This window comes from Rana temporaria, chromosome 9 (assembly GCF_905171775.1).
Source record: "Rana temporaria chromosome 9, aRanTem1.1, whole genome shotgun sequence".
In the NCBI taxonomy this organism is placed as follows: Eukaryota; Metazoa; Chordata; class Amphibia; order Anura; family Ranidae; genus Rana; species Rana temporaria.
In genome coordinates, this window is record NC_053497.1 from 19,415,305 (window position 1) to 19,703,662 (window position 288,358).

General features: G+C 46.1%; 1 protein-coding gene across 3 annotated transcripts; it reads left to right on the forward strand.

Annotated features, from left to right (window-relative positions):
* The first annotated feature begins 2,655 nt into the window (after positions 1 to 2,655).
* OPHN1 (oligophrenin 1) lies at positions 2,656 to 237,420 on the forward strand. Of its 3 annotated transcripts, none has more exons than XM_040322901.1 (26): positions 2,656 to 2,725; positions 32,470 to 32,631; positions 72,190 to 72,285; positions 93,225 to 93,286; positions 96,088 to 96,159; positions 104,345 to 104,446; positions 106,940 to 107,050; positions 107,947 to 108,051; positions 117,342 to 117,471; positions 121,675 to 121,701; positions 123,739 to 123,839; positions 126,610 to 126,701; positions 145,625 to 145,703; positions 147,780 to 147,813; positions 153,774 to 153,836; positions 159,495 to 159,569; positions 160,023 to 160,107; positions 164,244 to 164,302; positions 166,562 to 166,667; positions 170,070 to 170,229; positions 196,251 to 196,392; positions 207,134 to 207,403; positions 212,450 to 212,603; positions 219,389 to 219,439; positions 224,424 to 224,478; positions 232,562 to 237,420. In XM_040322901.1, the coding sequence occupies exons 1-25, from the start codon at positions 2,674 to 2,676 to the stop codon at positions 224,467 to 224,469; spliced, it is 2,436 nt and encodes an 811-aa protein (XP_040178835.1). In that variant the 5' UTR covers positions 2,656 to 2,673; the 3' UTR covers positions 224,470 to 224,478; positions 232,562 to 237,420. The 3 variants fall into 3 exon arrangements, with proteins under 3 accessions (XP_040178835.1, XP_040178836.1, XP_040178837.1); XM_040322903.1 differs by lacking the exon at positions 2,656 to 2,725 and adding an exon at positions 21,412 to 21,515; XM_040322902.1 differs by lacking the exon at positions 121,675 to 121,701 and having other exon boundaries at positions 2,657 to 2,725.
* Positions 237,421 to 288,358: the final 50,938 nt, after the last annotated feature.

The following is a 288,358-nucleotide window of genomic DNA, read 5'->3' on the forward strand; positions in this document are numbered from 1 at the left end:
CAATCAAGCCATGCTCCACTATTTAGAGAGGAGCTATGCTACATTTACGTAGAAGCCTATTATAAACAAGGATGGTGCTACATTATGCCTACATTAATTTCACTTTCCCTTGGAACGATCTGCCTGTACTGTATATAGATGAATATTACTCTGACATTCTGCAAGAACGTGGGCGCATTATGACAGCGACAATGGAGACGTGGGGGAGGAAGGTAAACCGTGATATTGAAACAACATAAGCATTAAAATCCTTCTGCCAACAAAGATTTGCTGTTCTGTTTCATCCAACTACAATATCGCAACAGGAAAATGGAAACCTTCTTTTTATTGCCCACGATTAAAGTGGAAGCCTTTTCTATTTAGTCTTGGATTCAGTGGCGGTGTGTCCATAGTGGTCGCAGGAGCGCCGCCCCCTCTCCTCCGACACCCATCAATCAACAATACATAGCCTCATGCATTACATGAAGCTATGTATTGTCGCCCCTGCCGCCCACTATTCAGATGTCCGGCCCCCTGTTGAGCGCCGGCCATCTGAATAACAGCGGTGGGGGTGTTTTGGAAGTGCCTGATTAGAGCAAGATGCTCTAATAGGCTTCCCGATTAGAGCCTGCGGGCTCGAATCGGCTTCCAAATGGTTAAGCAGAGGGCGCACAGGCTGTGCGTTCCCTGGTTAAACACTGCTGTGTTAGGGAATCGCTTTCCTAACGCTGCCCCGCCTCTCAGCCAATCAGGTGCATCGGGTCTGGTTACCGGTCACCTGATTGGCTGAAGCGACATCGAGGGCGGGAGAAGACATCGAGGAAGTGTGGAGAGGATGACTGACCCGAGGAAGGTAAGTGTCGGGCTGGGGGGAAACTGGCGGCAATTGGGGGGGCCTAAACTGTAGGCAATTGGGGGGGCCTAAACTGTAGGCAATTGGGGGGGCCTAAACTGTAGGCAATTGGGGGGGGGGCCTAAACTGTAGGCAATTGGGGGGGGGCCTAAACTGTAGGCAATTGGGGGGGGGGGCCTAAACTGTAGGCAATTGGGGGGGGCCTAAACTGTAGGCAATTGGGGGGGGCCTAAACTGTAGGCAATTGGGGGGGGCCTAAACTGTAGGCAATTGGGGGGGGCCTAAACTGTAGGCAATTGGGGGGGGGCCTTAACTGTAGGCAATGGGGGGGGCCTAAACTGTAGGCAATTGGGGGGGGCCTAAACTGTAGGCAATTGGGGGGGGGGCCGAAACTGTAGGCAATTGGGGGGGGGGGGGCCGAAACTGTAGGCAATTGGGGGCGGGCGCAGACTGGCGGCAATTGGGGGCGGGCGCAGACTGGCGGCAATTGGGGGCGGGCGCAGACTGGCGGCAATTGGGGGGGCACAAACTGGCGGCAATTGGGGGGGAGAAACTTGGGCAATTGGGGGGGCCTAAACTGGCGTTAATTGGGGGGGCTAAACTGGCGGCAATTGTGGGGGGGGCTAAACTAGCAGCAATTTGATGGGCACAGTGGCGGCAATTGATGTTTTTTTTTCAGTTTGCGCCCCCAAAAAATTTTCAGCACCAGCCACCACTGCTTAAATTTCAGGTTTATATTACTATTCCAGGTGATGACATTAAATTGGGCAGGGAATTTGATTTTTATTTGCTGCGTCCCCATTGGATAAATTCCCCCAAATTTCCTGTTCCAGGCAGGGTTTGTAGGACGGCAAGGTTAGAGAGGGCAATGCTAAACCTCAACATGTAAAAATTGTGACAACTTATTGACTTTTGTTTCCTTCCTCTTGTAGGCAGGTCCAGTTTAGTTTCTCCACTGCATTTGGTGCCCAACTGCAGCGGCTCTGCATCTGGAGAAGGAACCTGATTCCTCTATGGTTTTCTGGGTCACAGAGGAAGCGATCTGGTTGGAGGTTGACCCATGTGATATCTGACAGCCATCTTGGGTCAGGCAGAGCCTATTTAAGGCTTTGGCTTTTAGGTTTATGCAAATCGGTAGTGCAGGGAAAGATACCCTGTCTGTTAGGAACAGCATTATATATAGTACTCGAGTTTAAACCGAGCCACAAAAAACTGGGAAAACGTATAGGTATAAGCCTAGGGTGTCCATCTGCATGCCTTGCTGTGCCAGTGCCTCACTGTCGTTTAACATGGGAGTATATAGAAGGGGTGCCCGGCTTTGAAAAATCGGTGCTCCCTAGCCGTAGGTCCCCCAGACAAAAAACTTTGCACACTTGTAGAGGAGAAATAGGGCTACATGTGTGCCAAGTTCCGGAACCAGGGAACCTACGACCAGCCAGTACCGGGTCCCCAAATTCACCAGAGAAATTACAGTTTAACATGGGAGTCTATGGAAGGCGTTAACCGGCTTTGAAAAATCGGTGCTCCCCGGCCGTAGGTCCCCCAGACAAAAAACTTTGCACACTTGTAGAGGGAGAGTGGGGCTACATGTGTGCCAAGTTCCTTACTTACTTTGGGTCCCCAAAGTCCGGGAGATCAGGTGACTCGAAGAAAATGTGCTGAAAAACTCGGCTTCTACTCGAGTATATATGGTTAGTCTTCATAGTTTACTAGTTATGAAGTGTTGTATTGTATTTATGATCTAAATTGTTTCATTTTTGGGCATAGCTTTTTCTTCCCCTTTATAATGTTCTACATTTTCCTCATTAGGTCAACAGATTTTAAGGCTACATGCACACGGCATGTGGATTTTTGCTTCGAATATGTTGCCAGAAGTCGCCAGAAAAATATCACGTATGTACACAGGTTACATAGTTGCATAGTAAGGTTGAATAAAGACATCGGTGTATCCATTTCAACTGGTGTGGGTATGTATTTTGTTTCTACCATTTCCCATATCTTTGTATTTTGCGTTTGCTAAGATGCCCATCTAAGTTTCTTGAAATTTTTAATACTCTGCAGACATCACTCAATGTGGAAGGGAATTCAACATCATTACTGCTCTGACAGTAAAGAACCCCTTATGCAGTTTAAGGTTAAGCAGCTTCTCCAACTTCATTAAGTGACCGCATGCCCTGTTTAGGGACCTGAGACTGAACAGTTTCCTCCCTATCCTAGAATCACCATTGAGGTACAGTGGAACCTTGGTTTACGAGTAACACGGTTAAAGAGGATGTCCGCTGAAAAAGAAAAAATTAAGTCAGCAGCTACAAATACTGCAGCTGCTGACTTTTAATATCAGCACACTTACCTGTCCTGGAGTCCAGCGCCGTCCACAGCAGACGACGAGCGATCGCTCATCACTCTGCCCCCCCCCCCCGCCATCCTCAGTGAGGGAACCAGGAAGTGAAGCACTCCGGCTTCACTGCCCGGTTCCCTACAGCGCATGCACGAGTTGCGCTGCGCCTGCTGATTGGCTCCCGCTGTGCTCTGGGAGCCGAGTGTTCCCAGAGCACAACGGGGGTGAGGACGGGAGGTGACCTGTCTGCAGACTGTGGCCGGAAGTGGGTGCAAATACTTGTCTTTAGACAGGTATCTGCACCCCCCTCCCCCTGAAAGGTGTCAAATGTGACACCGGAGTGGGGGAGGGTTCCGATCAGCGGGAGTTCCACTTTAGGGTGGAGCTCCGCTTTAACGAGCATTTTGAAAGACAAGCAACTTTTTTTTTTCAATTCTGACTCTGCGAGTGTTGTCTCTCAAAACAAACAGAATTCAAGCTAATGGGTGTGCAGTACTGCTTTTGGCCAGAGGTGCGGGGGGTGTCTGGTTCGGAATGTTTCAGAGCCGTTCAGAATTACTCGGAAATACTCTGTTCCCGGGTGTTTCCGAGCCTTTCTGAAGGTGTCAGAGGTCAGCTGAGCTGTCCCCCGAGCATTTCAGAGGCTCTCCGGCGCCCCCCACATCTGGCCACATGCGGTATTGCAGGCCTTTGAAGTCAATGCGGAACTATTTTTTTTAATTTCCATTGACTTCTATGGGAAAACTCGCTTTGATATGCTAGTGCTTTGGATTACAAGCATTCTCCTGGAACGGATTATGCTCATAATCCGAGGTTCCACTGTATTTGTGTATCGCTATTATAGCCCCTCTTATGTGTGTCTTCTCCAGGGAGAATAGGTTCAACGTTTGCAGTCGTTCCTCATAACTGAGGTCCTCCAGTCTTGATATCTTGTCCTTCTCTGGAGACTCTCCAGTCCCAGCACATCCTTCCTGAGGACTGATGACTAGAAACTCAAACTCAAGTTTCAGCCGAGCCAGCATTTTATAAAGTGGTAAAATGATAGTCCTATCTTTTGAGTAAATCCCCTTTTTAATGCACGCTAATAGTCTGCTAGCCTTGCTTACTGAAGCTTGGTTTTGCATGCTATTGCTGAGCCTGTCATCTACTAGGACCCCCAGATCTTTCCATCCTGGATTCCCCCAGAGGTTCTCCCCCCCTTAATTAGTAACTTGCTTTCATATTTAAAGTGCATTACTTTACATTTTTCAACATTAAATCTCATTTGCCATGTAGTTTTCCCTTTTATGAGCATTTACATGCATATGGTGTTTAGATGCTTATGAGCGTAAACTCATTCTATTGGCTAGAATATTTATTCCAGCCACTGAAATGTATATGCATGTGTTTACGCCAGAGGTGGAACTAAAACTTTCAGTGCCCCTGTGCAAGAGACCATGAAGGGCCACCTGACCACCGGCTGGGGGCCCTTACCTTCGAGCCCAGTGGTGGAATGCCAGGGCCCTGTTATAAATGCAACATTTGAAACCCTGGTAGTTCTGACAGTGACTTCACTATTTGGTATGCTCTATTGTATCCAATAAATGTTATTTTATCTTATTAATTGATCCATTATATTCCAGTGGTGTGTTTAACACTAAAGTCCCACAGTTCCCATTCCTTCTCTTTCCCGTCTACCCTCCCCCTCTTTCCGTTCCCCTTATGTATGCCTTCTCTTTTTTATAAGCATTAGGAATAGAGACCATGGTATATACTACTAGCCGTGGTCTCATTTACAGACCCAATGTTATGCTGTTTTTTATGCGGATACACTTTTACACTCTGTCCCTTCCCCCTTCCTGTTTCCCTTCCCCCTCCCATGTTCAGTTATTAATGGACAGAGTCAGTGATTGGCACAGATCACAGACTGTCATTTCAGACAAGGAAGGGTACAGTAAATGACATATTTATCGGCTCCTTCCCCACTCTCCATCCTTGACACATGACCACCGCAGCAGCCAGTTGGGGAGGGGGGTGTTCCGTCAGACATGGCGACCCGTCAGAATTGTTAATGAAAGTGATGTTCTGTCGCCGCCATCTTGCTACACCGAGAAGGGGGCAAGCTGACATCTTGTTACACCCACCGGTATTTTGCATTTCAGTTATTAACAGAAAACTGAGCATATATGGTTAAATACAGTACTTGGAAATCCGATGGACTGTTTACATGTTGACTTATAAAAGCAGCGGCGTTCTGTCATATTAGCAAACCTGTGAGGTCAGCAGGTTTGCCGCTGCTTTTAAAATTTAACATGTAAACAGTCCGTCCGATTTATAAATCCTGTTAAAAACTGTGAAATGCAAAACACCGGTGGGTGTAACAAGATGTCTGCTTGCCCCCTTCTCGGTGTATCCTTAGAATGGAGGAGTGCGGGGTGTAGCAAGATGACGTTGACGGCGCGTCACTTCCGTTACCAATTCTGACAGGTCGCCATATCTGATGGAACTGGACTGAAGAAAAGTGGGGGGGGGAGGGGGTTGTCGTGGTGGCAAAAGAAGAGCATGGGGGGGCCATACAAGAGCACAGGACTAGAGAAGCAGGGGTGAGGGAAGGTTAAAGGGGTTGTAAAGGTTAAAAAAAATCCTAAATAGCTTCCTTTACCTTAGTGCAGTCCTCCTTCACTTACCTCATCCTTCCATTTTGCTTTTAAATGTCCTTATTTCTTCTGAGAAATCCTCACTTCCTGTTCTTCTGTCTGTAACTCCACACAGGAATGCGAGGCTTTCTCCCTGGTGTGGAGTGTGGAGCTCGCCCCCTCCCTTGGGCTACAGGAGAGTCAGGACGCTCTCTATGTTGCAGATAAAGGAGCTGTGTATTAGTGGGCGTCCTGACTCTCCTGTAGTCCAAGGGAGGGAGCGAGCACGACTCTCCACACCAGGGAGAAAGCCTCGCATTACTGTGTGTAGTTGCAGACAGAAGAACAGGAAGTGAGGATTTCTCATAAGAAATGAGGACATTTAAAAGCAAAATCCAAGAATGAGGTAAGTGAAGGAGGACTGCACTAAGGCAGGGAGTCTCCAAACTGCGGCCCGAGGGCCAGATGTGGCCCTTTACTAGCCTTTATGCGGCCCTTGGGACACAATTCCTTCCACTGATATGAGGCACTATTCCTCCCACTGACACCAACAATAGGACACTATATCTCTTCCAAGGATACCAATGATGGCATACTACTACTACTAATAGAGGGAATACTCCTCCTATTGACCACCAACCCTGAGGTCATATTTATTCTCACTGATGTTGGGCCTGTGACATTTTCTGCCCCCGCTGGCCACAATAAGGCCCTCCTAAAGTCTAAAGGACAATAAAGTGGCCCTTTGTTTGAAAAGTTTGAAGACCCCTGCACTAAGGTATAGGAAGCTATTTATTAAAATATTTGTTACCTTTACAACCCCTTTAAGAGCACAGAAGTTGTAAGGGAAGATCCCGGGGGGGGGGGGGGGGGGCGGCAGCAGAGAGCAGAGGGGCCCAAAGAAAGCAGGAGAGGTGGAATATGGAGAAATTGATGCCCTCCATGTCCTCCTGCAGCCGCTAAATTCCTGTAGGAGAAGCATGCATTCAGAGGTTGCAAGAGGAACATGGAAGGTATTGATTCCTCTGTGTCACCCCCCTCCTGTCCAGGTATAGAAGGGAGCCGCATGGGATCCATAAAAAATAGGCCAGGGTTGCAATGTTAAAAATATGCCAGGGTTGCAATGTTAAAAATATGCCAGGGCTGCAATGTTGACTCCTGCGCTCCCTGTAGTTACTCCCCTGGTTTACGCATATGGGCATCAATTATTTTTTTTTAAAAACTCCTCTCCGAATGCAGTTTTATGGTAATTTTTTGATGCCCCTGAACGCTGCTCTATAATACGCCTGTAAATTACACAATGTGCACATTAGATAATCTAGAGCTGCTTTCAGAGCCATAAAAAATACAAAGGCAAAAAGAAAACAGGTGCCTTCAGCTGCGTTTTTTCTGTCTGCATGCATGAGTCCTAATACTTTACATTAGGACAAATAAAGAACCAACAGCAATCGCCCAGACAACAGATGCAGCCTAACCCTAAATCCAAGGCAGCAGGATCTAACACCCTATCAGCAGACACTATTCGAAGAATGTGTTGCACCCATTGGCAAAATAAACATATCGGGATCAAAATAGCTCATCAGGAATACACATTCTCTATTGGATTGGATATCTTCTGAACATATTTCCTGTCAACTGACACAAACCAAAATCTAAACCCCTTTGTATTTTTTTTTTTGTAGTGTTTCCTGATGATATTCTGCAGCCTGAGCAACATTGTGTAAGCCTACAAGAAAACAGAAATTGTCTGTAAGGAATTGCACAACTTGCTTGGTAGATACAATTCCGCTCCTTTATTATGCTGCGTCAGCAAAATCTGCATCCTCTACCATCTTTATCAGTCCTGCCCAGCAGCTCTAAACAGTTATTTTGGTTGAACTTGTAAACAGCTTTGGCCGAATGTTCAAGTTGCCCTTGCTTATGGCAAGTTCAACCACTTTCCACCAATTTTTGATGGCAACGATGGGCAAAGTGATCAAGACAATCTATTACTAACCGTTTTACTTGCTGTACAGTTTCACTAAAAGTTGCTGGTGGTAGGTTACCTTGGGCCTTTGAGATCAGAGGCTTGTAGGCATGGGATAAGTGGTGTACCCAGGGGTGGACTGACAACCCATGGGACTCCCGGGCAATAGAAGATTATGGGGCCCCTGGGCTTACAGATGGCCACCACGCCAGGAGGCAGTGCAGAGGCAGGGCAGCTAAAATCTCAGGATTTTCACATCAAAAGCATGTCGGTTTAAAGCGGTTCTCCACCCTAAAGTGAAGTCCCGCTGATCGGAACCCTCCCCCCCTCCGGTGTCACATTTGACACCTTTCAGGGGGGAGGGGGGTGCAGATACCTGTCAGGTATTTGCACCCACTTCCGGCCCGGCATTCACGGGCAAAAGACGGGCATTGCGTCACATCCCGTCGCCCCCCCCCCCCTGTTGTGTGCTGGGAACACTCGGCTCCCAGCACACAGCGGAAGTCAATCGGTGGGCGCGACTCGCGCATGCGCCGTAGGGAACCGGGCAGTGAAGCCGCAGCGCTTCACTTCCTGGTTCCCTCAGCGTGGATGGAGGGGGGAGCAGCAGGGTGACGAGCGATCGATCGTGCTCTGCTGCGGACGGCGCTGGACTCCAGGATAGGTAAGTGTCCTTATATTAAAAGTCAGCAGCTGCAGTATTTGTAGCTGCTGGCTTTTAATATATTTTTGGGGTGGAACATCCGCTTTAACACATTTTAGGGACAGATGTAAAAAAAAATGATTTTTACATACTGTCCCTGGTTTTATTGAGCCTGGCAACCCTGATGGGGCCCCCTAGTGGCATGGGGCCCTCGGCAGTGCCCGAAAGTCCCAATGGTCAGTCCGCCCCTGGGTGTACCAGACTTGTGGAAGAATCACGAGACAGGATGGCACTGTTCTTTTATGATGAAGACATTGACAAATACAATAGTCAACTATAAGGCAAAACGGTCAATTATAATCTTTGCTTCACATAAGCTGTGAAATACGGTTTCCTTGGCTGCAGAATACTGGAAAGGAGGTAGACTTTACTCAAGTGATGCAAGTTTCACTACAATTCCACTGTGCCGAAGAGGTGGTAGTTGGGTAATGTGTAGGCAGGCGCACTTAGCCATTTTGCCACTAGGTGGCCACTTTTTAGGTAGAACACTCCAACAAATGATGTCAGGGGTGAGCAGCTAAGTCGGGAGGGGACACAATAGGCTTGGGGCATGGAAGCCATACTCCCTACATCTAAAAGAGAATGTAATCTACAAACGTGGGCACCAGACAGGGTAGGAGGCCAGGTGGAGTGAACCTGTATGCAGGAGCCGCCAACTGTAGACATTCTGTCTCTTACTGGGTTAGGCGCTAGAGCAGATTGCAAAAGGCCTTTTAGGCAAGGTTGGAGATCCCTGTGTGAGACTGCTTCCCTGGAGGGTTCCCAGGAGAGGTGTACCCAGCTAAAGGGTGTCTACAGAGAACAGTCCTGTGAGTACTAATGACCCTAGGCAGAGGAGAGACCGTAGGCAGATGGCTGTGAAGTGCTGCTCATGCTTTCACTTGAGACTACTGCGGATTGTCCACTTTTATGTGATTGTGTATATCAAGGGACTCTGTATAGTATGTCCTTGTGATATGACGGTCGCTAAACACCACCAGTAGACTGCAGTGAATTGGACATCTTCAGATTTATAATATAAGTCTAGCGCTGGGGATGTTTTAAAGAGGCCTACGGCAAGGAGCAGGGCACAAAATGGTAGAGGGGTTGGCTTCAGCAGTAGGGATTGTTTTCTAGCATGGCTGGAGTGGGGGTAGGGCCTTGTGCTTGGGCACCAAAACTAGGCTACCACAAAGCCCATATTACAAATTATTACACTAGGTGGCTGCAGCATTAGAGGACCCAATCTTAATAGGAACAGTGCAGTGTGAACACTCTGAAAGGGAAACCTACACGTCCCTACTCGCCTGGAACCTCTCCCTTACTTGAGCCTGCACTGGAGCTCTTATTTTGCCTATTGCCTCACTTCGGATGCTCCAAATTATGTTGGCTCCCTATATTTAGAAGGTTTTACACAGGGCTTTTTTTTCTTCGAAAATAGGTGCAGCAACTCAACAGCAGATGACCCCCCAAATCCTCCTCCCCACACATACACCCTCCGAGCTACATCAAATGGTGGGTGCTGTCAAATTTCACCAACAGTGGAATGGAGTGCATTACATACTGAGTGCAGAGTTCAGAGGTGCGTTACTTGAAGAGTTTGGGGGGGGTCCTATGTACATTAGTGCAAAGTTCCGGGGTGCGCTGCACGCAGAGTGCAAAGTTCCGGGGTGCGCTGCTCCCTTCTTAAAAGATCCACCATCTTGCACATGTCTTACTTGTGTTGCTGTATTACGCTGAAGCTCCCAGCTGGCTCTAGTACCTCCCCGCACACTGTGGGTGGCTCTGCCTCCTCACTTGCAGGGAGATCATCCAGTAGGGGGGTGTTGGGGATCTGCACTGCACCCCAGGCACTTTATCTCCCTTGTCCTGATCCTGAACTCAGTGGGAGCCGCTCAGATCTGTGGGGAGCCATTGGCATATGAGCTGTCACTTGTTAACACAGAAGCTGGACTTCTGTGTTTACAAGTGGTAGTGGTGAGCAGGGAGCAGAGGGTCTGAGCCAGAGGTGGTGGAACTGTGTTCCAGCTGAAAGAAAGTTCTGGTTCTACATCAAGATGGTTGCCTGAATCTTGCAGGACTTCGGCATCCAGCTTGATCATTTCCAAGATGACTATCTGGAGCCAAAGATAGATGTTTTCGCTTCACGTAACGTCTTCCAACCTGGAGGGGACAACATGATGCCACCTTCAGGTTGGAGGATATACAGCAGCCTGCACCTGCCTAAAAGCTAGTTGAAATTTTTTGAAAATTGTATATAGCCAGCATGAAGGCCCTTTCCACATTTGCACATCCAAAAATACAAGACCTGTGTGACTATCCAATGAAAGACTCAGGATGTACCTGAAATTTCCCAGAGTCCTTTTCTGCTGAGCCCACTCCCGTGTGTGCAGCTTAACCTAGCTGATGGAGCCTGTCAAGGGGTAGACAGAGACCAAGTCCCAATAAAGAATATATTGTAATTTCTTATTTTCATGTACTGAATTCCCAAATTGTAGAAGTGGCCTTCCTGCTAAAACATGGATTTAAATATCGTGGGCTAGGGGACAGGCTAAGTTATTCCTGTGTGGGTGGCAAGCTGGTGAATGGAATGCTAGTCATTGTATATTGGAGCAATGCTGAAATAGTCAAGTCCTGCAAATGGTGTTGGATTTTCTAAACACTCAATGGACAAACAGAAGAAGGATGTTCTGAATTTTTCATCGACAGCTGTCACCCAGTTATAAGCGCCAACGTTTTAATTGGAATTACTGATGGCTCAGAATTTACATAAACCTGTATTACTAAAATGGATCAGCAAAGCCAATTAACCCTTTCATGCCTAAGCCTATTTCTGACATTTGTTGCTTATAAGGTAAAATCTATTTTATTTATATATATATATATGTGTTGGTTTTGGGATATACTCACCGTATAAGACGACCCCCTTCCTACTAGTCATGCCTCACCTCACTGTGCCGCCATTGCATGCCTGACTGTGCCGCCATTGCATGCCTGACTGTGCCGCCATTGCATGCCTGACTGTGCCGCCATTGCATGCCTGACTGTGCCGCCATTGCATGCCTGACTGTGCCGCCATTGCATGCCTGACTGTGCCGCCATTGCATGCCTGACTGTGCCGCCATTGCATGCCTGACTGTGCCGCCATTGCATGCCTGACTGTGCCGCCATTGCATGCCTGACTGTGCCGCCATTGCATGCCTGACTGTGCCGCCATTGCATGCCTGACTGTGCCGCCATTGCATGCCTGACTGTGCCTCCATTGCATGCCTGACTGTGCCACCATTGCATGCCTGACTGTGCCACCATTACATTCCTATATGAATTGTGACAATGCGAAAAAAGTAGTCACGTTCAGTGGTATGGTGGCATCTCCATATGTTGTACAAGTCATTGTTTCTTATAAAAAAATTCCCATAGGTGAAGTAAGTCTGGTGTTGTGTCTAGAGTTATCTGGTCTTGGTGGTTAGCCATGCCCTAAGGTTTCCTCCCCGGTTTAAAGCGGTGTTCTGGCCAAAAATAAATAATTAAAAGTTAGCAGGTGCTGGATTTTAATAAATGGACACTTGCCTGTCCTGGTGTCCAGCGATGTCAGCACCACGGCTGATGTTTCCATCAGATGTCGGGTGCTGCCTCCGCCATTGCGGGTGAGGGAACACGACAGTGTAGCCTTTCAACTTCATGCTGGGGACCCTACTGTGCATGCATGAGGCCCGCTCCTCTCGCCTACTGGCCCGGCGGTGGGGGAAGGAGGAGGGAGCCCTGCGGTGATGTCATGGACCATGGCCCGGACTCCTGGAAGTGGGAAAGGATACCTGTCAGGTATCCTGTCCCCCCTCGAAAGGTGCCAGTTGTGGCATCGGAATGGGAGGAATCGGATGAGTGGAAGTTCCACTTTAAAGCCAAAAAGTTGGACCAACGCCATATTGATGGCCGTGGTTTTAGCTTGGGATGCCCAACAAGCCCATATAGATGTGATGGTCAGGTGTCCACCGATGTTTGGCCATACAGTATATAGCTCTACAACACTCCACATATGAGACGAGTGACCTTTTTCCATGTGCATGCTATAAATTAGTGCTAGAACTTTTCCAAATATAAGGGATTAGTTGACATACATCTGATGGGTATTTTAGCAATTTAACTTCCCTGTGAAAGTGAAACCACTTAAAAGGCTTGGGTTCTGTAATAACCACATTAAGACTGATCCAGACACACAGACTACAAACAAGTCATCCCCCTCTTACTGGAATTGTCCTATCAGATCAAAGAACAAATGCCTTCATCGCAGGTTGATGGCTACAAAGATATCTGCAAAGACAGGGATATCCTGATATCAGGTGATGTAAACCGAATCAATATAATCAGGTTTAACGTATTGCTGTCATTTTTAACCACTTCCATACCCGACTTATTCTGGCACTTCTCTCCTACATGTAAAAATCATCATTTTTTTGCTAGAAAATTACTCAGAGCCCCCAAACATCTCTCTATCTATGTGTGTATATATATATATATATATATATATAATGTGTGTGTATATATATATATATATAGCCAGATTCACGAATAATTACGGCGGCGTAACGTATCCCCTTTACGTTACGCCGCCGCAAGTTTTCGGCGTAAGTGCTTGATTCACAAAGCACTTGCCTGTAAACTTGCGGCGGCGTAGCGTAAAGCCGTCTGGCGCAAGCCCGCCTAATTCAAATGGGGCGTGTACCATTTAAATTAGGCGCGTTACCGTGCGGAACGTTCTGCGCATGCTCCGTTAGGAAATTTCCCGCCGTGCTTTGCGCGAAATTACGGCGCCCTGACGTGTTTTTTGAACGGCGACGTGCGTTACGTCCTTTTGTATTCCCGGATGTCTTACGCAAAAAAAAAAAAAAAAATTGAAATTCGACGCGGGAACGACGGCCATACTTTAACATGGCTGGTCTAAATCTAAGCCATATGCCTGTCGGATCTATGCCAAAAGCCGTCGTATCTTGGTTTGAGGATTCCAAATCAAGATACGTCACGGCAAATTTGAAAATACGCCGGCGTATTTCTGCTGTGAATCTGGCCCAGAATTTTTAGCAGACACCCTAGAGAATAAAATGGCGGTTGCAACTTTTTATCTCGCACGGTATTTGCGGAACAATTTTTTTTAAACAGGTTTTTTTGGGAAAAAAGTTTCATGAATTAAAAAAATAACATTAAAGTTGGCCCAATTTTATTGTATAATGTGAAAGATAATGTTACACCAAGTAAATAGATACCCGACATGTCACGCTTTAAAATTGCAAACACTTATGGAATGGCGCCAAACTTAAAAATCTCCATAGGCGACACTTTAATTTTTTTTTTTTTACAGGTTACCAGTTTAGTAAGAAGAGATCTAGTGCTAGAATTGTTGCCCGCGCTCTAACACACGCGGCGATACCTCACGTGTGGTTTGAATGGCGTTTACATATGTGGGCGGGACTTGCGTGTGTGTTCACTTCTGAGCGTGAGCTATCGGGGACAGGGGCGTTTTCAATTTTTATATTTTACTTTATTTATTTTTTATGCTTTTTTTGATCACTTTTATTCCTAATAATCATCCTAATAGTTATTTAATATTAATTATTTGTATTTATTATTGTTATACATTATTATTCATTATCCATCATTATTTTATTTATTATTTTATTATCATTCTTTATTATTATTATTATCATTCTTTATTATTATTGTCATTCTTTTATTATAATCATCATTATTATGATTATTGTTTGTTATTCTTATCATTCTTCATTTTTATTATTCTTCAATAATAATAATATATTAACATTATTATCCGACATTATTATTTTCATTATGATTTATTCTTATGATCATTCTTTTATTTTATTATCATTCTTTATTATTCATTATTATCCATATTATGATTCTTCATTCATTATTATTATTATCATTCTTCATTATTAGTATTAGTATTATTATTCATTATTATTATTTATTATCGTCATTATTATGCTTTATTATCATTCTTCATCATTATCATTCTTCATCATTATTAATGTCATTCATTATTATTCATTATTATATTATCATTCTTTATTATTCATTATTATCATCCTTATTATTTTATATTATGCTTTATCATTCTTCATTATTATTATTATTATTCTTCATTATTCTTCATTAATAATAATATATTAACATTATTATCATTATTATTCTTCATTATTATTCTTTATTATTCTTCATCATTATTATCATTCTTCATTTTTATTATCATTATTCTTCAATAATAATATATTAACATTTATTATTATCAGCCATTATTATTATTTTCATTATTATATTGATTATTATTCATTATGATTATTCTTATCATGATCATTTATTTTATTATCATTCGTTTTTATTCATTATTATGATTATCCTTTATTATGATTCTTCATTATTATCATTTAATATCATTCTTCATTATTAGTACTAGTATTCTTTATTATTTATTTTATTATTCATTATTATCATTATTATTGGCATTATTATTATTATCATGCTTTATTATCATTATTCATTATTGTCATTATTCATCATTATTCTAATTATTATTATCCATTATTATGATTATTCGTTATTTTATTATCAGTCTTTATTATTATCATTATTCATTATTCTTCATTATCATGCTTTATTCTCATTCTTAATTATTCTTCTCATTATTTGTATTATCATTTTTTAGTCATTAATATCATTATTCATTATTATCATTGCTATTTATTATCAATATTGTCATTCTTCATTATTATCATTCTTCATTATTATCTTTCTTCATTATTTATATCATGTTTTATTATCGTTCTTTATTATGATTGGGATTATTATTATGATAGTTTATTATCCTTTATTATTATTATCATTCTTTATTATCATTCTTCATTATTATGATTATTCATTATTATTTTTATTCATTATTCTCATTCTTCATTAGTATTATCATTCTTTATTATTATTCATTATTCTTCATTAGTATTATTCTTTATTATTATTCTCATTCTCCATTAGTATTATCATTCTTTATTATTCATTATTATGATTATTATCCATTATTATGCTTTATTATCATTCTTATTCATTATTATGATTATCCATTATTATTCTCATTCTTCATTAGTATTATTCTTTATTCTTCATTATTATGATTCTTCATTATTATTACTGTTCGTATTAGTATTCATTATTATGATTAGTATTCATTATTACTTTTTATGATATGATTTTATTTTATTCATTAATATTATTCATTAATATTATCCATTATTATTCTTCGTTATTATTATTCATTATTATTATTCTTCATTAGTATTATTATTATTGTCATTCTTTATTTTATTATCCATTATCTTTCTTGATTATCATCATTCTTTATTATTCTTCATTAATATGATTATTATCCATAATTCTCATTCTTTATTATTCTTCATTATTCTCATTCTTTATTCTCATTCTTTGTTAGTATTAGTATTATCATTATTTATTATTCATTATCATTCTTATTCATTATCATTCTTTATTATGATTCCTTATTATTACTATTATTATTATTATTAATATGATTAGTATTCATTATCATTTTATTATTCATTAATATTATTATCCATTATCATTATTATTCAATATTATTATTAGTATTATTCATGATTGTTATTCTTCATTGTTGTTGTTGTTGTTGTTATTATTATCCTTTTATTCTTCATTAATATGATTATTATCCATTATTATTCATTATCATTCTTCATTATTATGGTTATTCTTCTTATTATCCTTCTTCATTATTAGTCTTCTTCATTATTCTTCTTTGACTTTTTTATTCTTCGCATCATTCAATGCAATAATAGATATATGCATGTAATATTATAATAAAAAGTCATATTTTTTTTCATGTACGTTAAAATAAAAAAATGAACAAATTGTAACATGTATTAAAAAAGCTCCATTCCCAAACGCAATATCAGAATGATGACCTCTCCCATGATGCAGCTGGGCGTCGGGGTGAAGGGAGTGGTGTGTCCCATTAATCCTGAGCTGGCGGCTGTGTGATGATTAGTCAGTACAGTCTCGGTGTGGAATGTTGATGTAAAATGTGGGGAGTGGCCTGGAGGGGGCAGTACTGATAAAATCTCCCATAGAATTCCCAGCAAACTCTTCCTGCAGCCCAAATCATTGTACTGATCAGCAGTCTGACTTGAACACATGTCTGCAGTACTTGCTCGATCATGTGACCACGTTCAATGCCACAGTGTAATCCAGGTCTAGAAACTAGTGTCACCCACAACAGCCAATCAGATCCCAGCTTTGCAGCTTTCATACAGAATAAGAACAGACACTGAGAATTACATCCAACGTACGTACAGGTACGTTGCTTTAAATTTGCGCCCCGTGACCCGCAGACTCGATGTCCGCTGTCCCGCGATCGTGTCACGGAGCTGCAGAACAGGGACGATGCCTTTGTAAACAAGGCATTTCCCTGTTCTGCCTTGTGACAGGACAGGTATCTACTGTCGTTTCACTCGTACAGTCATTGGGAGCAGTGATCAGTATCGTAGCCCAACCCCCACACCGTTAGAATCGCTCCCTAGGACACACTTAACCCCTTCCTTGCCCCCCCCCTAGTGGTTAACCCCGTCCCTGCCAGTGTCATTTACACAGTAATCAGTGCATTTTTATAGCACTGATCACTGTATAAATGTGAATGGTCCCAGAATAGCGTCAAGTGTCCGATGTGTCCGCCATAATGTTGCAGTCATGATAAAAATCGCTGATCGCCGCCATTACTAATAAAAAAAAATAATAAAAAAATACCATAAATATATCCTATTGTGTAGACGCTATAACTTTTGCGCAAACGAATCAATATACGCTTATTGCCATTTCTTTTTTTTTTTAAACCAAAAAATATAAAGAATACATATTGGCCTAAACTGAGGGAAAGGTTTTTTTTATATATTTTTTTGTTGTAGCAAAAAGTAAATATTGCTTTTTTTTCAAAATTGTCGCTCTTTTTTTGTTTTATAGCGCGAAAAATAAAAACTGCAGAGGTGGTCAAATACAGTGGAACCTCGGATTGCGAGTAATGCGGTTAACGAGCGTTTCCCAATACGAGCATTGGATTTTTAATAATCCTAACTCGGTTTGCGAAACGAGCAGGATTCAGGCCAAAGCGGTGTGCAGTACTGCCTTTGGCCTGAGGTTGGTGGGGCGTCGGAGGCGAACAGCTCCAATCCCAGCCGATCGGAGATACTCCATTCCCGAGCCTTTCCGAGGTTTGCCGAGCTGTCCTCTGGCTTTTTCGGCTGTTTCCAAGGCTCTCCGCCCCCCCACCTGGCTGAATGCGGTATCGAAGTCAGTGTGGAACAAATTATTTTAGTTTCCATTGACTTCTATGAGGAAACTCACTTTGATATGCGAGTACTTTGGATTACGAGCATTCTCCTGGAACGGATTATGCTTGTAATCTGAGGTTCCACTGTACCCCCAAAAGAAAGCTCTATTTGTGGGGGGGGGGAAATGGAAATTAATTTTGTTTGGGAGCCACGTCACACGACCGCGCAGTTGTCAGTTAAAGTGACGTAGTGCTGAATCGCCAAAAGTGCTCTGGTCAGGAAGGGGTAAATTCTTCTGGGGCTGAACTGGTTAAATAGCCCGCCTGGCGCTGGTAACTGTACGCACATAGGTGCCTCCAAGCACGTGCCGAACTACTGTTCCCAGCCAGCCTGACATGTGCAGAGTCCATACATACAGAATAAGAGATACTGAGAATTACAACTGGCATACAGGGGAAGTAGTACTGTGCAGAGTCCATACAGTACATAGAGCAATTCTACATCTCTCCTGTATATAGTGACAGATGCAGTACAGACACATGAACTGCTTCTTGGTGACAATGAGCTGCCATCCAATCATTGTGCTTCACACATCATGGCAATGTGAGATATGGGACTATGTTAAACAAAAAGGCATCGGCTTCGAAACATGTTGCTGGCTTGAAAAAGTGGCGTTGGGGTTTCAAACATGTTGCCGCCCATCCACTTTACTTCCTGTTTCATCATTTCCTGTCCTCGGATGTGCTCCATAGTTCCACACATGCTGCTTCCTGACCTGAGACGGCCTGGTCTCCCTGGCTAGCGCTATACTCCACTTCATCTTGGGATCCTGGAAGCCTCCAGAAGCAGAATTTGTCATTTTATGTTGATAGTCTTTCTTTAATAAATGTTTACACACCCACTACACTTGGTCTGCTCTTTGCAGCTGTTTGCTGATTAGAGATCTTTAGTGTCCCAGAAGTTCTGCATTAGGTGTGCTGCATTGGATTGTTCAGCAGTTCCTAAAGCCAGAGGATTTATTCTGAGCATTTGGAGCACCCTGTACTACACCCTCCATCAATGTAGTGTGTCCCAGGCTGTGCCCATCGCATCATACGGACATTATCCCTTTTGGTGACAGGTGATCTCCTATGGTGACAATGATCTCATGGTGAAGGTCCCTTCTTGGTGATGGATGTTGTTCCTCTCTTGGTAAATATACAAGAACAAGTCTCCTGCGCTCTGATATTTTGTAGGGAGTGCTATGGGGTGGTGCGGTTCAATTAAAAGTTATCATCTAGAGTCTTGCAGCCCTCCTCAGAATCGTGGGTATTCATGAAACTATAAAAGAGAAGAAAGAGAGCGGAGGGCGCACCGACCTCGTGTGATACTGATAAAAAATATTTATTCCAATAATAAAATTAATGGTTATACTCACAAAATTGGAGTTAAAAACAGGCTTTAAAAGTGAGTACAGCAGATGTCCGGAGCACTGCAGACCACGTTAGCTCTGAGGAAAGGGGTACGCCCCCGAAACGCGTCAGCTTTTACATCTACCGATTGGTTCAAACGATTATTCGTGTTCCACTGACGGTGCTGGACATCTGCTGTACTCACTTTTAAAGCCTGTTTTTAACTCCAATTTTGTGAGTATAACCATTAATTTTATTATTGGAATAAATATTTTTTATCAGTATCACACGAGGTCGGTGCGCCCTCCGCTCTCGTTCCTCTCTTGGTGACAGGTGATGGTTCCATCTTGGTGACAATGATCTGGTGACAGGTGATGATGGTCTCCTCTTGGTGACAATGATCTCCTGACGGGTGATGGTCCCCTGTTGGTGACAATGATCTGGTGATGGTCCCCTCTTGGTGACAATGATCTCCTGACGGGTGATGGTCCCCTCTTGGTGACAATGATCTGGTGACAGGTGATGGTCCCATCTTGGTGACAATGATCTGGTGACAGGTGTTGGTCCCATCTTGGTGACAATGATCTCCTGACGGGTGATGGTCCCCTGTTGGTGACAATGATCTGGTGATGGTCCCCTCTTGGTGACAATGATCTCCTGACGGGTGATGGTCCCCTCTTGGTGACAATGATCTGGTGACAGGTGATGGTCCCATCTTGGTGACAATGATCTGGTGACAGGTGTTGGTCCCATCTTGGTGACAATGATCTGGTGACGATGGTCTTCTCTTGGTGACAATGATCTGGTGACGATGGTCTTCTCTTGGTGACAATGATCTCCTGACGGGTGATGGTCCCCTCTTGGTGACAATGATCTGGTGACAGGTGATGATGGTCTCCTCTTGGTGACAATGATCGCCTGACGGGTGATGGTCCCCTGTTGGTGACAATGATCTGGTGATGGTCCCCTCTTGGTGACAATGATCTCCTGATGGGTGATGGTCCCCTCTTGGTGACAATGATCTGGTGACAGGTGATGGTCTCCCCTTGGTGACAATGATCTGGTGACAGGTGTTGGTCCCATCTTGGTGACAATGATCTGGTGACAGGTGATGGTCTCCCCTTGGTGACAATGATCTGGTGACAGGTGATGGTCCCCTCTTGGTGACAATGATCTGGTGACGGGTGATGGTCTCCTCTTGGTGACAATGATCTGGTGATGGTCCCCTCTTGGTGACAATGATCTGGTGACAGGTGATGGTCTCCTCTTGGTGACAATGATCTGGTGATGGTCCCATCTTGGTGACAATGATCTCCTGATGGGTGATGGTCCCCTCTTGGTGACAATGATCTGGTGACAGGTGATGGTCTCCCCTTGGTGACAATGATCTGGTGACAGGTGTTGGTCCCATCTTGGTGACAATGATCTGGTGACAGGTGATGGTCTCCCCTTGGTGACAATGATCTGGTGACTGGTGATGGTCTCCCCTTGGTGACAATGATCTGGTGACAGGTGATGGTCTCCCCTTGGTGACAATGATCTGGTGACAGGTGATGGTCTCCTCTTGGTGACAATGATCTGGTGACAGGTGATGGTCTCCCCTTGGTGACAATGATCTGGTGACAGGTGTTGGTCCCCTCTTGGTGATAGGTGATGGTCCCCTATTGGCGACGGAAGAGCAAGGGTAGAGAGGGGGGAATATAGGGAGCAGCAGCATTTGGGGGGGATAGGAGGGGTGGGAATAGAGATGGAGATAGGGGAGGGGTGCAATTGAGAAAGGAAGGGGGTAGGATGGTGGGGAGGGGGAGGGGGGGGGGTTATGGAGAAGGGAGTGGTATAATAAATGTAGAGATAGAATAGAGGTAAATAAGGAAAAGACAGAAGGAAGAACCAGGGAGGGAGAGGGGTCAATGGAGAGGATGTGAGGTGTCCCCGGAAGTTGGAGGTGGGGGGGGGGGGTTTAGAGGTGTCCCCGGAAGTTGGAGTTGGGGGCAGAGGTGTCCCCGGAAGTTGGAGTTGGGGGCAGAGGTGTCCCCGGAAGTTGGAGTTGGGGGCAGAGGTGTCCCCGGAAGTTGGAGTTGGGGGAAATGAAAGGTCCGGGAAGTCTCTTCCTGTCTTTGTTGTGTCTCTTTAAGAAAAGATAAAGGGCGGAGAGGGACGGAGAGGAGGGCGTGTCGCGGGGAGGGGCCTGTTCCTGGAAGGATCGGGGAAGGAAGGTTGGAGGGAGAGGTGTCGGAGAAGGAGGAGGAGGAGGATGGTGGAGGAGGGGGGATCTGCACTCATCATCATCACCGCCGCCTGAGAGAGAGAAGAGCGAGCTCCGGGAGGACAGGTACACCACCGGGAGAGAGCGGGGGAGGGGGAGATGTACGGAGGACACCGGGATCATCTCCTCCATACACCGGGGAGAAGGGGGAGGGGAGGCCTCTCTACAACGCACCGACCATCCATCCATCCCCTGCCATACAATACTGCACACTGATTGGCTGAGAGATGGTTGCTATGGGATCCTCCATCCTCACCATGGGAAGAATGGTCACTATGGGATGCTGTATCCTTATTGGTGTTCTGGTTGCCATGGGATACTGCATCCTTATTATGGGAATTGTAGTTGCTAAGGAATACTGCTTCCTTATTCAAAAATGTGGTTGCTAAGCGATACTGTATCCTTATTATGGGAATTGGGGTTGCTAAGGGATACTGTATCCCTATTATAGGAAGAATGGTCACTACGGGATGCTGCAGCCTTATTATATGAAGATTAGTCGCTATGACATACTGATTCCTTATTAGAAATGTGGTTGCTAAGGGATACTGTATCCTTATTATGAGATACGTAGCTGCTAAGCGATACTGACTGCATCCTTATGGGAAATATGGTTGCTATGGGATACTGTATCCTTATTATATGAAGACTAGTTGCTATGACATACTGATTCCTTATTAGAAATGTGGTTGCTATGGGATACTGTATCCTTTATTATATGAAGACTAGTTGCTATGACATACTGCTTCTTTATTATGGGAAATTAAGTTTCTAAGAGATATTTATTATTATACGGGATTTATAGAACACCAACCGTGTGCACAGCGCTTTACACCACGAGGACAAACAGAGCAAATACAATACAGGAGGAAACAGAGGGCCCTGCTACTGTATTATGGGAAATGTGGTTGCTAAGGGATACTGTATCCTTAATAAATGTAGTTGTTACCATGAGATACGGCATCCTTGGTAGGTGACGTATGGTTGCTATGGAGTACGGCATCCTTATTGTCTTGGGTCTGGTTGCTATGGCTACTGCATCCTTGTATGAGGTCTGGTCACCATAGGATACGGCATCCTTATTATGTGAAATATGGTTGCTATGGAGTACTGCATCCTTGTTGTCTTAGGTCTGGTTGCTATGGAGTACTGCATCCGTGTTGTCTTAGGTCTGGTTGCTATGGAGTACTGCATCCTTGTTGTCTTAGGTCTGGTTGCTATGGCTACTGCATCCCTTGTATGAGGTCTGGTCACCATAGGATACAGCAGGGATATGCAATTAGCGGACCTCCAGCTGTTGCAAAACTACAAGTCCCATCATGCTTCTGGGTGTCATGCTTGTGGCTGTCAGAGTCTTGCTATGCCTCATGGGAATTGTAGTTCTGCAACAGCTGGAGGTCCGCTAATTGCATATCCCCGGGATACAGCATCCTTGGTAGGTGAAGTATGGTTGCTATGGAGTACTGCATCCTTGTTGTCTTAGGTCTGGTTGCTATGGCTACTGCATCCCTTGTATGAGGTCTGGTCACTATAGGATACGGCATCCTTAGTATGTGAAATATGGTTGCTATGGAGTACTGCACCGTATTGTCTTAGGTTTGGTTGCTATGGCTACTGCATCCCTTGGATACGACATCCTTAGTAAGTGAAGTATGGTTGCTACGGAATACTGCATCCTTGTTGCTTTTGACGTCAGGTTGCTAAGGGATACTGCGTTATGATTGGTCGAGAACAGTTGCTACAGGATGCTGCATCCTTATCACATGAAGTCTGGGTACTGCATCGTTATTGTGCAGTTATGGATGCTGCATCGCTAGTATGTGAGGTATGGTTTCTATGGGATACTGTATCCTGTTTTTTTGTGCATTCTGGTTGCTATGGCTACTGCATCCCTTGTATGAGGTCTGGTCACCATAGGATACGGCATCCTTAGTATGTGAAGTATGGTTGCTATGGAGTACCGCATCCTTATTGTCTTAGGTCTGGTTGCTATGGCTACTGCATCCTTTTGGATGAAGTCTGATTGCAATGGGGTTCCGGCATCCTCATTGGATTCCATATAATGAGGAGCCCCTTGCAGTGATTGGAGTACTCGGTATATAGGGGGCGCTGTGCTCGGCTCTATGGATCTCCCCTCCCCCATGTGTCAGTGTACAGGACTCCTCAGGACACATAGACCTCCATAAGGGGGGGGGGGGGGGGTCAGTGTCCTTGCATTGGGCCTGTGTTGATCTGACACTTCCTGTTCCATCTCCAGGACAGGAAGTGAAGGGGAATCTTCCCATCAGGATACAGGCGACAAAAGGGGTGTTAATTACAGATGATCTTGGGTTGAGTCCGGAAGGGAACTGTCAGTGCTGAGCCAATCGGCTGCAGGCAGGAGATTCCCAGCAGCTGCATGTCCACAAAGGGGCGGGGAAACTCATGATGTCATTGATCCCTATAGGACGACATACTACATTAGGGCAGTGATGTCACTAATCGCCCCGCCCCCTTTGTGTATGTGCAGCTGCTGAGATTTTTTTTCTATTTACATTTTTTCTTTTTATAGTAAAAAAAAAAAAAAAAAAAATATATATATATATATATATATATATATATATATATATATATATATATATATATATATATATATATATATATATATATATATATATTATTTATATATATATATATATATATAAAATATATTTTACTATAAAAAGAAAAAACTTAAAAAATAGAAAAAAATCTCAGCAGCTGAGTGGCCAATAAACAGTTTGATCCACCATTTTTTTTTTTTTTTACAGCATTTTTTGTTGGTGTTTATTGGCCACTTTATATATATATTTTTTTAAAGTGGCCAATAAACACCAACAAAAAATGCTGTAAAAAAAAAAAAATGGTGGATCAAACTATCACAGCACTAATAGTTATTACTGCTGTGATAGTTTGATCCACCATTTTTTTTTTTACATAATTTTTTGTTGGTGTTTATTGGCCACTCAGCTGCTGAGATTTTTTTCTATTTTTTAAGTTTTTTCTTTTTATAGTAAAATATATATATATATACCTATAAAAAGAAAAGACTTAAAAAAAAAATCTGCCAATCACATTTCTTGAAGTGAGTCTTGCCATTTTAAAGGTTGGTGAAAGGTAGTGAGTGCCCCTTTAACCTCTTCCATGCCGGGCCTATTCTGGCACTCCTCTCCATTTTTATTTTTTTTTGCTAGAAATTTACTCAGAACCCCCAAACATTATGATGTTTTTTTTTTATTTATTTTTTTAGCAGACACCCTAAGGAAAAAAAAAGGCGGTCATTGCAACTTTTTATCTCGAATGGTATTTGCGCAATCGTTTTTCGCCTTTTTTTATTTCATGAATTAAAAAATAACAAAACAGTAAAGTTAGCCCAATTTAAAAAATATTTTTTTTTGTATGTCAAAGATGTTACGCCGAGTAAATAGATACCTAACTTGTCGCGCTTTAAACTTGCGCACACTCATGGAATGGCGCCTAACATTGGTACTTAAAAATATCCATAGGCGACGCTTTAATTTTTTTACAGGTTACCAGTTTAGAGTTATAACTCTAAACTGGTAACCTGTAAAAAAAAATTAAAGCGTCGCCTATGGAGATTTTTAAGTACTAAAGTTTGGCGGCATTCCATGAGTGTGCGCAATTTTAAAGCGGAGGTCTAGTGCTAGAATTGTTGCTCCAAAGCACGCGGCGATACGTCACGTGTGGTTTGAACGGCGTTTACATATGTTTTTTATTTTTATTTTACTCTTATTTTTTATTTTTTTACTTTATTTTTTTTTAATCACTTTTATTCCTATTACAAGGAATGTAAACATCCCTTGTAATAGGACTAGTGTGTGACAGGTCCTCTTTATGGAGAGAGGCGGGGTCAGTAAGACTCCACATCCTTCCTCCAGGCTGGAAAGCATGAGATGGAGAAAAAGAATTCACTGATCTCATGCTTACCGCCTGCGATCGCGGCTTTGTTTACATCCGCGGCCCGGACGTGATGTCATAACGTCGCACCCAGGCCTCCAACGGTCATAGAGATGACTGGTGACCATGTGGAAATCTCTATGGTCGTCATCTGGTGCCAGACAATTCTTTCTCCAGGTCCCCGGTGGCACGGGAGAGACCGGAGAAGCACCAGATGGCGGCGGGAGGGAGGGGCGTTCCCTCCCATCGCCTGTAAGAGGGAGTGTCCCTGTAAATGGTGATCAGTAGGGAGTGTCCCTGTAAATATTGGTGATCAGTAGGGAGTGTCCCTTTAAATGGTGATCAGTAGGGAGTGTCCCTTTAAATGGTGATCAGTAGGGAGTGTCCCTGCAAATGGTGATCAGTAGGGAGTGTCCCTTTAAATGGTGATCAGTAGGGAGTGTCCCTGCAAATGGTGATCAGTAGGGAGTGTCCCTGCAAATGGTGATCGGTAGGCAGTGTCCATGTAAATGGTGATCAGTAGGGAGTGTCCCTGTAAATGGTGATCAGTAGGGAGTGTCCCTGTAAATGGTGATCAGTAGGGGAGTGTCCCTGTAAATGGTGATCAGTAGGGAGTGTCCCTGTAAATATTGGTGATCAGTAGGGAGTGTCCTTGTGATCAGTAGGGAGTGTCCCTGTAAATATTGGTGATCAGTAGGGAGTGTCCCTGTAAATATTGGTGATCAGTAGGGAGTGTCCCTGTAAATATTGGTGATCAGTAGGGAGTGTCCCTGTAAATGGTGATCAGTAGGGAGTGTCCCTGTAAATGGTGATCAGTAGGGAGTGTCCCTGTAAATGGTGATCGGTAGGGAGTGTCCCTGTAAATGGTGATCAGTAGGGAGTGTCCCTTTAAATATTGGTGATCAGTAGGGAGTGTCCCTGTAAATGGTGATCAGTAGGGAGTGTCCTTGTGATCAGTAGGGAGTGTCCCTGTAAATATTGGTGATCAGTAGGGAGTGTCCCTGTAAATGGTGATCAGTAGGGAGTGTCCCTGTAAATGGTGATCAGTAGGGAGTGTCCCTGTAAATGGTGATCAGTAGGGAGTGTCCCTGTAAATATTGGTGATCAGTAGGGAGTGTCCCTGTAAATGGTGATCAGTAGGGAGTGTCCCTGTAAATATTGGTGATCAGTAGGGAGTGTCCTTGTGATCAGTAGGGAGTGTCCCTGTAAATATTGGTGATCAGTAGGGAGTGTCCCTGTAAATATTGGTGATCAGTAGGGAGTGTCCCTGTAAATGGTGATCAGTAGGGAGTGTCCCTGTAAATGGTGATCAGTAGGGAGTGTCCCTGTAAATGGTGATCGGTAGGGAGTGTCCCTGTAAATGGTGATCAGTAGGGAGTGTCCCTTTAAATATTGGTGATCAGTAGGGAGTGTCCCTGTAAATGGTGATCAGTAGGGAGTGTCCTTGTGATCAGTAGGGAGTGTCCTTGTGATCAGTAGGGAGTGTCCTTGTGATCAGTAGGGAGTGTCCCTGTAAATGGTGATCAGTAGGGAGTGTCCCTGTAAATGGTGATCAGTAGGGAGTGTCCCTGTAAATGGTGATCAGTAGGGAGTGTCCCTGAAAAAATGTGGGATGTGGAGGATTTCTCTCTCCCGGTTTCCTGGCCTCGGGAAGTGTAAATAAATCAGACAAATAAGATTTTATTAGTACCACGTGTCAGTCGTGTTTACATTGTGCCATGGTGACACATTTAATCCGTGTCACTTGTCCCATCAGGATAGAGATCGCTGTCTGACTTCCCTCCAGTATTTTCATTGGACCATCAGCCACTAAGTTTGGACTTTAACCACTTCAGCTCCAGGAGGTTTTACCCCCCTTCATGACCAGGCCATTTTTAGGTATTCAGTGCTGCGCTACTTTGGTAATTGCGCGGTCATGCAATGCTGTACACAGTTTATATCTTCTTTTTTATTTTTTATTTACACCTATAGAGATTTATTTTGGTGGTGTTTGATCACCACTGAAGATTTTTCTTTTATTATATAAAGTTTATTTTTGTTTCATTTGTTTTTTTTTGTTTATAATATAAAAAAAAAAAATGAAAAATATATTATATGTTTTTCATTTTTTTTTGTTTGTTTATATTATAAACAAAACAAATGAAACAAAATGAGGCCAAAATGTATTCTGATGCATGTCTCTGGTACTGCAATTTACACAGCTATAGATGCTATAGTAGTAATGATGGTGATCAGTGACTACTAGTGTGGCGGACAATCTGGCACTAACAGACACTGACTGGGAGGGTTACTGACACATCACTAGTGACACTAGTATAGAGATCACTGGCTGGGAAGGGGTAACATCTTGGGAGATCAATTGGTTAACTATGTGCCTAAAGTCTTGTACACACATTTCATCCGCTGAAATCAGATGCTAAACTCGTGCTGTCATAGGTACACAGCCTGGTTGAAAAGTCCATCCAGTTCAACCAATAGGGTGGGTGTCCAATCAGCCGCCTGCTTTTCCACTATGCTCAAGTGTCAACGGGGCCCTACTGTAGGTGGTGTCCTCCTCTTGGCAGAGCTGTGTAAATATCAGGACTGAAAGGATAGATATGCAGAAGCAGGCTGGAGACGTGAAGGTACATTGTGCCGCCTGTCTGTGCCGCCTGTCTGTGCCGCCTGTCTGCAGGAAATTTACTGTGGGCAGGAGACAAGTTTTTAAAGTGGTATTAAATCCAAAAGCCAACATTTATTATATCGCAGCTTACCAACTCTTAGATGTGATGGCTGCATTATCTATCTTTCTTTCTTTGTTTCTTTTTTCTCTTTCCCTTTTTTCTTTTCTATTTTTTTTTCCTTTCGTTCTTTTTCCATTTCGTTCCCTTTTGCGTTCTCTTTTTTATTCTCTTACGTTTTCTTTTGCGTTCTCTTGCGTTCTTTTTTGCGTTCTTTTTTGCGTTCTTTTTTGCGTTCTTTTTTGCGTTCTCTTTTGCGCTCTCTTTTGCGTTCTCTTTTGCGTTCTCTTGCGCGTTCTCTTGCATTCTCTTTTGCGTCCTCTTGCGTTCTCTTTTGCGTCCTCTTGCGTTCTCTTTTGCGTCCTCTTGCGTTCTCTTTTGTGTCCTCTTGCGTTCTTCTTTTGCGTCCTCTTGCGTTCTCTTTTGCGTCCTCTTGCGTTCTCTTGCGCGTTCTCTTGCATTCTCTTTTGCGTCCTCTTGCGTTCTCTTTTGCGTCCTCTTGCGTTCTCTTTTGCGTCCTCTTGCGTTCTCTTTTGCGTCCTCTTGCGTTCTCTTTTGCGTCCTCTTGCGTTCTCTTTTGCGTCCTCTTGCTTTCTCTTTTGCGTCCTCTTGCGTTCTCTTTTGCGTCCTCTTGCGTTTTTTTTTGCGTCCTCTTGCGTTCTCTTTTGCGTCCTCTTGCGTTCTCTTGCGCGTTCTCTTGCATTCTCTTTTGCGTCCTCTTGCGTTCTCTTTTGCGTCCTCTTGCGTTCTCTTTTGCGTCCTCTTGCGTTCTCTTTTGCGTCCTCTTGCGTTCTCTTTTGCGTCCTCTTGCGTTCTCTTGCGCGTTCTCTTGCGTTCTCTTTTGCGTCCTCTTGCGTTCTCTTTTGCGTCCTCTTGCGTTCTCTTTTGCGTCCTCTTGCGTTCTCTTTTGCGTCCTCTTGCGTTCTCTTTTGCGTCCTCTTGCGTTCTCTTTTGCGTCCTCTTGCGTTCTCTTTTGCGTCCTCTTGCTTTCTCTTTTGCATCACCTTGCGTTTTTTTTTTCTCTTGCGTTCTTTTTTTTTTTTTTCCTCTTACGTCCTTTTTTTTTTTCTTGCGTCCTCTTGCGTTCTCTTTTGCGTCCTCTTGCGTTCTCTTTTGCGTCCTCTTGCGTTTTTTTTTCTCTTGCTTTTTTTTTTTTTTTTTCTCTTACGTGTTTTTTTTTTTTTCTCTTACGTGCTTTTTTTTTTTTTTCTTGCGTTCTCTTTTGCGTCCTCTTGCGTTCTCTTTTGCGTCCTCTTGCTTTCTCTTTTGCATCCTCTTTTGCATCCTCTTGCGTTCTCTTTTGTGTCCTTTTGCGTCCTCTTGCGTTCTCTCTTGCGTCCTCTTTTGCATCCTCTTGCTTTTTTTTTTTTGTTCTTTTTCGTGCTTTTGTTCTTTCTTTCCGTCTTTTTCTTTTCTTTCTCTTTTTCTTTTTCTTTTCTTTCTCTTGCTTTCTTTCTCTTTCTCTCGCTTTCTCTTTTGCTCTTTCTTTTCTTTTCTTTTCCTGCTTTCTTTCTTTCTTTCTTTTGCTCTTTCTTTTGCTCTTTCTTTCGCTATCACGCTTTCTTTCGCTCTCCTCTTTCTTTCGCTTTCTTTTTCTCTTTCGCTTTCTCTTTCGCTTTCTTTTTCTCTTTCGCTTTTTTTCTTTCTTTCTTTCTTTCCTTCTCTCAGCTTTCATTGATGTAAAACCTTTAACCCAAAAGGTAAAAAAAAAAACTGTAATCGATTTATGAAGTATTAGCTGGCATTCAGTATTACAGTAATTTGTTAGTGTATCTAAATCTGCTAGTACTAACACTCCCCTCACAATGCTGCTGTCTGATGTGCCCCCTGTTTTCCTTAATCCAGAGTGGGGCGCTCTAATACAGAAGTTGTGTTACTGGCCAGATCACCAAGTGATCACTGAGAGTAAACAAGCCTAAAAGAAAACAAATGCAGCGACCACATCTAATAATTGTTTAGCTGCAATTTATTAAATTTTGGGGTTTAATACCCCTTTAAGTCTGCGGCTGGAAGTCGAGAAAAATCTGAGGGAGTGATATCACTTTAAGGCTCCTTTCACACTTGTGCTACTTGATTTTGCCGCGATTTTAATTTTGAGGTCTATGGACCTCAAGTCGCATCAAAGTCAGACCAAAGTAGTGCAGGGAGGACTTTGACGTCGCTGTGACTTGAAGTCGCATAGATATGAACGGTCCTCATTGGAAATCATTGGGGTAAGACTTGCCATGTGACTTTGCAGCCCCAAGTCGCAGGACAAGTCACACAAGTGTGAAAGGGGCCAAAGATAACCAATAAAAGTCAGGGTTTGACAAATTTGCTTGGAATCTAGGAGCCAGCTAAAAAAGTTAGGAGCCAGAAAACGCGCCCCGTCCCGACGAGCTGGCGCGCAGAAGTGAACACATACGTGAGCAGCGCCCGCATATGTAAACGTTATTCAAACCACACATGTGAGGTATCGCCGCGATTGGTAGAGCGAGAGCAATAATTCTAGCCCTAGTCCTCCTCTGTAACTCAAAACATGCAACCTGTAGATTTTTTTAAACGTCGCCTATGGAGATTTTAAAGGGTAAAACTTTGTTGGCATTCCACGAGCAGACGCAATTTTGAAGCGTGACATGTTGGGTATCAATTTACTCGGCGTAACATTATCTTTCACAATATAAAAAAAAATTGGGATAACTTTACTGTTGTCTTACCTTTTTAATAAAAAAAAGTGTAATTTTTTTTCCAAAAAAGTGCGCTTGTAAGACCGCTGCGCAAATACAGCGTGACAGAGAGTATTGCAACGATCGCCATTTTATTCTCTAGGGTGTTAGGATAAAAAATATATATAATGTTTGGGGGTTCTAATTAGAGGGGAGGAGATGGCAGTGAAAATAGTGAAAAATTACATAGTAGAATTGCTGTTTAATTGTAATGCCAACGGCCATCACCAGATGGCGCCAGCTCACAGAAGGAAGAGCTTGGGACTTCACAAGGCCGCGGCCTCAATTACCGACCGTCACGGGCCCTCCGCGATCACGCGGCGGGGGAGGTGGGGGCGCACGGAGACACAGGATCCTGTGCCTCCGTGCGCCCCCACCACGCGATCGCGGCGGGCCCGTGACGGTCGGTAATTGAGGCCGCGGATTTGCGGCCTTGTAGGCCGCAAAGGCGCGGCCTCAATTAAGGGGGGCGTGGGCGCCAGGTCACAATTTCTTGTCGCAATTGCGACCTGGCGCCTGGATATTGTCGACCCCTGAAAGAGATCAATGGAACTCTGTGGATAAATTAACCACTTCCCGACCTCCGCATGTAAATGTACGTCCACAATATGGCACGTACAGGCACATGGGCGTTAATGTACGTCCTTGCCTATTAGCGGGTGGGGGGTCCGATCGGGCCCCCCCCCGCTACATGCGGCGGTCGGGTTCGCTCAGGGAGCGATCGGGGACCGCGGCGCGGCTATTCGTTTATAGCCGCTCCGTCGCGATCGCTCCCCGGAGCTGAAGAACGGGGAGAGCCGTATGTAAACACAGCTTCCCCGTGCTTCACTGTGGCGGCGCATCGATCGCGTCATTCCCTTTATAGGGGAGACACAATCGATGACGTCAGACCTACAGCCACACCCCCCTACAGTTGTAAACACACACTAGGTGAACCCTAACTCCTACAGCGCCCCCTGTGGTTAACTCCCAAACTGCAACTGTCATTTTCACAGTAAACAATGCATTTTAAATGCATTTTTTGCTGTGAAAATGACAATGGTCCCAAAAATGTGTCAAAATTGTCCGAAGTGTCCGCCATAATGTCGCAGTCACAAAAAAAATTGCTGATCGCCGCAAGTAGTAGTAAAAAAAAAAAAATTTATAAAAATGCAATAAAACTATCCCCTATTTTGTAAACGCTATAAATTTTGCGCAAACCAATCGATAAACGCTTATTGCGATTTTTTTTTACTAAAAATAGGTAGAAGAATACGTATCGGCCTAAACTGAGGGAAAAAAATGTTTTTATATATGTTTTTGGGGGATATTTATTATAGCAAAAAGTAAAAAATATTGAATTTTTTTCAAAATTGTCGCTCTATTTTTGTTTATAGCGCAAAAACTAAAAACCGCAGAGGTGATCAAATACCACGAAAAGAAAGCTCTATTTGTGGGGAAAAAAGGACGCCAATTTTGTCTGGGAGCCACGTCGCACGACCACGAAATTGTCTGTTAAAGCGACGCAGTGCCGAATTGTAAAAACCCCTTGGGTCTTTAGGCTGCATATTGGTCCGGGGCTTAAGTGGTTAATGACTATTACAGTACAGCGCCCCCCTCAGTCCATATAATTGGTCATTGATTAATCCGTGTGATGATGGTTGTGTCTTCTTCCTCCAGGACTAACCATGGGCCACCCACCTCTGGAGTTCAGCGACTGCTACCTGGACAGTCCGGTCTTCAGAGAGAGCCTGAAGGGGTATGAGCAGGAGCTGGAGAGGACCAACAAATTCATCAAAGACGTCATCAAGGATGGGAACGCTCTCATCAGCGCCATCAAGGGTAAGAAAGCTTCATAAACCCCCCATTGCTGTGTGTGTGGCTGTATTCACCCCAATATTGGGTTTCATATCCTCTCCTTCATATCCTTCATATCCCCCCTTCAGTCTTGTACAGGTGTACCGGCTCCTCCTCTGGACTTCCTCTGAATTCACCGCACACTGTGAGCTTCTCATAATGTGCATTAGATGCTACACACTCGGAGCCCACCTCATTTCCTGGCTGGATGACATCCAGCATCATCTAGCTCTTTCTTCCCCAGCCTGACTGACTCTGGCCCCACCCCTGTCATTCATTGGATTTCAGTTTTTCCAAACTTGTAGGCTCAGCATCACATGTGGGAGGTGTACATGCAAACGCAGTCTGCCTAGGAACGCCCACTCCTCCATCCACCAATCAAGGCATTTTCATATTTGCATAGCTCCTCCCACTGCTTGCATCAGGGATGAGGGCTCTTAAAGGGGATGTAAAGGAAATTTTTTTTCCCTAAATAGCTTCCTTTACCTTAGTGCAGTCCTCCTTCACTTACCTCATCCTTCCATTTTGCTTTTATATGTCCTTATTTCTTCTGAGAAATCCTCACTTCCTGTTCTTCTGTCTGTAACTCCACACCGTAATGCAAGGCTTTCTTCCGGGTGTGAAGAAAGCCTCTTGAGGGGGGAGGGGGCGAGCAGGAGAGTCAGGACGCCCACTAACACACAGCTCCTTTATCTGCAAAGTAGAGAGTGTCCTGACTCTCCTGCTCGCCCCCTCCTCCCCTCAAGAGGCTTTCTCCACACCAGGGAGAAAGCCTTGCATTACTGTGTGGAGTTACAGACAGAAGAACAGGAAGTGAGGATTTCTCAGAAGAAATAAGGACATTTAAAAGCAAAATAAAAGGATGAGGTAAGTGAAGGAGGACTGCACTAAGGTAAAGGAAGCCATTTAGGGAAAAAAATATTTTCCTTTACAACCCCTTTAAGAGGAGTAAGGAGCCAATGTGATATTCTCAGGAAGATATGTACAGCACCCTGCTGGCCCCTCCCACCAGCCCTAATCGCCCTTCATTGCATAGAGGAGCACAATGGCCCAGTGATAATTCAATTGACCCATTGAAGACTTGTATCCAGTGCGACATTTTTTAATTGTGTTTTTATTTGTGTTTTAGCAATAAAATTGTAATAAGGGACCCAACCCCTCCCTGCCCCATCCTAGACTAATATGTATCGGTACATTTCCCATTTACACACAGTTTAAAAAAATTGTTACATTTATTTTTATTTTTTTATTATATATTTATATATTTTATTTTTAAATATGTATTTTACTATGTATTGTATTTATTTATATTTTTATTAATTTTTGTTTATTTTATACTTTCACTTATTTATCAGAGTTTATTATTTCTCATTTATTGTGTATTATTTATTCTGTATATTTGTTTAATAATTGTAATCTAAATACATATAATTTTATATATATATTTGTGTGTGTCTATGTATGTATGTATGTATGTATGTATGTATATGTATATATATATATATATATATATATATATATATATATATATATATATATATATATATATATATATATATATATATATATATATATATATATACTGGGGGGAGGGAGGGGCAGGACTGGGAGCCAATCAGGTGTCTTGCATGCTGATGTGCTGACCAGGAGCATGCTAGTAGGAGGAGAGAGAGGGTTGACCTGAGCAGTCTGCTGCTCTTTTACCATCCAATCAGCAGGCGAAGGCCTCATTCACACTTGCTTTGCTGTCCGAAGTGTGATCCACTTTCCGAACGCTCTTTAGAGAACATTTGGCAGGCGGGGAGGAGTCGTATCCTCACTGCCTGCATTAACCCCTTGAACCTTGCCCTAGCACGCTGCAAACGCTTACAGATACAGGGGCACTTGTGGATCAGCCCCACTCACTTGTCTGGGCCGGGCTCGGCAGGCTCTACCCTGAAAGTGACCAGGGTATCATTTCTGTGATGTGTGTACACCCCCAGGGAGCCGACTCTACAGCTGAAGGGGGAGCCGTTGGGGGGTGTTAAAAATGTGGCGTATGCCAGTTATCTGTGTAGCCGTGTTTATAGCATCTTTCCACCGCTAATGTGAATGAGCCCCAAGGATGGGCAGATGACACCATTGTATCTCTCGACTGTAACTGGTGTCATCCACTTGGCAGAGCTGTGTAGATCTCAGGACTGGATGGACATATAGACCAATCCCTTGCCAGGTGAAAGGGCTCTCTTAGCTGCGGGCTCAGCTTATTATGTACTATTGTGTGAGATGTACTGACAGGCCATTGTTCAGGGATGAGTCATTGTCACCTACTGACTGGTGACGTCTCCTGACGCTTGTGTCAGGAAAACAATGGCGGGGAAAGGTGCGGTTAAATGCTAAGAAACCATCAATAACAAATAGACATAATAAAATAAAACCCATCTCTATGGATGACCGGCACCCCGGCCTGGTGATGGGGGGGACGGGGGGGGGACCGACGCGAAAGAGACATCCGAATTTTATTTGTAGTAACGGACAGATCCCGTCATTTATTTTCCAATCCCACCTGCAGAACCGACAACTGCAATCTGGTTTGTTGCTATGACAACGACTCTGCGCTTTCTTCTCTGGAATTTGTACATGAAATACAATGTCATCAATCATCTATATGTCGTCTGATTCATGTGCGTTAGTTTCCCCTCAGAGCCCCATTCACACCCGCGCAACGCACATGTGCTTTTTTTTTTCTCTCCCTTTTGTTTCATTTTTTTCTTCTTTTTTTTCTGTTTTCTACTTTTTTTTCCCCTCCCTTTTTATTTAGTTTTTCTTTTTCACCATTTTTTTTCTTTTCTAATCTTTCATTTTTCTTCTTTATTCCTCCCTTTTTTTATTGTTTTCCTCCATTTTTTTCCCTTTTTTCCTCTTTTTTTTCACTTTTTTTTTCTTTTCTATTCTTCCTCCATTTTTCTTTCTTTGTTTCCCTCAGTTTTTATTTATTTTAAATTTTTTTTATTCTTTAGTTTTTTTTCAGTTATTTTCTTTTTTTTTCCTCCTTTTTTTTTCATTTATTTCTGTTTTCTACTTTTTCCCCCTCCCTTTTTATTTCGTTTTTTTCTCCTTTTTTTTTTTTCATTTCTTTTTCTTCCATTTTTCTTCTTTTCCTTCCCTTTTTATTGTTTTTTTTCCCTCCAATTTTTTTTCTGTTTTCTACTTTTTTTCCCTCCCTTTTTATTTAGTTTTTTTTTTCTGTTTTTTTTTCTTTTCTATTCTTCTTTTTTTTTTTTTTTTTTTTTCATTTCTTTTTCTTCCTCCATTTTTCTTCTTTATTCCTCCCTTTTTTATTGTTTTTTCTGTCTTCAGTTTTTTTCCCTCCTTTTTTTTCACCTTTTTTTTTTCTTTTCTATTTTTCCTTTTTCCTTTTTTTTTTTCCTCCTTTTTTTTCTCCAACCTTTTTTTTATTTTTTAATTTTTTTATTTATTCTTTTGCTTTTTTTTCTCCATTTTTTTTCTGTTTTTTCTTTTCTTCTTTTTTTCTCCATTTTTTTCTTTTCTATTCTATTCTCTTTTATTTTATTTTTTTCTCCATTTTTCTTTTTCCCTGCCTTTTTTATTCTTTCGTTTTTTTCCCCTCCATTTTTTTCTTCCGTTATTTTCTGGTTTTTTTTTTTTCCTCCCCTTTTTTTCTTTTTTTTCTTTTTTATTCTTTTCTCTTTTTCTTCAATTTTTCTTTCCTTTTTTCCTCCTTTCTTTTATATTTTTTTTATTTTCTATTTTCTTCCCTTTTTTTTTTTTTTTTTTATATTTTTTTCTTTTTACCTCCATTTCTCTTATTTTTTTCTTCTGCATTTTTGTTTGTCTTTTTTTTTTTTTGTGCATTTATTGAGTGACTGCATAGGGCAGTCCATTCACTTAAATGGGCTGTGCTAAGCGCCACAAGCGTGCCAAAGTATCCCCTGCACTTTTTTTTTTCCAGCGATTCCTCGCACGTTTTTTTGCATTGCGGGTTGTGAATGTGCATCTGCTAGCCGCGATGGCGTTTCCTTGACCACTTGAGCTCCTGAAACTTTTACCCCCTTTATGACCATTTTTTGCTATTCAGAACTGCCATTTTACCTTGAAATTGTGCAGTCATGCAACACTGTACACCAAATTAAACTTATATAATTTAATAGTTTTTAATTATAGAAATGAAAAAAGAACCATTCGTGACCAGGCTATTTTTTGCTATTCAGCACAGCGCTATTTTAACTAGCAATTGCACGGTCATGCAACACTGTACTGAAATGAAATGTTATAGATTTTTTCACATAATTTTAAGCTTTCTGTTGGTATTTTTATTTTTTTTATTATAGAAATAGACCCCTATTTGACGGGAGGATTTTTATTTAGCACAATGACTGGTAATTGCACGGTCATGCAACACTGTACCTGCATCGTATGTGTTGTATGCAAATGTAGTTATAAGCAACATGCATATAAGAGGAGGGAGCCTGAGTGAACAGACGGATGACCTTATCAGCCTTTTGCTGCTTTTTAACTGTTGGGTTGGAGAGAGCACCCCCAGTGTAAGTTGTGCCATCCACCTGACTACTGTGTGACAGAGCTGTGCAAATCTCAGGACTGGATAGACAAAAATAATCCTTCGCCAGGCAAACACATACATAAATATATATATATATGTAGCTGTTTACCTGGAGTTCCACTTTAACTGATACCTTCCAGGTTGTTGGCGCAGTGTGCTCGCTGCCAGCAAGGTATTGATCTATAGAACAGATGTCTCCCATGGTGGTGTCAGATGTGGGCGTTCTCACTATAGAAATAGAGACGTGGTAAATGTTTGACTGAACGGAGGCTGGGATACGGTGTAGGCTGCCACCGCGGGATGCAGAGTTGTTGGAATTGCTGATAATTAGGGATTCTGCTGTTCTCGCTCTGTGCGGGGGCTGAGGAGCAGGTGGAAGGAGACGCATTTTCCCATCTGCCTCTCGCAGCTCGAAAATCGTGCAGTTTCAACAGCCTGGCGCGAGGGGGATGAATGTATGTGATGTGCCCTGTCATGGGCATTTGTATGTCAAACTAACGACACTATATTGCCAAAAGAAGGTGGTCATTTAACCATTACACCTACCGATATAGGCAAAAGAAGGTGGTCACTTGACCGTCACACACACCTACCGATATCGCCAAAAGAAGGTGGTCACTTGACCATCACACCTACCAATGAAGCCAAAAGAAGGTGGTCACTTGACCTTCACACCTACCAATGAAGCCAAAAGAAGGTGGTCACTTGACCATCACACCTACCAATGAAGCCAAAAGAAGGTGGTCACTTGACCATCACACCTACCTATATCGCCAAAAGGTGGTCACTTGACCTTCACACCTACCGATATAGGCAAAAAAAGGTGGTCACTTGACCTTCACACCTACCGATATAGGCAAAAGAAGGTGGTCACTTGACCATCACACCTACCTATATCGCCAAAAGGTGGTCACTTGACCTTCACACCTACCGATATAGGCAAAAGAAGGTGGTCACTTGACCTTCACACCTACCGATATAGGCAAAAGAAGGTGGTCCCTTGACCTTCACACCTACCGATATAGACAAAAGAAGGTGGTCACTTGACCTTCACACCTACCGATATAGGCAAAAGAAGGTGGTCACTTGACCATCGCACCTACCAATGAAGCCAAAAGAAGGTGGTCACTTGACCTTCACACCTACCGATATAGGCAAAAGAAGGTGGTCACCTGACCTTCACACCTACCGATATCGCCAAAAGAAGGTGGTCACTTGACCATCACACTTACTGATATGGGAAAAGGTGGTCATCTGACAGTCACACCTACCGATATAGCCAAAAGGAGAAGCAGCCGTTCCAGGTAGGCAAAGTCTTGATAATGATCCACAGGTGCAGGCAATGCATGTAGCAAGGCAGAAAAAAAACATTTTCTTTCTGGACAACCGCACTCCGAACAATCGTTGGATCCTGCCCCCCCACCCTGTGAATGAGTATGGGGGTACGTCGTACCGCTACCCATTCACATGGAGGAAAAGTGTCAAAAAAAATACACTACACAGGTTTTTAAAATCATTTATTAGTCAGCTCCGGGGGTCTTCTTCCGACTTCTCCGCTCTCCGCGGGTCGTCTTCTGACTTCGGGGGTCTTCGCCACTCTCTTCTTCTGATCTCCATGCTCCCGGTCATTCTCCCGGTGTCTTCTTCGGGGCTGCTCCGAGTGGTGACGACATAATTACCCCGCCCCCTTATGTCGTCACCACCCGAAGCAAGCTGGGACTGTGACGTCATAAGAGGCCTATATAAATCGCTGCGCACCGCACACCCGGCATTACAGCGGGAGGGAGCATCGAGCCAACATTGGAAGAAAAGAAGAGGGAAGAAGGCAAAAGGCGACGAAGACCGGGCTGGCCGCCGCTAGTAAAAGAGCTTCAAAGAAGATAGCGAAGGCCAGCCCCGAAGAAGGCACCGGAGAGTGGGAGAAGAACCGGGGAGCGCGGAAGAAGAGAGCGGAGAAGACCCCAAAGTCGGAAGAAGACCCCCTGAAGCTGACTAATGATTTTAAAAACCTGTGTAGTGTGTTTATTTTTTTGACACTTTTCCTCCAGGTGAATGGGTAGGGGTACGATGTACCCCCATACTCATTCACACAGGGTGGGGGGCCGGGATCTGGGGGCCCCCTTATTAAAAGGGGCTCCCAGATTCCGATAAGCCAACGACCAGGGTTGTCGGGAATGGGCCCTTGTCCTCATCAACATGGGGGCAAGGTGCTTTGGGTCAAAGCACCCACCCCCCATGTTGAGGATATGCGGCCCGGTACGGCTCAGGAGGGGCGCTCACTTGTCCCCACCCCCTTTCCTGACCGGCCGGGCTGATGCTCGGATAAGGGTCTGGTATGGATCTTGGGGGGGCCCCCACGCCGTTTGTTCGGGGTGGGGGTTCCCCTTAAAATCCATACCGGACCAGCATGGGTTCCCCCCTAATGCACGAGTCATGTACAAGTCGCATGCCAAAGTTGGATCTGTTAATACGAAATCCGACTTCAGAAAAAAAGTAATGCAGGAACTACTTTAAAGTCGGCACGACTGATGCCGCGTACAGACGGTCGTTTTTTGTGATGAAAAAAACCCGAAGTTTTTCAAACTTCATTTTCAAAATCGACGTATCATACACACCATCGTTTTTTCCAAAAGCTCTAGCAAAGCGCAGTTACGTTCAGCACGTAAGACGGCACTCTGTTCCAGTCAAACTCGCGTCCTAACTCGCTTCTAAGCATGCGCGGGTTTAAAAATGTTGTTTTAAACGTGGTTTTAGCTACACACGGTCATTTATTGTGACACAAAAACAACGTTTTGAAAAACGACATAAAAAATTGAAGCATGCTCAAATTTTTTTTTTTTCTCGTTTTTCAGAAGACATAAAACAACGTTTTCCCCACACACGGTCATTGTAAATGACGTTTTTAAAAACGACGTTTTTTTTCATCACAAAAAACGACCGTCTGTACGCGGCATTAGTCGTGCCAGTCTGAATGGTAGTCATTGAAAATCATGAAGAATGACTTGTCATACGATTTTGCTGTCCAAAATCGTGCTAGAAATTGTATAAGTGTGAAAGGGAACTTAGTCTGGATTCTCACCTATGGCATTTTTAGTGATTTTTTGCAGATTTGCACTACAGAACGTGTTCCATAGGAAACCATGTTACATGGACTGTAGTGCAAATCTACAAAATGAAAAAAGCTCAAACTGCATAGGTGTGAATCCAGCCTTAGTGAACACAACGAATATGAATTTATCCAAAGTTGCAAATTATTTGTAATAACGAATGGCGTATCTAGAGGTATGAAATGGAATGAATTGATAATGGTAAAATGTTTTTATTTATTACGTAATTTTAATTTACGTTCCATTTGCGTTCACCAACAGCCAAATTTGAAAGGAAATTCCAATACCTATAATTTAATAGTTCTTAAAGTGGAGGTTCACCCGGAAATGTAAATTTTTAACATTAGATTGAGGCTCATTTTGTGAAGGGGAATCGGCTTGTTTTTTTAAAATCGAAGCAGTACTTACCGTTTTAGAGAGCGATCTTCTCCGCCGCTTCCGGGTATGGTCTGCGGGACTGGGCGTTCCTATTTGATTGACAGGCTTCCGACGGTCGCATATATCGCGTCACGAGTAGCCGAAAGAAGCCGAACGTCGGTGCGCAGGCGCCGTATAGAGCCGCACCGACGTTCGGCTTCTTTCGGCTACTCGTGACGCGATAGATGCGACCGTCGGAAGCCTTTCGGAAGACTGTCAATCAAATAGGAACGCCCAGTCCCGCAGCCCATACCCGGAAGCGGCGGAGAAGATCGCTCTCTAAAACGCTAAGTACTGCTTAGATTTTAAAAAAACTACCCGATTCCCCTAGAGAAAATGAGCATGAATCTAATGTTCAAAAAAAAATTTCGGGTGAACTCCAGCTTTAATTTCTGCGTTTTCGTTAATTCGAATATTTTCAAAAGAACCAAGGGCCAGATTCACGTAGGGCAGCGGCGGCGTAACGTATCGTAGATACGTTACACCGCTGCAATTTTTCATCGCAAGTGCCTGATTCACCAAGCACTTGCGATGAAAACCTACGCCGGCGGCCTCCGGCGCAAGGCGGGACAATTTAAATGGGGGTGTGCCATTTGAATTAGGCGCGCTCCCGTGCCGGACCTACCGCGCATGCTCCGTTTCCGAACTCCCGCCGTGCTTTGCGCGAAGTAACGGCGACGCGCGTAGCGTAATTCCGTATTCCCGGACGGCTTACGCAAACGACGTTGGTTTTTAAATTTCGACGCGGGAACGACGGCCATACTTTATACAGCAATACGATTGCTGTGTAAAGTTAAGGCACCAAAAAAAAACGACTAACTTTGCGACGGGAAACTAGACTAGCGACGACGTAGCGAAAACGTGAAAAACCGTCGGGAATCGCCGTAACTCCTAATTTGCATACCCGACGCTGGTTTAAGACGCAAACTCCCCCCAGCGGCGGCTGCAGTACTGCATCCTAAGATCCGACAGTGTAAAACAATTACACCTGTCGGATCTTAGGGATATCTATGCGTAACTGATTCTATGAATCAGTCGCATAGATAGAAACAGAGATACGACGGAGTATCAGGAGAAACGCCGTTGTATCTCTTTTGTGAATCTGGCCCCAACTTCTTAAAATTAAACTAATTCCGAATTTTTTTTTTTTTTTTCAAAAATATAAACTCGCATTTTCTATTTCTTCCCAATGAGGATCCGCGGAAAGAAATGAAGCGTCCTTTTACCGGTTTATAGCGATCTGATAACGCTGCTTTGGACTAATGCACTTTACTCCTTGTCTGGTCTTAGGAGTGTACAAGTACACTGGGTGATGTAACTAATAATATGTAATCTAAGGATTTATTATGTGTCTGTACCATTTCTATAGACATAAAATGATATTGTTGGGTTGCAAGAGACACATCGTAGAGTTGAACCAGAGCAAGGGTCTTCAAACGTTGGCCTGTGGGTCAGATCTGTCCCCCTACAAGGTATTGTGCAGCCCGCAGCTGGGGTCCGGGGCTTCACACAGGTCTTCAGGTCCGCCTATGGGGTCTCTTCTCTCCAACTTTCCCCTCCGCTCTCCATTACAGCTGACACTGTACTGTCATTGGTTGCCAGGACCAATGGTGTTCTGATAACCAATCACGTTTATGCCCCAACATTCACAGGACAGTGACATGTCCTCTGTCTAGACCTGATGGGGACCCTGATGCAAGGGGCACCCTGATAGGGACTCTGTAAGGAAAGGACTTTGATGGGGACTCTGATGTAAGGAAGGACTTTGATGGGGACTCTGATGTAAGGAAGGACTTTGATGGGGACTCTGATGAAAAGTATGACCTTAATAGGGACTTTGATGGGGACTCTGTAAGGGAAGTACTTTGATGAGAACTCTGATGTAAGGGAAGGACTTTGATGGGGACTCTGATGAAAGGGGTGACCTTAACGGGGACTCTGATGTAAGGGAAGGACTTTGATGGGGACTCTGATGTAAGGGAAGGACTTTGATGGGGACTCTGATGTAAGGGAAGGACTTTGATGGGGACTCTGATGAAAGGGGTGACCTTAATGGGGACTCTGATGTAAGGGAAGGACTTTGATGGGGACTCTGATGTAAGGGAAGGACTTTGATGGGGACTCTGATGTAAGGGAAGGACTTTGATGGGGACTCTGATGTAAGGGAAGGACTTTGATGGGGACTCTGATGTAAGGGAAGGACTTTGATGGGGACTCTGATGAAAGGGGTGACCTTAATGGGGACTCTGATGTAAGGAAGGACTTTGATGGGGACTCTGATGTAAGGGAAGGACTTTGATGGGGACTCTGATGTAAGGGAAGGACTTTGATGGGGACTCTGATGTAAGGAAGGACTTTGATGGGAACTCTGTAAGGGAAGGACTTTGATGGGGACTCTTGATGTAAGGAAAGGACTTTGATGGGGACTCTGATGTAAGGGAAGGACTTTGATGGGGACTCTGATGTAAGGAAGGACTTTGATGGGAACTCTGTAAGGGAAGGACTTTGATGGGGACTCTTGATGTAAGGAAAGGACTTTGATGGGGACTCTGATGTAAGAGGTGCCCTGATGTAGTTTATTTGAAATTTCTTTGCTTTATTTTACTGAAGCTTATTTTAATGCTCAACATTAGAATACACATTACAGTGGAACTTACGGATTGCGAGTAACGCGATTAACGAGCGTTTCACAATACGAGCACTGTATTTTTAAAAATCCTGACTGTTTGTGAATGTTGTCGCACAGAACGAAAAGGGTTCAGGCCAAAGCGGTGTGCAGTACCGCGTTTGGCCTGAGGTGAGGGGGGGCGGAGCCGAGCGGAGCTTATCGAAGCTGTTCAGAAATGCTCGGAAAGACATGGAAATACTCCATTCCCAAGCCTTTCTGAGGTTTGTCGAGGTCAGCCGAGCTGTCCACGGGCCTTTCTGGCTGTTTCCGAGGCTCTTCGGTGCCCCCCACCTCTGGCCGCATGCGGTACTGCATACCATTGAAGTCAATGCGGAATGAATTATCTTTGTTTCCATTGACTTCAATGGGGAAACTCGCTTTGATATGCGAGTACTTTGGATTACGAGCATTCTCCTGGAACGGATTATGCTCGTAATCAGGGGTTCCACTGTATATTCAATGGTTCCCATTCCCACCTGAGCCTTTTTGTTGCTTAAAGCTTGAAAAAGTACATGTATGTTATTTGGGGAAGGGTTGAGTGTTTTTGAGGTTAGGTACTGATGTTTGGATGAGAAGACCTGGCTTGCAAATGGTATTCTAATATATTCCAAAGGTGTTCAGTAGGGTTGAGGTCAGTTACTGACGTTGGATAAGACCGGATCCCAGAGGTGTTCAGTAGGGTTGAGGTTAGGTATGGCCGTTGGCCACATAAGATATTGCATGCCAGTGAAGTCAATGCGGAATGAATTATCTTTGTTTCCATTGACTTCTATGGGGAAACTCTCTTTGATATGCGGGTACTTTGGATTACGAGCATTCTCCTGGAACGGATCATACTTGTAATCCGAGGCTCCATTGTATATTCAGTGGTCCCCATTCCCACCTAAGCATTTTGTTGCTTGAAGCTTGAAAAAGTACAGGTATGTTCTTTGGGGATGTGTTGAATGTTTTTGAGGTTGGGTACATATGTTTGGATGAGTAGACCTGGCTTGCAAATGGTATTCTAAAATATTCCAAAGGTGTTCAGTAGGGTTGAGGTTAGTTACTGACGTTGGATGAGAAGACCTGATCCCAAAGGTGTATAGTAGGGTTGAGGTTAGTTACGGATGTTTGATGAGCAGATCTGTTCCCAAAGGTGTTCAGTAGGGTTGAGGTCAATTACTGACGTTGGATGAGAAGACCAGATCCCAAAGAGTATAGTAGGGTTGAGGTCAATTACTGACGTTGAATGAGAAGACCAGATCCCAAAGGTGTATAGTAGGGTTGAGGTTAGTTACTGACGTTGGATGAGAAGATCTGTTCCCAAAGGTGTTCAGTAGGGTTGAGGTCAATTACTGACGTTGGATGAGAAGACCAGATCCCAAAGAGTATAGTAGGGTTGAGGTCAATTACTGACGTTGAATGAGAAGACCAGATCCCAAAGGTGTATAGTAGGGTTGAGGTTAGTTACGGACGTTTGATGAGAAGATCTGTTCCCAAAGGTGTTCAGTAGGGTTGAGGTCAATTACTGACGTTGGATGAGAAGACCAGATCCCAAAGAGTATAGTAGGGTTGAGGTCAATTACTGACGTTGAATGAGAAGACCAGATCCCAAAGGTGTATAGTAGGGTTGAGGTTAGTTACGGACGTTTGATGAGAAGATCTGTTCCCAAAGATGTTCAGTAGGGTTGAGGTCAATTACCAACGTTGGATGAGAAGACCAGATCCCAAAGATGTTCAGTAGGGTTAAGGTCAATTACTGACGTTGGACGAGAAGACCAGATCCCAAAGATGTTCAGTAGGGTTGAGGTCAATTACTGACGTTGGATGAGAAGACCAGATCCCAAAGAGTATAGTAGGGTTGAGGTCAATTACTGACGTTAAATGAGAAGACCAGATCCCAAAGGTGTATAGTAGGGTTGAGGTTAGTTACGGACGTTTGATGAGAAGATCTGTTCCCAAAGATGTTCAGTAGGGTTGAGGTCAATTACCAACGTTGGATGAGAAGACCAGATCCCAAAGATGTTCAGTAGGGTTAAGGTCAATTACTGACGTTGGACGAGAAGACCAGATCCCAAAGATGTTCAGTAGGGTTGAGGTCAATTACTGACGTTGGATGAGAAGACCAGATCCCAAAGATGTTCAGTAGGGTTGAGGTCAATTACTGACGTTGGATGAGAAGACCAGATCCCAAAGATGTTCAGTAGGGTTGAGGTTGGGTATGGAAGTTTGATGAGGAAATCTGATCCCAAAGATGTTTAGTAGTAGGATTGAGGTCAGGTATTGATGTTGGACAAGACCTGATCCCAAAGGTGTTCTATCAGGTTGAGGTCAGGGCTCTGTGCAGGACACTTGAGATCCTCCACCCCAAACTCCTCAAACCATGTCTTCATGGACCTGACTTTTTACACTGGGTACATCCTTGCTGGAACAGGAAGGAGTCTGTTAGCACAACTTCAGAAGAGTACAATAGTCCAAAATGTCATTGTATGCTATAACATTACCAGTAGCCTTCACTGAAAGCACTTTTGGAGGGGAGTCAACACACTTTTGACCATATTCTCCACCCCAAACTGAGTTTTCAGACACCCATGTGATTGCGACTCGTGGTTTTCAATTTTTCCAATTTTTTTTTTTTTTGTGGAATGCAACTGAACTGGTTACATTTACATTTGCTTTGACAGTTGTTTATTCACCTAGCCTGTGAACCAGGAAAAATATTTTTGTATACCTAAAAGAATGTATTATTATTTTTTTTTGTTTTACTTGGACGTGTTGCCACACTAACATGCGAATATAAATTTCTTGTAAAGCGGCCCTGTCACTATGCAAATAAATAAAAACCAAAAGCATCTTGGAAACAAAAAATTACTAGTTCTTAGGCCCCTTCCACACGGGGACGGATCCGCTTGCAGCGGCCGGCCAGGTCAGCGGCTAATCTCTCCGCTGAGCCCGGCGGATGACAGGTTCCTCTCTGCTCACTGAGCGGGGAGGGGCTTGTCCAGCGCCGTGTCTCCTATGGAGAGATCGGATAAAAACGGATTGTCAGTTTTTCATCCGATCCGATCCACCATGGACGGATGGTGGCGTATCGGACATGTCACCGCTGACATCCGATGCTCCATAGAGATGTATGGAGCGGCCATTCAAGTCTGCCTGTCAGTTTTTTTTCGGCGGACCTGAACGGCCTTACCTGACCAAGGTGTGGTGACCCCAGTCATTGCTTTCTTACAGTACTACAACCTCTGCTGGTACCAGGGTTGCCACCTCATCCCTTTAACCACTTAACCCCCGGACCATATTGCTGGTCAAAGACCAGAGCACTTTTTGCGTTTCGCGACTGCGTCGCTTTAACTGACAATTGCGCAGTCGTGCTCCCAAACAAAATTGGCGTCCTTTTTTCCCCACAAATAGAGCTTTCTTTTGGTGGTATTTGATCACCTCTGCGGTTTTTAGTTTTTGCGCTATAAACAAAAATAGAGCGACAATTTTGAAAAAAATGAATATTTTTTACTTTTTGCTATAATAAATATCCTCCAAAAATATATAAAAAAAACGTTTTTTTCCCTCAGTTTAGGCCGATACGTATTCTTCTACATATTTTTCGTAAACAAAAATCGCAATAAGCGTTTATTGATTGGTTTGCGCAAAAGTTATAGCGTTTACAAAATAGGGGTTATTTTTATGGCATTTTTATTTAATATTTTTTTTTTTTACTAGTAATGGCGGCAATCAGCGATTTTTATCCGTACTGCGACATTATGGCGGACACTTCGGACACTTTTGACACATTTTTGGGACCATTGGCATTTTTATAGCGATCAGTGCTATAAAAATGCATTGGATTACTATAAAAATGCCACTGGCAGTGAAGGGGTTAACACTAGGGGGCGGGAAAGGGTTTAATTATGTTCCCTGGGTGTGTTCTAACTGTTGGGGGGGTGGCCTCACTAGGGGAAATGACTGATCTTCTGTTCATACATTGTATGAACAGAAGATCAGCATTTCTCTCCCTGACAGGACCGGGAGCTGTGTGTTTACACACACAGCTCCCGGTCCTCGCTCTGTAACGAGCAATCGCGTGTGCCCGGCGGCGTCCTGCGCAGGAGCCGACTTGCCGCCGTAAAACGACGGTGGGCGGTCGGCAAGCAGTTAAAGGGGTTGTAAAGGTTTGTTTTTTACTTTCTAAATTGGTTCCTTTAAGCTAGTGCATTGTTGGTTCACTTACCTTTTCCTTCGATTTCCCTTCTAAATGTTTTTTTTTTCTTTGTCTGAATTTCTCACTTCCTGTTCCTCCTCAGTAAGCTTGCCCCATCATCCGAGCCGTTCTGTCTGGGGGTTAGTCAGCGTGCTCTTCCCCTCCCTTGGGACTACATCCCTGAGAGGACACGCTGTGAACGTTCATGTAGTCCCAAGGGAGGGGGGCGAGCACGCTGACTAACCCCCAGCCAGAACGGCTCGGATGATGGTGGAAAGCTTACTGAGGAGGAACAGGAAGTGAAAAATTCAGACAAAGAAAACATTTTTTAGAAGGGAAATCGAAGGAAAAGGTAAGTGAACCAACAATGCACTGGCTTAAAGCGTTTGTAAAGCATTTTTTTTCCTTCAAAATAACAAACATGTTATACTTGCCTCCACAGTGCAGTTCGTTTTGCACAGAGTGGCCCCGATCCATGTCTTCTGGGGTCCCTCGGCGGCTGTCTCTGGTCCTCCCCGCAATTACTCACCACAGTCATGCGAGAGCTCGCATGGTGGTCAGTAATTGCGGGCACGCTCCCGTGATACAGCGAACGGCCATAGCCGCTCACTGTATCACTCGGCCCCGCCCCTCGGCGCGCCACATCACTGAATGTGATTGACAGCAGCGCCAGCCAATGGCTGCGCTGCTCTCAATCCAGCCGCTCTAGCCAATCAGCGGCCAGGCTGAGCGGCGAAGAGGATCTCGGGACCGAGCGCGGGACCTTCGACGGGTCAGGTAAGTAAAACGGGGGCTCGGGGGGGGGGGGGGGGCGCAACACCAGCTGTTATTTCACCTTAATGCATAATGCTTAATTTTTATTTTTCGATGTGTCTAACGAACCGATGTTAAATCCGACCAGCACCTGCAAACGTTCAACTGGGATAAAAGATTGGGGTATTGGAGTGGTTTCAATTTTACTTATTTGAGCAGTGCACGTTGTGATCATGTATTCCGCTCTATGTACACTACAAATCCCATTGGCCATCTTGGGAGCGAGCAAGAGAGGATTGGAGAACGAACGTAGCCACCCGCTAACAGGAAGTCAGATCTCCAGAGCAGAGATTTGGAGGAGACTGAGTAATAGATGGGCCTTTTCTTCGTTATCCGCTTGCCGTCCGCCTCGCGTAGATTTACGTCGGCAGAATGGCACGGGCAGGCAAAGCAACGTATATACACGTTGCTTTAAACCTGCCTCCTAGCGGGCGCGGCCTCTGTGACCGTGCTCGCGGGACCCACAAACTCGATGATCGGGTCACAGAACGACAGAACAGGGGATGTAAACAAAACATCTCCCTATTCTGCCTAGTGACAGGACAGTGATCGTCTGCTCACTCATCGGGAGCAGCGATCAGTGAAGTGTCGCAGCAAGCCCCGCCCCTAACAGTTAGAATCACTCCCTAGGACACACTTAAAGGAGTTGTAAAGGAATTTTTTTTTTTTTTTGCTGAAATGACTGTTTACAGGGTATAGAGACATAATAGTTAACTGATTCCTTTTAAACATGATTAAAAATAGATAAAAATAAATCATATAATGTACTTGCAGTTTCTAGTTTTGTTTTTGCATGTTTCCTGCTTCTGTGATGTACAGAGCCACAGAGCCAATACAGGGCAGTGATGGTTTGGAAAACGAAACTGATTGGTGCTGAGGGGTTTTAGACACAGTAATCACACCTCCTTGATTAGTGACCATAGAGAGAAAGCTCCCAGTACTGTGGTTATCAGGAAACAGACAACCAGGAAGTGTTCAGAACAGAGAAGGATTAGAGCAACTTGAAAGCAAAAAAATAACAATGAGGACATGAAAACAGCACTGCATTAAGGTAAAGGAAGCTACTAAGATAAAAAAAAAATATATTTTACAAACCCTTTCAGCACCCCTACTGGTTAACCCCTTCACTGCCGGTGTCATTTACACAGTTATCAGTGTATTTTTATAGCACTGATCGCTGTATAAATGTGAATGGTCCCAAAATAGCGCTAACAGTGTCTGATGTGTCCACCATAATGTCGCAATCACGATAAAAATCGCTGATCGCCGACATAACCAGTAAAAAAAAAAAAAAATGCTATGAAACAACCCCTATTTTTGTAGACGCTATAACTTTTGCGCAAACCAATCAAACGCTTATTGCAATTTTTTTTTTTCCAAAAATATGTAGAATACATATCGGCCTAAACTGAAAAAAAAATAGCTTTTTTTTATAAAAAAATTGGGATATTTATTATAGCAAAAAGTACAAAATATTGCTTTTAAAAAAAAATAAAAAATTGTTGCTTTATTTTTGTTTATGGTGCAAAAAATAAAAACCGCAGAGGTGATCAAATAGCACCAAAAGAAAGCTCTATTTGTGGGGAAAAAAGGACGCCAATTTTATTTGGAAGCCACATCGCACGACCGCGCAATTGTCAGTTAAAGCGATGCAGTGCCGAATCGCAAAAAGTGGCCCGGTCATTTGGCAGCCAAATGGTTAAAAATATATACTGAACCCCAGTTTAGTGTCAGGAGGTCGGATGACCCCGGGAAGGACCTCAGAAGCGTCTCCAACTGATCTCAAACACAAGCTAATGTTCTTTAATTATCGGTTAAGTTTGGCTTCATTTTTTTTTAGCTAGCAGTTTTGTTTGCATGCTCTTCCCGTGTCGTTTCTTGATGGACACTGAGCATGTGCTGGCTTGTCAGTTACTGAAATAATGCGGAGAGGAACCTGAAGGAATTTTCCTGGGTCACCTCCAGGATCACACACCTGATAGGTGATCTGTAATACTTGACTGGGCAGGAAATGACGACCAATTGGTGGGCCTCATTCACATACCCCCTCTGGCCACTTTATTAGGTACACCTTGCTAGTACCGGGGGGTTGGACCCGCTATGCCTTCGTTCTTCATGGCATAGATTCATCAAGGTGTTGGAAACGTTCCTTAGGGACTTTGTTCCATAGTAACATGATGACATCACACAGTTGCTGTAGATTTGTCTCTTGATGGAGACCTGGACCTGGGGTACTCTGATTGGGACACTGTTATGAGGAGGGACCCTGATGGGGACTGTCATGCAAGGGGGACTCTGATGTCAGGGGACTATAATGGGGACTGTCCTGTAAGGGGGAACTCTGATGTAAGGGGTTACTGTGATGGGGAGTGTTATGTAAATGGGGACTGTGATAGGGACTGGTATGTAATGAAGGACTCTGGGGCGCTCTGTTGTACAGGGTCTCTGGTGTAAGAGGGGGACTTTCATAGGCACTCTCATGTGAGTGGGACAATGATGGGGACTCTGTTGTAAGGTGGCTATAATTGGGATTGTCATGTAAGGGGGTTACTGTGATGGGGAATGTTATGTAAGGGGGAACTCTGTAAGATGACTAGGATGGGGACTGTTATGTGATGGGGGGCTCTGTTGTACAGGGACTCTGTAAGGGGGGGACTCGTGTAAGAAAGGACTCTGCCAGGGGGACTATGATGGGGACTGGCATGTAAGAGGGGACTCAGGGATTCTGATGCAAGTAGGGAAAATTATAGGTACTCCTGATGTCAGGGGGACTCTGTAAGAGGACTATGCTGGGGACTGTCATGTAATGGGGGACTCTGATGGGGACTTATGTAAGGGGGTGAAGGGGGCTCTGATGTTGGGGGGACTTGGATTGGAACTCTAATTGGGACGCTGGTGTTAGGGGGTACTATGATAGGGAGTGTCGCTTAAGGGAGGACTCTGTAAGAGGATTATGATGGGGATGCTCATGTAAGGGGGTTGGAGGGGGCTTGGATGGGGACTATGATGGGGGACTCTCATGTAAGGGGGCTCTGATGTCAGGAGGACTCTGATGGGGACTCTCATGTAAGGGGGTTGGAGGGTGCTCTAAAGCCAGGTGGACTTGGATGGGGACTATGATGGGGGACTCTCATGTAAGGGGGTTTGAGGGGGCTCTAATGTCAGGAGGACTTGGATGGGGACTCTCATGAATGGGGGTGGAGCAGGCTCTGATGTCAGGGGGACTTGGATGGGGACTCTGATGGGGACTCTCATGTAAGTGGGGTGGAGGGGGCTCTGATGTTAGGGGGACTATGATGGGGACTCTCATGTAAGTGGGGTGGAGGGGGCTCTGATGTCAGGGGGATATGGATGGGCACTATGATGGGGACTCTCATGTAATGGTTGTGGAGGGGGCTCTGATCTCAGGGGGACTTGGATGAGCACTATGATGGGGACTCTCAAGTAAGTGGGGTGGAGGGGGCTCTGATGTTAGGGGGACTATGATGGGGACTCTCATGTAAGTGGGGTGGAGGGGGCTCTGATGTCAGGGGGACTTGGATGGGGAATCTCATGTAAGTGGGGTGGAGGGGGCTCTGATGTCAGGGGGACTTGGATGGGCACTATAATGGGGACTCATGTAAGTGGGGTGGAGGGGGCTCTGATCTCATCTCAGGGGGACTTGGATGGGCACTATGATGGGGACTCTCATGTAAGTGGGGTGGAGGGGGCTCTGATGTCATGGGGACTTGGATGGGGACTCATGTAATGGTTGTGGAGGGGGCTCTGATCTCAGGGGGACTTGGATGGGCACTATGATAGGGGACTCTCATGTAAGTGGGGTTGAGGGGGCTCTGATGTCAGGAGGACTTGGATGGGGACTCTCATGTAAGTGGGGTGGAGGGGGCTCTGATGTCAGGAGGACTTGGATGGGGACTCTCATGTAAGTGGGATGGAGGGGTGCTCTGATGTCAGGGGGACTTGGATGGGGACTCTCATGTAAGTAGGGTGGAGGGGGCTCTGATGTTGGGGGGACTATGATGGGGACTCATGTAAGTAGGGTGGAGGGGCTCTGATGTTCGGGGGACTATGATGGGGACTCATGTAAGTGGGGTGGAGGGGGCTCTGATGTTAGGGGGACTATGATGGGGACTCATGTAAGTGGGGTGGAGGGGGCTCTGATGTCAGGGGGACTTGGATGGGGACTCTCATGTAATGGTTGTGGAGGGGGCTCTGATGTCAGGGGGACTTGGATGGGGACTCTCATGTAAGTGGGGTGGAGGGGCTCTGATGTTAGGGGGACTATGATGGGGACTCATGTAAGTAGGGTGGAGGGGCTCTGATGTTCGGGGGACTATGATGGGGACTCATGTAAGTGGGGTGGAGGGGGCTCTGATGTCAGGGGGACTTGGATGGGGACTCTCATGTAATGGTTGTGGAGGTGGCTCTGATCTCAGGGGGACTTGGATAGGCACTATGATGGGGACTCTCATGTAAGTGGGGTGGAGGGGGCTCTGATGTCAGGGGGACTTGGATGGGGACTCTCATGTAATGGTTGTGGGGGGGGGGCTCTGATGTCAGGGGGACTTGGATGGGGACTCTCATGTAATGGTTGTGGGGGGGGCTCTGATGTTAGGGGGACTATGATGGGGACTCTCATGTAAGTGGGGTGGAGGGGGCTCTGATGTTCGGGGGACTATGATGGGGACTCATGTAAGTGGGGTGGAGGGGGCTCTGATGTTCGGGGGACTATGATGGGGACTCATGTAATTGGGGTGGAGGGGGCTCTGATGTTCGGGGGACTATGATGGGGACTCATGTAAGTGGGGTGGAGGGGGCTCTGATGTTAGGGGGACTATGATGGGGACTCATGTAAGTGGGGTGGAGGGGGCTCTGATGTCAGGGGGACTTGGATGGGCACTATGATGGGGACTCTCATGTAAGTGGGGTGGAGGGGGCTCTGATGTCAGGGGGACTTGGATGGGGACTCTCATGTAATGGTTGTGGGGGGGCTCTGATGTCAGGGGGACTTGGATGGGGACTCCGGTGTAAGAGGAAGCTCTAGTGGGGACTCTAATGTATTGGGGGTTGGGGGTGCTCAAGTTTATTTGGAATTGCTTTGCTGAAGATTTTTTCTTAATCACATCATACTGATTACAACAAATCTCCAAACAAAACGTATTCATTCATTGAAACTTGACTGGTAAGAATAGAATGTTTTCAGGGGAGATGCATGTCGTCTATAGGACGTGGTGAGGTCCGGCGCCCCCTACATTAGGAGACGGCACTGCGTTCTGTCACTGTTGGCTGCGGAAGAGAAGCAGCTTTTTGGAGTCACGCTGAGAAGTGTAAGATCTCATTGGATTAGAAGTGAAGGGAGAATCAGACAAAGAGGATGTTGTGCGTTGGACGCAGCGATCGGCCGTGGCCCCCTCCGAACAAGCGGGCCCTTGTTTTACCTTGGCCAAAAAAAGAAGCTTTGCTCAGCAAAGGTTACAGAGCGAGCCGCAGGCTGAATCCACTGCTGGACCAGATGTGGCGTGTCGTCTACAAGGTCCGTATCCCATCCAGGACAAAGGCAAATGTCTGCAGAAATACACGCTGAGACCAGGATCTCTATAATCCATGAATCCCTGGTATCCGGGACGATTAAAATTACGTGAATGACATTTAGTTGGCTCTGTCCACTGTGTATCATAAACTTGTTTCCACCTTTTTTCTATCCATTGTCATATCTCAGTGATGCTGATTTCCTGCTGCCTCTTTGCAGCCACTTCCTATCTACATGCACTCCAGGCTTCAGCGCTGGCTGCATATGATTCCTGAGCGCAAATTTATTGAGCAAAATCCTGCATGCATGATGACACACAGCGTCGGTGCAGCCTATTGGTTGCCAGGATGCAGGCAGCTCTTGCCACCTAATGTCTTTGGTTGCTAAGACACAGGCGACTCCACCGTAGTTAGGCTGCCAGCAGCTCTTGCTGCCTGATGTCTTATTTTGCTAGAAAGCAGCCAGTTCTTGCTGCCTAACATTCCTGGTTGCCAGGACGCAGGTGGCCATTTCTGCCCAGTGTCTTGGGTTGCTATGATGCAGGCTGCTCCTGTTGCCTAGCATTCTTGGTTGCTAAGATGCTGGCAGCCGTTGCAGGTTAGAGTCCTAGCTTGCAAGTATGCAGGTACTTCTTGCTGCCTAGAACCTTGGTTGCTAGGATGCGGGTGGTTTTTGCTGCCTAGTGTCTTTGCTGCTAGGACACAGGAATGCTCCTGCTGTCCAGCATTCTTGATTGATAGGGCGAAACCAGCCATTGCTGCCCAGTGTCTTGGGATGCAGGTGGCTCCTGTCACCTAGCATCCTTGGTTGCTAAGATGCTGGCAGCCATTGCAGGTTAGAGTCTAGGTTGCTGGGATGCAGGTACCTCTTGCTGCCTAGCACCTTGGTTGCTAAAAAGTGAGCGATATTTGCTGCCTAGTGTCTTAAGCTGCTAGGACACAGGAGGGCTCCATAATTAGGATGCAGCCGGCCATTGCTGCCCAGTGTCTGAGGATGCTAGGATGCAGGTGACTTCTGTCATCTAGCATACTTGGTTGCTAGGATGCAGGTGCCTCATGCTGCCTAGCACCTTGGGTTGCTAGGATGCAGGCGGTTTTTGCTGCCTCGTGTCTTATGCTACTAGGACACAGGAAGGCTCCTGCTTCCCAGCATTCCTGATTGCTAGGGCACAGCTAGCCTTTGCTGCCCAGTGTCTTAGGTTGCTAGGATGCAGGCAGCTTCTGTTGCCTAGCATCCTTGGTTGCTAAGATGCTGGCAGCCATTGCAGGTTAGTGTCTAGGTTGCTAGTATGCAGGTGCTTCTTGCTACCAAGCACCTTGGTTGCTAGAATGCATGCGGCTTTTGCTGCCTAGTGTTATATGCTGCTAGAAGACAGGAGGGCTCCTTCATTGCTAAGGTGCAGGCGGCCATTTCTGCCTAGTGCCTTGGGGTGCAAGGATGTAGGTGGCTCTTGTCGCCAAGCTTCCTTGGTTGCCAAGATGCAGGCAGCCATTGCAGGTTAGAGGTTGCTAGGATGCAGATGCCTCATGCTGCCTAGCACCTTGGTTGCTAGGAAGCAGGCAATTTTCGCTGCCTAGTGTCTTATGCTGCTAGGACACAGGAGGGCTCTTGATTGCTAGGGCACAGCCAGATTTTGCTGCCCAGTGTCTGAGGTTACTAGGATGCAGGCAGCTTCTGTTGCCTAGCATCCTTGGTTACAAAGAGGCTGGCAACCATTTAAGGCTAGAGTCTAGGATGCAGGTGCCACTTGCTGCTTAGTACCTTGGTCGCGGACAGTTTTTGCTGGCTAGTTATGCTGCTAGGATATAGGAGGGCTCCTGTTGCCTAGAATCCTTGGTTGCTAAGATGCAGGCAGCCATTGCAGTTTAGAAGTTGCTGGGATACAGGTGCCTCATGCTGCCTAGCACCTTGGTTGCGGGCAGTTTCTGCTGCCTAGTGTCCTATGCTGCTAGGACACAGGAGGGCTCTTGATTACTAGGATGCAGGTGGCCATTGTGCCTTAGGGTGCTAGGATGTTGGCAGCTCTTGTCGCCTAGAAGCCTTGGTTGCTAAGATGTAGGCTAGGCAGCCATTGCAGGTTGGAGTCCTGGGTTGCTAGGATGCAGGTGCCTCTTGCTGCCTAGCACCTTGGTTGCTAGAATATAGGCGGTTTTTGCTGTCTAGTCTCCTATGCTGCTAGGACACGTAGCATTCTTGATTGCCCCCTATTGACTTGAATATAAAAATCAAGCCACATTGACTGCAATGCAAAATTGCCAGCCACATTAATTACATTTAAATAAAAAATGACGCGTTTTGGCAAAGTGCGTCGTAAATTTTTAGTTTCTGCACCAGCATTTTCATTTTAAGGCACCACTAATTTTGCTTTTTCAGGAGCATAATGCAAAGGGCAATATTGGATTCATGTTGTGGCCACCTATCTCTGACATGGCGCGTGCCTTTGATTTGTGGTCGTACGTTGCTGACACAAAGGGTTAATGTTCCGGACGCAGCAGACGGAACCTGAATTTCCACCCTGGCCGGATTTTGACCTCCTGTGAAGTGTTGCTGGAAAATCCTGTGTGGTGTTCCTGTGTCCTCCACCGGCGTCTGATCAAAGAGCGCGACACACGTACCAACCTACTGGAGAGGAAAAATAACACTTTTTTTTTCTTTTTCAGGAATAACTCTATTTAAATATTTTTTTTTCCAGGAATATTTTTTTTTTTTTTTTTGTATATGTATTGAAAATCGAATCAAAGGTCACTAGAAATCCCCCCTATTAATTCACACAGTCTAATGAGGGGAAATTACCCTTCCTTCCTGACTAAATGGTTATCGCGTCCTCTCCTTGCGTCCCGCGTCACTTTGCGAAAATCCCATTAGGAGATGTTTGTAGGTTCTTTCCAAGGATCCTTTTTTTTTTTATGGTGATGTTCCCAGAATTGAATAATTGGCAATAACAACAATATTGTTTATGTTCTTCATCACTTTCACCCATCCGTGCCTTTAACTGCCGCAAAGAGGGATTCACCATTTTAGGGCACTTTTGATCTAAAATTTGAGATTTATCATTAAAGTAACTTGTCTTTTTTTTTTTTTTATTTCAACAGTATAAAAATGTCTTCTAAGTTGTATGCATGGTTCGTCACAGTGCCACCCATTGTGAATTACCCCAATACACATTGTACAGTAGAGCCCAATGCACAACATATTATACATACCATGGGCCAGATTCAGAGAGATCGGCGTATCTTTAGAGCGGCGTAGCGCATCTGATATGCGCTACGCCGACGTAACATAGAGAGGCTCGTACTGTATTCACAAAGCACTTGCTCCCTTTCTTACGTTGCGCCGGCGTAACGTAAAATGGCCGGCGTAAGCCTGCCTAATTCAAAGTAGCAAGGCAGTGGGCGTGTAGTATTATAATGAAGCGTGACCCCATGTAAATGCATGGCCGAACGAACGCTCAGAATCACGTCGCAAATATTCCCTAAGATACGTCGGCTCAATGCTTTCGACGTGAACGTAACATACGCCCAGCCCCATTCACGTACGACTTGCGTAAATGTTGTAAAATACGACGCTGTTCCCGCGCCCATACCTTAACATGACTTACCCCTGCTTTATGAGGGGTAACTTTACGACGGACGTACGCCTTGCGTAAACGACGTAGCTTACTGCGACAAGCGCAACTACGTTCGTAAATTGGCGTATCTAGCTCATTTACATATTCGACGCGTAAATCAACGGTAGCGGCCAGCGTAAATATTCACCCAAGATACGACGGCGTAAGGAGACTTGCGTCGGTCGGATCAAGCAGAAATTCAGGCGTATCTGGTTTCCTGAATACAGCGCATAGATACGACGGCGCATACTACAACTTACGCGGCGTATCAACAGATACGTCGGCGTAAGTTGTCTGTGAATCTGGCCCCATGTGTTGTGGTACGCTAAATAAAAAAAATAAGTGTTTCTATTATCCGTTGTTAAAATTAAGAGGAATTGGTGTGTGTGTGTGTGTGTATAAAAGAACCCTCTTAGGAATTGTTAATAGTTGTGGTGAGTTTGCAGCCCATTCATAATAAACGCATGCCATAATCTTTGTTAAAGCCTATGTGCAACAAGCAGAAGATTTTACCCTCTTCATGACTGGGCCATTTTTTGCGATATGGCACAGCGTTGCTTTAACTGACAATTGCGCGACAATTGAGACGTTGTACCCAAATAAAATTGACACCCCCACTTAAAATTAGAGCTTTATTTTGGTGGCATCTGATGTTGCCCCCCCCCGAGCCCCGTTATACTTACCTAACCCCTCGAAAGTCCTGCCCGGTCCCGATATTCTCTTCGCCGCTCAGCCTGGCCGCTGATTGGCTAGCGCGGATGGATTAAGAGCAGCGCAGCCATTGGCTGGCGCTGCTGTCAATCACATCCAGTGACTCGCAGCGGGGCGGGGCCGAGTGATGCAGTGAGCGGCTATGGCTGCTCGCTGTATCACGGGAGCGCGCCCGCAATTACTGACCATCATGTGAGCTCTCGCATGACTGTGGTGACTAATTGCGGGGAGGACCGCGACAGCCGCCGAGGGACCCCAGAAGACGTGGATCGGGGCCACTCTGTGCAAAATGAACTGCACGGTGGAGGTAAGTGTGACGTGTTTGTTATTTAAAAAAATCCTTTACAAACCCTTTAAGCTAAAAAAACACTGAGGGTTTAATATGACTAAAACTTTCCAGCAAACTTTTATCTAAAGCATTCCTGGAATATTTTTGCAGGAGACGATCTGTCCCTTAAATCACCCAACAATGTAATGGGTTCTGCAGATTCCACCATTGACTTGGGTCATCCTCTGACTCAGAGATGGTTTGAGGATTCGGGATGCTCTTGTGTGTTCCCTCTGTTCTGGCGAGAGGCCTTGGAGGATCGCGCCGTACAAACCCTAAATGAGAACCAGCTTCTGTAATCCTCAGTGATTTGTAGTGGTGAACGCCACCGGTCTGTGGTACGTAGAAGGAAACCCCTCCACTATCTTCCAGGCTCAGAGATGGAATCAAACCTCTTAAGTCTAGATAATGACCGATTTCCTGTGTTCCCTAATGCCGTACAAGGCGCCTCTGTCAGGGAAAGTGTTGGAGTCCTTCGAAGAACCACCCACACCGAGAGCACAATGTGAGCTGAACTCGTGCCTGTGGATATGTCAGGCCTTCATCACCACATGTGCTGTCCATATGCCGAGAACTTGGAAGCCTTCCCGATTGGACAGATCGCTTGTTTTTCCTTTCTGCTGCTTATGGTAGCGGTTATCTGCCATGCTGTGTTCAGATATTAAAGTGTTTGTTCTCATTTTGTCCTGACTATCGGGAAACCCCATATGCTGACTCAGATAAAATATTTCAACATCTCCTATACTTGTTTGTAGGGGTTCACTGAATGGTTTTTTTTTTATGCCGAAGATGAAAAGTACACTAGGCCGAAAAGCGAAAAGTACACTAGGCTGAAAACCGAAAATGAAAAATACACTAGGACGAAAACCGATGCCGAAAATGAAAAATACACTAGGCCGAAAACCGAAAATGCACTAGGCCGAAAATGACAAAAACACTAGGCGAAAATGAAAAATACACTAGGCCGAAAATGAAAAATACACTAGGCCGAAAACCGAAAATAAAAAATACACTAGGGCGAAAACCAAAAATGAAAAATACACTAGGACGAAAACCGATACCGAAAATGAAAAATACACTAGGCCGAAAACCAAAAATGAAAATTGCACTAGACCGAAAACCGATACCAAAAATGACTATATATTTTAACCGCTTGCCGAATGCCCGCCGCAGTTTTACTGTGGCAGGTTGAATGAATGAATGATTTGTATAGCGCGCTACACATGCAAACTGAATCGCCTCTAGGCGCTTTTTGCAGCCAGTGTCTTCCTGGCTGGTGTGGTCATTTTACCCCGTAGGATCTTGACACGCCTGTATAACGTGATTTCGCTCTGTGGCCACTAGGAGCGTGTGCTCCCCTGCTCGCCCCCGGTGCCTATGCGAGTGCCCGGCAGGCGCGATGACCTCCGGGCACCCGCGATCGCTCGTGACAGAGCGAGAACCGGGAGCTGTGTGTAAACACACAGCTCCCGGTTCTTTCAGGGGAAGAAATGACTGATTGCTGTTCATACAAACTACAGTGTTCAGTGTTCTGGACGGTGGTCTGAGGGGAGGCCTGTAATGCACAGTATTCTCAATCCCTGCCCTTCACATCACAGTACTCTCCCCCCCCCTTTACATCAGTGTTCTCGATCCCTGTCCTTCACCCCCCTTTTCATCACATTCCCTCCTTTACCTTGATATCCTCATCCCCTTTCACATCACAGTACCCCCCTTTTACATCACACACCCCCTTTGTATCATTGTCCTCAGTCCCCACCCCTTCACATCACAGTAGCCCCGCCCCCACCCCTCCCTTTTACATTGCACTTCCTATTTACATCAGTGTTGAGTCTCTGCCCTTTCCATCACAGTACCCCCCCGTTACACTTTACATCTGTGTCCTAGGCCCCCACTTCCTTTTCATTACATCTCCTCACAGCACCCCCCTACCACATTTACATCAGTGTTCTCAATCCCTGCCCTTCACATGACCGTACCCTCCTGTTCATCGCATGCCCTCCTTTACATCAGTATCCTCACCTCCCCCCCTTTACATCACAGTACCCCCCTTTACATCACACTCCCGCCCCTCCTTTACATTTTGTATCCTCATCCCCCCCCTTTGCATAACCCCCCCTCCTTCACATCAGTATCCTCACCTCCCCCTCTTCACATCACAGTACCCCCCTTTACATCACACTCCCGCCCCTCCTTTACATTTAGTATCCTCACCCCCCCCCTTTACATCACCCCCCTTACTTCACATTAGTATCCTCATCCCCCCCCTTTACATCACCCCCCCCTACTTCACATTAGTATCCTCACCCCCCCCTTTACATCACCCCCCTTACTTCACATTAGTATCCTCATCCCCCCCCTTTACATCACCCCCCCTACTTCACATTAGTATTCTCATCCCCCCCTTTACATCACCCCCCCTTCTTTAGTATCATCACCCCCCTCCTTTACGTTAGTATTTTCAACCCCCTTTACATCACAGTACCCCCCCTTACACTGCATCCCCACTTTACATCAGTGTTCTCATACCTCCCTTTACATCACATCCCCTGCTTTAGTATCCTCATCCCCCCCCTTTACATCACCCCCCCCTTCTTTACATTAGTATCCTCATCCCCCTTTACATCACCCCCCCTCCTTTAGTATCCTCATCCCCCTTTACATCACCCCCCTCCTTTAGTATCCTCACCCCCCCTTTACATCACCCCCCTCCTTTAGTATCCTCACCCCCCCTTTACATCACCCCCCCCTCCTTTAGTATCCTCATCCCCCTTTACATCACCCCCCCTCCTTTACATTTGTATCCTCATCTCCCCCCCTTTTATATCACCCCCCCTCCTTTACATTCGTATCCTCATCCCCCCTTTACATCACAGTACCCCCCCCACCCTTTACACTGCATCCCCACTTTACATCAGTGTTCTCATACCTCCCTTTACATCACATCCCCTGCTTTAGTATCCTCATCGCCCCCCTTTACATTAGTATCCTCACCCCCCCCCCCATTACATCACCCCCCCCTCCTTTAGTATCCTCACCCCCCCCACTACATCACCCCCCCTCCTTTAGTATCCTCACCCCCCCTTTACATCACCCCCCCTCCTCCTTTACATTAGTATCCTCATCCCCCCCTTTATATCACCCCCCCCCTCCTTTACATTCGTATCCTCATCCCCCCTTTACATCACCCCCTCCCTCCTTTACGTTAGCATTTTCAACCCCCTTTACATCACAGTACCCCCCCCCCCCCCCCCACACACACACACATTGCATCCCCACTTTACATCAGTGTTCTCATACCTCCCCTTACATCACATCCCCTCCTTTACATCAGCGTACAACTGTATTTTTTATAGTTCGGATTATGAAAAGTGTTCTAGTCTGTCCCAACTCCCGTAACTGTCACTTTTGCTGGACAGCTCGGCCTGCAAGTAGTTTTTAAATGGCATTCCATTTAATCTTTCACCTGCATTCCAGCCCCCGGTCCTGCTGACATGGTCTGATGTAAAGGCTCGTCATTGTATTGATAGGGGAACCCGTTCTACTCGTCGCATGTTCCAATACTCGCACCTAATCTTTATATATCATCTCCTGCCCTCTGTCACCTATGTGCAAATATCCTGCATTGGCTCTTGTAAGACGGGTTTCTGAGACTTCAAGCAGTTCAAGTTTATGGGCCAGTCAACCTAAGCAACATATTTATTTTTTATCCAGTTTATTGAAGAACATGTTAGACATACACCGAAGCTACATAAACAATCTGGTACATTTACAAGCAAAATAAACCATAAGGCCTTGTACACACGATAGGTTAACCAGAGGACAACGGTCTGATGGACCGTTTTCATCGGTCAAAACCGATCGTGTGTGGGCCCCATAGGTTATTTAACCACTTAAGCCCCGGACCATTTTGTTGCTAAATGCCCAGGCCAGGTTTTGCGATTCGGCACTGCGTCGCTTTAACAGACAATTGCGTGGTCGTGCGACGTGGCTCCCAAACAAAATTGGCGTCCTTTTTTCCCCACAAATAGAGCTTTCTTTTGGTGGTATTTGATCACCTCTGCGGTTTTTATTTTGTGCGCTATAAACAAAAATAGAGCGACAATTTTGAAAAAAATGCAATATTTTTTACTTTTTGCTGTAATAAAGATCCTCCAAAAACATATATAAAAAAAAAAATTTCCTCAGTTTAGGCCGATACGTATTCTTCTACATATTTTTGGTAAAAAAAATCGCAATAAGCGTTTATCGATTTGGTTTGCGCAAAATTTATAGCGTTTACAAAATAGGGGATAGTTTTATTGCATTTTTATAATTTTTTTTTTTTTTTACTACTAATGGCGGCGATCAGCGATTTTTTTTTTCGTGACTGCGACATTATGGCGGACACTTCGGACAATTTTGACACATTTTTGGGACCATTGTCCTTTTCACAGCAAAAAATGCATTTAAATTGCATTCTTTATTGTGAAAATGACAGTTGCAGTTTGGGAGTTAACCACAGGGGGCGCTGTAGGAGTTATGTTTCACCTAGTGTGTGTTTACAACTGTAGGGGGGTGTGGCTGTAGGACTGACGTCATCGATCGAGTCTCCCTATAAAAGGGATCACACGATCGATGCAGCCGCCACAGTGAAGCACGGGGAAGCCGTGTTTACATACGGCTCTCCCCGTTCTTCAGCTCCGGGGAGCGATCGCGAGGGGGCGGCTATAAACGAATAGCCGCGCAGTCGTCCCGGATCGCTCCCCGCGGGTATCCGACCGCCACGTGTAGCCATTCTGTGGACGTACATGTACATGCGGCGATCGGCAACCGGTTAACCATCGGTTAAAAAAAAGCCAACTTGCTTTAAATTTAACCGATGGATTCCTAACCGATAGGACAAAACCGATCGTTAGTAGGCCCAGCCATCGGTTAAATGGCCGCGCATGCTCAGAATCAAGTCGACGCATGCTTGGAAGCATTGAACTTCGTTTTTTTCAGCACGTCGTTGTGTTTTACGTCACCGCGTTCTGACAGGATCGTTTTTTTAACCTATGGTGTGTAGGCGCGACGGACCATCGGTCAGCTTCATCGGTTAACCGATGAAAACGGTCCATCAGACCGTTCTCATCGGCTGGACTGATCTTGTGTACGAGGCTTAAGATTGCGCATTCTGCATATACATCATATACATTTCTTGACCCTCTGAGCATGTCTCCCGCCCGGCTCTGTGTTGGGCTGCCAGGGCCCTCAGAAGGCCCAATCATCAAACATACATCCTGTGCAGGTGATCAACATATTTTTAGTCTGCGTGGGTTTCCTTCTCGTTCCAAAGACATGCTGGTAGGTTCATTTTCTCCTGTTTACTTTACAGATGGAGGAAAGCGAAGGTTCACGTGGGTTAGGGCTCTTTCACACGGGCGGACCATTGAGGTCCGCCTGGCAGTTTTTTAGGCGGACCTGAACGGGCTCCTCTATGGAGCCACGCATGTCAGCGGTGACATGCCCGCTGACAAACTACTTTTCCATCCGTCTATCGGATCGGGTGAACACGGACAGATGGTCCATGTTCATCCGATCCCCCTGATAGGGGAGAGCGGAGAAAAGACAGGGCGGTTCTTGCACAGCGTGCGGGGACCGCCCTGTCATCCGCCGGCTCAGCAGGGATCAACGGAGCGATCCCCGCTGAGCAAGCGGAGGTTCACGGGGCGGATCATTACTGATCCGCCCCATGTGAAAGGGGCCTAAATGTCCCTCCCTCACGGTTTTCGTCAATTGATGAAAATGTAGGGTAATATGCCGCAAATTATGGTGAAAAGGTTTTCATCTAATAAGTTAAAGCGGAGTTCCACCCAAAAGTGTAACTTGCGCTTAATCCACTCCTCGCCCCCTTACATGCCACATTTGGCATGTAATTTTTTTGGGGGGGGAGTGGGGGCTTCAGGAGGAGTGGGACTTCCTGTCCCACATCCTCCTTCCGCCAAAGGGGCTGCTAAGGCGATACGTCATATCGACTTTTGGCAGCCCCTCCCTGTAAGCGATCGCCTGGGACACGTAACAGGTCCCAAGCGATCGCCTGTCCAATCGGATGGCGCAGCGCCGCTCGCGCGTGCCCGGCCGTGAAGCCGAAAGCTGTCACGGCCGGGTGCCCACACTTAGAATGAAGACGCCAGCCGGAGAGGGGGGGAGAGGAGCGGCGCTCCGGCTGGCGCGTCGCTGGAACGTGGAGCAGGTGAGTGTATGTTAAAAGCCAGCAGCTACAATTTTTGTAGCTGCTGACTTTTAATAAACATTTAACACTGGCGACAGAGGGCTGGGAGTTGATTAGCTTCATTGTAAGGCCCCATGCACACAAGAAGCAAATGCAAACACATGTAAACTCAAGTTTTCAAAGGCAAAAACCGGCGTTTAAAACGCCTGTTTTTGCCGCGTTTCGCCGCGTTTGCGGCTATCAGCGCTCAACGTTTGCGTCTGAACCCAAAATTTTGCGTCTGAAAAAACGAGCCTAAACCCAACTGCTTTAAAACGCAAAAAAACGTGAATGTGTGCATGGACATATAGGATAACAATAAATGTGTTCAGGGGCAGTTGAAAAAAATGCCCAAATGCCTCTGAACTCGAGTTTACCAGCGTCTCGTGTGCATGGGGCCTAAGAAGCTCACAGTGTGCAGTGAAATCAGAGGAAGCCATTTCAGTCCAGGAGAGGAGCCGGGATAACTGTGCAAGACTGGGGTCAGAACCCTTTCACGCCTGAATATTCAGTTGCGGTGCGTTTACTACATTTTACCACGTAGGCTGTTATTGTAATTGTTATAGCGCACAATTACTACACCTTACTGCAACGCATATTAAAGCCAGTCTAATGGGTAATCTGTGGCAGCATTTGTGGCATTATAGTGCGATGGACCCACAGAAAAGGTTGTCCGGTGCGTTGGGGGTCACACCAGTCGCGTTGGTCACACTTGCACTGTCTGGGAAGCGGTTCCTTATTTAGCTCTCGTCTATGAATGTCTCCATTCAGCTCGGTGTCCAGGGGCCCCTTCTCAATAGGGCTTTTCATTGCCGTGTGGATAGAGGGGGCGAGGGATCTCTGTCATGGAGGGGAGGGATTCTAACCCTCATTGGATTTGCTCTGTAGCTGTGTGTCGGCTTTATCACCCTTCACCCCGAACCCCCACAGTGCTTGAGGCGGCCCTGCTAACCCTTTCACTGCTGGAAAGGCAATACCAACAGTCTAAGGGAAAGGTCCACTGCCACATATTGTATTCTGGTTCAGTGGGAAGAATGTCTCTTACATTGGTGGTCAGTGGGAAGAATGTTCCTTACATTGGTGATCAGTGGGAAGAATGTCCCTTACATTGGTGGTCAGTGGGAAGAATGTCCCTTACATTGGTGATCAGTGAGAAGAATGTTCCTTACATTGGTGATCAGTGGGAAGAATGTCCCTTACATTGGTGATCAGTGAGAAGAATGTTCCTTACATTGGTGGTCAGTGGGAAGAATGTCCCTTACATTGGTGATCAGTGAGAAGAATGTTCCTTACATTGGTGATCAGTGGGAAGAATGTCCCTTACATTGGTGATCAGTGGGAAGAATGTTCCTTACATTGGTGATCAGTGAGAAGAATGTCCCTTACATTGGAGATCAGTGGGAAGAATGTTCCTTACATTGGTGATCAGTGAGAAGAATGTTCCTTACATTGGTGATCAGTGGGAAGAATGTCCCTTACATTGGTGATCAGTGGGAAGAATGTTCCTTACATTGGTGATCAGTGAGAAGAATGTTCCTTACATTGGTGATCAGTGGGAAGAATGTCCCTTACATTGGTGATCAGTGGGAAGAATGTCCCTTACATTGGTGATCAGTGGGAAGAATGCTCCTTACATTGGTGATCAGTGAGAAGAATGTCCCTTACATTGGTGATCAGTGAGAAGAATGTCCCTTACATTGGTGATCAGTGAGAAGAATGCTCCTTACATTGGTGATCAGTGGGAAGAATGTTCCTTACATTGGTGGTCAGTGGGAAGAATGTCCCTTACATTGGTGATCAGTGGGAAGAATGTCCCTTACATTGGTGATCAGTGGGAAGAATGTTCCTTACATTGGTGATCAGTGGGAAGAATGCTCCTTACATTGGTGATCAGTGGGAAGAATGTCCCTTACATTGGTGATCAGTGGGAAGAATGTTCCTTACATTGGTGATCAGTGAGAAGAATGTCCCTTACATTGGTGATCAGTGAGAAGAATGCTCCTTACATTGGTGATCAGTGGGAAGAATGCTCCTTACATTGGGGGTTATTGGGAAGAATGTCTCTTACATTGGTGATCAGTGAGAAGAATGTCCCTTACATTGGTGATCAGTGGGAAGAATGTTCCTTACATTGGTGATCAGTGGGAAGAATGTCCCTTACATTGGTGATCAGTGAGAAGAATGTCCCTTACATTGGTGATCAGTGAGAAGAATGTTCCTTACATTGGTGGTCAGTGGGAAGAATGTTCCTTACATTGGTGATCAGTGGGAAGAATGTCCCTTACATTGGTGATCAGTGGGAAGAATGTTCCTTACATTGGTGATCAGTGAGAAGAATGTCCCTTACATTGGTGATCAGTGAGAAGAATGTCCCTTACATTGGTGATCAGTGAGAAGAATGTCCCTTACATTGGTGATCAGTGGGAGGAATGCTCCTTACATTGGTGATTAGTGAGAAGAATGTTCCTTACATTGGTGATCAGTGGGAAGAATGATCCTTACATTGGTGATCAGTGGGAAGAATGTTCCTTACATTGGTGATCAGTGGGAAGAATGTCCCTTACATTGGTGATCAGTGGGAAGAATGTTCCTTACATTGGTGATCAGTGGGAAGAATGTCCCTTACATTGGTGATCAGTGGGAAGAATGTCCCTTACATTGGTGATCAGTGGGAAGAATGCTCCTTACATTGGTGATCAGTGGGAAGAATGTCCCTTACATTGGTGATCAGTGGGAAGAATGTTCCTTACATTGGTGATCAGTGGGAAGAATGTCCCTTACATTGGTGATCAGTGGGAAGAATGTTCCTTACATTGGTGATCAGTGGGAAGAATGCTCCTTACATTGGTGATCAGTGGGAAGAATGTACCTTACATTGGTGATCAGTGGGAAGAATGCTCCTTACATTGATGGACTATGCCCCTGCATAACTGTCCCCTTGTGTACAAAGCCATCTCCATAAAGACATGGTTTGACCAGTTTGGTGAGAAAATCAAGAGTCCTGCACAGACTCCTGACCTCAACCCTACTCAAAACCTTTAAAGAATTGAAGCTCTGATCTTCTCACAAATGGGCACAGATTCTCCAAAATCATGTGGATAGCCTTCCCATAGCCACATAGAGGAGCCAATTCCATAATAATGGACACCGATTGGGAAAGGGATGTCCAGCAAGCTGATAGGTGTGATTGGTGTCCACGCACGTTTGTCCTTATAGCATCTCTGCATACAAATCATCACATCTATACTTCTAGGAATGTATATTGTTTAAAACCTCCCGATCCTCTCACTATGAATATTGTACTCGGCCTCTTTCACGTGCAGAACTTCCTATTCTCCGTGGTCATGGGACTTGTTCCCTTTTTGCATTTATTTCTAGCAATATGTAAACAGTTGGGACCATTGTGCTTACTATAGTTGGCTCAGTGGCTGGCAGTTATGCTTTTCAATGAAAAACAAAGACTCGGAGTATCTTAGTCCCTTTTTTTTTTTTTTTTTTTTATGTAGCGTTTGGCGACCAAACATCAAATTGAAAATCAGCCATGCATTTTGATGGGTAATCAAAGGTTCCACAAGCAAATCTCAAGCAAAAACGCTATACGTCACCTCGCCCAGCAGCCAATAGGGGCACGCGCGCGCCCCCCGCTCGCTCCCGTGCTCAGCGGGCGCGATCGCTTGTTACAGAGCGGGGACCGGGAGCTGTGTGTGTAAACACACAGCTCCCGGTCCTGTCAGGGGGACAAATGATGGATCGTCTGTTCATACAAAGTATGAACAGAAGATCAGTCATTTCCCCTAGTCAGTCCACAGTCTACAGTTAGAACACACCCAGGGAACATACTTAACCCCTTCCCCGCCCCCTAGTGTTAACCCCTTCACTGCCAGTGGCATTTTTATAGTAATCCAATGCATTTTTATAGCACTGACCGCTATAAAAATGCCAATGGTCCCAAAAATGTGTCAAAAGTGTCCAAAGTGTCCGCCATAATGTCACAGTACCGAAAAAAAAATCCAGGGCTGTGGAGTCGGAGGAAATTTTGGGTGCCTGGAGTCGGAGGAAATTTTGGGTGCCTGGAGTCGGAGGAAATTTTGGGTACCTGAAGTCGGAGGAAATTTTGGGTACCCGGAGTCGGAGGAAATTGTGTGTACCTGGAGTCGGAGGAAAAATTGTGTGTACCTGGAGTCGGAGGAAATTGTGTGTACCTGGAGTCGGAGGAAATTGTGTGTACCTGGAGTCGGAGGAAATTGTGTGTACCTGGAGTCGGAGGAAATTGTGTGTACCTGGAGTCGGAGGAAATTGTGTGTACCTGGAGTCGGAGGAAATTGTGTGTACCTGGAGTCGGAGGAAATTGTGTGTACCTGGAGTCGGAGGAAATTGTGTGTACCTGGAGTCGGAGGAAATTGTGTGTACCTGGAGTCGGAGGAAATTGTGTGTACCTGGAGTCGGAGGAAATTGTGTGTACCTGGAGTCGGAGGAAATTGTGTGTACCTGGAGTCGGCAAACAGTACTCCGACTCCTACTAAATTTAGATTGTCGGAACATTTAGGAATCAAAACATTTATCTACCGACTCCACAGCCCTGAAAAAATCACTGATCGCCGCCATTACTAGTAAAAAAAAAAAAAATTAATAAAAATGCCATAAAACTACCCCCTATTTTGTAAACGCTATAACTTTTGCGCAAACCAATCAAACGCTTATTGCAATTTTTTTTTACGAAAAATAGGTAGAAGAATACGTATCGGCCTAAACTGAGGGAATTTTTTTTTTTATATATATATTTTTGGGGGATATTTATTATAGCAAAAAGTAAAAAATAATTTTTTTTTTTAAAAATTGTCGCTCTATTTTTGTTTATAGCGCAAAAACTAAAAACCGCAGAGGTGATCAAATACCACCAAAAGAAAGCTCTATTTGTGGGGAAAAAAGGACGCCAATTTTGTTTGGGAGCCACGTCGCATGACCGCGCAATTGTCTGTTAAAGCGACGCAGTGCCGAATCGCAAAAAGTGCTCTGGTCTTTGACCAGCAATATGGTCCGGGGGTTAAGTGGTTAACAAATGAAACCACCAAGCTACTTATTTACTCCTTATTATCCATTGCCTTGACTATTGCAACTCCCTTCTCATAGGCCTACCTCTTCATTGGATATCCCCTCTTCAGTCTATCATGAATAGTGCTGCCAGACGACTCCACCAATCCCTACACTGGCTCCTGATCGTCCAGCAAATTAGATTCAAAATATTAATAACATACAAAACCAATCACAACGCTGCCCCGAGCTCCATCACCAATCTTATCTCCAAATATCACCCAAACCGTCCTCTCCACTCAAGACCTGCTACTCTCAAGCTCCTTTGTCTCCTCCTCCCATGCTTGTCTCCAGGATTTCTCAAGAGCCTCTCCCATCCTCTGGAATTATCTACCTCAACCTTTTCGGCTATCTCCTACTCTAGCTTCCTTTAGGCAATTCCTGAAAACTCATCTCTTCAGGGAAGCCTATCACGCCTCCAACTAATCTTTTTTTACCACTTCCATCAGCTCATTCCCCACAGTTACAACCCTTTGTACCACCTGCCCCACCCTATTGGATTGTAAGCTCTTTTGAGCAGGACCCTCCTAATCCTCTTGTATTTTATTGTACTGTAACTGTATTGTCTTCCTTTTATATTGTATAGCGCTGCGTTATCTATTGGTGCTATATGAATCCTGAATAATAACTGGATGTGGGAATCTTCCACTGGAATGGGGAAATGGTCTACTGGAATGGGGGGAATGTTTTACGGGAATGAGGGTACATTTTTTACTGGAAAGGGGGGAATGTTTTACTGGAAAGGGGGCAATGTTTTACTGGAATGGGGGGAATGTTTTACTAGATGGGGGCAATTTTTTACTGGAATGGGGGGAATGTTTTACGGGAATGGGGGGAATGTTTTACGGGAATGGGGGGAATGTTTTACTGGAATGGGGGGAATGTTTTACTGGAATGGGGGGAATGTTTTACTGGAATGGGGGAATGTTTTACTGGAATGGGGGGAATGTTTTACTGGAATGGGGGGAATGTTTTACTGGAATGGGGGAATGTTTTACTGGAATGGGGGGAATGTTTTACTGGAATGGGGGGAATGTTTTACGGGAATGGGGGGAATGTTTTACGGGAATGGGGGTACATTTTTTACGGGAATGGGGGGAATGTTTTACTGGAATGGGGGGAATGTTTTACTGGAATGGGGGGAATGTTTTACTGGAATGGGGAAAATCTTTTACTGGAATGGGGGAAATTTTTTACTGGAATGGGGGGAATGTTTTACTAGATGGGGGAATGGTGTACTGGGATGGTGAGAAATGTTTTACTAGATGGGGGAAATGTTTTTCTGGGATGGTGGGAAATGGTCTACTGGGATGGTGGGAAATGGTCTACTGGGATGGTGGGAAATGGTCTACTGGGATGGTGGGAAATGGTCTACTGGGATGGTGGGAAATGATCTACTGGGATGGTGGGAAATGATCTACTGGGATGGTGGGAAATGTTTTTCTGGGATGGTGGGAAATGTTTTTCTGGGATGGTGGGAAATGTTTTTCTGGGATGGTGGAATGGTGTACTGGGATGGTGGGAAATGGTGTACTGGGATGGTGGGAAATGGTGTACTGGGATGGTGGGAAATGGTGTACTGGGATGGTGGGAAATGGTCTACTGGGATTGTGAGAAATCCTTTTACTGGATGGGGGAATCTTTTACTGGATCGGGGAATCTCCCACTGTATTCTGACAGCTAATTGGCTGCAACCAGTTTGGCCAACTTTTTTTTTCACCTGGCTCATTTGATGTGCCAATCATATTTTTCAAGCATAGTGGTGTTGGCAGGGCCATCAACACCTCAAATTTTGCTTCATTCACAGGTTGCTTCTGTGTTTGAGGAAATTCTTTCATTTATTCCATACATTAAGCACTGAATGGTCGAGACTTCTATTTCCGGCTGGAGTACACATTACATAGCCAGTCACGTGCTCTGCACCTCCCCCATTCAGAAATCATCTTGCATTCTTTTCATAGAATTCTGTGGAGAGATCATGGCCTTCATCTCCATTCACAGAATGCCTTGTATTATATAAATAGAATGGAAGAGATTTTGTGAATGGAGAAGGTGCATAGCGAGCAATACAATACCATCTGTGTACTCTAACTGAAGATGTAAGTCTCGACGCCGGACGTTGGGCACTTGCTGTACTCTATGGGCTGAATGAAAGCAAGAATGTTCCCAAATGCAGCAGCTGCCCGCACATGGCGCACACTTCATTGGTTGTCATTTATTTTTACATTGTCAAACATCCAGCTTTAATGTGTGTTTATGATAACAGTGACTCGGTGCTAAAATTCTTATTCTTTATTCTAGGCTATTCCAGCGCCATCCAAAAGTTCGCCCAGACTTTGCAAAGTTTCCAGTTTGACTTCATTGGGGACACCTTAACAGACGATGAACTCAATATTGGTAAGAAGGCCTCAAGTGATGTCCGCCATGGCGTAAGGGCTCATTCACACGGGCATATGCGTATTTTCTGGGGGGAACGCAGGTTCCTGTTGGCGAGGCTAGCAGAAGATCCTTCGTAAAATACGCACCAAAAGTACTCTACTTGGGCACGTTTAGAAGCATATAATTCCTATTTTCATTCAAATTAAAGAGGAACTGCACATCATTTGTAATAAAAACATTTTTGCCATTCTGAAGCTTCCCTCCAACCACTTTGCATATTATTTCATATATACTGTGATTCTGTACTTGCCAAATATGCTGCAGAAATTTCCCTCCACTGAGTCTGGCTGCAGCCATTTTAACTGTGGGCAGCTGAAGCTGCTTCCTGTTCACTTCCAGGATTTACATAAAGGGACACGCCCAGCTCTGCAGCTCTCATTGGCCCTCTTATGACTCATCCTCCCTCCCTTCTTGGCAAACTCGTGTCAGTGAGAGAGAGCTGTGCATGATGTCATAAGCCTAGGCTAATGACCAGACAAGAAACAGGAAGTGGGCTGTATAAAGTATTTACTGGCAGAAAAAAATGTTTTACTATCCAACGATAAACAACCATAAGGGCAGGAGATTTAATAGATGGAAAGTTAAAAAAAATGACTTGTCTGTTTTTATGACTTCACATGTACATGCATTTAAATTTACGCTTGTTTAAGTGCATAAAATCTGCAGATCTGTCCCACTTCTAAGCTCAGCGCACATTGTGTATGGGCTCATTGATTTCTATAGCGCTGCGTTCAGATGTGCCTAACTGATTCCCACCCACCGTATTGTAAAATGACGGTTGGGCGGGACCGCTCTTGTTCTGGGAGGACATCATAGGACATCCTCCCATTCTTGTCTTGGACACAGAGCATCACTGATCGCAGTAAAAAGCCAATGACGTGGGCTCTTTACCATGTGATCAGCTGTATCCAATCATGGCCGATCACATGTAAACATGCCAGTTATTGGCATTTACATTTCCTCAGCACAGTCGGTGTGGAAAGCCGATAGCTGGCTTTCCTGTGGTTACAGGCACTTACACTGATAATCAGGGCACTGATCATCAGTGCTGCATATCGGTGTCCGTCAGTGCAGCTTATTAGTGCTGTTTATTGGTGCCCGCCAGTGCCGTTTATTGGTGCTAGCCAGTACCGTTTATCGGTGCTGCATACCTGTGTCCATCAGTGCCTCCTTTTCAGTGTCGCTTCATCAGCGCAGCCTCAGCAGCGCACATCAGCGCACAAGAAGATTTACTTATTTGCAAAATTTTTCCCCTTTTTTTTTTTTTTTTTTAAAACGTTCTGGCTTTTTTATTTGTGTAGCAAAAAATAAAACCCACAGTAGTGATTAAATGCTGTCAAAACAGGGCTCGACAAAATCCGGGCGCCAGGTCGCAATTGCAACAAATTGTGACCTGGCGCCCCCGCCCGCCGGAAATTGAGGCCGGGGCTTTGCGGCCTACAAGCCTGCAAAGCCGCGGCCTCAGTTGCCGGCCGTCGAGGGCCCGCCGATCGCACAACGGGGGAGGTGGGGGCGCAAGGAGGCACAGTGTTCCCCCGTGCCCCCCCACCTTCCCCGCTGCGGCCGGTAATTGAGGCCGTGGCTTTGCGGCTTTTGTGAATTGCCAAGCTTCCTTCTGTGACCTTCGGCATCTGGTGGTGGCCGTTGGCATTACAAGTAAAACAGCCGTTCTAATATGTAATTTTCACTGCCACCTCCTTCCCTCTAATTGGAACCCCCAAACATTATATATATTTTTTATTCTAACACCCTAGAGAATAAAATGGCGATCGTGGCAATACTTTCTGTCACGGAGTATTTGCGCAGCGGCCTTACAAGCGCACTTTTTTGGGGAAAAAATACACTTTTTTAAATTTAATAAGACAACAGTAAAGTTAACCCCAATTTTTTTTAAAAAAAATAATGTTACGCCGAGTAAATTGATACCCAACATGTCACGCTTCGAAATTGCGTCCACTCGTGGAATGCCGACAAACTTTTACCCTTTAAAATCTCCATAGGCAACGTTTAAAAAATTCTACAGGTTGCATGTTTTGAGTTACAGAGGAGGTCTAAAGCTAGAATTATTGCTCTCGCTCTAACGATCGCGGCGATACCTCATGTGTGATTTGAATACCATTTACATATGCCGGCGCTACTCATGTATGTGTTCGCTTCTGCGCGTGAGCTCGTCGGGACGGGGCGCGTTTTCTGGCTCCTAACTTTTTTAGATGGCTCCTAGATTCCAAGCAAATTTGTCAAACTCTGTGCCAAAAGATCTAGCTCTGTTTAAAAAAAATCTGAAAATTCCATTTGTGTGCAGTGTTGCCAACTTTCAGTAAATTTACAGTTTGTAAAATCCGTCATTTTTGCATCTGTCCATAAATGTCCATTATGGACGTGTAGTCTGTATGTCCGTAATGGACATTTATGGACAGATGCAAAAATGACGGATTTTACAAACTGTTTGTAAATTTACTGACGGTTGGCAACCCTGGTGCAGTGTTGCATGACCGCACAGTTGTCATTCATAGTGTGACCGTGCTGAACGCTGAAAATTTGTCTGGACAGGAAGGTAGTAAAAGTGCTGCGCACATCTGAACACAGCCTTTTTTTTTCTGCTTGTGTAAATGAGCCCTCAGTGAGATCCCATTGCACTAAAAATTCCTGTCCTCGGGGCTCTAGCCTCGCGTCCTGAGCTGCAACTCCGATTTGTACATATGGCAGTTATTACATGGAAATATTCTGTCCTGAATATGGGAAATATCGCTACAATAATTAGAGGCACGCCGTACTGAAGCATGCATCCTCTGCAGTGCTTCTCCTTTTAAGTCGAATGTAACATTTCGGGGATAGCCTCTCGCTTGTAATTACAGTTTGTGATTGAAACAAAATGCGTGTAATTAAAAACATATTCCTAAACACTGGCGAGGATTTCGAACCCCACCTATTTCAATCTAAACATGAAGGTTTGAGTATTACATAGCAAGGTCATCTCCCCAGATTACTCCACCTTCCTGTACTGTCACTCCATTTGCTGTACTCACAGCTGGGATGCCCTAAAGCTGAACTCTCGATTCGCCCCTACTAGGGTTGTCCCGATACCACTTTTTTGAGACCGAGTACAAGTACCGATACTTTTTTTCAGGTACTCGCCGATACCGATTACCGATACTTTTTTTAATGTCATGTGACAGTGGCAGTATTTTTTTTTTTTTTACAATTTTTATATTTTTTACAGTGATTTTTTTTTCTGGGGGGTGGAGTGGATTGTCTGTGTGGGTTTTTTTTTTTTTTTTTTTTTTACATTTTATTTATTTAAAAAAAAAAATATTTATTGCAATTTTTTTTTCTTTTTTTAATTAGCCCTGTTGGGGGTCCTTGGAGAGATATCAGGGGTTTTAACAGACCTCTGACATCTCCCCTTTAAGACAGAGAAAGGGACTAAGGATTCCCCAGTCCCTTTCTCAGCAGCCTCCGCTAAAATGAATGGAGAGAGACTTCTCTCCATTCATAAACTGAAGCATCGTAAACACATTCGCAAAAGGTAGGAGCCGGGTTTAGCGGCTCCTACCTATACTCTCTATCCTGACAAATTGAGGGGGGAGAACGGTACGGAACTTGGGGGAGAAGGCAGCACGGAGCACGTGGGGAGAAGGCAGCACGGAGCACGTGGGGAGAAGGCAGCACGGAGCACGTGGGGAGAAGGCAGCACGGAGCACGTGGGGAGAAGGCAGCACGGAGCACGTGGGGAGAAGGCAGCACGGTACACGGGGGAGAAGGCAGCACGGTACACGGGGGAGAAGGCAGCACGGTACACGGGGGAGAAGGCAGCACGGGGGAGAAGACTTGCAACTCCCCTGCCGCACGATCACCCTGATTGCCCAAGTATCGGGTGATCGTGTACAAGTACTCGGGGAAATGCTCAGTATCGGTACCGATACTAGTATCGGTATCGGGACATCCCTAGCCCCTACAATAGGCCTCCCCCACTTACCTTATTCCTTGCTTCCCTGGCAGCCGGTGTTCTCCTCTATTGTCCAACGCTCCTGGGATGTTGGTGGGCCCTCGCTGTCCTTGCATATAATTCAGGACTGCTGGTTCTGTATTGTTCATGACAATGTCTGTGACCAGATGAGTGGTGAAGGGAAGCGGCTTCTGAAAAATGCAACTGGAAGGAAGTGTGCGGATGAGAAGAATAAGGTAAGTATTACTGCTTATACACCTAGACCAGCATTTCTCAACCTTTTTACCCCCCAGGAACCCTTAAAGAAAAGTTTGGGTCCCAAGTATCCCTGCTAAAACCACATGATTTGGGGGTCAGTGGGAAAATGCCTTTTACGTTGGTGGTCATTGGAAAGAATGTCCCCCTTATGGTGGTGATCTGGATGCTACCCTTCCAAACAGCTAAAAAGATGATTGGGTTTATGCAGCTGGCTCTGAATCATGCAGCCACCATCAAATAGGAGGTAAATCGGCGACGGCTTAAGGAACCCCTAGTAACTTCTCAACGAAAACCAGGGTTCCATGGAACCCTGGTTGAGAATGGCTGCTCTAGACCTCTTAAAAAAGCCCCAGGTTTCAAGGAACCCTAGTTGAGAATAGCTACTCTAGAAATCTTAATGAACCCCAGGGTTCCACAGAACCCTAGTTGAAAATGGCTGCCCTAAAGCTCTCAAGGAACCCTGGGGTTTCACAAAACCTTGTTTGAGAATGTCTGCTATAGACCTCTCAAAGAAGCCCTGGGGTTCAGCCTAACCTTGGCTGAGAATGACTGCCCTAGACCTCTTTAAAGAACCCCAGGGTTTCACAGAACCCTGGTTGAGAATGGCTTCCCTAGACTTCTCAATGACCCCCGTGGTTCTACGGATCCTTGGTTGAGAATGGCTGCCCTAGAGCTCCCAAAGAACCCTTGTCAAGAATAGCTGGTCTAGACTTCTCAAGGAACCCTGGTTTTCATCGGAAACCTGGTTGAAAATGGCTGCCCTAGAATAAATATGAATTTAACCCTTGCAGCCTAATGAGGAATCCTGATTGCAATGGTAATTTTTTCCAGATGCTCAGTTTGGCTTCTTTTAGAGCCGTTTAGAGCTTTTTCTATTAAACAGACTATATTTTTTTTGCTGCATGCTATAGCATGCATGTTAACGTATGTTGTCTTAAGACAGCCCATTAATTTTTAATGGACTGCCAACATACAGCAACCAGAAACCAGATTTGCAGCATTTTTCCTTTTTATTGAGTCAGGTGCTACTGAACTTGTGAATTGGGGTGCCAACTACTAGCTAATAGTTGCTGTAACAATCCATTAACCTTTACTGTCTGTTCATAACATGGCAGCTCTGGTTTCTGCACACCTGACCTTATTGGTGAACTTTAAGAGCCGGTTCACACTGGGGCGGCACGACTTTGGGGGCGACTCGGCAAGGCGTCCTGAAGACGACTTCAGAGGCGACTTGCAAAATGACTTCTGTATAGAAGTCAATGCAAGTCGCCCCCGAAGTCGTACAAGAACTTTTTTCTAAGTCATAACGACTTGCGTCGCTCCTATCAGAATGGTTCTATTGAATAGAATGGGACGCGACTCGTCAGGCGGCTGAGTCGCCTGACGAGTCGCCCAGTGTGAACTGCCACTAAAGCAAGGCCAGGGCCTAAAACATGTGCCTGATTAACTAGTTTCTATTTTTTTTCATGCCCTGGATAAGGGGTTGTCTGTCTCTCACTTCCTCCTTACTGGTCTTGCCTTGGGTTACTCCTTTGTATTTTCTGGACTGTCTTTGCAGTCAGCCTATTGCTGTTGCAATTTTGTGTGTTCCTGTCTGGATCGTGGATTCTGCTACTTGACTTGATCATTTGCCAACTCTGCTCTGGTTTTGCAAGTTGGTGGGTTATATTGGGCAGAAAGTGAACATGTTGTAGCTAAAGTTGATGTGTTAACACCAGAAAAAAATAGGCATCACAGTTGTGTATGGGGGTACGTAGTTGCAGACCGTTTAGGGTGCCCATGCTAACCCTTGTCCACTGCCAAAAACCACATGGGCAGGGCCGATCCTAGGCAGGGTGCATTGCACCCAGGCACCTGCAGAGGTGGGGGCGCCAAACATCTAACAGACTCTCTAACAGAAGCCCTCTCTGTGTCCATCAGAGAGGCTCCCCTCCAGCTCCCAATAAAGTACTCTGCTTCTCTTCCTGTATTTTGTTTATTGTTAAGAGATCATGTAAGGATCCCAGGGTAATGAAGACTTTGTGGGGGGGAGCATCTCTGTGGTTGAGTCATTGCCATAGACACAATTGTAAAGGGGAGGAGTTAGTAAAATGACAACGCCCATGTGGGGGTGCCAGAAATATTTCTGCACCCAGGCGCCTATGACCCTAGGATCGGCCCTGCATGTGGGCATCAGAACTGGACCACGGAGCAATGGAAGAAGGTGGCCTGCTTGGAATCATGTTTTCTTTTACATTATGTGGATGGCCGGTGTGTGTGCGTTACTTACCTGGCACCAGGATGCAGTATGGGAAGAAGGCAAGCTAGCGGAGGCAGCGTGATGCTTTGGCAAATGTTCTCCTGGGAAGCCTCGGGTCCTGCCATTCAAGTGGATGTTCCTTTGACACGCACCACCTTCCTAATAATTTTTGATGACCAAGGAGACCGCTTCATGACAGCAGTGTTTCCTAATGACCTCTTTTAGCAGGATAATGCTTCCTGACGCTGTAAAAATTATTAATAAATGTCTTGTGGAACACGCGTTTGAGTTGACGACGGTCGCATACATCATGTCACGAGTAGCCGAAAGAAGCCGAACGTCGGTGCGGCTCTATACGGCGCCTGCGCACCGACGTTCGGCTACTTTCGGAAAATAGTGACGCGATAGATGCGACCGTCGGAAGCCTGTCAAATAGGAACGCCCAGTCCTGCAGCCCATACCCGGAAGCGGCGGAGAAGATCGCTCTCTAAAACGGTAAGTACTGCTTCGATTTAAAAAAAAACACCCGATTCCCCTTGACAAAATGAGCATCAATCTAAGGTTAAAAATTAACTTTTCGGGTGAACGTCCACTTTAACTTCCAAGTTCTCTAGATCTCAATCCAACTGAGCATCTTTGGGATATGCTTGAAGAACAAATCCGATCCATGGAGGCAACGCTTCACAACTTACAGGACTTAAAGCGGAGGGCCACACAAAAAGTGAACCTCCGCTTTTTGAAACCCTCCCCCCTCCGGTGTCACATTTGGCACCTTTCAGAGGGGAAGGGGGTGCATATACCTGTCTATACAGGTATTTGCACCCACTTCTGGGAATAGACTGCTGCGGGACTCACCACGTCCCCTCCACCCCGCTTTCTTCTGGGAAACACACAGGTCCCAGAAGACAGCGGGTACCAGTGAGGACACGCTGCGTGACTCGCGCATGCGCAGTAGGGAATTGGGCAGTAAAGCCGCAACGCTTCACTTCCTGGTTCCCTCACCGAGGATGACGGAGGCAGCCGAGAGACGAGCGATTGATCGGCTTCGGCTGCCGACATCGCGGGCACCCTGGACAGGTAAGTGTCCATTTATTAAGTCAGCAGCTGCAGTATTTGTAGCTGCTGGCTTATATTTATTTATTTTTTAGGTGGACCTCCTCTTTAAAGAGGAGTTCCACCCAAATTTGAACTTCCGCTTATCCCACTCCTCACCCCCTTACATGCCACATTTGGCATGTAATTTTTTTGGGGGGGGGGAGTGGGGGCTTCAGGAAGAGTGGGACTTCCTGTCCCACTTCCTCCTTCCTGTAGGCGACTAAGCTTAATCGCCTAAAGGATTAAGCTTAGTGTAGGCGATCGCCTAGGACACGTCACAGGTCCCAAGCGATCTCCTGGCCAATTACACGGCGCAGCGCCGGGCCGTGCCGCTCGCGCATGTGCAGTGCCACTCGCGCATGCACAGTGGGTGCCCGGCCGTGAAGCCGAAAGCTGTCACGGCCGGGTGCCCACACTGAGAATGAAGACGCCGGCCGGGGAGGGGGGGAGAGGAGCGGAGCCCCGGCCGGCGCGTCGCTGGAGCGCTGGAGCAGGTAAGTGTCTGTTTATTAAAAGCCAGCAGCTACACTTTTTGTAGCTGCTGACTTTTAATAAACATACAAATTGGCTGGAACTCCCCTTTAAACCCTTGGCGCTGGCGACTCTCGGCACCTGAAACCCCTTAAAGGGCTGGATGGCGCCAGAGCCAAGGGGTTGTAAACCTTTGTGTTTTTTCACCTTAATGCATCCTATGCATTAAGGTGAAAAAACACCTTGCACTCTCGGGCCCCCCTGCCCCCCCCCCCCCCCCGCGCTTACCCCCAGCTTGCGGCGTCTCTTCTCTGGAGATTGCTAGCAGCGCAGCCATTGGCTCCTGCTGCTGTCAATCAAATCAATGTTTGAATCAAATCTATGATGCGGCGCGCTGGGGGGGCGGGTCCGCGTGATACATTTGGCTGCTACGGCCACCACTGTATCACACGGGAGAGCGCCCGCAAGCTAACCCCCTTGGGAGAGCGCTTCCCAGAAGGGGAACCCCAGAAGATCAGGATCGGGGCCACTCTGTGCAAAACGAACTGCACAGTGGAGGCAAGTATGGGATGTACCGTATTTATCGGCGTATATCGCGCACTATTTTGCCCTGAAAATCAGGGCAAAATCGTGGGGTGTGCGATATACACCGATACCCACTTTCCAGCGCCGAGTTTGAATACTGCGCCGGCATATACCGAGCGCAGTACACTAGTGTATAGTCGGCAATGCTCGGCTACTCTCGCGCTCACGTCCTGGACGTACAGGACGTGGGCACGAGAGTAGCCGAGCATTTCCGACTATACGCGAGTGTACTGCGCTCGGTATATGCCGGCGCAGTATTCAAATTTGGCGCGGGAAAGCGAGGATCGAGCGGGGAGGACGCCGCAGAAGGACGCCGGACCAGACGAAGAGGACACCCGAAGCCGCAGACAGACTTTTTTTACAGGAATGTCGGGTCCACTTTAGGGGGTGCGCGCTATAGGCCGGAGCGCGCAATACCCCGATAAATACGGTATGTATGTTTTTAAAAAAATGTTTTAACCCTTTAAGTCCTGTAAGTTGTGAGGTGAGGCCTCCATTGATCACGCTGTTTTTTCCCAGCACATTCCACAGATGCTCGATTTGGATCGAGATCTGGAACTCACTCGTTGGTGGGGTTTCCGATCATGTGATCACCGCCATTGGCTGTCACAATATCGGAAATAGACATCCTGAGCTTTCTGTTGGCTGCCAGTAATTGTGCCAGAAGCTCCCAGGCACAGCTGTGTATCTTTAGGCACACATATAGGCAACCTCACCCGGTGAGAGGCCCCGTATATGCGTATGGCTGGCGAGAAGGTGTTAAAGGATCCATTACTGATGGCTTGGTGCCAGATACCACAGCATACCTTCAGAGGTCTAGTGATGACCAAGTCTTGATGGGTCGGGGTTTTGCCAGAAAAAAAGGGGGGGCCTACTCCAATATTAGGTGGGTGGTCCTAATGTTATGGTTGATCGGTGTGTGTTTTCTCCTAGTTTTCTCATTCCCCGATATGTACTCGGGTGGTATAGGCAGGGTAATGTCGTAGTATTGCATTCTATACAGAGAAAGCCTCCCTTCCTTGATGTTTGCCCCTTTGAGGACGACGTCGGGGTTAATAACAGATGTTGCAGAGCTCTTCCCCCTGTACCTGTGCCAAGCAATGACTCATCCAAGGCTCAGCTGCAGTGCTCCACACTCCCTGTTAGGGGCCCGGCTGGGTGAATGGAGAAAGGTCTTCCCCAACGAGTCTTTTTTTTATTTTTTTTTTATTCTTGAACATCTCTATAAAGCAGTTTATGGTCACCAAGCTGGGCAGTAAGGCAATACAAAGGATAAAGCAAATTACGCTTTTCGATCTGACGCGGGGGGGTCACACGCAGCAAACTCGTAGATGTTTTGTTCGCCGCACATCCCCCTGAAGGCGTCTTTGGAAAGCACCAGATGGTGATAACATTGGAAATCTTTAACTGAAATTCTCCTATTGCTTTACTGCCGGTGACATAAGGCAGACTTGACTGCTCAGTAATGGTCCTGACAGGCCTGGTGCCCCATGGGAACCAATATTCATTGGGATAGACATTATCCGGACGGCCTGTATTTTCCTAATCCTACCTCCAATTTCCTGTCAAATCATTGGGTGGTGTGTTTAACCACTTCCATACCGGGTCAATTCTGGCACTCCTCTCCTAAAATTACGCAGAACCGCCAAACATTTTTTATTTTTTTGTTTTTTGGCAGACACCCTAGGGAATAAAATGGTGGTCATTGCAACTTTTTATCTCGCATGATATTGCGCAATAATTTCATGAATTAACCACTTAAAGCGGAGTTCCACCTAAAAATGGAACTTCCGCTTAACCCACTCCTCGCCCCCCTTACATGCCACATTTGGCATGTAATTTTTTTTGGGGGGGGGGAGTGGGGGCTTCAGGAGAAGGGGACTTCCTGTCCCACTTCCTCCTTCCGCCGAGGGGCTGCAAAGGCGATTAAGCTTAATCGCCTTTTCACAGCCCCTCCCTGTAGGCGAGCGCCTGTCCAATCGGACGGCGTCGCACCACTCGCGCATGCGCACTGCCGCTCGCGCATGCGCAGTGGGTGCCCGGCAGTGAAGCCGAAAGCTGTCACTGCCGGGTGCCCACACTAAGAATGAAGACACCGGGAAGCGAGGGGGGGCAAGGAGCGGAGCACCGGCCGGCGCGTCGCTGGAGCCGTGGAGCAGGTAAGTGTCTGTTTATTAACCTCCCTGGCGGTATGATTCTTTCAGAAAAAACATGCTAAAAGCGGTACCATTATTTGCAAGGAAATTTGGCGTTTTATATTGTAGGTCTGTAATTTTTAGAAATAACTCACTTAAATCTGACCAAACAAGATTCTAATAGGCATCCCGTGTATTACATTTTTTTAAAAACAAAATTATAAATTATAATATAATAAATAACTATAAATAATTATAACAAATAATAATATAATTATAATAAAAATTATTCAATAATGTAATCAAATCAAAATCACTGAAATTTGCTCAGTTGCAGAATTGTCGCTGTCATTACTTTTATTTTTTTATGACGAATTTCCCCACAAATCGCTATCGCACAATTCTGCAAGTGATTATAATTTATTATCGCTGTTTTTTAGCTGATCTAAAACTATTTTCTTTATCGTACATCACGGGACACAGAGCGGCATTCATTACTATATGGGTTATATGGAGTACCTTCAGGTGTAGACACTGGCAATCTCAAACAGGAAATGCCCCTCCCTATATAACCCCCTCCCATAGGAGGAGTACCTCAGTTTTTCCGCCAGTGTCTTAGGTGTTAGTCATGGTTTAGCTTGCCTCCACATCCTTGGGATTAGGTGAGCTAACCGGTTCTGTCCAAAAAAGCCTCAGCGCTAAAGTGGTCAGTAACCGGACCCCAAACCCTTGGGGTATAGCCCATAATGCTTTTCTTTTTAGAGAGCTGGACCCTGGGCCCAGAACTTAGAAACCTTTGGGTGCCTAATGTTTCTGTTGCCAGAGTGCTATATGGGCCCAGGACAGTGGATCCTTCATAGGAACCCAGGGCCTGAAGGTCTAGACATCCCCACCGAGATGGGGGAAGATTGGGCCTCTTGCTTGGCAAAGTCCTGCGGCATGGAGCAGGTAAGTGAGGGGAAAACTTGCGGAACTTGGTTCTTAGCAGGTTTTTTCTGGGGGGTCACAGGGGACATGCCTAAAGTTATGCACTGCATCTGGCAAACTAGTCACATATCATAAAGATAGGATGGCTCTATATGTATTATTCCCCATAAGATGTGACCTCCCTTGTAGTGTTGGAAAAGCATTGAGTGGGGCCTGTGTTATATAAAAATATATGTGTGTGTCAGAGAGCTGTGCTTACCTGCAAGCCTCCAGGCGATGCTCCATTCAGTCTTCCTCCTCACGGCCTGCAAAGCAGGCAAAACGCTGACCTCCTCATGGCTGCAGTTTGCTGGAGCAGAGAGGTCCCTTCCTCCCAACCCCACCCCCCCCCTGTCGGGAGGGGCATTTCCTGTTTGAGATTGCTGGGGGGGAAGGGCGGGTCAGTGGCTTAAGGAAGGGGCGGCCCTTCCTTGTTTGTTCCATATAGCTCATTCAATACTTTGGAACTGAGGAGGAAAGACCAGAACGGCAAGCACGGGGCGCCGAGGACACACAGTGGCCAGAAAGAATATTGCAGTCTTCAGAAAGACTGTTTTCAAGCCTAGGAATAGGCTGTTTCTTTTCCATCTCATAGTTTTTCTTGCAATACTACTCAGGGGGACAGAATGTTTTTTCTTTCCTAGATTTGAAAAAAAAAAAAAAAAAAAAAAAAAAAAGATTTTTTTTTGAAAAAAAAAAAAAAAAAAAAAAAGAGAAGTGTCATCTAGGGGAGAGGAAGCATTTTTTATCCCCCAAACAGGTGTTTGGGCATTTAACTATTTATAAGTCCCAGGTACCAATAAGTAGCAGGTGTACCTCGGTATTGTACCATGGCATCAAAAAACAAGGGTACAAGAGGTGGGGATTCCCCCAGAGAGTCTGAGGTCTCGGACAATGCTATGCCGCTGCTTTCCCCACAGGGAGCCTTGGGGCCATCGGGATCTGGGGCTGGAGCTGACGCGGGTCAGTCCAACCCTAAGATGGTCACGGAGGAGGTATTACTCACCTCTTTAAAAGAGATGCAGAAAAGCATGGGTAAAATGATAGCCGCAGCTATGCGGGGCAGTAAGCGGAATAGATCTCCGTCGCCCGAGCGCGGACCCTCAGAAGAGGAGGTCCTTTCCTCAGGGGAATTGGACGACCTCTTGGACAAGGACCAAGTAGGTTCAGGGATCGAAGATCCGGATACAGAGGAGTCTGGGGCAGTCTCCCTGAGGGAGAGCTGGTGGATTCAAGGATTGTCGGACTTGGTCCATAGGGCATTCAACTTGCCAGTACCAGATCTCCAGGTATCGACGGTTTCAGCTTTGGGTTCACTGAGGGCGCCTCAAAGCAATGCTGTGTTTCCGATCCATCCTCTATTAGAGGGAGTTTTGTTCCAAGATTGGAACAAGCCAGATAAGATCTTCTTACCACCTAAGAAGTTCTCTGTCCTATATCCTATGGAAGAAAAATTTTCCAAAAGATGGGCTACTCCTGCAGTGGACGCAGCCATCTCATGTGTTAACAAATCGTTAACATGCCCTGTAGAAAACATACAGGTGTTCAAGGATCCAGTTGATAAGCGCTTGGAAGCACTACTTAAGAACTCCTTCACTACTGCAGGGGCAGTAGTACAGCCAGCTGTGGCTGCGATTGGGGTCGCTCAAGCATTATCGGATCAATTTAAGCAGATGCTTAAACTTATTCCTGCCCAGCAGGCAGAAGAATTTTCGGATGTCCCTAAGGCCATATGTTTTACGGTAGACGCAATCAAGGATTCTATCCAGCAAGCGTCACGTTTATCGTTATCCCTTATCCATATGAGAAGACTCTTATGGTTAAAAAGCTGGGAGGCTGAGCCCCCATGCAAGAAGCTCCTGGTAGGGTTCCCCTTCCATGGAGGACGACTCTTCGGAGAAGACCTAGATAAATACATTCAGACCATTTCAAACGGCAAGAGTACTCTCTTGCCAACTAAGAAGAAGGTTCAGGGGCCTGCGTTTAAACGACAGTATTCCCCTGGGCAGGGGCCCTCTAATGCCAAGCAGTATCGACGGCCTCCTGCAAAAGCAAACTTCGGCTTCAACAGCAAATCACAAGGACAGGCTGTTAGAGGCAAAAGGCAGTGGTTTCGCAAACCAGCAAAACCAGCCCCCAAGCCAACCTTATGAAGGGGCGCCCCCACCCACGAAGGTGGGGGGAAGGCTGCGACTCTTTTCAGAGATTTGGGAAGCCAGCATTCCCGACGAGTGGGTACGGTCTTCCGTGGCCACAGGCTACAAATTAGATTTCCTAAGGTTTCCTCCTCCTCATTTCCAGGAGTCGAGGATTCCAAACGATCCGCCTCGGATTCCGGCCAGCCTGGAACAGGGGCTGGGTTTCTACTCCAACCTATTCATCATCCCCAATGGAGATGTCAGGCCAATTTTTGGACCTAAAGATGGTAAATGCATATCTAAAGATCCGCTCATTTCGGATGGAATCCGTGCGGTCAGCAGCTGCCACACTCCAGAAGGACGACTTCATGGCGTCCATAGACATAAAGGATGCCTACCTTCATGTTCCAATTTATCAGCCACATCAAAGATATCTACGCTTCATGGTGGCTTCGCGTCACTTCCAATTCGTGGCGCTTCCCTTCGGGTTGGCTACGGCCCCCCGGGTGTTCACGAAGGTCCTAGCTCCGATCCTAGCCAAGCTAAGGATCCAAGGGGTCACGATCCTAGCATACCTGGACGACCTCCTAGTCATAGACCACTCGTCTCCCGGCTTGGAGCGAGCAGTGGCCCTCACGGTCCAATACCTCGAGAGGTTCGGCTGGGTCCTAAATCGAGAAAAGTCAGCTTTCCAGCCCACAAGGCAGTTGGAATATCTCGGCATGAGATTAGACACAGAACAACAAGGAGTGTTCCTACCTCTGAGGAAGGTAAAAGCCATCAAGGAATTAATCCTACTGGTTCTAAGCAAGAAAGAACCGACTATTCGCCTATGTATGAGGTTACTAGGCAAGATGGTGGCCACATTCGAGGCGGTACCATACGCCCAGAGCCACACTCGCATCCTACAGGCAGCCATCCTGTCAGCATGGAGCAGAAGGCCACAGGCCTTGGATATCCCGTTGCCGCTCTCATCAAGAGTCCGACAAAGTCTGTGTTGGTGGTTAGACCCTCAGAATCTACTGAAAGGGAAGTCTTTCAGCCCAGTGGCTTGGAAGATAGTGACCACAGACGCCAGCCTGACGGGCTGGGGAGCAATTTTGGATGGTTGCACTCGCCAAGGTACTTGGGCAAAGCCAGAGAAGCAGTTGCCCATCAACATCTTGGAGCTCAGAGCTGCTCGACTAGCCCTCAGGGCTTGGACGTCAAAATTGCAGGGGTTCCCGGTGAGAATTCAATCAGACAATGCCACGGCCGTGGCATACATAAATCACCAAGGGGGAACCAGGAGTCAAGCCGCTCAGAGAGAGGTGAGCTTGATTCTCCTATGGGCAGAGGCTCATGTGCCCTGCATATCGGCAATATTCATTCCAGGAGTGGACAACTTTCAGGCGGACTTCTTAAGCCGCCAGACTCTATGGCCGGGGGAATGGTCTCTGCATCCACAAGTCTTTCAAGCACTCTGCCAAAGATGGGGAGTGCCGGACGTGGATATCATGGCATCGAGACTCAACAAGAAACTAGACAGGTTCATATCCCGCTCAAGGGATCCGATGGCCTGCGGAACCGATGCGTTGGTTTGCCCTTGGCATCAGTTCAAACTTCTTTATGCGTTTCCCCCGCTCCAGTTACTACCCCGCCTGCTGCGCAGGATCCGGGTGGAGCACATACCAGTCATCCTGGTAGCTCCAGCATGGCCCAGAAGGGCATGGTACTCACTAATCTTAAGGATGGTAGTGGGAGACCCTTGGACTCTTCCTCTACGGCCAGACCTGCTATCGCAAGGTCCGATCCTCCACCCTGCCTTACGGCATCTAAATTTGACGGCCTGGAAGCTGAATCCCTGATTCTCAGGGGTAGAGGTCTGTCTCAGAAAGTAATCTCTACCCTAATCAGAGCCAGGAAACCGGTCTCTAGGGTGATTTATTACAGGGTCTGGAAGGCCTATGTAGGCTGGTGTGAGTCCAAGCGATGGCTTTCTCGCAAATTTACCATCGATAGAGTATTAAGTTTTCTCCAGCTAGGAGTGGATAAAGGATTGGCATTAAGCACAATCAAAGGACAGATTTCTGCTCTGTCAGTGTGGTTTCAGCGGCCGCTGGCCACCCACTCGCTGGTTAAGACCTTCCTTCAAGGGGTCTTACGTATTAGACCTCCAGTTAAATCCCCGCTTTGTCCGTGGGATTTAAATCTTGTTCTGTCAAGTTTACAGAAACAACCGTTTGAGCCGTTGGCTGATATTCCTTTGGTTCTACTGACAAGGAAGTTAGTATTTTTGGTTGCCATAGTTTCCGCAAGAAGAGTTTCGGAGCTGGCGGCCTTATCCTGTAAGGAACCATATCTTGTTTTTCATAAGGACAGGGTCGTTCTACGCCCTCATCCTTCCTTCCTACCGAAGGTCATATCCAGTTTTCATTTGAACCAGGATTTGGTATTACCATCCTTCTTCCCTAAACCTACTTCCAGAAAGGAAGGGTTGCTGCATACCTTGGATATTGTCAGGGCCATGAAGGCCTATCTTAAAGCTACAAAGAAGATCCGGAAAACAGATGTGCTGTTCATTCTACCGGATGGGCCCAAGAAGGGGCAGGCAGCCGCAAAGTCCACCATTTCTAGGTGGATTAAGCAATTAATCACTCAGGCCTACGGCTTGAAAGGGTTGCCTCCTCCAGTATCATTAAAGGCTCATTCTACTAGAGCCATGGGCGCCTCCTGGGCAGCACACCACCAGATCTCTATGGCTCAAGTTTGCAAGGCGGCAACCTGGTCTTCTGTCCACACGTTTACAAAATTCTACAAGTTGGACGTAAGAAGGAATACTGATACTGCCTTCGGGCAGGCAGTGCTGCAGGCTGCAGTTTGAGACCCTCGGATTCCGGGGGCTCCTCTTTTTTGAGTTAAATTTAAAATTTAAAATTATTTTTCTCAACTAAGTTGGATTTATTATGATTTGAGTATATCTCTAAATTAAATCCTTTTGTCTTGGAGATGTTCTCCCTCCCCTCATTGTAAGCATTGCTTTGGGACATCCCATATAGTAATGAATGCCGCTCTGTGTCCCGTGATGTACGATAAAGAAAAAGAGATTTTTAATACAGCTTACCTGTAAAATCTTTTTCTTGGAGTACATCACGGGACACAGAGCTCCCACCCCTCTTTTTTGAGGACCATTTTGGGAGGCATACTGCTTGCTACAAAACTGAGGTACTCCTCCTATGGGAGGGGGTTATATAGGGAGGGGCATTTCCTGTTTGAGATTGCCAGTGTCTACACCTGAAGGTACTCCATATAACCCATATAGTAATGAATGCCGCTCTGTGTCCCGTGATGTACTCCAAGAAAAAGATTTTACAGGTAAGCTGTATTAAAAATCTCTTTTTTTGACATAAAGGGACACTTTTGGTTGCTATGGACAATCTACAGTTTGCAGGGAGAAAAAAAGGTTTTTATTATATAAAATGACATGCAGGACACTGGGCAGACCACTAGGGACAGGGGGGGTGTGTTTTTTTTACATACAGTACTGTAATCTATAAGATTACAGTATACTGTGTGTATAGTGTTTGTTTACGTTTTTGAATTTGGCGCCGTTCTCCGTCCCCGTGCGTCGTAACGTCGCAGGGAACGGAGATCGGCGTCACACGGAGGCACTATGTGAATCGAGCGAGGTCCCGCTCGCTCACACAGCGCGGTGGCATCGCTGGATCCAGGGACAAGGTAAGTAAAAAGTGCCTGTGGATCTAGCGAGGCAAGCCCGTGACTGACACGGGGTTACCGATCGTAGCAAGAAAATCTAACCCCGAGTCAGACTCGGGAATACCGCCAGGGGGGTTAAAAGCCAGCAGCTACACTTTTTGTAGCTGCTGACTTTTAATAAACTTAAAAAAAAGGTGGAAAACCCCTTTAAGGACCCGTTCTTCAGCTCCGGGGACCGGTCGCGGGACTCCAGCGGCGATCGGGTCCCGCGGTCACGGAGCTTCGGACTGGGTCGCGTGCACGCGCCCGCACGGCTGGGCTTAAAGGGCAACGTACAGGTACGTTGATGTGCCATTCTGCCGACGTATATGGCGTGAAGGGGTCCTTAAGTGGTTAAAGCTTCACACAGGGGAGAGTAGATACGAGACAACCCAGAGGAACAGCAACGAGCCTAGGAGACCCCATCTCCTGATTTCAGCATAGGTGTCATTGCTACGAAACACTACCTAGTCAGACACAGTAACACTACCTGTGATTATAGTTGCCATTAAAAGTCCACACTACAGTCAGGGTCGCCATCAGGAATTATTGGGCCCCTTACACAGCTTCAGGCATGGGCCCCCTGGAGCAGAGAACCGGGGGGGGGGAGTGCTGCTGCCTCAAATTGAGAAAGCCTTAATCTAGGCTTACCTGTAGGGCCAAGTGGTCTGTAAGGGTTTCCAACCACTTTAATAGGGGCTATTCCAGCGCAATCCCACCACATGGACACGACAAAATGCCTTGTGTCCTATGTGCCCTGTTCACACCGCTCGCTGCAGCAGAGAGGGGGCACGGGGCACTGAGAGAAACTACTGCATGCAGGTACTCGATCCCCAGAGCTCTGTGTTGGTAAACAGCACTGAGCTCTATAGGGAGGGAGCGATCTATCGGAAACTGAGAGATCTATTAGTAAAAGCAGCACACTGTACACACATTACACACAGGCACATATTTTACCCTTTAATTGCCCTAGATCATTAAATGGCAAAACACAGTCCGAACACGGACCGAGCGACGCTCCTGTCCAGACCATCAGGCCGCCAGTATAAAGTGGCACATCTCCGCTTCTCTGCTCAGCAGTCATTGGTTGCTGGGACCACGGGCGTCCCAGCAACCAATGACATTGCATGCCGCCCCCTGCTGTTTATCTTGTGTCTCCCACTCTTTGCCGGCCATGAAGTATGATGTGATGCCATATGCGTGCCCGGTCCCTTCAGCAAGACCTCCGGCGCAGCTCCCACCCTCTGCAGCTTGCTACCTCTGCTGGCTCCCTGCCTGCATCAAGGTGTGTGGGCTGATGGGCACATTTTATGTTGAGGTTCACTTTGATGGGCAAAACAAAGCGTGCCCCTCAACATAAAATATTCCCATCAGTGTGCCCCTCAAGATAAAATGTTCCCATCAGTGTGCCCCTCAACATAAAATGTTCCCATCAGTGTGCCCCTCAACCTAAAATGTTCCCATCAGTGTGCCCCTCAACCTAAAATGTTCCCATCGGTGTGCCCCTCAACATAAAATGTTCCCATCGGTGTGCCCCTCAACATAAAATGTTCCCATCGGTGTGCCCCTCAACATAAAATGTTCCCATCGGTGTGCCCCTCAACATAAAATGTTCCCATCGGTGTGCCCCTCAACATAAAATGTTCCCATCAGTCTGCCCCTTAACACCTGATGTTAGGGGGCACTCTGGGGACACCTGATGTTATGGGGACACCTGTTATAAAGGGGCACTCTGGTCATGGTGCCTAATGTATCATAGGATGGACTTGTCTTTTTTCAACCTCACCTACTACGTAACCTGATGTAAGGGGGTACCCTGACGGGAATACCTGATGTATGGTGGCACTGTGATGGGGGACACCTGATGTAAAGGAGCACTCTGGTGGGCACACCTGATGTGATAGGAACACCTGTTATAAAGGGGCACTCTGATATTGGCGCCTAATGTAAGGAGGCACTATGATGGGGACACTTGATGTAAGGGGGCGCGGTGATGGGGATACCTGATGTAAGGTGGCACTGTGATGGGGGATACCTGATGTAAAGTGACACTGGGCACGCCTGATGTGATGGGAACACCTATTATAAAGGGGCACTCTGATGATGGCGCCTAATGTAAGGTGGCACTTTGGGGACAAATGATGTAAGGCGGCACTCTCATGGGAGACACAGATGTAAGGGGGCCTTCTGATTAAGAAACCAGATGTAAGGGGGGCACTCTGATGGGGGACACCTGATATAAAGGGGTACCCTGACACTGGCAACTGATTTATGGGGGTAGTCTAATGGGGGCACCCAATATAATGCATTACAGGCATACCCCGCTTTAAGTACACTCACTTTACATACACTCGCGAGTAAGGACATACCCGCGAGTGTATGTTAAGTGCCTTACAAGTACTGTACAGACATTTTGCAGCTACAGTAGAAGGAGCTGAAGCGCCAAGATCATACCCCACCCTGTTCCAGTGTGCCCACGACACCCCCACTACAGCCCCTGGGACCTCAACTACAGCTTTTGACACCCCCACTACAGCCCCTGACCCCCTAGAAGTGAAAAAAGATATTGTTTCACTTTAAGTACATTTTCGTTTTACATACATGCTCTGGTCCCATTGTGTACTTAAAAGTGGGGTATGCCTGTACTCTGGTAGGGGCACCTGAAGAGGGAACACTATTGGGGGCATTTGCAGAGTATTACCAGAGTGTGTGGAGGAAACGGTAAGAAACGCACCAGAGAGCGTGGCTTGCGCCAAAGAAAGGAAAGTACACGTACAATCGTTCATGGCACAGACTTAATTCACTATCTCTGCCCTAGATGTTAACCCCTTCCCTGCCAGTTTTATTAGCACAGTGTATAGTAATCGCACTGATCACTGTATTGGTGTCACTGGTAGTGGCAGTTGGTCAGTTCCCACCCAGGGTCAGTGTCAGATTGTCCGCCGCATCACATTCGAACGATCGTCGCCATTTGTTTCCTGCTGCTCTTATACTTCCTATTGTTCCTATTGGATACGCCAGCTTTAACCTCTTCAGTCACATAGAAAATTACTCCTGATCAATACCACTTTATGAAATGGCAATCCACATGGAGCCCAGCTGGGGGTCTTTTAGGGACGTATTGCAGCTTTGTGACCATCCATAGAAGACCAGGATATGACCAATCTTCCTAGCTAATGTACACAAACAGCTTCCTATGAAAAGATTGTGGTTGGTGGGAGCGGGATGTGGTCCTTGTTGGGAAGGGTACAATCATCATTCATTCATATTATGTCTCCGTGGGCTGTACTGATTGTCTATCTTTGTCTCTTTTATTTCTGTCTTCTCAGCTGAATCCTTTAAAGAATTTTCAGACCTATTGCAGGAAGTGGAAGTAGAAAGGATGATGATGGTAAGACTATTGTTTGTTTTTACTATGGTTGGGAAATGTGCGTGTGTTGGAGAGTTTGCTTTTTATAAGCGGAACATGTCATTATATATATATATATATATTATAATTGTATGTGTGTGTGTGTATCTATATATATATATATAGAGAGAGAGAGAGAGAGAGACGGTATTGGCGTAGAACACGCACCCTAACTTTAAGGCCTCGTACACACGACCGAACATGTCTGCTGAAACTGGTCCGCGGACCAGTTTCCGCTGACATGTTCAGTCGTGTGTACGGCCGACCGGACAATTTTCACGCGGATCGGACAGGTTTCCAGCGGACAAATGTTTCTTAGCATGCTAAGAAACCTGTCCGCTGGAAGCCTGTCCGTCAGACATGTTCGGTCATCTGTACGACTCACCGGACATGTCCGCTCGGCCGAAAGCCCTCGCATGCGTCGAACTGATTCGATGCATGCGTGGAAGCATTGACCTTCCAGGGTCGCGCACGTTGCCGCGTCATCGTCGCGGCCACGTCAACGCGTTCGCTGTCCGCAGGAAATTTGGTCTGATGGTGTGTACAGCCATCAGACCAAAATCCGGCAGCGGACATGTCCGATGAAAACGGTCCGCGGACCGTTTTCATCGGACATGTCCCGTCGTGTGTACGAGGCCTAAGAGAGAAGTTTCAGGAAAAAAAAATTCCACGGCCTCCTCCGTATAACACGCAGGCACAGTTTACCCTCTATTTTCAGGGTAACAAAGTGAGTGTTATACGCCAATAAATACAGTATGTGTGTGTGTGTATGTGTATATATATATATATATATATATATATATATATATATATATATATATATATATATATATATATATATATATAAAATGGGGAGCTGCCTGTGTTGTGGTTACCAAGGACACTAGAGTGCAAGGTCACCCTACATCCTGGCAACCAACGACTCTAGACAGCAGAAGCTGCCTGCATTCTAGCAACCAAAGACACTAGGTGGCAGGTGTTGCTTGCGTTCTAGCAACCAATGACACCAGGCTGCATTGGCCACCTGTGTCCTATCAGCCAAGGACACTAGCAGGCAAGAGCCTTCTGTCCTAGCAATTAAGGATTATGAGGGACAGGAGCTGCCTGTGTAATAGTAACTAAGGACACTAGAGTGCAGGAGCCACCTACGTCCCGACAACCAAAGACGCTAGGAAGCAGGAGCTGCATGCCTTCTAGCAACCAATGACACCATGCAGCAGGGGCAACCTGTTTTCTAGCAGCCAAGAATGCGAGAGGGCAAAAGCCTCCTATGCCCTAGCAACTAAGGACACTAGGGGGCAGGAGCTGTCTGCATCTTGGTAACCCATGACACTAGGGGGCAGGAGCCGCCTGCATCTTGGTAACCCATGACACTAGGGGGCAGGAGCCGCTGGCATCTTGGTAACCCATGACACTAGGGGGCAGGAGCTGCCGACATCTTGGTAACCCATGACACTAGGGGGCAGGAGCTGCCGACATCTTGGTAACCCATGACACTAGGGGGCAGGAGCCGCCTGCATCTTGGTAACCCATGACACTAGGGGGCAGGAGCCGCCGGCATCTTGGTAACCAAGGACGCTAGGGGGCAGGAGCTTCTGACATCTTGGTAACCCATGACACTAGGGGGCAGGAGCCGCCGGCATCTTAATAACCCATGACACTAGGGGGCAGGAGCTTCTGACATCTTGGTAACCCATGACACTAGGGGGCAGGAGCCGCCGGCATCTTGGTAACCCATGACACTAGGGGGCAGGAGCCGCCGCCATCTTGGTAACACATGACACTAGGGGGCAGGAGCCGCCGACATCTTGGTAACCAAGGACGCTAGGGGGCAGGAGCTGCCGGCATCTTAATAACCCATGACACTAGGGGGCAGGAGCTTCCGACATCTTGGTAACCCATGACACTAGGGGGCAGGAGCCGCCGGCATCTTGGTAACCCATGACACTAGGGGGCAGGGGCCGCTGGCATCTTGGTAACCCATGACACTAGGGGGCAGGAGCCGCCGGCATCTTAGTAACCAAGGACACAAGGGGGTGTCTTGGCAACACAAACGCTAGGCAATAGTAGCTGCCTGTGTCCTAGGGATCAAGGACTCTAGGCAGCAAAGGTCTATTAATGGTGTCTAATCAGCGGCACCTGCTTCACAGGTGTTACTTGCATTTCTGTCAGCAGCGGCCAAAAGGGCCCCTGTGCGCTGGACGCATGGACATGTATATAGCATATGGTGAGCTTATTCCTGCAAGGCAATAGCTACGCTGAATGAGCCTTAAAACAGCCAATGCGTTTTGGGGGTCCTAAAGGTGCCCATTTTGCCAAGACTCCGTAGGTACTGCAAGACATGTATTCTGAGCAATTAAGCTGGCATAGTCCTTAGGGAAAAGGTCAAGTGTATTGCAATAGAAAAAAGGGTTCACCATTTTTCTAGGCGATTGCAGGAATCTTCTAGCATTATGTTTAGACTAGTCGCATAGTACTCGCTCTTTGCCTACAGGCTCATTCGCCTTGGGGTGTTTTAATGCACATCAATGCATTTAAGTACAGAGGTTAGCCATTGTTTTAAATGTTTCCAGTTTATAGCTGTGCTATCTGTTCACATGTTTTATCTACTTTTCAATGTGAAAATGTGCGTTGTATGGATGACAATGGCAGCATATAAAAACACGATTGTTGACGACACCCCTAAAAACGCATGAAAACAGGTTTAAATCCAGTTTAAGACATTCATTCCATCAAAATGCTTGTTTTTTTGTCTGATTTTGTATGTTTCTTTTCCACCGCAGCTTCAAAACGCCGACAACATCCTCATAAAACCCCTGGAGACTTTCCGCAAGGATCAAATTGGACTCACTAAGGTACTTCCACATTCTGTCTGCAAGCTCAGGAACCCCCCCCCCCCCCCCCCGCATAGGCAAAGCTTTAGGCACAGACACTAGATTTGTTGTTTTTCAGTTGGGGCTCGCTTTACAAAAAGGAAAGAAAAGAAAGACAGGAGTTTCAAAATATAAGTTCTAATGTGTAAAGAGAAACGTTATATGACCAAAAGTTTAATGACTCCTGAGCATTACACCAACTATATGGCCAAAAGTATGAGGACCTCCAAAGGACTGAGTTCAGGTGCTTCTAGTGAAGGGTACTGGTAATACAACATACAAAGACATTTTAGACCATTGTCCTCTTCGCCGTTGTGGCGCAGTTTGGTGAAACCCTTTTTCTGTTCCGGCATGACTGCGGTTCTGTGTGCAAAGCCAAGGCCTTATTGTATGACCAGTTCATGCAGGCCAATTGATTTCCTTTACAACCAGTCCTCGGGAACTCTTGCCCTGGCTTGCAACCAGTCCTTGGGAACTTTTGCCCTGGCCTGCAACCAGTCCTGGGGAACTTTTGCCCTGGCCTGCAACCAGTCCTGGGGAACTCTTGCCCTGGCCTGCAACCAGTCCTGGGGAACTCTTGCCCTGGCCTGCATAAAGACATGGTTTCACCAGTTGGATGTAGAGGAACTTGAGTGATCTGCATATAGTCATGGCCTCAACCTTGGGGACACTGATTTGTAAGCCAGGTCATCTCTTCCAGCAACAGTACCTGACCTCACAAACCAGCATAAATATGTTTAGTGTGGAGGAACTCAAGTGTCCTACACAGTTCCCTAACCCCAACCCTACTGAGCATCTTTGGGGGATGAATTGAAATGCAGGTTGTAGGCCAGGTCTTCTGGACACGCTCCAAAATCTTGTGAAAAGCCTTTTCAGATGAGTGGAGGTTGACAAAGCCTCAAAGGGAGGCCAACTTCATGTCTATTTACATACTTTTGTCTTCTTAGGAATGGGTTTTTCAACAAGTTCATATACAGTTGTGTTCACAATTATTCAACCCCCCAATGCTGTAAATGGTTTTAGGGAATTTAGTGTACATTTGTAATTGTATTCAGAATGAAATCCTACAAGGACTTCTTAAAGAACCATATGCAACTAAAAAGACATCAATTGGTTTTGTAATACACTAGTAAATGTTTGTTTTGTGAATTCTTCATTTACACAATTATTCAACCCCTTAAAGACTACCACTCTGAAGAACAGAGGTTCATTGAAGTGTTTTCAATCAGGTATTGAAAACACCTGTGGATGTCAGCAATAAAGCCTAATAAGCACCAATCAGGCAGCTTTAAAATGACTGTGATACTCGGCTCCTTCTAGACATTTACTGGTGTGGTTACAAACATGGTGAAGTCAAGAGAATGGTCCGGGAAGACAAAAGAAGAGGTGATTACTCTTCACAGGAAGGGCAATGGCTATAAGAAGATTGCAAAGATGTTAAACATACCAAGAGACACCATAGGAAGCATCATTCGCAAATTCAAGCCAAAGGGCACTGTTGAAACGCTACCTGGTCGTGGCAGAAAGAAGATGCTGACTTCGACTGCTGTGCGCTACCTGAAGCGTAGAGTGGAGAAAAGTCCCCTTGTGACTGCTGAGGAACTGAGAAAAGACTTGTCAGATGTGGGTACTGAAGTTTCTGCTCAGACAATACGGCGCACACTGCGTAATGAAGGCCTCCATGCCAGAACTCCCAGGCGCACCCCCTTGCTGTCTCCAAAGAATAAGAAGAGTCGACTGCAGTATGCAAAAATCATGTGGACAAACCACAGAAGTTTTGGGATTGTGTTCTATGGACTGATGAAACAAAATTAAAAGTGTTTGGGCCCATGGATCAACGCTATGTTTGGAGGAGGAAGAACAAGGCCTATGATGAAAAGAACACCTTGCCTACTGTGAAGCATGGCGGGGGGTCAATCATGCTTTGGGGCTGTTTTTCTTCTGCAGGTACAGGGAAGCTTCAGCGTGTGCAAGGTACCATGAATTCTCTTCAGTACCAAGAGATAGTGGATAACAATGTGATGCAGTCCGTCACAAACCTGAGGCTTGGGAGACGTTGGACCTTTCAACAGGACAATGATCCCAAGCATACCTCCAACTCCACTAGAGCATGGTTGCAGATTAAAGGCTGGAACATTTTGGAGTGGCCATCGCAGTCACCAGACTTAAATCCGATTGAGAACTTCTGGTCGGACTGAAAGAAAGCAGTTGCAGTGCGCAAGCCTAAGAATGTGACTGAACTGGAGGCTTTTGCCCATGACGAATGGGCAAAGATACCCGTAGATCGCTGCAAGACACTTGTGTCAAGCTATGCTTCAAGTTTAAAAGCTGTTAAAACTGTAAAAGGATGTTGTACTAAGTACTAAGATTGAATGTCAATTGGGGGTTGAATAAAACTGATAATGATGTGAGCACAGAAAAGACATTTGTGGTTATTTCATTATAAATGTTACGTTATATTTGTCTGACCTACACGTGCCTCTTTGATTTAATTGTAAGCAGGATGACTGAATGATCAAAATCAATGTCAAACTGGCCAAAACAATCAATTTCAGTGGGGGTTGAATAATTTTGAATACAACTGTAGGTGTGTTGGTCAGGTGTCCTATAAGGTATATTGAGCTTCTTGATCTAAGTCAGATTGGTTACAGCTCAGGTCAAGCCTTATTCTAGGTATCCTAATTGCCTCTCACCGCTAGTCCCACCGTATACTTTAGCGGCATTTTTAGCTGGCTATTCCCTACACCATAAGAACGATCATAGCGGCTGTTCCACTGATTGATTGTTCTTATGGATGGCAAAAGGGGGGACACCCCACCGCCCTCCGGTGATTCATCGCTGCGATCGGTGAGTCGGAGAATGGAACCGCCGGCCTCGGATGCTGATCATAGAGATTTTCGGTGGACCAGATCGTTGCTGGAGTCTCTATGATCGGCGGAGGCCAGGCGCAATGTTATGACGTCACTCCCGGCCTCTGCATTCAAAAAAACGGCGGTCTCAGCTGGGAAGCGGTGATCCTTTTTTTTTTTTTTTTTTTTTTTTCCCAGCCTAGAGGTGAGATGTGGGGTTTTATTGACCCCACATCTCACTGTAAAGAGGTCCTGTCATGCCATATCCCGATTACAAAGGATGTTTACATTCCTTGTAATAGGAATAAAAGTGATCAAAATGTAAATAAAATTAACAATACAAATTAAAAAAAATTAACCATAAAAAAGCTATTAATTTTTTTTAAAGTGCCCCTGTCCCCGTGTGCTCGCACGCAGAAGCGAGCGCATACGCAAGTCCCACCCACATATGAAAACTGTGTTCAAACGACACATGTGAGGTGTCACCGCGAATGTTAGAGCGAGAGCAATAATTCTAGTCCTAGACCTCCTCTGTAACTCAAAACATGTAACCAGTAACAAAATTTAAAGCGTTGCCCATGGTAAATTGGGCTAACTTTATTGTTTTAAGCAAAAAAAACGTGTTTGAAAAATTGCTGCGCAAATACCGTGCAAGTTAAAAAGTTGCAATTACCACCATTGTATTCTCTAGGGTCTCTACTTAAAAAACATATAGAGGGCTGGATTCACGTAGATCGGCACATCTTTGTTCCGGCGTAGCGCATCTCATATGCGCTACGACGATGTATCCCAGAGAGGCAAGCTGAGTATTCACAAAGCACTCGCTCCCTACGTTGCGCCAGCGTAACGTAAATCTTTTGGCGTAAGCCCGCGTAATTCAAAGTAGGTGGACGGTGGGCGTGATTCATTTAAATGAACCGTGACCCAATGCAAATGAGGGGCCGAACGTACCGTGGACGCATCCCAGTGCGCATGCTCAGAATCACGTCTAAAATACTCCATAAGATACGTTGAATCACTGCCTACGACGTGACGCAAGCTACGCCCAGCCCTATTCATGTAGTCCTATGGGATGCGCCTCCTTTAGGTGAAATAACTTTACGCCGGACGTACGCCTTATGTAAACAGCGTAGATTACAGCGACGGGCGCAAGTACGTTTGTCAATCGGCGTATCTAGGTCATTTACATATTCAACGCGTAAATCAATGGAAGCGCCCCTTGCGGCCAGCGTAAATATGCACCCAAGATACGTTGGCGTAGGAAACTTACGTCGGTCGTATGAAGCCAAAATTCAGGCGTATCTTACTTGGAGAATCAGGCGCATAGATACGACGGCGCATCCGTGCACTTACGCGGCGTATCAGTAGATACGTCGGCGTAGATGCTGTCTGAATCCGGCCCAGAGTGTTTGGGGGGTTCTATGTAATTTTCTAGCAAAAAAAAAATGTTTACATGTAGGAGCAAGGTGTCAGAATTGGCGTGGGCGCCAAGTGGATAACAAACATGTTAGAACGTATGTAAGATTTTATTGATGGTGTTTAACACTCCATTAAATATGTTCTTGGTAAACAAGGATCATTTTTCGATTTTGTAAAAACGTTGTTCGGGAAAATGTAACCGACCTCCTACAAGACGCCGCGGGCTATTTAGCGAAGATCAGTTCTATCCAAGTTAGCCATGTGAACCTGATTATCCTTTAGTCTGATTTTCCTAACGAATAGAAGGATTATTTAAACATGATCGCGGGAACTTTGCCCCAAATACAGGACTGAATGTGCTTGCTTGTGGAAGTTTGCTAGATCTTGTGTCCTTAATTGGGATATAGTTCTAGACCAGAAGCAAAGGGAAGGTGGGGGGAGGGGAGTCATGTGTTCTAGTGAGGGGCTGGATCCTCTCTGCACGGCGGCTGCCAGAACGAGTGAGCTGGGAATAAACCCGAGCCAAAAAAATGCTGGAAACGGCACAAAATCTGCTCCCACCATCTCCTGCGATGTAACCCATTCACTTCCAGGAGGACTATGAATGGTCCCTTTGCAGGGAATCTAAGGTTGTCTTCACCTGTAGCGGTTCCATAATGAGCCCTTGAAATTTTCATTTTTATTGGATCAAAGAATGACCTTCAGCTGACATTCTTATTTGTTCAATCCGTCCTCACCGGTTATTCAGCATCAAAGACCTACTAATACGGAGATAACACGCTTCATATATCATTTTGGAGAAAATGGGAAAAGGAAGTCTTGTCCTTAATCGCTTGATGACTGACGTACTGTATGTATATAAACCCCCTGTCAGCATGTGGTAATTACAAGATCATGGTTTCAGCTGCAGATCCCCCCCCCCCTTCCTACCGTTGCCGCCTGCGGTGGTTCCCGGGCTCTCCCGTTTTCTCCAGGGAGCCCAGGACTGTGGTGAGTGGCTGGGACTGCTTCCCACAGAGAAGATGGAGGAACATCTGATCCTCAATCTCCACTGGGACCAAAAAACCTGCATTTTGTCACTTTTGGTTTCAGACTTGCCATTCCCCGGGTGTTAAAGCCAGGGAAGATGCTACCTTAGCACAATCTTTACTTGGTTAGCTGCTTTGGAGGGCAGGGGAGATGGGGGGCTGAGTAGACCCCTAATATTTTCTTAAAAAGGACCTGTCACTACCCAAATCTATCACAAAGGGGCGTGTTGGCCCCTGTTACGTACCTAGGTGTGAGCCTGATGCGGGTTGGGAGACCTCCCGTACAACCCCGGCTCGGAGACCACTGGAATGGAGACAGTGGTGGTAAGAGCACGGTGAGGTAAAGGTGCCTGTTCTGGTTGTTGCTGCTGGTGAAGCTGGAACAGCTGGACAGGAAGCAGGTGATGCAGGTCGGCAGGCTAGCGGATGCAGGTCAGCAGAGCCGCGGATGCAGGTCAGCAGAGCCGCGGATGCAGGTCAGCAGAGCCGCGGATGCAGGTCAGCAGAGCCGTGGATGCAGGTCAGCAGAGCCGCGGATGCAGGTCAGCAGAGCCGCAGATCAGCAGATGCAGGTCAGCAGAGCCGCGGATGCAGGTCAGCAGATGCAGGTCAGCGGATGCAGGTCAGCAGAGCCACGGATGCAGGTCAGCAGAGCCGCAGATCCAGGTCAGCGGAGGCAGGTCAGCAGATGCAGGTCAGCAGAGCAGCAGATGCAGGTCAGCAGAGCAGCAGATGCAGGTCAGCAGAGCAGCAGATGCAGGTCAGCAGGTGCAGGTCAGCAGAGTCAGACAAGCCGGGTCATACACTTCAGGGTAACAGCATAAACGATAGGCAGGAGAATAGTCCGAGTCCAGGCTGGGTGTAGGCAATGGGTAATCAAGCAGAGAATTGAGCAGGGTCAACAAGCCGAAGTCGGGACTGGAGATGGAAGCAAGGTCAGGAAGCCGAGTCATACACTGGAACAGAATGCTTCATACAGGAACGCAAGCAGATCAACCCGCAAGGTGCAGCATTCCTAGAGCGTCCTTTATAGGCTATTTGGGCGCCGAAGGTGCGTCTAACGGGCGCGCGTGCAAGGGCAGTGATTCGCGCGTGCAAGGTTCGTGCATGCGCGCGTCTATGAGAGCGGGCAGTACGTCCCCGACAGCCCCCTTGTGATAGCAATAAAGTTAGTGGTTGTATAGTCCATTTTGGTACTTTTACCCACAGGTAAGCCTATAATAAGGCCTTTACAGCAGGGATCTTCAAACTACGGCCCTCCAGCTGTTGCGGGATTTACAAGTCCCATGAGGCATTGTAAAACTCTAACATTCACACACCCTTTACTAGGCATGATGGGAATTGTAGTTCCTGAACAACTGGAGGGCCATAGTTTGAGGACCCCTGCTTTACGGTTTAGGAGATATTCCCCTCGCAATGAGCCGCTGACTGCAGCGGTGCATGCGCTCAGGTGATTATCGGCTGAAGGCCGGCAGACGCTGGACCTTGCCGGAAAGAAGTCTCCCGCGCGCATGCGACATCGCGACTCCAGCCACTCACAGTGCTGGAGCCGCGATACCTGTAAAACACGCAGAGGCAAGATGACATCTCCCTCGGCATGGACCAGGAGAGTTACCGATGTCTCGTTCTAAGGTAAGTATTTCATAATGAGCTAGTGTGCGGTGCATACTAGCTCATTATGCCTTTTGCCTTACAGGGGTGGGCCATGCGCAGAGGGGCAGGGTTTAGGGGTGGGCCATGCGCAGAGGGGCAGGGTTCAGGGGTGCGCAGAGGGGCAGGGTTCAGGGGTGTGCCATGCGCAGAGGGCAGGGTTCAGGGGTGTGCCATGCGCAGAGGGGCAGAGTCCAGGGGTGTGCCATGCGCAGAGTGGCAGGGTTCAGGGGTGGGCTATGCACAGAGGTCAGGGGTGGGCTATGCACAGAGGGGCAGGGTTCAGGGGTGCGCAGAGGGGCAGGGTTCAGGGGTGTGCCATGCGCAGAGGGCAGGGTTCAGGGGTGTGCTATGCACAGAGGTCAGGGGTGTGCTATGCAGAGGTCAGGGGTGGGCTATGCACAGAGGGGCAGGGTTCCGGGGTGCGCAGAGGGGGAAGGGTTCAAGGGTGCGCTATGCGCAGAGGGGTGGTAGGCTGCAAAAAAGCCCTTGGGAGTCTGGCCTTGTATTTGACACATGTGCTTTTAAGGGGGTAATCATCCATAAAAGCCATAAGATGGGCGTAAGAAATTGAGAAAGTAGAATTAAGAAGCAAGCAAAGACAGAAGAGAAAAAAAACAACCCCTTTTCCCAGTTAAGGACCCACTCCACCCTCACCCCCATTATTGAGCTTAAATGGGGGGCTGTATATATTGTATCCACGAATGTTTTACAGGACAAACAATAGAAGTATGGATGGCATTTCTCAGGGTGGGTTTCCCACTATAATGGCCATCTTAAGTCTCCATTGGAAGCCCATGTGACAACGCAGGAGCACAGTTGATAGGGAGACTGTTGTCGTCCATACCAAGAAGTCCCTGATCAAGGACCTTCATGGCAGGATCAGCAGGGATTATTTTAATAGAATTATAAATACTAAAAAGGTTTAAATGTTAAATGAAATTGTGTTAAAGCTTATGATCTTTTATTGAGTGTGTTTGTATATATGTCTTATTGTGTAAATGAGAATGAGGTAAGTGAAAAGTACAGAGATCAAACTGTTCATTTATAGGACAATTTACTGACAATAGGGCTAACCTAATAAATGGTTTCTGAGTCATTCCCTCGCGGAGGGGCGGGAAATCTGTCTGCTTTCATCACATCCAATAATATCTCGCTGTTTGTATTGTACAGGTGTTTGTAATGATCTATAAAACTGACCTCTTGGTGCCAATGTTCTAGGATCGGAAGAAGAAGTTTGACAGGGACAGCGAGCGGTATTACTCAATGCTGGATAAACATCTGAATTTGTCATCCAAGAAGAAGGAGGCCCAGCTCCAAGAGGTGCGAGGTTCAGGAACGGATGTAGACTCTTGGCCAGAAACAGTCATAAAGCACATATTATTACATACATCTGCCCGTACCAAATTATGAAACACCCACGGACAATGCCAACATGAATTTAGGAGATGATTTATAGGCAGATCTAAATGTGCAGTTCCACATGGGTGAAATATGAGGTTGAAGGAAAGGCCAGCAGGCGTGTCCAGTAGGGCTGAGTGAAATTGGGAACGTTTAAGCAAATTCAGGAAATTGAGTCATCAAGGAGGCCGGCCATTGGATTTCACTTTGGAACCCTAAAGCACTTTACTGGCCCCTGGTTAGTAGTGTAGGTCTTTGGACTTGCCCTGAAAATCATGAGGGGGAAGGGGATGTAACCTTTTGGGGGAGCACCATCTAGTACTTGGGTAGACCTTGACTTGGCAGTTCTCATGAAGAATGGTTTCAGACAGGGGGGCCACAAGTACCCCAGTCCCCGTCGGGGAACTAAAGAACCCTAAAGCACTTTACTTCTAATTAGTAGGGTGTAGATCCTTGGACTTGCCCTGAAAGTCTTGAAGGGGAGGTGATGTCTCAATCTGGTCAGGTTCTCCTCCTTCCCATGCAGTCTACTTTTGGGGTAGCCCCACCTGGTACTTGGCTGGACCTTGTCTCAGCAGATCCTTTGAAGAATGAGGTCCACCTGGTTTTTAGCATGGGAGACCACAAGTACCCCAGCCCCTGTCGGGCACTAAAAAACTTTAAAGCACTTTACTCACTCCTGATTAGTAGGTTGTAGGTCCTTGGACTTGCCCTAAAAGTCTTGAGGGGAAGATGATAAGACATTATGGTTAGGTTCTAATCCTTCCATTGGATCCATTTGGGGGAGCCCCACCTAGTACTTGAGTGGATCTTGTCTCGGCAGATCCCTTGAAGAATGGGATCCACCTGGTTTCAGCCAAGGAAACCACAAGTACCTCAGTGTCCGTCAGGCACTAAAGAACCCTAAAGCACTTTGCTCACTTCTAATTTGTAGGTTGTAGGTCTTTGGACTTGCCCTGAAAGCCTTGAGGTGGAGGTGATGTGACCTTAAGGTCAGGTTCTTCTCCTCCCATGGGGTCTCTCTTTGGGGGAGAGCTACCTAGTATTTGAATGGATCTTGTTCCAGCAGATCCCCTGGTTTCAGACAAGGAGGCCACAAGCACCCATGTCCCTGTCAGGCACTAAAGAACCCTAAAACACTTTGCACTGGGTAGTACAAGGAAGGCAGTGGGGTACCAAATAGACCCTGGGGCTATTTTGGTGGTGCAAATAGAGATTCACAAAATCAAGGTTTTATGTAAAAATAGAAAAAAACATTTTATTAAGACAATTATATGACATAAATATATGATAAATAAATTCAATCTTGATTGAATACATAATAACGAATCAAGATAAGGCATTGATTAGTCGATTAGCTCTACATGTTTCACTCTTTTAGAGCTTCCTCAGGAGCGTTAACAGACAATGCTGTTAACGCTCCTGAGGAAGCTCTAAAAGAGTGAGCTTTAGGGAGTGATTCTAATTGTAGAAGGAAGGGGACTGATGAGGGGATCAGACCGATTGGTATTCCTATATACAAGGAACATACGATCAGTTCTCCTCTCCCCTGACAGGACGTGGATCTGTGTGTTTACTACACACACAGATCCACGTCCCTGCTCTGTGATGAGCAATCGCGGGTGCCCGGTGGCCGCCGGGCACGTGCGTCCAGTACACAGTGTTGCGGCACACGCTCGCCAAAATGCCGGGAAAACAAGGACGTCATATGACATCCACCCGGAGGGAGGGAGGGTGCCTGCCGCCGTCATTTTACTAAAAGGCGGTAGGCAAGTGGTTAAAGAGGAACTTTTTATTTTCCAAAGCCCAAGCCACACTCTTCCCAGAAATCTCACTCCCCCTTACTTCCTTGTTGCCACCACTGGCTGTACTTTATAGATTAATACTCAAGTTTTCTGAGATTGTCTGGTCAGTCATGTGATGCCACAAGCTCAAGCCATTTGATGTAAGAATACAGAGCCCTTGGTGGTGGCAGGATTGGGGTCTTTCCGAGCTTTGTAAAAGTGATTGAGTGGCTCTAGAGCCCCTTGGATCACTTTTACCCTAAAGCCCATCACTGGCACTAAAAGAATTCTACTGCAGCCATGATCCTGCTTTAGTGACGTGTTCCTTGGACAGTACATATAAATATATATCCCAAGCATGGCAAAAGGTTGAAGGGAACATGTCGGGTGAATAAAAAAAAAAAAAAAAATCTAAAACTGTCTTCACCAAAGTATACATTAAATTATTTAATAACATCCCTATCATCATAGCAGCTTTCACTTCTTTCTTTAGGTCACCGTATCTTTCGGGAAGGTTATACAGACAAATCAGACCATATTCTCAATGGCTGATCTGTTGACTTGAACCTTGTCGGTATGGGGGCCATTAAAATGTAGTGATGTCATTTATGAATTTGTTTGTTTCTTCTAGGCCGATGTTGTGGTGGACAAAGAAAAGCAGAACTTCTATGAATCTTCACTGGAATACGTCTATCAGATCCAGGAGGTGCAGGAGAGCAAGAAGTTTAGCATTGTAGAGCCGGTAAGGACCAATGCACCCATTTATTTTTTATTTATTTTTAGGTGTAAACAACGTCCATACCATTCAAATGAATAGTGTCCCATGCTGTCACATCAGACTCACCTGGTGATCGTGTCAGATTGCCTGTAATAGCCTCAATTTCGCAACAGAGACAACAGTGTAACTTACACCAGGGGTCGACAATATCCGGACGCCAGGTCGCAATTGCGACAAGAAATTGTGACCTGGCACCCGCCCGTAATTGAGGCCGTGGCTTTGCGGCCTTAATTACCGGCCGCCGCGATCGCTCGGAGGCACAGGATCCTGTGTCTCCGTGCGCCCCCACCTCCCCGCGGCGGGCCCGTGACGGCCGGTAATTGAGGCCGCGGCTTTGTAAAGTCCCAAGCTCTTCCTTCTGTGAGCTGGCGCCATCTGGTGGTGGCCATTAGTTAAACAGCAATTCAAATATGTAATTTTTCACTATTTTCACTGCCACCTCCTTCCCTCTAATTAGAACCCCCAAACATATATATTTATTCTAACACCCTAGAGAATAAAATGGCGATTGTTATAGTTATACATAATCTTCAGACCTAAAATGTAAATTTTAAATGTATGGCAAAAAAACTCTTAGCGCAGTGGTCATCAACTCTGTCCTTAGGACCCACTAGCTGGCAAGATTTTCTGTATTACCTTGGGGAGATGCAGACTAGAATACTGCAATCGCTGAGCAGCAAATGATATCACCTGTGATGTTTTTCAGTTATCTTGCAAACCTGGCCTGTTAGTGGGCCCTGAGGACAGGGTTGAGGACCACTGTCTTGGCAGACCATTGTCATATATTGTAGGGTCATTCGTTTACTGTTCACCATTGTTGTGTTTACAAAGTCCAATTAAATCCTTTGTCTTGCTCTTAGGTCTTGGCCTTCTTGCATTGTCTTTTCACTTCCAACAGCCTCACGTTTGAGTTGACGCAGGACTTCCAACCCTACAAGCAACAGCTGCAGCTGAGCCTTCAAAATGTAAGTCTATAATAGTGTACCAGTCCCAAAATTTACTTTGAGCTGGCAAAACACCACTCCATGGCATCAACAATGATTTGTGGGTCCAATCCTATGGTCAAACATTTAGTATATATCTCATATATCTCAGTAGTAACCCCCAGCTCTGCTGATGCCCCATTCAGTAGTGACCCCCAGCTCTGCTGTTGCCCCATTCAGTAGTGACCCCCAGCTCTGCTGATGCCCCATTCAGTAGCAACCCCAGCTCTGCTGATGCCCCATTCAGTAGCAACCCCCAGCTCTGCTGATGCCCCATTCAGTAACAACCCCTAGCTCTGCTGATGCCCCACTCAGTAGCAACCCCCAGCTCTGCTGATGCCCCACTCAGTAGCAACCCCCAGCTCTGCTGATGCCCCACTCAGTAGCAACCCCCAGCTCTGCTGATGCCCCACTCAGTAGCAACCCCCAGCTCTGCTGATGCCCCATTCAGTAGTAACCCCCAGCTCTGCTGATGCCCCATTTAGTAGCGACCCCCAGCTCTGCTGATGCCCCATTCAGTAGAGACCCCCAGCTCTGCTTATGCCCCACTCAGTAGTGACCCCCAGCTTTGCTAAAGCCCCACTCAGTAGCAACCCCCAGCTCTGCTGATGCCCCATTCAGTAGCAACCCCCAGCTCTGCTGATGCCCCATTCAGTAGCAACCCCCAGCTCTGCTGATGCCCCATTCAGTAGTAACCCCCGGCTCTGCTGATGCCCCACTCGGTAGTAACCCCCGGCTCTGCTGATGCCCCACTCGGTAGTAACCCCCGGCTCTGCTGATGCCCCACTCGGTAGTAACCCCCGGCTCTGCTGATGCCCCACTCTGTAGTAACCCCCGGCTCTGCTGATGCCCCACTCGGTAGTAACCCCCGGCTCTGCTGATGCCCCACTCGGTAGTAACCCCCGGCTCTGCTGATGCCCCACTCGGTAGTAACCCCCGGCTCTGCTGATGCCCCACTCGGTAGTAACCCCCGGCTCTGCTGATGCCCCACTCGGTAGTAACCCCCGGCTCTGCTGATGCCCCACTCGGTAGTAACCCCCGGCTCTGCTGATGCCCCACTCGGTAGTAACCCCCGGCTCTGCTGATGCCCCACTCGGTAGTAACCCCCGGCTCTGCTGATGCCCCACTCGGTAGTAACCCCCGGCTCTGCTGATGCCCCACTCGGTAGTAACCCCCGGCTCTGCTGATGCCCCACTCGGTAGTAACCCCCGGCTCTGCTGATGCCCCACTCGGTAGTAACCCCCGGCTCTGCTGATGCCCCACTCGGTAGTAACCCCCGGCTCTGCTGATGCCCCACTCGGTAGTAACCCCCGGCTCTGCTGATGCCCCACTCGGTAGTAACCCCCGGCTCTGCTGATGCCCCACTCGGTAGTAACCCCCAGCTCTGCTGATGCCCCATTCAGTAGTAACCCCCGGCTCTGCTGATTTGTTGCGCACTACATGTGCCATCTACTAGTTGCTTTCCTCCGGATCAGGCCCCGCTTACCTTCCTGGTTCTCCACGCACACCAGATATGACTCCTGCAACAGAAACTCCCAGAATTCATATGAATGGAGAATGACTGCTGATGTCTTTCTAATTCGCTTGTTGGTTTTCCAGTGCATCCTGGGATGTCTCATACCTCCAATACAAAGCAAAGCTAACTCCTAAATAAATGCCCCTCAAATGCTGCGGGTGCTGTTAGCGAGCATTGCCATAGACTTCTATGGAGACGTGGGAGATGTTTTGAAGCACCAAGAAAGCCACATGGGGTATAATTTTTGAAGCAAAGCAAATACAACATGTAAACAGGATTTTAAAGTAACCTTTTCTTTTCCGTACATCACGGGACACAGAGCGGCATATTCATTACTATGTGGGTTATATGGAGTACCTTCAGGTGATGGACACTGGCAATCTCAAACAGGAAGTCCCCTCCCTATATAACCCCCTCCCATAGGAGGAGTCCCTCAGTTTTTTCGCCAGTGTCTTAGGTGTTGGTCACAAGAAGTTTGCCTCCAGGTCCTTGAGACTAGGCAGACTATACCGGATCTGTCCAAAGTGCCTCAGAGCCAAAGTGGACAGTACCCGGGCCCCAAGTCGTGGGGTTTCGCCTATAATGCCTCTTTTTAAGGGGCTGGATCCTGGGCCCAGAACTTTGAGCTTTCTAAAGTCCAAAAGGTACTGTTGCCAGGATGCTGTATAGGTCCAGGGCAGTGGTGTTCCAGCAGGACCCGGGTCCCTGAAGGTCTAGTACAGAACCCACGGAGATGGGGGAAGATTGGGCCTCTTGCTTTCTGCAATACCCTGCAGCGTGGAGCAGGTAAGAGGGGGGCCTGCGGAACTTGGTTCGTCGGCAGGTCTCTCAGGGGGAAGTCTAGTTGGGTTAGCCTGGGATGCTCTGCATTGGCAAACTTTACCACTATGTCTGCTAGACAGGATGGTCACCTCCCATTACTAGCATACTCCCCCACCCCCACGGACTGTGTTGCTGGTGGCTGTCCCGCATGGTTGTTGGGGGGTAGAGGCTTTTGCCTGGTTCTAGGACAAGTAGGGCAAGCCCACCCCCCGTTATCTCTCGGCTTAAGGCCAGGGACTTACCTGTATTTAGGTGCGTTTTCCCCTACAGCTCTGGTCCCCGGACACCGCCGGCGTGCTGCTCCTCTCCTTCATGCTTCCCTCTGGGACGCGCGCGCGCGCGTGCGCGCGCATGATGTAGATGCGCGCGGAGGGGGCGGGGAGCGTCGTGACGTCGGCAGGGTGAGAGGGGCGTTCCCCCCTCGCTGTTATCTTGAGCAGCTCTGTCCTCCGGTCAGTGTAGGATTCGTCTGCTGACTGGAGGAGCTCAGAGCGGGACACAGAGCGGAGCAGGGTGACACCTAGTGGCGGTAAAAGAGACCTGTTTAGGTCTGGAGCTAAGCTCCTCACTGACTAAAGGGAGAAGATAGGAGATGTTCCCCTGATTTTCTCTATTAAGCCAAAGGTTTTTTGACAGCAGTCTGGCATTCACACAGTACCTTTTAAAGTGCAAAAATTTTAATATTAGAAAAAAAAAAAAAAAAGCAAAAAAAAAAAAAAAAAAAAAATAGACAAAACGAAAAAAAAAAAAAAAAAAAAGTTTTTCTTTCAGGGAAAGGTCTGCACTACCTTCCCATTGGCTTATAAGGTTTTCTACCTTAAGCTACCTATATTTTTTTGTTCTCCTTGCTACAACAGTCAGTTGTTAGTAGCGGAGTCCCTCGGTATTGTATCATGGGCCCTAAAGGTTCGGGGACTAAAGGTGCTAAAAATGCAAAGAAACAGAAGGGTTCCCCCTCTAGCTCGGAGGATCTTAATCAAGTTCTGTCCTCTCCTAAAAAGCTAGAAGATGCCGCCTTTGAGGAGCCATTAGGTGTGGTGGGTGCTGTGGCTGGCCCCATTCTGCCCGACCCAGTGTTTGTCACGCAGGATATGTTATCTGTCTCCCTGCAGGGGTTAGAACAGAGGCTGACTACTTTTCTGACTAATTCTCTGGCAGCCAAAAAGCGGACTAGATCTCCGTCCCCTAAGTTGGTGTCCTCTGATGCTGAGATTCTCTCCCCAGAGGATTTAGAATCCCAGGAGGACCAAACGGAGCAGGGCCTAGAAGGTTCAGACATTGAGGAGTCCACTATTGAGGAACCCTTTTCGGTCTCTCAAGCTGAGAATCTGTGGGTACAGTCTTTAACAGACATGGTCCGCTCGGCTTTTAAGCTGCCCTCGCCAGGGCCTCAGATTCCTGCCGTGTCTTCTTTGGGCTCCTTAAAGGCACCATTAAGTAACGCAGTATTTCCGGTTCACCCATTGTTGGAAGACCTGATCTTTCAAGATTGGGCCCGGCCCGATAAAATTTTTGTTCCTCCTAAAAGGTTTTCTGTTTTGTACCCTATGGAGGAAAAATTTTCAAAGAAATGGGTGCTTCCCGCTGTGGATGCAGCGGTTTCCTGCGTAAACAAATCTTTAACTTGCCCAGTAGAAAACATACAGATGTTCAAGGATCCGGTTGATAAGCGGTTGGAAACCCTTTTGAAGGCATCCTTTTCTACTGCAGGGGCAGTGGTGCAACCGGCCGTGGCTGCAATTGGCGTTTGTCAGGCGTTAAAAGACCAGACTAAGCAGATGCTAAAAGAGCTCCCGGCTCAGCAGGCACAGGATCTGGCCGACCTTCCCAGGGCTCTATGTTTCGCGGTGGATGCCATAAAGGACTCCATCCAACAAGCTTCCCGTCTGTCGCTATTTTTGGTGCATATGCGAAGGCTCCTGTGGCTAAAGAATTGGTCGGCAGAGACTCCGTGTAAAAAACTGTTGGCGGGTTTTCCCTTCCACGGAGGGAGGCTCTTTGGGGAAGATCTGGATAAGTACATACAGACGATATCTAGTGGCAAGAGTACTCTTTTACCAGTCAAAAGGAGATTTAGGGGTCCAGCATTTAAGCGGCAGCAATCCCCAGCCCCAGGGCCCTCGGCCCCCAGGCAGTATCGACGGCCTCCCGCACGGTCAAACTTTGGTAATAAGTCGCAAGGGCAGGCCGCGGGTGGCAAGCGACCATGGGTCCGCAAGCCAGTTAAACCTGCTCCAAAGTCAGCGTTATGAAGGGGCGCCCCCACTCAATCGGGTGGGGGGCAGGCTTCGATTCTTTGCAAGAGTTTGGGAAGCCAAGATCCCCGACAAATGGGTTCTTTCCCTGGTGGCGACTGGTTACAAAATAGAATTTCGGGAGTTTCCCCCTCCGCATTTTCAGGAATCAAGAATTCCAAGCGATCCGGAAAAGAGGGCTGCCTTGCTAACAGCCTTGGATCGTCTTCTAAACCAAGGGGTAATCGTAGAGGTACCAGTTCAGGAGCACAAGCTAGGCTTTTACTCCAATCTGTTCATTGTGCCAAAGCCCAGCGGCGATGTAAGGCCCATCCTGGATCTAAAGATTCTAAACTCTTACCTGAGGATTCGGTCCTTTCGGATGGAATCCATACGGTCTGCTGCCGCAGCCTTGCAGCGAAACTATTTCTTGGCCTCAATAGACATAAGAGACGCGTATCTTCATGTTCCAATTTTTCAGGGTCATCAAAAATTCCTACGCTTTGCTATCGCAGGGCGCCACTATCAATTTGTGGCTCTTCCTTTCGGGTTGGCTACTGCCCCCCGTGTGTTTACGAAGGTCCTGGCCCCCATCTTGGCCAATCTAAGGACCCAGGGAATCTTGATCCTGGCCTATTTGGACGACCTCCTGATCATAGAGCACTCTGCTCCGGGCCTGTGTCGAGCGGTAGCCCTTTCAGTTCAGTACCTCGAGGTATTCGGTTGGGTTTTAAACCAAGAAAAGTCGGCTTTACAACCCACAAAACGATTGGAATACCTCGGCATGCTGCTAGACACGGAGCAGCAAAGAGTGTTTCTTCCTTTAGAGAAGTTCAAAGGGATCAAAGAATTGATCCAGTTGGTGTTAAGCAAAAGGCAGCCAACTATACGATTGTGCATGAAATTACTGGGAAAAATGGTGGCCACCTTCGAGGCAGTACCATACGCTCAGGCACACACTCGAATCCTGCAGGCAACCATCCTGTCTGCATGGAACAAAGATCCGCAACGCCTGGATCTTCCATTGATCCTTCCATCAAGGGTCCGGCAAAGCCTCTACTGGTGGCTAAAGCCTCAGAACCTCCTAAAGGGGAAGTCATTCAGTCCCATCATCTGGAAACTGGTAACCACAGATGCCAGCCTGAAGGGCTGGGGAGCAGTCCTGGATGGGCAAGTCCAGCAGGGAGTTTGGACAGAGTCGGAAAGAGGGCTGCCAATCAATGTCCTGGAGATCAGGGCGGCCCGTTTAGCCTTAAAGGCCTGGACGTCCAAACTTCTAGGGCTTCCAGTGAGAGTGCAGTCCGACAATGCCACAGCAGTGGCATATATAAATCACCAAGGGGGCACGAAGAGTCGAGCCGCCCAAAGGGAAGTGAGCTTAATTTTCCTATGGGCAGAGTCGCATGTACCATGCATCTCGGCAATCTTTATCCCAGGGGTGGACAATTTACAGGCGGACTTCTTAAGTCGCCAGCAGCTAGTTTCAGGGGAGTGGTCCCTCCATCCCCAAGTCTTTCAGGAGATCTGCCAGAAGTGGGGATCTCCGGATGTGGACATCATGGCATCAAGGTTCAACAGGAAACTGAGCAAGTTCATGTCCCGATCAAGGGACCCTCTGGCCTGTGGAACCGATGCGTTGGTTTGCCCTTGGCATCCGTTCAATCTGCTGTACGCCTTCCCCCCGTTACAGATGCTGCCCCGCCTGCTGCGCAGGATCAGGGTGGAGTACAAACCAGTCATTCTGATAGCCCCCGCGTGGCCCCGGAGGTCGTGGTACTCACTGATCGTGAGAATGTCAGTGGGCGAACCATGGACCCTTCCACTTCGGCCAGACCTACTCTCTCAAGGCCCGATACTCCACCCTGCCTTACGGCATCTAAATTTGACGGCCTGGCGGCTGAATCCCTGATCCTCCGGGGTAGGGGCCTATCTAGCCAAGTTATTTCTACTCTGATTAAGGCTAGAAAACCAGTCTCCAGAGTAATTTATTACAGGGTCTGGAGGGCCTACGTAAGCTGGTGTGAGTCCCAGAGATGGCTTCCACGCAAATACACCATTGACAGGGTATTGCGTTTCCTCCAGATAGGAGTAGATAAAGGTTTGGCCTTAAGTACTATTAAAGGACAGATTTCTGCCTTATCTGTATGGTTTCAGAGGCCGTTAGCCACGCACTCTTTGGTTAAAACCTTTTTACAGGGGGTCTTACGCATTAATCCCCCCATCAAGTCTCCGGTTTGTCCATGGGATTTGAACCTTGTGTTGTCAGCACTGCAAAAACAGCCATTTGAGCCTCTGGCAGAGGTTCCGTTAGTTTTACTGACTCGGAAGTTGGTATTTTTGGTCGCTATGGCTTCCGCTAGAAGAGTTTCAGAGCTGGCAGCCTTGTCTTGTAGAGAACCTTACCTCATTCTACATAAAGATAGGGTGGTTCTCCGTCCACATCCGTCTTTTCTGCCCAAGGTGGTGTCCAGTTTTCACTTGAACCAGGATTTGGTCCTACCATCCTTTTTTCCAAAACCCTCTTCTAGAAAGGAAGGGTTACTGCACACCTTGGATGTTGTCAGAGCCATGAAGGCCTATCTCAAAGCTACAGAAGAGGTTCGAGAAACAGATACATTGTTCATTCTGCCGGAAGGGCCTAAGAGAGGTCAGGCAGCAGCTAAAGCTACCATCTCTAGATGGATTAAGCAAGTAATCGGTCAGGCCTATGGCTTGAAAGGGTTGCCCCCTCCTTTATCAGTTAAGGCCCATTCTACTAGGGCCATGAGCGCCTCCTGGGCAGCACACCACCAGATCTCTATGGCTCAGGTTTGCAAGGCGGCAACCTGGTCGTCGGTCCACACGTTCACAAAATTTTACCAATTGGACGTGAGACGAAGGGCCGATGCAGCCTTTGGACAGGCAGTGCTGCAGGCTGCGATTTGAGATCCTCTAGACTCGGGGCACCCTTGATTGATTAATGAATTAATTAAATTAATCAGAATAATTATTTTTTGTTGGATTTAATTTGGATTTTTTATGATTTAAAGAATACTTTCTGAATTAAATCTCCTGGCTGAGATGTCTCCCTCCCCTCATTGGAAGCATTGCTTTCGGACATCCCACATAGTAATGAATATGCCGCTCTGTGTCCCGTGATGTACGGAAAAGAAAAGGGGATTTTTAATACAGCTTACCTGTAAAATCCTTTTCTTGGAGTACATCACGGGACACAGAGCTCCCACCCCTCTTATGGGGAACATTTTGGGTGGCATACTGCTTGCTACAAAACTGAGGGACTCCTCCTATGGGAGGGGGTTATATAGGGAGGGGACTTCCTGTTTGAGATTGCCAGTGTCCATCACCTGAAGGTACTCCATATAACCCACATAGTAATGAATATGCCGCTCTGTGTCCCGTGATGTACTCCAAGAAAAGGATTTTACAGGTAAGCTGTATTAAAAATCCCCTTTTTATTTAGTGAGAGGGACTTTAATTGGCATTTAGAGGGCTTTAAAAAAAGTGTGCACAATGTCACACTTTGAAGCAAGTGTAAATGAGCCCACTATGTTCTGGTGCGCTTTGCAGCCCATTCAAATGAATAGACTACAAAATTACACAGGAACGAGCAGGAATCACACAGGACCATATTCCTATGCGATTTAAGTGTGAACCCAGCCTTTAGTTCACCTGGTGATCCTGCCCGTAACACACACCCTGTTCTAGAATGATAATGCTCCCACACCTGTGTTTAGGGGGCAACAGCATTGCTGTCCTGATTTAACCACTTACCGACTGTAGGACATCATGGACGTCCTCCATTTTGCAGTGGATTATACCAGGATGATGTCCGCAGTTGCAGGCATCATCCCGGTATCAAAATTAGCCGGCACAATTTAGACAGCCAAAAGAGCACATGTACACAATTACACGGACATCCATGTCTATATGGGATAGGGTACACAAAAATGAAAAATGGGGTTATAATTCCCCACTAATTCCACTATATGATACTAACTATTTTGCACCAGGGAAAGTAAGTGGGTCTGGGAGTTGGATTAAAAAAATAGACGTAAAATTAAGGGATATACTGAAAGACGGTAAAATTTGTACTTATCAGGAACTTAGGGTAGATAAAGAAATGTTTGAGCTGAATTGGTTGAGATATCTACAGCTGAAACATTTTGTGGTCTCCCTCCCTCATCCGATCAGGCTAGAGGGAAATTTGCTCCCACTAGAGCGTATGTGCATTGCGCCAAACGGAAGAGGTGGGATTTCACAGATCTATAAAATACTATACTATAAAATACTATATACTATAAAATACTGTTGGGATTAAAAAGCAAGGGGCCACCTCCGTATATAAAAAAAATGGGATGAGGAGCTGGCAACTGGGGATACAGAGAAAGACTTTGGGAAAATATTGAAGATGGTGCATATTACATCAACTAACTGTGGGTTGATAGAAATTAATTTGAAATGTCTATCACGATGGTATATCACCCCGGATATTGCACACCGATTCCAAGGGGAGACTTCCGGGTTCTGCACTAAGGCTTAGATCACACTGTCATCAGCTGTAATGTCTGGTGTAAAAGAGGCCTTTGAGTTTGATAAGGTTTTTCCATTGAGCGTGGCTCACAAGCAAGCTATACATGGAGCTAGAAGGAATGAATCATCACGCTATGCTAGCCTTTCTCAATCCTTGTCTTTTTCCACAGACACGCAACCACTTCAGTAGTACCCGAGAAGAAATGGAAGATTTGAAGAAGAGGATGACTGATGCTCCTATAGTTTGCAAGCTGAAAGGCCAGAGCACAATCGAAGGATATTTGTATTCCCAAGAAAAAAGTAATGTGCATTTCCAGCTGTTTGGGGGGGGGGGGGACACATCATATATTTCCTACTAAATACAGTTTAACATGAACCTGTGGCCAGGCTATGGACATTCATGTCTATATATACTCTTTTAATTCCTTCACTGACCTGTGTAGCTGCAGGTTTGTGGGGAAATTCATCCTCTAAGTTCAAGAGCAGTGAAGTAATTTAAAGCAGGGTTCTTCAGACTTTTGAGTAGGAGGGCCACATTGCTAATTTTACACATTCGTGGGCTGAAAAAAAAAAGTTTTTTTTATAAATTAATGAATGTTCCTCCCCTCACTGATTCTATCAGAGTCTTTTCCATATCTGTGTCCATCAAGCCTTCCCCATATCTGTTTGTCCATCAAGCCTCCCCATGTCTGTGTGGCCATCGAGCCTCCCCCGTGTCTGTGTGGCCATCGAGCCTTCCCCATATCTGTTTGTCCATCAAGCCTCCCCGTGTCTGTGTGGCCATCAAGCCTCCCCATGTCTGTGTGGCCATCGAGCCTCCCCCGTGTCTGTGTGGCCATCGAGCCTTCCCCATATCTGTTTGTCCATCAAGCCTCCCCGTGTCTGTGTGGCCATCGAGCCTCCCCGTGTCTTGTGTGGCCATCGAGCCTTCCCCATATCTGTTTGTCCATCAAGCCTCCCCCGTGTCTGTGTGGCCATCGAGCCTCCCCCGTGTCTGTGTGGCCATCGAGCCTCCCCGTGTCTGTGTGGCCATCGAGCCTTCCCCGTGTCTGTGTGGCCATCGAGCCTTCCCCGTGTCTGTGTGGCCATTGAGCCTCCCCCGTGTCTGTGTGGCCATCGAGCCTCCCCCGTGTCTGTGTGGCCATCGAGCCTCCCCCGTGTCTGTGTGGCCATCGAGCCTCCCCGTGTCTGTGTGGCCATCGAGCCTCCCCCGTGTCTGTGTGGCCATCGAGCCTCCCCCGTGTCTGTGTGGCCATCGAGCCTCCCCCGTGTCTGTGTGGCCATCGAGCCTCCCCCGTGTCTGTGTGGCCATCGAGCCTCCCCCGTGTCTGTGTGGCCATCGAGCCTCCCCAGTGTCTGTGTGGCCATCGAGCCTCCCCCGTGTCTCTGTGGCCATCGAGCCTCCCCAGTGTCTGTGTGGCCATCGAGCCTCCCCCGTGTCTCTGTGGCCATCGAGCCTTCCCCGTGTCTGTGTCCTCATAGCACATTTATGCCCAGCACATTGCCCCATTGGCCTTTTGCATTGCTGTCACAATAACGGCACTGTACAGGTCTCCTGCACCACCTGGCTTCTGCCCGCTGCTACACAAGCAGGCTGAATGCAGAAGGATCACTAATATAAACTGCAGGAGGAAGCCGCTGCACTGATGACGTCATTGGTTTCTGTGACACCAGCGGTCCTAGCAACCAATCAACAGCACGGTGTGGCACAGTGGGAGGAGCAGCTTTCTCTGCTGTGTGCCAGGACTTGCTGCCGAGAACACTGGGGGTTTAGACAAGCAAGCAGGCTAGCAGTGCTTTATAGTTTCGGCAGTGTCTGAGTGAGCTGCGACCCGGAGATAATACACAAGTGGGCCGGGGTTTGGAGACCCCTGATTTAGAGTATTAGTACTCTGCTCTTCTCCCTCCTAGAGCTACTGCTCTGTGTTTCTATTAGAGACTGAAAGGCTGGAGAGTCGAGGAATCTGTGCCGGGGGCGGAGCAGGGTGAGTTTAAAATGTTGAGTGACTGAGGGGGAGCTGAGCTGCTCAGTGACTGCGGGGGAATAGGGAGCTGAGCTGCTGAGTCCCTGCCTGGAGGAGGCAGACATGGAAGTTGTGCTGCTAGTCACTGCTTGGAGGGGGGGGGGGGCAGGGAAAGCTGAGCGGCTGAGTTACTGCTGGGAGGAGGGAGACGGGGAAGATGTGCTGATGGTTGCTGCTCAGAAGGTGACCACAGGAAGCTGAGCTGTTGAGTGACTGAGTTGCTGCATGTAAAAGGTAGTCAGGAAAGATGTGCTGCTAGTCACTGCTCGGAGGGGGAGCAGGGGAAGCTGGGCTGCTGAGTGATTTTTGGGAAGGGGGAGCTGACCTGCTGAGTGATTGCTGGGAAGGGAGGAGCTGAGCGGCTGAGTGATTGCTGGGGAGGGGGAGCTGAGTGATTGCTGGGGAGGGGGAGCTGAGCAGCTGAGTGATTGCTGGGAGGGGGAGCTGAGCAGCTGAGTGATTGCTGGGGAGGGGGAGCTGAGCTACTGTGCGATTGCTGGGAAGGGGGAGCTAAGCGGCTGAGCGATTGCTAGGGAGGGGGAGTTGAAAATGTTGAGTGACTAAGGAGGGGGAGCTGAGCTGCTCAGTGACTGCGGGGGAATAGGGAGCTGAGCTGCTGAGTCCCTGCCTGGAGGAGGCAGACATGGAAGTTGTGCTGCTAGTCACTGCTTGGAGGGGGGGGGGGCAGGGAAAGCTGAGCGGCTGAGTTACTGCTGGGAGGAGGGAGACGGGGAAGATGTGCTGATGGTTGCTGCTCAGAAGGTGACCACAGGAAGCTGAGCTGTTGAGTGACTGAGTTGCTGCATGGAAAAGGTAGTCAGGAAAGATGTGCTGCTAGTCACTGCTCGGAGGGGGAGCAGGGGAAGCTGGGCTGCTGTGCGATTGCTGGGAAGGGGGAGCTAAGCGGCTGAGCGATTGCTAGGGAGGGGGAGTTGAGCTGCTGAGTGATTGCTGGGAAGGGGGAGCTGAGTGGCTCTGTGATTGCTGGGAAGGGGGAGCTGAGCGATTACTGGGGAGGGGGAGAGGAGCGGCTGAGTGATTGCTGGGGAGGGGGAGCTGAGCGGCTGTGTGATTGCTGGGGAGGGGGAGCTGAGCGGCTGTGTGATTGCTGGGAAGGGGGAGCTGAGCTGCTGTGTGATTGCTGGGAAGGGGAGCTGAGCTGCTGTGTGATTGCTGGGAAGGGGAGCTGAGCTGCTGTGCGATTGCTGAGAAAGGGGAGAAGGGGAAGCTGACCTGCTGAGTGATTGCTGGGAAGGGGGGAGCTGAGCTGCTGAGTGATTGCTGGGAAGGGGGGAGCTGAGCTTCTAAATGATTGCTGGGAAGTGGGAGCTGAGCTGCTGTGTGATTGCTGGGAAGGGGGGAGCTGAGCTGCTGTGTGATTGCTGGGAAGGGGAGCTGAGCTGCTGTGTGATTGCTGGGAAGGGGAGCTGAGCTGCTGTGCGATTGCTGAGAAAGGGGAGAAGGGGAAGCTGAGCTGCTGAGTGATTGCTGGGAAGGGGGGAGCTGAGCTGCTGAGTGATTGCTGGGAAGGGGGGAGCTGAGCTTCTAAATGATTGCTGGGAAGTGGGAGCTGAGCTGCTGTGTGATTGCTGGGAAGGGGGAAGCTGAGCTGCTGTGTGATTGCTGGGAAGGGGGAGCTGAGCTGCTGTGCGATTGCTGGGAAGGGGGAGCTGAGTGGCTGAGCAATTGCCGGGGAGGGGGAGCTGAGCTGCTGTGTGATTGCTGGGAAGGGGGAGCTGAGCTGCTGTGTGATTGCTGGGAAGGGGGAGCTGAGCTGCTGTGTGATTGCTGAGAAGGGGAGCTGAGCTGCTGTGTGATTGCTGGGATGGGGAGCTGAGCGGCTGAGTGATTGCTGGGAAGGGGGATCTGAGCTGCTGAGTTTTTGCTGGGGTGGGGGAGCTGAGCGGCTGAGTGATTGCTGGGGAGGGGGAGTTGAGCTGCTGAGTGATTTCTGGGAAGGGGGAGCAGGGGAGCTGAGTTTCTGCTGGGAGGAGAGAAACATGGGTGTTGTGCTATTTTGTAATTGCTGGGAAGGAGGGAGCAGGAAAAGCTTTGAGTAAACCAGAAAGGGGGCTTAAGTACCTCATCACTTCTGGGAGGAGCTGTGCTGCCAAGTCACTGCTGGGAGGGGGCAGCAGTAAAAGCTAAACTAAAGTGGTACTGTCAGATACAGAGATCAGTGAGAGCTTGTTTTTAAACATGTATATTGTATGCTTGTTAGGAATATAATGTTTTTGTCTTTCTTGAACGGCATGCTTGTTCAAAGTCCGTGAATGAGAACGTGGAGAATATAGATACACAATACTATACAAGCTATATATCAGAGAAGGGTATTTAACGTTCACAAGCACATACTGGCCTAGTCATTCCACTGTTCAAATACTAAAATGATATATATCACTTTTGCTGAATTGATGTCAGTTGCCATAATGCCTTTTTGTTTTTGTTTTTTTGTTTTTTTCTCAATTTGCCTACTAAGGGAGGGATATTATGTCACTCTGCACAGGTTTAAATACATTTTTGATTATATATTCCACCATGCGCTCCTCCACAGGTTCAAGCATTGTCTTCCATGATTATTTATGTTATGATATGCTCCATCACATTCAACGTGCTAGTTTTACAGAATGTGGCCAAAAGTTAGTGGACACCTGACCAACATGCCTTTCGCTTGTTGGACATCCTATTCCGAAACCATGACTGTTAATATGAAATTGGTCTCCCATTTGCGGCTAGAGGAGCCTCCAGGCTTTCCACAAGATTTAAAGGGGTGTCCATGGGAATTCTTGCCCATTCATGAGGTCAGGTACTTATGTTGAATGAGAAGATCTGATCCCAAAGGTGTTCAGTAGGGTTAAGGTCAGGTACTGATGTTGAATGAGAAGACTGGGTCCCAAAGGTGTTCAGTAGGGTTGAGGCCAAGTACTGATGTTGAATGAGAGGACCGGGTCCCAAAGGTGTTCAGTATGTTTGAGGCCATGTACTGATGAATGAGAAGACCGTATCTCAAAGGTGTTCAGTAGGGTTGAGGTCAGGTACTGATGTTAGATGAGAAGACCTGATCCAAAGGTTTTCAATAGGGTTGATGCCATGTACTGATGATGAATGAGAAGACCGGGTCCCAAAGGTGTTCAGTAGGGTTGAGGCCAAGTACTAATGTTGAATGAGAAGACCGTATCTCAAAGGTATTCAGTAGGGTTGAGGTCAGGTACTGATAAATGAGAAGACCTGATACCAAAGGTTTTCAATAGGGTTGAGGCCATGTACTGATGATGAATGAGAAGACCGTGTCCCAAAGGTGTTCAGTAGGGTTGAGGTCAGGTACTGATGTTAGATGAGAAGACCTGATCCAAAGGTTTTCAATAGGGTTGAGGCCATGTACTGATGATGAATGAGAAGACCGTGTCCCAAAGGTGTTCAGTATGTTTGAGGCCATGTACTGATGAATGAAAAGACCGTATCTCAAAGGTGTTCAGTAGGGTTGAGGTCAGGTACTGATAAATGAGAAGACCTGATACCAAAGGTTTTCAATAGGGTTGAGGCCATGTACTGATGATGAATGAGAAGACCGTGTCCCAAAGGTGTTCAGTAGGGTTGAGGTCAGGTACTGATGTTAGATGAGAAGACCTGATCCAAAGGTTTTCAATAGGGTTGAGGCCATGTACTGATGATGAATGAGAAGACCGGGTCCCAAAGGTGTTCAGTATGTTTGAGGCCATGTACTGATGTTAGATGAGAAGACCTGATCCAAAGGTTTTCAATAGGGTTGAGGCCATGTACTGATGATGAATGAGAAGACCGTATCTCAAAGGTGTTCAGTAGGGTTGAGGTCAGGTACTGATGTTAGATGAGAAGACCTGATCCAAAGGTTTTCAATAGGGTTGAGGCCATGTACTGATGATGAATGAGAAGACCGGGTCCCAAAGGTGTTCAGTATGTTTGAGGCCATGTACTGATGAATGAGAAGACCGTATCTCAAAGGTGTTCAGTAGGGTTGAGGTCAGGTACTGATGTTAAATGAGAAGACCTGGTCCCAAAGGTTTTTTAATAGGGTTGAGGTCAGGAACGGATGTTGGATGAGAAGACGCGATCCCAAAGGTGTTCAGTAGGGTTGAGGTCAGGGCTCTGTGCAGGACACTCAAGTTCCTCCACACCAAACTGGTCAAGCAATGCCTTTATAAGGCTGGTTTTGTGCACAGGGGCACAGTCCTGCTGAAAAAGGGCCATCCCCAAATTGTTACCACAAGGTTGGAAGACTACAATTGTGTAAATTGTCTTTGTATGCTGTAGCATTAACCGCACCCTTCACTGGAGACACCTGAGCTCAATCATTTGGAGAGGGGTCCACATACTTTTGGCCACATAGGTGTGATGATTAGGTGTCTAAATTTTGGCCATATAGTGTAGTCTGCATACATTGCTGTGAACTCCATTGCTAAACCATGCAGTCACCAAGCCAGCGTCAGAGTAAAATGTCCTTATTGGCCTGTAAGGAATGACTGAAATCTTTACATGACATGAATCTCTCTCTTCTGGTTTCCAGGGGCCCTCGGCCTTACGTGGGTGAAGTATTACTGCAAGTACGAGAAGGAAGGGAAGAGTTTAAACTTAATTCCTGTAGAGCAGAAGCCAGGATCCCGACAGGTACGATTAGACACTTGTTGCTTTTTATGGATATTGAGTAAAATGTTCTACAAAATTGTCTGAATAACAGGAATGTGTTTTGTTAGTGAATGTGCCACTCTTTCTGCTGATGCCTTCACCAATCTCCCTACCCCTTTGTTTGTCCTGCATATTTATTACTTGAGTTTGTATAGTGTCGTCAATTTACGCAGCACATCACATACAGTACATTTACATCAGTCGCTGCCCTCAAGGAACTTAGGGGCAGATCCACGTAGCGCGGCGCATTCCTCCTTCGGGCGTAGCATATCTCTGATACACTACGCCGCCGTAACTTACAGCTTTTTTTTTTATTCCTCAAAGAATTTGCGCCGTAAGTTACAGCGGCGTAGTGTTACTTTGGCGGCGTAAGGGCGTGCAATTCAAATGGATGTGATGGGGGCGTGTTTTATGTAAATACGTCTTGACCCGACGTAATTGACATTTTTTTTCAACTGCGCATGCGCCGTCCGTGGGGGTATCCCAGTGCGCATGCTCGAAATTAAACCGCAACAAGCCAATGCTTACGACGGTGATGTCATTCTACGCAAAGCCCTATTCGCAAACGACTTGCGCAAACTACGTAACATTTTCAAAATTTGACGCGGGAACGACGGCCATACTTAACATAGGATACGCCCCATATAGCAGGGGTAACTATACGCCGAAAAAAGCCTTACGGAAACAACGTAAAAAAAATGCGCTGGCCCGACGTACGTTCGTGGATCACCGTATCTAGCTAATTTGCATACTCGACGTGGAATTCGACGGAAACGCCACCTAGCGGCCAGCGTAAATATGCAGCTACGATCCGACGGCGTACTAAGACGTACGCCTGTCGGATCGAGCCCAGATGCAGTCGTATCTTGTTTTGTGGATACAAAACACAGATACGACGGGGCATTTTAAAAATTACGCGGCGTATCAATAGATACGCCTGCGTAATTAGTTTGTGGATCTGGCCCTTAGAGTCTAAGGTTCCTATCTTGTATACAGTACATACACTGTACTAGGGCCAGTTAAAAGCGGAGTTCCTACGAAAATAAAAATATTAAAAGTCAGCAGCTACAAATACTGCAGCTGCTGACTTTTAGGGTCCAGCGATGTGGGGGAACGAAGCCCGCTCGTCTCCCTCCTCTCCGTGGCGCCGGCATCACTACTGTGGGCGCCCGGCTGTGGCTTCACAGCCGGGCACGCGCTGCGCACAGTGATTGGCCGAGCAATCACCTGGGACCTGTGACGTGTCCTAGATGATTGCGGTGAGGGAGGGGGGAGAAGTGTCTTCCGGCGCTGCGGTGCCCAGGGAGGAAGTGGGAGCTGAAACCTTCTAAAAAGAGGGTTTCCGCCCCCCCCCCCCAAAAGAATTGCATGCCAATCGTGGCATGTAGGGGGGGTCACCTTCCCTTAAAGCGGAAGTTCCATTTTTGGGTGGAACTCTGCTTTAAAGTGGATGTAAACCCACTTTTTTTTATTTTTTTATGTCACAATGTAGAGAATAAGATTTCCTATCATCTGTGCGCAGTCTTGCCACGCAGAGTTAATCCAGCACCGAGCAATCCTCTTTTTATTCAGTGAAATAAAACAGACTTCCAGATAAAGACCAAAGTCCTTGCTTGAGTGACAGATTAATTATATATCTCGTGCACTAGCTTGCAGACATGCACAGCTTCTGTAAAGTGCACAATTTACATCCCCCTCCCCTCTCCTCCTCTCCCATCCAGCTCTCCCAGGATTGGCTGTCTTTCCTGTGTTTTGATTAAATGTTTTCAAAATATGGGGTGATCCACAGTTCAGTGTAAACAGCCATCAGAATATACATAGACAAGAAGCTGTGCATGTCTGCAAGCTAGTGCACGAGATATGTAAATAACCTGTCACTCAAGCAAGGACGTTGGTCTTTATCTGGAAGTCTGTTTTATTTCACTGAACAATAAGAGGATTGCTCAGCGCTGGATTTACTGTGCGTGGCAAGACTGGGCACAGATAGGAAATCTTATTTTCTACGTTGTGACATCAACAAAAAAAAATTTGGGGTTTACATCCACTTTAAAGCAGAGTTCCACCCAAAAATGGAACTTTCGCTTTAAGGGAAGGCGACCCCCTGACATGCCACAATTGGCATGTAATTCTTTTGGGGGGGGGGTGGGGGGCGGAAACCCTCTTTTCCCCCTGATTTTAGGGGGGAAAAGTGCGCGTTATACGCCGATAAATACGGTACATTATTTCTGAGAAAATTTAAGTGTTCATAAATTTTTCTCTAATTTTGATCTCCAGTGTATTTATTATCCATATGTCCATATGGTGTAGGTGTGGCCATGAAATCACAAATGTTTAGCCATATAGTGTATATTGGGATTTATTTTTTGTAGACAATAGGTTGGAGTGTGTGTACACAATGGCATGATGTAAGCTTGTGTAATTGTGTCTCTGTCCAGTGACATTCTAATCCTGTTTGTCTGCAAGGAAAGCCTGTGTGATAATCTTCCCATCGCCATCTGTCTCCAGAGAGGAACGCGGCGGCGTCTTCCCCAGCGCTAGTCCTCTCCCTAGTGCTGTACATTGCTCACTTACTGCCCGTATCTTCCAACTGCTGCTCTCTACCTACCCTGTAACTTCTCGTCCCTCTCTCCTCCATTTATCCTTTCCCCTTTCTTCTTGTCATTCCCTCACCCCCCCTCCTCATTGTTGATCTCTCACCCCACCGTTTTCCAATTGGTTTTCTACAGGCGTCCTTTTTCCCTTTTCCTTTTAGGTGAGCCAGGAGCTGACCCTCAAAACTTGCATGAGACGGAAGACGGATTCCATTGATAAGAGGTTTTGTTTTGATGTAGAAACCAATGAGAGGTGAGTACCACTGATATGAACGCAACCCTTCTAGAGAAGAGATGTAGGCTGCCAATGATGAACATTCCAAATTAAAAATGCTAGTCACTTGGCTGTTAGTGTGAGCCACAGGCTTAAAGGAGCTGTAAAGGTTTGTTTTTTTATTTTCTAAATAGGTTCCTTTAAAGCGGAGGTTCACCCTAAAAAACGTCTATATACCATTACATCCAGCATACTTCCGACATCTACAGTATGCTGTTTTTTTGGGTTTTTTTTTTGCCGTACATACCGTTTTATTGTTATTTTCCCCCCGGCTTCCGGGTTCTGATTGCCGCGGGAGTGGGCGTTCCTATTCAGAGGTTAGATGATTGACGTCTGGTGAAAAACTTTCCCTGGCGCATAAGGCGCGTCACCAGTTTTCCGTAAGTAGCCGACCTGCGAGTCGGCTCTATATGGCGCCTGCGCAGTCAGCTCTACAAGGCGGGCGCCGTTTAGCGCCGTATAGAGCCGACTCGCAGGTCGGCTAGTTACGGAAAACTGATGATGCGCCTTATGCGCCAGGGGAAGTTTTTCACCAGACGTCAATCATGAATAACCTCTGAATAGGAACGCCCACTCCCGCGGGAGCCAGAACCCGGAAGCCGGGGGGAAAATAACAATAAAACGGTGTGTACGGCAAAAAAACAAACAAAAAAAACAGCATACTGTAGATGTCGGAAGTATGCTGGTATATAATTGTTTTAGGGTGAACCTCCGCTTAAGCTAGTGCATTGTTGGTTCACTTACCTTTTCCTTCGATTTTCCTTCTAATGTTTTTTTTTCTTTGTCTGAATTTCTCACTTCCTGTTCCTCCTCAGTAAGCTTGCCCCCATCATCCGAGCCGTTCTGGCTGGGGGTTAGTCAGCGTGCTCGCCCCCTCCCTTGGGACTACATATTCTTGGGAACACAGCGTCTCCCTGCAGGGATGTAGTCCCAAGGGAGGGGGCGAGCACGCTGACTAACCCCCAGCCAGCATGGCTCAGATGATGGTGGCAAGCTTACTGAGGAAGAACAGGAAGTGAGAAATTCAGACAAAGAAAAAAAACATTTAGGCTTAATTTCCATGGACGTTTTTACAGCCACTTTTCTGAGCGTTTTTTGCAGCTTAAAAAAAGCTCTCCATGTTAGTCTATGGCCTCATGCCCACCATTACGTTTTTAAACTGTAGATGGCTGAGCCGTTTTTAAGCTGCAAAAAAAACCCAGGACCAGTGCGTTCTGAAGCTCCAGCGTTGGAGCTGTAAAAACGCCAGACGTTAAACGCTCAAAAACGCTAAAAAACGCGCAAAAACGCTACCGCAGCGTTTTTGAGCTCCAGCTCAGAAAAAAAACAAAAAAAAAACATGGACAGGCGTTTTTAAGCTGTAAAAAGGCTAAAAAAAGGCTAAAAAAAGTGGCTGTAAAAACGTCCATGGAAATTAAGCCTTAGAAGGGAAATGGAAGGAAAAGGTAAGTGAACCAACAATGCACTAGCTTAAAGGAACCTATTTAGGAAATAAAAAACAAACCTTTACAACCCCTTTAAAGCCCATTTCTTTATCGTACATCACGGGACACAGAGCGGCATATTCATTACTATATGGGTTATATGGAGTACCTTCAGGTGTTGACACTGGCAATCTCAAACAGGAAATGCCCCTCCCTATATAACCCCCTCCCATAGGAGGAGTACCTCAGTTTTTACGCCAGTGTCTTAGGTGTTAGTCATGGTTTAGCTTGCCTCCGCATCCTTGGGATTAGGTGAGCTACCGGTTCTGTCCAAAAAAGCCTCAGCGCTAAAGTGGTCAGTAACCGGACCCCAAACCCTTGGGGTATAGCCCATAATGCTTTTCTTTTTAGAGAGCTGGACCCTGGGCCCAGAACTTAGAAAACCTTTGGGTGCCTAATGTTTTCTGTTGCCAGGGTGCTATATGGGCCCAGGACAGTGGATCCTTCATAGGAACCCAGGGCCTGAAGGTCTAGACATCCCCACGGAGATGGGGGAAGATTGGGCCTCTTGCTTGGCAAAGTCCTGCGGCATGGAGCAGGTAAGTGAGGGGAAAACTTGCGGAACTTGGTTCTTAGCAGGTTTTTTCTGGGGGGTCACAGGGGACATGCCTAAAGTTATGCACTGCATCTGGCAAACTAGTCACATATCATAAAGATAGGATGGCTCTATATGTATTATTCCCCATAAGATGTGACCTCCCTTGTAGTGTTGGAAAAGCATTGAGTGGGGCCTGTGTGATATAAAAGTATATGTGTGTGTCAGAGAGCTGTGCTTACCTGCAAGCCTCCAGGCGATGCTCCATTCAGTCTTCCTCCTCCTCGTGGTTCCAGGCTGCAGGCTGCAGTTTGCTGGAGCAGAGAGGTCCCTTCCTCCCAAACCCCCAGCCCCCCCCCCCACCCCCCTGTCGGGAGGGGCATTTCCTGTTTGAGATTGCTGGGGGGGGAAGGGCGGGTCAGTGGCTTAAGGAAGGGGCGGCCCTTCCTTGTTTGTTCCATACAGCTCATTCAATACTTTGGAACTGGGGAGGAAAGACCAGAGCGGCAGCACGGGGCGCCGAGGACACACAGTGGCCAGAAAGGATATTGCAGTCTTCAGAAGACTGTTTTTTCAAGCCTAGAAATAGGCTGTTTCTTTTCCATCTCATAGTTTTTCGTTGCAATACTACTCAGGGGGACAGAATGTTTTTTCTTTCCTGGATTTGAAACAAAAACGAAAAAAAAGAAAAAAGAAAAGTCATCTAGGGGAGAGGAAGCATTTTTTATCCCCCAAACAGGTGTTTGGGCAATTAACTTTTATAGTTCCAAATACCAATAGGTAGCAGGTGTACCTCGGTATTGTACCATGGCATCCGGGTCAGAGGGTACAAGAGGTGGGGATTCCCCCAGAGAGTCTGAGGTCTCGGACAAAGTTATGCCGCTGCTTTCCCCACAGGGAGCCTTGGGGCCATCGGGATCTGGGGCTGGAGCTGGCGCGGGTCAGTCCAACCCTAAGATGGTCACTGACGAGGTATTACTCACCTCTTTAAGAGAGATGGAGAAAAGAATGGGAAAAATTATAGCCACAGCTATGCGGGGCAGTAAACGGATTAGATCTCCGTCGCCCGAGCGCGGACCCTCAGAAGAGGAGGTCCTTTCCTCAGGGGAATTGGACGACCTCTTGGACAAGGACCAAGTAGGTTCAGGGATCGAAGATCCGGATACAGAGGAGTCTGGAGCAGTCTCCCAAGGGGAGAGCTGGTGGATTCAAGCCTTAACGGACTTGGTCCATAATGCATTCAACTTGCCAGTACCAGACCTCCAGGTATCTACAGTTTCAGCTTTGGGCTCACTGAGGGCGCCTCAAAGCAATGCAGTATTTCCGATCCACCCTCTACTAGAGGGAGTTTTGTTCCAAGATTGGAACAAGCCAGATAAAATCTTCTTACCACCTAAAAGATTCTCTGCCCTATATCCTATGGAAGATAAATTTTCCAAGAAATGGGCTACTCCTGCAGTGGACGCAGCCATCTCATGTATTAACAAATCATTAACATGCCCTGTAGAAAACATACAGGTATTCAAGGATCCAGTTGATAAACGCTTGGAAGCACTACTTAAGAACTCCTTCACTACGGCAGGGGCAGTAGTACAGCCAGCTGTGGCTGCGATTGGGGTTGCTCAAGCATTATCGGATCAAGTTAAGCAGATGCTTAAACTTATTCCTGCCCAGCAGGCAGAAGAATTTTCGGATGTCCCTAGGGCCATATGTTTTACAGTAGACGCAATTAAGGATTCTATCCAGCAAGCGTCACGTTTATCGTTATCCCTTATCCATATGAGAAGACTCTTATGGTTAAAAAGCTGGGAGGCCGAGCCCCCATGCAAGAAGCTCCTGGTAGGGTTCCCCTTCCATGGAGGACGACTCTTCGGAGAAGACCTAGATAAATACATTCAAACCATTTCAAATGGCAAAAGTACTCTCTTGCCAACTAAGAGGAAGTTTCAGGGGCCTGCGTTTAAACGACAGTACTCCCCTGGGCAGGGGCCCTCTAATGCCAAACAGTATCGACGGCCTCCTGCGAAAGCAAACTTCGGCTTCAACAGCAGATCACAAGGACAGGCTGCTAGAGGCAGAAAGCAGTGGGTTCGCAAACCAGCAAAACCAGCCCCCAAACCGACCTTATGAAGGGGCGCCCCCACCCACGAAGGTGGGGGGAAGGCTGCGACTCTTTTCAGAGGTTTGGGAAGCCAGCATTCCCGACGAGTGGGTACGGTCTTCCGTGGCCACGGGCTACAAATTAGATTTCCTAAGGTTTCCTCCTCTTCATTTCCAGGAGTCGAGGATTCCAAACGATCCGGAGAAAGGAGCCGCATTAATGTCGGCATTAAATCATCTACTTTCCCAGGAAGTAATAGTAGAGGTACCAGTCCTGGAACAGGGGCTAGGTTTCTACTCCAACCTATTCATCATCCCGAAGTCCAATGGAGATGTCAGGCCAATTTTGGACCTAAAGATGGTAAATACATACCTAAAGATCCGCTCATTTCGGATGGAATCCGTGCGGTCAGCAGCTACCACACTCCAAAAGGACGACTTCATGGCGTTCATAGACATAAAGGATGCCTACCTTCATCTTCCAATTTATCATTCACATCAAAAATATCTACGCTTCATGGTGGCTTCGCGTCACTTCCAATTCGTGGCGCTTCCCTTCGGGTTGGCTACGGCCCCCCGGGTGTTCACGAAGGTCCTAGCTCCAATCCTAGCCAAACTAAGGATCCAAGGGGTCACGATCCTAGCATACCTGGACGACCTCCTAGTCATAGATCACTCGTCTCCCGGCTTGGAGCGAGCAGTGGCCCTCACGGTCCAATACCTCGAGAAGTTCGGCTGGGTCCTAAATCGAGAAAAGTCAGCTTTCCTGCCCACAAGGCAGTTGGAATATCTCGGCATGAGATTAGACACAGAACAACAAAGAGTGTTTCTACCTCTGAGGAAGGTCAAAGCCATCAAGGAATTAATCCTACTGGTTCTAAGCAAGAAGGAACCGACTATTCGCCTATGTATGAGGTTACTAGGCAAGATGGTGGCCACATTCGAGGCGGTACCAAACGCCCAGAGCCACACTCGCATCCTGCAGGCAGCCATCCTGTCAGCATGGAGCAGAAGGCCACAGGCCTTGGATATCCCGTTGCCGCTCTCATCAAGAGTCCGACAAAGTCTGTGTTGGTGGTTAGACCCTCAGAATCTACTGAAGGGGAAGTCTTTCAGCCCAGTGGCTTGGAAGATAGTGACCACAGACGCCAGCCTGACGGGCTGGGGAGCAATTTTGGATGGTTGCACTCGCCAAGGTACTTGGGCAACGCCAGAGAAGCAGTTGCCCATCAACATCTTGGAGCTCAGAGCTGCTCGACTAGCCCTCAGGGCTTGGACGTCAAAATTGCAGGGGTTCCCGGTGAGAATTCAATCAGACAATGCCACGGCCGTGGCATACATAAATCACCAAGGGGGAACCAGGAGTCAAGCCGCTCAGAGAGAGGTGAGCTTGATTCTCCTATGGGCAGAGGCTCATGTGCCCTGCATATCGGCAATATTCATTCCAGGAGTGGACAACTTTCAGGCGGACTTCTTAAGCCGCCAGACTCTTTTGCCGGGGGAATGGTCTCTGCATCCACAAATCTTTCAAGCACTCTGCCAAAGATGGGGAGTGCCGGACGTGGATATCATGGCATCGAGACTCAACAAGAAGCTAGACAGGTTCATGTCCCGCTCAAGGGATCCGATGGCCTGCGGAACCGATGCGTTGGTTTGCCCTTGGCATCAGTTCAAACTTCTTTATGCGTTTCCCCCGCTCCAGTTACTACCCCGCCTGCTGCGCAGGATCCGGGTGGAGCACATACCAGTCATCCTGGTAGCTCCAGCATGGCCCAGAAGGGCATGGTACTCATCTTAAGGATGGTAGTGGGAGACCCTTGGACTCTTCCTCTACGGCCAGACCTGCTATCGCAAGGTCCGATCCTCCACCCTGCCTTACGGCATCTAAATTTGACGGCCTGGAAGCTGAATCCCTGATTCTCAGGGGTAGAGGTCTGTCTCAGAAAGTAATCTCTACCCTAATCAGAGCCAGGAAACCGGTCTCTAGGGTGATTTATTACAGGGTCTGGAAGGCCTATGTAGGCTGGTGTGAGTCCAAGCGATGGCTTTCTCGCAAATTTACCATCGATAGAGTATTAAGTTTTCTCCAGCTAGGAGTGGATAAAGGATTGGCATTAAGCACAATCAAAGGACAGATTTCTGCTCTGTCAGTGTGGTTTCAGCGGCCGCTGGCCACCCACTCGCTGGTTAAGACCTTCCTTCAAGGGGTCTTACGTATTAAACCTCCAGTTAAATCCCCGCTTTGCCCGTGGGATTTAAACCTTGTTCTGTCAAGTTTACAGAAACAACCGTTTGAGCCGTTGGCTGAAATTCCTTTGGTTTTACTGACAAGAAAGTTAGTTTCTTTCTCGTACATCACGGGACACAGAGCGGCATATTCATTACTATGTGGGTTATATGGAGTACCTTCAGGTGATGGACACTGGCAATCTCAAACAGGAAGTGCCCCTCCCTATATAACCCCCTCCCATAGGAGGAGTACCTCAGTTTTTTCGCCAGTGTCTTAGGTGTTGGTCACGGAATAGCTTGCCTCCATATCCTTAGGATTTTGGCAGGCTAACCGGATCTGTCCAGAGTGCCTCAGTGCCGAAGTGGACAGTACCCGGGCCCCAAAATCCATGGGGTTTTGCCTATAATGCCCTCTCTGAAGGGCTGGACCCCGGGCCCAGGACTTGGTGCTTTTTTCCAAAGCCAAAAGTATCCTGCTTGCCGGGGTGCTATATAGGTCCAGGACAGCGGTTCCTTCTAGGACCCCAGTGCCTGATGGTCTACTACACTACCCACGGAGATGGGAGAAGATTGGACTGTGTTTGCTTGCAAACGTCCTGCGGCATGGAGCAGGTAAGTGGGGAGCCTGCGGAACTTGGTTCGACAGCGGGCTCCCCAGGGGTGATCAAAAGGGGGGGTAGCCTAAGTATGCTCTGCATAGGCACCTTGGTCACTATGTCTGTGTGTAGACAGGATGGTCTGATTTCCCCCCCCCATCTCTGGTTCCCCTGTCCAAGTAAGTCTTTGCTGGCCACCTGCTGCCCTGCTGGTCAGATAGGGTCATCTTTGAATCTCTTCTGGGCAAAGAACTGAGCCCTTAAGAGTCTCTGTTAGCTGCCTACCTGTCCGGGGGTTCAAATTTGCCGCCCTGCAGCCGACGGCTCGATCCTCTCTCCCTGCCTCTGTAGCGCCTGGCGCGCGTCTCCATGTGTCTCTCTCCTTCCTGACAGGCGCGCGCGCGTGCGCGGGCACGCCAAAATAGACGGTTTCGCGCCGTTCGGGAGGAGGGGGCGGAGAGAGCGCAGGAAGAGGCGTGCCTTCGCGTCTGTTAAGAACAGACAGGCTGCATTCATGGCTCAGTCTGAGCTGATGCTGGAGGAGAGGGGACGCAGAGCGGCACTCCGGTGACCCCCGGTGGCAGGAAAGGGGTAGTACATCCTAGGCTTGGCCTATTTTCTTTCTACAGCCAAAAATTCCCCTTTGCAGCAGGTTGGAGGCCGCAAAGGATATCTGGTGGGGCCGTATGTTTTAAAAAAAAAAAAAAAAAAGAATATATATATATACACATTTTATTTAAAGGAACATAATATCATAGTAAAAAAAAAAAAAAAAAAAGAGATTTTTTTCCTTTGTTTTTTGAATAAACATACTCGGCCTCACCAGGGGTTTTTGGACACTAGTAATCCTGCTGTTCCCTAAACCTCTTAACTATTCCTAGCTGCAAACAGTCAGTTGTTGCATGCAGGGGTACCTCGGTATTGTACTATGGCTCCCAAAGGCTCAGGATCAAAAGGGGCAAAAAGTGCCAAAAAACAAAAGGGCTCCCCCTCGGATTCTGAGGACATGAGTCAGGCTATGCCGGTACTCTCCCCACCTAGTAGCCAAGTTGTGGCCGCCTTGGTTGAGCCAATAGGGGGGTCTGGTGCGGCGGCTGGCCCAGATCCACCCAACCCTGTGTTTGTCACAGAGGAAATGCTAGCTGCCTCTTTGGGTGGGCTAGAGGAAAGATTGGCGGCTATGTTCGCTAAGTCTTTACCAGGCAAGAAACGGACTAGATCCCCTTCGCCTAAATTTGTATCCTCAGATGCTGAAATTCTCTCGCCGGAGGAATTAGAGTTTCAGGAGGACCTACTGGACGAGAATCCAGAGGGTTCAGAAATTGAGGAATCTACTGTTGAAGAACCATTCTCAGCCTCCCAAGCGGAGAGTCTGTGGGTCCAGTCTTTGACAGATATGGTTCACTCAGCATTTAAGTTGCCTTTACCGGAGCGCCGGGGTCCGGTAGTTTCCTCTTTGGGCTCCTTAAGGGCGCCTTTGAACAACGCAGTTTTTCCGGTCCATCCTCTTTTGGAGGAATTAATTTTCCAGGATTGGGTACGACCAGACAGAATTTTTCTGCCGCCTAAAAAATTTTCTGTTATCTACCCGTTGGAAGAGAAGTTTGCCAAAAGATGGGCGCTCCCAGCGGTGGATGCTGCCATCTCATGTGTGAATAAATCACTAACTTGCCCGGTAGAAAACATTCAAATGTTTAAGGACCCGGTTGATAAACGTTTGGAGACTCTTTTAAAAGCTTCCTTTGCTACGGCAGGGGCAGTGGTACAGCCAGCAGTTGCTGCTATCGGAATCTGTCAAGCTTTAAAGGACCAGACTAAACAGATGCTTAAGGACATCCCTGCCCAGCAGGCAGAGGAGCTATCTGATATACCCAGAGCTCTATGCTTTGCGGTGGATGCTATAAAGGACTCTATTCAGCAAGCGTCTCGTTTATCACTATTTTTAGTGCATATGAGAAGACTCTTATGGTTAAAAAACTGGGCGGCCGAGCCCCCGTGCAAAAAGCTTTTGGCAGGTTTTCCCTTCCATGGAGGGCGACTCTTCGGAGAAGATCTGGATAAATACATTCAGACTATTTCGAGTGGTAAAAGTACGCTTTTACCAGTCAAAAAGAAGTTTCGGGGGCCTACATGTAAAAGGCAGCTTTCCCCGGCTTCGGGGCCCTCAAATTCCAGGCAGTACCGACGGCCTCCTGTACGATCAAACTTTAACAGCAAATCGCAGGGACAGGCCTCTGGCGGCAAGAAACCTTGGTATCGCAAACCAGCTAAGCCAGCCCCTAAGTCTGCCTTATGAAGAGGCGCCCCCACCCATGAGGGTGGGGGGAAGGCTTCACCTCTTTGCAGAGGTTTGGGAAGCCAACATCCCCGACGAATGGGTCCGGTCTACTGTGGCCGCAGGTTACAGACTAGAGTTTCTAAAAATCCCTCCTCCTCATTACCAGGAGTCAAGAGTACCAGGCGACCCTGTGAAAAAAGCCGCATTGATAGCGGCATTGAATCATCTGCTATGCCAAAAAGTGATAGTAGAAGTACCAGTCCGGGAACAGGGATTGGGGTTCTACTCCAACCTGTTTATCATTCCAAAGCCCAACGGCGATGTCAGGCCAATTTTGGACTTAAAGGGAGTGAATGCGTACCTAAAGGTCCGCTCATTCCGGATGGAAACTATTCGGTCAGCTGTCGCCGTGCTCCAGAAGGACGACTTTATGGCGTCCATAGACATAAAGGATGCTTACCTTCATGTGCCAATTTTTCAGCCACATCAAGTATTTCTACGCTTCTCGGTGGCTCAACGTCATTTCCAATTTATGGCGCTCCCTTTCGGGTTGGCTACGGCCCCCCGGGTATTCACGAAGGTCCTAGCCCCAATCCTAGCCAATCTAAGGACCCAAGGAGTCACGGTCTTGGCTTACCTGGACGACCTCTTGGTTGTAGACCACTCGTCTCCTGGCCTGGAGCGAGCAGTGGCCCTCACAGTTCAGTACCTCGAAAGGTTCGGCTGGGTCCTAAATCGAGACAAGTCAGCATTCCTGCCCACAAGGCAGCTGGAATATCTCGGCATGAGATTGGATACAGAACAACAAAAGGTGTTCCTACCCCTATTAAAGGTCAAGGCCATCAAAGAGCTAATACAAATAGTTCTAAGAAAGAAAAGGCCAACTGTTCGCCTATGTATGCGACTACTAGGCAAGATGGTGGCCACATTCGAGGCGGTTCCGTACGCTCAGAGCCACACTCGCATCCTGCAGGCAGCCATCCTGTCAGCATGGAGCAAGAGGCCTCAGGCCTTAGAAATTCCTTTGCCACTCTCACCAAGAGTGCGGCAAAGTCTATCTTGGTGGTTAAACCCTCAGAATCTCCTGAAGGGAAAGACTTTCAGTCCTGTGACCTGGAAAATAGTAACCACAGACGCCAGCCTGTTTGGCTGGGGAGCAATGTTGGAGGGTTGCACTCGCCAGGGCACTTGGGCAGCAGCAGAGAAGCAGTTGCCCATCAATATCTTGGAGCTCAGAGCTGCTCGACTAGCCCTCAAGGCTTGGACGTCCAAACTGCAGGGGTTCCCGGTGAGAATACAATCGGACAATGCCACGGCGGTGGCATACATAAATCACCAAGGGGGAACCAAGAGTCAAGCCGCTCAGAGAGAAGTGAGCTTGATTTTCTTGTGGGCAGAAGCCCATGTGCCCTGCATATCGGCTATATTCATTCCCGGAGTGGACAACCTACAGGCGGACTTCTTAAGTCGCCAGACTCTGTTGCCGGGGGAGTGGTCTCTGCATCCACAGGTCTTTCAGACACTCTGCCAGAAATGGGGAGTGCCGGACGTGGATATCATGGCATCGAGACTGAACAAGAAGCTAGACAGGTTCATGTCCCGCACAAGGGATCCCAGGGCCTGCGGAACCGATGCGTTAGTTTGCCCTTGGCATCAGTTCAAACTTCTTTATGCATTTCCCCCGCTCCAGTTACTACCCCGCCTGCTGCGCAGGATCAGGGTGGAGCACATACCAGTCATCCTGGTAGCTCCAGCATGGCCCAGAAGGGCATGGTACTCACTAATCCTAAAGATGGTAGTGGGAGACCCTTGGACTCTTCCTCTACGGCCAGACCTGCTATCGCAAGGTCCGATCCTCCACCCTGCCTTACGGCATCTAAATTTGACGGCCTGGAGGCTGAATCCCTGATTCTCAGGGGTAGAGGTCTGTCTCAGAAAGTAATCTCTACCCTAATCAGAGCCAGGAAACCGGTCTCTAGGGTGATTTATTACAGGGTCTGGAAGGCCTATGTAGGCTGGTGTGAGTCCAAGCGATGGCTTTCTCGCAAGTTTACCATCGATAGAGTATTAAGTTTTCTCCAGCTAGGAGTGGATAAAGGACTGGCATTAAGCACAATCAAAGGACAGATTTCAGCTTTGTCAGTGTGGTTTCAGCGGCCGCTGGCCACCCACTCGCTAGTTAAGACCTTCCTTCAAGGGGTCTTACGTATTAATCCTCCAGTTAAATCCCCGCTTTGTCCGTGGGATTTAAATCTTGTTCTGTCAAGTTTACAGAAACAACCGTTTGAGCCGTTGGCTGAAATTCCTTTGGTTTTACTGACAAGGAAGTTAGTATTTTTGGTCGCCATAGTTTCCGCAAGAAGAGTATCGGAACTGGCGGCCTTATCCTGTAAGGAACCATATCTTATTTTTCATAAGGACAAGGTCGTTCTCCGCCCTCATCCTTCCTTCCTACCAAAGGTTATATCCAGTTTTCATCTAAACCAGGATTTGGTATTACCATCCTTCTTCCCTAAACCTACTTCCAGAAAGGAAGGGTTGCTGCATACCTTGGATATTGTCAGGGCCATGAAGGCCTATCTTAAAGCTACAGAGAAGATCCGGAAAACAGATGTGTTGTTCATTTTACCGGATGGGCCCAAGAAGGGGCAGGCAGCTGCAAAATCCACCATCTCGAGATGGATTAAACAGTTAATCACTCAGGCCTACGGCTTGAAAGGGTTGCCTCCTCCGTTATCATTAAAGGCTCATTCTACTAGAGCCATGGGCGCCTCCTGGGCAGCACACCACCAGATCTCTATGGCTCAAGTTTGCAAGGCGGCAACCTGGTCTTCTGTCCACACGTTTACAAAATTCTACCAGTTGGACGTAAGAAGGAATACTGATACAGCCTTTGGGCAGGCAGTGCTGCAGGCTGCAGTTTGAGACCCTCGGATTCCGGGGGGCTCCCTTTTGAGTTAAATTAAAAAATTTATTTTTTCTCAACTAAGTTGGATTTATTATGATTTGAGTATATCTCTAAATTAAATCCTTTTGTCTTGGGAAGATGTTCTCCCTCCCCTCATTGTAAGCATTGCTTTGGGACATCCCACATAGTAATGAATATGCCGCTCTGTGTCCCGTGATGTACGAGAAAGAAAAAGGGATTTTTAATACAGCTTACCTGTAAAATCCTTTTCTTGGAGTACATCACGGGACACAGAGCTCCCACCCCTCTTTTGGGGACCATTTTTTGGGAGGCATACTGCTTGCTACAAAACTGAGGTACTCCTCCTATGGGAGGGGGTTATATAGGGAGGGGCACTTCCTGTTTGAGATTGCCAGTGTCCATCACCTGAAGGTACTCCATATAACCCACATAGTAATGAATATGCCGCTCTGTGTCCCGTGATGTACTCCAAGAAAAGGATTTTACAGGTAAGCTGTATTAAAAATCCCTTTATTTTTGGTCGCCATAGTTTCCGCAAGAAGAGTATCGGAACTGGCGGCCTTATCCTGTAAGGAACCATATCTTATTTTTCATAAGGACAGGGTCGTTCTCCGCCCTCATCCTTCCTTCCTACCGAAGGTTGTATCCAGTTTTCATTTGAACCAGGATTTGGTATTACCATCCTTCTTCCCTAAACCTACTTCCAGAAAGGAAGGGTTGCTGCATACCTTGGATATCGTCAGGGCCATGAAGGCCTATCTTAAAGCTACAAAGAAGATCCGGAAAACAGATGTGCTGTTCATATTACCGGATGGGCCCAAGAAGGGGCAGGCAGCTGCAAAGTCCACCATTTCTAGGTGGATTAAGCAATTAATCACTCAGGCCTACGGCTTGAAAGGGTTGCCTCCTCCAGTATCATTAAAGGCTCATTCTACTAGGGCCATGGGCGCCTCCTGGGCAGCACACCACCAGATCTCTATGGCTCAAGTTTGCAAGGCGGCAACCTGGTCTTCTGTCCACACGTTTACAAAATTCTACCAGTTGGACGTAAGAAGGAAGTCTGATACAGCCTTTGGGCAGGCAGTGCTGCAGGCTGCAGTTTGAGACCCTCGGATTCCGGGGGCTCCTCTTTTTTGAGTTAAATTTAAAATTTAAGATTATTTTTCTCAACTAAGTTGGATTTATTATGATTTGAGTATTTCTCTAAATTAAATCCTTTTGTCTTGGAGATGTTCTCCCTCCCCTCATTGTAAGCATTGCTTTGGGACATCCCATATAGTAATGAATATGCCGCTCTGTGTCCCGTGATGTACGATAAAGAAAAAGGGATTTTTAATACAGCTTACCTGTAAAATCCTTTTCTTGGAGTACATCACGGGACACAGAGCTCCCACCCCTCTTATGGGGACCATTTTGGGAGGCATACTGCTTGCTACAAAACTGAGGTACTCCTCCTATGGGAGGGGGTTATATAGGGAGGGGCACTTCCTGTTTGAGATTGCCAGTGTCAACACCTGAAGGTACTCCATATAACCCATATAGTAATGAATATGCCGCTCTGTGTCCCGTGATGTACTCCAAGAAAAGGATTTTACAGGTAAGCTGTATTAAAAATCCCTTTTTCCAGCTTCCCCACCCCCTGCCCTATGATTTTTTTATTTATTTTTTCAATAAAAAAGACGTATACAGGCCAGAAAAGAAGCATAAACCAAAATTATAAAAAAAAAAAAAAAATCGCATATTTTATTAAAGTATCACACTTTTAAAACCACTTCAGCCCCGGAAGGATTTACCCCCTTCCTGATCAGAGCATTTTTTTAACTGCGTCGCTTTTGCTGACAATTGCGCGGTCGTGCGACGTTCTACCCAAACAAAATTGACGTCCTTTTTTCCCCCCACAAATAGAGCTTTCTTTTGGTGGTATTTGATCACCTATGCGTTTTTTTTTTTTTGCGCTTTAAACAAAAGAAGCATCAGTTTTGAAGATTTTTTTTTTTTAACTGTTTGCTATAATAAATATCCCCCAAAAATGTATATAAAAAAACGAATTTCTTCCACAGTTTAGGCCGATATGTATTCTTCTACATATTTTTGGTAAAAAAAATCCAAATAAGTGTAGAGTGATTGGTTTGCGCAAAAGTTATAGTGTCTACAAAATAGGGGATGGATTTATGACATTTTTATAATATTTTTTTTTTTTACTAGTAATGGCGGCGATCTGCGATTTTTATTGGGACTGCAACATTATGGCGGGCTTTGACTAGGCCACTCCAAAACCAAAATTTTGCTTTGCTTTGTTTGAACCATTTGGAGGTGGGCATGCTGTTGTGCTTCGGATCATTGTCCTGCTGCATAACTCAAATGCAGCTTGAAGTCAGGAACTGATGACCGGACATTCTGCTTTAGGATTTTCTGGTAGAGCTCAGAATTCTTGGTTCCATCAGTTATGGCAAGTCATCCAGGTCCTAAAGCTGCAAAGCAGCCCCAGACCATTCCCCTACCACCACCATGTCTCACTGTTGGTATGATGATCTTGTTATGAAGTTTGGGTACAGCGTTGCATTAACGCGTAATTGTCATTCAAAATGTGACAGAGCTGAAAATTGGCCCGGGCAATGGGAGGGAAAGTGCCCGATATTGAAGTGGATAGTGAACGTTGGGGCACACAAACACAATATAATACCCCATTGTTTGTTAACCACTTAAGGACCCCTTCACGCCGATATACGTCGGCAGAAGGGCACGGCTGGGCACAAGCACGTACCTGTACGTGTCTCTTTAAGGCCCAGCTGTGGGGTCGTGAGCGCGCTGCCGCCGGCATGCCCGCGACCCTGTCCGAAACTCCGTGACCGCGCTCGCGGACCTGATCGCCGCTGGTGTCCCACGAACGGTCACAGGAGCTGAAGAACGGGGAGAGGCGTGTAAACACGCCTTCCCCGTTCTTCACTGTGGCAATGTCAGCGATCGTCTGTTCCCTGATATAGCGAACGACGATCGCTGAAGTCACACGTACAGCTCCGCCCCCCTACAGTTAAAAACACACATGAGGTCGCACTTAACCCCTTCAGCGCCGCCTAGTGGTTTACTCCTAAACTGCAATTGTAATTTTCACAGTAATCTGCATTTTTATAGCACTTTTCGCTGTGAAAATGACAATGGTCCCAAAAATGTGTCAAAAGTGTCCGATGTGTCCGCCATAATGTCGCAGTCACGAAAAAAATCGCTAATCGCCGCCATTTGTAGTAAAAAAAATAATATTAATAAAAATGCCATAAAACTATGCCCTATTTTGTAAACGCTATAAATTTTGCACAAAGCAATCGATAAACGCTTATTGCAATTATTTTTTACCAAAAATAGGTAGAAGAATTCTGATCGGCCTAAACTGAGGAAAAATAATGTTTTTTTTTTATATCTTTTTTTTAGGGATATTTATTATAACAAAAAGTAAAAAATATAGATTTTTTTTCTAAATTGTCACTCTATTTTTGTTTATAGCGCAAAAAATAAAAATTGCAGAGATGATCAAATACCACCAAAAGAAAGCTCTATTTGTGGGGGAAAAAAGGACGCCAATTTTGTTTGGGAGCCACATCGCACGACCGCGTAATTGTCGGTTGAAGCGACGCAGTGCCGAATCGCAAAAACTGGTCAGGTCCTTAACCTGCATAATCAGGGGTGGACTGGGACAAAAATTTGGCCCTGGACTTCATCCAGACCGGCCCACTTAATTTTTGCAAACACCGTAAACTATACGCAATTGTCGGCGGTAAAAATAGCGGCGTTTTACCGGCGACGCTATGGGCGGCTCAGTGTGAAAGGGGTCCAATACATCAGTTACTATGACCAGTGGCAGTGCATTTACTCCCGTCCCCCCACCATGCTGCATATTAAAAAAAAAAATCACAGACACATACACTGACCCCCCCCCCCCTCCTGACACAAACACTGCCCCCCCCCTCCTGACACACACAGTGACCCCCCCCCCCCCTGACACAAACACTGTCCCTCCTCCTGACACATACACTGCCCCCCCCCTCCTGACACAAACACTGCCCCCCCCTCCTGACACAAACACTGCCCCCCCCTCCTGACACATACACTGACCCCCGCCCCTCCTGACACAAACACTGTCCCCCCCCTCCTGACACAAACACTGTCCCCCCCCCTCCTGACACAAACACTGTCCCCCCTCCTGACACATACACTGACCCCCGCCCCCTCCTGACACAAACACTGTCCCCCCCTCCTGACACATACACTGTCCCCCCTCCTGACACATACACTGACCCCCGCCCCCTCCTGACACAAACACTGTCCCCCCCCCCTCCTGACACATACACTGACCCCCGCCCCCTCCTGACACAAACACTGACCCCCCCCCCTCCTGACACAAACACTGTCCCTCCTCCTGACACATACACTGACCCCCCCCCCTCCTGACACAAACACTGTCCCCCCCTCCTGACACATACACTGACCCCCCCCTCCTGACACAAACACTGCCCCCCCCTCCTGACACAAACACTGCCCCCCCCTCCTGACACAAACACTGTCCCCCCTCCTGACACAAACACTGTCCCCCCCCTCCCTCCTTACACATATACTGACCCCCCCTCCCTCCTTACACATATACTGACCCCCCCCTCCCTCCTTACACATATACTGACCCCCCCTCCCTCCTTACACATATACTGACCCCCCCTCCCTCCTTACACATATACTGACCCCCCCCTCCTTACACATATACTGACCCCCCCTTCCTTACACATATACTGATCCCCCCCCCTCCTTACACATATACTGATCCCCCCCTCCTTACACATATACTGACCCCCCCCCCTCCATACACATATACTGACCCCCCCTCCTTACACATACACTGATCCCCCCCCCCCTCCTTACACATATACTGACCCCCCCCCTCCATACACATATACTGACCCCCCCCTCCTTACACATACACTGATCCCCCCCCTCCTTACACATATACTGAGCCCCCCCTCCTTACACATATACTGATCCCCCCCTCCTTACACATATACTGATCCCCCCCTCCTTACACATATACTGATCCCCCCCCCTCCTTACACATATACTGATCCCCCCCTCCTTACACATATACTGACCCCCCCCTCCATACACATATACTGACCCCCCCCCCCTCCTTACACATACACTGATCCCCCCCTCCTTACACATATACTGATCCCCCCCCCCCTCCTTACACATATACTGATCCCCCCCTCCTTACACATATACTGATCCCCCCCCCTCCTTACACATATACTGATCCCCCCCTCCTTACACATATACTGACCCCCCCCCCCTCCATACACATATACTGATCCCCACCCTCCTTACACATATACTGATCCCCCCCCCTCCTTACACATATACTGATCCCCCCCCTCCTTACACATATACTGACCCCCCCCCCCCTCCTTACACATACACTGACACCCACTTCCTTTTACAGCTCCCTTTATGTCAGTGCCCCCTCCCTTACCTTACACACGCTTCGCAAGAGGATGCGAAGCGTCCAAGCAGAAGGCGGGAGCTGTTTAACTTTTCATGTAACAGACAGACGATTGGTTGCTAGGACCGCCCCTAGCAACAAATCACAAGCTTGAAAAGTTAGACAGCTCTGTCTTCTGCTCGGACAGTCTGGACAGGGGGAGGAGGAGTTACACGGGAGAGAAGAGGACACACAGGCAGGATGTTCAACAGGTTCACTGTTGTCACCCTGCACATGCACTCCATGCACCCCCTCCAGCAGCGATACTCTGCAGCCTGCACTGGAACCGTGCAGGTGCAGTAGTTGCAACGGGTGCGGCCACCACCTTCCTCCCAGCCAGCAGTCAGATTCTGCAGCCGCACGACCCAATACCAATGTGCGGTGCCCCTTCGTCCAGTACATAGCAAACACTGCCTGTATACATTCTGACTGTCAGAGTGTATACAGGCAGTGTTTGCAAATGTACTGGACGAAGGGGCCCCGCACATTGGTATCGGGGCGTGCGGCTGCAGTGAGAGTGGAGCTGTCAAATCTAAGCAATGATGTCGGGGATGGGGGTGCCCCCGCCCGCATATTGGCCCCGCCCATCCCCGACATCAGTGCTTCGTTTTGACAGCTCCACTCTCACTGCGGCCGCACGCCCCCCGCTTGCCCACCAATCACTGGATGTTTACACTAAGGGCGAGACTCCCGGCTTTTTGAGGACCCACTCGGGGCTCTAGCCATCCCCTCCCGACGCCCCTGAGTGACAACTGGCCCACTGAGCCATCGGCCCACCGGGAAACTCCCGGTAGTCCCGATGGCCAGTCCAACCCTGTGCATAATGGTCCGGGTCTTAAGTGGTTAAAATATAAAATATGATGTTACGCCCGAGTAGGTCAGGTAAGTCAAAGTGCTTCTCCTCTAGACAAAATGAGCAGTAAACCTTTGTAGTGTGGACACTACTGCAAGGGAAAATAAAAAAAAAAAATCTGCAGGAGCCTGACATTGCACCTTTGATCCGATGATCGCGGGTGCAATGCTCTGCAGGCTGCAGGTGATCTTATCCTTTAAATGGTAGATAAAATGTAAAATAAAGCTGGAGATAGTTGATGGAGCATTTAGATTTGCTGTGGGTTTAAGTCCCTTGTCGGATAATTCAGGTGAATGGCAGGATCACTGCAATGGAGTTAGATTTTGCTTTGTGTGTTTGCTGTGAACTGGAATAATAATGTCCGCCATCCTGTGTTTCAGACAAAGCACCATCACTTTTCAGGCCTTTTCCGAGACTAATCGCCGCCTGTGGATTGAAGCGATGGATGGTAAAGAGCCGGTGAGTATCGTCTGCTGTGGTTGGAGTGACCTCTACTGCTGAATCATTAAACTGCAGCCTGTAAACCTTCACCAGCCGCACTAGAGAAATGAAGGGCCTTTGTAACTGCAAAGTGCAAAACAACATCATGCTACTATGTAACAAATCAGCCTTACGCCTGTCGTATCTAATGGATATCTATGCGTAACTGATTCTAAGGATCAGTCGCAATGATACGACGGCCCAGATTAGGACTTACGACAGCGCACATGGCGTTGTGCCGTCGTAAGTCCTTTGAGAATCTGGGACTGTATGTTTTTTTTAGCAGAGACCCTAGGAAATAAAATGGCGGTCAACTTTTTATGTCGCACGGTATTTGCACAGCAATTTTTCAAACGCAATTTTTTTGGGGGAAACAACTGGTTAATGAATTGGGACAAAGGGCGAATAGGGACAGGAGGACAATGGGACTTTGAATGAAATACAGCACTTGGCTTGGATGAGACAATCAATACATAATAAATAGCTTGTTTATTCATTACAGACTAGAGCATCATGCATATAATGACATTCCTGTTAACATCAATAAATATAGTACAAGATAAAATAAAACACGATTGATAAATCACAATAGAGATCATACGCATCAGGAGCTAATTAGGGACACCTATAATATAGAATTCTTTAATGGTAATTCAAACAGGAAGAGAGGGAACAATAACTATAATCCTAACACTCTTACCTGAAGATAAATTGAATAGGAGGGTTACTGCCAATGTTAAGAATTAAAAATGCCTAGGAGGGTATAAGAGACCCCCCTAGGCATTAAAAAAAAGTCGTTGGCCCATTTTTTTTTAATATAATGTGTAAGATGTTACGCCGAGTAAATAGATATCTAACATGTGACGCTTTAAAATTGCGCACACTTGTGGAATGGCGCCAGACTTTGGTACTTAAAAATCTCCATAGGTGACGTTTTAATTTTTTTTACAGGCTACATGTTTAGCGTTACAGAGAGGGGGTCTTGGGCTGGAATTGTTAATCTCGCTCTAATGCATGCGGCAATACCTCATATGTGTGTGCGCGACTTGCGCAAGCTTTAAATTCGTTTTTTTGGGGGGGTTTTATTCCTTATTTTACTTTTATTTTTACACTTTCTCTTTACATTTTTTTTATATCGCTTTTGTTCCTATTACAAGGAATGTAAACCTCCCTTGTAATAGGAATAGTGCATGACAGGTCCTCTTTATAGAAAGATCTGGGTCATTGAAGGAGTTCTCCAAGCTAAAACGTTTAACCCCCGCTGTGCCCGGGCTGTAAAACTATACAAAATAAACTTTCACTTACCTGCCTACGATCCCCCGTTGTTCGGATATCGCCGTCCCGTTCTCCGGTCCCGGTCTGTTCCACTTCCTGCGGGTCGGTGACTCACAGTGCGCTCAGCCTATCAGCGGACGCGACGGGACATTGCTGCGGCCGCTGATAGGCTGAGCGCACTGTGAGTCACCGACCCGCAGGAAGTGGAACAGACCGGGACCGGAGAACGGGACGGCGATATCCGAACAACGGGGGATCGTAGGCAGGTAAGTGAAAGTTTATTTTGTATAGTTTTACAGCCCGGGCACAGCGGGGGTTAAAAGTTTTAGCTTGGAGAACTCATTTAAGTCCCCAGATCTCTCCAGGCTTGAAAGATCGAGATCCAGAAAAATAAACTGTCTCTGCATTTCCAGCCGTGTCCCCGGCTTTGTTTACTTTCGACGACCTGGTAGTGACTTAATAATGTAGCGTCCAGGCCTCCAAAGGTCATAGAGATGACCGGGGACCATCTGGTCACCAGAAATTTTCTATGCGCAACTTACGGCGGTGACCAAATCGTTATCCGGCTCGCTGAGCCGGTAGAAGCGCCAGAGGGCGGTGGGAGGGGATGTCCCCTCCCACCACCAGGAAGAACTATCAAGCAGCTGTACTGCCGCTATGATTGTTCTTAGGGTGCAGTGATTCGCTGGCTGAAAAAGATGACATCTGGATGATGCCTGTAGCTGCACCCATCATGATACTGATTTGCCGTATCTGTCTTGTTTATATCTTTCTCTACAGATCTATCACAGTCCAATTACAAAGCGTGATGAAAGTGAGTACAATGTTTCGATTGCTGTATAAGCGCACATATACAATATTATAATGTCAATTTAATGGGAATCTGTAGACATAACTGGAGTGATCACAATTATGCTCAAACTTCGTAATCGTCACCTTCTGTTACCCACACATTCTTTCCTGTGGCCCCCCAGGGGCCACAAATACTTAAATGCTGCTATATAGAAATAGTGACCAGAACTTGTGGTTGCCTTCTCCAGCCCCCTTCTGTGCTTTATTGTGTTCCCTTCACTGTGATAGGTAGCCCTACTAGCCAATAGGGAGGTGTGTAGGGGGAAAGTGACAGCAAACAACCATTATTATGATTATTATACAGGATATATATAGCGTTAATGCCACATACACACGAGAAACCCGACGGGAAAACCAAGGACCGGCTTGGACCCTTTTTCCCCGTCTACACGCGGCCGGTTTTCCCGACATGATTTCTCTTGGTCGAGAAAACCGGCCGTATGTAGGCTCCATCGCAGTGTTTCCCTATGAGAAAACTGCAGAGGGAAAAAACGCAATGAGAAAAATTAAAACAGGTTCTAAATTTTCTCGTCGTGATTCTCTGGTTTTCTCGTCGGGAAAACTGCTGGAGAGCCTACACATGACCGTTTTCCCGACAAGAAAACTGATCATGTGTACGCGGCTTAAGAGTTTGCGCAGCGCTTTACTACATGAGGGAAAACCGTACAGTTACAATACAGGAGAGATCAGAGGGCCCTGCTTGCAGTCTAGATGGGAGGGTCACGTGGAACAAAAGGTAATGGCTGTGGGGGGTGATCTGATGGAGCAAATAAAAATACAGTTGTTAGGTGGGGGTAGGATAGGCTTCTCTAAAGAGGAGGGTTTTCAGGGATCGTCTAAAACCGGGATCCTCAAACTACGGCCCTCCAGCTGTTGTAGAACTAAACATCCCATGAGGCATTGTAACACACTGACATTCACAGACATGACTAGGGCATGATGGGAATTGTAGTTCCTGAACAACTAGAGGGCCGTAGTTTGAAGACCCCTGGTCTAAAAGCTAATAGAGTAGGAGATAATCAGACAGATTGGGGTAGGGAGTTCCATAGGATTGGAGAGGCTCTGGAAAAGTCCTGGATGCGAGCATGGGAGGAGGTGACGAGGGAGCTAGAGAGCAGGAGGTCTTGGGAGGAACGAAGAGAACGAGTAGGTTGGTATTTTGAGACTAGGTTAGTGATGTAGCTGGGGGCAGAGTTGTGTATGACTTTGTAAGTAGTTGGTAATTTGAATCTAATTGGTTGGGTGCAGGGATTGGCAGAGACGAGTAGCGGAGACGAGTGCGGTTTGGAAGGTGGATGAGTCTGGCAGCAGCCTTCATGATGGATTGAAGGGGGGATAGACTATGTAGGGGTAAGCCAATGAGGAGGGAGTTGCAGTAGTCGAGGTGAGAGATGACCAGGGAGTGAATTAAGAGCTTTGTTGTGTCATTGGTTAAAAAGGGGCGTATTTTGGAGATGTTGCGGAGGCAAGATTTGGACAGTGATTGGACGTGGGGCTTTAAGGATAGTTCAGAGTCCAGGACTACACCTAGGACCTTGGCTTGCAGGGATGGGATGATAGTTGTGCCATCAATTTTGACAGATTAGGAGAAGGGGCACATGGGGGAGGAAAAATTATAAATTCAGATTTGGATAGATTGAGTTTGAGGAAGTGGTGTGACATCCAGACTGATTTATCTATTAGTGATACGTGAGGAGACGGAGGGAGTGAGGGGTGATCTACAATAATTCAGAAAAGGCTTCATCCATCTGGAGGTTGACAGTATGGACAGACATTAGTTATGAAATGTCCAGTACAATGGCCAAATGTGCCAATTTGTGGTCACTGTACAATAGACATTATTTTTTTCTTTTAAAGGTGAGCTACCAAAAAGTGTAATTCACGGTGATCTAGTTACTACATGTATAGGTACCCTAAGACTAAAAAGTGGGAGGGCTTATGATGGGGACAAGTTTGGTATATACTGCATTTTTATTACAACACCAATTCCAAAAAAAAGTTGGGGCGCTGTGTAAAATCAACAGATTGTATTGTTATCATAAACCCGGATTTTATTCTCAATAGGAAACCTATCAAATGTTAAACTGAGAAAATGTACAATACCATTTTAAGAAACAAAAATAGTCATTTTGAAACTGATGGCAGCAACACATCTCAAAAAAGTTGGGCCATGTTTAGCACTGTGTAGCATCCCCTTTTAACAACACTTTGTAAATGTCTGGGCACTGCGGACATGAATGTCCCATTCTTGCCTAATATTGGATTCTAACTGCTCAACAGTCCATGGTCTTTTCTGCACCAAATCTTCTCAATTGGTGAAAGATCTGGACTGCAGGCAGGCCGGTTAACCACTTAAGACCCGGACCTTTATGCAGGTAAAGGACCTGGCCAGTTTTTGCGATTCGGCACTGCATCGCTTTAACTGACAATTGCGCGGTCGTGCGATGTGGCTCCCAAACAAAATTGGCGCCCTTTTTTTCCCCACAAATAGAGCTTTCTTTTGGAGGTATTTGATCACCTCTGCGATTTTTTATTTTTTGCGCTATAAACAAAAATAGAACGCAATTTTTTTTAAAAAATTCAATATTTTTTACTTTTTGCTGTAATAAATATCCCCCAAAAACATATAAAAAAACTTATTTTTTCCCCTCAGTTTAGGCCGATACGTATTCTTCTACCTATTTTTGGTCAAAAAAATCGCAAGAAGCGTTTATCGATTGGTTTGCGTAACATTTATAGCGTTTACAAAATAGGGGATAGTTTTATTGCATTTTTTTTTACTACTAATGGCGGCGATCAGCGATTTTTTTTTCGTGACTGCGACATTATGGCGGACACATCGGACAATTTTGACACCTTTTTGGGACCATTGTCATTTTCACAGCAAAAAATGCTAAAAAAATGCATTGTTTACTGTGAAAATGACAATTGCAGTTTGGGATTTAACCACTAGGGGGCGCTGTAGGGGTTATGTGTGACCTCATATGTTTTTCTAACTGTAGGGGGGCGGGGCTGGACGTGTGACGTCATTGATCGTGTTTCCCTATATCAGGGAACACACGATCAATGAAGCTGCCACTGTGAAGAACGGGGAAGCTGTGTTTACACACAGCTCTCCCCGTTCTTCGGGCTCCGGGGACCGATCGCGGGGCTCCAGCGGCGATCGTGTCCCGCGGTCACGGAGCTTCGGTCCTTAAGTGGTTAAGCACCCGAAATCTTCTACTACGAAGCCATGCCGTTGTCATTGATGCAGTATGCGGTTTAGCATTGTCCTGCTAAAGTATGCAAGGCCTTCCCTGAAAAAAGTCGTCTGTAAGGGAACAAATTTTGCTCTAAAACCTGGATGTATCTTTCAGCATTGGTGCCTTTCCAGATGTACAAGCTGCTCATTCCATACGCACCAATGCACCCCCATACCATCAGAGACGCAGGGTTTTAAACTGAGTGCTGATAAGAAACCGGAAGGTCCCTCTCCTCTTCGGTCTGGAGGATGTAGTGCATATAGTTGCCAAAAAAAAAATTAAAATTTCGATTAGTCTGACCACAGAACAGTTTTTTCCTCTTTGCAACAGACCATTTTAAATGAGCTTTGGCCCAGAGAACAGTTTTCCACTTTGCAACAGACCATTTTAAAGCGGAGGTTCACCCTAAAACAATTATATACCATCACATCCAGCATACTGCCGACATGTACAGTATGCTGTTTTTTTTTTTTTTTTTTTTCGCTGTACTTACCGTTTAATCGTTCTTTTTCTTTTCAGACTCCCGCGGGGAATAGGCGTTCCTATGAAGAGGCGTAGATGATTGACGTGCGGCTAAGGCGCGTCACGCGTTCCGAAAATAGCCGAACTAGGACTCGGCTATATACGGCGCCTGCGCAGTCAGCTCCTAGTCTGTGCGCAGGCGCCGTATAGAGCCGAGTCCCAGTCCGTGACGCGCCTTAGCCGCACGTCAATCATCTACGCCTCTTCATAGGAATGCCTATTCCCCGCGGGAGTCTGAAAAGAAAAAGAACGATTAAACGGTAAGAACAGCGGGGAAAAAAACAGCATACTGTACATGTCGGCAGTATGCTGGATGGGATGGTATATAATTGTTTTAGGGTAAACCTCTGCTTTAAATGAGCTTTGGCCCAGAGAAGATGGTGACGTTTCAGGATCATGTTTAGATATGGCTTTTTTTTTTTGCATGATAGCGCTTTACCTTGCATTTTTGGATGACACAGTGAACCGTGTTCACATAGTGATTTTTGGAAGTATTCCTGAGTCTGTGCAGTGATGTCCATCACCAAATCATGTTTTTAATGCAGTGTCATCTGAGGGCCCTAATCACAGGCATCAAATATTGTGTTTTGGCCTTGTCCCTGGCACGCAGAGATATCGCCATTACTCCAATACTATTTCTACACGTACTGTAACTGACCATATATTTAAAGCCTTTGCAATTTTGCATTGAAGAACAACGCCAAAATTGTTTTTTTTTTAAACGCAGCTTTTCAAAGATTGGTGAACCTCTGCCCATCCTTACTTCTGATATATTCTGACTCTCTAAGATGCTCTTTTTATACTCGGTCATGTTACTGACCTGTTGTCAAATTGGTTGCCAAATGTTCTTCCAGCTCTTCCTTGTTGGTACCATTTAGTTTGATGCCTTTTTTGTTCCCCTGTCCCAACTTTTTTTTTGAGACGTGTTGCTGCCATCAACTTCAAAATGTACTTTTTTTATTTTTTCCTAAAATGGTAAATTCTCTCAGTTTAAACCTTTGTTTTTTTTTTTTTATATATTTTTTTGAGAATAAAATATAGGTTTGTAAATTTGGTGCATTCTGTTTTTTTGTAGATTTTATACAGTGCCCCAACTTTTTTGGTGTTGTACCTTCTTTACCCCAAAATAGCAAATATCAGCCTCTTGCAATCCCTTTACAGCAGAGTTTAGAGTGGCCAAGGGAGAAGTGTGACAAGGATCCAATCCATTCATGGGCTGATGAGGATCATGCTGATAGCAGAGAGATGAGCTGATCACTGTGCTGCTTCTCCTTCACTCTTTAATCACAGGCTGGAGGAGAGTCTGTGACGGCCTGGGCTCAGAGGAAGTGAGTTAAATGATGCACTAAATGCACTAGTGAATATAGGTACTAATTATTCTTATTTAGGGTCATGTGACATTAGCAATCCCATCACTTGCAGAACTGGACAGCAACAGGATCAAAAGAGAGCATGTGCCTACTTCTACAGTGTTGCTCCCTTGTTGACTGAAACCCTGCAGAATATTGCATGCCAGTGACGTGGCAGAGCAATAACTCACTGGTAGGGTCGTTGAGGTAGTAATAACAGAAACGAGAGACAGATCCTATTGTTGGCAATTTTCTTTAAAGCGGAGGTTTCACAGATTTTATTTTATTTTTTAAAAGCTACAAATACGGCAGCTGCTGACTTTTAAAAAAATTGACACTTACCTGTCCAGCGCGCCCGCGATGTCAGCAGCCGAGGCTGAGCAATCGCTCGGTCCTCGGCTGCTTCCGCCGCCATCCTCGGTGAGGGAATCAGGAAGTGAAGCCTTGTGGCTTCACTGCCCAATTCCCTACTGCGCATGCGCGAGGATCGCGGCACGACCGTCACTGGTCCCCTCTCTCTCTTGGGAACAGGGTTTCCCATAAGACGGGGGGGGGGTGACAGGCTGGATTCCCCGCGGGGTTCAGAACCCGGAAGTGGTGCAAATACCTCCCCCTGAAAGTGACACCGGAGGGGGGGAGGGATCCAAAAAGCGGAGGTGCACCTTTTGTGTGAACCTCTGCTTTAAGCAACAGGAATGCGCCTTTGACATGTCTCTTAAAAACCTAATACATTCATCCTGTATGTTTATTATGAATTAAACTGCTTGATCGGTGTGTCAATATCTGACCAACCTTTTTCCCATTTCTAGTGGAATTGAACGAAGTTGGGTTCCGTTTTGTCCGAAAGTGCATTAATGCTGTAGAATCTACAGGTATGGAGCGTAATTTTAACTTTCTCTATTTTCTTTTTTGTATTACTAACTTTTGCTTACCAAAATTAAGACTTGTACTATATGACCAAAAGTTTGTGGACACCTACCATCGCACCTATATGATCTTAAAGGAAATCCACTTCCACTTCCAAAACTTTTTCTGGGGTAGGCTTTTCCTCAAGAATTTGGAGCGGGTCAGTGGGAAATGGGCCATTTGTAAGGTCAGTGTTTTGGTCCCCCCAGCAGGTGAAGGGGTCACCTGAGGTGCAGGGTCTAAGTAGCAGTTGGTCTTCACCAGAGTTTCTGATTGTGGAGCTGGACCCTAGTGGTCTGGGTTTACTTTGCTGCAAACTTCCACCAATTTGTAAATAAAAGGATCAGACCTACCAAGGGGATAAAAGGAACAGAGCGGCTATGGTGTGTGGAGACTGTAATATAGGTAGCAGGTAGGGGGGAAAGTCAAGCCCAGGCAGGGGTTAAGGCGGGCAGCAAGCGAGAGAGTATTGAGATCCACATGCTGGGGTTGAATCTGTGTAGCAATCAAGAGATCAGTCTGGCTTGGCAATGGTCAGGCATTCTCACAGGTAAGTATTGTAGCTCACAAGGGTAGTGGGTGATATGACAGAGCACCAGTCACTTCAAAGGCTGGTACTTAGATACCCTTCCTGGTTACAGGACATGCCAAATGCACTTACTGGGAACTCTGGCATTCCTGGCAGAGATTCTGCGAGTAGCATTGGAAGACGTGGTAGGCATTTTGTGAGCACCATTGGAAGTCTAGGCAGGGATTCTTTAAGTACTATTGGAAGTATTAGCAGGGATTCTGTGAGTACCATTGAAAGTCTTGCTAGGGATTCTGCGAGTACTATTGGAAGTCTTGGAAGGGATTCTGCGAGTACCATTGGAAGTCTTGGAAGGGATTCTGCGAGTACCATTGGAAGTCTTGGCAGGCATCCTGGGAGTACCATTGGAAGTCTTGGCAGGCATCCTGGGAGTACCATTGGAAGTCTTGGCAGGCATCCTGGGAGTACCATTGGAAGTCTTGGCAGGCATCCTGGGAGTACCATTGGAAGTCTTGGCAGGCATCCTGGGAGTACCATTGGAAGTCTTGGCAGGCATCCTGGGAGTACCATTGGAAGTCTTGGCAGGCATCCTGGGAGTACCATTGGAAGTCTTGGCAGGCATCCTGGGAGTACCATTGGAAGTCTTGGCAGGCATCCTGGGAGTACCATTGGAAGTCTTGGCAGGCATCCTGGGAGTACCATTGGAAGTCTTGGCAGGCATCCTGGGAGTACCATTGGAAGTCTTAGCAGGGATTCTGAGAGCACCATTGGAAGTCCATGCAGGGATTATGTGATTACCATTGGGTCCTGGCAAGGATTCTGGATGTCTGGAAAGGGATTTTGAGAATAGGAAGACCAGACAAGAATTCTGAGAGTACTGTAACAGGTACTGATGAATGAAAATACCTGGCTCTGTTCATCCAAAAGATGTTTAGTAGAGTTGGGGGTCAGGGCTCTGTGAAGGCCATTTGAGTTCCTCCACACCAAACTCATCCAAAACGTCTTTATGGAGCTGACTTTGTAGACAGGTGCACAGTCATGCTGGGACAGAAAAGGGTCTTTCCAAACTATTACTACAAGGTTGTAAGTGCACAATCATCTAAAATTTGGCCAAAAGTATTTTATAATTTGTCTAGAGCCACAATGCAGGAAGGGTTTTAGTAAATGTCCCACTTTATTTGTGTTTTTAATGTTTTAAAAATAAATTGAGACTTCTTTCTCTTGGAGTTGTATTTTGATGTCATTTTATTTACTTTTGTGGTTTCTTCAGATCACGTTGAGTTTACTTTAAGATCCACAGCTAGATCCTGCAAATGTTTTGCTATTAAAGTGTGTCTGAGTGATTGTCTTTGGGAGGTCTCGTAGCGATAAGATTTTATATAAATGCTCTGTTCTTTTCATGTGCAACAGAAAGAATGTTCACAATTCTTTTGGTATTCAAAATTTACAAATAAGCGGAGAACTGTAGGCAAGACACATCATCAGAATCCTCAGGCCGATGTTCAGCGCAAACAGCCAACCATGGCAGAGTCAGCAGACTGATGGCCAGATAAAGCACAGAGTTCGGGTTCCAGACAGTTAGGCTGGCTATAGATGGAATCGAATCCTGGCCAGTCCCTGCTGAACCGGCCAAGATTCCATACATCTATGGGCAGGCTGATTGTAGCCAAGTTTTATCGATCAACTTGGGTACAGCCAGCATGTTGGATTTTTAGCATGCGACTATTGCCAGCCGCTAGAAGTAATCAATGTGTTGTCCTGACAGGAATGGTTTCCTGTGCCCCGCCGGAGGAACACAAAAGCTCTACGGGAGGGAATCCTCTATCAACACCAACTGTGTTGATGTGGGAATCAAGCGATTTTTATTAGATTTTTCCTGCAACCCATGGTTGCAAAGAAGAAAATCCCATAATCTATGACAAAAGCAGAGATTGCAAACCCATGATCACACAGACATGAGTACAAACGCAATCCAAATAATTAGGGTTGTCCCGATACCGATACTAGTATCGGTATCGGGACCGATACCAAGCATTTGCCCGAGTACTTGTACTCAGGCAAATGCTCCCGATGCTTCACCCGATACTTGTACTGTCAGGGGTGATCAGTGCATGGGGAAGTTACAGGCACCAATCACCGCTATATAGTGTATTCCGGTGTGTATCCCGCCGTGTATTCCCTGCCGTGTATTCCCTGCCGTGTTTACCCTGCCGTGTATTCCCTGCCGTGTATTCCCTGCCGTGTATTCCCTGCCGTGTATTCCCTGCCGTGTATTCCCGCCGTGTATTCCTCCGTGTATCCCGCCATGTTTCTCTCCCCTTCCGTGCTCCTCCTCCACCCCCTGGAACTGACAGGATGGAGAGTGGGGTAGGAGCTGGTAAATCCAGCTCCTTACTGCTCCAAATGGACAGTCAGTGATCACTGACTCGGCCCATTCACATAACTGAAACATTGTAAACTGTGATAACAATGTTTCAGTTTATGAATGAAGAGAAGAAAAAAAAAATTATTGTAGAAAATAATAAAAAAATAAAAGAAAAAACACACTGACACAGTCCACCTCCCCCCCTTAAAAAAAAGAAAGCATTATAAATAAATAAAAAATTGTAAAAAAAAACATTGTAAAAAATTAAAAACAAATTGTTAAAGATAAAAAAAAAAAAAAAAAAAACTACTGACACATATGCTGCTGTCACATGAGATTAAAAAAAGTATTGGTATTCGGTATCGGCGAGTACTTGAAAAAAAGTATCGGTACTTGTACTCGGTCTTAAAAAAAGTGGTATCGGGACAACCCTACAAATAATCCTAAGGAGTCATTCAGGGCAATGTTTCTCAACTCCAGTCCTCAAGGCGCCCCAACAGGTCATGTTTTCAGGATTTCCCTCAGATGAAACGGCTGTGGTAATTACTAAGGCAGTGAAACTGATCAAATCACCTGTGCAAAATAATGGACAGCCTGAAAACATGACCTGTTGGGGTGCCTTGAGGACTGGAGTTGAGAGACACTGATCCAGGGCATGGGCAGGCAGAAACCAGACAGACCTGGTTAGGACATGAGCAGACAGGCTTTGGCTGAATGTCCAGCAGTCTATTTGGTCACCCGAAATTAAGACAGGTGTGCACAGCAAGCACCTGAGCTGCAGTGCCAGCAGATGGTGAAGGTTCAAGGCTCAATTGTGCATGTAGCATAACCATACGCAATAAAGTAAACTAAAATTGCAACTTGATGATTTGGGACTTGCCCTTCTCCTCTCTAGTTTCAGCCAGGGACACGCTGGTCTAATTCAAATATCCTACATAGAGCATATTATACCCCGTACAGGCTCCACAAGATGGCCCCCTTACACTCTCCAAAATGCTGGCGTTGCACGCTTAAAAATCGAGATTCTATTCACATCTTCTGGACCTGTCCGGCTATAATGCAATACTGGCATGCTGTTTGGGAAGTAATTGGCCACACAATGCAGATAACTGTACCATGTGAACCACAATACTGTCTGCTGGGATTGGTGGAGCAGCTGGCTGTGAGGGTGGCTAAGAGAAACCTGATTAGTCTCTTGCTATTCTTTGGCCGTAAGGCAATCACTATGTGTCGGAAGCATACCTCCCCTCCTACCGTTGACCTTCTGGATGTGGTTAATTAATAATAGTCTGCCTCTGTACAGAGCCACCTATACTAATAGAGGACAGGTCACAGGAGCCATTGTCTTGACGTACATATGCGTGAGCCGGTCCTTAAGCGGTTAAGATTTAAGAGGGGCCAGACTGTGGCCATTGAGAGTAGAAAAGGCCCCCGTTATTGGTGTCATTGGAAAAAATGGTGACCCGTCATTGGTGTCATTGGAAGGAATGGTGACCCGTCATTTGATGTCATTGGAAGGAATGGTGACCCGTCATTGGTGTCATTGGAAGGAATGGTGACCCGTCATTTGATGTCATTGGAAGGAATGGTGACCCATCATTGGTGTCATTGGAAGGAATGGTGACCTGTCATTGGAAGGAATGACCCATCATTGGAAGGAATGGTGACCCGTCATTGGTGTCATTGGAAGGAATGGTGACCCGTCATTGGTGTCATTGGTAGGAATGGTGACCCGTCATTTGTTTCATTGGAAGGAATGGTGACCCGTCATTGGAAGGAATGGTGACCCGTCATTTGTTTCATTGGAAGGAATGGTGACCCGTCATTGGTGTCATTGGTAGGAATGGTGACCCGTCATTTGTTTCATTGGAAGGAATGGTGACCCGTCATTGGAAGGAATGGTGACCCGTCATTTGTTTCATTGGAAGGAATGGTGACCCGTCATTGGTGTCATTGGAAGGAATGGTGACCCGTCATTGGTGTCATTGGAAGGAATGGTGACCCGTCATTTGTTTCATTGGAAGGAATGGTGACCCGTCATTTGTTTCATTGGAAGGAATGGTGACCCGTCATTTTTTTCATTGGAAGGAATGGTGACCCGTCATTGGAAGGAATGGTGACCCGTCATTTGTTTCATTGGAAGGAATGGTGACCCGTCATTGGAAGGAATGGTGACCCGTCATTGGTGTCATTGGAAGGAATGGTGACCCGTCATTTGTTTCATTGGAAGGAATGGTGACCCGTCATTTGTTTCATTGGAAGGAATGGTGACCCGTCATTTGTTTCATTGGAAGGAATGGTGACCCGTCATTTGTTTCATTGGAAGGAATGGTGACCCGTCATTTGTTTCATTGGGTGGAATAGTGCCCCTTCATTGTCAGTGGGAGGTGTTGTGCCCCATCTTTGGTGACCTTGTTATTGGTGTCCGTGAGGAAGTTGTGTCCCATTTTTATTAGTGGATAAAAATAGCGCCCCGAGGGATGGATAAAACCTAGCAAAGAGCCGCATCTGGTCCCCGGGCCACAGTTTAGAGACCACTGCTCTAGATGACCATTCTCAAAACCCCTCCCCCACCCAGCTCAGCAGGGGGCACCTACTTCACATGGTGTGCTGTGCTCTGAAGACTCCCCCTTAAGGATTGGGATGACAGGTGATTTTATCGCCTGCATTTTGCTGAGGTCACAACTGTTATATTGACACCATCATTAATCTGCCACTGTTCTCTTATAGGAATGACCACAGAAGGCGTGTACAGGACAGTGGGAAGCAACATCCAAGTGCAAAAGCTGCTGAATGCGTTTTTCGGTAAGGTCCTTGTGGCACCTGGATGGGCATTTCATTTCAACATATCACCATTAGCACTAAATGAAGTGATCGGCATTCTTAGGCTGCATTCACACCTGAGCGTTTTGTCGCCTGAAGCGCGACGCCCCAAAACGCTAGAGGGGGGAAAAAAATACATTATTCTCTATTGAGATGGTTCACATCTCCACTCCAAAACGCCTGACGCCGAACGCCTGAAACCCAAACAAGTTCTGGACCCTTTTTTGTCGCTCGAATTTGGGCGTTTTACATTGATGACCCTAGACCTGTAAAAAATCACGGTAAAAAAACGCTACGTTTTGTCGTGGCAAATCGCGGTAAAAAAAACGCCGCAAAGCGCTACTCTCAGGTGTGAATGCAGCCTTATGCTCATGGGCTGTAGCTCCAGAGACGTAACAGCTTGACATTTAACATTTTCTTTCTTTTTTTTTCTAGATGCCAAATGTCCTGGGAATATAGACTTGCAGAGCAGCGACTGCGACATCAAAACGGTTACTAGCGCTTTAAAGTTCTATCTCAGGTATCTGAACTATAAAGCTTGCAATTATTTTGTATTAAAGTGACATTAAACATTGGGCTCCATTCACAAAGCGGTATCTTACTGCGTCTGAATGTGCGATAAGATACCGCACATCGTCTTAAAAAAAAAAAAAAAAACTCATACCTGGACCACTACTTATTTACTGAATGCGTTTATTTTCTTATTAACTCGAGTTTTAATGCGTAATTTACCAAGCCTTTTTGGCTTTATGCGGTAAAGTCCGCATAAAGTACCCATAATGGTGAAATTTTCAGCAAAAACGTAATTTTTTAGAACCCGAAAAACAGTCGTGTGTACCTGGCATTATTGTTTATATATTTTTTTCCTTTTTATTGTGTTTTTTTTTTTTTTTTTTTTGCACTTTCCCTTAAAGGGGTTGTAAAGGCAACCCCTTTACAACCCCTTTGGATTAGAGGCCCCCGAACCCCCCCCTTTACTTTCCTGACCCCTCGAACGTCTCGGCCCGTCATCCCGGCTCATTCATTGGTTGATTGAAAGCATCGCAGCCATTGGCTTGCGCTGCTGTCAATCACATCCAATGACGCAGCGCTGATGGGGGCGCTGATGAGACGCCACTGATGGGGGCTGATGAGACGCCACTGATGGGGGCGCTGATGAGACGCCACTGATGGGGGCTGATGAGACGCCACTGATGGGGGGGGCGCTGATGAGACGGCACTGATGGGGGCGCTGATGAGACGCCACTGATGGGGGGGGCGCTGATGACAGGGGCGCGCTGACGAACGGGCTTGCATTAATAATCAGGTCATTGATAATCAGTGTCCTGATTATCAGGGTAGATATCCCTTTATACACAAGCTGGTTATTGGCTCTCCTCTCCTCATGCTGTCAGCGTGAGGAAAGGAGTGACGATAACTGGGTTGTGTTTACATCGTGATGTGCTGTGATTGGACACAGCTGATCTAGTGGTGAAGAGCCACTGATTGGCTATTTACCTTGATCTGTGATCAGCTGTGTCGCACAGGCACGATCACAGGAGGACATCTTACGACTCTCTCCCAGAACTGGCCAGCCACACTGTAGCCGTCATTCAGCTATAGCGAGGTCGGCAAGTGGTTAAGCACAATGCTGTGTGAAACACGTTAACTAGCGGTACATCCTTGGATTCCTGTGCGTTTATCTGTCTACGCTACAATAAAGAAGTCCTATTGTGGTGTGCAGCTGTCTTCTCTGTGTTTTTCTGTGTGCTGCTTCTCTTACTGGGGTTTGAGCTCTGTTGTACAAGGACTGTATGAAGCTGACATTGAGTCAGATTCAGATACTTATGGTGCTTGTATTAAAAACTTACATTTTAATGATGTTTTAATAAAAATAGTGCTACATTCATTTATATGTGCCTGGAGTTGAGCTTTTCCTGTATGGAAGGTCAGTTGATTGTCCTCATCTCTGTAGTAGGTATCATTATGGAAGCACAGAAGGCAGGGGCGTCGTTAGGCCCGGGCTTAGGGGGCTGGAGCCCCGAATTGTTCCCCGTAAAGCCCTGAGTCCCGGGCATTTAGCTAGCCGTTGTTAGCCCCGAGCAGCGAGCACCGGGACCGTTCTGATCCTGAGTGCCGCCGCGCCGAGACAGAGTCCTGCCGAGTCCTGCCGCGCCGATTGTGGCCGAGTCCTGCCGAGTGCGATAGCAGGCTGGTCCCGCCTTCTGGAGCCCAATGCCTATGATGGACGTCCCCCTGATCCAATGCCGGGGCTGCGGGACGTGTGACGTCCATCATAGGCGCCCGAAGCTCCAGAAGGCGGGAATTACAATACCGCGGCACCGCGCCACATCACTGAGATGATCCCTATTCGGAGCTCGGGCGGGCGGCTCACGCATTGATCGGGAGAGATCAGACCAGCGGAGGAGCGATCAGTGATAGAAAGGTAAAAAGGCCACTAGGTCCAACAGGCAGTAAATGTAAATGCAAAGTCAGGTAGGTGTATGTATGTCAGGTAGGTGTATGTATGTCAGGTAGGTGATGTCAGGTAGGTGTATGTATGTCAGGTAGGTAGGTGTATGTATGTCAGGTAGGTGTATGTATGTCAGGTAGGTGAGGTCAGTGTAGGTGTATGTAGGTCAGGTAGGTGTATGTATGTCAGGTAGGTGTATGTATGTCAGGTAGGTGAGGTCAGTGTAGGTCAGGTAGGTGTATGTATGTCAGGTAGGTGAGGTCAGTGTAGGTCAGGTAGGTGTATGTATGTCAGGTAGGTGAGGTCAGTGTAGGTGTATGTAGGTCAGGTAGGTGTATGTATGTCAGGTAGGTGTATGTATGTCAGGTAGGTGAGGTCAGTGTAGGTCAGGTAGGTGTATGTATGTCAGGTAGGTGAGGTCAGTGTAGGTCAGGTAGGTGTATGTATGTCAGGTAGGTGAGGTCAGTGTAGGTGTATGTAGGTCAGGTAGGTGTATGTATGTCAGGTAGGTGTATGTATGTCAGGTAGGTGAGGTCAGTGTAGGTCAGGTAGGTGTATGTATGTCAGGTAGGTGAGGTCAGTGTAGGTCAGGTAGGTGTATGTATGTCAGGTAGGTGTATGTATGTCAGGTAGGGGGTGAATGTATGTCAGGTAGGTGTATGTATGTCAGGTAGGTGTATGTATGTCAGGTAGGTGTATGTATGTCAGGTAGGTGTATGTATGTCAGGTAGGTGAGGTCAGTGTAGGTCAGGTAGGTGTATGTATGTCAGGTAGGTGAGGTCAGTGTAGGTCAGGTAGGTGTATGTATGTCAGGTAGGTGAGGTCAGTGTAGGTGTATGTAGGTCAGGTAGGTGTATGTATGTCAGGTAGGTGTATGTATGTCAGGTAGGTGAGGTCAGTGTAGGTCAGGTAGGTGTATGTATGTCAGGTAGGTGAGGTCAGTGTAGGTCAGGTAGGTGTATGTATGTCAGGTAGGTGAGGTCAGTGTAGGTGTATGTAGGTCAGGTAGGTGTATGTATGTCAGGTAGGTGTATGTATGTCAGGTAGGTGAGGTCAGTGTAGGTCAGGTAGGTGTATGTATGTCAGGTAGGTGAGGTCAGTGTAGGTCAGGTAGGTGTATGTATGTCAGGTAGGTGTATGTATGTCAGGTAGGGGGTGAATGTATGTCAGGTAGGGGGTGAATGTATGTCAGGTAGGTGTATGTATGTCAGGTAGGTGTATGTATGTCAGGTAGGTGTATGTATGTCAGGTAGGTGTATGTATGTCAGGTAGGTGTATGTATGTCAGGTAGGTGTATGTATGTCAGGTAGGTGTATGTATGTCAGGTAGGTGAGGTCAGTGTAGGTCAGGTAGGTGTATGTATGTCAGGTAGGTGAGGTCAGTGTAGGTCAGGTAGGTGTATGTATGTCAGGTAGGTGAGGTCAGTGTAGGTCAGGTAGGTGTATGTATGTCAGGTAGGGGGTGTATGTATGTCAGGTAGGTGTATGTATGTCAGGTAGGTGTATGTATGTCAGGTAGTCAGTGTAATGGTCAGTGTGTCAGATAGGTGAGTTTAGTGTTCAAAATTGATGTGCATTGGCAAGCCAGGCAGCAACCAGCAAGTGAGCTTACCCCCGCGCCATGACCTTCCCGGATCCAAAACCACGCTGACGCCGCCCCCTCCCCGGTGCCGGTGACTTGTCCTCAATGTTCCCCTATGGGGGAAGTTCCTCCACTGACTGCGCAGGCGCAAACTTCCCGACGGAAATCCCCGAACCTCGCCCGGCATCCAGGCTCATTCTTTAACATCCCCGTGGATTGGAGGATGTTAAAAAAAGAGCCAGGAGGCCGAGCGAGCGAAGCACGTGAGGCCGACTGGCCACTTACCTCAAAATCCACGTCGCCCTGGATGCCGGCCGCCGTTCGGGGATTTCCGTCAGCAAGTTTGCACCTGCGCAGTGCTTGAAGGAACTTTCCCGATGGCTGGAACCATCTCAGCGCATCAGTTCGCGCATGCGCTGGAACTTCCATGATACATGGAACCAGCACGTCAGATCACCGGCCTCGGGCTGAAGCCCCTGGTCTTCTTGCCACCTAGCAACGCCCCTGACAGAAGGTGTCATGACAATGGCAGTTCTCAGCATTGACTGCCTTTCTGGAGCAGTGTGTCCCTTTAGCATTTGTTTTTATCATTTTTTAACAGATGTTTTTCTTTTTCCACCCAGGAATCTCTCGGAGCCTGTTATGACGTATAAGCTGCATCGGGAACTTGTGTCTGCTGCAAGTAAGAACATAAAACGGAACCCCTGACAAATTGACATGTTATGGTCGCAGTCCAATCGGAGGTGGATCATCCACAAGGCGACCTAGGAGGAGGAGTCTAGGGGGCCCGATGGATGTGGAAGGGACTATAGAACCTTCTTGCTGCTGGTCAAAGCTGTGCCCCCACCCGTCATATCACCAGGGACCATAGACTTGTTGGTGTCTGATGGGGGATATGGCAGTACAAACAATGCAGATGGGGTGGCTGGGCCTATTGTAATCTATGTAAATATCAATCAAAGAAATGGAGCGGGGGGGGGGGGGGGGGGGGGCAAAATCTGCCAACTTACCAAGCGCCCCATTTCACCTAATATCCAAAAAAATGAACAAAAGAGGGCACTCCAACCTCATGCATCATCTCACAGCATTTATGTAACCAAAATAAGCATAGAATGTACTCGCAAACATGTGACATTAAACCGCTTACTGAGCTACTCACCCAGTAGCTTTGCTCTCAGCAGCTCCCGGATCTAACAGATCCCTGCACCCACTCATGGTGTGGTATGGCAGGGACAGATCTCCAGAATTTGAGAGGGAGAATTATCTCCCTGAAAGGTGAGGCAGAGCTGCCTACACAGGGGGGTACTTGAGCTGGGCCAATCAGGAGAGAGTAGAGGAAGCTTTTGGGGGATTGCACACTGTGCATAGCGCACCCCTGAACTCTGCACTTTGTACATAACGCACTCCTGAACCCTGCACTTTGTGCTTAGGGCAACCCTAGACCTGCAGACTGTAATGTACTCTAAAACTCTTTACATAGCCCACTCCTGAACCTTGCACTCTGTACGCAACACACTCCTGAACTCTGCACTCTATACATAGCGCACCTCTGAACTGTGCACCATGCACGTAACCCACGCCTGAACTCTGCACTCTGTCCATAGTGCACCCCTAGAACTGCAGTCTGTATGTAATCTACGCCTAAACTCTGCACCCTCTACATCAGGGATATGCAATTAGCGGACCTCCAGATGTTGTAAAACTACAAGTCCCATCCTGCCTCACACTGCATTTGCAGTCTCTGGGTGTCATGCTTGTGGCTGTCAGAGTCTTGCTATGCCTCATGGGACTTGTAGTTCTGCAACAGCTGGAGGTCCACTAATTGCATATCCCTGCTCTACATAGTGTAATCCTGAACTCTTGCACATTTTACATAACGCGCGCCTAAACCCTGCACTCTGTACGCAAGGCACTCCTGAGCTCTGTACGCAAGGCACTCCTGAGCTCTGTACGCAAGGCACTCCTGAGCTCTGTACGCAAGGCACTCCTGATCTCTGTACGCAAGGCACTCCTGAACCCTGCACTCTATACATAGCGTAATCCTGAACCCTGCACTCTATACATAGCGTAATCCTGAACTCTGCAATCTATACATAGCGTAATCCTGAACCCTGCACTCTATACATAGCGTAATCCTGAACCCTGCACTCTATACATAGCGTAATCCTGAACCCTGCACTCTATACATAGCGTAATCCTGAACCCTGCACTCTATACGTAGCGTAATCCTGAACCCCGCACTCTATACATAGCGTAATCCTGAACCCCGCACTCTATACATAGCGTAATCCTGAACCCCGCACTCTATACATAGCGTAATCCTGAACCCCGCACTCTATACATAGCGTAATCCTGAACCCCGCACTCTATACATAGCGTAATCCTGAACCCCGTACTCTATACATAGCGTAATCCTGAACCCCGCACTCTATACATAGCGTAATCCTGAACCCGGCACTCTATACATAGCGTAATCCTGAACCCGGCACTCTATACATAGCGTAATCCTGAACCCTGCACTCTATACATAGCGTTATCCTGAACCCTGCACTCTATACATAGCGTTATCCTGAACCCTGCACTCTATACATAGCGTAATCCTGAACCCCGCACTCTATACATAGCGTAATCCTGAACCCGGCACTCTATACATAGCGTAATCCTGAACCCGGCACTCTATACATAGCGTAATCCTGAACCCTGCACTCTATACATAGCGTTATCCTGAACCCTGCACTCTATACATAGCGTTATCCTGAACCCGGCACTCGCAAAGGAACCCCCCCTTAGATACAATCGGCCCTTTGAGGGCAGCCATACTGCTAATGCAGCCCGGAATGAAATGGAGTTTTACACCCCTGCGTTAAAGCTTATGTCAGATGTGAATTTATTATAAGTCTCTTATTCTGTGCTGACACTGGTGTTTCGTTATCCCTTTCAGAGTCAGAAAATTTGGATTATCGTCTTGGAGCCATTCATTGCCTGGTGTACAGCCTGCCAGACAATCACCGAGAAATGCTGGAGCTCATCATACGGCACCTCTCAAGGTGAGCAGAGGACATGACAACAATTAAAGGGTTAGTCATCTTTACCATGCAGATAAGGGGTGTCTGTAGATGCCGCTCTCACTAAAGTTGAGTAGAGCCCTTGCTATAGGTGTAGGCCAGAAAAGAGACCAGTAGAGAGTAGATCCTGGTCACAAGCCAAATTTGGTAACAGGAAGGTACTAAATTACGAAGAGGATCAAGGTCAGAGATCCTTCACCATCCTAGTAGGGAACTGTCAAACGCTGAGCTCAGAGCTCATACATCGGCGTAGAGAGAGTGCATGTGAGGAGCTTTGAATCAGAGAAAGAGCTCCCTCCTCTGGTGGAGGAGATGAGCTTTAATGACTAGGCCTCGCTTGGCAATATCCTGGGAGGTTTCAGGCCAGGCTTCATGAGGTACAAAAATGGCCTGCATCTTTAAAGTGGATGTAAAGCCTCTCTCATCCTTTCTAAACTACTGCCATAGTGCTGATCTTTAAGGATATAGATGCCTCCTGCATGTATCCTTACCTGTCAAATGTCTCCCCTCTGTCTGTTATAAGAACTGAAAAACTGCAGGTGGATCTGTTGTATGGAGCTCTGTGGGAGGAGTCGTGATGTCAGTAGACTCCCCGCCCACCTTTACACGCCCCCTTGTCAACATGCATTTTTTCCTGTGTATTGCTTACACTAAATTCTGCTATGATCACTAACATCCATGAACATCCAGTCAAAATCCAGAAAAGTAACCCCATGACTTAAGAAAAGGAGTGGGGGTGGGAATTAAAACACAATGCCTGTCTCCAGGCTAGTGCATGAGATATGTAAGAAAGTAAATTTCTTGGTTTCAGAGGAGAAATTCCAGGCAAAAAATATATTTTCAAGGTACTGCCTAAACGCAATTCACATTTCTAAATGTTCTCTCTTCATATATGGAGTTCACATCCATTATAATGTACTCACCTTCCAGTTTTTTTCTATTCTCTGATTCGTCTGTTGACACCCCTTTTAGCATCTCTTTGTCATTGACCTCCTCCAAGCCTTGTCTGTAATTTCTCCTCAATGTTTTCTTAAAGCGGTGGTTCACCCTAAAAAGCATACTAGCGTGAGCTACAGTATGCCTTTATTTTTTTGCGCCGTACTCACTGTTTAATCCTGGAGATAAGTTTCAGACTCCCCGCGGGGAGTAGGCGTTCCTATGCAGAGGGGACAATGATTGATGGCCAGCTATGGCGCGTCACGCTTCCCGAGTAGGACTCGGCTCTTCTCGGCGCTTTACGGCGCCTGCGCACAGACTAGGAGCTGACTGCGCAGGCGCCGTGAAGAGCCAAGTCCTATTTCGGCTATTTCCGGGAAGCGTGACGCGCCATAGCCAGCCGTCAATCATGTTCCCCTCTGCATAGAAACGCCTACTAGTCTGAAACTTGCGGTAACTACGGGATTAAACTGTGAGTACGGCGCAAAAAAATAAAATAAAGGCATACTGTAGCTCGCGCTAGTATGCTGGATTGCATGTTAGAAAAAAAATATATATATTTTTTAGGGTGAACCCCCGCTTTAAGTATTACTATCACATACCTGTATGAGGAACTCAAAATAATGAGGGTGGCCTCTTGCACAGTTCCCATCTGAGAATCCCTGAATGATGAGACAAGGAGTGCTAAGGAAATAGAAGGGCACAAGTGTCAGGAAGCTGGAACCGCAGACTTTAATTTGGAATTGCTTAGTCAATTAAGAAGCACAGCAATGAGGGCACTCCAACTTCACCCAGACCAGTCCAGAGTAGTGCCCGGTCACAAGTGAAGTTTGGTAACAGGAAGGTACCAAAATCACGAGCAGGATCAAGGTCAGATGAGCAGAGGTTGGTAATATGCTGGCATTGAGGTACAGAGTTGACAGGCAAAGTCTTGGGCAAGAGTCCAGGCCGAAGTCGCTAACAAAAGTAGGCAGTAGACATTAACAGCCAGGGGTAATCCAGAGGCAGGTCAGACAAAAGCCAGGTCAATAACAGAGTCGAGCATATTCAGTATCAAGGATAACAGAAGTACAAGCTGAAAGACCATCCAGCAATGATCTCATGCAGGGCTCAGGATTAAGTAGGCCATTAGGCACCGGTATCTGTGATGGACGTTCTCGTGTATGCAGGGCTCAGGTTCAAGTAGGCCATTAGGCACCAGTATCTGTGGTGGACATCCTTGTGTATGCAGGGCTCAGGTTCAAGTAGGCCATTAGGCCCCAGTATCTGTGGTGGACATTCTTGTGTATGCAGGGCTCAGGTTCAAGTAGGCCATTAGGCCCCAGTATCTGTGGTGGACGTTCTCGTGTATGCAGGGCTCAGGTTCAAGTAGGTCATTAGGCTTCGGTATCTGTGATGAACGTTCTCGTGTATGCAGGGCTCCGGTTCAAGTAGGCCATTAGGCACCAGTATCTGTGATGGACATTCTCGTGTATGCAGGGCTCAGGTTCAAGTAGGCCATTAGGCACCAGTATCCGTGATGGACGTTCTCGTGTATGCAGGGCTCAGGTTCAAGTAGGCCATTAGGCACCAGTATCTATGGTGGACATTCTCGTGTATGCAGGGCTCAGGTTCAAGTAGGCCATTAGGCACCAGTATCTGTTGTGGACATCCTTGTGTATGCAGGGCTCAGGTTCAAGTAGGTCATTAGGCTTCGGTATCTGTAGTGGACATTCTCGTATATGCAGGGCTGAGGTTCAAGTAGGCCACTAGGCACCGGTATCTGTGGTGGACGTTCTTGTGTGTGCAGGGCTCAGGTTCAAGTAGGCAATTAGGCCCCAGTATCTGTTGTGGACATCCTTGTGTATGCAGGGCTCAGGTTTAAGTAGGCCATTAGGCCCCAGTATCTGTGGTGGACGTTCTCGTGTATGCAGGGCTCAAGTTTAAGTAGGCCATTAAGCACCAGTATCTGTGGTGGACGTTCTTGTGTGTGCAGGGCTCAGGTTCAAGTAGGCCATTATGCACCAGTGTCTGTGGTGGACGTTCTTGTGTGTGCAGGGCTCAGGTTCAAGTAGGCCATTATGCACCAGTGTCTGTGGTGGACATCCTTGTGTATGCAGGGCTCAGGTTCAAGTAGGCCATTAAGCCCCAGTATCTGTGGTGGACATTTTCGTGTATGCAGGGCTCAGGTTCAAGTAGGCCCCAGTATCTGTGATGGACGTTCTCGTGTATGCAGGGCTCAGGTTCAAGTAGGCCATTAGGCCCCAGTATCTGTGGACATTCTCGTGCATGTACGTGCACGCATTCCTATGTGGACATGAACAGTGTCTTGGAATTTCTCATGTAGGTTATTGTGTTGAGTTTTTCACAATGTACAGTAGTAGTTTGTTTCTACACCATAAAATTTACAATTTGAGTTCATCTGCTCACGTGAACAACTATATCTTGTTGCTTAATTTTACATTTCAGAGTTTGTGAATACAGCAAAGAGAACCTCATGTCCCCCTCTAATATGGGCGTCATTTTTGGACCAACTCTGATGAGGGCGCAGGAAGATACAGTTGCCGCAATGATGAACATCAAATTCCAAAATATTGTAGTGGAACTTCTCATAGAGCACTGCGACAAGGTAAGCATCTCTGAAAGCATAACCCAAAACAAAAAAGTTACCATGTTGCAGCTTACTGTCCTTGGATGTGGTGGCTGCATTTGTTTTCTATTTTAGGCTCTTTTCCTTTATTTTTACATGGTGATCATGTGAATAACAACCAACTCTCTGCAAAACGAAAAAAAAAAAAATTCTATACCTGTAGTGCTATTCCCCGCAACAGCCGCTGGATATTGAGTCCCCCTATTTCTGCACAGCCAGGCAACATGCAGTTCCAACTTGCATCCAGACACCTGGAATCAGTCCATGGGCTTTTTTTTGTAGTTTTATTGGGGAAACAACTTGGATAGGGTATATGGATTATAGGATGCCCAGTAAGATGAGGAGGATGAACTTCCCTCTCTATGTCCTGGACTGTACATCCTCCAAAATCTCCTTGGATCAGTGGGAATGTCCTTTACAAACCAGGAGCTCTCTGTCCCCTTTAGTGAAATCGCACAAAGTTGCAAACTGTATCCAAGGGTATCATATCTCCTCAGCAGAACCTCACACAGTTACAGCAGATACTACTAGTTCAGCTTTCTCTCTTCCCTTAGCTACCATTATAGAGGCAGAGCCCCCCAGCCCCGGGTCTCCTCCCAGGGCTCATGACGGCAATCTCAGCACTCCATTCCCCCCCCAGCCCCCTTGCTGATCAGGGTCCACTGTATTTAGGGCCTGACCCTGCCACCCTACCAGGCCTTCTGCCTAAGGATTGGCCAGATTCCCTTAAATATGCAAATCAGAACCTCTTAACCTCCGCCCTCTAACTCCCAGAAGCTTCTCCAAGCTTCTAGAACCAGGGGGAGGTACCAGAGACCTGCCCTATAGAGCCATCCTGCCTGACTTGGAGTAATGACCCAATTATACTCGCACAACTACCACGAGTCAACCAAATGAATTTACCTAGACTAGAGGGTGCTACATACATACACTTTAAAGCTGAATTTTAATCTACTTATATTTTGCCTTCCTTTTTCCTCCTCATCGACATGGGGGTGGTGGTCTGCCGAAAATGACATCAGCGCGGGGGGGGGGGGGGGGGGCGCGCTGCCGGCAGTGACTTGTCTCATTAAGCGGGGGGTGCTTACTAATCACCAGGCGGGCCTCTATTAATTTGGGGGGCCCTCCACAGCTTTGCGGAGCCCTAAGCGGCTTGCATAGTGAGCCTATAGGGCGGATCGGCCCTGCATGCCTCAGTTGCAAGTTGCCAGGCTGGCTCTCGAGAAGTTATAAAAATATCAGAATCCCTTAATCCTTAATGGGTGGATGTCAGTCTAGGGGAGTAGGGTGTTCCTAGGCAGACTGCATTTGCATGTAGAGTGCCCCAGGTAAGGCCTACATGTGATGTCAAGCCTCCATGATTAAAAGAACTGAAATACAATGAAGGGACAGGCCATGGAACGTCAGGGTGGGGAGGAAAGAGCTAGATGATGCTGGATATCCTCCAAGCAGGAAATGAGGTGGGCTCTATTTGACTTGCAGCTGTGAGAAGCTCACAGTGTGCAGCAAAACCAGAGTAAGCAATTTCAATACGGAAGAGGAGCCTGTACAACTGTACAAGACTGAAGGGAAGGCTAAATTTTCAAAGACCGGCACATCTGTGAAGCACAAAATGAAAGTAAAAGAATGCGGAAAAATATAAATAAGCACATGCCGTGTTTACTCCATGCATGCTTTCATAGAGGAATAAAACCGGTGTGGATCTGGTGCACGGGCCAAGGATTACAATGACCTGCTAACAGAATTGCCAACTGATTCCAAAAATAGCAAAAGAAAAGTCAAATATTTTCTTAAGAAAGCTGATAAAATGCACTCGGAACAAACAGAGTGTCAGATACTAGCCAAAGATTTCCTCTTAAAAATTCCATATACTGATACAGTGGAGGCCCAGATATAACCACCCAGGAAGCATAAGGATTCCTTAAAGAAGGTCTCTGACCCCCCATTTCCCAACTAACTAATTGCCATTAACAACAAATAATCTGAAAACTTCTTAGGCTTCATGTACACGGGACAATTTTACAACTGCTCCTGAACCATTTAACTTTACAGATAGTAACCCACGTTTAAAACATCAGTTTTGGTGCGTTTAGCCGTGTTTTGACGCATTTTCGTTTAGAAGCGTTTACATTTATTTTATTTTTTTAAATGCCCAAGAACGAAAAAACTCCTATAAATGAAACGTTGCTAAACGCGGGTTACTGCGTTTAGCTGCGTTTAGAAGCGTTTGGCATCTGAAACGCGGGAAACTTCGGAGTCTGAACTCATGTTTTTGCCTTCAAAAAAAGGCCTATAAACGCAACTCCCTAAAAAACGACAGTAAACGAACCCATGTACATGTACACATAACATAACATTGAATGAGTTCAGGGGCAGTTGAAAAAAAGTGTCCAACTGCCTCTGAACGTCCGTTTAGCAGCATACATGGGGCCTTAAAATTACATGACTTCCACGGTGCAATGATGTCACAGGACTCAGACTGCAGCGCTGGACCCCCAGTCTCCATTCCTAGAAGAGGAGCTGGCAAGGGTAGTGTACTTAGGTGAGGGGGAAAAAAGGGTTTCAAAAATTGTAATTAAGAAAAAAATTGTAAATGGGTTAGAGACGAGGATGGGATGGGTGGTGGGGACGAGGCCGAGGATGGGTGGTGGAGACGAGGCGGGGGATGGGTGGCGGAGACGAGTCCGGGGGTGGGTGGCGCAGACGAGTCCGGGGGTGGGTGGCGCAGACGAGTCCGGGGGTGGGTGGCGCAGACGAGTCCGGGGGTGGGTGGCGGAGACGAGTCCGGGGGTGGGTGGCGGAGACGAGTCCGGGGGTGGGTGGCGTAGACGAGTCCGGGGGTGGGTGGCGTAGACGAGTCCGGCGGTGGGTGGCGTAGACGAGTCCGGCGGTGGGTGGCGTAGACGAGTCCGGCGGTGGTGGGTGGCGTAGACGAGTCTGGCGGTGGGTGGCGTAGACGAGTCTGGCGGTGGGTGGCGTAGACGAGTCTGGCGGTGGGTGGCGTAGACGAGTCTGGCGGTGGGTGGCGGAGACGAGTCTGGCGGTGGGTGGCGGAGACGAGTCTGGCGGTGGGTGGCGGAGACGGGGACGGGGATGGGTTGGGTGTTGGAGATTTCAATCCCTGCATATTAGTAGAACTTTGATAGCGATTTCAGAGACATCTGTGCGGGTTCCTGCACTGATGTGTGTACAAATTGCACCCCGAAGTCACCGAAAGTAGTACATAAACTACTTTTGGGAATTGGTTCCAACGCTGCAAAGTCGGTGTCGCACAGATTCGGACAGTGCAATAGCCGCTAATTTGGCATGCGCATCAATGTGAACCTCGAAGAGTGATCCACGTTTACGATTCTCTTCCCTGGCCGCCCATCTGAAAGATACCTAAAGGGAGAAAAGGGTGGGAGACTTTAATTGACTTTGAAAAGTAACATCTGACTGAAGGCCGTTGGCAAACCGTTGGCCTTTTATAAATGATCTTTTATATATATCTGGTACATTCACCTGGCAGGTCGTAGAGTACTTTGGGCCAGATTCACAGTGAGAGTACGACGGCGTATCTACTGATACACCGGCGTACTTTCAAATTTGCCACGTCGTATCTTTAGTTTGAATCCTCAAACCAAGATACGACGGCTTCTGGCTTCGATCCGACAGGCGTACGGCTTTGTACGCCTTCGGATCGTAGGTGCAATACTTCGGCGCCCGCTGGGTGGAGTTCGCGTCGTTTTCTGCGTCGGGTATGCTAATTAGCTTTTTCTGTCGATCCACGAAGGTACGCGCGGCCGTCGCATTCTCTTACGTCGTCCCTAGTCGGCTTTTCCCGGCGTATAGTTAAAGCTGCTATTTCGTGGCGTATAGATAGACTTGCCATGTTAAAGTATGGCCGTCGTTCCCGCGTCGAATTTTGAATTTTTTTTATTTTTTTGCGTAAGTCGTCTGTGAATAGGAAAGGACGTAACTCACGTCTACGTTCAAAAAATGACGTCGGTGAGACGTCATTTCGCGCAAAGCACTGCGGGAAATTTCAAACGGAGCATGCGCATTTCGATCGGCGCGGGGATGCGCTTCATTTAAATGAATCACGCCCCCTACCCGCCCAATTTGAAATACGCGCCGAGAAATACACTACGCCGCCGTAACTTACGGCGCAAAATCTTCCTGGATTCGAAATTCCGCCAGGTAAGATACGGCGGCGTAGCGTATCTCTGATACGCTGCGCCAGGGCAATTCTTTGTGAATCTGGCCCTTTGTGTCTTATCTTCTTTCCATGGGTAGAATTTGTACACTGAGCTGGTTTTGTGATGGGAAAGAAACGTATGTGACCACTTATGCAATTTCTGGATTTCTACACAAATTGTTTAAAAAATGTGATCTGATATTTATCCTTGTCACAATAATTAATTTGTTCATTAATCAGACATCGAGCACAACATTTAACATTGCATTATCCCTACCATATGGATTGGTTCAACATCAAAGTCAATTTAAAACATTTATGAACCCCCGGTAAACCTCATTTACTGCCAATTGTCTTAGCCAAACTCTTTGAATATTTGCTGATGAGGCGGCAGTTAGGTGTGTTGGCCGCATTCTTGCATACCAAGCGATTTCACGTATTTTCTTTTAATGTCTTACTTTGAAGTATAACTAAAGGCAAAATTTGTAGTTTAGACTTGGATGGAGTGGTGGGGGAAAAACCACTGTCAGTTAAGGAGATTCACGTTCTTTAGATGTCCTGATTGGCAGTAGCACCAGGACATTGAAGTGGGTAAATCCAATCTTTTGACTTCCCATCAGGATAGGAATAGATAGAATTCCAATTCCCATGACCACTGTCGCAGTGTAAACTCAGGACTTCAACCCGGCTATTCTAAAACCACTTTGTTGAGTTATCCATGTGTATTTAACAGTTTGTGAGATACTTTGAGCGCTAGATTGCAGAAATATACTTTGTAGAATGCCCTAATACAGTTTGGAATGCAAAAGCATCTTGTTAACTAACTGAGCCAGCAAAGCAGCCCCAAACCCTACTCCCTCCACCATGCTTCACAGTTCGGATGCTGGGCTGGTATGCAATGCTTCTTTTTTATTTTTTTGCTACACACTTTGCTGTATGCATTTATCAGAAAGTTTGCCTTGACTATCCAAATAACATTATTTTAGGAGTTGTCTTTAAAAAACTTGACAATAGAAGTGCTGGAAACCTTGTTTTCCTCTGATTTAACTCCTCCATGAACTCCACTTGCTGAATGAACTCCTACTAATTGTGTCAACCTCTGCAGATCCTTGACTGTTGCCCTAGTGTTCTGTGACCCCAGTTTCAGGATCATATGCTGTGTCTTTGACCCCAGTTTCAGGAACATATGACATGTCTTTGACCCCAGTTTCAGGAACATATGATGCGGCTTTGACCCCAGTTTTAGGAATATATGATGTGTCATTGACCCCAGTTTCAGGAACATTTGATGCGTCCTTGACCCCAGTTTCAGGAACATTTTGATGCGTCCTTGACCCCAGTTTCAGGAACATTTGATGCGTCCTTGACCCCAGTTTCAGGAACATTTGATGCATCCTTGACCCCAGTTTCAGGATCATATGGCGTGTCTTGTAAAGCAAGTTCCAGGATCAATGACGTGTCTTTGACCCCAGTTTCAGGATCGTATGACGTGTCTTTGACCCCAGCGTCAGGATTACATGGGGGTGTCTTTTTCCACAGTGTCAGGATCATATGGTGTCTTGTAAGCCAGTTTCAGGACAATACAATGTCTTTGTCTCAATTTCAGGATCACATGGCGTGTATTTGAAACTCATTTCAAGGTCACATGGCATGTCTTTGACCCGAGTTTCAGGATCATATGATGTGTCTCTTTACCCAAGTTTCAGGACCATGTGGCGTGTCTTTGACCCCAGCTTCAGAATTTTATGGTGTGACTTTGGCACCAGTTTCAGGATCATATAGCGTGTCTTGTAAAGCAAGTTCCAGGACCATATGACGTGTCCTTGGCTCAATTTCAGGATCAATGACGTGTCTTTGACCCAAGTTTCAGGATCGTATGACAGCGTCAGGATTACATGGGGGTCTCTTTTTCCACAGCTTCAGGTTTATATGGTGTCTTGTAAGCCAGTTTCAGGACCATACGATGTGTCTTTGGCTCAATTTTAGGATCACATGGCGTGTATTTGGCACTAGTTTCAGGGTCACATGGCATGTCTTTGACCCCTGTTTCAGGGTCCTATTATGTGTCTTTGACCCCTGTTTCAGGACCAATTTGCATGTATTTGGAACTAGTTTCAGAATCATAAGGGGTGTCTTTGACCCTAGTTTTAAGATCACATGTCTTTGTTTCCGTATCATAATGATTAATGATTTTGGCCTCTCCTTGGTAGAGTTACTGTGGTGCTGAATTTCTTCCATTTGTAAACTTAGCAATTTTCTGTAAGGCTGATGGAGGCCTAAGCATTCAGAAACCTTACTGACCCTGGGACATTCAGCAACTCTCCTCTAAGGTCATCTAAAATGTTTTTTGATTAGGCTATATTATACAGTATCTGTTGGGAAAGGCAAGTAGGAAAAATTTCCGCTTTTACATACTAGAAATGAATGCAATACCTGAATCAAATGGCTTTTTTATCAAGAGATAATTTTTCTAGATTTCCATGCACTTTGTTCATTAACGACATAAGTATTTGAAGCACAGGATGACCAAAGATTGTAAAATGTTAAATGATGTGTTTTTACTGGTAAAGTAGATATAAACCCAATCGCTGAATCCTAAATAACTAAAAATCATTTTTAAAGCCATTTTCTTTTTTATAAATTCTTAATGCATTTTACTACATACAGAGAAAAGATATTGTATTTTGAATTTCCGGTCGGGTCGTAGTTTCGAATTAAGCTTGATTTAGCATAGTGTACTCAGGACATAACTAAAGTATTCATATACAGTGCAGTAAAGAGTGCAGTAAACTACATTTACTGTATGTTTTTGGTTGTAACATGACAAAATGGAAACTATCAAGGGGTATGAATACTTTTTCAGTGCATTGTAGTGATGCAAACATAACCTGGAGATAGATATAAAGAACAATGGTTGCAATAAAAAGACCCTTAAGAAATGCTGGAATATGGGGTAGTAACTTGACCCCTATGGGTTTTTTGGCTAAGAAATCTCATTGTCAATTGAGTCAGTGGATTGTTATTTAGGCAAGAGAAGAGTGAGGGAAAGGACAGCTAGGTGGGTCTGAATGGTAGAGGAAATGTAATCCCTGTGGGAAGGGTAGCATGTCGCACACAAGTATTGGGGAAGAGGTTCAAGTATAGGGAGGAAGGTTACATGCCAACATGTACTGTGACGTACAGAAGCAGAGCATGATCCCCTCCGTTCAGAGACTGGGCCGCAGGGCAGTATTCCAACATAACGACCCCAAACACACCTCCAAGACGACCACTGCCTTGCTAAAGAAGCTGAGGGTAAAAGTGATGGACTGGCCAAGCATGTCTCCAGACCTAAACCCTATTAAGCATCTGTGGGGGATCCTCAAATGGAAAGTGGAGGAGTGCAAGGTCTCTAACATCCACCAGCTCTGTGATGTAGTCATGGAGGAGTGGAAGAGGATTCTAGTGGCAACCTGTGAAGCTCTGGAGAACTCAATGCCCAAGAGGGTTAACAGTGCTGGAAAATAATGGTGGCCACACAAAATATTGACACTTTGGGCCCAATTTGGACATTTTCACTTAGGGGTGTACTCACTTTTGTTGCCAGCGGTTTAGACATTAATGGCTGCGTGTTGAGTTATTTTGAGGGGACAGCAAATTTACACTGTTGTACAAGCTGTACACTCACTACTTTACATTGTAGTGTCATTTCTTCAGTGTTGTCACATGAAAAGGTATAAGATATTTACAAAAATGTGAGGGGTGTACTCACTTTTGTGAGATACTGTGTGTGTGTGTGTGTGTGTGTATATATATATATATATATATATATATATATATATATATATACACACACACACATACACGCACACACACTTGCAATAAAAAGTATGTGAACCCCTTTGGAATGAGATGGATTTCTGCACAAATTGGTCATTAAAATGTGATCTGATCTTCATCCAAGTCACAATAGACAATCACAGTCTGCTTACACTAATAACACACATAGAATTAAATGTTACCATGTTTTTATTGAACACACCATGTAAACATTCACAGTGCAGGTGGAAAAAGTATGTGAACCCTTGGATTTAATAACTAGTTGAACCTCCTTTGGCAGCAATAACTTCAACCAAACGTTTCCTGTAGTTGCAGATCAGATGGGCACAACGGTCAGGAGTAATTCTTGACCATTCCTCTTTACAGAACTATTTCAGTTCAGCAATATTCTTGGGATGTCTGGTGTGAATCGCTTTCTTGAGGTCATGCCACAGCTTCTTAATCGGGTTGAGGTCAGGACTCTGACTGGGCCACTCCAGAAGGCGTATTTTCTTCTGTTTAAGCCATTCTGTTGTTGAGTTACTTCTATGCTTAGGGTCGTTGTCCTGTTGCAACACCCATCTTCTGTTGAGCTTCAGCTGGTGGACAGATGGCCTTAAGTTCTCCTGCAAAATGTCTTGATGAACTTGGGAATTCATTTTTCCTTCGATGATCGCAATCCGTCCAGGCCCTGATACAGCAAAGCAGCCCAAACCATGATGCCCCACCACCATACTTCACAGTTGGGATGAGATTTTGATGTCAGTGTGCTGTGGCTCATTTTCTCCACACATAGTGTTGCGTGTTTCTTCCAAACAACTCAACTTTGGTTTCATCTGTCCACAGAATATTTTGCCAGTACTGCTGTGGAACATCCAGGTGCTCTTGTGTAAACTGTAAACATGCAGCAATGTTATTTTTTGGACAGCAGTGGCTTCCTCTGTGGTATCCTCCCATGAAATCCATTCTTGTTTAGTGTTTTAGGTATCTTAGATTTGCTAACAGGGATGTTAGCATATGCCAGAGACTTTTGTAAGTCTTTAGCTGACACTCTAGGATTCTTCTTCACCTCATTGAGCAGTCTGTGCTGTGCTCTTGCAGTCATCTTTACAGGACGGCCACTCCTAGGGAGAGTAGCAGCAGTGCTGAACTTTCTCCATTTATAGACTATTTGTCTTACCGTGGACTGATGAACAGCAAGGCTTTTGGAGATACTTTTATAACCCTTTCCAGCTTCATGCAAGTCAATAATTCTTAATCGTAGGTCTTCTGAGAGCTCTTTTGTGCGAGGTATCATTCACATCAGGCAATGCTTCTTGTGGAAAGCAAACCCAGAACTGGTGTGTGTTTTTTATAGGGCAGGGCAGCTGTAACCAACACCTCCAATCTCATCTCATTGATTGGACTCCAGTTGGCTGACACCTCACTCCAATTAGCTATTGGCGATGTCATTAGTCTAGGGGTTCACATACCTTTTCCACCTGTTGTGTGAATGTTTACATGGTGTGTTCTATAAAAACATGGTAAGATTGAATTCTTTGTGTGTTATTAGTGTAAGCAGACTGTGATTGTCTATTGTTGTGACTTAGATGAAGATCAGATCACATTTTATGACCAATTTGTGCAGAAATCCATATCATTCCAAAAGGGTTCACATACTTTTTATTGCAACTGTATATGTGTGTGTGTGTGTGTATGTGTATATATAGATATATAAAGAGAGTTTTATATTTGGCCCCCTACTTTTGTCCCTGTCCCCCCCTAAATATGGAAGCAGGAGATGGCACTGTATGGTGCCCAACTATGAATGTTGGTATTTCTATCATTTTTACATCTGTGTCAGGATAGTTTTCTTTTAGGTTACTTGTAAAACGGTTTATCTTTCATCAGAAAGGAACTTGTCTTGCTGTGAAATTGCCTAGCAGCAGCATTGTTTATTACAACAAAATAATTTCAGCATTTATTAATTTTTAAGTGGATTCTTATTACAATTTAAACTGCAGCAAAGATGGGCCAAACAGCTGGAATGTGTAGCTTAAATATAGTAAGTTATTACAGTGATTTTAACTGGCTTAAGGCTAAACTCCAGTCAGCTATAAAAGGCACAATTATTATTACAAATATTCATGAATTTATTTTTAATGGAACAAATGTATGTGGTCCAAAACAAAGTGCCGTGTAAATATCTTGGGTATGTTAATTAACGTATCATTGGACAGAGTAGCTCCGGTTCGGCAACACTCCTTGGGGGGGGGGGGAGAATTGAGAATCCAAATGTATACAAGCCACTGAGAGTGCCAAACTACAATCCAAGAGTTTATAAACTCGTTAAACTTGTTAAAAGCCTAATTCACAGCAAAAAAAAAAAAAACCACAAGATAGACGATGCATTTCGGGGGTCCAAGCCAGACCAATGTAATTATGCAAAAAAAAAAGGTTGTGCATTTTTTTTTTACATTAGATAACGTATTTATCGGGGTATTGCGCGCTCCGGCGTATAGCGCGCACCCCTAAAGTGGACCTGACATTCCTGTAAAAAAAAACATTTTAGTACTTAGTTTTGGTGTCTTGCGCGGCGGCCTCGTCGGGTCCGGCGTCCGTCTGCGGCTTCGGGTGTCCTCTTCGTCGGGTCCGGCGTCCTCCCCGCTCGATCCCCGCTTTCCCGCGCCGAGTTTGAACACTGCGCCGGCATATACCGAGCGCAGTACATTCGTGTATAGTCGGGCAGGCTCGGCTACTCTCGCACTCATGTCCTGTACGTCCAGGACGTGAGCGCGAGAGGAGCCGAGCCTGCCTGACTATACTGCGCTCGGTATATGCCGGCGCAGTGTTCAAACTCGGCACAGGAAAACGGGTATCGGCGTATATCGCACACCCACGATTTTGCCCTGATTTTCAGGGCAAAAAAGTGCGCGGTATACGCCGATAAATACGGTAATTGAATAAAATGGTTTGATTTAGGATGAATGTAAAACCATTAAAAAAAAAAAAACATTTTAAGATCTTGTAATCTGAGTAACAATATTCGATATTTAGGACTTTATTTATATACCTTAAGAAATGTTACAGAAGTCAGAATTTAGCTTACTAAATTATACATGTATACCAGAGATTGTTATTACTTTTTCCTGTAATTACTTTTTCGAAGGCAAGTAAGAAAATGCCAATAACAAGACCTTATTACAGAAGCTGAGAATCGTTCGATCTCCGGACTAGGGCGAGAGTAGTATGAAGTCCCCCCAACTAGATGCCATTTTTGGATTATCCGTTCCCTCTCCTCTGTATATGCACCCCCCTTCAGTTTATTTTATTTTGTGTTACACTTGTGGACCCCCTGCAAATGATGGAGTTCAGGTCTTACCAGTAAAGGGCATTGTTAAAGGGGTTGTAAAGGTTCATTTTTTATTTTCTAAATAGGTTCCTTTAACCACTTGCTTACTGGGCACATATACCCCCTTCCTGCCCAGGCGAAATTTCAGCTTTCAGCACTGCGTCGCTTTAAATTAAAATTGCGCGGTCGTGCGACGTGCCTCCCAAACTAAATTTACGTCCTTTATTTCCCACAAATAGAGCTTTCTTTTGGTCGTATTTGATCACCTCTGCGGTTTTTATTTTTTGCGCTATAAACAAAAAAAAGCGACAAATTTGAAAAAAAAAACACAATGGCTCAGATTTTCAAAGGAGATACGACTGCGTATCTCCAGATACGCCGTCGTATCTCTGAGTCTGAGCCGTCGTATCTATGCGCCCGATTCTTAGAATCAGTTACGCATAGATTTGTATTAGATCCGACCGGCGTAAGTCTCTTACGCCGTCGGATCTTAACTGCATATTTACGCTGGCCACTAGGGGCGTGTACGCTGATTTACGCCTAGAAATATGTAAATCAGCTAGATACGCGAATTCACGAACGTACGCCCGGCCGACACAGTACAGATACGCCGTTTACGTTAGGCTTTTCCCGGCGTGAAGTTACGCCTGCTATATGAGGCGTACATGCGGCGTACCAATGTTAAGTATGGACGTCATTCCCGCGTCGAATTTTGAAAATTTTACGTTGTTTGCGTAAGTCGTCCGTGAATGGGGCTTGACGTAATTTACGTTCACGTCAAAACCAATACGTCCTTGCGGCGTACTTTGGAGCAATGCACACTGGGATATGTACACGGACGGCGCATGAAAAACGTCAATCACAAGTTATTTACATAAAACACACCCCCCTGTTCCACATTTGAATTAGGCGGCCTTACGCCGGCCTAATTACGCTACGCCGCCGCAACTTACGGAGCAAGTGCTTTAAGAATACTGCACTTGCCCTTCTAAATTGCGGAGGCGTAACGTAAATAGGATACGTTCTGCCCGCACAAAGATACGCCAATCTACGAGAATCTGGGCCAATGTTTTTAACTTTTTGCTATAATAAATATCACATTTTTAAAAAAAAAACTATTTTTTTTCCCTCAGTTTAGGCCGATACATATTCTACATATTTTTGGTAAAAAAATAAAATCGCAATAAGCGTATAGTGATTGGTTTGCGCAAAAGGTATAGTGGCTACAAAATAGGGGATAGAATTCTGACTTTTTTTTTTTTTTTTTACTAGTAATACGGCGATCTGCGAATTTTGTCAGGACTGCAATATTGCGGTGGACACTTTTGACACAGCAGGTGTATTTTCTTGTGCTTTTATTTTACCCAACACGGTAAACAGTAAAACTTGAGGTAGACAGCGAAGATGTAAGAGGAGGAGAAATAGCAGATTCAGGCTCAACAGTATGGAAGCAGTCCTGCTAGCAACGACACTTTACTTTCGTCGCCACTCCAGCCGGAGTGGGTATAGTGTACCTGGACAGGCCTCTCACACCGACCTGGCAGCCAGAGTATCACTCAGAACCTTAAAGGAAAAGATCTCTGCCACAGATCCTCCCTAGAACTTAGATCATGGAAGAAAATCCTCCTCAGTAGTATTTATGCCTGAATCTCCCTCAGGTAGTTCTCAATTGGGTCACCGACTGACAGGTTGCTGACATCCAACCTTTCAGTGTCCGGTTACCTTGATCCCCGATGGATTGTCGAGGCCCTATTGGATTGCCTGCCTCTCTTGGCTCTCCTCAGGCGGACTCCCCACCGAACAGCTATTTCGATTGGGATCTTTCCTCCGAATTTGGGGACCCAGTCGATCACTGGGGCCCCTGCCATAGGTTCAAATGTTCCGGGCCAACATGGTCCCAGAACCAGGAACACCACGTGGCACGCGCTCCCTGGCCTGGTAGGCCATCTCGCCGGGGAGCCATGATGTGTGGTCACCCTGAAGGTGGGTGCTACAGCAGGAACAATACCCCCATCCAATGGCGTCTGCACCAGAAGTAACCCTCCGCCAGCATGCCCCGCGAGGGAAACTCCCTATGCTCATATAGATGTTATGGTCAGGTGCCCAACATGCTCATATAGATGTTATGGTCAGGTGCCCAACAAGCTCATGTAAATGTGATGGACTGGTGCCCAACATGCTCATATAGATGTTATGGTCAGGTGCCCAACATGCTCATATAGATGTTATGGTCAGGTGTCCATCAGGGTGATACAGATATGATGGTCGGGTGCCCAACAGGTTCATAGAAATGTGATGGCCAGGTGCCCAACAGGTTCATAGAAATGTGATGGCCAGGTGCCCAACAGGTTCATAGAAATGTGATGGCCAGGTGCCCAACAGGTTCATAAAAATGTGATGGCCAGGTGCCAACTAAGTTCCGGCAATGTGACATACATGCAAGCACCTCCAGGTGCCTGCTTCTCAGTCTGCTACCTATAGGTGTAAATACGATCAATAAAATTTCAGATGTTGAGGTAATTTTCAAAGTAATTTTCAATATTTTTACATCTGCAACATAAAATAAAAATGATGCCCGTCTTTCCTGCCATGACGGTCCTTGTTCAGACTCTTCCTGGTGTATGGTGACAACACTGTCCTCGTCTTTCAACCGTACTGCTGCATTGTCTCCATGTGAAGCAAAAGATTAGATTACAAAGACTGCGACTGAGAGTCTTAAGTCTGTTTCTCCAATGAGACCCATTTGTCTTGGCCAGTGTTTCTTTATCGTACATCACGGGACACAGAGTCTTAATCATTACTATCTGGGTTATATTCCACCATCAGGTGCTGGACACTGGTGTAATCAATTAGAACAGGAAGTTCCCTCCCTATATAACCCCTCCCATACTGGGAGCACCTCAGTTTTTTCACCAGTGTCTAAGGTGTTGGTCACGAATTAACATGTGCTCTGAGGAGCTCCACTGGAGGGATCCATGCTGGATGTAAAAAGCCTCCATAAAATCCGGATCCGTCCAAGGTGCTTCATAGCCAAAGTGGACGGTACCCGGGCCTCGGTACGAAGAACGAGGTTTTGCCTATAATGCTTCTCTCTGAGAGCTGGACCCTGGGTTCCAGTACATTGGTCGATGTCAAAGACCAAATATTTTTTCTGTTGCCAGGGTGCTATATAGGTCCAGGGGAGAGGTGACCTGCTATGGACCCCAGTCCCTGAAGGTCTGAGACGAAGCCCGCGTTGAGGGGTGAAGGCTGGGCCTCTTGCTTTGCAATACCCTGCAGCGTGGAAAGGTAAGCGGAGGTACCTACGGGACTTGGTCCGACAGTGGGTTCTCCATTGGGGATTATGGGTCTCGCCTATTTTATGCTTCTATGCATGGGCAACTTAACCACAAAGTCTTTTGAGACAGGATGGCTCTGGCACCCATATACCTCCCCTAGTGGGTCCTAGTCCTCCGCTGAAGGGGCTATTGGGTCTTGCCTATAATGCATGTGTGCCTTGGCAAAGAAACCACTATGTCTGTTGAGACAGGATGGCTGTAATACCCATAGATCTCCCATTCAGGAGGTTGGTACCCCTACATGAGTATGTCTTATCTGTTTTCCACGAAGGGCCCTAAGAGGACATTCCGGGTGTTTCGCTTGCCATGCTTTCCAGAAACGGAAGCTCAAGGTTAGCTGATCTAGGGTGCGGCTTACTGCCTCCGCTTCAGGCTCTGCCACGATGGGGGGGGTCCCTCGTAGTCTCTACGGCTCCTTGGGGGATCTCCCTCTCCCCCCGCCTCCACCATTCCCCTACGCGCGCGTGCGTGAGAGGGGCGCGCTTTGAAGGCGGGGGGACGATGTGGTTGCCGCTGGCGCACGTGCGCCGGCTCATGGTGCAGACGCAGGGTGGCCCCTTCAAAAGGCCCAGACGTCAGAGAAGCCAGGGGGATACGGTAGCTTGAGCACGTAAGCACCTTGTGGAAATTGGATACAGATTCATTTAAGACACCTACTCGGCATCTAGCTGTGTTAGCAAGCATTATTTGCTAGACTAAGTTCAGCTGTTGATGCACCAGGGTTAAAGTTCCTCTGCTTTTGCTTAGGACTATTTTGTCTCCCCGTAAAAGAGGGTTCAGGGGTAGGAAGGGGTATCACCACCTAAATCTGGTGGCCCCTTTTTATCATGCTTGCATGATACTATCCTCCCCTGTAGAGACTTAAGATAGCTCACGTAATTAGCTATCAGCCCTGTCAGGCGTGAGCCTCCCCCAACATTGCAGCACTCTGCATATGTTTTGTTGCATTGCATGTATAGGTCTATAAGAGGTTAACTGCTATATTCACAGCAGCCTCACAAGCAGAAAACAGGGTGTGTCCCTTTCCCTGCTCTAAATCCTCAAACAAGGGATTGAAAGACCTGAGGATGAAGGTTCACTGTCAGAGAACAGATAACAGGTGTTAATGAGGAGAAAACTATCAGAAGCCCCAAAAGCTCTGGTTGCAGCTGCAGTCTTTTCAGAGATCCAAGCTGCATATAACTTCACTTAGCCTAGATGGTCAGAGCCTCTGTCTCTTTAAAGTCCTCATCCTGGTGTTGGCTTCAGGCTAACCGAATGCACAACAGGGGGGGTGCACATTTGCTGCTGTGCACATGGCTAACGTTGCAGGTTTGCGGAGACGCACATCTGCAGAGCATAACTGCCTCTTTACAGTCCGCATGTTTGCATGAGGTACATGAGTTTGGAATGTTCAAAATGCATGTGGGGTAAAAACCGGTAACAAAGCATGTTTTATTGTTGATCACATAAAAGAGACATGTTATTTTGTTCGTATGATTTTTTGTTCACATAAGAGTGTTTAATCACAGCAAAGTGCCTAAAATCGCATAAAAATGCTTAAGCGCATAAAGATGCGGGATCTCACATGGTTACTTGATAACCCAGGTCCTTGATTACCCAAGGTTATTTAGGTCACACAGAGAGGCTTGTTTCCACAGGAATGCCTAAAATCGCATAAAGATGCTTAAGTGCATAAAGATGCGGGAGCACACATGGTTACCTGATAAACCAGGTCCTTGATTACCCAAAGTTATTTAGGTCAAACAGAGAGGCTTGTTTCCACAGGAATGCCTAAAATCGCATAAAGATGCTTAAGTGCATAAAGATGCGGGAGCACACATGGTTACTTGATAACCCAGGTCCTTGATTACCCAAAGTTATTTAGGTCAAACAGAGAGGCTTGTTTCCACAGGAATGCCTAAAATCGCATAAAGATGCTTAAGTGCATAAAGATGCAGGATCACACATGGTTACCTGTTAAGCCAGGTCCTTGATTACCCAAGGGTATTTAGGTCACACAGAGAGACTTGTTTCCATAGGCATGTCTAAAATCGCATGGAAATGCTTAAAGGCTTAAGGATGCGACATCACACATGGTTATCTGATAACCCGAGTCCTTGATTATCCAAGGATATTTGGTCGTACGGAGAGGCTTGTTTTATACAGGAGTGCCTGAAATCGCATAAAGATGCTGGAGTGCATAGAAATGCGGAATCACACAGGTTTACCTGACGAACCACAATTCTTGATTACCCAAGGATATTTGGTCACACAGAGAGGCTTTTTTCCACAAAAAGGTCTGAAATCGCATAAAGATGCTGGAGTGCATAAAGATGCGGTTTCACACATGGTTATCTGATCACCCGAGTCCTGGATTACTCAGGCATATTTGGTCACACAGAGAGGTTGTGTCCGCAAAAATGCCAAAAATCGCATTAAAAGGCTTAATTGCATAAAATTGCTGGATCGCACAGTGGTGCTCGATCATACAAGAATCCTTGGTCCCACAAGGGTACTTGTCCGCACAGGAGTGCTTAAGATGCATAGATGTTGGATCGCAAGAAAATTTGCTGAATCGCATAAGAATGCATGTTGCCTAGAGTTTGACTTAGGAGGCATTATAATTAGGTTTCCTTAATTATACAGGATTCCTTGGCCTTACATAGGCGCATACTTGCTTGCAGGATGCTTGTTCATAGCTCACATGCTATATGTATGCGTGTATACAGCACGCCCCCTTTTTTGTGTATTTGCGGAAAACATATTCTTATGAACTCACGCTTCTATGAACACACGCTTCCATAGAGGCATATGGCTTTAAAGGTTGCCACATGCACATAGGGGGAGCTAGTTGCAGGTGTGTTTATTTACAAGGCTGCTAGGGCCCGCCTCTAGCAGGGCTAAAGGCCCAGAGTTTAGCAGTAATGTCATTCCGAGGCAAACTCGTGCTGACAGATCAGTCAGCAGCATGGTTGGGCCTAGGGGAGTCCAGCATGATTAATTATCTGGAACTCCTGGGTTGGGATCCCAGTCTAGAGGGAATATGCTGTCTTTATTCAAACACAGTTCCCTATGCTCAGTTTTATTCAAGGCTGATATAAACTTTGCTCTGTCGGCCTGGAACGAGTGGATCCTAACTTGGCATTATCCTAGGAGTCTTGTCCCAGGGATATGCTGGAATTTCAGTTTAGGGTTCTTAACTGAATGATTGGCAGAAGGGAATATCCTTCATACCCGTTACCTGGGAGCAGGTTGCGAGGACTGGCCTCTAGGGATAGAATCCAGGCCTGGAAGAGACCACGGCACAGGGAAGGTGGTCAAGCTCCTAGGGAGCCTTATCTGCTAGCTTTCTAGAGCTACGGATGGAGCATCCGGCTTAAGGACCTGAACGTTTAGGTTACAGGGTTGCTCTGTCTGAATACAATCTGACTATGCCTCTCTAGTGGTTTACTTTGGTTACCAGAGAAGAGCTTGTGCCTTGCCTATTGTCAATTGTCATTTCATGGAATGCTAGATTGGCAGGCGATTCGCTGGAGCCATCAACAATCGGGTCCGGGAGATTGGCCTCTACACCCCGACTTTTTTCTGACCAAATGTCACAGAAACGTTACCCTGCACATAAAGGGTGTTGACGTCCAGGTTCAACAAGAGATTGAACAACTTTGTGTCAAGGCCAAAGGATCCACCCGCATGCGGGACAGATTTTTTAGTGACCCTGGGGGCCCAGTTGTCGCTGGTTTATGTGTTATCTCCCCCCCAGGGCCGCAAACTTCGTGGCTTCCATGCTACATCAGAAGAGAACGGAAGCTGGCTTAATTGCTCCAGCATAGCCCATACAACCTTACTGCGCAGGGACAGCAGAACTGATCGTAGAGGACCCAGGGTCCCTTACAGCTTGTCCAGGCCTGCTTTGCAGGGTTACATACTGTCTTGCATACATGGGTATTAAGGGTCTGGCTGTTATAGCCTGCATTCTTGAGGATCGGGGCGTACAGAATCAGCGGCAGTTACCTTGATTCATACAGGACAGCTGGCCTCCAGGTACAGATATCCTAGGATGTGGAAGACCCATATTCCTGGTGTGAAACCAAGGGGTGGAATCCTTGGTAGTAGGTCATAGGTAAAATTCTTACCTTTCTACATTGGAAACGAGATGGAGCTGGCCTTAAGTTCCATCAAGGGTCCGATCTCGGCACACTCTTGATCTGGGCCGTTATACAAGGGGTGACAGGTATAAGTCCACCAGTTAAGGCGCCCTTGTGCTCGGAGGATTGGATCCAGTATGCTGGCTTACAGAGTCAGCACCTTGGGCTGATGCACCCTTTATCCTTCTAAAGAGGGAATTGGTGTTCTTGGTTGCGGCTGCCTCCGCAAGAGAGTATTGGCAACTTTCTTTGTATAGAGCCATACTTAATTATTTGTACACGAAGGGTGATGTTAAATACTCACCCAACCTTATTGGCTAGAAGGATCCAGTGTTCACTTGAATTAAGATATTCTTGCCTTCCTTTTCCTTTTTTCAGGACCTTGATCCGCGGAAGGAGAGGTTATTGCTTTCTCTTAATAAAGATAAGAGCAGTTAAAGATCTATCTGAAGGCTTCAGATATAGAAACCTAACGTTTTGTTGCCACAAAGCCCCTAGATGGGGCGGGCAGTGTTCAGATCGGCTATTAAAATGGCTATGCGCTCTCTCGTTTATAGTAAGAGAGGTCAAGACCTATCCGAAGCGGCTGCTCGGATACGGAAGACTGATGTTGGTGCGCTACCAGGAGGCCCCAGCAAGGGGCAGGCAGCGTCTAAATCAACTATTGTCAAATGTTGATTCATCAGGTTATTATTGAGGCTTGTGGTTTATAGAGAGGGCTTCCCCCTGTTTCTTTTTGGGGTACACCCTTCCAGGATAGTAAGCACTTCATGCGGGGTGCATTACCAAGCCTTTATGACTCAGATTTGCCAGACCTGCAACTTGGTCGTTTGTGCTTACGTTCACTAAATCCTATCAAGTGGACATAAGACGGCAGGAGGATGCAGCCTTTTTTTGTTGGCACAATATGCGGCAGGCAGCATTAGAATTCCTCGTGTCTGATGGCAGTCTGCATTGTTGGTGTCTCCCTCCCCTCAGTAAGCATTGCTTTAGGACATCCCAGATAGTAATGATTAAGACTCTGTGTCCCGTGATGTACGATAAAGAAAATAGGATTTTTATAACAGCTTACCTGTAAAATCCTTTTCTTGGAGTACATCACGGGACACAGAGTCCCCACCCCTCTTGTTTGGGGATATTGGGACACTTATTGCTTGGGACAAAAACTGAGGTGCTCCCAGTATGGGAGGGGTTATATAGGGAGGGAACTTCCTGTTCTAATTGATTACACCAGTGTCCAGCACCTGATGGTGGAATATAACCCAGATAGTAATGATTAAGACTCTGTGTCCCGTGATGTACTCCAAGAAAAGGATTTTACAGGTAAGCTGTTATAAAAATCCTATTTTTTTTTTATTTTTTTATTACAAGGGGGTTAGGAGGCTTGCGAAAAAGCAGACTTTTTGACATTGAATTTGTATTTTAACCCTTTCACGCCGAGCGTACGCATATATGCGTCCTCGGCTTTCAGGGGTTGTACCGGGATGATGCCTGCAGCCGCAGGCATCATCCCGGTACCGTTGTTTAGAGCGGGCGATCGGCTTTCCAAACATAACAACCGATGCGGCTAAAAGCCGCTCGGTTGTTATGCCGGAGGAGCGGGAGGGGACATCCCCCCCCTCCCGCCGCCTCTCGCCGCTCTGACCGGGCCTCCCGTCCCACCGGGAGACCCGATCCACGATCCGGCGCCTCCAGCGTCTCGGCGCGCTCTGAAACAAAGCCGTAAACGGCTTTGATTCAGTGTGCGCATTGAAACCACGGAAGCGGCGTCATGACGTCACTTCCGGGTTTCTCGGCTGCCAATGGCGCCGGATTTAAAAAAGTACACAGTATTCAGAATCGCCGTTTTCGGCGATCTGAATACTTTGAAGTGCAAAGGAGGGCTCGGAGGTCTTTTAGACCCCGATCCCTCCATAAAGAGTACCTGTCACGACCTATTGCTGTCACAAGGGATGTTTACATTCCTTGTGACAGCAATAAAAGTGATCAAAATGTAAAAAAAAAAAAAAAAAAAAATGTAATATTAGAAAAAATAAATAAATAAATAAGAAAACAAAAAAAAAAATTTTTTAAAGCGCCCCCCTCCCCGCGAGCTTGCGCAGCAAAGAAAGCGCATACGGAAGTCGCGCCCGCATATGAAAACGGTGTTCAAATAACACATGTGAGGTATCGCCGCGATCGTAAGAGCGAGAGCAATAATTATAGCACTAGGCCTACTCTGTAACTCTAACCTGGTAACCGTAAAAAAAGTTTAAAGCGTCGCCTATGGAGATTTTTAGTTACCGTAGTTTGTCGCCATTCCACGAGTGCGTGCAATTATAAAGCGTGTCATGCTTGGTATCTATTTACTCGGCATAACATCATCTTTCACATTATGCAAAAAAATTGGGCTAATTTTACTTTTTCATTTTTTTAAAATTCATGAAAGTAAATTTTTCCCAAAAAGTTGTGTTTAAAACACCGCCGCACAAATACCGTATGACATAAAATATTGCAACAATCGCCATTTTATTCTCTAGATTCTCTGCTAAAAATATATATATAATGTTTGGGGGTTCTAAGTAATTTTCTAGCCAAAAATATGGATTTTAACTTGTAAACACCAAATGTCATACATAGGCATAGGCATGAAAGGGTTAAAATAAACACATTGGCCCGGATTCAGAAAGAATTGCGCTATATTTGCGGAGGCGCAGGGCAACGATTTTGCCCTGCGCCCCCGCAAATATTTTGCGCTGCCCTCGATTCACGGAGCAGTAGCTCCGTAAATTGCGAGGGCGCGCGGCAAAATTGCCCGGCGTAAGCGCGCGCAATGTAAATGATCCCGCCGAGGGCGGGAATCATTTAAATTGGGCGCGCTCCCGCGCCGAGCGTAGAGCGCATGCTCCGTCGGGAAACTTTCCCGACGTGCATTGCGGCAAATGACGTCGCAAGGACGTCATTTGCTTCAAAGTGAACGTGAATGGCGTCCAGCGCCATTCACGATTCACTTACGCAAACGACGTAAAATTAGAACGTCGCGACGCGGGAACGCCGGGTATAGTTTAGCATTGGCTGCCCCTGCTATTAGAAGGGGCAGCCTTACGCTAAACACGCCGTACGGAAACGACGTAACTTGCGTACGCAGGGGGCGCGCAACATTGTGAATCGGCGTAAGTATGCAATTTGCATACTATACGCTGACCACAATGGGAACGCCCCCTAGCGGTCATCGCAAGAATGCAGCCTAAAATCTGCGTGGCATAAGAGCCTTATGCCACGCAGATTTTAGGCTACAGTCGGCGTATCGAGCTTTCTGAATACAGAAAGTTGATACGCCGGCGCAAGTCAGCAATTGCGCTGCATAACTATGGTTACGCAGGCGCAATTGCTTACTGAATCTGGGCCATTATGTGATATTGTGTTCTCTGTCTCCCAACTTTGCTCCTGCATTGTCACCCTGCCATACCTTCTCCATTCCTGCACAAATCTACGTTTAGGAATTTATACAGGATGCCCCTTTAAGCCTTGTGTGTAAAACCTAAAATGTCACGCCTTGCAGCATACTCGCAGAGCAACAACAAATTCTCTGCGGTGGCATTCACTGATATATGTTTTAATAATTCATAACAGACGGAAACTCTCAAAGTTCAGCAGCTGTGTACAGTTTCAGAAGGAAGTTGCTTTGAAGCACTTTTTGTAGCGGCCACAAGGGGGAGTGTTCGTTAAGGGAACAATGTTTTGTTACGTAAAAAGCGTTCCAAACATGTTTAACAAAAAAAAAAAAGCAATTCGAGTTTATGGAATCCTTTTTGTGCATTTTTTGTTTCCACTTTTAAAATGTTAATTGAAAATGTGTTTTTGAACTTAGCTGTAATGTTGCCTGCATTCAGATTATTATGTTTACTAAATCATCTGAATTTGTTGGATAGGAGAAAGACGGAAATTAAAAAACTGGGACCTGTTTTTGGATTAAAAATAAATTGGAACTTTTGTGCATAACCTAATTTTTAAACGTTCTTCCACCCACAGACGCTGCTGCGTTCCTTGGTCATAAGCGCATGCGAGATCTCGCTAACGCCAGATGATTATTAATTCTTCACATTTGTTTCACAGTTTAACCACTTCCAGCCCAGGAGTAGTTTGGCACCCCTCTCCTACATAAAAAACATTTGTTTGCTAGAAAGTTACCCAAACATTATATATACATATATATATATATATATATATATATATATATATATATATATATATATATATATATTTTTTTTATTTATTTATTTGGCTGAGACCCTAGGGAATAAAATGGCTATCATTGCAATTTTTTGTCACACGGTTAAAGGGGTTGTAAAGGTAAATGTTTTTTCACCTTAATGCATCCTATGCATTAAGGTGAAAAAACATTTACCTTTACAACCCCTTTAACCGTGTGACAACAAATTGCAATGATAGCCATTTTATTCCCTAGGGTCTCAGCTAAACAAATAAATAAAACCCCCGTTTTACATACCTGACCCCTCGAAAGTCCCACGCGCGTCCACGTGATCCTCTTCGGTTCCCAGCCTGGCCGTTGATTGCCTAGGCTTGACGAATTGATAGCAGCGCAGCCATTGGCTGGCGCTGCTGTCAATCACAGCGGATGACGCGGCGCGCTGGGGGGCGGGGCCTAGTGATGCAGTCGGCGGCTATGCCCGCCGCTGTATCACAGGAGCGCGCTCGCAAAAGCTTTCCACCATGCAAGCTCGCTCGCATGAAGGTGGAAAGCTTTTGCGAGGAGGAGCCGAGACAGCCGCAGAGGGACCCCAGAAAACAGGGTTAGGGGACACTCTGTGCAAAACGAGCTGCACAGTGGAGGTAAGTATAACATGTTTGTTATTTAAAAAAAAAAACTTTAGTTTTCCTTTAGTGTTCCTTTTAATGCAAATACATTTTTCAAACGCTTTTTTTGAGGGGGCAAAACATTTTTAAGAATTAAGAAAAAAACATAAAACATTTACAGTTAGCCAATTTTTTTTTTTTTTTTGTATAATGTGAAAGAGGATGTTACGCCGCGTAAATAGATGGCTAAAATGTCACACTTTAAAACGGAGTACCTTTGTAGAATGGCGCCAAACTTCGGTACTTAAAAATCTCTATAGGCTGCACGTTAAACATTTTTGCTAGTTATCAGTTTAGTTACAGAGGAGGTCTTGCGCTAGAATTATTGCTCTCGCTCTAACGTTTGCGGTGATACTTCAAATGTGTTATTTGAACGCAGTTTACATATGTGGGCATGACCTACGTATACGTTTTTTTTTGCATACGGAGGCATTTTACATTTTTATTTTTATTGCCAATTTATTTATTTTTGTTTTTGTTGTGTTTTGTTTTTTACAATTTCCCTTTAAAATATATATAATTTTTTTAATCGCTTATATTCCTATTACATCCCTTGTAATAGGAATACCGCAGGGCAGGTCCTCTTTATGGACAGATCTGGGGTCTATAAGTCCCCACATGTCTCCTCTATGCTGGAAAGCTTGAGATCTGCCGGAACCGGAAGTGACGTCATGACATCGCTCACAGCTTCCAAGAGTCATAGAGATGGCTGGGGACCATTGGGTCCATGGCCAGCTCTATGGTAATCAGGCGCTGCAGGCCGATTCAATCTCTGGCTTAGAGCAACAGGCAGCTCCAGCTGTATCAACAAACCACTCTTTCACAGGGCCAGAGTATCTGTGTGAATGAGTCCTTAGGGCTCATTTACAAATGAGGTTGGGGGCTGTAAAAACCCCATGGTTGAGCTTTGCATTTACTGCCCACCAACCTTGCCCCCCAACAGAGGCAGTGGCTAGGGTTGTACACATGCCACAGCTGCGATGCTATGCTATGCCATAGCAGAAATTAATCCCCCAGCCGAACGGGACCTATTCAAGTAAATGATGCTGCTCTGCAAGTGCCCTGGAACTTGTATTTTTTCCTAAAAAATTTCTTTCCTTTTATTTCTTCCCCTTTTTCTTTTCTTTGCTTTTTCTTTTTTTTTCCTTCCTTCTTTCCTTCCTCCTTTCCTTCCTTCGCCTGTGTGTGTGTGTGTGGGGGGGGGTTTGGTCTTTGATGAAATATCAGTGGTCTAAACAGACTGAGAAAGTGACTGATAATGATTAAGCGGTCCCTTTCTCTACAGCAGGGGTGTGTCAAACTGGCGGCCCTCCAGCTGTTGCAAAACTACAAGTCCCATGAGGCATTGCAAGGCTAACAGTTACAAGCATGACTCCCACAGGCAGAGGCATGATGGGACTTGTCGTTTCGGAACAGCTGGAGGGCCGCCAGTTTGACACCCCTGCTCTACAGCCTCAGCTGCACTGGAGATGAATAGGAAGCACTCTGAGGCTTCCAGTTCATTAAATTCACAAACTGAAGCCTAGTGAACACAGTTTACTAGGCTTCAGTGATAAATGGACACTGGGGTGATTGGTACTGATCACTCGCTGTGTTCAGCAAAGGAAGGGGTCGGTGAATAGGACATGCTGGCCCTCCTACTCTCCCTCCCCCTGTGTGCCCGCAGCAGCTGTCTGCAGGAGAGAAAGGAAGCCAGCCAGCAGTGTTGCGTGGGGAGGGGTGGCACACAAGAGGGGGCCTGGACAGTGTGGGGTTGCAGGGGGCAGATTCTTTCTCCCCCCCTGCAGTGCAGCCAGAGGGAGAAGGATGAGAAGTTGGCAGCACTGCATGGGGAGGAAAAAGATGATCAGTGTCTGCAGCTTGGACTGTACCGGGCCCCCATTTGAACTAATGGGGCCCGGGCCCCGTACAGGGTGACTGGCTGCACTGCCTTTTCAACGACTCTGCTCATAGGATCCAAAGCAAATGTCATTTTTATGTCTGTCTGTGCATTGGACAAGGCTACAGCTCAGCACATTTGGTGTATATGAGCCCCAACAATCAAATACAGCAGGGATATGCAATTGGCGGACCTCCAGCTTTTGCAGAACTACAAGTCCCATGAAGCATAGCAAGACTGACAGCCACAAGCATGACACCCAGAGGCAGAGGCATGATGGGACTTATAGTTTTGCAACAGCTGGAGGTCCACTAATTGCATATCCCTGAAATACAGTAAAAAAAAGGCTAAATGTGTCAGTTAACATATTTTTTTTTCTATTCTGCTCTGGAAATTTTCAACGTCTAGCTGGTGGTCAGAGAGAGACGGGTTAATTCAGCATTTTGACAGAATCGTGAAAGCCATTCCTAAACTCTGTTTTTGTTTACTGCAGATATTCTGTGGCCCACCTGAAGACGGCGCAGCCCCCCCAATACCTCCTCCCAGGATCACCCCCAGAACCCACAAGCCCATCACCATCTCCAAACGTCCGGTCAGAGGGAGAAACGGTCTTTATCTTGGCCAGAGTGAAGAAGGTAATGTGTGTAGTAGGCTTCTCTGTGTACTTTTCCTGTAGAAGGAATGTGTTTTTCAAGGATGAGCGTGGTTTAAGTCAAACGGCGGGCCTGAGATTATTAAATCCTGTCATGCAGTTCCTCTGTGGGACACAATCATGGCTTCTCGTTGCTGAGCCTGCTCATGGTCCATGGAGGATTTACAGTGGTCCCAATTCTGTGTCCCTTCAGAATGGTAAATGGAGATAAAGGGCACAGCCTGCATCGGGTTAATCTGGTCTAAACCCAAAGACAAACATGGAAAATGTTCCAGCTGAACTTTCCTTTTGGTGTCTTTTTTTTAGGCTAAGAACATATTTTTAGCAAGTACATAAAATACCTAAAAAGTAAAAAAAAAAATACTTCCGTCCTTTTGGTAACAGTTTGGAAAAAGGCTCTTTTCTGGCCCAGCATGCCTTTGTCCCAATGTACAAAGCCAACACCATAAAGGCAGGGGGCCAGATTCACAAAAGAGATACGACGGCGTATCTCCTGATACGCCGTCGTATCTCTGTGATCCGCCCGTCATAACTACAGTAGGTGTTTGTGATATTGTGTTTTTAGCATGACAGCATCGCGCTGATTCTCGGCGACATGGTGCCGAGATCTCGCACTCACTGGAATAGTGACAGCACATTCTAACGTGCGCGTCATAGAAGCGACGGGAGATCCGACTTGGATTCCCGCCAATTCTACACGTGTGCAGCGTTTGTTATGAATCCTGAGGGGGAAGTCCCCGCCGGATTTTAAATAAAAATCCGGCATGGGTTCCCCCCTCAGGAGCATACCGGGCCCTTAGGTCTGTTATGGGTTGTAAGGAGAGGCCCCCCTACGCCGAAAAAACGGCGTAGGGGGTCCCCTACAATCCATACCAGACCCGTATCCAAAGCACGCTACCCGGCCGGTCAGGAAAGGAGTGGGGACGAGCGAGCGCCCCCCCCCTCCTGAGCCGTACCAGGCTGCATGCCCTCAACATGGGGGGGTTGGGTGCTCTGGGGCAGGGGGGCGCACTGCGGGGCCCCCCCCAACCCAGAGCACCCTGTCCCCATGTTGATGAGGACAGGGCCCCTTCCCGACAACCCTGGCCGTCGGGGGTATGCGGGCGGGAGGCTTATCGGAATCTGGGAGCCCCCTTTAATAAGGGGGCCCCCAGATACCGGCCCCCCACCCTAAGTGAATGGATATGGGGTACATCGTACCCCTACCCATTCACCTGGAGGAAAAGTGGTAACACAAATAAAAAACACAGGGTATTAAAATATTTTATTAGTCTGCTCCGGAGGCTCCCCCTGTCTTCTTTAGCTCTTTTACCAGGGGGAGCTTCTTCTTCCGATTTCCGGGGGTCTTCTCCTGCTATCCGGGGTCTTCACCGCTCTTCTGTGACGTCTTCTCCGCTCCGGGGGGTCTTCTTCTATGTTCGCCGCTCTCCGCTCTTGACTCGGCGCACCCCGGTTCTTCCTCCCGCTGTCCGGTGCCTTCTCCTTCTTACGCTGTTCTGTGCCGTCTTCTCCTCTTCTTCCGCTGTTCTGTGACGACTTCTACTTCTCCCTTCAGGCCGCTGTGCTGTGACATCTTCTCTTCTTCTCTTCTCCCGATGTTGACACGCCGGCTCTTCTCGCTGAAATGGCAGGTGCGCTGCTTTCATCGGACCTATATAGGCCTCACAGTCCCATCATGCTCTGTACCTACCCATGTGATACCTACCCACGTGGGTGCGCCCCCCCTGCCCCAGAGCACCCAACCCCCCCATGTTGAGGGCATGCAGCCTGGTACGGCTCAGGAGGGGGGGGGGCGCTCGCTTGTCCCCACTCCTTTCCTGACCGGCCGGGTAGCGTGCTTTGGATACGGGTCTGGTATGGATTGTAGGGGGACCCCCTACGCCGTTTTTTCGGCGTAGGGGGGCTCTCCTTACAACCCATAACAGACCTAAGGGCCCGGTATGCTCCTGAGGGGGGAACCCATGCAGAATTTTTATTTAAAATCTGGCGGGGACTTCCCCCTCAGAATTCATAACAAACGCTGCACACGTGTAGAATTGGCGGGAATCCAAGTCGGATCCCCCGTCGCTTCTATGACGGCTTTGTCTCTATCGCGGCAAGCCAGCTCGGCGCTGGCTCCCGCGATGGGGCTCGTAGGTGCTCAATCTCGCCGAGAAAGGGAGCGAGATTGACACCTACTGTATGCGGCTGATTCATAGAATCAGTTACGCATAGATAGCCCTAAGATCCGACAGGTGTAATTGACTTACACCGTCGGATCTTAGGATGCAATTCTAGGCCGGCCGCTAGGTGGCGATTCCATTGCGGTCGGCGTAGAATATGCAAATGACTAGTTACGGCGATTCACGAACGTACGCTTTACCTGTCGCTCTAAATTTACGTTGTTTCCATCGAGATACACCGGGTAAAACTAAGGCTGCCCTCTAGGTGGCCTAGCCAATGTTAAGTATGGCCGTCGTTGTTCCCGCGTCGAAATTTTAAAATTCACGTCGTTTGCGTAAGTCGTCCATGAATGGCGCTGGACGCCATTTACGTTAACGTCGAAACCAATGACGTCATTTAGCGCAATGCACGTCGGGTAATTTGACGGACGGAGCATGCGCAGTACGTTCGGCGCGGGAACGCGCCTAATTTAAATGGTGACCGCCCCATTTGAATTAGGCGGGCTTGCGCCGAGCGGATTTACGTTACACTGCCGCAACTTTACAGGTAAGAGCTTTGTGAATCAGGCACTTACGCTGTAAACCTGCGGCGGTGTAACGTAAATGGGATACGTTACGCCGCCGCAGCGTAACGTATTTGTACCTGAATCTGGCCCAGGATTTGTGCAGTTTGGTGTTGAACTCAAGTGGCCTTCACAGAGACCCGACCTCAACCCTAGTGAACACCATTGTGTCCAATATCGATAGCTGACCTCACAAATATTATTTTGGTTGAATGGCCACAGATTTGATGAGTTTTGGGTGGGATGTCCTGCACAGAGCCCTGACCTCAACCCCACTGTACACCTTTGGGATGAATTGGAATATTGATGAGGAGCCAGGTCTTTTCCTCCAACATTAGTGCCTGACCTCACACATGGGCACTCTTTGGAATGGGATGTCCAACAAGCTGATATGGGTATATGTACAGTATGCAAAGACATTTAGACACGTCCAAACATATAGGAACAGTTTGGGGAAGGTCCTTTTCTGTTCCAGCATGACGGTGCCCTTGTACACAAGGCCAACTGCAAAAAGATGTGGTTTGACCAGTTTTTGTGTGACGGAACTTGACTGGCCTCAACCATAGTTGACCCCTTTAGGAGGAATTAAAGTATTGTGAGCCAGGTCTTCTCATCCAACTTCAGTATCTGACAGATTCCCACAGATATTCTCTAACATCTTGTTGAAAACCTTCCCAGAAAAGTGGAGATGAAGGCCTTTTTCTGTTCCAGCTCGCAGCATGACTGTGGTCCTGTGCACAAAGCCAACTCCATGAAGACATTGTTTAACCAGTTTGTGCAGGCCAGTTGAGTTCCTCTACAACCAAAGTCCTGAAGAACTCTAGTCTTGACCTCCAACAAGTCCTGAGGAATGCTAGCCCTTACCTCCAACCAGTCCTGAGGAACTCTAGTCCTGACCCCCAACCAGTCCTGAGGAACTCTAGTCCTGACCTCCAACCAGTCCTGAGGAACTCTAGTCCTGACCTCCAACCAGTCCTGAGGAACTCTAGTCCTGACCTCCAACCAGTCCTGAGGAACTCTAGTCCTGACCCCCAACCAGTCCTGAGGAACTCTAGTCCTGACCCCCAACCAGTCCTGAGGAACTCTAGTCCTGACCCCCAACCAGTCCTGAGGAACTCTAGTCCTGACCCCCAACCAGTCCTGAGGAACTCTAGTCCTGACCTCCAACCAGTCCTGAGGAACTCTAGTCCTGACCTTTACCCTAATGTGCACCCCAGGTGTGTATTGAAATGCCATCTGTGGTCTGAGGTCTTCTCCTCCCACATCGGTACCTGACATCACAACAGAGCACAAATTCCCACGCGCACTCTTTAAAATCTTGAGGAAAAACTTCTCAGAAGGGCAGAGGCTGGTATATTCACACACGGGACCTACTCCATATTAATAGCCATGGTTTTGAAATGGGATGTCCTCCAAACTCATATAGGTGTGATGGTCAAGTGTCCCTAAACGTTTAGCCATACAGTGTATTTTGAAGAGACACTGTGGTTTGGATACATGTATGCCAACTACAGCGTCTTTTTTTAGATATAAAAGCCCACAGTTTCCTCCTGGCAGGATATGGTGAGTGATATGTTGCTAGTGCACACCCCCGTGATCACTGTGCTCATGAAGGCTGCTTAAGGGCACCCAGCCTGTGTAAATAAATCTAATTACCAATCTCTGCCTTTTATAGCTGGCGCCTCTGGTGTGGAATGTGCGTGAAATTTACAGTGTCTGCCAGAAAGGAGGGTGAGGGCGCGATATCATGTTTAGGTAGTGAGGCTTTCCTGTGGTGTACAGAGATGGAATCTGAGTAAAGGGGTCCTGGTGATGGATGAGCATATTATGAAAAGCGGAGTGTGAACAACTGAAGAGAAGCTTTATGGTGGCCGTGCTTGTAACTGGTGGAACATATGGAATGACTTCATTAAATTCCTGTGACTATCAGAAAATAGTGTTAGTAGACGAGATGGGCAATGAAATTCATACACTTGAAGATACATAATCTGTTTCCATGCATCTTCGGTCTGGTCACATAACACGCATGGTCCTCTTCTTTCCTCCGGTGTTGGGTGGCCCTTGCTCCTCCAAAACCAAACTTAACATAATAACATACGACCAAGTGCCATTCTCTCCTGTATTGTACTGTGAAGCCAAACCATTGTAGTGATGCACCCCAAGAGGGCAAGTCCATGACTACCTGGGTCTACAGGCAGTGGGTTGAGTGATGCTGTATGCTATTCATTCCAGAAGTGGGCTGTTGATGGACGATTTGCACTGAAGCCCTGGAGGGGTTAGTATTACTGAGGACATTTGAACATTTTATGGGTTAAGGGACAAACATAGACAGAGATAACCTCACAAAGGTTCTTTTTTTTTTTTTTTTTTATTTCAATAGTTTTTTATTGATATTTTTGAATAAAAACAAAATAATGCATTACAATAGCATATAGTACACAATGCATTGTAACAGTAGGAGACAAAGTAATACTCATTATCTAACATACGTTGTATGTGTTGGCTAAGCAATATAATACTACCAATCATCATAAGAAAAATTGTAGAGTATTTTCTGTAGAATATTTTCTCAATAGTATCAAGTCAATAAGAGATCAAATCACAATATCAAAGGAAAAAGAAGAAGAAATACATTAGCAAACAAATAAAATAAAGGAACTAGCTTTCCCGAACACCCCATATGGGAATCATAGTGTTCGAGAGCCATCTCCTCTCATATTTCCTATCTGAATAGTAAACAACGTGTCAGAGGAAATAAGGTAAACAGAATTATGTCCTGTTTTTGAACCAGACGTTCCAGAGGTCCCATTGGATTGAGTATTTATGAAGAGAGCCCAAGGATGACGCTAAAATCCTTTCATAGGAATTATGTAAATCCAAGAGGTCAATAGCGCCATCGGGGTAAGGCGGATCGGGATCTTTCCACTTTCTTGTAATCGACAATCTAGCTGCCAAGAGTAGATGGGTTATCGTTCTACGAAGATTAAATGAAAACCTGTCTATTCCTAATGATAAAATAGCCAATGCTGGATCAGGAGCCACTCGTGTTTGAGTCAGGTCAGATATTATATTGAAGATTCCTGCCCAATAGACTGTGAGCTTTGGACAACTCCATAATATATGGAATATGTCTCCTCTGACTGAAGTTGGGCAACGTCTCTAATGCTCTCATTTTAATATTTGTCTGGAGTTGTGCTATAACATGGCATTTAAAGACTTAAAGGTGTAGTCCACCTTTCACAGCATGTTTCTGTTACACTCTTATTTTAGGGTGCAACATGGTGCCCTCATCCAACCCCCCAAATCACACCACCCCACCCCAGGCTTGTATTTCACTTCATCTAAGCGCATCGTCATACATTCACACAGGGCTGGACTGAGACAGAAATTTGGCCCTGGACTTCATCCAGACTGGCCCACTTTGACAGGTCTCTCCCATGGCGGCTGGACAACTCCCGCACCCCCCCCCCCCCGGCCACCCAAGCCCCCTCTCCCCCTTCACTAGCCACTAGCCGTTCTATTTATTAGAGTAGAACTGCTGGTACTGGTACTCTTATAGGCAGTACCAGTGGGGAAGCTAGACATTATTTCACCCAGGACAAAGAATCAGTTCGGTGCCCCCCCTTATGGGACAAGATTAGGCAGAAGTGAGAAACTCCCAGGCCATAGCTGTTGAGTCAGCTGTCCTGCTCCCCTGTCATCCCCCTTGCTCCTCTGCTCCTCCCTCTGCTTCTTTGTTCCCCCCAGGTGAGTGCTGTGGGGAGGGCGAGGAGGTGAGCGCTGCGGGGAGGGAGAGACAGAGGAGCGGAGGGGGGAGGCGGTCCGCTGTCACTGAAGCCGGCCCACTGAGCCATCGGCCCACCGGGAAACTCCCTGTAGTCCCAATGGCCAGTCCATCCCTGCATTCACATGGATCCGTTTATGAAATTCTGCAAGTCCCATCTGCAACCATGGCAGAGGGACCAGTAGCTCTCAATGGAGAACAAGTGTAATGCCGCATACACACGATCGGACATTCCGACAACAAAACCGTGGATTGTTTTCCGACGGAATGTTGGCTCAAACTTGTGTTGCATACACACAGTCACACTAATGTTGGAACTTCCGAACGTCAAGAACGCGGTAACGTACAACACTGCGACGAGCCAATAAAAATGAAGTTCAATGATTCCGAGTATGCGTCGAATTGATTCCGAGCATGCGTAGGATTTTTTTTGCAGCGGAATTGCAGACAGACGATCGGAATTTCCGACAAGAACCTTTGTTGTTGGAAAAATTGAGAACCAGCTCGCAAACATTTGTTGGAAATGCCGACAGCAATTGTCCGATGGAGCCTACACATGGTCGGAATAACTGACCAAAAGCTCACATCGAACATTTTGTTGTACGTGGCATAAGTGTGGTGATGTGATACTTCCTCCAAATCCATAACTGAAGATCCATAGCTTGGTTTGGACTTGGAGCTGAAAGAATTGTCTACATACTTCCTCCAACTTCATAACTTGGTTCGGACTTGGGTCTGAAGAACTTGTCTACATGAACCTCTGGATTACACCCGTGATCAACTGATCATGGTTGGAATGTTTTGCAGGCTGAAATGCGAAAATTAATAAATGCACATTTTTTTTTCGTTTTTCCAGTAATTTTTTTTTTTTTTTATGTGGAATATACTAGGGTTGTCCCGATACTAGTATCGGTATCGGCATGGATACTGAGCATTTGCCTACTTGTACTTGGGCAAATGCTCCACCCGATACCTGGACAGTCAGTGGTGATCGTGGCCGCTGCTTTATTGAAATCTAGTGGAGATCTGTGCTTGTAACTCTCCCACACACGACCACCGCTGACTGTCCCCGCATCCTCCTCCAGCCTCCTTCTGTGTCCCCCTCCATGCCCCCTCTGTTCTGCTGTCTCTCTCGGTTCTTTCTCCTGCTGCTGTCCCCCTCCAGTTTTCCTCCATGTATCCCTAAGTTCTGCTGTCCCTCTCCATGTCCTCCTCCTTCATTTTCTGTATGAACAGAGTCCGTGATCACGGACTCTATCCATTCATATAACTGAAACATTGTAACCTCCTGTGTTTACGATGTTTCTGTTTATGAATGGAGAGGAGCCGCTGTCTTCTCTCCATTCATTCATTTTCAGCGCAGCTGAGGCTGCAGAGAAAGGGACTGGGGAATCTCTAACCTCTGTCTCAACAGGGAGATATCGGGGGTCTGTTAAAGTGGAGGTTCACCCTAAAACAATTATCTAACATTACATCCAGCATACTAACGACATGTAAAGTATGCTGGTATTTCTTTTTTTTTCTCCGTACATACCGTTTAATTGTTATTTTCGCCCAGGCTTCCGGGTTCTGATTCCCGCGGGACTGGGCGTTCCTTTTGCGAGCTTAGATGATTGACGTGTTGTGAAAAACTTCCCATGGCGCATAAAGCGCATCACCAGTTTTCCGTAAATAGCCGACCTGCGAGTCGGCGCTATATGGCGCCTGCGCCCCGCCGTGTAGAGCTGACTGCGCAGGCGCCATATAGAGCCGACTCGCAGGTCGGCTTTTTACGGAAAACTGGTGACTGGTGACGCGCTTTATGGGAAGTTTTTCAAAACACGTCAATCATCTATTCTTTCAATAGGAACGCCTAGTCCCGCGAGAATCAGAACCCGGAAGCTTGGGCGAAAATCACAATTAAACGGTATGTACGGAGAAAAAAAAGAAATACCAGCATACTTTACATGTCGTTAGTATGCTGGATGTAATGTTAGATAATTGTTTAAGGGTGACCAGCCACCGTCATTAACCACTTAAGCCCCGGACCAATATGCAGCCTAAAGACCCAAGGTGTTTTTACAGTTCGGGACTGCGTCGCTTTAACAGACAATTGCGCGGTCGTGCGACGTGGCTCCCAAACAAAATTGGCGTCCTTTTTTCCCCACAAATAGAGCTTTCTTTTGGTGGTATTTGATCACATCTGCGGTTTTTAGTTTTTGCGCTATAAACAAAAATAGAGCGACAATTTTGAAAAAAAAGCAATATTTTTTACTTTTTGCTGTAATAAATATCCCCCAAAAACATATATAAAAAATATTTTTCCTCAGTTTAGGCCGATACGTATTCTTCGACCTATTTTTAGTAAAAAAAATCGCAATAAGCGTTTATCGATTGGTTTGCGCAAAATTTATAGTGTTTACAAAATAGGGGATAGTTTTATTGCATTTTTATTATTTTTTTTTTTTTTTACTACTAATGGCGGCGATCAGCAATTTTTTTCGTGACTGCGACATTATGGCGGACACTTCGGACAATTTTGACACATTTTTGGGACCATTGTCATTTTCACAGCAAAAAATGCATTTAAATTGCATTCTTTATTGTGAAAATGACAGTTGCAGTTTGGGAGTTAACCACAGGTGGCGCTGTAGGAGTTAGGGTGCACCTAGTATGTGTTTACAACTGTTTGGGGGTGTGGCTGTAGGAATGACGTCATCGATCGTGTCTTCCCTATAAAGGGAATGACGCGATCGATGCGCCGCCATAGTGAAGGACGGGGAAGCCGTGTTTACACACGGCTCTCCCCGTTCTTCAGCTCCGGGGAGCGATCGCGACGGAGCGGCTATAAACAAATAGCCGCGCCGTGGTCCCGGATCGCTCCCCGAGCGGACCCGACCTCCGCATGTAGCGGGGGGGGGTCCCGATCGGACCCCCCACCCGCTAATAGGCGAGGACGTACGTGTACGCCCATGTGCCTGTACGTGCCATATTGTGGACGTATATGTACATGCGGGGGTCGGGAACTGGTTATACGGCGGCAGGTCGGCTCTCCTGGGCGAGAGCCCGTAGCTATACGTCCGCTTTTCGAGCGGCCACTAGGGGCGCGTGCATGCCGCCGGAGGCGCGCGCGCGCCCCCCGCTCGCCCCCGACTCCCGTGCGTGTGCCCGGTGGGCTCGATCGCACAGCTCTCGGTCCTGTCAGCGGGGGAAATGCTCATCTTCTGTTCATACAATGTATGAACAGAGGATCAGTGTTTCCCCTAGTGAGGCCACTCCCCCCCCCCCCACAGTAAGAACACACCCAGGGACATACTTAACCCCTTCCCCGCCCCCTAGTGTTAACCCCTTCACTGCCAGTGGCATTTTTATAGTAATCCAATGCATTTTTATAGCACTGATCGCTATAAAAATGCCAATGGTCCCAAAAATGTGTCAAAAGTGTCCAAAGTGTCCGCCATAATGTCGCAGTACCAAAAAAAAATCGCTGATCGCCGCCATTACTAGTAAAAAAAATATATTAATAAAAATGCCATAAAAATATCCCCTATTTTGTAAATGCTATAACTTTTGCGCAAACCAATCAATAAACGCTTATTGCGATTTTTTATTTTTTTTTGCTCTGGTCTTTGGGCAGCAATATGGTCCGGGGGTTAAGTGGTTAAGACCCCTGATCTCTCACAATAGCCCCCCAACAGGGCTGATTAAAAAAAATTAAGTATTTCAATAAATAAAAAAATTATTGTAAAAAAGAATAAAAATTAAAAAAGACATTGTAAAAAAAAAACACTGCCACGTGACATACAAAAAAAAAGTATCGGTGAGCACTTGAAAAAAAGTATTGGTACTTGTACTCGGTCGTAAAAAAAGTGGTATCGGGACAACCCTAGAATATACCTTTTATCTGATGATAAATCAGGATCACCAGGGTCTTTTTAAATGAGAGCTAAATATTTTCAAATGACTTATGAGATGAAAGCTTTTGCGTTTTTAGCAATTGGGTTTACAGCTTGCTTTAAAAGTTTCATTCATTAGTTGTCATGATGCAAATCAACAGCCATTAAGGGCTAGGCTTAAAATAACTTTATTTCCACTTGTGTGACGTACAGACAACCTTCATTTATGAGTGCTAAACACGGCACAGGAATATACAGTAGTAGATTTTGCTGGTAGTACTTTTATTTTCAGTTTCCAAAATACGTAGACTTTACAAAGTACTTTGTGTCCTCTCTTCAGATGACAGCTCTTCTCAGAATGGAAATGGTGTGATCGCAAACAGCGAGCACCCGCTCCCTCTGCAGCGCAAGAAGCTGGGCCCCCGGACGGACTCACAGAGCCCCTCGGAGCAGCATTCTGACGTGGATGTGGCCAAGATGGTCTCCTTGATGCAGGACAGAGGAGCCAAAACAAATGCCAGCCATGTCAATGGAGACCTACCTTTGTACTCCATACCCAACAAAGTATCTCCTGTGTATTCCAATCGGCCTTTTGTCCGACCCAGAGAAGGTGAGACTTGGCTCGGGGCTTTAGGAATGTTTCCTCCTCATTATTTGTTTCGGGGCTTTTGGAATGTTTCCTCCTCATTATTTGTTTCGGGGCTTTTGGAATGTTTCCTCCTCATTATTTGTTTCGGGGCTTTTGGAAAGTTTCCTCCTCATTATTTGTTTCGGGGCTTTTGGAAAGTTTCATCCTCATTATTTGTTATAATGACCATTGTTACCGAGACAGTTTTTTTGGGTAATTTCGAGTTTTGGCCAAAACAGGTGTAGAGGGGGGGGTCTTCCACTGAGGGCACATCTTTGTGATAATTTTATATAAAGCTGGCCATAGACTAGTGGACTTTCGAATGATTGTACAAACACTTCCTATGAAAATTCTCAGCACATTTTATGACTTGACGAATGGTGTTCAAAAGTATTTCACTTTGACCATACATTGTAGAAAAGCTAATGGGCGCCACCCAAAGCAACGTGTTTCCGGTGACTCACATTGAAGGTGGGTACCCTTTAGAACAGGGGTCTCCAAACCTTTCAAACAAAGGGCCAGTTTATTGTCCTTCAGACTTGAGGAGGGCCGGATTGTGGCCAGCGGGGGGAAGAAAATGTCCCAGGTCTGACATAAGTGAGAATAAATATGGCCTCAGGATTGGTGGTCAATAGGAGGAGGAGGAGGAGTAGTGCCCCTATCAGTAGAAGAAATAGTATCCCATCATTAGTGTCAGTGGGAGGAATCGTGCCCCATTGTTGGTGTCAGTAGAAGGAATAGTGCCCCAAGGGCCGGATAAAGGCTAGCAAAGGGCCACGTCTGGCCCTCGGGCCGCAGTTTGGAGACCCCTGCTTTAGAAGAAGAGCCAGCCCCAGCTCTGGTGTACACATGTAGAGAAAGCAAGAATGAAGTGCCACTTACTGGAGAAACAGCCAGTGTGTATAAAGCAGCAGTTTCCAAACTGCAGCCTGGGGGCCAAATGCAGCCATTTGGTTGCCTTTTATGCTGCCCTTGCGGTATTGTCCCATCCACTGACGCCAACAATAAGACACAATTTCCTTCCAATTGACACCAACAATGCAGCACAAATCCTTCCATTGATAACAATATTGGGCCACTATTCCTCCAAATGACACCAACAATAGGACAGAGTGTATAAAGCAGCAGTTTCCAAACTGCAGCCTGGGGGCCGAATGTTGCCCTTGGGGTATTGTCCCATCCACTGACACCAACAATGGGCCACTATTCCTCCAAATGACACCAACAATGGGGCACGGTTCCTTTCACCGACACCAACAAAATGGCACAATTCCTCCTGCGGACACCAAAGATGGGACACTATTCCGCCACAGACACCAAAGATATGGCATTGCTTACTGCCACAGGACACCAGGACATTCTACTCCCACTGGCCCTAGTCCAGCCTCTCTAAAGTCTGAAGGACAGTGAACTGGCACCTTTTGTTTAGAAAGTTTGGAGCCCCTTGGTATAGAGCAGGGATATGCAATTGGCGGACCTCCAGCTGTTACAAAACTACAAGTCCCATCATGCCTCTGCCTCTGGGTGTCATGCTTGTGGCTGTCAGAGTCTTGCAATGCCTCATGGGACTTGTAGTTCTGCAACAGCTGGAGGTCCGCTATTTGCATATCCCTGGTATAGAGGAATCAAAGCGGCTTATTCCAGGCCACACCCCAACGCTTATGCTATCCATACACTATACCAAAAATAGTTTGAACTTGTTTTGAATAACGAACACTTGGTCATGAGGGTAAACAATAGCGCCATTGTGTGTAATGATCGAATTTCAAACTATAAATTGTTCAATGGACATAAAAAAATCAGTTGTGTGTCTGTTTTGTCACATCTGGGTAAAGTTAATTTTTTAGTGGGCAAGAAAAATATTATCCTTTCAATTTATCGTTTGCAGAAGTTTTCCAACCTGCGTATTATACGCAGGGGGCTGTGGAAAGTTTCTTTCCTGAAACTTCACCTTAGGTTATGGTGCGTGTTATACGCCGATAAATACGGTAAATATGAAAAGTGTAGGGTACATTTGTATGGCGCCCCCCTGAGTCAATACTTTGTAGAACCTCCTTTCACTGCAATTCCAGCTGCAAGTCTTTTTGGGGATGTCTCTACCAGCTTCGCACATCTAGAGAGGGACATTTCTCCCCATTCTTCTTTGTAAAATATCTCAAGTTCTGTCAGATTGGATGGAGAGCGTCTGTGATCAGCAATTTTCAAGTCTTGCCACAGATTCTCAATGTGATTTAGGTCTGGACTGTGACTGGGCCATTCTAACACATGAATATGCTTTGATCTAAACCATTCCATTGTAGCTCTGGCTGTATGTTTAGGGTCGTTGTCCCGCTGGAAGGTGAACCTCCGCCCCAGTCTCAAGTTTTTTGCAGACTCGAACAGGTTTTCTTCTAAGATTGTCCTGTATTTGGCTCCATCCATCTTCCCATCAACTCTGACCAGCTTCCCTGTCCCTGCTGAAGAAAAGCATCCCCACCACATGATGCTGCCACCACCATGTTTCACGGTGGGGATGATGTGTTCAGGGTGATGTGCAGTGTTAGTTTTCCACCACACATAGTGTTTTGCTTTTAGGCCAAAAAGTTAAATTTTGGTCTCATTAGAGACCCTTCTTTCACATGTTTGTGTCTCCCACATGGCTTTTTACAAACTGCAAGATTTTTTATGTCTTTCTTTCAACAATGTCTTTCTTCTTGCCACTCTTCCATAAAGGACAGATTTGTGGAGAGACGACTAATAGTTGTCCTGTGAACAGATTCTCCCACCTTAGCTGTGGATCTCTGCAGCTTCTTCAGAGTTACCATGGGCCTCTTGGCTCCTTCTCTGATGCTCTCCTTGCCCGCCTGTCAGTTTAGGTGGACGGCCATATCTTGGTAGGTTTGCCATACTCAATCCATAATCCGAAAATGGAAAGAACAGAGCTCTGCGAGATGTTTGAAGCTTGGAATATTTTTATACAACTTAACCCTGCTTTATACTTCTCTACAACTTTTTCCCTGACCTGTCTGGTGTGTTCCTTGGCCTTCATGAAGCTGTTTGTTCACTAAGGTTCTCTAACAAACCTCTGAGGGTTTCACAGAACAGCTGGTTATTATACTGAGATTAATTTGCACACAGGTGGACTCTATTTACCAATTAGGCTTCATGTACACGGGACGTTGTTCAACCCCTCCTGAATGATTTAACTTGACAGCTAGAAACCAGTGTCTAAAAATGGGGCGATTAGCCGCGTTTGCGCCTAGAAGCATTAGAAAATATTATTAATTTTTTGTTAAAATCAAAAACATCTGTAAATGAAACGCTGCTAAACACCTTTTGCCCATAAACACAGCTTCTGAACGCATTTTTTTGGGTTCAAGAAAAAGCCTCTAAACACAACTGCCTAGAAACAACTATAAGGCCCCTTGCACACTGGGGCGGGAGGTGCGGCGCTATACCGTCGGAATTGCGGCAGTATTCGGCCGCTAGTGGTGCGGTTTTAACCCCTGCTGGCGGTTGTAAAATCGTTTATACTGCCTGCAATAATGCGCCTCTGCAGAGGCGCCTTGCCGGCGGTATAGCCGTGGTTTCCCATTGCTTTCAATGGGAAGGAGCGGTAAACACACCGCTCCTCTCACCGCTCCAAAGATGCTGCTAGCAGGACTTTTGGAGCGGTCCTGCCAGAGCACCGCTCCAGTGTGAAATCCCTCTGGATTTCTGCAAACCGCCGCAGTGTGAAAGGGGCCTTAACGAACTAGTATACATGTGCTGATGAGATAACATAGAGGAAAGTTCAGGAGCAGTTGGAAAAAAATGCCCAACTGCTCCTAAACGTCCGATTACCAGCAGCAGTGTACACAAGGCCTAAAGCAGGCCATACACGGTCACATTTCGAACAAATTTTCTTTTCAAAATCAGAAAATTCGTTTTTTTTGTGATCCGATGGCGCCATTGATTTTCGAAATTTGGCCGACCAAGCCTTCATGTTGCTACAGAAAATATTTTTTTGTGGTCGGGAATATCCTTTTCTCTCCGGGAATATTCTTTTCTTGCACATGCACATTTTTTTTTCTATTACATTTCTCGCACGATTCTCCCATCATTGATCAGAAAATCGTTTGTTTTTCCAAAAATTTCCAACTTGATTGCCGCACGAAAATTGGCTGTTGCTGCAGCCCACTTATGGTGCCAAATTCGTACGAAAATTCCTTGATACGATTTTCAAAAGAGAATTCTTTCGAAATTCGAAACCGTGTATGGCTGCCTTAAGGTGACTTCTGAAGGCAGTTGGTTCCACTAGATTTTAGTTGATTTTAGTTGAGTAAGGCCCCTTTCACACTGGGGCAGTATGTGCGGTGGCGGTATAGCGCCGCTATTTTTAGCGGCGCCATACCGTAGGAATTGCGGCGGTATTTGGCTGCTATCGGGACGGGAAATTAACCCCCGCTAGCGGCTGAAAAAGGGTTAATACCGCCCGCAATGAGCCTCTGCAGAGACGCATTGCCGGCGGTATTACCGCGGTGTCCCATTGTTTTCAATGGGAAGGAGCGGTATACAACACCGCTCCTCTCACCGCTCCAAAGATGCTGCTTGCAGGAGATTTTTTTTTTTCTCCCGCCAGCACACCGCTCCAGTGTGAAAGCCCTCGGGCTTTCACATTGAGAATGCTGGGGCAAGGAGTATTTCAGGCGTTATTTATTCGCTATTTTTAGCGCTAAAAGGCCGTAAATACGCCTCGGTGTGAAAGGAGGTGAATACAAATGTGTGCCACACTTTTCACATATTTTATTTTTTATTAAAACAATTTTCCTTCCACTTATGTGCCACTTCATGTTGGTCAAACACATAAAATCCCAATAAAATACATACATTTTTTTGGTTGCGATATATAAAAATTGAAAATTTTAAGGGGTATGAATACTTTTTCAAGGCACTGTATGTGCTGATAAAAAGTTGCCATACAACTGCTGCTCACAGAACCATTTTTTTTTTTTCCGTTATTATATTTGCCAATTTTCTTTTAACGTCTCTCTTTCTCCATTCTTTCAGGTGACTGTGACAATATCAGTAAAGTGCGTTCTCCGGGAGAGAGGCCAGTGATCTCCCGCCCACCCGTAAGGCCTCCGGACCCTCCCAGCAGAGCAGCCTTAACCCCCAAAGCGGACGCCGGCTCGGGTGGAAAGGAAGACCTCAATGAATCAGTGTAAGGAAAGACCAGCGACAGCTGGCTGCTTAAAGGATGTCAGTTAAACGTTTATTTCAGCAAAGCATCTGCTACCATCTGCCAGAAAAAAAAAAGAATTCCTAAAGTAGCTGTAAAGCCAACCGGATGACAATTTTGTTTGCTAAAGTACTGTTTATCCTAAACCATTGCCTTTTTTTAACTACTTAACCCCCGGACCATATTGCTGGTCAAAGACCAGAGCACTTTTTGCGATTCGGCACTGCGTCGCTTTAACTGACTAATGCGCGGTCGTGCGACGTGGCTCCCAAACAAAATTGGTGTCCTTTTTTCCCCACAAATAGAGGTTTATTTTGGTGGTATTTGATCAACTCTGCGGTTTTTAGTTTTTGCGCTATAAACAAAAGTTATAGCGTTTACAAAATAGGGGGTATTTTTATGGCATTTTTATTAATATTTTTTTTTTTACTAGCAATGGCGGCGATCAGCGATTATTTTTTTTTTATTTTATTTTTTTTGGTACTGCGACATTATGGCGGACACGTCGGACACTTTTGACACATTTTTGGGACCATTGGCATTTTTATAGCGATCAGTGCTATAAAACTGCATTGGATTACTATAAAAATGCCACTGGCAGGGAAGGGGTTAACACTAGGGGGCGGGGAAGGGGTCAAGTATGTTCCCTGGGTGTGTTCTAACTGTAGGGGGGGGGGTGGGACTGACATGGGGAAATTACTGATCTTCTGTTCATACATTGTATGAACAGAAGATCAGCATTTCTCTCCCGGTCCCTGCTCTGTAACGAGGGATCGCGTGTGCCCGGCGGCGATCGCGCCTGCCGGGCACGGGAGTCGGGGGCGTGCGGGGGGGCGGTGCGCGCACACGCCCCTAGTGGCCGGCGCGAGAGCCGACGTATAGCTACGGGCTCTCGCGCAGGGGAGCCGACGTGCCGCCGTAAAACGACGTCGGCTGGTCGGCAACCAGTTAATAAAATACTGTGTTGGCCCCCTTTTATAATCTTTGTTGCACCTCAGTGCTGCTGATCTCCTGCAACCTTTTTGCATCCACTTTCTGCCCATATAAATTTTCATATGGATGCATGCACTTTTTATTTATGAACTTAAACTTTATCTATTTATCTATTTTATTATATTTACATATACAGTATATTCGCTTGGATATCATCTTGGATATTTTGATTATTATACACGATTTATATAGCGCCAACAGTTTGCACAGCGCTTTGCAATGTAGGAGGGGGGTGGGGGGGACAGCACAATTGCAATACAGTTAAATATAGAAGGGACAGGAGGGTCCTCTCATGGAGCTTACATTCTAAAAGGATGAAGGGACGTGATCCAAAAGGTATTAGGTGCGGGGGATGATTTGATAAGGATTGCTCAAGTATAGTCCCTTGTTGGGTGTGGGATAGGCTTCCCTGAATAAATGAGTTTTCAGGGATCTCCTAAAAGGTGGACAGGGTAGGGGCTGATCAGACATACTGGGGCAGGGAGTTCCAGAGGATGGGAGAGGCTCTAGTGAAGTCCTGTAGGTGAGTGTGGGAGGAGGTAACAAGGGAGCTAGAGAGCAGGAGGAGCGGAAAGGACCAATATCTGCGGAGGTGGTTGGTGATGTAGATGGGGGCGATGTTGTGGATGGCCTTGTATGTTGTGGGTTAGCATTTTGAATTTTACACGGTGGGGTAGTGAAAGCCAATGAAGGGATTGGCAGAGAGGAGCAGCAGTCACAGATCAGTTGGTGAGGTGTATTAGTCTAGCAGCAGAAATTATAATAGACTGAAGGGGGGAGGAGTCTGTGTAAGGGAAGGCCAATAAGGAGAGAGTTGCAGTAATCAAAGCGGGAAATAATCAAGGAGTGAACAAGTTGTTTTGTGGTGTCATAAGTCAGGAAGGGTCGAATTCTGGAGATGTTGCGGAGGTTAAGGCTGCAAGATTTAGCCAGTGATTGGATGTGGGGACTGAAGGAGAGGTCAGAGTCAAGGATTACACCCAGCGTGTGTGGAGGGACCAATGGTTGTGCTGTTGATGTTGTAAAGGCTGAAGTTTTTTTTTTTTTTATCTTCATGAAGGTAGAATACCTTGTGTGCGCTGCTCCCCCCCCCCAGCCCCCCTAATACTCACGTGAGCCCCCTCTCTGTCTAGCGATGTGCACGAGATCCTCAGCGAAGGCCCATTGGCTAAGACAGAAGCAGGAGCCAGTGGATCCCACTGCTGTTAGTTGCAGCCAGTGAGCCAATGAGGAGAAAGTGGGGCAGGGTATTTTTTTTTCCCAGTAATGGTGGCGATCAACGACTTCTAGCAGGCTTGTGATATTGCGATGGACAAATCAGACACCTTTGACAATTTGTGGAGACCAGTGACACTAATACAGTGATCGGCGCTACAAAAAAATATGCACTGTCACTGTACTAATGACAGTGGCTGGGAAGGGGGTTAACATCAGGCGCGATCAGTTAAAATGTGTGCCTAGGTTGTGCTTTTCTCACTGTGTGAGAGGTGCTTTGACAAGGAGAGAAGGCGTTGATCCACGTTCCTGCTTTACAGGAACACCGGATCAAAACCGTCCCTTCTGACAGAACGTTAATCGGCCTGGTTTACATAGTGTGACAGGAAGTCAGGTAAATCGGTGGGTGTTGTCACAGACGGAACATACATTTCTGCATTGTTTAGACAATAAACCAATCGTTATTAGGCGTCGGCTGGAAAATGTAGCCAGGAAGGCTAAGGGCCGTTGAAAGACTCCAGCTGTTCAGAGTGAGGCAATTAAGGCCTCTATAAGAAGTCCAGAGGGTTACCACTAATTGCTGCATCATTCCTAAGGCTTTGTGAGTAGGAGAGCAGCTTACTGAAAGTCTCCTGAGGAGGTGAGGAGAGGAGTGATTTTTCTGTGTGATAAAAATCAAGACTATTGTTTTGTGCTGTATGACCAGCACTGTCTACCCGGCAGTAGGCTGTGCTAGACTCCATAGATAGGTTCCTGTGTGGAGGTAGACACCCAGAGTGGCTAGGATTTATTTTATGTTTGATTTTGTTTATGCTGTTTGAATTTTTGCTATTGTTTTCCAGCAAGATGTAAAAATAAACCAGAAACTTTGTTTTCAACCGTCTTCGACTGCCTGTCTGTATAAATTCAGTGTGTGGAGAACCCATCCAAGGGGTCACACACCCCGCTACCGAGCTAACCCCTTACAGTAGGCAGACTGCAGTTCTGCCTGTGTAATGAATGATCTGTGGGTGCCGGCGAACATGGAGTCCATGGTACCTGCAGATTAGCTCCCGCTGTATGTGATCACAGCAGGAAGGGATCGCAGGTGGCAAGCGCATGCGCCCCAGACCCAGAAGTGTCTGATCACGCTATGTGATCTGGCACAGAGCAGACACCCTGCCTCAGTATATGTATGGTGGCCAGTCCACAAGTGGTTAATAGACTTCACTGTGCTTCTAGGCATTGATAAAGCCTTTATCCAAGAGATCCTGGTGACAGTGCCTTGCCACTCATAGTTGATGGTTTGCTTCAGTTGCACTATCAGTGATTGAAATGCTCCAGGAAAGCTCTTTTCATGCTGAGCTAATCAAAAGAGAGTGGCCACCCTCCCGCAGTAGATGTTATGGTGGCCAGTCCACAAGTGGTTAATAGACGTCACACTGCTTTTAGGCATTAATTAAGCCTTTGACATTTTTTTTTGTATCCATCTCTTGACTTGTACCTATCCATAACTTTATTCCAGTGATCCCGGTGACTGTGCCTTGCCACTCATAGTGCAACTGAAGCAAACAATTAACTATCAGGGATTGAAATGCTCCAGGAAAGCTCTTTTCATGCTGAGCTAATCAAAATGACCACAGCTGATCACAGTTGAATGGCTTTGTGTGCCATTGAGAAGGTGGTGATTTGCTACACCTGATTAAGTTTACAAGTCATTTTTAGGAGGAGGGTGATCCTTTTTCCAACTCGTGATTCTGTTTTTATATTTTCTGACATGTCGGTGTTGTAATTTTCATTTGGATGTTATAAGTTGCACTGAGTAAATACAGCTGGATAAACAAAAAACTGTCTGTCTTTTCTATGCATACAGCTGTAGCCAAAAGTTTTGAGAATATTAATTTTCACAAAGTCTGCTGCCTCAGTTTTTATGATGGCAATTTGCATATACTCCAGAATGTTGTGAAGAGCGATCAGACGAATTGCAATTTAATTGCAAAGTCCCTATGCCATGTAAACTAACTTAATCCCATAAAAACAAAAACATTTCCACTGCTTTTGTTAAGGCTTCAGGGCGCCCATTAACCACTTAAGCCCCGGACCTTTAGGCAGCTAAATGCCCAAGCCAGGTTTTGCGATTCGGCACTGCGTCATTTTAACTGACAATTGCGCGGTCGTGCAACGTGGCTCCCAAACAAAATTGACGTCCTTTTTTTCCCCACAAATAGAGCTTTCTTTTGGTGGTATTTGATCACCTCTTTTTATTTTTTGCGCTATAAAAATAGAGCGACAATTTTGAAAAAAAAATCAATATTTTTTACTTTTTGCCATAATAAATATCCCCCAAAAACATATATAACATTTATTTTTTTCCCTTAGTTTAGGCCGATACGTATTCTTCTACCTATTTTTGGTATAAAAAAAATCGCAATAAGCATTTATCGATTGGTTTGCGCAAAATTTATAGCGTTTACAAAATAGGGGATAGTTTTATTGCATTTTTATTATTATTATTTTTTTACTACTAATGGCGGCGATCAGCGATTTTTTTCGTGACTGCGACATTATGGCGGACACTTCGGACAATTTTGACACATTTTTGGGACCATTGTCATTTTCACAGCAAAAAATGCATTTAATTTGCATTGTTTATTGTGAAAATGACAGTTGCAGTTTGGGAGTTAACCACAGGGGGCGCTGAAGGAGTTATGTTTCACCTAGTGTGTGTTTACAACTGTAGGGGGGTGTGGCTGTAGGTCTGACGTCATCGATCGAGTCTCCCTATAAAAGGGATCACACGATCGATGCAGCCCCCACAGTGAAGCACGGGGAAGCCGTGTTTACATACGGCTCTCCCCGTTCTTCAGCTCCGGGGAGCGATCGCGACAGGGCGGCTAGAAACAAATAGCCGCGCCCTCATCCCGGATCGCTCCCTGAGGCTTTACCGACCGCCGCATGTACCGGGGGGGGTCCTGATCGGACCCCCGACCCGCGGAAAGGCAGCGACGTGCGGGCACGTCGTTCTGCCTGTCCGTGCCATTTTGCCAACGTATATGTAAATGCGGCGGTCGTTAAGCGGTTAAAGTCCAGCAAGCGCCAGGATCGGCTCCTACAGTTGATTCGGCTGCGGGATCGGGGCACCACCAGTGCAGAGCTTGCTCTGGAATGGCAGCAGGCAGTTGTGAGTACATCGACACACACAGTGAGGCGAAGACTTTTGGAGGATGGCCTGGTGTCAAGAAGGGCAGCACATTAGGGACAGACTGATATTCTGCAAAGGGTCCAGGGATTGGACTGCTGAGGACTGGGGTGGAGTCATTTTCTCTGAATCCCCTTTCAAATTGTTTGGGGCATCCGGTAAAAATCTTGTCTGGAGAAGAAAAGGTGAGCGCTACCATCAGTCCTGTGTCATGCCAACAGTAAAGCATCCTGAGACCATTCATGTGTGGGGGGGCTTCTCAGACAAGGGAGTGGGGGGCTCACTCACAATTTTCCCTAAGAACACAGCCATGAATAAAGAATGGTACAAAAACACCCTCCGAGAGCAACTTCTCCCGACCATCCAAGAAGAGTTTGGTGAGGAACAATGTCTTTTCCAGCATGATGGAGAACCTTGTCATAAGGCGAAAGTGATAACTAAGTGTCTTGGGGAACAAAACATCAAAGTTTTGGATCCATGGCCATGAAGCTCCCCAGACCTTAATCCCATTAAGAAGTTGTGGTCAACTCTCAAGAGGCAGGTGAACAAAACCCACCACAAATGCTGACAAAGTCCAAGCATTGAATCTTCTGCCATCGGTCAAGATGTGGCCCATAAGTTGATTGACAGCATGCCAAGGGGAATTAACCACTTAAGGACCGCCTCCTGCACATATACGTCAGCAGAATGGCACGGCTGGGCACAAGCACGTACCTGCAAGTCCTCTTTAAGTGCCCTGTCGCGGGCGCTCGCCCGTGACCCGAAGCTCCGCGGCCGCGGGACCCGCGGACCCGATCGCTGCTGGAGTCCGGCAATCGGTCCCCGGAGCTGAAGAACGAGGAGAGGAGTTGTGTGTAAACACAGCTTCCCCGTTCTTCACTGTGGCGCTGTCATTGATCGTGTGTTCCCTGATATAGGGAAACACGATCAATGATGCCACATGTCCAGCCCCGCCCCCCTACAGTTAGAAACACATATGAGGTCACACTTAACCCCTTCAGCGCCCCCTAGTGGTTAACTCCCAAACTGCAATTGTCATTTTCACAGTAAACAATGCATTTTTATAGCATTTTTTGCTGTGAAAATGACAATTGTCCCAAAAATGTGTCAAAATTGTCCGATGTGTCCGCCATAATGTCGCAGTCACGGAAAAAATCGCTCTTTGCATAAACCTAATGTAATTGTGAATAAAAGTCTTTGACACTTATGAAATGCTTGTAACTATACATCAGTATACCATAGTAAGATCTAAAAACACTGAAGCAGCAGCCTATGAAAATGTTATATTTGTGTCCTTCTCAAAACTTTTGGCCAGGTCTGTACATCCATGAAGCTGGTGAAATGTACACTCTATTGATGTCGTCTCTTCTACTTTTTACAGAGTCGCCTCCCGTACCAAGTTTTTTGAGAAGGCTTCCAGACCAAGGGGAAGGTGATCATTGAATTTTACTCATTTAATGTCAAGTTTATAATGGATTATAGATTATTTTGCTTCTAAATTTATAAAGGGTAACTCCACTTTCATGGGGGGGAAAAATAATACCGCATATACAATTGTGACACATTGTACCCCATACTCATTCACATAGGGTGGGGGGCTGGGATCTAGGGGCCCCCATATTAAAGGGGGCTTCCAGATTCCAATAAGTCCCCCGCAGACACCGACAACCGAAGGCCAGGGTTGTCAGAAGGAGGCCCTTGTCCTTAACGTGGGGATAAGGCTCTTTGGGGTGGGGGGGGTAAGGCCCCAAAACCCCCATGTTGAGGGCATACAGCCTGGTACGGTTCAGGAGTGTGTGTGTGTGGGGGCGCTCGCTTGTCCCCACCCCCTTTCCTGACCTACTGGGCTGCGTGCTTGGATAAGGGTCTGGTATGGATTTTGGGGGGAACCCCAGGCTGTTTTTTCAGCGTGGAAGGGTTCCCCTTAAAATCTATGCCAGACTGAAGGGCCTGGTATGCTCTTGGAGGGGGAAACCATGCCGATTTTTTTAAATTTTTGCCTGGAGTTCCCCTTCAAGATCATTAGAGCACAAGTCGCATGCCAAAGTTGGATCAGTCATGACTCGTTAGAATAACAAAAGGTAGGAATCCACAAGAAAGATTGTTAAAATCCTTGCAATGTTTTTAGATCACACAGAGGTGAAGGTTCGAACTCTTCAAAGGCGTTACTCTTTAAGCAAATTTATGCCAAAATAAATACAGAGGCTACCAAAGCTGACCTCCAGAGCATGCAAAAGCATTTGGTCCACACAAAGGGCTTGTTCACCCCAGGTGTGGTAGGGCCAGGGCTGGGACAAAGGGTGGGCAGGAGGGGTGGCTGCCCTGGGTGCAATGGTTTCCTGTAGGGATGGGGGCACCTTCCTTCTGTTACAAGGCTGACAGGAGTATTGACGGCAGCAGTGATTTTGACAAGCGAGACACTGCTGGACAAAGGATCCCCTAAGCGTGCCCATTGTGAAGGGTAGTGCAGTTTGGCATCTTTGACCTGGGCACTGCATGACCTTATCCCAGCAATGGGTAGGATTACTTGGGGGGGGGCTGTTCCAGCGCAGTCCCACTGCAAGACAAGGCAAAATGCCTCATCTCCTATGTGGGAGAATGGTATGTACTGAAAGAGTATGGCATACCATACTTTTTTGCAGTGCAGTGGGGGTCAATGTCACTGTGACGTTGCAATAAAGTTCACTAAAAAATGAATCTTTACCCCTTTGGTAAGATTTATGTTCCAGTTGGGGGGGGGGCATGTCCTCCCAGTTGTCATGGGACATCTTGAGGGCATGGCTACTCATATCAAGATATTTCTGCCTGTTAGTTAAACCTTTGTCAAGGCTTGACAAAGAGGCAGGAACGCCTTAAAACATCCAGCTATGTACCCAGGATGTCCCCCTGCATCTGGTATCATCCATTGGGTTCCTCTGAACAGTGGCGTAGCGTGGGTTGTCAGCGCCTGGGGCGAGACAAGTACTTTGCGCCCCCCCCCCCCCTGACCCACGGACTTACCTATTTTCAGCTATCTCCAGTCTGGTCACACGATCCACCATGTGAGAGAGCGGTGGCTGTAGGGAAGAGGAGAGCATGCTTGATAATGACTGGTAAAGCCTGGAGTGGTGACATCATGCATATGTTCCTATGTCCCACCTGTTGTTGGCACTCCCTCCTCTTCACACTCGTGACAGCGCCCCTCTAAATTTTGCGCCCAGGACAGTGGCCCCCCCTCGCACCCCCCACGCTACGCCACTGCCTCTGAAGTCTCCTCCCGACCAGGAAATGCTTTGAACTTCCCATACCTACCCAGGAGGAACCAGTGCTTCAAAATCCTTGGACTGGATGCATCTGCTATGGGGGTTCCCTGCATGCCCTGATTTACATGCCTTCGCAAACTTACTTCATGTGAGTTGCCAATTTGTTGTCATACAATAAATGTTTTAAAGGGGTTGTAAAGGAAATTTTTTGTTTCCCTAAATAGCTTCCTTTACCTTAGTGCAGTCCTCCTTCACTTACCTCATCCTTCCATTTTGCTTTTAAATGTCCTTATTTCTTCTGAGAAATCCTCACTTCCTGTTCTTCTGTAACTCCACACAGTAATGCGAGGCTTTCTCCCTGGTGTGGAGAAAGCCTCTAGAGGGGGCAAGCAGGAGTGTCAGGATGCCCACTAACACACAGCTCCTTTCTCTATCTGCAAAGTAGAGAGTGTCCTGACCCTCCTGCTCGCCCCCTCTCCCCCTCAAGAGGCTTTCTCCACACCAGGGAGAAAGCCTTGCATTACTGTGTGTAGTTACAGACAGAAGAACAGGAAGTGAGGATTTCTCAGAAGAAATAAGGACATTTAAAAGCAAAATGGAAGGATGAGGTAAGTGAAGGAGGACTGCACTAAGGTAAAGGAAGATATTTAGGGGGGAAAAAAACTACCTTTACAACCCCTTTAATGTTGAACTTGGATGGCACCCTCCGCGGTGTGTGTTTTGCAGGCACTACAGCGTCAAAAATAGCGCCTGCAATCCGCCCTTAAACAGCTGCACCATTGTCTGCAGTGTGAAAGTCCGAGGGCTTTCACACTGGAGCGTTGCGCTAGCAGGACGGTAAAAAAAAGTCCTGCTAGCCGCATTTTTTTAGCAGGGGGAGGAGCTGTGTGATTACTGCTCCTTCACCGCTGCTGCACTTTGAAATCAATGGGACAGCGCGGCTATACCGCTCGAAATGCGCTACTGCAGGTTTTAACCCTTTCTTGGCCCTCCGTTAGCGGCCAAAATGCGCCACAAATGTGGCCATAGCATTGGTGGTAAAAATAGCGGAGTTTTACGGCCGTTGCTATGAGAGGCTCAGTGTGAAAGGGGTCTAACCCTTCAAAAAAAGTAAACCCTTTTTACATAGGCCAGTTCTTCAGAGGGCTGTAGTCCAGTTGTCAAATTCTTACTCGGGTTGCGAAATTTGGCCTGGGCATCTAGTCACTGATGACCTTTTGGACAGGAAAGGCTCAGGTAGATTTATTCAGAACCGTTAATTGTGTACACGTAGCTAAATCTGTCCGTGGGTGGTGAGAATTCCTACGGCGTGTCGAGATCCAGCCACATGGTCGCGGCTGTGTCTGATAGTAATTAGGCTGCTCAGACATTCGTGATATACGGCTTCCATACCAAGTTTAGTGTTGCTTTCCCAAGAATATTCGGCATAGAAGTGGCTGTTTCCAGTTGTCTTCCGTTGATGAAAATAGTTGGCCGCCAATACAGACTTGAGCAACCCAATAAGTTCTACAACCGCACAACCTTGGATTTTTGTTATTGTTGCCTGAGGAGATTCACTCTTATTTGTTCTGGTGACCATTGCCCTCGTGGCAGGGAAATTTTATTTCACTTCCTATACAAAATGGCAGAAGGATGGCGATTATTGCGGTGTCAAAACAAGTCAATCATTTTTTTTTAAAGGAAGACAAATTTTATTAGAGTATTATAAAAGGTAATACAAACACTAGTTCATATGATATTAAAGCAGTGGTTCACCCTAAAAACTACATTTTCTTATTCCACTGCCCCCCCACATTACAATCCGATTAAGGCTCTTATTATTTTTTTCCTGCTGTACATACCTTAGTACAGCATATTCACCCGTGCATCCGGGTTGCGAGTCCCGCGGGAGTGGGCGTTCCTCACATGTGTGTGATTGACGTTTTGCCCAAAAACGAGCTCCCCCCCCCCCCCGATTGGCGAAAGGAGCCGAACGGCGATGCGCATGCGCAGTATAGCGCCGACTCGCCGTTCGGCTCCTTTCGCCAACCGTGACACGGCTTACGCGACGGGGGGGGAGCTCGTTTTTGGGCAAAACGTCAATCACCAGCATGTGAGGAACGCCCACTCCCGCGGGACTCGCAACCCGGATGCACGGGTGAATATGCTGTACTAAGGTATGTACAGCATGAAAAAAATAATAAGAGCCTTAATCGGATTGTAATGTGGGGGGGCAGTGGAATAAGAAAAAGTAGTTTTTAGGGTGAACCACCCCTTTAACCGCTTAACCACTAGCCGACCAACCGCCGCAGTTATACAGCGGCAGGTCGGCTCGGCTGCGCAAAATCGCGTAGCTATACGTCATTTCGCATTCCAGCCATTAGTGGCGCGTGCCCGCAATCGCTCGTTACAGAGCGAGAACCGGGAGCTGTGTGTGTAAACACACAGCTCCCGGTCCTGTCAGGGGGAGAAATGCCTGATTGTCTGTTCATACAATGTATAAACAGCGATCAGTCATTTCCCCTAGTCAGTCCCACGTCGTCTGTGAATGGGGCTGGACGCCATTTACGTTCACGTCGAAAACAATGACGTCATTTGGAGCAATGCACCCTGGGAGTTTTGACAGACGGGGCATGCGCAGTTCGTTCGGCACGGGGACGCACTTCATTTAAATGAAACACGCCCCCTACTTGCCGCATTTTAATTCTGCGCCATTACGCCGCGAGAGATACCCTACGCCGCCGTAACTTACGGCGCAAATTCTTTCAGGATTCAAAGGAGGGCAAAGCAAGTTACAGCGGCGTAGCGTATCTCGCATACGCTGCGCCCACGCAGATGTATGTGGATCTGCCCCGTAGTCTCTTATCAGAATCCTGTCTGATGAGGTGGCAACGTAGGAGCACAATTGGGAGACAGAGCATTGTCACCCTATAACAGGAAGTGTCCAAACAAGGACCTTAATGGCAGGATCACCAGCAATTATCCTTATGAAAGATGCAGATTTATAAAGATTAATATGAGTTTGGAAACACCATCAACATGTTAAAGCGTATTAGAGATTTTATGGATTGGATTTACATCTACTTTAAGGTACAACCTTATCTGCTTATACAAATACTATGTTTAGTGAGATTTGAATATTTCGGAGATGCGGCTGCTCCATTGTTAACAATGCTTTTTTTATTTCCCACACAGTCCCCCGTCACCTCCCCAACGGATTTCAAATTCAGAGGAAAGTTGAATCTTTAAGGTATAAAATTGATAAAATGATTCCAAATTTTGTTGGGTTGTATGAGATATTGGAAACATGTAAATTTGTGTGTATATTGTAGTAGTTATATATGTATATATCGCTCTCTATAATGGTGATGGTGAACCGCGGCACCCCAGATGTTTTGGAACTACATTTCCCATGATGCTCAACTACACTGCAGAGTGCACGAGCATAATGGGAAATGTAGTTCCAAAACTAATGGGGTGCCAAGGTTCACCATCACTGGTATATACAGTGTGTGTGTGTGTGTGTGTGTGTATATATATAATTTTATATAATCTCACAAAAGTGAATATACCCCTCACATCTTTTTCAATTATTTATTACATAGTCAGGTTGAAAAAAGACACAAGTCCGTCAAGTTCAACCATAGTCTATCTTTTTATGTGGCAACACTGAAGAAATGACACTTTGCTACAATGTTGTGTAGTGAGTGTACAGCTTGTATAACAGTGTAAATTTGCTGTCCTCTCAAAATAACTCAACACACAGCCGTTAATGTCTAAACCACTGGCAACAAAAGTAAGTGAAAATGTCCAAATTGGGCCCAATTCTCCCTCCCCGGTGTTGTGGCTCGTTGTTGTTACAAGGTCTTAGGTGTGAATGGGGAGCAGGTATGTTAAATTCTGTGTTATCGCTCTCACTCTCTCATACTGGTCACTGGAAGTTCAACATGGCACCTCATGGCAAAGAACTCTTTGAGGATCCTAAAAAAAGAATTGTTGCTCTACGTAAAGATGGCCTAGACTATAAGAAGATTGCCAAGACCCTGAAAATGTGCTGCAGCACGGTGGCCAAGACCATACAGCAGTTTAACAGGACAGGTTCCGCTCAGAACAGGCCTCGACATGGTCGACCAAAGAAGTTGAGTGCACGTGCTCAGCATCATATCCAGAGGTTGTCTTTGGGAAATGGATATATGAGTGCTGTCAGCATTGCTGCAGAGGTTGAAGGGGTGGGTGGGGCGTCAGCCTGTCAGTGCTCAGACCATATGCCGCACACTGCATCAAATTGCTCTGCATGGCTGTCATCCCAGGAGGAAGTCTCTTCTAAAGATGATGCACAAGAAAGCCTGCAGTTTGTTGAAGACAAGCAGACTAAGGACATGGATTACCATGTTCTGTGGTCTGATAAGACCAAGATAAGCGTGTGTGGCGGGAACCAGGTGAAGAGTACAAAGACAAGTGTGCCTACAGTCAAGCATGGTGGTAGGAGTGTCATGGTCAGTGTTGCCAACCGCTAGTATTTTTACGGGCAGCCAATAAAAAAACAGGCAATTTTCTCCTGCCAGTAAAACGACCATCCGAGTGCTTGCTACAGTGTGATTGGGCAGCTCTGGTGGAGGCTGTGCCTGAACATGTTGTGTGATGTCATGGTGCAATGGAGCCAAGCAGAGTGGCCAGAGCCTCATGTGTGGGGTCTGCAGTATGGGAGCAAGGCAGGCTGGAACCAGGACCGTCAGTGCTGTTTAGACTGGAGTGGACTGAAGGGACCACTAGACTTTGGGAGAGACTGTCACTGACTCAGGAGAGGACATGTCGTGTCGGTGAGGTGCCATCATCAACTGTGCTGCTACACACTGCTGTCAGTGTCACTGTGAGAGTCAATTTCATGTGTGTATGTGCCACATATTTTAATGTGTTTGCCCTCCTTAGGCCAGTCCCTGAGCTACTTACTGTATCAAAAAATAAATAAATGTTTTTTGCCTTATTAACTACCTTAAATCATATTGCCAATTGCATATTGTATTTGTAGCCTAAATTCTCTAATTTGCACTTAAAACTGTAATTTTGTAACTTTTGGAAATGCCAGTAAAAACATGGCTGTGCCAGTACGTTTTGGGTGTTGTCAGTAAATTTCAGTCTGGTAGGTTGGCAACACTGGTCATGGTCTGGGGCTGCATGAGTGTGCCTGCACTAGGGAGCTACAGTACATTGAAGGAACCATGAATGCCAACATGTACTGTGACATACTGAAGCAGAGCATGATCCCCTCCCTTCAGATACTGGGTCTGCAGGGCAGTATTCCAATATGATAACGTCCCGAAACACACCTCCAAGACGACCACTGCCTTGCCAGAGAAGCTGAGGGTAAAGGTGATGGACTGGCCAAGCATGTCTCCAGACCTAAACCCTATTGAGCCTCTGTGGGGCATCCTCAAATGGAAGGTGGAGGAGCGCAAGGTCTCCAACATCCACCAGCTCCATGATGTCGTCATGGTGATCAAGCTCTGGTGATCTCAGGTGATCTCCATGCCCAAGCGGGTTAAGGGATTGCTGGAAAATAATGGCGGCCACACAAAATATTGACACTTTGGGCCCAATTTGGACCTTTTCACCTAGGGGTGTACTCACTTTTGTTGCCAGCGGTTTAGACATTAATGGCTGTGTGTTGAGTTATTTTGAGGGGACAGCAAACTGTTATACAAGCTGTACACTCACTACTGTACATTGTAGCAAAGTGTCATTTCTTCAGTGTTGTCACATGAAAAGATAGAATAAAATATTTACAAAATTGTGAGGGGTGTACTCACTTTTGGTGTGTGTGTGTGTGTGTGTGTATATATATATATATATTTTTTTTACGTTTAATATACACTGGAGAGCAAAATTGGAGAACAATTTCCTAAATTTCAAGGTCACTGCTTAGTCTTATTTAAAATGATCTAAACAGGAGTAAAAGAGCAGTTTTGTTAAGGATATTTCAAAAGTTACATATATTTTGAAGCACAGAATGAAAGACTTCGATGAGATTCGAAAAAGAACATTGTTTAAAATTAGAGAACACTTTCAGATACCTCCCAGTTATTGGTGGTAATCTGGCACCTTGTGCTAATTTTTTTAATTATCTGACAAGCCCCATTTAACCCCTTCCCGACCGCCGCATGTACATATACGTCGGCAGAATGGCACGTACAGGCACATTGGCGTACCTGTACGTCCCTGCCTAGACGTGGGTCGGGGGTCCGATCGGGACCCCCCCCGCGACTTGCGGCGGTCGGGTCCCCTCGGGGAGCGATCCGGGACGACGGCGCGGCTATTTGTTTTTAGCCGCTCCGTCGCGATCGCTCCCCGGAGCTGAAGAACGGGGAGAGCCGTATGTAAACACGGCTTCCCCGTGCTTCACTATGGCCCTGCATCGATCAAGTGCTCCCTTATATAGGGAGACTCGATCGATGACGTCATTCCTACAGCCACACCCCCCTACAGTTGTAAACACACACACAGTGTACACCAAATCCTACAGCGCCCCCTGTGGTTAACTCCCAAACTGCAACTGTCATTTTCACAATAAAGAATGCAATTTAAATGCATTTTTTGCTGTGAAAATGACAAAAATCCCAAAAATGTGTCAAAATTGTCCGAAGTGTCCGCCATAATGTCGCAGTCACGAAAAAAATCGCTGATCGCCGCCATTAGTAGTAAAAAAAATAAATAAATAAAAATGCAATAAAACTATCCCCTATTTTGTAAACGCTATAAATTTTGCGCAAACCAATTGATAAACGCTTATTGCGATTTTTTTTACCAAAAATAGGTACAAGAATACGTATCGGCCTAAACTGAGGAAAAAAAAAAAATTATATATGTTTTTGGGGGATATTTATTACAGCAAAAAGTAAAAAATATTGCATTTTTTTCAAAATTGTCGCTCTATTTTTGTTTATAGCGCAAAAAATAAAAACCGCCGAGGTGATCAAATACCACCAAAAGAAAGCTCTATTTGTGGGGAAAAAAGGACGCCAATTTTGTTTGGGAGCCACGTCGCACGACCGCGCAATTGTCTGTTAAAGCGACGCAGTCCCAAACTGTAAAAACACCCTGGGTCTTTGGGCAGCAATATGGTCCGGGGCTTAAGTGGTTAATTGGCAGCCTAAAGCCCTGTACACAAGTTTTTCCTGACGAGATTCTTGGCAAGAATATCTTGCCGCCCTAGTGTACAGACATTCTTTTGAATGGAACAAACGCGGTGACATCATCGACTACGACAAGCATGCACGCTCATCACATTCGATGCCGTCGCCGCCATCTTGCTGCACCCTACCTATGCCTAGGAAGCTACTACGCATGTGTCAGTCATTTTGAGCATGCACGGGTTTCCACGGCGACAGGTAAGTATACACACTCTCGGGTTTCTCGGCAGGAAAACGCTGCTGAGAATCTCACGACGAGAAAATGGAGAACATGTTCTCGATTTTTCTCGTCTAGATTCTGGGCAGTTTTCTTGACGAGAAACCTGAAAGCCTCGTACACACGCTCGGTTTATTCGCACACACGCAAGAAAGCTCTGCCAACAGTTTTCTTGCTGGTTCTTGCCGAGAAAACCGAGCGTCTGTAAGAGGCTCGACTTTCCAGTTGACTGACTTTGCAAGATGGTGAGCCGTTCAAAAGTGACTGAAACCCTCCGGCAACAGGTTGTCCAGATGAAGGCCGAAGGCATGATGACCCTTTCAGCCATAGCAAGAGAAGTTTGTCGTTCCAATCTGTGATTTCTAGAGTATTGCATCTATACAACATCACAAACTCACTCAAGTCCCCCAAGAAGGCTGGTCTTCCACGAAAGACAAATGCAAGAGAAGACAGAATAATGTGGATAATCTCAATAGGGCAATCGGTTCAACACTGCAGCTCAAATTGCTTGTCATCATCGCTGAACAGAGTAAGGATCTGTCTCGTCATACAGCATCTCGCCATTTAAGAGAATTTGAGCTGAAAGCCCACTCTGCAGTGACCAAACCTCTCATTGGCAGAAAGGATCAAAAGGCTTGACTAACCTTTGTTGAGGAGCATGTTGTGTGGACAGAGGAGAACTGGTCCAAAGGTCACTTGAAAGATGAGCGCAAGTTTAATTTATTTGGGTCCGATGGAAAACGTTATGTTCGTCGTCAAAATGGGGAAAGACTGAACCCACATAGGTAGATTCACAAAGAGTTAGGCCGGCTTATCTACAGATAAGAGGTTTGAATTTTTTACGTCGTTTGCACAAGTCGTCCGCGAATCGGGATTTACGTTGTTTACGTACGGGTCAAAATCAATAGGCCCGTACGGCCTACTTAGCCGCAATGCGCACTGGGAAATGTAGTCGCCCGGCGCATGCGCAGTGACGAAAAACGTCAAAAAACGTGAGGTCAAGCCTCATTTCCATACAACACGCCCCCCTCCTAGTCATTTGAATTAGGCGCGCTTACACCCGCTCGTTTTAGGCTACGCCGCCGAAAATTAACAGGTAAGTGGTTTGAGAATCACTAATGGCCTAAATAATTTACGGCGGTGTAGCCTAAAAAGACTAGGCTAGGCCGTCCTAATTTTAGGCCAGGGTACGTGAATCTACCCAAAAGTGTGTAAAGAAGTCGTGAACGATGGAGGGGCAAGTGTCATGGTTTGTTTTCATGGGATGTTTTCTCAGGGGGGGGGGTGGACCTCGTATACAGCTACATGGCAGCGTGAGTGCAAATGTTTATCAGAAGCTTCTTTGACAACACAACATGCGGTTCCTTCCCTGCGTTCCTCACCCTATCTGCCAGCAATTTTCCTCAGAGTCTTGATCTAAACCCAATAGAAAACATCTGGAAAATTCTTGGCGACAAAATTATTGCCAAGAAACCCACTACAGTCACCGAACTGTGTTAGAGACTGGAAGAAGAGTGGAACAAAATCACACCACAGCCGTGTGAGAGACTAGCGACGTCCTGTGCAAAGCAGATGTGCTGTCATCATTCAAAGCAAGGGCCCCACCGCATCCCACTAATGGTTGATTATTGTAACCTTCAGAAACTTTAGTTGTAATCTTTCTTCGTGTTAAGCCTCGTACACACGATAGGTTAACTAGAGGACAACGGTCTGAAAGACCATTGTCATAGGTTAACCGATGAAGCTGACTGATGGTCCGTCGCGCCTACACACCATCGGTTAAAATAATTGATCGTGTCAGAACGCGGTGGCGTAAAACACGACGACGTGCTGAAAAAAACGAAGTTTAATGCTTCCAAGCATGCGTCGACTTGATTCTGAGCACGCGTGGGTTTTTAACCAATGGTTGTGCCTACTAACGATCGGTTTTGACCTATCAGTTACCAACCCATCGGTTACATTTTAAAGCAAGTTGGCTTTTTTTTAACCAAAGGTTTTTTTTTTTTGGTGGGGGGTTTGCATATAAAAAATGTTAAAGGAAATGGCAGCCCGAAATTCCCAACCTCAACACCTCCCCTCACCTACACATCCCCCCCCCCCCCAGCCAGGAAAGGACAAACTCCCAGACCAACCCAACTCCCGCACCACATTCATTGGCCAATTCTGCTGATTACAAATACCTTGAGTGCGCCAGTGACCCGGACTCTGCCTTGTGTACTGGTGAAAATTAATTACTCTACCCATTGTGGTTATTTGTTGCTCCACAATCGCCATTTCTAGGTCCCTGACAGTAGCTGAAGTTTCTAAAGCCCTCCAATAGGTGGGAGTTCTGGTTTATTTGGGGAAAAGGTCCCTAGTGAGGGTCATGGAGCGGGGGGGGGGGGGGTTGGATGTAGTATGGGAGGGAGGAGAGTTTTTGTCCTTTCCTGGGTGAGGGGTTGTGTGTATGAAGGGGAGATGTTGGGGTGGTTTTGGGGTTGGGAATTTCAGGTCACCATTTTCTGATGGTTGAAGCATCTAATTATAACTATAGCTAGAAGCATTCTTAAACGTGTTTCCTTCCCTCTCTTGATACCTATCCTGCATAAACTGTATAAGAAAGATCTGTGTACTTGCCTGTTTTGAATGTGATCCAGCCTGGTCACGTGATACAGTCTGGTCACATGATCCCACTCTATTTAAGGGAGTGCTTGACAATAGCTGTAAATTATTGGAGCCCTGATGTCACCAATAGGCTCCCATAGCCCAGCCATTGGCAGAGCTCACTCCTCTCCCCTGCAGCCCCTACTCACTGACCCAGGGAAGCTGTGGGATCACTTGAGCAGAGCAGATTTAAAATGGGTAAGTATACAGACATTTTCTATGCAGTTAAGGCAGTGTTTCTCAATTCCAGTCCTCAGGCCCCCCCCAACAGGTCAGGTTTTCAGGATTTCCCTCAGATGAAAAGGCTGTGGTGATTACTAAGGCAGTGAAACTGATCAAATCACCTGTGCAAAATAATGGAAATCCTGAAAACCTGACCTGTTGGGGGGGCATGAGGACTGGAATTGAGAAACACTGAGTTAAGGCAAGATAGGTAGGAGGAGAGGAAGGAAACATTTTTAAGAATAGTTTGGCTTTTCCACTTTAATTCTCTCTCTCTACAACTCTCCTTTTATGTAGAGTTTATAACACAGTGGTTCTATGAATAAATCCCCCTTTCCCATACTGGGCTCTCCCTCACCAATCCCTGGTACCCCCTCCTTGCAGTGCTGATGTCTCATGTCCCTCCTCCCCCTCCCGCCGGCTTCAGCTACTGCAGGGAAGCTTTAGGGGATCAAACGGTCCAAATATATTCCCCCTCCCATAGCACAGCGAAAGGGAATAAGGACCCTTTGTCAAGCTGGCCCCAAATACAATCCCCCTAGGTCAGTCTAACTTGGGGAAGATTGTACTGGGGGGGGGATAAAATAATACTGGGAGACAGATTAACCTAGGTGGGAAGGATTGTGTCTAAATAATGGGATAGAGATGTTAAAATAGCATTATGTGCGGATGACATATAGTTTTGAAGTTCCCTACCTTTGTGTCAGTTTAATGTATATGGCCTCTTGCATGCCTCTTCTGTGCAGGGGTACAACAAATACAAAAGGTTTAAAAAAGGAGGAAAAAACAAACTACCATCTCTCTTTTGTATTTTTATTGGGTATGTTTCTAATAATTATTATAACTGAAGAAACTGCAACAAGTTTTTAGCGTTGCAGAACAAATTCAATTGAATGTCACTAACTACTACTAGATATACCTTGACCTGGATAAATGAGAACCTTCACAGACTCTGCTGAAGATGAATTAATGAATACATGTTTAATAATAGTTGCTGGAATTTGATGTTTGTTCTTATAGAAGAGTCCACCAAGATGCATCCACGTTATCCTTTTATTTTGCAGGATCCAACCGTTGTATTCCTTGGCTGGTCCCGGGACACATTCCAACCATCTTGCCAAAGTGGTTTATGCTGGCAGCTAAGAAAAGGAGCTTGTTCCATGACGCACTCTGGTGAACAGGTTTCCTTATGAGCCCTCTATACATTCACCACTGGTACATTCTGAGAAATGTTATAACCGATCTCTTGGAAGGACACAAGTGGATGGGAAGTCTACAAACTCTGAAAACCCATTGAGCCATGCTTCTCACCTGCTTCTCGTCACTGGAAGGAATGAACCAAACATAGACTAGAAGATGAAGTGATAGATATGGGGTCAACGATATACGAGTATGTTCCTCATACCAATCTGCTTGTCCGTCCCACTTAGACCTCTGACAAGCTCCAATTAAGGACCTCTTGGCAGATGCCACACCAAGGGGTCAAATACTCCTATATTATAAGTCCATTGATGTTTTTAAGTGAATCGCAGAATGAATGTAGAACAGTAGAATGAATTCTGCACTGCATTTCACTATTTATTAATCCGTTAGTAGAATATTTACATGAATATAAGAAAATAAGTATATTTAAGTCTTTAATGGAAGGCAGCAAAGTGCTGTCTCACCTTCGAAAAAGTGTTTCTTAATCATTGTGCAGTCCTGTACAGTAGCGTTGCACAAATTAAAGCTAAAGCAAACTATGAATGTGCATTCAGCCTTTCTCAACCAAGGTTTCCGTGGAATCCCATGGTTCCCCCAGGAGTTGCTTTTAAGCTGTCTGTAGGGGTGGCATTCTTTCCAATGGCCACCATTGTAACAGGGTCCTTTTACTTATTGGCCATCAGTTTAATTGGGGCCTTCCCTTGTCGATTATCTCAATGACCACCAGTGTAAGACGGTTCGTCTTCCACTGATCATTAGCCTTAAGAAGGCCCTTCTCTACTGACCTCCATTGTAAGAAGGTAAGTCCTTCTCACAATTACCAACAATGTAAGAGCATACTGATCTATAGTCTTAAGAAGGCCCTTCTCTACTGACCACCAACGTAAGAAGGTATATCTTCTCTCGTTGACTCACAATGACCACCATTTTAATGGGGTTTCTGATCTATAGTCTTAAGGCAGCTCTTCACAACTAACCACCAATGTAAGAAGGTACGTCTTCCCTCATTGACTCTCACAATGACCACCAATGTAAGAGGGTGCTGATCTATAGTCTTTACAAGGCCCTTCTCTACCGGGCATTAATGTGAGGGAGCCTTTCACTGGCCAGTTATGTATGGGGCCACTTACTGAACACTTTTACATTCACCATCACAGTAAGTAGACATTTCACCACTGACCACCAAAATGCTAATTTCACTGCCTGCAGTTATTTTCTGGCCATTATTAATTTTGTTCCATTACTTTACAGAAAATAACTTTGTCTTAAAGAACAGTCCTGGGTTTCAAATACGCCACATTTCTTATTCCTTTACTTATTTTTATATTGCAACTCACTTTCACATTAATGTACTGTGAGCTATAGTAGTCATTAGCAGGGGGGGTTCCCTGTGACCTGAAAGTCGCAGTTCCTCCGTGTTAAAAACAAAACAAAAAAAAGTTGAGAAAGGCTGACCTAAAAAGTTTACATACTAACAAAACAGAGATCCCTGGAATTATACCATGCCTCGTTGATACTAATGTACCAGGACCTCCAAAGCATTCCTGGGGTAGTAGGACCTTTTTCTGCTTACTTCTCGTATCTTAACCGTCTTTTTTTTTTTACATTAAAATAAGCGCTTGGTTTTCACATATTATTGCTGGAACAATGATATTCCACAACGATGGAACAAAGTGATACAACTGTACACTAACCCAACATCGACACTACACATATAGATGTACATAGTTCTAATAGGATAGGGTGAGCACACAACCAGATGTGCAAAGGTGATGTGAAAATGTACTGCCATCGCTCAAGCTAGACATAAAGAAAGTCTGCCTTCAGCCAATTGGCTAATTCAGCCAATTCAAAAAATGATTGCTTCTCAGTTTTGGATAGAGTGGAGTTGGGTTAGAACCCATATTAGGTTTTTACTGCTATCTGGGGCCTCCATTAGTTGAGATTGATCCTCGCTTTCTGTCCTGACAATGTTTGCCAGAAAGGAAGTGAGAGGAACTCCTTGTCAGCCACACAGACAGAAAAGTTTGACACTAAACAATAGACAGCCACGTCTGTTGGAGGAATTCACCTCCAGTTAATGAAAACAGCTACTGCAAAAAAAAATACTGTTTGAAACGAGTAAGCAGGCTTAGTGGGTTGTGCATGGGCCTGACTTATTTTAAGCTGCCTAACGTAATACCTTAAATCCCAACTCCAGGCAAAAAATTGTTTTCCTAAGCAGTGTGTCTGTGCCTGCAATGTACGGGTCAACTGCTCGTTTTTGTCTAGCGGATTGGAGAAAGCTTATGCTCACCCGATCCTCCACTCCACCTGCAAGTGTTGCTCCCCCAAGATCAAGCTGTGGACTGTTGCTCACGTCCAGAGCAGGTCTATGGGCATGATTATGTCCGAAACACAGGGAAGCAGAAGCCACAGGAACCGATCTTGTGCGAGGATAATGGGAGAATTAGAACTATATGGCCATTCTCCAATTCCCTAGACCAGTGGTCTCCAAACTGTGGCTAGATGTAAATAGAACAAATCAGCGCAATATGATGAAAGACCCTAATAACAGCTGCTGGACACCAGGGTCAAATTTCAAATCCCTCGAATAAATATAAAACAGATGGTGCAGCACTTTAAGAAACAGTCCATATAATGAATCGGACACCATCAGTGGTTTATTTAATATAATGTTGAAACATGCAGAAATTCTGTGACCAGTGTAGAACCTCCACCAACCAGTAATAGATGGCCGCTCACCTCCCTGTTATGACCCCCCAAAGGAAAGGTCAAAAACAGCTTCCCCTTATGCGTGTAATGAATCCAGATCCTGATGCTGGAACGGCAGTCTCTCAAACGATGGAGTGATCCCAATTTGGCAAATGTCATGTAACAATAAAGAAGATGCCCATAGTGCTCTCCGCAATAAAAACTTTTAATAAAAATAAGTAGTAAAACTTACAAACAAAGCACTATCCCAGTGCTGGTGAAATCGGCATGTAAACAAATGAGTGATGATCGAGGGTGACATCACTGCTCTTGTCATGTGGCTAGATGTGCCCTTTTCTCGCCTTTATCCAGCTCTTGAGGCACATTTCTTCCCACTAATACGAGGCAGTATTCCTCAGACTAACACCATCAGTGGGAAAAAAGTCCTACCACTGACACCGATAATGGGTCATTATTCCTTCCACTGATACCAATGGATGTGGCATTGTTTACACCCATTGACATTGGGTCATTTTCTACTCACACTAGCCCTAGTTTGACCCCCTCTGAAAGTCTGAAGGACATTAAACTGGTTCTTTGTTTAGAAAGTTTGGAGACCCCTGTTATAAAGTACAGTGTTTTTTTTTTTTAAAAAAAACATTCTTAATGATGCCAAAGGTTAAAGCCAACCTCTAGATAAACCTAAAAAAATGCCCATATTATTACTGTGGCCCACTACTCTTAAAATTCAATACAGTGTAAAAAATTAAAGGCCAAGTTCACCTTTTCCAGAAAATAGCCTATGCAGTCAAGGCACTGGAAGCTCTGTTGTGTTGCTCGGACGCAAAAGAAAGATTTAGCTTTCTCCCACGTAAATGAGCATTCAATGGGTGTCATGTCCTAGCAACAAGGCAGGACATGGAGATCATAGACTGAGATCAGCCATTTTGGACTTACTGAGCCGTTTTTCTAAACCTCCATTTTAAACTAGTGCAATTTTTTGTCTGAGAGTTTTGGGGTCACGATGATTTTACAAGGATTCTTTGAGGGAACATTTTGGCAGCAAATGTTTAACTGGCTCACTCTTCCAGCGCGGTTGATGTTTTTCCGAAATTTGATGCATTACAGTAGAACAGAAGAAAAAATATTGAGTTGGTCGATGATTACCTCCATCCTGTTTATAAGTTCATCTCCTCAATGAGCCATAAGTGATAGAGGAACTCTGTTCAACTTGGCCTTCTCTGTGTTTAGCTAAATTGTTCACAGATACATTATTATTTCAGTAATGCAACCCGTTGGAGGTGTAACATATGGCCCTTGTGACTGGATTTTTAGAGCCAAAAAAAGTCAGCCCTAGCTAGGTAATGTAAAAAACATGTAGGCCACGGTTTATAACAATCATAGCTTTTGTGATCCTTTTTTCAATAATTGGCTTTATTATGAACATTGTGCATTTCTTTTACAGCTGTTTGAAAAAGAGTTTACATATTAGCCGATATTTCAATGCAGTACTGTTAGAATGTATTCGCCGTCGCTTTCTGTGTGAACACGTTCTTTTTCTTGACCCATGCAGGCCAAAACGTTACCAATTTTCCATTCATGGGACATTCAAGAAACTATCTTGTGTATATGTTTATATCTACGAGGGCTGTACCAAAAGTGATGCAAAAATGGGTGTAACTTTATTTTTTATGAACTTACATAGGTCGAGTAACTCTTCATCTGTAGCAACTCTTGTTGTTTTTCATTGCTGGTAAATTATGGAATCCAAGCAGAAGCAATGTCTCGCCATGAAGTTATTGAAGAAAAAGGGGTGCAGGTTGTCCGATATCCACAGTAGACAGAATATTTATGGAGATGACACCATTGACCAGAGCAAAATTCTTGTCATTTGTGACTCTTGCCAGTAATGTAATCTCCGTAAAAATATTGTGTAGCCTTCTGTGGAGATCAGACAGCTTGCACCTCTCCTTCATCAAGAAGTCAATGATGTTGCTTCGGCTTGGAATCCATAACTCACCTGCAATGACAAAGAAGAAAAGTTACTATAGAGCAGGAGTCTCCAAGCTTTCTAAACAAAGGGCCAGATTACTGTTCAGGCTTTGGGGGGGCCGATCTGTTGTGAATAGAAAATGCCCTGGTGGTAATGGGAGTAAACAATGCCCCATCACTGGTATTAGTGGGAGGAACTGTGCCCCGTCGTTGGTATCAGTGGGAGGAATAGTTTCCCATCATTGGTGTCAGTGGGAGAAGTAGTGCCCTTTCTTTGGTGTCAGTTGGAGGAATCGTGCCTCATTGTTGTTATAGGGGAAGGAGTAATGCCCTGTCATTGGTCTCAGTGGGAGGAATAGTGCTCCATCATTGGTGTCAGTGGGAGAAATTGTGCGAGAAAATAACCGCTCAGAAGTCTTCAAAGAACCTCCTCACTGGAACCAAACCATGGGTGCCGGCAATGCAATAGTGATGCAAAAATACGAAGGAAACTTGGACAGCCGCACTCCAAAAATGTTCTTTTAATTAAAATCGATCACAAAATAAACATGCCACAGCAAAAAAAATGGAACAAAAGCGAACGTTTCGCACTGTAGCTTCAGTGCTTAGTCCTAGCTAGGAAGAAATTGTTCCTCATTGTTGGTGTTCGGTGGGAAGAATAGTGCCCCATTGTTTTTATAGGGGAAGGAGTAATGCCGCTTCATTGGCGTTGGCATTGGGAGGAATAGTGCTCCATCATTGGTGTCAGTTTAAGGAATATTGCCCTGTCGGTGGAAAGAATTGTACGCCATTGTTGGTGTTAGTGGGAGGAATTGTACCCCATCGTGGTGTCAGTGGGAGGAATAGTGCCGCCAAGGCAGGATTAAAATGGGCAAAGAGCAGCATCTGCCCCCTGGGTTATAGTTTGGAGACCACTGCTATAGAGGAAGAGTTTTACTCTACAAAATTGTGAAATTTGAACGATCTATGCAAGTTAATAAAGTCCCCACATTTGCATTATCTTCGGTACAGGTCTTATAAGTATGTGTGTTTGTGTGTGTGTGTGTGTGTGTGTGTATAATATATATATATATATATATATATATATATATATATATATACACACACACTTTTTTTTTACATTTCTTGACCGAAAGAAAACTGAAGTATGGAAGTTGAGACACAAAATGTACTATTAACCTTTGTGAAGGCCATTAGATACAGTACAACTTTAAAATCAGAAAGTGCTGATTCTCTGCCCGGAGTTCAGCTTAAGTCCATGTGTAGATCTACACAAAATGCCTATGGCCTGGATGAGCTCTTCTAGGTCATCTGAAGGTAATTTGTGTCAGGCTCTCTTTATGCGCCAAGTTTTAACATCATTGTAATTACAGTGCCATTGGTGCAATTTTAGTGATCTTGAAGTTTTTTGTCTTTTTTTTGTTTGTCTTTTGTGAATAATTCTGTAAATTGTCCTGTAAATATTTTAACGGCTCACTTATTTTATGAAGGATTGTAGTTCTAAGTGTTTTGACGGCTTAAATGAAGGACGTTGAAAATAAATATTATGGAAAATATGCTTTTGGTACTTTCAGTTCTTTGTGTTAAAATGTTTGCAAAAGCCCTTATAAAAATTTCTGTCTTGGGCCTCGTTCACATGAGTGTTATGGCGTATGCAATTGCGAGGACCATGTTTGCCCACATTGGGATGCACAGGGGTTCAGTGCATTCCCTTGTAGGCAGCCCTATTCATTTCAATTGAGACGCAGTGGCTGCATCGCCACTCGTCATAATTTGACAGCCATATGGGTGAACACTGTGTTTGGGGCTGTCAGATTGGAAGCAGCAGCTGTGCATCCCTGTATGACCAAACATTGTGCCATTTTTCCACTGACCAACAATGTAAGGAAAATTCTTCCCACTGATCACCAATGTAAGGAACATTCTTCCCACTGATCACCAATGTAAGGAACATTCTTCCCACTGATCACCAATGTAAGGAACATTGGGCCAGATTCTCAAAAGAGATACGCAGACTTAACTGCTGTTCAGTCTGTGCCTAACTTTGGAAACGATTCTCAAAAGGCTTTTTCCAAAGTTAGGCAGAAAATCTGACATGTGTAAGACACTTACACGGTCAGATTTTAGGATGCAGTACCGCATCCGCCACTGGGGGCATTTCTCATTGAAATGCAGCTTTGCGTATGCAAATGAGGACTTAAGCAGATTTTCAAAGCATTTCATCACTGTGATTTCTGCCTAAGTTCCGAATTTGCCTGCGCAAAACTAGGGCTGGTTTTATAATGTGTAAAGTTAGTCACACATTGTAAAGGCCCATTCCAGCGACGGCATTTGGTATGCATTCCCGAGGGAGAACTCCATGGCAATTTTTAAATTCAAAACCGGCATGGGTTCCCCCCCCAGGAGCATACCAGGCCCTTAGGTCTGGTATGGGTTGTAAGGAGACCCCCCCTACGCCAAAAAATCGACGTAGGGGGTCCCCCTACAATCCATACCAGACCCGTATCCAAAGCACGCTACCCGGCCGGTCAGGAATGGGAGTGGGGACGAGCGAGCGCCCCCCCCCTCCTGAGCCGTGCCAGGCCGCATGCCCTCAACATGGGGGGGTTGGGTGCTCTGGGGCAGGGGGCGCACTGCGGGCCCCCCCACCCCAGAGCACCCTGTCCCCATGTTGATGAGGACAGGACCTCTTCCCGACAACCCTTGCCGTTGGTTGTCGGGGTCTGCGGGCGGGGGCTTATCGGAATCTGGGAGTCCCCTCAAATAAGGGGGCCCCCAGATACCGGCCCCCCACCCTAAGTGAATGGATATGGGGTACATCGTACCCCTACCCATTCACCTGGAGGCAAAAAGTAAAAGTTAGTAAACACACAACACAAGGGTTTTTAAAATAATTTATTATTCTGCTCCGGAGGCCCCCCCTGTCTTCTTTAGCTCTAATACCAGGGGGGGCTTCTTCTTCCACTCTCCGGGGGTCTTCTTCCACTCTCCGGGGGGTTTCTTCTTCCGCTCTCCGGGGGGGGGGCTTCTCCGCTCTCCGGGGGTCTTCTTCCATCTTCTCCCCTCTTCCGCTGTTGACTCGGTGAACCCCGGTTCTTCTCCAGCTGTCCGGTGCCTTCTTCTTCAGCGCTGGCTGCCTGCTATCTTTGTGTGTTAGCTCAATTAGTAACAGGCAGCCGGCGCGGTCTCCTGTGACGTCAGGTTCTTCTTCTCCCCTCTTCCGATGTTGCCTCGTCGCCTCTTGTCGCTGTAATGATGGAAGCGCGCCTTGCATCCCATTTATATAGGCATCACCGTCCCATCATGCTCTGGCAGGTACCCACGTGGTGGGTGCCTACCCACGTGCACCCACCACGTGGGTACCTACCGGAGCATGATGGGACGGTGATGCCTATATAAATGGGATGCAAGGCGCGCTTCCATCATTACAGCGACAAGATGCGACGAGTCAACATCGGAAGAGGGGAGAAGAACAGAAGAGAAGACCCTGACGTCACAGAAGACCGCGCCGGCTGCCTGTTAGAAATTGAGCTAACACACAAAGATAGCAGGCAGCCAGCGCTGAAGAAGAAGGCACCGGACATCTGCAGAAGAACCGGGGTTCGCCGAGTCAACAGCGGAAGAGGGGAGAAGATGGAAGAAGACCCCCGGAGAGCGGAGAAGCCCCCCCCCCGGAGAGCGGAAGAAGAAACCCCCCCTGGTAATAGAGCTAATAACGAAGACAGGGCGGGCCTCCGGAGCAGAATAATAAATTATTTTAAAAACCCTTGTGTTGTGTGTTTACTAACTTTAACTTTTTGCCTCCAGGTGAATGGATAGGGGTACGATGTACCCCATATCCATTCACTTAGGGTGGGGGGCCGGTATCTGGGGGCCCCCTTATTAAAGGGGACTCCCAGATTCCGATAAGCCCCCGCCCGCAGACCCCGACAACCAATGGCAAGGGTTGTCGGGAAGAGGTCCTGTCCTCATCAACATGGGGACAGGGTGCTCTGGGGTGGGGGGGCCCGCAGTGCGCCCCCTGCCCCAGAGCACCCAACCCCCCCATGTTGAGGGCATGCGGCCTGGCACGGCTCAGGAGGGGGGGGGGGGGCGCTCGCTCGTCCCCACTCCCTTCCTGACCGGCCGGGTAGCGTGCTTTGGATACGGGTCTGGTATGGATTGTAGGGGGACCCCCTACGTCGATTTTTCGGCGTGGGGGGGTCTCCTTACAACCCATACCAGACCTAAGGGCCTGGTATGCTCCTGGGGGGGGAACCCATGCCGGTTTTTTCTTTGAAAATTGGCATGGAGTTCTCCCTCTCAGGAATGCATGCTGAGCGACGCTGTCATTTTTTTTTATAATTATTTGTTTTCCCGGCGCGTCTTTTTTTTTTTCACCCGTCGCAACTTTAGTGTCCCGTCGAAATTCTCAAAGCCGCCCGGCGTTAATTACGTTCGCGCGCTGCACGTCGGGAAAATGACGTCACACGCATGCGCAGTACGGCCGGCGCGGGAGCGCGCCTCATTTAAATTTTAAATGCCCCCAGGAGAGGAGGACCGCCTTACGACGGCGGCACTTAAGTTACACGGCGTGTAATTTCTAGGTAAGTGCTTTGACGATCAGGCACTTAGGTAGAAATTTTAAGTCAGTATAACTTAACTGCTGAAAGTTAAGTTAGGCAGCTTTTTTGAGAATTTGGCCCATTCTTCCCACTGATCACCAATGTAAGGGACATTCTTCCCACTGATCACCAATGTAAGGAACATTCTTCCCACTGATCACCAATGTAAGGAACATTCTTCTCACTGATCACCAATGTAAGGAGCATTCTTCCCACTGATCACCAATGCGTAAGGAGCATTCTTCCCACTGATCACCAATGTAAGGAACATTCTTCCCACTGATCACCAATGTAAGGAACATTCTTCTCACTGATCACCAATGTAAGGAACATTCTTCCCACTGATTACCAATGCGTAAGGAGCATTCTTCCCACTGATCACCAATGTAAGGAACATTCTTCCCACTGATCACCAATGTAAGGGACATTCTTCTCACTGATCACCAATGTAAGGAACATTCTTCCCACTGGTCACCAATGTAAGGAGCATTCTTCCCACTGATCACCAATGTAAGGAACATTCTTCTCACTGATCACCAATGTAAGAGACATTCTTCCCACTGATCACCAATGTAAGGGACATTCTTCCCACTGATCACCAATGTAAGGGGCATTCTTCCCACTGATCACCAATGTAAGGAACATTCTTCCCACTGATCACCAATGTAAGGAACATTCTTCCCACTGACCACCAATGTAAGGAGCATTCTTCTCACTGATCACCAATGTAAGGAACATTCTTCCCACTGATCACCAATGTAAGGGGCATTCTTCTCACTGATCACCAATGTAAGGAACATTCTTCTCACTGATCACCAATGTAAGGTACATTCTTCCCACTGATCACCAATGTAAGGAGCATTCTTCTCACTGATCACCAATGTAAGGAACATTCTTCTCACTGATCACCAATGTAAGGAACATTCTTCCCACTGATCGCCAATGTAAGGGACATTCTTCCCACTGATCACCAATGTAAGGAACATTCTTCCCACTGATCACCAATGTAAGGAGCATTCTTCCCACTGATCACCAATGTAAGGAACATTCTTCTCGCTGACCACTAATGTAAGACACATTCTGCCCACTGACCACCAATGTAAGGGTCATTCTTTCCACTGACCACCAATGTAAGATGTATTCTCCCCGCTGTCCACCAGGGCCCGTCTATCACTGACCATCGATATCCAGGTCGTTTTTGCACTTTTCACCAATGTAAGGCAGCATTACAATTTTCACTGCATTTTTTTATTTTAATATTTGATTTCAATATAAATGAACATATATTACTAAGAACTACTATATATTGTAGTAAAAAAAGGAAAATTGGAATTATGCAGGTTAACCTAAAAAGTGATAAAAAAAAGCAGCTGGCAATCACACAACAGAACAATTTGTGTAAAATATAAATAAATCAACGATATATACTGTGTTTCCCCGGAAATAAGACCTAACGCTATTTCCCAGGAGGGCTGCAATAAAAGCCCTACCCCAAAAATAAGCCCTAGTTTTAAAATGATTTTAAAATCCTATAATCCTCTCTATTACAGTATTATATAATGTACAATGTGTGTTTCTGTAATACAATTGTGGTAAAGAGAGTTCCGGCAGGTCACAGAAGCTCAGAGCAGCACTATAACAAAGGTATTTGGCACAATTATATTACAGAAACACTCACATTATACATTATATAATACTGTAATAGAGTGGATTATAGGATTTAACAAGAATTTTAACTCAGTTCACACTGGAGATTCCTGGCAGGGAGAGAGAGAGAGGGGGAGAGAAGACGGCACATTGCACGTTGCCAAAATTAATATAAGACCCGGGCTTATTTTCGGGGAAACACGGTATGATAATAAATGCATACGAATAAAAGGGACAATGGTCAGTCAATGAGTGTCCATATAGAAATAAATGTGATGAAATCATTAAAATTGTGTCCAAAGATGATGGATGACCATACACCCAAGTGCGCCTTCCACCGTGATAGTACAAGATGTGCCCTTACAGGATGCCTAGACTCAACATTATAGGTGCCTAGTCTGACATGGAATCGCACATCATGAAGGATCCATCCACTGGGTATGAAGGAGGATAACGTCACGGGCCTACAGCAAAGGTATATTTAGGTTTTGTGCTGCCCTAGACCTGACTAAACTCATGCGCCCCCTAAAATAAATACGACCCACCCTTCCTGTCAAGGACACACCCCTTCCTATTTAAGACCCGCCCTGTCCTGCCAGTAGCTTCTTTGCAGCGCATTAGGAGCAGTGAATACACCGCTCTTAAAGCGCCCCTGCCCACTGAAATCAAAATGCCGCCCCCCGCAAAGTGCCGCCCTAGGCCTTGTCGGCCTAGGCCAAGATACAGCTCTGGCCTACAGTGCTGGTTGCTCACTCTCTCTCGTGAATGTTATATACAATCAGTAGAAAGTCGCCACATAGTGTAAAACTGGTGGTTTTATTGAAAAAAATGCTTTAAAGTTTTCACAGGTCCAATAAAGTACAATACATGAATAAAAGTTCCTACATAATCTGCAGATCTGGATCAAAGTAGCGTAGTGTAATTTTATATAGACTGCGCCCAAAGTAGTGTGGTGTAGTTGGACATAGACTCTGCCCAAAGTAGCGTGGTGTTGGCAAAGTCTGTGCAACTACACCACACTACTTTGATGCAGATTTGTATGTATTGCACTTTATTGGACCTGTAAAAACGAAAGCATTTTTTCAATAAAACCCCCACAGTTTTACACTATGTGGAGTAATTGCTGGGACAGTTAAAGGGCAAAAATATATAAACCTATTACAAGGCAATTTTATGGTCCAGTTTATTAAGGCCCCAACTAGAAATGATGCTCTGTTGGACCTGGTAATCTCAAACCATGCAGAGCTTATTACCAATATTCAGATTAAAAAAAGCATCTGGGTAGCAGTGACCATAACATGATCTCATTTGATGTCAGCTGTAAGCAACAAACACATACGGGTAAGATAAATACACTTAACTTTAAGAGAGCAAATTTTCCAAGGATGAGGGCTGCTCTCCATGACTTAGACTGGGAGAGAATATTGGCATCAATGGGCACAGAGTAGGAATGGGAGTTCTTCAAAGTGACTATATGTAAACTCACTGCAAAGTCTATTCCCATGGGCAATAAGTTTAAAAGGCTAAAAATAAAACCTATGTGGCTCACGGCCAAAGTTAAAATGGCTATAAATGATAAAAAAAAAGCCTTTAAAAAATATAAAAATGAAGGAACACTATCATCGTTTAAATGTTGCAAAGAATATAACAGATTATGTAAAAAGGAAATAAAACATTTAAAACAAACGACAGATTGCAAAAGATAGGACAAACTCCAAAAATTCTTCAAATATATTAGTAGTAAAAAGGTCAGGTCTGAGCATGTAGCCCCTTACAAAATAATGTAGAGTGAATGACTGGGGACAAACAGAAGGCCAATTTATTAACCACTTCAATATCCGGCTTTTATACACATCTCCATACCGGGCTTATTCTGGCACTTCTCTCCTCCAAATCATCATTTTTTTGCTAGAAAATTATGCAGAACCCCCAAACATTATATATGTTTTTTAGCAGACGCCCTAGGGAATAAAACGACAGTCATTGCAACGTTTTATCTTGCACGGTATTTGCGCAATAATTTTTCAAACACCTTTTTTTTGGAAAAAAAATGTTTCATGAATGAAAAAAATTAAAGTAAAGTTAGTCCAATTTTTTTGTAAAATAGGAAAGATGATGTTACACCGAGTAAATAGATACCTAACATGTCACGCTTTAAAATTGCGCACACTCATGAAATGGCACCAAACTTCGGTACTTAAAAATCTCCATAGGCAACGCTTTGAAATTTTTTACAGGTTACCAGTTTAGATTTACAGAGATCTAGTGCTAGAATTGTTGCTGGCACTCTAACGCACATGGCGATACCTCACATATGTGGTTTAAACGGCGTTTACATATGTTGGTGGGACTTGCGCGAGCTACCGGGGACAGGGGCGTATTTTTTTTTTTTTTACATATTTTTTTTTTTATTATCACTTTTATTCCTATTACAAGGAATGTAAACATCCCTTGTAATAGGGATGTGTGTGACAGGTCCTCTTTATGGAGAGATGCGGGGTCAATAAGACCCCCGCATCTTTCCTCCAGGCTGGAAAGCATGAGATCGGTGAAAAAAAATTCACCGATCTCATGATTACTGTTGCTTAGTAGCCGCAATCGCGGCTTTGTTTACTTACGGGGACCCGGGCGTGACGTCATCACATCACGCCCGGGTCCTCCGACGGTCATAGAGATGACTGGTCATCTCTATGTTTCCTGCCAGCACCGGACGATTCTTTCTCCGGACCCATTTATAGGTAAAGTTGATCCGGGGAAAATCTGATTGCCTCTCAGGGGATCAGGAAAGATTTTTTCCCCCTTTCCCCTACTGTAGCGAATTGGATCATGCTATGCTGTTTTGTAGGTTTGTGTATATAGGATTGTATTTTTTATTTTTATTTTTTGTGGCGACTTTCTCCTTTTTTTATATAACATTCACAAGAGAGTGAACAACCAGCACTGTAGGCTTGTGATGTTATCCTCCTTCATACCCAGTGGATGGATCTTCATGATGTGTGAATCCATGTCAGACTAGGCTCCTATAACTTGGAGTCTAGGGCACATCTTGTACTATCACAGTGGACGGTGCACTTGGGTGTATGGTCATTCGTCATCTTTGGACACAATTGCAACAATTTTCATCACATTTATTTCTATATGGACACTCTCACATACTGTATATTGTAGTATAGAGCAGCCTTGGGTGCCAAATATGCCAAGTACTACAGAGTCTTTTTTCTTTAGATGTACAACTTGCTGTTTACACTAATAACTCTTGAGCAGAAAATGTTAAGAGGAAAAGATTGCTGATACTGCCGACCAGACCAGGTGAATAATAGATGAGGAGCAGCCTCAGCCTACATGTCTGCACCACATACCCTGATGCATTTTGCCTTGCTTACCAGGGCTTATGCCCTGTACACACGATCGGATTTTCCGCTTAAGCTTGTCTTTTATACACAAAAGTTCTCTGAACTTTCGACCGTCAAGAACGTGGTGACGTACAACACGACAAGCCGAGAAAATGAAGTTCAATGCTTCCGAGCATGCGTCGTTATTTTGCGCTTCGGAATTGCTACAGACGATCAGATTTTCTGATAGGAATTTTTTCCGTCTGAAAATTTGAGAACCAGCTCTCACTCTTTTGCTGGCGGAAATTCCGACAGCAAAAGTCCAATGGAGCATACACACGGTCGGAATTTCCATTCTAAAGCTCACATCAGACCTTTGCTGACGAAAAATGCGATCGTGTGTACGGGGCACAAGTCATACGGACTAGAGGTTGACCGATATGGGTTTTTCTCTGGCCGATGCCGATATTTGGAAATTGCGGCGGCAGATGACCAATATGTGTTGCCGATTTTTGCGGCCGATATTTTAGACCGATTTTTTTTTTCCCCTCATCTCAAAAAACCTAGGGTGGAGAGGTGGGGAGGAGATAATTGTTTAGGGTGGAGAGGTGGGGTGCAGCCTGTCAGTGTCACATCAGTGCCCATTAGTGCCACCTCATTAGTGCCCATCAGTGCCACCTCATTAGTGCCCACCAGTGCCGCCTATCAGTGTCCATCAGTGCCACCTCATCAATGCACCAGTGCATCCCATCATTGCCCACCAGTGCATCTCACCAGTGCATATCCCCAGTGCATCACCACATCAGTGCCAACCAGTGCATCACCTCATCAGTCCCAACCAGTGCATCATCTCATCAGTGCCTCACATCAGTGCCCACCAGTACAGCCCAATGTGATTCACTGCCACAGTGCCACCTCATCAATGCCCACCAGCGGAGCGCTCCAGGCATCTCCTAGCAAAGGAAAGCTCCATTGTCCCTGGACCTGACCTGCTGCCCCGCGTCTGCCTACAATCCCCAGAATGCAGAGCGGGCCTGTAACAGCCCATCAGCGGCGGCCGCTGCGGACATCCTCCACTCTAAAAAAAAACGTCCCCTGACGTGCTGCGCGCCCTGCCTCTGCCTACAAACCCCAGAATGCAGCGCGGGCCGGCAGTTACCGGCCCGCGCTGCATTCTGGGGTTTGTAGGCAGAGGCAGGGCGCGCAGCACGTCAGGGGACGTTTTTTTTTACAGTGGAGGATGTGGGCAGCGGCGGCCACCGATTGGCTGTTACAGGCCCGCTGGTTGGCTGCCGCGCTGGGTGTACTAAGATGGCCGTGGCTCCGGAGCTAGGCCAAAGCCGCGGCCTTTCCTGATGCTGTGACCGCGGCGGATCCGCAGATTGCCGCCGCGGTCACAGCATCAGGAAAGGCCGCGGCTTCGGCCTAGCTCCGGAGCCGTGGCACTGCTAGCGGCCATGTTAAATATCGGCCTAATTTTGGATACAAATCGGCTGATGCTGATTTCTCCAAAACGGCCAAATATCGGCCGATATATCGGCCTGCCGATATAATGGTCGACCTCTAATACGGACCGTATGACTAAGCCCCGGTTGGTGGGGCAAAATGCATCAGTATGTGTGGTTTGGCGTGAAGACCTGTCGGCTGCGGCTCCTTTTATTTGTTTAACCTGGGCTGGTCTGGACTAGTGGTGATCCTTCTCTCTTTACATTTCCTAGCCCTCTGGATTGATATCAGGACAAGACTGCCCCACCCCACCACCGTGCTCCAGGACACAGGGATATACTTTCACCTCTACTTTGAGCAGCTCCAAAAGCAATGTACCTACATACCCACGTCGTCATCCCGCCTGTTTAAACTCAACTTCCTACCCCTCCTGAAAACAGTCCAAAAATTACTTGACCAATGGAACAGCGGCCTCCACTCTTGGCTTGGTCGACTACAGGCCCTTGCAATCCATATACCCGGAGGCTATTTCAAACAAGTTCACTCCACCTTCACTCGGTTTCTCTGGGCGGGGAAAAACCCACGCCTGAATAGGAAAATACTCTCCCTCCCAAAATAACACGGAGGCCTAGCAATGCCAGAAATCCGCACATGCTACCACGCAACCCATCTCAGCAGACTTCTTGACTGGTGCAGACATAAAGACACCATACTATGGACGCAACTGGAACAGGACCAAAGTGACGTACCCCTTCACAGAGCCCCTTGGTGATATACTGCCCTGACACCAAAACTCAAGCGCCACCCTATGATAGGCAACACTGCTTAAGTATGCTCACACTTACTATCGAGATCTTCCCTCTTGACCCGCAACTCCCCCTTGAGACCCGTAATAGGCCACCCCCAATTCGAACAGGGCTTGCATGACGAGAAGTTTCACAAATTACGTGAGGCAGGATCCTATCAAGCGTCCCACTTTAGTATTCTGGGTAGGTGGAAGACGTATGCAGAGCTTTCAGACCCCAACGGCCCATTTAGATTGGATTTTATCAGAGCATTACAGCTCAGCCACTTTCTCAGTGGCCTCCTGCCCCCCCCCCCCACTGACTCACACCAACCCCTCACCACCCTGGAGGAGCTCTGCACTGAGACTGGGGTGATTCCACATACACTCTCCTTGACATATGCCGTGCTGATCGAGCCACCAGGAGACTACCAAATCCCATTCCTTACCAAATGGGAAAGAGACCTGAACTGCCACTTCACTAACAACAAAAAACAACACATAATCCAATTTACTCACAAATCCTCCCTGCGCTCCAGGATTCAGGAAACAAATTATAAGATCCTCACGCACTGGTACAAGACCCCCGCCCTACTGCACACATTTTCCCCAACATCTTCAGACCTTTGCTGGCAGTGCCAAAAAGAAAAGTGCACCCTCCTGCACATATTTTGGTCTTGCCCCCGGGTCCGGGACTTTTGGGGAGATGTCCATCGAAAAACCCAAAAATTCACGGAACGTACGATACCAGATGATCCGGCTTATTTTCTTCTGCATGCGACTGATACGCCGGCTCGAGTATACAAGAAATCAGTTGTCCACCATCTTCTGGACACAGCCAAAGCCTGCATCCCACTCAACTGGAAGTCCCCACACCCACCGACCATTACCCGATAGCTCCAAAACGTTGATGACATCAGCCAAATGGAGGACCCGATCCTCACTAGACAAAAAAGACAAGAGGTCTACTCCATGGCAACTTCGGAATATATTTAAATATTCAGCAAAGGCCAAAACCTCAGAGGGAACGACTCACCAACTTGACAGCTCGCCCCATACCACTTCACTACAGATACAATTTCTTACTCTTGACCACTTGAGGAATATACTGGGGTAACAATGCCCTAATGGACAGTCACCCGATTCCATGTTCGTACACACCTTCCCCTTGCCTTCCCCCACCCTTCTCCCCATGTTCCTCTCCACAATTTTCTTCTCTCCTCTCTCTTCTTGGGCATTGCCCCGCTTCTTTATCTTTGCTGTACTATACCCTTCTCTTATAATAAAACTTGACGGGAAGCTGAGCCCAAAGGGCTAAGGAGTCCTGTCAATTCCACTTTTCAACATGCCAATCGCATTATACACAGGTGGGTATGCCACAGCCCCGAACAGGGTTCATGTTTACGTGGAAACCTACACGCGGGCATCTGCAACCCCCACCAGTGTACAGGTTTTTCATTTTAAAAACACTGATGCGACACCTGTGTGTATGTGCCTTTGCCTGTATCAATGTTGACTTAATGTTTCTGTTATTGTAGTCCCTGTGGACCGGTTTCTCTGTTTATAAATAAAAAAAACTTGAGAAGACCTGATTTACAGAGTTATTGGGCTCCTTAGCTGTATGCCAATGTTTTTAGCTAAAATGTCAACCTCTAACATCATTATAATATCGTTAAGATGTTGTCATAGCTCCCAACTGTCCCTGATTTGGAGCAATGTCCCTCATTCCTCCTCATTTGTCCCTCATTTTGGTCTGATCTATATAGATGTATATAAAAAATGCATTTTTTATCTATCAAAAAGTGTTTCCCGGTGCTAAACCTTTCATCTCATTTCTAAATTGCTGCATTTGTAAATGCAATGTAATGCAATGTAAAGCCAATATAAAGGAATAGTAGTGGTAAAAAAAAGCACTTGTGGGTTTAACCAATCCTTGCTTTTTTGTATAATTCTCTAAGGGGGCGTGGCAAGGGGTGTGTTCTATTTCTGCATACTTTTGCTGATAGTTGTCCCTTATTCCCGTCTCAAAAAGTTGGGAGGTATGTGTTATTGCAGGTTTAGTTACCCTTCATTCTACGGTTTGCTGACTTCTTACAAGACTAGCCTATGCCTCATGGGATGGGAAGTGAAGTTAGGATGATTGTCTGGTTTCTGGATCTAGTGTTAAGAAATTATGTGGACAGAAGAACAATGAGCACATTAATCACACACATCATCATAATCTAAACTTCTGCTGATGTTCCTCTTTGTTCAGTAATTATTACTTTGCTCCAGGATATAGTGTTTTAATTCTAGTCAGGCAATTATTAAGATCAATTTAGGCTTTTCTGGTTCTGTTAAACAAGATGTCTGCCTGGAGCTCCCAAACAAATCCCAGCAAACACAGCGGTAGATCCTCCAAAAAATGTTTCCATCACTCTAACTATGTCCCAGTAGGATATCGATTTTTAATTTGTGCTAGTCAATTATTCGGCTTAGTTTAGGCTTTTCTTTGCTGAAATGGGTGGTCATCCGTTGCTACAGTGAGGGAAAATGTATTTGATCCCCTGCTGATTTTGTACGTTTGCCCACCGACAAAGTAAACCTACCATTAAAATTATAGAATGATCATTTCTTTAACAGCGAGAGAATAGCAACAAAAATATCCAGACAAATGCATTTCAAAAAAGTTATACATTGATTTGTATTTTAATGAGTGAAATAAGTATTTGATACCCTATCAGGCCGGGTTCACACTTGTCCAAAAAACGCTCCGATATTGGGAGCTCATGTCGCATGACGTGTGAAAATCAATGTTTCCCTGTGAGAGCTGTCTTAACTGGTCCGACACAAGTCGGTCCGACTTTGAAAATGCTCCCTGTACTACTTTGGTCCGACTTTGATCCTACTTCAGCCCTTTGAATATCATTGAAGTCAGATCAAAGTAGGAGCTTTGGGCCAGATTCACAGAGGAAATACGCCGGAGTATCTACAGATACTCCGGCGTATTTTCAAATTTGCCGCGTCGTATCTTTATTTGTAATTCACAAAAAAGATACGACGGCTTTTGGCATAGATGCGACAGGCGTACGGCTTCGTACGCCTTCGGATCCTAGGTGTAATTTTCCGGCGGCCGCTGGGTGGAGTTCGCGTCGTTTTCCAGCGTCGGGTATGCAAATTAGCTGATTATGGTGATCCACGAAGATACGCGCGTTCGTCGCAATCTCTTACGTCGTCGCTAGTCGTTTTTTCCCGTCGCAAAGTTAGGCCTGCTTTTTCATGGCTTATCTTTAGAACATCCATGTTAAAGTATGGCCGTCGTTCCCGCGTCGCATTTAAAAAAATTTTTTTTGCGTAAGACGTCCGGGAATACAAAACGACGTAACGCACGTCGCCGTTCAAAAAATACGTCGGGGCGCCGTAATTTCGTGCAAAGCACGTCGGGAAATTTTCACACGGAGCATGCGCAGAACGTTCGGCGCGGGGACGCGCCTAATTTAAATGGTACACGCCCCATTTGAATTAGGCGGGCTTGCGCCGGACGGCTTTACGTTACACCGCCGTAAGTTTATACACAAGTGCTTGGTGAATCAGGCACTTGCGCTGAAAACTTGCGGCGGTGTAACGTAAAGGGGATACGTTACGCCGCCGCAGATATTCGTGAATCTGGCCCTTTGTTCTTACCATCCGACTTTTGAACATGTGATTACAGCAGCAGGAAAAGGAATTTATCTCACTGTGGGATTGTTTTGATTGGTCAAAGAACAAGTCAGACTATCACAAAGTCGGATCAAAGTAGTATCCTGTTCATGAAAGTTGGATGGATGTAGGATCAATGTAGGACAGATGTCACAGAGCAGTGTGTATCAGTGTGAACCCGGCCTTAAAGGAAGTGCTCCTCATCTCAGCTTGTTACCTCTATAAAAGACACCTGTCCACAGAAGCAATCAGATTCCAATCTCTCCACTATGGCCAAGACCAAAGAGCTGTCCAGGGATGTCAGGGACAAGACTGTAGACCTACACAAGGCTGTAGGGGTGCAACGGATCAAAAAACTCACGGATCGGAGTCATGGATCGGATCATTTTTCGGCAAAAAAAAAAAAAAGACAAATCTTGTTACACCCACCGGAGTTTTAGATTTCACAGTTATTTTCAACACAAAACGGAGCTTATGTGTTTAAATACAGTGGGCCAGATTCAGGTAGGACTTACGCCGACGTATGTCGAGATACGCCGCGTAAGTGTAAATGTGCGCCGTACCCACAGAACTAGATACGCCTGAAAATAGGCTTCTCCCGACCGACGTAACTTTCCTCGCCGGCATATCGTAGGTGCATATTTACGCCAAGCTTTTTTGGCGCACCCATTGATTTCCTATGCAAATGAGGGAAATATGCCAATTCACAAACATACGCGCGATGCACGTAAGCTGTACGCCCAGCCTAAAGTTACCCCTAATAAAGCAGGGGTAACTTTGTACCAGACTTGCACAAGTCAGCTGGAGAGTAGCTTCAGCAGCACCGTTACGGACGAGCTGAGCAACCACACTGGTCCTCCTCCCGTGCCCCTGGCATGCCTCCTTATCGCACCCAGCTTTTCACGGACCTTACGTTTCAGGTCGTTAATTTTTTTGGGATATCCAGGGGGCTCCTGATCACATTGCCCACGGCACTGACCTGTAGGCTGAGCTCCTTCAGGATCTCCTTCTTTCTAGCCTTGCTGGTCTGGTGACTGAGGGCACCATGGAGGTACTTGTCATGTGCCACTATGCCAGCAACAATAATAGCCCTCTCCTCCGGGCTAAAGTTTTTCTTCCTCCTCTCCTTCTTGTCTGTAGTTGCAGCAGCCGCCATCGCTTTGCGAAATTACCTTCCCTAAGGGGGGGAAAAAAACAGGATGTACTTTTGCGCCGGACGGGCGCATGTCTGGGCGTATTTATAGGCTCGGCGTAAGCCGGTTGGCCGGCGTATCGAAGGAAGTTGGGCCGGCGTAGTTGTGAGCATGCGCACAGGGGAGCGATCATACGTCCATTTTGTGTTGAAAATAACTGTGAAATCTAAAACTCTGTTGAGTGTAAAAGATGTCCGCTTGCCCCCTGCTCACTAGCATTACTGTGCAGAAGTGTGGGGTGGAGCAAGATGGCGGCGATGAAACGTCACTTCCTGACGAGACAGCCGCCACCGGGTGTACCAAGATGGCCGCCGCTCCGGAGCTAGGCCGAAGCCGGGGACTTTCCTATGGCCGAGGCTGCGGCGGTGTGCCGATCCGAACAGGGTGACCCGTTAGGATCACGGATCGGTGACGATCCGTTGCACCACTACAAGGCTGTAATGGGCTACAAGACCATAGCCAAGCAGCTTAGTGAGAGGGTGACAACAGTTGGTTCGATTATTCGCAAATGCAAGAAACACAAAATAATGCCGGAATTTTTTCATTGGATATTCCAACCGCGTGTATGCCCCATCGGACTTTTTCTGTTGGAAATTCCGACGGACTTAGAATTTTTTTCCATCTGAAAAAAAGAGAACATGTTGGAAATTCCGTTTGTCTGTATGGAATGCCGACTAAGAAAAAAACATGCATGCTAGGAAACAATTTGACGCATGCTCGGAAGCACTGAACTTCATTTTTCTAGGATCGTCGTAGTGTTGTACGTCACACTATGGTCCCCAGACCACACTGAGTATTGATGGGAATGTTGTAGCTGGGGGGACATTGGGGGTTGAGTGATTGAGGCAGACATGACAGTGACAAATAATGTCAGCTACAAATGACAGTCCCCCTTTAGGTACTTTTCACATATTTTTTCAGCCATGCACTCTGGACTCACAGTGGAACTCCTGACAAAAACAAATCTAGACAGTCCTTTAAATCGGTTTGTTTTTATCTGGCCTTTGAGGAATTCCCTCCTACTGTCAGAAACAGTGGGACATGCCCCTGACACGAACAATGGGGCACTATTCCTCCCACAGACACAAATGATGAGGCACCTTACTTTCACTGACACCAATGATGGGGCACTATTCCTCCCACTACCACCAATGATGAGGCACTATTCCTCCCACTACCACCAATGATGAGGCACTATTCCTCCCACTACCACCAATGATGGGACACTATTCCTCCCACTACAACCAATGATGGGGCACTATTCCTCCCACTAACACCAATGATGGGGTGCTATTCCTCCCACTACCACCAATGATGGGGCACTATTCCTCCCACTACCACCAATGATGAGGCACTATTCCTCCCACTAACACCAATGATGGGGCGCTATTCCTCCCACTAACACCAATGATGGGACACTATTCCTCCCACTACCACCAATGATGGGGCACTATTCCTCCCACTAACACCAATGATGGGGTGCTATTCCTCCCACTTCCACCAATGATGGGGCACTATTCCTCCCACTACCACCAATGATGGGACACTATTCCTCCCATTACCACCAATGATGGGGCACTATTCCTCCCACTAGCACCAATGATGAGGCACTATTCCTCCCACTACCACCAATGATGGGACACTATTTCTCCCACTACCACCAATGATGGGGTGCTATTCCTCCCACTACCACCAATGATGGGACACTATTCCTCCCACTACCACCAATTATGGGACACTATTCCTCCCACTACCACCAATGATGGGGCGCTATTCCTCCCACTAACACCAATAATGGGGTGCTATTCCTCCCACTACCACCAATGATGGGACACTATTCCTCCCACTACCACCAATGATGGGGCACTATTCCTCCCACTAACACCAATGATGGGGCGCTATTTCTTCAGCTGACACCAATGAATGGGCACTAATCTTTCTACTGACACCAATGATGAGGCACTACTTCTTCCACTGACATCAATGATGAGGCATTATTTACGCCAATTGACATCAGCACCTTTTCTATTCCCACGGGCCACAGTCTGCCCCCCCAAGTCTGCCCGCCCCCCCTGTTTCCTTATGACTGTGCCACTGTGAACAAAGCCAGCCCCATAAGGACATGGTTTGGTGTGGAGGAACTTGAGTGGCCTGCACAGAGCCCTGACCTCAACTTGAGGAAGTGTGAGCCAAGCCAACATATGTACCCGAGCTCACAAATGAATTTGTTTGGTGTGGAGGAGCTCGGATCTCTTGCACAGAGCCCTGCCCTTAACCCTACTAAACACATTTGAAATGCAGCCCTCTAAATGAATGAGTTCAGGTGTTTCCATTGAAGGGTATTGGTAATGCTACAGAATACAAAGGCATTTTGCACAATTGGTCACTTTCAAGTTTGTGGTAACAGTTTGGAAAAGGAAGTTTTTTGTTCCAGCATGACTGTGCCCAGGGCCGCCATCAGGAATTATGGGGCCCCTTACACAGCTTCAGGCATGGGCCCCCTGGAGCAGAGAACCGGGGGGGGGGGGGGGTGCTGCCGCCATAAATTGAGAAGCGGGGGGCTGCCGCAGATTGAGAAGCGGGGGGGGCCTTTACACAAAAACGAAGAAATAAAGAAAAAAATATATAAAAAAAGGGGGTAGCCATCTGGGGCCCTGGGGACCTCTGGGCCCTTTAATAATATATATATATATATATATAAATGTATGTGTGTGTATATATATATAAGAAATTGCAAAAAAGGGGGGTTGCCATCCAGGACCTCTGGGCCCTTTAATAAAAATGAAAAAAAGAAACCTCTGGGCCCTTTAATAATAATAATAATAATAATAATAAAAAAAATATATATATATATATATATATATATATATATATATATATATATATATATATATAAAATGAAAAATAAAAATTTATGAAAAAAAAGGGGGGTTGCCATCCAGGGCCCTGGGGACCTCAGGGCCCTTTAATAATAATAAAATATATATAGAAAGTCCGGCTGGTTCAACAACCAGCTGTCGCTTCTGAAGCAAGAGCGCAGAAGGGCGGAAGCCGCCTGGAAAAGAAGTCCTGCAGAGGATAACCTCATCATCTACAAGGCAATAACAACACGATATCATAAAGAAATCTTCAAAGCCAAGAAACATCATTTTTCTATGGCGATTAACAGCGCCCTAAACCGCCCCCGCGAACTCTTCAAGATGGTCACCCAGACCATGAATCCGGGATGTCTTGAAGTCCCCAACTCAGACACCCAAGAGTTCTGCAATGAACTATCGGATTTCTTCATCAACAAAATTGAAAGAATCCGGGAAAGCATCATGCAAAACAATACCCCCCTCAACCCCACCGTCAATCAACCACAAAACACCCACAGAAACGCTCTACAATCAACAAAGTTCACTCTGGAACCGATCTCCATCGATACCACAAAAAATATCATTGGTGCTTTGCGGAACAGCACATCGCCCAATGATATCATCCCCACCAAACTGCTGAAGGAATGTGCCGACATCCTGGCACCACCCATCACACAGCTTATAAACCAGTCATTTAAGGAAGGCACAGTGCCATCCCTGTTGAAAGAGGGCACAATCCAGCCCATCTTGAAAAAACCTAACCTGGATCCCAAGGACCCAACTCACCGCCGTCCCATAACAGGCCTAAATGTTCTCTCCAAGATAATGGAGAAAGTAGTGGTACAACAGCTGCAACAGCATCTAGATACCCACAATCTACTGGATCCATTACAATCAGGCTTCCGTCCCGGACACGGGACAGAAACGGCCTTACTCAAAATATGGGACGATGCCCTCGAGGCCGCAGACGAAGGAGAATCTCGTCTCCTGGTTCTGCTGGACCTAAGCACAGCCTTTGACACGGTAGACCACAAACTGTTACTGATGCGACTAGCCAAGGTAGCAGAAGTCGCAGAAGGTGATTTACCATGGTTTTCTTCCTTCCTTGAAAACCGATCACAAACAGTTAAATTGGGTTGTTTCACGTCGGAAAAGCGCACGGTGTCATATGGAGTCCCCCAAGGATCCCCCCTGTCACCGGTGCTTTTCAACATCTATCTTCGCCCTCTCTTTGATATTATCAGTAGCCAAGAACTACTCTATCATTCTTATGCAGACGATACGCAACTGTATTTTCGCATCTGCCACAAAAAGGATCATCATCTCAGTTTAGAGAAATGTCTCTCTTTGATAGAAAACTGGATGACTAAGAGTTATCTTAAACTCAACAGTTCAAAAACAGAACTCCTTATGTTTCACGCCAGCCGAAAGAGTCAACTGGCAACAACCTGGACACCCCCGCCCATTCTGGGCCAAATCATCACCCCTAGCTCCAAAATCAAAAGTCTCGGGGTCATCTTCGACACCTTCATGACAATGGACGCACAAATAGGGTCAGTAGTCAGCGGAGCGCACCATCTGTTGCGCCTACTACGCAGACTTATTCCATTTATCCCCAAAGAAGACGTAGCAGTCGTGGTGGGAACAATCGTGAATTCCAGACTGGACTATGCTAACGCCCTGTACCTCGGACTCCCAAAGTACCAAATCTCCCGTCTGCAAGTCGTTCAGAATACGGCCGCCAGACTGGTGACTGGGAAAAAAAAATGGGAATCAATCTCACCTTCGTTGAGAACCCTTCACTGGCTGCCAGTAAAAGACAGAATTGCATTCAAAGCACTCTGCCTGACACATAAGTGCATCCATGGGAAGGCTCCGCAATATCTTTGCGACAAGATAGAACCTCACAATTCGAATCGCGTTCTGCGATCCACCGACCAAAATCTGGTCAGGGTACCAAAAACCAAATACAAGTCCAAAGGAAAAAGAAGAATTGCTTTTCAGGGTCCTAGACTATGGAACGCTTTACCAACCAGCATTCGGTTGGAGGAAAACCACCTGACTTTCAGAAGACAGATCAAAACTCTGCTCATGAGACACGAACAACTAGCGCCCAGAAGCGATTCAGTTCGCATGCGCCGCGCTTTATAAGTTTTTAATTCATTCATTCATTTATATATATATATATATATATATATATATATATATATATATATATATATATATATATATAAACAAAAAAAAAAAAATAAACATTTATTAAAAAAAAGGGGGGGTTTGCCACACATGGGGCCCTGGGGACCTCTGAGCCCTTTAATAATATATATATATATATATATATATATATATATATATATATATATATATATATATATATATATATATATATAAATATATATAAAGACAAAAAAATATATATATAAAAAAAATATATATAAAAAAAATATTTTTTTTTTATAAAAAAAGGGGGGTTGCCACCCGGGGCCCTGGGGACCTCTGGGCCCTTTAACCACTTCCTTACTGGGCACTTAAACCCCTTCCTGACCAGAGGACTTTTTGCGATTCGGCACTGCGTCGCTTTAACTGACAATTGCGCGGTCGTGCGACGTGGCTCGAAAACAAAATTAACGTCCTTTTTTCCCCACAAATAGAGCTTTCTTTTGGTGGTATTTGATCACCTCTGCGGTTTTCATTTTTTGCGCTATAAACAAAAATAGAGCGACAATTTTGAAAAAAAAAAAAAATATTTTTACTTGTTGCTATAATAAATAGCTCAATTTTTTTTTTTTACGTTTTTTTTTATCCTCAGTCTAGGCCGATACGTATTCTACATATTTTTAGTAAAAAAAAAAAAAAAAAATCGCAATAAGCGACTGGTTTGCGCAAAAGTTATAGCGCCTACAAAATAAGGGACAGAATTATTATTATTATTTTTTTTTTTTTTACTAGAAATGGCGGCGATCTGCGATTTTTATTGGGACTGCGACATTATGGCGGACACATCGGACACTTTTGACACGTTTTTGGCGCCATTCACATTTATACTGCAATCAGTGCTATAAATATGCACTAATTACTGTATAAATTTTTTTTTTACTAGAAATGGCGGCGATCTGCGATTTTTATTGGGACTGCAACGTTATGGCGGACACATCGGACACTTTTGACACATTTTTGCCGCCATTCACATTTATACTGCAATCAGTGCTATAAATATGCACTAATTACTGTATAAAACATTTTTTTTACTAGAAATGGCGGCGATCTGCGATTTTTATTGGGACTGCGACGTTATGGCGGACACATCGGACACTTTTGACACATTTTCTGCGCCATTCACATTTATACTGCAATCAGTGCTATAAATATGCACTAATTACTGTATAAATGTGACTGGCAGGGAAGGGGTTAACACTAGGGGGTGAGGAAGGGGTTAAATGTGTATCCTAATTAGTGTTCTAACTGTGGGGGAGGGGGGGTGACTGGGGGGGGTGACCGATCTGTGTCCCTATGTACAAGAGACACAGATCCGTCTCCTCTCTCCCTGACAGCACCGCTGTCTGCGAGAGCCGGGAATGAGAGATGATCTCATATGTAAACATATGAGATCATCTCTCATTGGCCGCACAGATCGCCTAGGAAACGGCCGCTCCGATTGGCCGTTCACGGCGATCTGTGACTGGCTGTGTCCAAGGGACACGGCCAGCACAGCAGTTCCCCGCTGCGCGCTCGGGAGCGCGCGCGGGGAACGCGAAAAGGGGCGGCCGTAAAAACACGGCCTCCCAGAGAAGTAGAGCCACCCGGCGGCCGTATATAGTCGTACGGCCGTCGGGAAGTGGTTAATAATAATAATAATAATAATAATAATAATAATATTATATATATATATGGGGACCTCCGGACCTCTAAAAAAAAAATGGCTCTTTATTAAAAAATAAAATAAAAATATATATAAAAAATTTTTTTTTTTATAAAAAATAAATAAAAAAAGGGGGGTTGCCATCCGGGGCCTCCGGGCCCCTGGGGACCTCTGGACCTCTAAAAAAAAATTTGCCCTAAAAAAAGGGGCCCGGAGGTCCCCAGGGGCCCGGTTGCCATCCGGGCCCCTGGGGACCTCCGGGCCCCTTACAGGTGTAATGCCTGTACCCCCCTGATGGCGGCCCTGACTGTGCCGCGTGTACAAAGCCAGCTCCATAAAGACATGATTTGACCAGTTTGATGTGGAGGAACTTGAGTGTCCTGCAAAGAGCTCTGACTTTAACCCTACGGAACACCTCTGGATCAAGTTTTGTCATCCAACATCAGTACTTGACCTCAACCCTACTGAACTGTTTTGGGATTAGGTCTTCTCCTCCAATATCAGCATCTGACCTCAACCCTACTGAACAGCTTTGGGATCAGGTCTTCGCATCCAACTTTAGAACATGACCTCAACCTTAGTGAACACCTTTGGGGTTAGGTCTTCTCATTCAGCATCAGTGCCTGACTTCAACCCTACTGAATACCTTTGGGATCAGGTCTTCTCATCCAACATTCATACCTGACATCAACCCTACTGAATACCTTTGTGATTAGGTCTTCTCATCCAAAATTCGTACCTGGCATCAACCCTACTGAATACCTTTGGGGTTAGGTCTTCTCATCCAACATTCGTACCTGGCATCAACCCTACTGAATACCTTTTGGGGTTATGTCTTCTCATCCAACATTCGTACCTGGCATCAACCCTACTGAATACCTTTGGGGTTAGGTCTTCTCATCCAACATTCGTACCTGGCATCAACCCTACTGAATACCTTTGGGGTTAGGTCTTCTCATCCAACATTCGTACCTGGCATCAACCCTACTGAATACCTTTGGGGTTAGGTCTTCTCATCCAACATTCGTACCTGGCATCAACCCTACTGAATACCTTTGGGGTTAGGTATTCTCATCCAAAATTCGTACCTGGCATCAACCCTACTGAATACTTTTGGGGTTAGGTCTTCTCATCCAACATTCGTACCTGGCATCAACCCTACTGAATACCTTTGGGGTTAGGTCTTCTCATCCAACATTCATACCTGGCATCAACCCTACTGAATACCTTTAGTATTAGGTCTTCTCATTCAGCATCAGCGCCTGACTTCAACCCTACTGAATACCTTTGGGGTTAGGTCTTCTCATCCAACATTCGTACCTGGCATCAACCCTACTGAATACCTTTGGGGTTAGGTCTTCTCATCCAACATTCATACCTGGCATCAACCCTACTGAATACCTTTGGGGTTAGGATCACAGGTAAATTAGACGGCCGCGGGGCCCCCTGTGAGTGCAAGGCCTTAGGCGACCGCCTAATAAGAAAGCCACCTCTGTGAAGACATTATCTCAAACTATAAGAAGAAAAATTCAAAATGAATCAAAGTATTTTCTTACCAAAAGGGTATGTAATACTTGGAACAGACTTGAAACCATAGAAGTGAGTCAGTCCAGTAGTAGGTGGATTCAAACATGGTAGGGTGCATAAAAATTATGAAAAATGTAATTGTAAAAAATAAATAAAAATACTGACACCAGTGGCGGAACTGAACTACCAGGGTCGCAAAGGTCAATTTTGTGACTGAGCTCTGGCATTCCGCCACTGTGGGGGGGCCCCAAGATGGCAGAAAGGTGGCCTGCTGCTGGACTGTAATAAAGAGCCCCAAGATGGAAGTAAAGGTCTCTGAGATTAGTGGAAGGGTTGGGGGCTCGGGGGGCCCTTCATGGTTTCTTGCACTGGGGCCCTGAAGGTTGTAGTTACGCCTCTGATTTACCTGTTGTACTCTGTGTTCTAATGAGAAAAGTTGCAGTGTGACCCCCCCCCAATAGATTTCGCAGGTTTATGCTTGGACCTGTAGTTTTTAAAAAAAAAATTGGGGGGGGGGGGGGTCACATGGCTGTGTCAGTTATATTCTGGGGCACTGTGTTATACCGGAATGAAGGTACCCTGGGACAGACCTACAAAATGCTGGACTGTCCCGGACAATCCGGGACACGTTGTCACCCTAACGCATGCGCAGTGCACTCTTGCCACACCAGCTGAGCTCCGTAGTGGCTGTTAGAGCACTTTGATTTTAGCTTGGCACCCTGCCAGCAATGATGCCTCCTTTATAAACCTCCCACACAGGATGGGCCCAGGACCATCACGCCTCTCAATCACCAGGATTTAGAAATCCTAAATTGTGTTGTCACACAGCAAGAATGCAGCGGCGTTCAAACGCTGAAATAGCGCGGTTTGTATTGTGATGAGTCCTCATCTAAGACAATGGCTTCATTATGTGAATTGGCTGTTAATGACGGGATGGCCGCCTTAGGCTAGGTTCTAGTGCTGAACTGTATAAGAGTGTAATTTAATAACATTTTATAACTCCAACTGTCAGACCCGGTGGCTCCTGTAATACATTTAATCATGAATAAATAAAATGGTAACAATTACTAAAGCGGAATATGGTTCGATGCTGGGAGGGAGTTTTTTTTATTTTTGGATGCGTGCCTCTTATCCTGCCTAATCTTGCAAAAAATAATTCTCCTATACGAAGTACATCAACCATGTTCAACTACTGCTATTGTCTTAAATGACCTCACGATGGCGTCTTCCTTGTAACAAAATCTTATAGAAATACTGACTTTTAAAATTATTATGAATATTTTATTATCGTTGAATTATTATTATTATATTAATATAATTATTTTTATTTTAGTATCCTTATTATTAGTATATTATTATTTTATTATTTTCATCATAATTATTTTATTCATAATAATTAATAATAATAATAGTAATGATAGCTGTCATGCCTTCGTTAAATAAGGCTCAAAGGGCCAGATTCACAGAGGAAATACGCCGGAGTATCTACTGATACTCCGGCGTATTTTCAAATTTGCCGCGTCGTATCTTTATTTGTAATTCACAAAAAAGATACGACGGCTTTTGGCTAAGATCCGACAGGCGTACGGCTTCGTACGCCTTCGGATCCTAGGTGTAATTTTCCGGCGGCCGCTGGGTAGAGTTTGCGTCGTTTTCCAGCGTCGGGTATGCAAATTAGCTGATTACGGTGATCCACGAAGATACGCGCGTTCGTCGCAATCTCTTACGTCGTCACTAGTTGGTTTTTCCCGTCGCAAACTTAGGCCTGCTTTTTCATGGCTTATCTTTAGAACAGCCATGTTAAAGTATGGCCGTCGTTCCTGCGTCGAATTTCAAATTTTTTTTTTTTGCGTAAGACGTCCGGGAATACGAAACGACGTAACGCACGTCGCCGTTCAAAAAAAACGTCGGGGCGCCGTATTTTTGCGCAAAGCACGTCGGGAAATTTCCTAACGGAGCATGCGCAGGACGTTTGGCGCGGTAACGCTCCTAATTTAAATGGTACATGCCCCATTTGAATTAGGCGGGCTTGCGCCGGACGGCTTTACGTTACACCACCGTAAGTATACACGCAAGTGCTTGGTGAATCAGGCACTTGTGCTGAAAACTTGCGGCGGTGTAACGTAAAGGGGATACGTTACGCTGCCGCATTTGTACCTGAATCTGGCCCATAGTCTTCATTGACTTTAGTTTGTTTGAATTAAATCAATGCTGCCATCTAATGGACATTTTGTTTAACTGCACCATTTCCATTCAATTAAAGCGGGAACCTAATTACGGGAAGCAGAATCGGGTGTTTTGATTAAAATCAATGCAGTACTTACCTTTTTTGAAATAGATGTTCTCCCGCCGCTTCCGGGTATGGGCTGCGGGACTGGGCGTTCCTATTTGATTGACAGCCTTCCGACGGTCGCATACAGCGCGTCACGAGTTGCCGATCGTCGGTGCGGCGCTATACGGCGCCTGTGCACCGACGTTCGGCTACTTTCGGAAACTGGTGACGTGCTGTATGCGACGGTCGGAAGGCTGTCAATCAAATAGGAACGCCCAGTCCCGCAGCCCATACCCGGAAGCGGCGGGAGAACATCTATCTCAAAAAAGGTAAGTACTGCATTGATTTTAATCAAAACACCCGATTCTGCTTCCCGTAATTAGGCCCAATCTACTGTTAAAAATTGATTTTTTTGGGTGAACCTCCACTTTAAGTTAGTTAGAATAGCTGGTTAGTTTTGGTCCATGCAAGCCTTCGTATTTCCTTCCCAGAATGCTTTGCACCATCTTCAGGCTTTTCTTTTCCATTTTCTCCTTGGAAGCAAGCACATGTCTGCTGAGTTCTATCCCACGTCAGCCATACCGATCCATCTCCGGTACGTTTATCTTTGTGTCTCTAGCTAGATAGTTAGGGATGCTTTAATTGTGTGATTATTTACTAATTGTACTTGTTTGTATCTGTTTCAGTTTTACTCTGTCTTGTACTAATAAAAGTTCAAAAGGATTCTGCGCCTACTGGAATGCATTGGTATGAGAGGAGTTAACAGTGTGCCCGAATACACATCAGTCACGTGTAGTGAGGGGCATAACAATAGCTTTAAAGGAGTTGTAAATAAAATAAAAATATTTTCTGAAATGACTGTTTACAGGGTATAGAGACATAATTGTTAACTGATTCCTTTTAAAAACGATTAAAAATAGATAAAAATCAATCGTATAATGTACCTGAAGTTTCTAGTTTCGTTTTTGCATGTTTCCTGCTTCTCTGCTGTACAGAGCATACACAGCCAATACAGGGCAGTGATGGTTTGGAAAACTAAACTGAATGGTGCTGAGGGGTTTTAGACACACAGTAATCACACCTCCTTGATTAGTGACCACATAGAGAAAGCTCCCAGTACTGTGGTTATCAGGAAACAGACAACCAGGAAGTGTGGAGATCAGAGAAGAATTACAGCAACTTGAGAGCAAAAACTAACAATGAGGACATGAAAACAACACTGCATTAAAGTAAAGGAAGCTATTAAGATAAAATTAAAAAAAATTCCTTTACAAACCCTTTAATAATATTTTTTATTATTATTATTACATGAATGCAACATTTTTTGCTGACCGTTATTCATTTATATACACAATACAGTATATACAAAAAGGATAAAAAAAAATAATAGTATTTGTAAACCTCTTATTACGCCGGTGGTATGCATATATGCAGCCTCTTGACGGGTGGGCCTTGATGCAGAGAGGCAGCATTTACGCGTACCACCGGCGTGAGGAGGTCAACTACTACCTTTTTTTTTTCCATCTTTTTTGTATACAGTAAAACCTCAGATTGCGAGTAACACGGTTTACCAGCGTTTCGCAATACGAGCAATTTTTTATTTTTTTAAGTCCGGACTCGGTTCACTTGTGTTGTCTCACAAGACTAGCCGGATTCAAGCCGCTGTGGTGTGCAGTACTGCATTTGGCCAGAGGTGCTGGGTTGCCGTTGAACGTTCGGAAATGCTCAGAGACACTCGGAAACTCTCTGAGCATCTCCAAGTATCTCCGGCGCCCCTGCACCTCTGGCCAGATTTAGTACTGCATGCACCAGCGCCCCCGCACCTCTGGCGACATGCGGTACTGCATGCACCGGCGCCCCCGCACCTCTGGCCACATGTGGTACTGCATGCACCGCCACCCCCGCATCTCTGGCCACATGCGGTACTGCATGCATTGGCACCCCCGCACCTCTGGCCACATGCAGTACTGCATGCATTGGCACCCCCGCACCTCTGGCCACATGCAGTACTGCATGCATTGGCGCCCCCGCACCTCTGGCCACATGCAGTACTGCATGCACCAGTGCCCCTGCACCTCTGGCCATATACGTTACTGCATGCACCTGCGCCCCTGGGTGGTGGAAATTGGGGGCACAAACTGGCTGCAATTGGGGCACAAACTGGCTGCAATTGGGGGCACAAACTGGCGGCAATTGGGGGCGCAAACTGGCTGCAATTGGGGGCACAAAATGATGGCAATTGGGGGCACAAACTGGCTGCACATGGGGGCACAAACTGGCTGCCTTTTGGGCCCAAACTGGCTGCATTTGAGGGGACAAACTGGCGGAGTTTGATGGGTACATTAGCTGCGTTTAATGGGCACAGTGGTAGCAATTGATGTTTTTTTTTTTTCAGTTAGTTTGCGCCCCCCAAAAATGTTGAGCACCAGCCGCCATTGCTGAAGACCATAGGATCCCCCACGCCCCCTAATAGTTAGGTGAAAACAGGAGCCTTGGAGTCACACATGTGGCACTTATTGTGTGGCCCTTGAGGTCTAAGTTCCCTTCTTGACAGGTACCCACTCCTAATTCTGGTTCAGATTGCCGAGGCTGAGCGGAAAATTATGCCCTCTCCGTCCCTTGCAGTCTTCTGGGACTCATCACAGGTCCCAAAAGACTACAGGACGATTCACAAGGTGCACCATGGCTCACAAATGTGCAATAGGAACCCCAGCCTTACTAGAGATGCCGGCGCCTGCACCTGGAGCCGATCAGAGAATTGGCTCAGGGGAGGACATTGCGGGATCCCTGGACAGGTTAGGCCTGGTACACACGATAGGATTGATCCGCGAATACGGTCCGCCGGACCGTATCCGCGGATAAATCCTCTGCGGATTTTAATCCGATGGAGTGTACACACCATCGGATCGAAATCCGCGCCGAATTCCCATCGCGGTGACGTGTCGCGCCGTCGCCGCGATGATGACGCGGCGACGTGCGCGACGCTGTCATATAAGGATATCCACGCATGCGTCGAATCATTGCGACGCATGCGAGGGATGGGTTCGGACGGATCGATCCGGTGAGTCTGTACAGACCACCGGATCGATCCGCTGGAGGCGATTCCAGCGGATAGATTTGTAAGCATGTCTACAAATTTTTATCTGCTGGAAATCGGAAATATCCGCGGATAAATATCCGCTGGAACGTACACACCAGGGGATCTATCCGCTGAAACCGATCCGCTGAGATTTTTCAGCGGATGGATCCTCTCGTGTGTACGGGGCCTTTGTGTCCTTATACTAAATATCAGCAGCTACAGTATTTGTGGCTGCTGACTCAAATTTTTTTTTAAGGAACCTGGATTTTCGCTTGAAGGAGACTGTGTGGAGGTCAAATAATTGTTCTTTAGCAGTTTCATGTAACGTCTCCACAAGCATGTCCGCAGTCTCTAACCATCTCCTGTAGTATGTCTGTAGCTGCCTTTGTGTCATGCCGGGCTCTTGGTGTGTCTCTGTACGGTGGAATTTGTTGCCTCCGCCTTTAATCTATGCTCACCAGCCACTTTATTAGGTGCACCTTGCTCGTACCGGGTTGGACCCCCTTTTTCCTTTAGAACTGCCTTCATTCTTCGTGGCATAGATTCAACAAGGTGTTGGAAACGTTCCTCAGAGATTTTGGTCCATAGTGACATGATGGCTGCACGCAGTTGCTGCAGATTTGTCTGCTGCACATCCATGATGCATACTTGCCAACAGTCCAGATTTTTCCAGGACAATCCCGATAATTGGGCCCACGGCCCGATCTGAGTGCGTTCCCATTAAATTCTTAGATTTTGCTTTTGTCCTAGGAATCAGGACTTTTTCTGGCTCCGAAAATATGACTGGAGCTGCTGCCACCGCAAGATCTCTTTACGACTAGCAGGTCTCTTTCCCCGCGTGTTCAGTGCAGAGGGGAGGGGCCTCCAATCCGTGCAGCCAATTGGCTTCTCTCTTCAGTGTACAAGTAGACAATTTGCTTGTACACTAAAGCCAGAAGCTGCCTGGATTGGGGGCCTCTCCTCTCTCCACTGAACACGCGGGGAAAGAGACCTGCTAGTCGTAAAGAGACCTGCAAAGACACATGGAGCTGCTGCCAACCCTCCGCCCGTGGCCTGTTTCTGGTCTCAGAGGGGGCGGGGTCATCCGTACACGTCAGTGGGTAACCCCGGCATTTCCCCTTGCGTCGGAGGGGGGCAGGGTCACCCGCGCTTGTGACGGGTGGCCCCGCCCTCAGCTATAGAAGAGCTCTCAGACTGGAGCACGTTATTCGTCGGGTGCCTCCCGTAGAGGCAGGATCATGTACGTCGTGTCCTCGCTGGAGATCGAGAATGGATTACATCATTGGAGATCGAGAATGGATTGCGGTACATTGCTGTTTTTTTTTATTATTATTATTATTTTAATAAACAAACTTGTCCCAAGCTGTCTTCTGTGGTTTTTAACATTTTGACACTTTGTTTTGTGAAATGGTAGGGGTACCCCTTACCAATTCACATAGGGGGGGGCCGAGATCTGGAGGTCCCCTTTGTTAAAGGGGGCTTCCAGATTCCGATAAGCCCCCTGCCCACAGACCCCCACAACCACCAGGCAAGGGTTGTGGGGATGAGGCCCTTGTCCCCATCAACATGGGGACATCCTATCCATGTTGAGGGCAAGTGGCCTGGTACGGTTCAGGAGGGGGGGCACTCTCTCGTCCCCCCGTCTTTTCCTGCGGCCTGCCAGGTTGTGTGCTCGGATAAGGGTCTGGTATGGATTTTTGGGAGGAACCCCACACCATTTTTTTTTATTTTGGCACGGGGTTCCCCTTAAAATCCATACCAGACCTGAAGGGCCTGATATGTAATTTGGGGGGGACCCCCACACATTTTTTTTTATTTTGTTTCAGGTTTCCCCTTAATATTCATACCAGACCCAAAGGGCCTGGTAATGGACTAAAGGGGGAACCCATGCCATTTTTTTTTCAATGACTTTTATCTGTATTGCCGGGACCCGACAATTCATTATATCCGAGAGTAGTTTTAAATGACTTTTTTTCCTTTAGAAATGTCATTTTGTGCAGAGACTGTTATAAACACGGGAAACATGCGCTATTTTACAGGCATACTATGGACACCCCCCCCCCCCCCCAGGTACGAAATTTAAAGGAATATTTCACTTTTATTGTTTCACTTTAAGCATTATTAAAATCACTCCTCCCGAAAAAAATGCAGTTTTTAAAACTTTTTTTGCATTGATACATGTCCCCTGGGGCAGGACCTGGGTCTCCATACACTTTTTATGACAATAACGTGCATATTAACCTTTAAAATTAGCACTTTTGATTTTTCATGTTCATGTCCCATAGACTTTAACGGTTTTCGCGTGTTTGAAACAAATTTTTTGCCTGTTCGGCATGTTCTGCTGCGAACCGACCCGGGGGGAGGGGGGGGGGGGGTTGGTGTGTTCGGCTCATCCCTAGTTGTAAGGACGGACTTTGCTGGGAGTGCCTGATGTAAGGACGGACTCTGCTGGGGACATCTGATGTAAGGAACGGACTGTACTGGGAATGCCCGATGTAAGGACTGACTCCGCTGGGGGGTACCTGATGTAAGGAGGGACTCCGCTGGGGGTACCTGATGTAAGGAGGGACTCTCTGGGAATGCCTGATGTATTTTCATAATCAATTAGTTGGCCCATTATTATTTCGATTAATCAATTAATCGGTTAATAACTTTGCGATTTGCATTTTTACATTTTTTTGGCCAATTTGTTGGCTATAGAGCACTGATGGCAAAATTTGACACCCCAGATGTTTTGGAACTACATTTCTCATGATGCTCATGCACTCTGCAGTGTAGTGGAGCATCATGGGAAATGTAGTTCCAAAACATCTGGGGTGTCAAGGTTTGCCATCACTGCTATAAAGGGAGGGTTTCTTTACCAACATCTGAAATTTGAACGATCTATGTAATTTAATAAAAAAGTCAAGGCCACTTTTGCATTACTTTTCAGTACAGCCCTCACCCTCGTAAAAATAGATCATATGCTTCTATTATAATATACTCCTGATGAAGTCCTACTGATGACAAATTGTGTTAGATAGAATGATAGAAACCAGCCGACATTTGGCCCGTGTGTATGGCAACTGGTCTAACAGAAGCCGGCCAGGCTTCTAATTTCTGTCAAAGGGGTATGCCTGAAAAAGGTCTGCTGATCGACATTCGATCAATGCTCTCAGCCAACCAGTGTGTTCTGGCAGGGGGGCCGTCCCCCTGTCAGAACATAATAGGTCAGCGGGGAGATAGCTGTACTAACATCGGATTGTTAATACAGGCTCTTCAGTTTTTTTCCCTTCAGCCCGTTGGGTTGAATGAAAAAAGGCTGATGGTGTGTAACTCTTGGAAACTGTGCACGAACATCTGTATACTGAGTGGTCATTACTGTAATGGACATGCAATAATGTCTGGCAGCTTGCCTTCTTCTCATGTCTCCATCAGAGGCCTGACCCTCTTCTGGTTGCCTTTTTATCACCTCTCCTTCCTGTATGGCCCCACCCCAGGCCATCCCAGGAAGTCTATATTAACTGTTGCACTGCAGGTCTGCTTTGCTGTTCAGCCGTGTTGTTCGCTTAAGTTCCTGTCTGCAGTGTGCCAAGTTTACCTTCCTGTGTACCATTATTGGCTCGTCCCTGACTTCTCCTGTTTGCCTGTGACCCTGACCTTTTGCCTGTCCCTTGGTTACCCTTGTCTGCCTGTTGCCCTGACCTCGGCTTACCCATCACTATCGCTTGTCCTGGTTGCTGCTTCCCCTCTCTCCCTGCAGAGCGTGACCTAGGGGATCCAAGGGGTCGCGACCTGGATCCAGCTGCGGCGAAGGCCATCCTCACGACTAGAGGCTCTGGTGAACACAAAGCTGGGTCTTAGATTCTGCGCCCTGGGGAATCTTGGGCTCACGCTTCCTCTCTGATTGCAGCAGTCGGCTATAGGGTTCACTACCCTGTGGTGCATCCCTGACCCCAACGGGGTACACTTGTCACCTGGCCACAGGTGACCTGACAATTACCAGTTCTATTGCAGCACTGTATACTTTTTATTCTTGCAAGATTTTATTACGTTTTCACACTATGAGTTTCTACTTCTTGCATTATTCCATATTCCATCACTGGAGGTATGGTTTGCTGATATATCCGGATTCTCCGGATTGTGGACTTGATAAGGGTACTGCTTAGAGAGGATTGTAACAAGCACATATGACCTACTTTTATATAAGCCTATGAGGTGTATTTAGTATCTATTACAATATAATAGTTTTTCATGGAATAACATCTGTGAACTATTCTTGGGATAGACCGTTATCAAGTTGGCACTTCAAAAATTGAAATGTAAATTGATTTCCATTTTCTTCAAAGAACCGAGTGAGCTCTGGCAGTGAGTCTAAGATACTTTACAAAAAAAAAAGAAAACACTAAGGGGTATGAAGAGGGAGGGGGGGTTCATCTGGCACCAAGCTCTATATAATGATTAATTTAAACAATCTAATTTTAATCTCCAAGTAATAAAATGAAAGGGATTCCAGTTTTATCGCAAAGATACATTTATGGCTCAGGAAGATAGATTGTATAGTATTAAATGTTCATTGTTACCAATAACTCAGGCGTGCAGACCTTAATTGAGAGATTTAAAAAACACGCTTTTAAAGTTGGCTTTTTTGGCAAAGACACAATCGTTTCCTGTATTTATTTATCTTTCTATTAAGTGCGTAAAGTTTTCATGACATGCCAAGTAACCCAACGAAAGTCAAGATCTCCTCCATAAAATTGCTCCTTGAGAGGTTATGTGATACTAATACCAATAAACTAATTTTTAAGAGCTTGAGGAAGTAGCTGTTGAAGACATAAGGGGGTTTTATCCTGTGAATTGCATTTACTTTTAATCATGGGCTAAATCTACAACCATAAAAAAACACTATATGTCTAAAAGTTTGACCCTCCAAATGGTTGCATTTCTGTGTTTTCAATGAAGAGTATGTAGGTGGATAGTGGTTAATGAAAAATAAAAACAAACCAGCGCATAACAAATGATAGATTTACAGTAGGCAGGAATTGTTAGTCCTTTTTGTAGGCATATGTTGTCCATGACAACTGAGGATCAATAGGTGATGGTTCAGGTGACAGCCATCCCCAGCAGGTATCCTGAAAGGGGAGGAAGGAGGCGCACCTAAAGCACTGTACACACGATCGGTTTGTCTGATGAAAACGGACCGATGGACCATTTTCATCGGATCAGCCGATCGTGTTTGGGCCCCATCGGTTTGTTTTCATCAAGAATTGCACTTACAGAATAGAAGATTGAGCATGTCTGCTGTCAAAAAGATTGTCCTCAAGGGGTTCTTGCTATCTGGTTTTCACTCCGGAGTCCAGATGTCTGTGGGAAGCAAGGCTGGGGCGCTGGAGACATCCAGGGAATCCAAGCTGCCTGGCGTGGACCACACAGGAGGAAATGTCCTCACCGGATGGGTGGGCCTCGATCGCGGAGAGGGTTAGACTCTCATCCGCCCCAGTTGTATGGACTGCTTTTGGACATACCATGACAACTTTTAGATTCTAAAGAAGTCAGGTGTCGCAACGTAACGCGTAGGGAGTGGCCGGATACCCAACAAACCGTAAGTGACGTAAAAGGCGTCTGCAACGTCGTATTTTGCACATCTCTGCCATTTTTTTACTTTTTATTTGTAAGTGCCCATTTGGCCGTTTAAATAAACCTATTTTAATATACGTTTTTGCACCATGGTAGATTACTCTTTATCCCCTTTATATACCTGATTCTTGCAACCAATTTACGATTGGGAGTTTGGAAGTCGTCATCCTTATTTGGAGCACATACCCTGGAGAGACACCATTGGCTACTACTTGATCTAAAAGACTGGGAGATATTCCCCTGTTCCACAGCTAATGAGATCGTTAAGGCTATATACACTTCTTTCTGAGGTAAGAGTCCAGAGAGCATTGAGTGGTAGTCACAAAGATTTTCTATAGAAGACACTATGTTCATCACAGCTATTTCAGCACTTTATTTGTTTACACAAGAGATTGTGGAATTTATTGCATCGCGGTTATTTTAGCACTTTATTCACTAGAGCCATAACGGACCCCTTTTTGCTCATTTTGCACAGATTATATATTGTTTATTTTACACAGTATGATTATTGCTCATTTTGCACAGTAGATATTTGTTCATGATCTATTAGTCAGTTTAGCACCTACGTGATTTATATTTACTGTATTTATTGGTGTATAGTACTCACTTTTTTACCCTGAAAATAGAGGGTAAACTGTACCTGCGTGTTATACGCTTAAAGTTAGGGTGCATGTTATACGCCTGTGCGTGTTATACGCCGATAAATACGGTAGTTTTCTATAGAAAGTTGCGCTGATCATCATTCTATTCGTACCAACTTTTAGATTCTGTTTCCCTGAAGGGGCGATAAAGTGGTATTTTTGTACGTACCATTAACTCCCTCTCTTTCCGAAAGACTGGCTTATCTTTGAGGCAGCGTAGCGTATCGTATTTACGCTACGCCGCTGTAAGTCAGAGAGGCAAGTGCTGTATTCACAAAGCACTTGCCTCCTAAGTTACGGCGGCGTAGCGTAAATGGGCCGGCGTAAGCGCGCCTAATTCAAATGAGGAACAGGGGGGCATGTTTTATGTAAATGACTCATGACCCGACTTGATTGACGTTTTTTACGAACGGCGCATGCGCCGTCCGTGGACATATCCCAGTGTGCATTGCTCCAAAGTATGCCGCAAGGACGTATTGGTTTCGACATGAACGTAAATTACGTCCAGCCCCATTCACGGACAACTTACGCAAACAACGTAAAATTTTCAAATTTCGACGCGGGAACGACGGCCATACTTAACATTGGCTAGGCCAGCTATTTGTTCGACTTACTTTACGCCGGAAAACGGGCAAGCGTACTTTCGTGAATCGGTGTATCTCGCTAATTTACGCGTTCTAGGCGTAAATCAGCGTACACGCCCCTAGCGGCCGGCGGAACTAGACAGCTAAGATACGACGGCGCAGGCCGTCGTATCTTAGCTACGTTTAAGTGTATCTCAGTTTGAGAATACACTTAAACATACGACAGCTTAGATTCAGAGTTACGACGGCGTATCTACTGATACGCCGGCGTAAACGTCTCTGAATCTAGCTATAGGTGTCTAGTGTGGGACTCGGCTCCCTTTCCTCGTGTATACTGTATTTCAGGATTTCTCAACCAGGGTTCCATGGAACTCTAGGATATCTCCAGAAGTAGCTTGGGGTTCCTTTAGTATTATTTTTGCGTCTCAGATAAGTTATCACTGACACCATTCATCTTTATAGCTACAGTAAGGATTATGTGTTAGCAAAAATCCAACCCCCCCCCCCCCAAAAAAAATAATAATAATTGGGCACTGTTCTGCATGATTACCCCCTTAGCATAAATTCAACCTCCTCCCAGTACAAATCTGCCCCCCCTTCTGAAATCCCCCCACTCAGCACAAATCTCTGACCCCTCCATCCCCTAAATCCCCCCAGCACACATGCCCCCCCCCCCAAAAAAAATATATCACCCCTCCTAGCACAAGTCTTCCACCCCTCAAATTTTTGCTCTGAGTTTGAATTCCCCCCACTCCAAATCCCCCTCCTAGCACAAATATCCATTCCTAGCTCAAGCACTCCCCAATTATCCTTACTAGTACAAACCCCCCCCCCCCCAAAAAAAAATGACCTCCTAGCACAAATGCCCTCCCGCCTCTACCATGGCACTTCTTTTAGCACAAACACCCCAAATCAATGCTCCAAGCACAAATCCTCTTCTCCCCTCCCAACACAAATCACCCCCTGAATAACCACTCCTAGAACACACCGCCAAATTTCCCCTATTAGAACCATTCTTAACCCCCTGCTGCCCCCTAAAATTCCTCCTCCCAACACAAGTCTCCTCCCCCCTCAATCTCCTTGTGGTTGTCCCCCCACCGTACATGATACCTCAAGGCAGCCACCTCTCCTGCCCCCACCCCTTGTCCTGGCTCTGCCCACATGTGTAAGGAGCATTCTTCCCACTGAGCATCACACTAATGTTTAAAGAGATGTATATATATTTAGATTCAGGTACATGGCCGCAACTTTGCGTCGGCGTAGCTTAAGGCATTTAAGCTACGCCGCCGTAAGTTAGCTAGGCAAGTACATGATTCACAATGTACTTGCCTGCTATGTTACGGCGGCGTAGCCTAAAGCGGGCGGGCGTAAGGGCGCCTAATTCAAATGTGTTTGAGGGGGGCGTGTTTTATGTTAATTGTGCTTGACCTTACGTTTTTCTCATTTTTCTTTAACTGCGCATGCGCCGGGCGCCTACAATTCCCAGTGTGCATTGCGGCTAAGTACGCCATACGGGCCTATTGATTTCGACATGAACGTAAACAACGTAAATCGCTATTCGCGGACGACTTACGCAAACAACGTAAAGATTTCGAATTTCGACGCGGGACTGGTGGCCATACTTTACATTACTATTCCATGTAGGGCTAAGCTCTAACTTTAGGCGGCCTATCTCTAACGTAAACGGCGTAAAAGTACTGCGTCGGCCGGGCGTACGTTCGTGAATTGGCGTATCTACTCATTTACATATTCTACGCCGACCGCAAATGAAGCGCCACCTAGCGGGCCATCCGAAATATTGCAATCTAAGATAGGACGGCGCAAGCCGTCGTATCTTAGATATGTTTAAGCGTATCTCTGTTTGAGCATACGCTTAAACATAAGTCGGCGTAGATTCTGAGTTAGGTCGGCTTATCTACTGATAAGCCGGCCTAACTCTTACTGAATCTACCTAATAGTAATTTATTGCAAGGGTTACCTGAGATTGGAAAGTTTTATTTCAAGGGTTCTTCTTTGTTGAAAAGGTTGAGAAAGGCTATTCTATTTCCTGTGCACTGCTTGTATTTATTGTGCACAAGCAAAGCTGGTGTAGAAGGGGTTATGCCCAGTTTTTCTGTGCTAGTGTTTGGGTGGTGCTATATAGCCAATGGTAACTTCTGAATCCTGTGTTCATTAACCGCTTGATACGTCGACAAAATGGCACGGCTGGGCACAAGGGCGTACATGTACGTCCCCTTTAAGATCCCAGGTGTGGGTTGCGAGCGCGCCGCTGGCGGCGCCCTCACGACTTGGTCCTCTTCTCTGAGATCGTCCCCGCGGTAACAGCGGACCCACGATCGGGTCACAGAGAGGAAGATTTTTTTACCAAACATATGTAGAAGAATACGTATTGGCCTAAACTGAGGGGAAAAAAAATGTATATCTTTTTTGGGGATATTTATTATAGCAACAAGTAAAAAATGGTGCTTTTTTTTCAAAATTGTCGCTCTATTTTTGCTTATAGCCCAACAAATAACCAAATACCACCAAAAGAAAGCTCTATTTGTGGGAAAAAAAGGACGCTAATTTTGTTTGGGAGCCACGTCTCACGACCGCGCAATTGTCAGTTAAAGCGACACAGTGCCGAATCGCAAAAAGGGGCCAGGTCCTTTAGCTGCATAATGGTCCGGGGCTTAAGTGGTTAAATAAATTAGAGAGTTGAATTTTACATTTTGTACAAAAATCCAGTTTTGGGGAAATTGTGTGCATTTAGGCCCCTTTCACATGGGCCAGATATGTTTTTTTTTCTGGCAGGGGATCTGTTCACTGATCCCCAGCTAAGCTGAGCAGAGCAGACATAGACACTGCCCACTCTGCTTTATAGGCATTCGGATGTAAAGAGACTGGCTGTCTGTTTATACCCAACTGCCCTCTGATTCGATCTGGCCGGATTGAAGGGAACGGTTCCCCTTCCGTTTTGTCTTTACCGGATCGGATTGGAAGTAGGCGGGTAAAAAACGGACACAAGTTCGTTTACATCCACCACTCCATAGAGAATAAAGGGTCCGATCTGGTCCGCCTTAAAAACAGACAGGCATCCCCGATTGGACAGCTCGTGTGAAAGAGGTCTTAACCTTGTGCTAACTCCACAAAGAAAAAGTTTTACTGGTCTGGTGTGAAGGAACTTGAGTGGCCTGCGCAGAGCCCAAACATCAACCCTACTTAACACCTTTGGGATGAATTGGTCCACCAATTGTCAGCCAGGTCTTCTCATTCAACATCTATACCTGACCTCACAAATGCTCTTTTGGCTAAATGGGCACAAATTCCCACAAACACCCTTCAAAATCCTGTAGAAATCCCAAAAAAACAGTGGACCGGATTCAGATACCTGAGCGTATCTATCCGGCCGGCGTAACGTATCTTAGATACGTTACGCCGCTGTAACTTTGGGCGCAAGTTCCGTATTCAGAAAGAACTTGCGCCTCACGTTACGGCGGCGTAGCGTATGTGGGCCGGCGTAAGCCCGCCTAATTCAAATGGGGATGTTGGGGGCGTGTTTTATTTAAATTTGCTTTGACCCCGCGTATTTTACGTTTTTTTTTAACGGCGCATGCGCCGTTCGTGAAAAAATCCCAGTGCGCATGCTCGAAAATCCGCCGCAAAATATCATTGTTTTTGACGTGAACGTAAATTACGTCCAGCCCTATTTGTGAACGACTTATGCAAACAACGTAAAAAATTTCAAAACTGGGCGCGGGAACGACGGGAACATTAGCTACGCCTTATATAGCAGGGGTAACTATACGCCGAAAAAAGCCTAACGTAAACGACGTAAAAAATTGCGCCGGCCGAACGAACGTTTCTGAATCGCCGTATCTACCTAATTAGCATATTCCTTGCGTAAACATACGGAAGCGCCACCTAGCGGCCAGCCTGAAAATGCAGCCTAAGATACGACGGTGTAAGACACTTACACCTGTCGGATCTTAGGGATATCTATGCGCAGGGCTTTTTTTCAGGGGGAACTCAGTTCTACCACCTCTGGCTCAGACCCTTTGGCGCCTGCTCACCACAATCACTTGTAAACACAGAAGTCTGGTTTCTGTGTTTACACGTGACAGCTCTGCACTCTGTGTGTAACCCCCCTGAACTCTGCACTCTGTATGTAATGCAATCCTGGTATTTAATGCCCCTTTAAGACCCTTCTACTGTTTGTGAAATTTGAATTTGAACAGGGTCGTGGTTGAGTTCCTGCACCTATTTTCTGAGAAAAAAAGCTCTGTCTATGCGTAACTGATTCTCTGAATCAGGCGCATAGATACGACCTCCCGAACTCAGAGATAAGATGGTGTATCAGGAGATACGCCGTCGTATCTCTTTTCTGAATCTGGCCCAGTGACTGTTATATCAATAAAGGGGAGAAGGGGCAACACCATATTAATAATATAAATGGCCCATGGTTTTGTAATGTGATGTCCTTTCTCTTATAAATGTGATATATATATATATATATATATATATATATATATATATATATATATACCGTTTAGATCATGGTTTCTCAACCAGGATTCCATGAAAACCCTAGGGTTCCTCCAGAGGTTGCTAGGGGTTCCTTGAGCAATGAGCAACTTCTGCCTCTCAGATAAGTTCCCAATGACACCATTGATCTTTTAAGCTATAAGTAAAGGTGTAATTGTTCTCAATGACCACAAGTGTAATGCTGCATACACACGGTCGGAATTTCTGATGGGAGCTTTTCATTGGTTATGCCCCATTGGACTTTTTCTGTCAGAATTTCCGACGGACTTAGAGAGCAGGGTCTCAATTTTTCAGACGGAAAAAATTCCTATCGGAAAATCCATTTGTCTGTATCGAATTCCGACGGGAAAAAAAAACACGTATGCTCTGATTTTTTTTTCGCATGCTCGGAAACTGTTCGACGCATGCCCGGAAGCATTGAACTTAATTTTTCTTGACTCATTGTAGTGTTGTACGTCAACACGTTCTTGGCGGTCGGAATTCGGTGTGACCGTGTGTATGCAAGCCAAGCTTGAGTGGAATTTCTGTCGGAAAAAAGTTGGATGGTTTTTCTGACGGAAATTCTGCTTGTGTTTACAGGGCATTAAGGGCATTGGGCCAGATCCTCAAAAGGGATACGCCGGCGTAACTGCTGTTACGCCGTCGTATCCCTGTTTCTAACTATGGAACTGATCCACAGAATCAGTTTTCCATAGTTAGGCAGAAGATCCGGCATGTGTAAGGGACTTACACTGCCGGATCTTAGGATGCAGTACCGCATCCGCCTCGGGTATGCAAATTAGCACTTACGGAGATCCACAAAGCTTTTCAGCTTCGTTTTTTCTCCGTAAGTTTTAGTTTGCAAACGCAAAATTAGGGCTGCTTTTACAAAGTGTAAACTGTTTACACCTTGTAAAAACAGACCCTTCTGTCCAGCGACGCGATTTTTCTTTTGTTTTGAATTTTTTTTTTGCGCCGTATCTTTTTTTTCCCCGACGCAACTTTATTGACCCGTCGCATTCCACAAAGCTCGGCGTAACGTAATTTCGCGCTATGCACGTCGGGAAAATGACGTCACAAGCATGCGCAGTACGGCCGGCGCGGGAGCGCACCTAATTTAAATGGGAATCGCCCCCATGAAAATAGGAACGCCTTGCGCCGGCGGAATTTAAGTTACACAGCCAAAAATTTCTAGGTAAGTGCTTTGTGGATCGGGCACTTAGGTAGAAATTTTAAGGCAGTGTAACTTAAATGGAAAAAATTAAGTTACGCCGGATCTTTGTGGATTACCCCCATTCTTCCCACTATCTCATTAATGCATCATGAGTTGTAATTATAATTTTTAGCTTGGGTTCCATGAGACCAGAAAGTAATTTCAAGGGTTCCAATATGTTAAAAAGTTTGAGAAAGGCCGGTGTAGATGTTTGGGATCTAGGCTTCAATGGCTTCTTGTGAGAAAAGGGTTAAAACATTTTTTTACCCTCTATCTTTATAGTTTACGGAGCAACATTTGGCCATGATATGTTTAAACTTCACTCCCCTCTCTGTCATCACTATCTAATTATCCACTACTTTGAGAAAACTACTCAGCCTTGAGCCTAACCTCTCCTGTGGAGCCAGCCGACCTGTTGCTCTGGATACAAGGACGGGGCTGTCATTGTGCCAGAGAAGCACACCTTCTGTGGCAGGCTAAGAGCCTTCGGTGCTCTCCAATACTTTCTCATTTTATCATTTCCCTTTTTTTGTTGTATGTTATATTAGTTTTTCGGCCTTCGTGCACAACGTCAGGAGTTTCTAAGCTGAACATCTCTGGAATGCTTCATATGAATATCGGTCCTCCCGAATATCTGGGCACGTACATTCAATACTAATTGCTTTTCGCAGAAACGGTAGGTCATCCTGACCGCATGGAGTTATTCAACAGACCTTCAGCAGGTTAAGAGTCTCCTGGGTTAATGAAGGAAAAGACAGAAAACACACACGACAGACCGTAGCAGAAATCACATTCAACTTTATAAGGGTGTTCAGCCAGATCATAAAAATACAAGATGCAGGATGGTTTTACTAGTTTCTACATGACAATTAGATATATCGATAAGTATATAGGTTTACACGTCAACATAAAATTCATATACATACTTCTTTTAAAAAAAAATGACAGCAATAACATTCTAAAAATGAATAAAAAAATGATTTTTTTTTTTTTGCATCTTCCTTTTCACATAAGAATCATATAAGAAGAAAAAAAAAAGCAAATATTCTCCAGGACCTACATACTAACAGCATGACTTTTTTGGTTTAACCCATCGCTGCCAGCGCAAACTAGTCATCTATGTAGCAGCAAAAAGGTGGTTAAAGGCAAAAGATCAGAAGAGGCCTTGTGGCCCAGGCATCTGAAAGCATCAGATCTGTCAGTCCTGGTTCCCTTGGAAGAAGGTACCAAGCACTATTACAAGGTGTCCTTAAAAACGTCAGCTTTTAAAGGCTGTTGTAACCTTTGCAGTGGTTACATACATGGCGCAAAACACTATATGGCCAAACGTTTGTTGACTTTTGACCATCACATATGGCCAAAAGTAAGTGGACCACACTTCATATGAATGCAGATTGGTACTGGTAATGCTACACCATGCAAAGACATTTTAGACAACTGGGCGCTTTAAGCCTTTGGGGCAACAGTTTGGTGAAGGACCGTTTTTGTTCCAGCATGACTGTTACCCCTGTGTACAAAGCCAGTTCCATAAAGACATGGCTTGAGGAGTTTGGTGTGGAGGACCGCAAGTGGCCTCTACAGAGCCTTGACCTTAACCCTAATGAACACCATGGAATGAACTTGATGAACACTGAACCAGGTTCATGATAAAACATGGTTTGACTAGTTTGATGTTGAGGAACTTGAGTGGCCTGTACAGAGCCCTGACCTCAACCCAACTGAACACCTTTGGGATGAATCGAAACACAGATTGGGAGCCACGTCTTCTCCTTCAATTTTATTGTTTGACCTCAACAATATTGAAAACCTTTAGGATGAATTGCAGTGCCAACTGTGAACCAGGCCTTCTCATACAACATCAGTTTCTGACCTCACAAATGGGCCCCGATTCCCACAGACACTTCAAAATCTTGTGTGAAACCTTCCCAGAAGAAACATGGCTGTTATATCCGCTAAGGGGGACATCTCCATATTAATGGCAATGCTTTTGAAATGGGATGTTCAACAAGTTTCTGTAGGTGTGATGGTCAGATGTCTACCGATTTTTGGCTATATAGTATAGGTAGATTAGCATTCTCAATGCTCGTACATTTCCAATGCCCAATGGACGACCGCAGCAGGAGGATTAAGGCACTGCCCTGTTCCGGTCGCCATTAAATATGGTGTTTAACAGCCATCCATTATACAAAAAGCATGGCATTTAATTGGCTTCAACCCTTTTGCTACGCTAAAACCTGACAAATTGATAGTGTACCTCTGATTTTGTTCCAGGACTGTGTATCACAGGTAAAGTTGCAGATCAAATAGGTAGTTTTTCAATAGTCCCCGTGAAATGATGTGGGGGGTTCTTGTCAGGTAGATAAAAGGCAACGTATACGTGTAACACAAGTATCGTGCAACATAGTTAAAAACCTCATAACAATTTACCCGGAGCTAGGCAACCCAGAGTAAGCAGTGGGTTACACAAAACTCTGGCAAGCTTTTGGCAGCACATGTGTAGCTAAAGGAATATAATCGGCTGCAAAAATCTTGTAGCTAAATGATAAAAATGCTTACATATATTTACATCTTAGGTAGTTATTTGGCACTGTGAGGCTTTCATGAATATCACAAAGCAAAGCAGAAATAAAAGGCAACGGTTAACAACCTTTAAATGTAGAGTATGTTATGTAAAGGTAGACAGGTAGTTGGCGTTTTACGTACTTATAGGATCGTATGTACCATTTTCCCTCAGGCCCAACTTGTGTCAAATTGCTTAATCTCCATGAGCTTCGCATTACAATGCAGGGGTTTCAGAATAACACTTGTTTTTTTCAGAGAGTACTGCAACCCATGTGTTTCCCAGGCTCCCGACCAGATGTAAGAACCAATTTATTAAATATACAAGTAAATAAGAAGTTACATTATGTCTTGCTAGTGTGTAAGCTTTAGAGGGTTTTAGTGAGGTCTAAATAACGTTTTCCTTAGCTTTGGATAGAGTAAAAAATGGGTTACAGCCTCAGGATTTTTTTTCTGTGTTCCATGGAGGACATTCACCTTTACTTCCTGTCCCAGAGACACAGAGGAATGTACAATGACCCCCCTGTGATCTCTCTCTAAAACATTCTTTCTAAAGCTTTTTACCACAAAGGAACCCTTGCAAGAATTTCCAGGTCTCAGGGAACCCCTGCTAAAGTTAATCCACTGATGGTCATTGTAAAAATACCCCTTCCATTGGTGGTGGTCAGAGGGAACAATGCTCACCTTGCAGTGGTGGTCAAAATGCCACCTTTACAGTCATGCCTCTGGCTCTGCCAAGTGGTGTTGGACCTGGAACTCTGCAGGCACCATCACTAAGGAGGTCAGTTAGCCACAGCTCAAGGAAGCCTTGGCCATCTCTGGAGGAACCCTAGGGTTCCACAGAACCCTTGGTGAAAATGGCTGATCTAAAAGAAAAATAAATCCCCTAATAGGCGATGTCACCATTCTACAATTACCCCATTTCTGGTGGCAAACGTACATTTTTTGATTTCTTATCATTTTATGTTTCAGTCGCAATCAAGTGAGTACTAAGCTAGGGGACATTGGGGCTGATGGCCCTGAGCAGAGATATTTCCCTATTCAGGTATCAACCAGAGCTGGACCTGCGGTCAGCAACACTGGCTAGGTGTTAAATAGTAATCTGTTCCTGGCTGAGGCCTGCCATCACATCATCTGTCAATGGGGACATCTTCCAGGACCAAATTCCTTAGTATTAGCTATGAGATGTCAAGTGACTGAATGCCGAGAGTCATAAAGGAAGCCGAAGCTGGAAGATATGAAAAGGTGTGTCCCAAGAAGTCATGTTGTTTAAAAACACTTCTCTTTCCCTATCCCTATTAATAATTGTGGGACCATGGTACACTTGGACTGCTATGCTTTATTTACATCACAGGAATCTGTTCCTACCACAAAAGGGCTATTTCAGTAGCATGACTTTAGCCAGAGCACCTCACGCAGCTGCTAAGGGGCTTGTGGTTGGGAAGGGGGCCTCAGTAGGGAGGTTGTCTGATGTCTCAATTCCAGAAGAGCTGATGTCAGATGTACAGGATCATGTTGTGGGCTAATCATAGATCTTTGCATCCTACCATCTGTGAGTAGATTTATTGGCTTCAGAACTTCTGGTCAATCTGGCCAACACAGGATTGTATAGGCCTGCAAAGATCAGTTGATGCTTACAAGTGTTGATGAGCTATTGAGTAGCTTGGTTCAGAATTAGGGTTGATTAATTCTCTGCACTGCTGTTCTTCTCTATCCACAGCGCTAGTCCCTAGTAGTGTACTTATTATGTTAACAGCTGCATGTCTTTGTTAAAGACCTACTTTATGCTGTCCCAACTGACATTTCCAGGTCTGAGAGAGACAGACTGGTCCTGGGGAGGTCATCAAAGATTAGCTTTGGGGCCCCATGAATTATAGTTATGCTCCTGGGCTAGTTGGCATTGTTTGCCCCTCAGTCCGCAGGTTCCCAGTTCATCCCTGGCCCAATGGCCACCAGCTTAAATACAGAGGGCAAATCTCCCCAGTGAAGCCACAGATCACAAAAAAAAAATCGTAAAGAGGTTCCAACCCATCATCTGAAAATTATAAAAACCTTTTTTGGCTTTAGATATCCTTTATAATGTTTCTATCATAGAAGGACGCAGACTGTGACGCATGTGGACAGTCAGAAATGCAATGCTGAATGCACGTATTCTCATTATGTCCTTGCAGCTGGGCAGAGAACTAGAGCCCAGTTTACACAATCATATTTACAGGATACTCAATAAATATTAGCTTAACGATTGATAAATGTATTATCGGCTTTTTAAACAGCCAAAGAGCTGGAGGTCACAGTGACATAGCAATGCACTTTCAGTGTAAGATTGATGTCGTGAAAAGCTACAACTAGTAAAAAAACAAAACCCCATGTAGAAAAACATCCCACGAATGACAAAATTCCTCTGCAAAGTGTTATTGACAAACTGCATAAAATGCATCATTAAAATAACCTTGCTGAAGGTTTCCTACGTCCTGTCTACAAAGAGGACATGTTTTCAGGATTTAGGAACGGCAATGGCTTATAATCTGAGTACAATAATGCCCCATACAATCTTGAAAATCAGTGGTGGCCCTTTATGTTGTATCACCAACCAAATTTCAATGAGAGATATGAAACCTTGGCTCAAACATAACATTAAGAAGGATTGCTAACGAGTAAACGTTGGACATACATGTTTGGTTTCTAAAGAATTATCAGTGCTACCTCCTTGAATCTTACTATACCTGTTATATGGCCAAAGTTTTATGGACACCTGAACATCACATCTATCATGAGACCAAACTTTTGTGGCCAACCTTTCAAATTATTGAGTTCAGGTGCTTCCAGTGAGAGGTACTGTTAATGCTACATCAGGCAAATACATAATAGACAATTGTGCTCATCCAACCTTGTCACAATAGTTTGGGGAAGGTCTTTTTCTGTTCTAGAGACACCGTGGATAAAGCCAGCTCCTTAAACACATGGTTTTATAAGTTTGGTGTGGAGAAACTTGAGTATCCGGCATTGTATTGACCTCAACCCTAGTGAACACCTTTTGGGATCAACTGGATAGCTGATTGTGGGCCAGGTCATCTTGTCCAAGATCAATACCTGGCCTAGGCAAAAATGACCACTGTCACATTTTAAAATCTTGTTGAAAGACTTACAAGAAGAGTGAAGTAAATGCTACAGCAAACAAGTATTTTTTAGACACTTTTGCTCTTCAAAACCTTGTAGCAGTTTGGTGAAGGTCCTTTTCTGTTCCAGCGAGACTATGGTCAAAGCCAGCTCTATAAAGACATAGTTCGACCAGTTTGATGTAAAGGAACTGCACAAAGCCCTGACCTCAACCCTACTGAACAACTTTGGGATCAACTGGAATGCCAATTGTGGGTGAGGTCTTCTTTCCAACCTCAATACCTGACCTGGGCACAAAGTCCCACTGACTCCAAAATCTTGTTGAAAGCCTTCCAAGAAGCGTAGCGTAAATGCAGCAAAGACATTCCAGACACTTTTCGCTTTTCTACCTTGTGGTAACAGTTGGGTGAAGACCCTTTTCTATTCCAGCAAGACTGGTCAAAGCCAGTTCCATAAAGACATTGTCTGACCAGTTTGGTGTGGAGGAACTGCACAGAACCTTGACCTCAACCCTACTGAACACATTTGGGATGAATTGGAATGCTGATTGTGAGAGAGAACCTGGGGTGTGGTGGTAAATCATGGACTGAAGGATCCTGATGAGCCCACCAGGAGTCCCTGGTAAAGCTCAGAGTGTCCACCAAAAAAAAGAGAGGGTGGTGGAAGAGCCCTTATAGTGTAGTTGATTCATTTAGAAACCAGGATAAAATGCTTCCACAACAAAGGGAAAAATGGTCAAAATGGGTTACAACTGCTGAGGCTGCGGTCACCCAGCAAGGTGGGGGAGCATGTGGCCTTCCTAGTGCACAGGTGCATAAAGCCTCTCTCCATGCAGGGTCGGTGTAGGCACTCTATGCAATCGAGCATTCCAATCCTTGGTGCTCAGTGGGGTTCTCAGGTGGGTGAATGAATTGCTAGGAAGACTTTTCCTACCTAAATGAGAGAGGTCTTCTCATTCAACATCAGTACCTGACCTCACAAATTATCTTGTGGTTGAATAGGCCATAGATGTGATGGTCCACAAATGTTTGGTCATATAACATATACTAGTGCACCACCCTTGCAAACCCAACTTCTCCCATCAGATAATGTTTCAAAAACTTCTAAAATTCATGCTACCTTCGAAAAATGTAGCACTAGTGCAAACTAATCACTGTGGACACTGTACGATTCTTAATTGCATTTAGCTTGGAGTCTGACCATACAACAGCTTGGGAAAATAAATATCATATGATATTATAATCTATATTATTATGTGACTTTTAATAAAGCTAAAGATTGCCATGAAAATGGTTGTAAGAACACCATCAACCTATCATAAAAAAATGAGTTTTCATACTTGCGTCTTCAATGTTTCGTACTTTGTGATATCATCCAAAAGTCACAAGTTTATCTTTCCAACTGATATAAAGCTTACAAAACTTACAAAAACAGAACTGGGATTGGCCAATCAGAAACTGAAGTAGACCTTGCTCCAAGGTGGCCCGTTATATATTGACAGTGGCCACTTTTTTTTTACATCTTTATTGACCTGAGGCTGGCTCTGATTAAGGAATATCTTACACATTCCACAAACATTGCCAGACTTTCCCAGGCTACAATTTTCTTATCTCTTCTACTGTTCTAACTGCACAAGTGACCTGTTGTGTCTGTTGTGGAAATCTACTCTTTGTGCAAAATGTCATCCTGAGCAATTTGTCTGCTTGGTAAAGAAAGCGCACATTACGAAAAAGCTGAAAATCAAGCCTAATTCGAGAAAATTTACACTTTGCCTGCTTCGTTCGGGTTCCCCATTTAAAGAATTTCTAAAGCTAAAACCTTTTTTAAAGCAGAATTCCAGGGAAAAAAAATAAAAGAAGATTAAAATAAATAGCCAGTTTCAGATTTAAATAAAAGCAATATTCAGCTTCAATGCAAAGATTCCTCCCCTGCAGTGCTTTTTTCTGCCACTAGATGTCCTCTGTCTGATGGCCTGCATCCTTCAACCCACTTCCTCTGAGCTTGGGTCATCATGGACCCTCCCCCAGCCTGTGATTGGACAGTGAAAGGGGAAGCACTTTGGTGATGAGCTCATCTCTGTATCAGAATGCACAGGTAATTACACTGTTTGCATCTTAAAACTTAATGTAAGGGTGTATTAATGTTTAGAAAGCTGCATTCATTTGTTTATTTTATATCTGCCTAGAGTTCAACTTTCATTTTATTAATGTTTTTGTAACAAAAAAAACAATGCGTTTCAGTGATTTACCGGGGCCTCCTTCAACAGGGTTTGGTACTGTAAACAAAGTGAATAGGGAAATGATATTCAGTTTCAGGGAGACGCTCAATAAAATTGGAGGAGAAGCAGTTTAACCTTAAACTGCCTAGGGGTTCTTTACTGTCAGAGCAGTAAAGATGTGGAACAATCGGTGATGTCAGCAGGAAGTGCCGATAGTTTAAATAAAAAAACTGATAGAAGGA

Bases quoted from the DNA above. Each gene is read 5' to 3' on its own strand.
- OPHN1 (XM_040322901.1), top strand. From the start codon at position 2,674: ATGTGGATTTTTGCTTCGAATATGTTGCCAGAAGTCGCCAGAAAAATA. The intron at 93,287-96,087 runs GTAAGACTATTG...TTTCCACCGCAG, and splicing joins AAGTAGAAAGGATGATGATG to CTTCAAAACGCCGACAACAT. The intron at 145,704-147,779 runs GTGAGTATCGTC...CTTTCTCTACAG, and splicing joins CGATGGATGGTAAAGAGCCG to ATCTATCACAGTCCAATTAC.